General features: G+C 37.2%; 11 protein-coding genes and 1 long non-coding RNA gene across 19 annotated transcripts in view; 5 read left to right on the forward strand and 7 right to left on the reverse strand.

The window, feature by feature from the left end:
• Window positions 1-4295: 4295 nt before the first annotated feature.
• On the reverse strand, window positions 4296-10242 carry pkdccb (protein kinase domain containing, cytoplasmic b). Its single transcript, XM_084393434.1, has 7 exons — window positions 9613-10242; window positions 9343-9459; window positions 7868-8139; window positions 7534-7613; window positions 7328-7435; window positions 6578-6754; window positions 4296-4533 (listed from the first exon to the last, which is right to left on the reverse strand). Exons 1-7 carry the CDS (start codon window positions 10162-10164, stop codon window positions 4430-4432), a joined length of 1410 nt encoding a protein of 469 aa, XP_084249560.1. The 5' UTR covers window positions 10165-10242; the 3' UTR covers window positions 4296-4429.
• Window positions 10243-13438: 3196 nt separating this feature from the next.
• Window positions 13439-25279, forward strand: disp2 (dispatched RND transporter family member 2). Of its 2 annotated transcripts, none has more exons than XM_084392805.1 (8): window positions 13439-13668; window positions 17991-18398; window positions 18499-18531; window positions 18825-18948; window positions 19571-19698; window positions 19835-19932; window positions 20036-20133; window positions 20547-25279. In XM_084392805.1, the coding sequence occupies exons 1-8, from the start codon at window positions 13577-13579 to the stop codon at window positions 24030-24032; spliced, it is 4467 nt and encodes a 1488-aa protein (XP_084248931.1). In that variant the 5' UTR covers window positions 13439-13576; the 3' UTR covers window positions 24033-25279. The 2 variants fall into 2 exon arrangements, with proteins under 2 accessions (XP_084248931.1, XP_084248932.1); XM_084392806.1 differs by having other exon boundaries at window positions 13455-13668; window positions 18502-18531.
• Window positions 25256-29934, reverse strand: rpusd2 (RNA pseudouridine synthase domain containing 2). Its single transcript, XM_084392807.1, has 3 exons — window positions 29197-29934; window positions 28814-29110; window positions 25256-26589 (listed from the first exon to the last, which is right to left on the reverse strand). The coding sequence occupies exons 1-3, from the start codon at window positions 29851-29853 to the stop codon at window positions 25768-25770; spliced, it is 1776 nt and encodes a 591-aa protein (XP_084248933.1). The 5' UTR covers window positions 29854-29934; the 3' UTR covers window positions 25256-25767.
• Window positions 29935-30239: 305 nt separating this feature from the next.
• On the reverse strand, window positions 30240-34189 carry pcmtl (l-isoaspartyl protein carboxyl methyltransferase, like). Of its 4 annotated transcripts, none has more exons than XM_084392810.1 (10): window positions 34122-34189; window positions 33800-33879; window positions 33303-33437; window positions 33038-33142; window positions 32895-32926; window positions 32713-32817; window positions 31475-31595; window positions 31229-31314; window positions 30982-31151; window positions 30240-30892 (listed from the first exon to the last, which is right to left on the reverse strand). In XM_084392810.1, the coding sequence occupies exons 3-10, from the start codon at window positions 33418-33420 to the stop codon at window positions 30880-30882; spliced, it is 750 nt and encodes a 249-aa protein (XP_084248936.1). In that variant the 5' UTR covers window positions 33421-33437; window positions 33800-33879; window positions 34122-34189; the 3' UTR covers window positions 30240-30879. The 4 variants fall into 4 exon arrangements, with proteins under 4 accessions (XP_084248936.1, XP_084248934.1, XP_084248935.1 ...); XM_084392808.1 differs by having other exon boundaries at window positions 30240-30856; window positions 34122-34179; XM_084392809.1 differs by lacking the exon at window positions 33800-33879 and having other exon boundaries at window positions 30240-30856; window positions 34122-34179.
• A 33-nt stretch (window positions 34190-34222) lies between these two features.
• On the forward strand, window positions 34223-38922 carry ccdc32 (coiled-coil domain containing 32). Its single transcript, XM_084392892.1, has 4 exons — window positions 34223-34406; window positions 34669-34892; window positions 34983-35136; window positions 38143-38922. Exons 2-4 carry the CDS (start codon window positions 34676-34678, stop codon window positions 38306-38308), a joined length of 537 nt encoding a protein of 178 aa, XP_084249018.1. The 5' UTR covers window positions 34223-34406; window positions 34669-34675; the 3' UTR covers window positions 38309-38922.
• Window positions 38923-41462: 2540 nt separating this feature from the next.
• Window positions 41463-42566, forward strand: prlh2r (prolactin releasing hormone 2 receptor; the record flags this gene model as incomplete). The annotated part of the gene is made up of 1 exon (XM_084394156.1): window positions 41463-42566. One exon carries the CDS (start codon window positions 41463-41465, stop codon window positions 42564-42566), a length of 1104 nt encoding a protein of 367 aa, XP_084250282.1.
• Window positions 42567-61324: 18758 nt separating this feature from the next.
• Window positions 61325-66104, forward strand: LOC311280747. The gene is made up of 3 exons (XR_014625722.1): window positions 61325-61463; window positions 62065-62229; window positions 65965-66104. It is a non-coding gene; the product is annotated as an uncharacterized lncRNA (long non-coding RNA).
• Window positions 62084-97471, reverse strand: bahd1 (bromo adjacent homology domain containing 1; the record flags this gene model as incomplete). Of its 3 annotated transcripts, none has more annotated exons than XM_084393149.1 (7): window positions 97235-97471; window positions 70942-72513; window positions 65927-66300; window positions 62985-63144; window positions 62821-62900; window positions 62350-62441; window positions 62084-62267 (listed from the first exon to the last, which is right to left on the reverse strand). In XM_084393149.1, exons 2-7 carry the CDS (start codon window positions 72491-72493, stop codon window positions 62084-62086), a joined length of 2442 nt encoding a protein of 813 aa, XP_084249275.1. In that variant the 5' UTR covers window positions 72494-72513; window positions 97235-97471. The 3 variants fall into 3 exon arrangements, with proteins under 3 accessions (XP_084249275.1, XP_084249277.1, XP_084249276.1); XM_084393151.1 differs by lacking the exon at window positions 97235-97471 and adding an exon at window positions 76475-76687; XM_084393150.1 differs by lacking the exon at window positions 97235-97471 and adding an exon at window positions 76313-76676.
• A 1479-nt stretch (window positions 97472-98950) lies between these two features.
• Window positions 98951-110102, reverse strand: ivd (isovaleryl-CoA dehydrogenase). Its single transcript, XM_084393240.1, has 12 exons — window positions 109803-110102; window positions 107911-108000; window positions 107768-107819; window positions 107489-107658; window positions 107225-107318; window positions 105495-105625; window positions 105225-105321; window positions 105035-105128; window positions 104856-104937; window positions 102981-103085; window positions 102777-102849; window positions 98951-99621 (listed from the first exon to the last, which is right to left on the reverse strand). Exons 1-12 carry the CDS (start codon window positions 109929-109931, stop codon window positions 99488-99490), a joined length of 1251 nt encoding a protein of 416 aa, XP_084249366.1. The 5' UTR covers window positions 109932-110102; the 3' UTR covers window positions 98951-99487.
• Window positions 110103-111185: 1083 nt separating this feature from the next.
• On the forward strand, window positions 111186-127686 carry itpka (inositol-trisphosphate 3-kinase A). The gene is made up of 7 exons (XM_084393517.1): window positions 111186-111909; window positions 116980-117079; window positions 117783-117996; window positions 121106-121310; window positions 122870-122968; window positions 125243-125314; window positions 126540-127686. Exons 1-7 carry the CDS (start codon window positions 111469-111471, stop codon window positions 126741-126743), a joined length of 1335 nt encoding a protein of 444 aa, XP_084249643.1. The 5' UTR covers window positions 111186-111468; the 3' UTR covers window positions 126744-127686.
• A 141-nt stretch (window positions 127687-127827) lies between these two features.
• On the reverse strand, window positions 127828-181078 carry ltk (leukocyte receptor tyrosine kinase). The gene is made up of 29 exons (XM_084393518.1): window positions 180787-181078; window positions 166874-166966; window positions 163661-163810; window positions 163238-163463; window positions 160996-161138; window positions 160587-160727; window positions 157632-157781; window positions 156437-156537; window positions 155437-155597; window positions 154080-154174; window positions 152479-152559; window positions 151922-152096; window positions 150507-150657; window positions 150289-150420; window positions 149865-150021; window positions 147226-147408; window positions 146052-146150; window positions 143305-143457; window positions 143091-143204; window positions 139880-140066; window positions 137467-137557; window positions 137309-137373; window positions 136573-136702; window positions 136279-136376; window positions 136015-136107; window positions 135799-135900; window positions 134976-135110; window positions 134596-134686; window positions 127828-133750 (listed from the first exon to the last, which is right to left on the reverse strand). The coding sequence occupies exons 1-29, from the start codon at window positions 180839-180841 to the stop codon at window positions 132782-132784; spliced, it is 4521 nt and encodes a 1506-aa protein (XP_084249644.1). The 5' UTR covers window positions 180842-181078; the 3' UTR covers window positions 127828-132781.
• A 33187-nt stretch (window positions 181079-214265) lies between these two features.
• The window catches only part of rpap1 (RNA polymerase II associated protein 1), a 21417-nt gene continuing 13110 nt past the window's right edge, over window positions 214266-222572 (reverse strand). For both annotated transcript variants that reach the window (XM_084392961.1, XM_084392962.1), the window contains exons 18-25: window positions 222437-222546; window positions 221658-221853; window positions 221420-221566; window positions 220423-220565; window positions 217705-218467; window positions 215892-216068; window positions 214666-214722; window positions 214266-214542 (exon numbers count right to left, since the gene is read on the reverse strand). In XM_084392961.1, the coding sequence (XP_084249087.1) occupies window positions 214399-214542; window positions 214666-214722; window positions 215892-216068; window positions 217705-218467; window positions 220423-220565; window positions 221420-221566; window positions 221658-221853; window positions 222437-222546 (1737 nt within the window). In that variant the 3' untranslated portion in view covers window positions 214266-214398. The remainder of the gene's footprint in view (window positions 214543-214665; window positions 214723-215891; window positions 216069-217704; window positions 218468-220422; window positions 220566-221419; window positions 221567-221657; window positions 221854-222436; window positions 222547-222572) is intronic.

The following is a 222572-nucleotide window of genomic DNA, read 5'->3' on the forward strand; positions in this document are numbered from 1 at the left end:
GTCTTCCAAAATAAAAGTCTCTCATTAGTAAAACATAGAATTACTTTTGATGTTGTTTCTTTGACTGCACACTCCAACCCACCAGTTGAGAAACACTGGGCTAAATGATACCATTGATATCAGATTGCATTTACTATTTCAGATTCAAATGTTATTAAAAGATGATCTTGACAATTCAGTCTTTCCTCATTCAAGTAGACAGGAGCTGTACTTGTATGCCTACCTACACAGAAAATAACTGCCGGGAGGCATAACCAAAATGGCCAGGTGAACTGCTTTAAAATGACTTTAATTATGCTCTCATAACTGGGACTGCTGAAGCTTATCCTGTATTAGCAGAGCCAATCTACACAAGTCAGAGGAGAGAGCTGAATCCTTTACAGAAATCTCTTGAAGTACCTCACGGCTTTACAAACACAAATGCAACATATTTCTAAACCACAAGCTCTGGTTTGCTTTTGGGCTACATATCATTTCCAGATGGAGGTCATGAATAAGAGTGATAGAAATAAGTTGAGTGAAACAGGAAACTAAAGAAACAAAATGGCAGGGAAAGAGCAGGGCGCAAAAACAATCCAGTCCAACGCCACACAACTGCCCGGCTGTCAGTTAAAACCACAGCAGCATAGAGCCCCACTATGAGACACTGGGAGGTAAGGGCGACAGGAATCTCTATGTGTCCTTACATTAAAAACAAACTGCAGAAATGTACTGTACATTTCGTGACTTATGCTATGGTGTGGGCGATGCAACTGTGATTCAGACTGCGATTCAAGAGCCAACACAAATAAAGAGGAAAAAAAGAGAAAACAGCCATAAGTTGCCAACATGTTCTTTCATTCTTGACATTGTAAAACATATGTAAAGCTTAGAGTGTGTTTTAGACACTGTAGTGTTTCCATCTGTGTGCTGTGATGCATGGTTATGTGAGTTTGGCCAAAAACAGCTACAATTCATGTCTGCCATTACCATGTCAGTATATACAAGCCAAGAAAAACACAGCAGAATCCAGAAATTTAATTGTAGGTTGAAAGGTTGTAAATCCCATTTGATGATCATTGTATTTTTTTGTACTTTAAAAACACAGCCACAAAATGAGTGTAGTGGCTTCACTGTAAGGGTCATTGACAAATAAAAGTGTACACAATAAAGAAAATAAATCTCTTAAAAAAACTAGTTTAAAATATGTGCCAAGACAAATGTAATATTTATATTGATGTTGATTTAATATGTGGTACTGAAAAACTTGTAGCATTAAAAAAACATGTTAATGTGAGTACACATCATTATATATACAGTCATGTGAAAAAGAAAGAACACCCTACTGAATTCTATGGTTGTACGTATCAGGACATAATAATAAAAAAAATCATCTGGTCCTAGGCAGGTCTTAAAATTAGGTAAACACAACCTCAGATGAACAACAACACATGATATGTTACACTGTGTCATTATTTATTTAACAAAACCTAGGCCAAAATGGAGAAGCCATGTGTGACAAAGTAAGTACACCCTTACTGCTTCTATAGGAATTAAGAGGGTAAGTAGCAGTCAGGCGCCGCTAATCAAATGTCTTTGATTAACTGATCATCAGCAAGTGTGAACAACTTTATAAAAGCAGACGTTTTGGCAGTTTGCTGGTCTGGAGCATTCAGGTGTTTAACACAATGCCAAAGAGGAAAGACATCAGCAATGATCTTAGAGAAGCAATTGTTGCCGCCATCAATCTGAGAAGGGTTAAACGGCCATTTCCAAACACTTAAGTCCATTATTCTACAGTAAGGAAGATTATTCACGAGTGGAAAACATTCAAGACAGCTACCAATCTTCCCAGGAGTGGACGTCCCAGCAAATTTTCCCCAAGGTCAGACTGTGTACTGCTCAGAGAAACTGCATAAAACCCAAGAACTACACCTCTGACTCTACAGGCCTCAGTTAACATGTTAAATGTTAAAGTTCATGGCAGTACAATTAGAAAAAGATGGGACAAGTATGGCATGTTTGGAAGGGTTGCCAGGAGAAAGCTTCTTCTCTCTAAAAAGAACATGGCAGCATGGCTTAGGTTTGCAAATTTGCATCTGAACAAACCTCAGGACTTCTGGAACAATGTTATTTGGATAGATGAGACCAAAGTGGAGATTTTTGGCCATAATGCACAGCGCCATGTTTGGCGAAAACCAAACACAGCATATCAGCGCAAACACCTCATACCAACGGTCAAGCACGGTGGTGGAGGGGGGATGATTTGGGCTTTTTTTGCAGCCACAGGGCATCTTGCAATCTTTAAGTCGACCATGAACTCCTCTGTATACCAAAGTATTCTAGAGTCAAATGTGAGGCCATCTATCCGGCAGCTAAAGCTTGGCCAAAATTGGGTCATGAAACAGGACTATGATCACAAGCACATCAGGAAATCTACAACAAAATGACTGAAAAAGAAAATAATCAAGGTGTTGTTCTGGCCCAGTCCAAGTCCCTTAAGGGTCTTTGGACCTTAAGAGAGCTGTGCATAAACAAATGCCCACAAAACTCATTGAACCGAAGCAACATTGCAAAGAATAGTGGGCCAAAATTCACCCAAAACAAGGTGAGAGACTGATAAAGTCATACAGAAAATAGTTACTTCAAGTTATTGCTGCTAAAAGTGGCTCTATTATTTAAAAGTGGCTAATTATTTAAGATTTATTGACCTTGACACAACCACATGTGTCTGCAGGGGTCCTCTCTATGATATCATTTCCTGTTATGTTTTTTTTTCTGCATGTTGCACTACAGCCTATGGTCACACCACATGAATTTGATTTACCGGATATAATTTTTGAAATATTAATAAGCAAGGAATCAATTTAGTTAAAATATATACAAATTAGAATAAAAGATGATACCAAACTACACTAAAAAATGCTGGGTTGTTTTAAACCAAATTTGGGTCAAATATGGACAAACCCACCCGTTGGGTTACATTTTTTAATTACATTTTTAATCCAATTATTGGTTTAAAACAAGCCAGCATTTTTTAGAGTGTAGGTCTGATTTTCAATTAATGAATTAATAATTTTCTTCTTCTTTATATCAGGACAGCAAGTCACTGAATGTATGAATTACATATTTAATGCATTTTAGATTTAATTATTAGACCCAAACAACCCACCTCACATTATTCTACCAACAGTTTGCATGGCGAGTGAACCTTTGGATAATTCCATCACTGCTGATTTACTCTACATTAAGTCATTCTCATATCAAGTGTTTCAGATAATGTAAAATAATTGCATAAGTTCTTATCAGTGGCCAAACCCCAGGAGCACCAGGGGAATGCAAGAGGGACAATGGCTCCCACCTAAACATTCCCTGCCCCTGAAACCATAGCTGGGCTTATCTGTGCATATCTATGTAGTCATGAATGGAAACCCCTAACTAGGGCAGATGGCAGCCCCATTCGTGTGCTAACAGCAGATTTACTTTAATTGTTCCTAATGCTCCTTTGTTTTGGGGCTTCTCCATGAGAAAGGGGCCCCAAACAAGCTGCATTTACATGTAACAATTAAACTATAATGACCCTGCAAGTGATTTATTGACATGCGTTGGAAAGGTTTTGTGTAAACTTTGCGCTTGGAGGTCTCTTCAGAAATGATTGCTAAAACACAAGCAGAGGAGAATGGAAAGGCCGACAGTTGATTTCACACCTGAAAAGTGAATTAACAGAAAGCACTGATAACATTAAGATGGTAATGCTGCAATGTAGTTATGGCAAAAAGGTTTCTGCTTACGTAATTGGAAAACTGTCCTTATAGCAATGAAAGACAAATGATTTTTTTTACTTGGTTTGTATTAAAAAATGAATAAAACAAAACAAAACACAGAATGTAGAACGAATATATCCACACAAATAACATTAATATCTCTTTCTCTGAAAGAAGAAAATGAACACACCCATGGGATGAAGTATGGCGTACTTCCTATATATATATATATATCAGTTAATACAGGAAAGACAATGGCTCCCACTAAACATTCCCGCACTTTTGTGGCTTCAGCACTTTTCCGCCTATTGACACGGTTCTCAGCACACACTGGCATCCAGCAAAACGCTGCAAACTTCTGGCCTCATTAACATCAAAGTAAATCTGTGAAAGAGCTTGTTTTCTTTTTCCTCCTGCAGGCATTAGCCAGTGTAAAATAGGCTCAATGTCCTTCCAGTGGACCATGCCATGTGAACGTAGGACAGGAGAAAAAGTTAGAAGGCTGTATTTTTCTTTCAGATTTTTTCAGGTCAATTATACCTGAAGGGAAATCCTTTTAAACGCTCCTTGGCAGCGTGTAGGATTGGCAGGGAGATCAAACAGCCATTGAGTAAGATGCCTATAAATATAACACATTCATTTGTCTCAAATTCCCCCCCGCCCCAGTTCCTCTGGCTTTCTCTTTCTCAAAGCACTGCTCCCGAGGCTTTAACCCTCCTCATGTACACTGCTGAGTTCACATCTGGAACCAGATGGCTGAAGCCACTTCTGAAAGCGGCAAGAAGTCGACCTGCAGACAAGTAAAGGCAAAGAGAGCCCTTGGGTTAGACACAGTCTGTTCCAGACAGACACAACGGTCATGTTTTCAGATGATTTATAATACTGAACAGAGGTAGTCACCGCTTTATTGAAGGCCTGCTCATCGAATAGATATTTATTTGATGTTTCAGAGGTTTTTGTGCAAAGCAAAACGGCCCTGAGGATTTATTGCTACCATTTTCCTTGTAAAACACATTCTTTCTCAAATAACACACTGCGAAAATCATTATTTTAATCATTATTTTTGGTTTACTTTAGAAGAAAATTTATGAGATATTTCAGATAATATATCTTGGATGAAGTTTATTTTTCATATTTAAATTGTGCCTGTCGTCATTATTTAAAGCATAAATCTAACAAAATTATGCTTAAAACATTTTTTAAATTAATTGCTAACTAAATTCAAGATACATTAACTGAAAAAAATTATCTGTTTTTTTAAATTAAATTTAAAACACTGTTTTCACTAAATTTGGAAAGGATTATATATATATTTTTAAACACACTTTTAACATAAATCTAACAAAATGTATTGAGGTTTATTCATAAAATAAGAACAGAATTGCCAATGGGCTATGAAAAATATTCCAAATATGAAACAATTAAAATATACACAATCTTGCAAAAATGTTTTACAAAATATGGGTAACACTTTACAATAAAGTTTCATTAGTTAACATTAGTTAACTACCATAGGTAACATGAACTAAGAATTAACAATAATTCTTCAGTATTTATTCATCTTAGTTCATTTCAACATTTACTAATACTTTATTAAAATCAAAGGTTGTATTTGTTAACATTAGTTAATTCACTGTGAATTAACATGAATAAATAATGAACAGCTGTATTTTTTTTATCAACTAACGTTAACAAAGATTAATAAATACTGTAACAAATGTATTCCTCATTGTTAGTTCATGTTAGTTAATACATTAACTAATGTTAACTAATGAACCTTCTTGTAAAGTATTACCAAAATGTATGTTGTTTTAAAGATGTTTAGATATTTGTACTAAAAGACAAGACAAAAACAATACTTTTTATATATTATTTTCTGATGTGATTGGGATCTGTTTTGAGTTACACGTGTCTTTAATTTATTTTAAACTCCAAGTAAAAAGATTGATTTTGGTTTGAGAAAGTATATGTCATTAAAGGAGAACTCCGGTCAATTTTAACATTGAGCTCATTTTTTTGTACATTTGGAGTGCTGTCAGTACAGAGAACAACGACAAAAATCGGGGTTGCCTACACCGTGTTATCCTCTTTTTAAAATTTGCACCCTGTTGACTTCAATGGGGCAAGTTTTAAACCTGCTTTTAGCCTCTTAACATCCTTGATGTGTCATTACAAGTGCACAGGTCATGTGAGTGATTCCTTCGGAGTGAACGCGGGTGAATCTGACTGCAGTAGATGTGAAAGATATTAATAAAAATGATGTTTATTCAGCCAGCGCACATACCTGTATTTACATCCTGTTTTCGGTCGAAGTCCACAGTAGTCGATTGTCGAGTTCACGCGCGTGATCATAGGTACTAAACCTAGGCGCGTGAACTCGACAATCGATTACTGTGGACTTCGACCGAAAACAGGATGTAAATACAGGTATGTGCGCTGGCTGAATAAACATCATTTTTTATATATTTCTTTCACATCTACTGCAGTCAGATTCACTCGCGTTCATTCCGAAGGAATCACTCACATGACCTGTGCACTTGTAATGACACATCAAGGATGTTAAGAGGCTAAAAGCAGGTTTAAAACTTGCCCCATTGAAGTCAACAGGGTGCAAATTTTAAAACGAGGATAACACGGTGTAGGCAACCCCGATTTTTGTCGTTGTTCTCTGTACTGACAGCACTCCAAATGTACAAAAAAATTAGCTCAATGTTAAAATTGACCGGAGTTCTCCTTTAAGTTGAGTGTCACTTTTTGCTTTACCAAAGAACAAAACTTGATTCTACTGTTGTAATCATGTAAGTGTAATCTAGTAGTCTAAAGCAAACACTGACCTGTCCAAGTTCGTTCGCTGCTGAGAGAGAAGCTTGTGCACTGTGGATGAGAACTGCAGATGAGCGCCGCCTCTCTGGCACTGTGCACAGACAGAACGCAGCCCTGCTGGTTGTAGGACAGCCTGCATCTGTATTCCATATTCGCAACACTCCTCATTCCTTTCAGGACAGCATAATCTGCACAAAGAGAAAAAAAAAGGCATCAAAACCATTCCAGGATCCACTCAACACTGTTGTAACACCCATCTGTAAAATATTAGCACGTTCAGAGACTTTAAGAGAAAAGAGTCCTCTCACAGTAGAAGTGGCAGAATCTCATGTTACTAAATGTGTGAGCGCACATGTGGGGACAACAAAAGAGCGGTGGCTCTGCCAAAATCTCAAAGTGTGGAAACTTTTTACAAGAGTTGCTGTGAACGCGTTTGGACATAAGATTTGAAGATTCTTTGACAACGCTGGGCTGTTTTAATGCCTCTGTGCAGGTTTATTGTGGCCATGTGATTGATTTACGGGTGTCAAAGAGGTAGCGAGAGTCTTATGGGGTACAAAACTTGCCCTTGAAGATGGATTGAGTTACACATGTTTTATGACTGAAGTACATCTTCTTTAAGGTGCCGTCAGAGACACATCATGCTGCGAGCTCTGGGTATATCTGGAATGCTTTTTTTCAGTAGTAATGATTGAATATGTATGTAATGGGAGCTGAAAACTGTTAAGAAGTATAATTCATCACTAAAACCAATGCATTACCTCTTGTTACTGATGGCGGCAAATTCTCCAGGTGCAGACCAGACTTGTACGCGTGCAAAACCTCTTCAAAGGCGACCAGGGTTTCATTAACGCTTTGCTTCAAATCCCCTGTGACCAGAATGTAAAATTAAGCTTTCATTATACAGCTACTTTTGCTGTGATAGCCAAGTTGAGTTCATCAAGATGAATTTCACAGCAAAACTCACCTGTGGAGTTCATTATTTGGTGAATAAGAGGTTTCACCAGTGGGGGAGCTTGATGAGGCAGCAGGTAGGTGAAAAAATACCTGGGGGGGAAAATAATGAATTCATATAATTCATCCGAAACTCTGGCAAGAACAGCAGAGTGGTATTCACGCTGCGAGATCAATATGCTACAACTGATTCCCTGACACTCAGCAGGGTGGAGAATTAATCATTACAGGCAAAGAGGGGAGAAGCTGTCCTGAAACTCCCCGCACCGACCATGACAGATTCTTGTACAACATCTCTTTTTATTATCTGCCTCAGACAATAAAGATGGAATGTGGGAAGTACTCACCTGTAGGCATTGTAGAGGTTCCTCATCTCGTTCAAGCCTTCACAGATTTTAGAGGGGGAACATCGTAGGGTGAAATTGCGGAGCGGAAACTGCAGCAGGCAGTCTGAGTCCTCCTGACAGGCTGGTTCTTGAATACTTGCATCATCCAAGTCTGTTAGCTTGAGTTCTCCTGATGCCATAACAAACTGTCGAGGCTGGAAATCCAGCAGGGCTACCGATCCCAGCGGCGAGTGCGTCAGGTATTGAAGAAGCCGCACTAAACCAAGACAGACCTGAATGCAAACACAATCAATAGTTACTAAAATGCTGTATTCATTTGTGAATGTCGATCAGGTTTTGTTACAAATTTTATGTTCAGGTAAAACCTATATATACTATTAAATAATTAGTATTATAATTACTATATACTGCTATTAAATAATGTAAATGGTTAGGTCATATGTTACCAATTTTATGAACCAATAAAACTTAAAAACTAATTTTTATAGATATTTAAAAAAAACATTTTTTTGTATAATAATATGATATTATATAATTTTTTTTATTAGATAGCCTACTGGTTTTACAGTCTTTCTGAGATACATTTATTTGAGAGACAACATTATATATAAAGCTTGTTTTCAAAGAATGTGTGAAAGTGTGTTTTGTCTCATGCACTGGTAGAATGTTTCACTTGTTTGTAACTTGTTTAAACTTAAAATGCGCATTAAAAACATAATATTTGCATTGTGAATAGCATTGATTTTTTTTTTTTGCACCTACATTTGATGTATTGTTTTACACCCGAATTTCCCTCGGGCATCAATAAAGTAAGTTGATCCTTCTATATGCACAACGTAAACTATATAAATCTGTAAATATGAACTGTAGTTTTACTAACTAGTCTTCACCATTATCCATAGTTTTTTCTTATATAATGTTTTAACACTGGATAGCATAGCAATGGTATCAAGTCACCTTTGAATAAGAAAGCGTAGCCACAGCTCTTTAAAAACAGAGGTGGATGAAACCAAACACCTTTTGAATAACTCTCGACCACGTGTTAAGACATTTCAGAGAATGTAAGGATGTCAAAGAGACACTCGATTACAGCCCTTTAGCTTAAACGCATTTGTCATCATCAGAACCTATCAAAAATCAAAGGCACGGAGTTTCAACACCTGCTTCTTGTACACCAAAGTGAACGTGAAAGAAAATACTCTCTCGCCTCGTGAAACTTGGCATCGCCCTCTCCCTCAAACAGTGCAGAGAAATTATCAGGGTAAAGAAGAGTAAAAGGATGGACATCTGAGACAGACATCTGTCCCTCGGTACTATTTGATCAGGCTCAGTTGGTATGGAGATGGGGCTCTAGTTAATCCACCCAAGCTGAAGAATTCCATCCACCCCCACCTCAGGTATGCCCTGTGGGGGGACAGTGGGTGGGGAATCTCTGATTAACACTCCATAGGAGGCCTGGGGGGTGGTGCTCTTACCCGAAAGCGCTCTTCCCAGGGGCTCTGCAGGAGCTGTATCATCTGAAGTGGCATCCCTTGCTCCAGAACTGTTGTGATGCCACCAACCAGAGCGCTGTCCTGACATTGACCTTTCAGCTGGAATGAACACAGAAGGTTCAGTGGATGGATAAACTGGGGCAAAATGCAATGTGTGGCACATATTAAACATTTGCATATCTAAAACATTACATAACAACAGCACAACCTGGAGAGTGAGTCCAAGTTATTGCATAAGGGTGATTTTCTTACCTCTACAATATTGGGGTGCTGCAGTTTCTGCAATAACACAATCTCCTTCCTCAGTTTGAAAGAAACAAGCTCATGACAGCCCTGTGAATCTTTAAAATCGTCCATGCACAATCTCATGTCAGTGCCCTGACGGTTTACGGATTTCAGCGCCACAAATAATCCTTGCGGTAACTCTGCTTTTAACACTGTTTTAGTGTAACCTGAACCAAGAAAGTCAACAGCTTTTATGCCACTAAGTTCTTCACAACCAATAACAGTTTTAGCGTTGATATAGTTTACACTCTCACTTGTGGATAAATGTGGATCCATAAACCCTTCTAAAGATTTTATATTATCAAATGTAATGTCCAGGAGCTCAAGTTCTTGTTGTCTTTCCTTAAGTTGTTGGAGTAATCTCTCGCGCTCTGGAGTTAAACCATCTGGGCGGGCAGCATCACCAAAAGGTTTGTTCTCCTGGAGACCAAAGTGCCATTTTTTCAGAAAAACGGTTAAAGAAAAAAAAAACAAAGCAAGAAGGAAAAAAGTACAAAAGGGATTCCTTGAGAAAGTCATGGTAAGTTCTTGTAAGTCCAGTCTGCACTGTCAAAATCCAACACGGTGTGTTCGGTCATACTTCTCTCTGGCACGGACAGAACGTGCGCACTGTAATTTAGCGTAGTAACTGTGAGCTGTGGTAACGCCCCCTGGGCGTGTCCTACCGCTCATGGCCAAATAATCACCTCCCACACAATGCAACCTCAATTGACACACACACTAAAGATGCTCTGTGTTTTTTACCATTCCATTGACCTTTTGAAGGATGTATGTTAAAGATAATGTACATTCAGACCCCCATTGTCGCAAAATAAATCCTTACAGGGTTCAGGCCAGAGGCGAACTGACTGTTAGTGAACGAATAAATAAATAAAACACACTGACATGAAACATTGATTGCTTGAAGTGCAATTATTAGATTATCTTAGATGATAGCTTGAAGAAAAATAGTCCATTACAGAATTTAATACATTACAACAAAATAAATGTATAGCCTCTTGTTTTTATTAATCTGCAATCCAAGTTACTGTTTACTGTAGACCAGCTAGCAAATGTATTTAGCTTTCATGTTCTATTTTTTTATTTTTTATTTATTTTTTTATTCAGCTTATCTCTACCCATTTGTTGTTCTCCTGAGCGATGTTTTCGTAATCTTAAGCATTTAGCCAAGGCTACGGTTTTATTCCCACGATAAAATCAATTTTGTCTTTCCATTTTTATTACTGTCGCAAGTTCTTTCTTCTGTTGAACAAAAAATAAGATATTATTTAAAGAATGTTGATAACCAAACAGTTGACCCTAACCCTATAACCCTAACCCATGCACTTCCATAGTAGGGGAAAAATACTATGGAAGTCAATGGGGCCTGTCAACTGTTTGGTTACCAGCATTCTATAAAATATCTTATTTTGTGTTCAAAAGAACAAAGAAACTCATTTTGGGGGGAACTATCCCTTTAATGAGCATCACTTAGAAACTGCAAGGTGAGCTTACCTCTTTATGTCAGTAGGTGGTAGCAAAGTATCTTAGGCCCACCATGTAAACTTCCTTTTATATTTAACATGCATACCAAGGATTCAATTTTCAATTTTTATTTTTTATTTTAGAATGTATAGGGGAATATTGGTTATTAAGTACAATATTAGGATACAAATATGTGTACCACAGATAGTGAAAATGCATCTCACATGAACAAAACGCTCTCATCCTAAATGTCAAAAAATACATCATGGGCCTTTTATTAGGCCTGGTATTAATATACTTCTTGGGTGATTCTATTGCAAATGATCGGCTGAGACACATTACCGTTTACAAATATTAACATGCATTTCCTGTGAGATCAGATTTCATCATGTTAAGGTTCAAAAGAAGGTGAAAATCCTAAAACATTGATGTAATAAAGACACACAAGAGTTATTTAACACATTATATATAAATGTGGTCCAATTTTTGTTGTAAAGTTGAAGTAGTCTTAAAACTTAACATTTCCTCCACTTAGTGTCTGAAGAAGAGTGAATCATAGTCGCTTGCAGTATTATTGAAAGTGTTTTTATAACTATACAACTTTTACTGGACTAATATGTGCAAACAGTGACACTAACACCAATCAAATCCACCCGGTAGGCTACACATTATTTTAAAACCAAACCGTTTAGAAACACAGCATAGAAATGTTATTTCACTCATATATCTCTTGCCACTGAGCCTTTTCTCACTGCTTTTTTATTAAGGAAATGTGTCTTTCTGTCTTGAAATACACCAAGGAAATAAAACAACAATGTAGCACTCACTGGGAGAAATGTGCCACTAGAGATTACTATAACTGCCAAAACAGAAACACCCATGATCTGAAGCAAACATGCTCGAATGGATTCCAGAGACAACACTGTGGGCTTAACACATATCATGTCAAAACTCGTTGAGTTAAGGCGCATGTGAGAAAAAGTATTTTTCTAGCACACTGTCTGTAGAGAATAGTGAGTCATAATAATAATAAATAATATATTGCTTCGGTGCCATTTAAATTTGTAATGAATTTCATTATAGTCTCATCATCTCAGCTCAGTCAGTGTGTGATGTTCCCTTTCTGCCTATAGTGTCAAACATAAAGCCCAATAACTGTGTAAAATAATGCTGCCTTTCTCACAGTCGAATAACACTATAAATACATGGTCGTTTGCATATAAAATGGATATTCTATCAGCAGTATCTGATATAAATGGTTGTATCGCTTACATTTATCAGGATCTGCTGGACCAACCACTCTTTGTAACCAAGATCATTGTAGCTTTAGAAACAACAGAAACATTTCCACCATTATTAGCCAGGAAAAAGGGGACCTGCATGCCATTAAATAGCATATTATATTTTTTTCTTAAAAATAATAATAATAATCAATTGTAGGAAATTATAATGAATGCCCTTGAGAACAGCTCCCAGGAAATCTACCTAATTTACTCTTGTGTGAATATAATTTTACTTTTTCTTCAACAGCTATTGCAAAAAAAAAAAAAAAAAAAAAACACTGGATTTTGTAAAACATTCACATTTAAAGTCACCATGAAATCAAAATGAACAATTCATATTTTAATGGAATATTGTTGTATTTATTATAAATGATTTGTTTGTGCACATAATTTTTTTAAATTAATGTGCCCTCTTAATCTTTAATCAAAGTAACTTCCCCTCCCTCTTGCAGCAACATCTCTTCTCTTCTCTGATGACGTGTTTACTGGCGTGAGGGCGGGGCAACGTTTCACTCACATGACATCACAACAATAGCAACCCACCACCATCCAATCAGTTCCTGACGGACAAAATGAAGTCCAGCCCTAAAATGTTTCTTGTTTGACAAGCCATTTCACTCGGATTTTCTTATAGGAAAGAAAAGACTATCACAACTTCCGTTTCATGCCGACTTAAACAGTTGTTTGAACGATAGATGTTTGAAACCAACATAGCTAGATAAAAAGCATAATTGTGTAATTGAACTTTTGACTCAAAACCATAAAGTTATTAATGAGATAGGCCTATATAGGCTAGGCTACTACTATATTCCATTCCATTTCATTTGACAGTTAAACATGATAACTGTTCGGAACGTATTGCATTGTATGCAGCAAATTATTGCGGTCAGTTACCGGGTCACATGACTTTTGAAAAAAATACCAAATCATTTTCGACATTTCGATATGGCTTTAGCTACAAACCCTTGCAGTGTTAACGCGATGTGGTTTTGTTCTCCAGCACCACCCTCGGGTGAACAGCGCGCGCTCAACTCACTGTCAACACCTCAGATCACACGATGAAGCAGCCTCCATATACACACTAACGCAGGCTTTGGCTTCAACAGCACGAACACAACCCGATACGATTGCATTTCTGCACAGAATTATCTGATAGTGACAGGCGGATATTAAAACACTAAAGCATGGATACCGTGTCTATTTCTAGAGTGCGTGATGATGCTGAAATCACAGATTCATCCACGACAGAGGGACCTTCTCAGGAAGAAGCTCAAAGGTAGGCTACGTGTATACTGTACGCTACTGTGGATATCAAGCATTATAAGGCTAATTGTTGGAGGAAGTGTGCTTGTGAGCGAACGCAAGTCATTTAAAATGTTGCTTTTGCAAATAATCAGAAATAATGAACGTGACGCTTTTTAAGGTGTCCCTCTATCAGACCCACTTTGGCTTTTGTTTACAAGGGAAAATACAATTCTACGATAAAAAAAAAAAACACCCGAGCAATAGGTTGAAAGCACAAGGAGATCACGTGTAAATACTACTACTACTAAATACTATAATTTATTGGATTTGCGCTTATTTTATATCTGGCACGAGTCACGACCGCTAATCAGTATGAATTATGAATTATTTTCAGGGTAAAAATCATGCTAGCCTAATGTATATTTGACTGACAATGCACATGCCATTAAAAAGATAAAGATTAAAAACTCTTTAAAATCTTGCAATGAATGACAAAATAATGTTATAATGTCTTAAATAGGTTATATAATAAGCACATTCCTTGTGTCATTTTAAATTTTATTAAACATTATAACATAATCAAGACATTTTTTAGCTTTGTGAATAGTAAAATTAAGTAAAGTATTTCTAAATGGTGTGCCATATCATAAATGTGGTATAATCATCTAAACTTCATTAATTATAGCTTGTGAGGAACTGATGTGATATCAACTTTGTTAATTTTAATATTTTTTACTGCAATGTTAATTTCATGTAATGTTTTGAAGTGAGATATGATCTTGACATTCCTGATGTTTTTGTTCAATCCTGTTTGTTTTTGTTAACAGTTTCTTTTGATATATTTACATTTGTAAATGTAAATCTATTTATTAGATTAATAATGATAAAAACATTTTTGAGCTAAATCCATGTTAATTTGCATTTGTTCAAAAAAAAAAAAAAAAACTACAGTACATCTACTGTTCAAAAATATTCCAACTCCTTTAATTAATGGCAAAAAAGGAGAAGAAATCTTTTCTTTCTATCCTCATTAGTCGGGCATGTTTCATTTGTCTGGAGTAATTCTAATAATGAACTGCACGGGGATCTAGGACTCTAAATGGAGGTGTTAGACGACTGACTCTGAAAAGGTTAATCACGGGGCTCGTTTGTTACTCTGACTTAGACATTTTGCTTCAGCATAACTAGGTGTAGATTCCCTGTTCTGCTAACATCAACAATGATTAACTTTCATGACAAAATCTTTCTGTATATCAAAGTATGAGCAGATGGTGAGATGCGTTCTCCAGCTTTGGTGGAGAAGATCCAACTGAAGCTGCAGTGACTCATGTTTGAGTGTGACCCTCTCAGGAGAATCCCTGTCTTTATATTCCAATGCGATCCTCACACATTGGCCTCCCTTACCAGCATTTGATTTGCTAATCAAAGGTTTTGTTCCATGTTATTATCTGTTGTTTATGTTCCTTAAAATGGCTGCACATGATCCTACACACAAAAGCAAGTGCTTCATCTCCCCAAACTGTCACAAACAGCCTGGGAGATTTTATAGTCTGGTGGCAACGGCATTAATCTGAATCTTTTGGTAAATAATTACATTACTGAGATGACAATCAATCAACTTATGAATGAGATTGTTACTCTCATCAAGTTTCATTCAGCCTGCATGTGTTCCTAGAAAGTAAAGTATGGTTTAGTAAAAAGGAAAGTTGATTATTAGATTTTAGGATCAGTCATTCAAATTCAGACCATTTAAAATCGAATTGATTATTAAAAATACGATTTTAACCAATGTACAGCAGCTACTTTGCACTTTGCGTGCAAGAAGATGTGCCTATGAGCAGTGTCACAGAATCGGTCCAATTATTTTTTTTATCTAGACTGAGTCACCATGTATCAGTGGCCTGAAGTAAATCTCGTGCAGTGTAAGTGTCCATTATACTGCATGATATTAGTCAGTGATTGTCAGCCAACATGGCTGATGTCCACTGAAATGCTGTGTGCATTTGTTCAATCAGTTCAGTTTCTGTTACATTTCAGGCATTTATTCCAGATCATGACTCTTACCATGTAAGTTCCACAGGGTATTAAAAGCTTGAGGGAGATGGGAATATAAACCGTGCAATGTTTTGTGCTGAATATTTATATGCACATCATATGCTCATACGATTTGGTGCAAAGGGAGCAAACAAATTAAGTATTTAGTAAATATTTATGCTTGCTCCAGTAAATATTTAATCCGAATTTAGTTAAAGAGGGTATTTTATGAGTAAATTCGCTCTGGAAATTACAATCATATCCATTAAGCTTAGTTTTCCCTATCCTTGAGGTATTCAGAGTCATCCAAAGTGCAAGATTTCTAGTGTCTTTCCTTGTCTGCTGATGGACTGATTTCACCCTTACATTCTGACAGGCCACAACAATCACTTCCGAGTCCTGGCAGTGCGGACCGCCAGACACGATGTACCAGCTGCAGAGCTGTCAAATCAAATTATGCCTGTGTTCCTTTTGATAGCCATCAGAACACCTGCAGCATGCGCACAACCTAAACCCATGATCCTCATCAGATGCTGAACTGAAGATTTGTAACATTATTGATTAATTCTATAGAAAGCCTTGTAATGGGAATCTGCTAACAATAATAAGCGAGTTCATCACACATTACATTGCATTATATAATTTCCTGATGCTATTTTTACAGCTCTGTGTTTAGTAATTGATCCACAACAAAGATTGCCATGTTTTATTGCAGGCTACTCCGAAAGATGGAGTTAATGGAGATGAAACAGCTCACATCCAAATACACAATGTGCAGAGACACATTTGAAGCATTTAGGCCAACCAAGATGTTCAGTAATGGGAGAGAGAAAAGGCATAAGGGTTAAGAGTCAAGGCTTTGTTTAATCATTATTCAGACACGTCTGGTTCAAAAGTCTTTTTATTTTCCTTGCACATGATTTATCCTGGTTGTTTATTTTGTCAGTGGCTAAATGGGATCAGTCGTGCATATTATAATCTGCCCAATTTAGTTTGCACATTTAAAGAAACCAAAAAGGCAGCTTATTTGTTCCTTGGATACATTTATAAACTTGAACAGCAGTCATTTGTTTGTTCCAGTGTTTGCATTGCTTGTCTCCCCGGTAATACTAAGAGTCATCTAGATCTGTGTAAAAACAAGCTTGTTAAAAGCAAATAACTTAAAACGTCATACTTAGTAGGAGTTGTTAATGTTTAAAAGAGTAGTTTAATGTTTTCTCACACCAAACCAGTCACTTTATTTGAAATATGGTAAAGAGGGATAATTAGAAACTAGAATGGTTTATATCATGACACATTATTTGATCAATAAATCTTATACTGTATACTTTAACATTTCAGCACAGTAACAACTGATGGTTCCCCATAAAGAGCCATAATAAATGTTCATAATTAGTATTGTGAATATACTGAACGAAGAAAAATAAATAAATGAATAGGCCTACTGAATCTTAAGGTTTGGTTCTTCAAGGTGATCTACATTATTCAGCAGTACATTTTAAGCAGTTGTCGCACTCATATTTATTCTGTGCTGTTGAGTTGCAAGTAGGCCTATAGTGAGATTTTTTTGATCTAATCTGAACAGGCTTTTTATGCGGTTGACAGGGTAAACTGATGGAGTCCCTCCCACTTGGCCTAATTGGGTCTTCAAGCATTTCGCTGATACATTTTCCAGACATTGCTTATCTAATATATAGAAGACACTCACTAACTATAATAGTTGTTAGCTGTAAACATAAATGTTAGAGGCACATTAAGTTAAGTACACTTAAGTATTTGTGGGACAACTTTAAACATTCTATTTGTTGGTCAACATGATGGATTCAGGCATTCAATGCGCATGATCTGCAAATATGCAAACGTTTCTTTTTGTTCATGTCTGACGCTAGCAAATGATTAAACGTTCAATATCAAGTAATCAAGTTACCAAATTGAAGTGTGTATAAAAACAAGTGAAATCAGCAGCAAAATATGACGTTAAATGCAGTAAGAATAAACACATTGTGGTCTCAAAACAAGAAGCCGTTTACAGCTGATTTGGCACTTAAACAACTTAGTCATAACCTAAAAATGTACAATTAATTAAATGGTTAATTTAATGACTGGATCAGTTAGTTCTTAGCTCATCAACAGCAGCAGTCGGATCAATTCATTTGTGAACCGGTTCATACAGTAAGAATCGGCTTTAAAAAAAAACAAAATTCTATACGAATCTGACATCATCGCGACTCGTGAATTCTTCATGTCGAAATAACTGTAGGAAAGGTATGTTTGTATGTATGTTAAAAACATCTGATTATGCGATTATTTTATTTGCAGTGAAATCCCTGAGGTTTCGCTGTGTCCTCCGGACAATGACAGCACAGAATCTCAGATGTGTCCGGTCAAGATAGAAGAGAACCAAGTAGACAGCGACAGTCCATTCAAGTCAAACTCCTCTACTCAACTCCACCGTCAAGCGTCGCAGGGCTCTGGCTCTCATTCACCACAACACAAAAGATGCCCCTGCTGTGGCCACCAGCCTTCGAATCAAAGCAATGTAGGTCCAGGTCAAAAGAATGCTTACCATCAAGCAGACTTGCATTCAGCGAGTCCTGTTAAGACTGTCCATAGCTGCAGTCCATCGCATCTGCCTTCATGTCACAATAAAATGCAGTGCCATTGGCTTCATGGATCTCATGATGGCAGTAACCACAAGCCTGTACAGCGTCACATGGTGACAGTGAGGTCCAGACCCTTTTTCTATTATTAATACCATTCTAATGGACATACATCTAGTTGATTGTAAACATTTAAATATGTTATATCTCTATGTTTGTCTTCTTAGTAGGAATGATGGCCTGCATAGGATACCAAGGAGGTGAGATGCTTTTATAGCAACTGATGATAAAGATGTATTTGTTTATAATAACATTACATGAAATTCAATATTAGGATTACTATTTACAGTTATACAGTAGTGCACATGAACAAATTATCCTTATGTTCAATATTAGATTTAAAGGAATCGGGAAGAAGCATTTAAGCATTAGGCTAATGTGATAATGTAATTCTAAAATGCAGGGTGGCAAATACCAGTAGTATGATGCAAGTTAATGTGCCATACAGCAATTAGATTAAATTTGACCATTTGAACACCATTGATTTTTACAGCTATTCCCAGGTCATAGTGGAGTACCCGCTGACTGTACTCATTTCGTGTACGCTAGTTCTGTTTGCCTGTTCCCTGGCTGGGATTTTGACTGGTCCTCTGCTAGACTTTTCAGACCCTTTGTTGGTGAGTATTTCCATGTCTATAATGTAGAAATAATGAAGTTTAATGCTTCATGTTAATGCTTTTTTGTACTAAAAAAAGAAAGGAATAAACATACTAAAAGTGATGTAAGAAAATAAGTATCAAAGTTGTAAGATTAAGTTTAAAACAAGCAATTTTAAAATTCACAGTTGCAACAGTTACAACTGAGAGATATAACGTTTGAAAATTACAAGAAATTTTTACATTAATGCCTGATTTCACAGACAAGGCTTAAGCCTAGTCCCAGACTAAAATGCATGTTTGGGCTGTTTACTGAAAGCAACTTAAAATATGTCAGTACTAGTTCTAGTTTTGTCTCAAGATGCACACAAGTAATGTTTTTTGCTAAGGCACGTTTATAAAAGTGACTTAAATGACCTAATTTATCTAAGGCCTAATCCTGCCTTAATTTAAGCCCTATCTCTGAAACCAGGGCTAAGAGTTTATTTTCTGCTTGAATACATTTCTGAGAATAAACTGGCCAACGCTGGACTTTAGATCTTTAGAATTGTAAATTGGCCTCTCAAAAGACTTCAATTCATTTTTATAATGACTACAGAGAGTTTCTGCTTACCTCTCATGTGTCTTTGATCGGATCGCACAGGGATTTGAACCTCGTGGAACAGACATCAGTATCCGTCTAGCAACCTGGATGAGGTTACAGCAAAACACTGGGCCTGGAAAATCATTGTCCCCAGTTCCAAGGCAACTCACAGAAAGAACAACACCAGGGTATTTCTTGGCAATCGTATGATGCTAAACATACTTTAAATATCTACTACTGATATTTTCACTAAATCAGACTTTTGCTTTTAATACTAAATGATTGTATGTCATGTTTATATTGAAAAACATATTTGTCTTACAGAGAGGGCACAATTAGATCTGAACCTCAGTTAAGAGAACGATCAAGGAGAATGTTGCACAGAGATGACGCTGAGCACAACTTTTTTTGTAATGCCCCAGGTGAGATTTTATTCAAGCATTTCCTAACCTAATAAATCAGTAAATGGAGCACAGCATGTTTTATGTGATGCTGTTTTCTGTCACCTAATCTGTGGTTCTGTAGGAGAGCGCTATGCTCAGCTGGTCTTCCGCTCTGGAAACTCCGCCAGTCTCTGGAGTCTAAAGGCAATTTACTCCATGTGCCAGATGGAACAGACACAGGTAAACCAAGGACTATATTTTTCCAAAAGGATAATATTCTCAAGTTCTCAAGAAAAAAATAAATGCAGTTGTTTTGTTGGATATGTGATAGAATCTATTCAGTGTGTGTTAATAATCAAATTCATATATTACAGGATTGAATCATTAGTGATCATTTGTTATCATATGTACTTGTACAGGTAGTTTGGGTTCTGAATAAGAAGCTATACAAATATATTTTCAATTTAAAAATAAAAGATTCATAAATATATTTTTGGTCAAAGTCTATATTTTAGCATGTATATATGCAAATGGTATGTACAAATACCTACAAAATATGAGATTGAACATGAACACTGAAAGCAATACAACTTTTTTATATTTGCAATCTTTTTGCTGGGAAATGCAAGTAATTTTTTTCATTATCATTTTAGATCCGTTCAGGGACACAATTTGATCAACTCTGCCAGGTCAGATCAGAGTCGTACGGCTCCACAGTGGAAAATGAGTGCTGTCCAAGTTGGTCTCTGGGAAACTACTTGGCTCTTCTCAATAACGTTTCTTCCTGCTTTAGTCTGACTCCACAGCATGTTTCTGAAAGCCTTGGTCTGCTCAGGTTCTGTGCCCCTTACTACCATGACAGAAGCCTGGTTGCATCATGTACTGAGAGAAGTAAATTTGGCCGTTGTGCATCTGTCCCACACCGCTGTAAACTGTCAAGCATCTTCCAGATTCTTCATTACCTTGTGGACAAGGACTTCCTGGGACCACAGACTGTAGAATACAAGGTCCCGTCTCTAAAATATAGCGTAGTATTTCTACCAGTGGAGAAAGGTGATCCATTGATGAAAATTTATTTGGACCATCTAGAGGGTCGTGAGCTCACCTACAACACCACCACCATAACAGGAATGGATTTGGGAATTAAACAGAAACTTTTCAAGTATTATTTGGCACGGGACTCTGTCTATCCTGTTCTTGCAGCTCTTGCACTTTTGTTCACAATGGGAATATATCTCAAATCACCATTTATAGCAGTGATGTCACTGGTGTCTGTCCTTTTATCACTTTCCACCTCATATTTTTTCTACAAAGTCGCATTTCGCTTGACATTTTTTCCACTCCTCAATCTTGCATCAGTCCTTGTCCTTTTGGGAAGTTGCCTAAATCAAGCCCTGACTTTTGTTGATTTCTGGAAACTACAGCTAAGCCACAACCCTCCAGCTGTCCCTGAGAAGAGAATGAACCGGGTTTTACAGGAAATAGGATACTTGATATTAGTGTCAGGTCTGACATCTAGCATCACGTTTTACTCGGGCTACATAAGTAGCATCACTGCTGTGAGATGCTTCGCTGTATATCTTGGCAGTGCTTCATTAATAAACACATTATTTGCTCTTGTTTGGCTTCCTTGCACCCTCATTTTGCAGGAACGCTATGCTGAGCTGTCTTCAAACCCTGTTGCAAAGGCAGCGTGGAAGCCCTGCTGCTCAAAAAATACAGGTGGATTCTGGGAGACAAGTTCAAGAAAGCGTTGTCTGTTTACCTTGAGGCAGAAGCTTCGGACGTTAGGCCGAGGGTTTTCTGACACATCGAACCTGCTTTTTTTGAAGATCCTGCCTTGTGGAGTAGTGAAATTCCGATACATATGGATCTGTTGGTTTGCAGTTCTGGCAGTCGGTGGAACGTACATATCATGCGTAGACCCTGGCATGAAACTGCCAACTTCGAACAGCAGGACAACTCAGCTGTTCCGTTCCAGCCATCCCTTTGAGAGATACGATGCTGAATATCGTCATCAGTTCATGTTTGAGCGAATGAAACAGGGAGAAGATGAACCCATGACGCTGACTCTAATTTGGGGCATCGTTCCATCAGACGATGGTGACCACTTTGATCCAAAAAGTAATGGATCTTTAGCTCTTGATCCAGGGTTCAATATGACCAGTCCCCAAGCCCAACTGTGGCTCCGGGATCTGTGTGGAAAAATTCAAAACCAGAGCTTCTATTCTCCATTATCAGCTGACCAAGAAACCGCAGAAGTCAATTTGTGTTTTGTCGAACGTTTGATTCACTGGGTTTCTATACGGCGCTGTTCAGAAAGCGAGGATGCATTTAGCTTTTGCTGCAATAATATTCCCTTTCCGTACCCACCAAGTGTTTTCGAGCAGTGCCTTAGCATGATGGTGGCAGAACAGTATGCAGAGGGGCGCTTAACCAGTGGTGGAGGCCTGAGGTTTGATTCGGAGGGTCGAATCACTGCCCTTGTAGTAATATTCAAGACTGTACAACTTTACAGCTTCAACTTCGGCAGAATGTCACAGTTCTATCAAGAGATCTTATCATGGTTTAATGGGGAAATCTCCAAGGCTCCAGAGGGACTGCAGAAAGGATGGTTTGTAAGCCAGCTAGGCTTATATGACTTCCAGCACTGCTTGAGTTCAGAGACATTGGTGGTGGCAGGCTTTTCGGTAGCTCTCACATTTGCACTGTTCTTACTGATGACGTGGAATATTCCATTAAGTGTGTATGTGTCCATTGCGGTGGGAGGAAGCGTGTTTGCTACTGTTGGTCTCCTTGTGCTTTTGGAATGGCAGTTAAATGGTGTGGAAGCACTCTTTATTTCAGCAGCTGCAGGTCTTTCTGTTGACTTTGTGGCCAATTACTGCATTTCATACAGCCTGGCCCCACACAGTGACAGACTGGGCAGGGTTGCACATTCCCTGAAGAGAATGGGTTACCCGGTAGCTACAGGTGCTGGGGCATATTTTTGCGTGGGTATTATTATGTTGCCCGCAACTGCATTGCTTTTCAGGAAGCTTGGGATCTTCCTCCTGCTTGTGAAGTGTGTTGCATGTGGCTTCGCCACTTTCTTCTTCCAGTCGCTGTGTTGCTTCTTCGGCCCCCAAAAGAACTGTGGGAGCATAACCCTACCCTGTGTTACAAAGCAAGCCACTGAAAATATACTGTCGTCCTGTTCGACTACAGAACAAGGGACCACCAATCCCGCAGCTAATGGGGCATTTGGCTGTGGCACGGGTTCTCGGGTTCGAAGAAGTTTTAATAAAGAAAGCGAAGGCTTTCTTTGCCCCAACCAGCAGCACCATAGAAAGCGCCAACCGATCGGAGGACGGGAGCCAGAGCAGTACGAGCTGCAGCCACTTGCTTGCCAGTTGAGCGACAGCTTCGAGAATAGCACTTGCACCAGCAAGCTGTCCAACAGACCTTCTGTCCTTTCCGACGACATTCAGTTCTGTGGCCTTAGTCCAAGGCAAGACTATGATCGAGTCAGCATTGAGGCTGACAGCGCAGTCATGTGTAGCAGGCACCTTAAGGGTTGCAACCCACCTCCAGCACTCCAGACCTCATCCCCGTACAAAGAGAATATATTGTGTCCTGTAGTTGCTCCTCCACAAGATGCATCTAAGGAGAAGGTTTTGTGCAAGAAATGCCGAGGCCAGACGAGAGGTGGGCGCCAACTTTGGAATGTCTCTTTATCGTCTTCCTCAAGCATGGAAGAAATCATGATCACTCAGACTACAGACACTGTCAATGAAAGGTCACTCTCATTAGATGAAGCCACTAGCTGCCATCTACACAAACGGCTTTTGTCATGCCAGTCTCAGAGTTCCATGGAGGGACTCGAAGACTCCAATGAGACCTGCTTAAGTGAAGTAGAACCTGCTATCTTAGTCTCTCAAGCTGTTAAGATCGAGGAAGAGTTACAACCTGGCCACCTTAATGGCAAGAGAGACACTTTACGTCTGTCCTTGAAGGAGACTGTATATGACCTTGCCTCCCCGGGGTCTGGGAGGGTGAGGACCACACAAAGTGAGGTGCCAGTTATATTGCCCAACAGCAAACCCGACATGCCCGATGTCTGGATAAAAAGGGACGGAAAAGGTGAAGGTGGCAGCTGATCAATATTGTCAACACACTGAGCAAATCTAAACAACCACAGCATGGCCAGTACTTTATATGTTGGGCTGAACTTTTGTACTCAGGAGCAATTACATTTCGGAATTTGTCTGAAAGAGACCTAGGCAATGTTTTGCAAACATCAGTGAATTGTTTCAAAGTATACACAGTGCTTAAAAAATTTCAAGAGGAGACTGTTTTTTTTTTTTTTTTTTTGCATGATTCCTTGCATGTCATGTAAATATACACTGAATGTGCACCCACAATAGCCTTTGAAAAAGCCTTTCTTCAGGGGCCTTGAACTGCAAACTTAAAAACACTTAAAGAACAATTGTGCCTGATCTTTTACACAACCAAGCCATGAACTTTTAAACTAATTTCCATAATTTTAAGGCTACAATCATTATCAGTTTCTTTACTGTTATTTAGACTCAACCAATTAAGTCCTTCAAATAATTTTCAGTTTTTATACACAAATTATCAAGCGCTGAAAACCAACTAGTAATTTTACGCTTAACTTATGCTAGGAAAACTTGGCATTAATGTGCTTGCTACTGTGGCTATAACTGTTTTACCCATGAATACCTTTTATTGCATGTTATGATAAATATTTTCAAACCTATTTTTGTTATTGCATAGCCATAAAAGTACCTCTTTTAAAAAAGACAATGACTGCCCATTAGAATATAGGCCAATTACAACAGTGTGCTTTAGTTAAAATGCTTCAGTGTGTGGACATGTTTCACTAATGCCCCAGATTTATAAATACCTGCAATATGACATTTGAACTCTATACAAGACTGTGAGTGTTACCTCCATGTTCAGTATGTATTTGAAAGATATGCATTAATCAGAATGCAAAAGGTTGTATGTAAAAAAGTGGTGTTTTGTGATGTGCACAAATATGTAAATTATAAAACTGGAATCAAAGGTTAGTTAAACCTGTTACACTGAGAGAGAAAAAAAGTTTGCTAGAAATAACTCTCTTTTTTTATACTCAGATTGAATTAATGTTACTTCTTTAAGGCCAGCAGATGTGCCCTTGATATCTTAAAATACAAAGTGCCAAAATTTAAGAATGAATTGTGCCAAAAGTTGCCCCTCCCCCTGAAATTATGCAGCTGTATTATAAAACCTGCTGGTGTGGAGCTACTGTTGTTTATAGCCTGTGTGTAAAATCAGATTTGAAGTTGTCAAAAGATAAACTATGATGAAGAATTTCAATAAAAAAAAATTAAAATATTTTTAATTGAGGTTACACTGCAGTCTATCTCTGACTTTGTGGGGTGGTTTTCAGGTCTCAACAGGTTGAAACTGGACTTCATAAGATGCAATTAAAATGTTTTATTTCTATGCATAACATGGCATTTTGCATGAGGCATTTTAATTAAAATTACTCCCACCTGTAGGGGGAGAAGGAACTTCAAATTATATATATATATAAAAACAATTTGCATTCCCACAAAAAAAGGTCTGTTTTATTGCTGTATGTTAATGTCAGATGAAATGTTGTCCTTATCAATAAGGAATTGAAAAATAAACTGAGACAAAACACAGAAATGCACCGCCGTACAGAATAATAAAATCATCAATTTAAATTAAGAGAAATTCAGTCATTTTGAATTCACAATTAATGTATTCAGTAATCGAAGTGTGTTTAAAAAACAAAACATTCATGTAAACTCATGCGGAGTAGTATCTGGTAACAAATGTTGTATGAATACATCTGATTTGAGTTTAATCCTGAAGCCAGTCTTCTTTGGCCCAGTCAGGCAGTCGGGTTGAGTATTCAAAGTCAGCTCCTTTGTAGCGTAATGCATGTAGATACATTATCAAATCCTTCTCTTTTGGGTCAGGGCGCACAATTTTACACTCGCCGCATAAATTATCTCTGACAAAAGAATTCGATTTTGCAGTTCTGGGGGCTTCATCTGAGATCGAATTTTTTTCTTTTTGAGCACCATTCATCTCGCCCTCAGACTCGACTGCAGATGTGCTCTTGTGAAGTCCTTGGCTGCCTTCTGCCTTCACTTCACCCAGAGGCACTTTACAGGAACTATCACCACATGCACCACCACTTGACTCAAGTACCGTTATCTGATCATGGTGTTCTTGAGCACCAACCTTACATTCTGTCTTCGGCCCTTGTTTTCCTGAGACCTCTTCATCAGGCAAATCCAACAAGTGCAGACTCTCCTTTGAACGATGTTCTTCTATAAGAGCTTCTAGAAGCTCCTCATCACTCATTCCTACCAGCCCTCCTTTGGCTCTATTAGGACCCCATGCGGAAGACCCATATATGGGATCGTTGAGGATTGGGAAGCCGAGGAACTGAAGATGGACACGAATCTGGTGAGTACGTCCTGTGAGAGGCAGACATCGGACCACACTAGAGCGTCCGTTATAGCTCAGTCTCTGGAAGACTGTGCGGGATTCTTTGCCTTTCGGATCCACTCTGCAAAGGCCCACCCGGAAGGACACCACCAGGATGGGTTCCTCACACACCACCTCACCCTCTGGAAACTCCCCCTCCACACGGCACACATATTCCTTTTCTATCTGTGAAAAACAGAACAAAAGTATGGTTAAAGCTCAATGCTTCAAAGTTTAAAAACACTTCCAACAGATATCCATAACTTTTTTATTAATTTCACAAAAAATTGATTGAATACCTCTTCTCCCAACCACTAGAATATGGAAATAACTTTTACTGTCCCCTCTGATCACGCTGAAAAAGTTTTGTCAAAAAAAATCTAAATCAAGGTACATCAGAAAAATGACAAGATAAGAAGTCTTTTTTTTCTTCTGAGTGATACTATAAACTAACTGTTATCGATTAAAACAAGAACAAATATCTGCCAATGGTTTCAGAAAAAACAACTTAAAAGGGAAAACAAGATTTCATACACCATTGACATTTGGTTTTATTTTAAGCATAAGATCTTTTTTTTTTTTTTAAACAAGATTAAACAAGACTAAAAATACTGAGGAAGATATTCCTCTTTTGCAATGCATGCAACATTTAATGCCACTTAAAGAATTTTTTTTTTTTGCTCCGATTTAAGACCATTTTAAGGGCTTCATTTGTTGAAGGGTGAATTAAGACCTGCAGTAAAATATTGTATATTCTTGTTATGATGAATAAGATTGTTTAAAAACTTAAGTACAATTTAAATGTGATGAAATGTCCACTGATATGAATTTGCACAGCTACAATTTTAAAGCATAGTTTATCCACACCTTTTTTTTTTTTGTATTCCAGTCGTATGCAGTTATTGGATACATTTTTTTTTTTTTTTGAGAGAGAGATTGCATAAACATTTTATTCTTATTCATAAGAATTTTTTATTAGTTACAAATTACCCCAAGGATAAAACAATTTTACAAGATAGTGGCCACATTACCAATTAACTAAATTAAACCGGGCAAACAAATTAATAAAACAGTAATTGGAAACATTATTCATTTGTAGCCACATTATCTATATATTTTTTTGCTGATATCATGTGCAGGGTTCCCTGTTTTATAGCTGAGCAGCACACTTAGAAAAAAAAAAAAAACCCTGTACTGAAAATAGACACTTTCATGACGTTTCCAGGCCTGGAAATCAAAATATTTACAAATGCATGATATTTCCAAGTTGTCCATGATTGTGGGAACCATGTTATACCAATTTAAATGAATGCTCCTGGTTGAGCACTACTTATTGACAGCATTAAAATCTATTGATCCTCATCAGAATATAATTTTGACTCATCCCTCATTGAAAGAATGAACAAAAAACCCAGTGTTGACAGTTACATGCTTACAGTGGAAGTTTGTAAGGAAGAGTTGACAAACTGACATAAATAGTCATTTGAAACTGTTTAATTCATGTTAAAAATGTTACTTAACAAAATATAAAAATAACAATAATAATTGCAATTTTGACCAAGTTTTAAATTTAAGAAAAAATAAAAAAAATAATTGGGTAATTGCTTTTCTTAATCCATTTGCCAACTCCTCCTCTATCTATTTGTCAATCAAGCAAAAAAAAATTCAAAAAAATAAAAAGAGGCACGTGGAAGCAACCAATACACTTTTTAACAATAAACCAATATGATGTTTAAGACATGGCCCTTCAAAGTCATAATTTACATACACAATATTTAGATAAACTACATAAAGACATTGACTGTATAAAACACATGTCTGCCACATTATACCAGTGTTGTGAGAAGCATATTACAACTTTTATGCACACTTATTTGCTAGTAGTCACATGCCATGTTTTATGGAGGATGAGTCTTAAAATGAATTAGAAAGTGCATTGGTTCCTCTCAAACTGTCCAACGGAACATCAGCATTGTTAACTGCCCAATAAAATGTCTGACTTGATTGGCAAAAGGATAAATCAAAGCAATTTGTAAATGTTTTATAAATGCAATCATTACTTGTTACATGCAACTAACTAGGCCTATATTTTTAAAGATGAATTAAACAAACATGTTTAAATGTGTATTTATTTGTTTAATTGAAAAATGATTAACTTACTTTTTTTTTTTTTTATTAAAACATCAATAAATTATTTAAATGAGTGATCCTAGTCCTCTGTACTTCACACTAAGTAGATTTTGATCAATTTTCCAAAGCTCAGGAATGAGTCAAAGTCATTTTCTGTGATGACAGAGCTTAACTTTTACTTAACCTACGATTCCTTTAGTAAATGTGAGGGGGGTAACAAACAATGCAGACATTTCAAGACTGTAAACCAAGTAGGTGTCATTCAGAGAGTTCGTCTTACCTGTCTCTCACGAACCATTTCGTCCAGTTTTTGGGAAACCTCGAGTGTACGAGCAAACAGCAGCACACCTGAGGTGAGGCGGTCCAGTCGATGTACTGTGTGAAGCCCACTAAGGCCTTTCTCCTTCCCCAGAATGAAGATGACAGTATTGTGACGGTAGCGCCCACAGGGATGCACAGGAAGCGAGCCAGGTTTATCCACCACCACCACTTCACCATCATCCACCAGAACCTCCATGGGCTGCCCGCTCACAGGGGGCTCGTGACGATGCACTGTGTTCCTCAAAAAGTCATTGTTCTAGACGAGCAAAAAGAGATACAAAACAATTAAACAGGACCACATACACAGAGACAGTCGGTGAGCATGGTCACGTGATCTCTTACCTTTAGTGTTATATTCAGGTCATCCACAGGCGTTTCATTCAGTTTAATCCGCCCCTCTTTGACAGCCTCATTGTAGTACTCCAAAGACTCCGCGCGAAATTCACTCTTGAAAACGTCTAGTAGAGTTTTACCAACCCAACGTCCCTTACAGTAAGTCTTAAAATCAAAATAATAAGGATGCACTTTGCGCAGACCACCTTCAAAATAGTAGGAGGTTTCCGCAAAATGTTCTTGGCTGAAACTCACACCCGCGTTGCGTTTCTGTGGAGGAGGCACGTACCGCTCTCCGGGACGCAGCTGTTTTCCGCCCCTCTTTCGCTTCTTACCGCGGCCTTGTCTTGCTGCCTGATCCGTCTCCTCAAGTTTACGTTTACCGCAGTTTGTTCTAACCGTGCTGTCCGTATCACAGCTGTCTTCTTCCATGGTGGTCCCTTTAGTCTCCATGTCGTTTAACTGTGTGCAGCGCTGTTGTTTTGAGAAATTAAAGGAGACTTGTGCACTATTTCTCCTGACATTTAACGCTGTTCGTTGAGTTTTAACACTCACGTTTTTGTTCCGATACAAGTGTCTCAGGAAATTATTGTTTTCTCTTTTTACAAAGCAAAGTAATGAACTGAAACCTGCTACCTTCCCCTTCACACACGTGAGCCATGCCATCCAGCGGTTCAATGACAATGTTGTTTCCGTCTTGGGTTGATGACATCACTGTGACGTCACGTGTTTGCGAATTATTTGCATGTTCTCGGTGTAAAAGCTGCTTTCATTTTCTTTTTTTCTGAGCCTGATGAAATTTACCATATACATATTATTCCAAGCTATTTTTGCCTGAAAAATGGATTGCTTCTTTTTTTTATTCAATGACAATGGTCAGCTAATTGTATCTCTTCACACAATATATATGCATGCATTTCCCCCCCCTACATTATGTTGTAATGCAGTGCTTATATTGTTATATTTCTTGGCAATTAAAAAAGTGTATATGATAGTTCATAAAACACATAACATAGATTTGTAATTTGTAAAAAAAACTAAAAACACAAGGCTTCGTATTTGTTTACATTTAATTGTGTACATTTAGCATGTAGATTATGACATTTCTTAGATTAATTAAAAATGTAAATCAAATTACACACCTGATTAGACAACAGCAACACTTTAACTAAACACCTGACTCTGATCTGACACAGAATTAAAAAGAAAAAAAGAGAATACATTTTTAAACTCATTCTTAATTTCAATAGCTAAACATATTTTTGTTTCCCATTTATTTAAGCCTTGACATGTAAATGAGTGAGTAGTGAGACATCAAAATAATTCATCAAAAGGTAGCATGGTAGCAGTTACATTTAGAACTGTACTCTATTTTGATTGCTTCTTGCTGTCTAGTATGTTAAAGCTGAACACACAACCACTTATAAAGCATACTGAGATCACAAGCCTTAGATATGGAAGTTCTTGCTTCCTCAGTTTAAGTATGTGAAGGGACACCACCTCAGAAATTACAGCATTGATTTCAATCCACTGCTGCATTTGAACTTCAGTTTTTAGTCAAGAATCCGAATGATCCAGACGAGTGTGTTGCTAGGCAGCAGGTGAGATGGGATGAGAGGCCTTCCCTCAGCACTAAGGGCTTGCTGAACCACAGCACCAGCGCCATCTCCTGCAGGGGCAACCATACTGCAATCAGAGCTCATCACTGGGAAGAGAAACAAATGTGATGAGCCACAGTGCAATATAAATCACTGCGTTCTGAATCTGATTCATCTCATAAGGACTGATACATACCTTGGCCACTGGTGGTGTTTGTCTGTCAGTGGGACATAAACCACACCCATCAGCGCTTTCCTGAGGAAAGTGCCATCGCTCTGACGGTCATACTGCTCGAGAACTTGGCTTCCACCCTCCGGGCCCACAGGCAAGACAAGTCTCCCACCTGGTTTCAACTGTTCCAGGAGCTGTTGATGCACATGTTTAAATCAGACCACTGGAGGCTGTATAAACAACAATTAAATCAAATGCATAATGTGCATACAGCTTTAGGGAGTGTAGGAGCAGCTGCTCCAACATGAATGGCATCATAGGGGGCTTCATCAGGAAAACCTAGCCGTCCATCACCCACTGCAAAAAAGGCACAACACAAAATAATATTTAAAACATTCGTATAATTTGAATAGAAATATTCATAAAATGCAAACAAACAAGTCAATTTGGCAATGTTTGTGCTTCTATGTATAAGAAATAACACAATTCATTTGAATCTATTATTTTAATCCCTCACCCACTAATTTAATTCGGCCAGAGGCAAGCAATTCTGGATCGTCCGTCTGCACATTTTTCATAGAGGCTTGCACCAGCTCATCTATGTGCTCAATTCCCACTACCTTTCCAGAGGGCCCTACCTGCAGTATAAACATAGTTAAACATATTGAAAAACACACACACACACACACACACACACACACATATATATATATATATATATATATATATATATATAACATAATATATAAGCACTGATGGGTGTGGTTTATGGGTTTATAATACTATATTCAGTACAGTTTGGAAACATTACTATTTTTAACGTTTTTGAAAGAAGTCTCTTATGCTCATCAAGCCTGCATTTATTTGTTAAAAAATACAGAAAAAACATTAATATTGGGAAATATTATTACAATTTAAATAATGGGTTTCTATTTTAATATACTTAAAATTTATTTCTGTGATCAGAAGCTGAATTTTCATCAGCCATTAATCCAGTCTTAGTGTCACATGATCCTTCAGAAATCGTTCTAATATGCTGATTTATTATCAATGTTGGAAGCAGTTGTGCTGCTATACTATTTTTCAGGAATCTTTGATGAATAACAATATACAGAAGTAATTTTTCATAAAAAAAGAAAAAAAAGGAATTAATACTTTTATTCAGCTTTTATTGATTAAAAATGATAGTGAAGATTTAGATTGTAAGAAAAAAATTATATTTTGAATAAATGCTGTTCTTTTTAACTAATCCTGAAAAAAGTAACTCAGGTTCCAAAAAAACATTAAGCAGCACAACTGTTTCCAACACTGATCATAACAGAGTATCAAATAAGCATATTAGAATGATTTCAGAAGAATCGTGTGACTCTGAAGACTGTAGTAGTATGGCTGATGAAAGTTCAGCTTTGCATCACATAAATAAGTTATATTTTCAAGTATATTAAAATAGAAAACCATTATTTTAAATTGCAATAATATTTCAAAATATTACTGTTTTTTCTGTATTTTTGAAATAAATGCAGGCTTGATGAGCATAAGAGACTTCTTTCAAAAACAATAAAATACAATGCTTCCAAACTTTTGACCGGTAATGTATATATAGGACTAATATACTGTATATTTGGAGTATACCCGCATTTCTTATTTTTCTGATTATTTGCAACAGATATTTGTTTTTATAAAAAATGGGGGGATAAAAAAAAAATATTTTATATCAAAAACTTTCATGACATGCTAAAACAAGACTGCACTCACCATTCTGGCAAAGCATGCAGTGAGATATCCACTTCCTGAACCCACATCCAGGGCTGAGGCTCCTTCTTTTAACTTGTCACTGAGAACCTCAAGAGCATGTGCATGCTGCACAAGCAATCATTCATTAGAACATATTAAATATGACAGTTACATCTACTTTTAGAAGGGGTTGTCAGACCTACCATATGAGGGGCACTGATTGTAGCCTTGAATCCTTTATAGAGAGAAAAATAATAATAATGTGTCAGTGAAAAATGGCTCTGCACTCTTTTCAGTTTACTTCATCTATTTTGAAAGCAACATGCCTGCTGTTGAAAGAAATCACCTATGGACTGGGGAGAATCAGCATAAGGGTGGTCTCTGGAATAAATCCCTCTATCGGTGGCAAGCATAGCATTAAACACTCGGTCACTGTGGATGACTCCATGATCTGTCACAGAAAAACACATTAAACTCTATGCAAGTAAATCTATATCCATTAAATTTCACAAATCTGTGAATTGACATACATATGTACAATGACATCCACATATTGTTTTTATATGACTATCTATGTCTCTGTCTATTTATATATCTATCTCTCCACTAACCTCTCAAGCGAGTGATGAGCTCTATATGTGTTTTGCCACTAGAGATCCATGCCATGGTTCTGGAGAGCAGCAAACCCATAGGGACCGCTACTGCAGCCAGTCTGAGCACAGTCTGCATTGCCTGACCGGCACCGCCTGCAACAAATCACATTTTTATTTCTTGTTCATTCCACAAAAATAACTTCTGTCTGTAAATTCACTCTGAGATACACCTGACCTGAGTCTTCAGTTATTACCCTGCTGAAAAAAAGACCAACTTTGCCAAGTTGGTCTACAAAGTCTATAAATCCCTTTTTAATCCAGCCAAAAGAGCAGCCTCATCTAGCTGGGAGAAATAAAAGCAGCAAACCTAGCCTTTTTTCCCCAGCAGGGTATATTGAGAGTTGTTAAAAGAATATGCATGATTTTTGTGTAAATTAAAAACTAAACGAGTAATTGAATTTGTGATTCATGTTATACTGTGTTTGCTCCTTTTAATAGCTTTAATGTCTGGATACCTGTCTTTAGACCTCAGACCACTGATGCGTCCAACATGCGTCCTTGATTCGGGTCAACAAACGTGAGAATCGGATCTGACCTAAATGTTGCAAGCCAGACAACAAATAGACAGTGAAATAACCGGAAATAGCTGAATATTATTCTATACGCAACAAACTGGGCTTTAAAATGTTATACGTAGTTTTCTTATCGCACTACTAAAGCATCACTGAGCAATAAAAAGAACAATACGCAGCACCTCAAGCACAAGTTTACACAATATTGTTTTAAAATGCTAGATAGACTAAATGCATAACTGTCAAGACAGATCAAATGTCTTACTTGTAAAATTCGACCCGATGTCAACATGGCATGCTGAAGAAGTAAACGGAAGTAGCGTTTCCTAACGTATCTCTTCGACCAATCGCATTCACGGAATAATTGACGGACAGGTGTGACGGCCAATCATATTCGATGGATAATCCCTGCCGGTTACGTGCATCTCAGTAGTAGCAGAGAAGGCAAAGCAATCAGAAGTATGGGTTTTACATGCTAACCCTTGAATTTATTTATCCTTTTAATGTGTCATTTTAAGTCTGTGCTGCGTTGAGAGCATTGTACTTCAAGGTAGGCACCCACTGCTTTAGTTTTATGACTGATAATTTTCGATAGCTCCATTATGCAGGCTTGCTTAAGAGCTAGTAATGTCAACAGTCGTTAAGATTTTTGAGACCTTGCTATGTAAACAACCAGCAAATGAACGCTATTAAAATGTTGCATTATTTATTCACAGAAAACTTGACAGGCCTGCCTTTTTTATTTTTAACCCATGATTGTTGATATCCCATGAATAACACGCGAGTTTGTTTATAACTGATTTTTCATTCAGAAACGTGATGATCGACGACATCGAAATCCATGCGGCCCGATCTAGTGGAGAACTGTGGTCTGAGATCTGCTCAAGTCTCCCAGAGCCTCAGGAACAGGATGGTGGGCAATTTACAGACTCATTTGAGCCTTCCTCTCCAGGCAACCCACATACAAACTCCCCCAGAGCATCTTTCAGCCCCTGGGAACCAATGGCTGACTCTGACATTTACATTGCCAGTTTAGGTACAGGGAATTGCAGATTTGATAATCATGTTATTTAAATATGGCCTGTAGATTTGTTCTCTAAGAGCGTGTTATGTTCCTATTGTACAGAAAATCGATTGAAGAGGATCAAGGGACAATCGAATGAAGTTACATCAAGGGAAATGCTCCGTTCCTTGTCCCAGGCTAAAAAGGAATGCTGGGATCGATTCCTCCACGATGCCCAAACCTCAGAACTGTTCCAGGAAGGAAACTTCGATCAGAGGTTAGGATGAGGCATCTTGAACTATTCACCCTCGCTTATATCTGCAGAATGGATCATTGTCTACAAGTATTGTAAAAATTCAACTTATATCATTCAGCTCACTTTAATTGTAGATTATAACCAATCTGAATAACATCTCTTTGTTAATTACAATTAGAAAGAAAATTATTACATTATTATACTTTATTCAGTAAGGATGCATTAAGTTTATCAAAAGTGACAAATCCATTTATAATGTTACAAAATATATCTATTTCAAATAAATGAAACGTCATGGTTTCTATAAAATATTAAGCAGCACAGCTGTTTTCAATATTGGTAATATTAAAAAACGTTGCTTGAGCACCGAATCAACATATTAGGGTGAGTTCCTGCTGTTAATAATGGTACTTTTCCTCATTGTATTGGACCGATCCTTTAATAATGACTGTTTTAGGCACACCAGCGCTACAAAATTTCGAGCTCAAATCCTTTGAGCTAACTTAGCAATGTTGCAAACATCTCAATTTGCAAACGCAGCGTTCACACTTGTAACACTTTACTTAACTGTCACCCCCTTTTTTGAGCATAGACTTGAAATTGAACTATCCAAACTAAAATGTTGATTCATGAATGCTTTAGAATACAGACCTAAGGTTGGTCTCTTTTTAAAGAAGACACTCAGAAGATTATTGCTAAAGAGTAAAATGAAAGATGTAAAAAAAAAAGTTATAGAAGTTTACTGTAAAGCAGACATACTGTACTAAACATTTTATGTTTTATACAAAATATTTAATATTTTTCTAAAACTGTTCTAAAAAAAACCCCACATATCTGACCAAATTGTGTTCCAAATTTGAAGTTGATATCACAAACATTGAAGTTCCCATGAGATGAGAAAGTGCCAAGTTACAGTGACAGTTAAGGGGTTAAATTGCAAGTTGTGTTGCTTAAATTAATAAATAAAACAAAGAATTTTAAGTTCCATGTTCTTTCATCTATTATTCAATTTGCTTTTGCTGTGTTAAATAATGGTATCAAATCAATATATTTTAGTCGGGTATCGTATCAAAGTCAACACTACTGAAGACTTAAAGGGATGGTTCGGCGTAAAAATCAACCTAGGGTCCTTTGCACCATGACCTCGAGCCAAACACCCCCCCAGAAAAAATAATAATTCGTCGTTACACTACATCCTTATGCATCGCTTTATGCCAGGACTTTTACGTGCTTTTCCCAAATCACTGAAGTGACGTCGACGTCCGGGTTAGCGGTAGCATGAGCCGTCAGGCAAGTGTTATTTAAATAAACTCCTGATGTACTTACAAACTTTCCAATGCCTCGTTTTATGAGTACAGAACCTATTTGTACTACTGTAGAAGTTTGGTACCATTCCGGGCGTTATTAGTGGGGTAATTTACGAGATACATCCTTGGATCCGTTAGTGCCTGTACTAAGCCATTCGGCTGATATCTCTAAATAAGCTCTAACTTTAATAATGTTCGACCTAGGGCTGGGCGGTATATCGAGTTTGTACGATATATCGATATATTTTTTTGAAACGATATGCAAAGAGGCAATACCGTTTATATCGATACAGTAGTTTGATACGAGCACATCTGAAAAAAAGCGGAAGACGCAGTGTGAGCTGCCGCAGTGAAAGTACAATTTGTCCTAAACATGACACAAGCTATATTAAGGGCTTCAAAATAACTGGTAAGATATAGTTAACAAGTTTAAAGCAGCTTGCCCTGTCAGATGCTTACTGACAGATACTGTTGCTGACTGACAGATAAATACTTGCGCTGTTTAATGCGTTTGAGATGTGGTGCTTTCCTCGGTGCTTAACTTACATTTCACAGGTATATTCTCCATCTTTAAATGTTAGAAAGTCAAACAAATATGTCCATTTCGCTGTCAGGAGAGGACGAGCTTCTGCAATTGAATCTCCGCTAATATTCAAGCTTCCGTGAATGAGCGACGCCGCGCGCATGCGCGCCAAACAGACGGAGCACAATAGAATAGTAGCGCAATAATTCTGACTAAAATATACATATTGCTAAAATATTTGTTGTTGGAAACAATAAATGTGCCATATGTGGAATTTTAAACCTACAAGTATATTTTTATGAAAGTGACCATTATAACGGGGTAATCAAATGCAGGCTATAATATAATTAGTTTAAGTGCTTTTATTTTCATTTTTTAGTCAATTTAAAAACAAAAGCATTATTTTTGTTTTTGGATTGTAATGTTACAATGTTAGAATGTAATGTGAGGGGGGGGTGTTAGGCTCGAGGTCATGGTGCAAAGGATCCTAGGTTGATTTTACTCCGAACCATCTCTAAGTAATGGCTGCTGAAAATTCAGCTTTATTTTAAAATATATTTAAAATATTTATGTTTTTTACCGTATTTTTAATAAAAAAATGCAGCCTTGGTGCGCATAAGAGACTTCGTTCTAAAATCTTAGCAACCCCAAACTTTTGAATGGAACGGTGTAATATATAACAATCGTGCATGTAACAGTGCCTTTTACTGAGAAAACGCATACATTAATGGATTAATTGTGTTGACTATAACCTCTGCATATTTACTCTTCCAAAAATAGGGCCATTCCTCCATACCAGACTGTTTTCAGCATATATCATCTCTTGAATTTCTCACTGGAATGGTCTACTTTAGATTACACAGTAAAATGTCAGGGGAAGGTCATGACTCTGACTTGGCCAATCTAAAAAACTGAATTAATTCAGCTTGAACCATTCTGTTGTTGACTTGCTCTTGGATTGAGTCTGTGAACCAACATCGCCTGTAACAAGTGCAAAACATGTTTAGCTACTTAGCCAGATAAAATGCCCACATATAACTCCCATGTTTGTTTTAAGAGCCTGTTTTATTAATAATTATGACTTGGGTCAAGATTTTAGGAGCCATTCATTCTGATTATGTTGAACAAATGCCATTTATTTCTATGGTCAAATGATTTTAGTGTGCATGTAATTATTCGGGGTTGTCTTTCATGCAGTGCTTTGGAGCAGTTCAAGCGCTGGATGTCTCCTGAAAGGGTGGCCATCAATGCAGAGGAGCTGGAGTTACTTCTTTTGCCCACACAGAACAGTGAGGCTCTTGCTAGCTCAACTCAAACTGACAAGCCATGTGAGGAGGAAGAGTGCGCAAGCCCAGAGAAATAATCACATTCCAGCGATAACCTGACCAGCAGTATTAGGGGAATGAAGAGTATATATGGGCTCTTGTTGTGGAAAGCAACTAAATTATGATCCATTTAATGGGATCATTTGTTTCACATAGATAAATGAAGGTGTCTTCAGTTGTTTGTCTCCCTCAATCCAGTTGTCAATTCAAGGTACATTACTGTATCCTCATATTGAAAGAAATACACGAGTGATTAAAAAAATAAAATCTCTATCTTGGATGTATATTCTGAACAAAGAAAAAGAAACAGCCAGACGAACTTCACTACGTTATCATGAAACATTCCGTATATGTATCATCAAATGAATTTTATTATTTACTTGTGATTTTTTTTTTTTTTTTTTTGCTATGTACTCCTTTCCTGTAGTATTGAAACTTGTATACACTAATCCAAACATAACAATTTTTCATTACATTATTTCATTTACGCATTTGTATGAATTGATAATCTAATTTCTGTCAGGTTCATTCTCCTGAATTTAAATGTAGGTTAGTGGACTAAATTAAACATGAGTAGAGAATGTTAAGTGTTTCTAAACATGTTAGTAACTGTTCGCTTTGTTCTAAAAAGATAATAAAAACTTTGAAGGAGCCATAATGAGATTCCTTTGTGACCTTTGTAGTGATGCATACTGATATGTTTGCCCAGCAGTAACCAATAGACCTCACTATTGTTGAATATGGATGAGTCACCATTAGGGCATTCTTGTCATTTTATTCTGGAAGCATTATTGCTTTGTTCCTCAGCTGACCTATTTAATTATATATAAAATGTTATTCATATTGTGTGTGTAAAATTAATTCTTTATTGCATGAGTGCTATATTTATTATTAAAATGTATGTTTTCTGCTTCCAGTTTCTTCCTCAACATCATATTGTTGTTGAGTTAGTTTACAATATATTGATTGCCTTCCTCGATACATTAATGAAGCTGGGGGAGAAAATCCAACATTAGTCAACGTCTCTTTTGACGTCCGTTTTCAGTGTCTCATTTATTTGTTTGTAAGGGTAGTTCTTAAATTACTAATACGAAAACTGTATGGTTGTGTCTCAAAACCTCGCGAGCTGCTGTGCTAAGAAAGCACGTTGGACATTAGAAATGCTCGATTCGTTAAAACGCAGATATGAGGTCCAAAAAGTGTCTTGGCAGGCAGCTCAGTTCTGTATTTTAATTAAATGCGTTCATTTTTAATGAAATTAATTTTTATTTAACTTTGTTCTTAATTTATTTATTTTTATTTGTTCAATTTATTTGGTTACATTTATTTATTTAGCAGATGAGGTCTGAAATCGTGTTGGAACCATGTAATGGTCATCATAAGATGATGTAAGCACTGGCAGGCTGGTCGTTACTGAAGGTTCCTCACACTTGTATTGCGCATTGACGTGTAGAAGGACGCGCGTGTCTGGTGGCGATCTTCGCGCCGAATGTATCGCCTACACAAGTTGTGAAGCTTTCAAGAGGGACATTTACAAGGGTAGAATTTAATAGAAAACGTAGTGATTTACTCGATCTGTGAAGAAGTCTTGCCTGTATCCTTTTGTTAGTGCTTTTGGATCATGCATCATCCACTGAAGAAGTGATCAAGAGGACAAAGGTGGGCAATTCATCCTTATTGAAATAATGCTGTGTGTGTAATGTATCGTAATAATGTTTTAATTAGAAAGCTAAATATACTCATACTAAACAATTAGACAATGTGGCAAGTATTTTTAATTGATTAATCAGTAAATCAATGTGTCTGTAAATGCAAATATGCAGAATTACAGTCGTAAGAATATTTTGAACTTGAAAACATGCATTTGATGGATGTTAGATTAAATGATTGCTCATCAATTTTTATCATTTCATTCATTCAAAGGAGTGTTTCGTCCTTTAAACTCATTTATCATCAGAGGAAAATATGTGAAGTTAGGCTCTCCTTGCTTATCTCACACTCTTGAGTTAGCCTATGGAATTGAATCTGACTTTTAGGTTTGTGGGCAGTGACTCCACCATTACAACTGGTAAATTGCCTCTCTCTCTGAGAGAAGGATCTTAGTAATGTAACTGCTGTCTTCTTCATTTAGACTTGAGGTGTACTGCTATTCATACAGTTTGGTGGGAAGCAGCATCATTCTGTGATGATCCAACAGAACAGATCACAATCACTGTATTCTAATTGAATGCAACATGCAGGACTTAGTCTTACAATGTTCTGTTCATGTTCAGAGTGAACACTCAGTGGAAACTGCCGTTATTTCAACTGTTAATGGCTTTTCAGCACAATTCAAACAGTTAAGCCATCTACCAGCCATTAGCTGAAATAATAAGCAGGCTCTGATGTGTATGTTTTCTTGTTCTATTATTTCTTCTTATTCCATTGATCCTCTACAGTTAACAATTGTAAATCTAACATCTTGTAAGGATCCTCGAACAGATAGAAGCCAAAATGCCTGCTGAAGTTATTCAGCCTTAGCCAATTTTAAAGTGACTTCTTACAAGTACGTTCAAATGGTTGTTCATGGAATTTTATTTCAAAGAGATAAAAGTGGTTCCTCCTCGGTACACCTAATGCACTGTAGATTTCAGAAAATGATGAAAGACTTAAACGTTCAGCTATCTCTTGTGTGGAATCTTGCAATGATTGAAGTCAAAAATAATAGAGCAGAGTCACGAATCACTTCAAGATGATATTTGTACATCTTGTCACTTATGTGTGGTCAGAGAACCGATCAAAGAGAAGATTTTCTTGCTATGTTTTCTGCAATACACCATGGTCTGTTCATTTAATCAGTATAATTGTAGATTACTTTGCCATTTAAGTCTTTCCAATCTTTCTATATGAAAGATTGGTCTTGTTCTAGAGACATAGAGTACGTGATCGATCCACTTTAAATTACACACAAATAATCCATCCAATCCGGTCTTGTGTGGTGTAGTGATCTGTGTTGATTTCACATTTAGAGCATTTAGATCTAAAGAGTTACTGAATTTGTTTCAGACCAGAATGCTTCAGCATTGGTTCTCAAAAATGGGTCCAGACCTCAAAATTCCAAATGAGTGTATATCACATAAAATGTTATATATATATTGTTTACATTTCTATTAAATTTATTTCAAACAGGTGTTTGTTTGCTGTCATCACACCATGGACTATCTCCATAACGAATCGTGGATAAACATGTCTTTAGATGCATCTGCGTCTTCGTTCAGTGGACTCCAGCTCCTGATGGACCTGAAGCCGCTCTTCATCCCTCTTTATGCCGTGCTAGTCCTGGTAGCGTGCTCTGGAAATCTTCTCCTCCTCGTCCACATCGGACTGAACAAGAAACTTCACAGCACCACAAACTTCCTCATCGGAAACCTGGCCCTGGTTGACCTGGTTATGTGCCTGTTCTGTGTTCCCCTGACCGCGTTTTACGCCTTTGATGAGCGCGGTTGGGTTTTCGGCCAGTTCATGTGTCATTTTGTTACCCTGATGCAGACTGCGACTGCGTTTGCGGCAGTCCTGTCATTAACCGCCATTGCGGTGGACCGATATGTGGTGGTCGCCTATCCTATTCGGCGGCGAGGAGGTCGTTCCTTCTGCGTCTGGTTGGTGGTCAGCGTATGGCTCTGTGCTTTGGCAATGTCCACCCCCACTGCTTTGCACACGGTGTACCTGGATCTGAGTGCAACTGGCCATGAAATGGCAGTTTGTGAGGAGTTCTGGCACGAGCAGGAGCTCGGTCGTCTAATATATTCATGTTTCTTCCTGCTTCTTTCCTATTTTGTTCCTCTAGCAGCAGTTTCCATTTCCTACTGTGCAATCTCCTGCCACCTGCAGCACAGAGCTACTCGGCTCATGGCCGCTACGCCTTCCAACCAGGAAAAGTGGGGGCGCAAGAGGCGCAAGACTTTTCGTCTCCTCCTGGTGTCTGTGCTGTCATTCGCGTTCTCCTGGCTCCCCTTGCAGGTAGTCAACCTCATTCGCGACCTGGACACCGACTTCGCCATCCTGAGCAAGAATCACGTCAATGTGATACAGGTGTCGTGCCACTTGTTAGCCATGAGCTCGGCTTGCTACAACCCCTTCATTTATGCTTCTCTTCACAAGAAGTTCCTGTCATATCTATGCCAGAACATATTTCAGAGAAGAAAACCTCATGGTACTCAGAGCAGCCTCACAACCTCCAGCCGAATGGTCCGCATGAATACTTCTAGTACTCTAGCTGACATTCCCATGGCCATTAGTAAGATCTCACAAGATTGAATCTTCTCCACACAGTTGTTGCTTCTTTAGGTTCTAGAACAGTCTGAAGGCAAATTCTGTATACCATCACAACTGTTTTGTTAAACCAATGACTCTTTTCTTAAAGCTATATATGAAAATCTTCATTGAGCCCTGAGGGAAAATGTATGTATCTGCTAGAAATGTTAAACATGTGAATATCTCTTGACCAGTAGATGGCGCTGTGCCAAAGCTACTCGTGTACCCTCAGGTCATGCTTGTGATGACTTGTACCAAGTTGTGTGTGAATATGCTAAAGCTTTGCAGAGATATAGCCTCACGTCCATTTTGGCCTGCTCTTCGTCTAATTCGTTTGTGCGCTATTCGTACATGAATTCCATAACTTTTTGTCGGCATGGTCTGGAGGTCATGAAAATCGGAGCATGTTTAAACAGTTTACATTTGTTTCTGTTTATCAAAATTTCGATGTCTTAAGTTAATCCTACACGGGGTTATTCGAACTACGAATACACACAGGTGGTATCAATGAAAGAAAAAAAAAACTCATTGTGCTTCTGTATTCATTTAGTGGTATTGTAAAGGCAATGTATTAATTATGTATGTCCATTTGTTTAATGTGAATCACTGCACTCAAGTGTCCATTAGAGGTTTACTTAAAACAAAACCCCCTCTGTAATACAATTCAATGTAATACATCAAATAATAAATTCAACGCAATAAAGGTGTAGCAAGCACAGAATGCATTCTCAGTATATTCTTTAATAATACGTAATGTTTACACATTACATATACAATATTGGAAACATATTAAGGTTCCATTTGCATTAGTTAACTACATTAGTTAACATGAACTAACATTAAAAAGTACTCCTAAAGCATTTATTAATCTTAGTTCATGTTCATTGCAATATTTACTAATACATTTTTAAAATCAAGAGTTGTATCTGTTAATATTATTTAATGGAAATGAGCTAACACAAACTAATGGGAACTAACAATTAATTGAATTTACTATCATTACGTATTACTTATTGTTCGGTAATGCATTAACTATTGGGACCTCTTGGTAAAGTGCTACCAAAATATTTTACATAAAAAATATTACAAATATGATTATTATTATGACTTTTTATTTGTTTTTCTTTTGCAAGATGAGCCAGTCTGTGTCTTTTTTTCCCAATGATTCTTTATGCAGGTCACATCAGTTTGAGACAAGTGACAGTTTTCATGAGTGAGTCCATTGAACCGATTCATTTAGGAATGGAACATAATTTTTTTGTTTTTTTTTTTGTTTATTGAACTGTTGTATAAAACTGGCTATATAACACTGGCAACTGAGCTTCCTCTATGATTTCCGGCTGCTTGAGCTTGCTTGTGTGATATTGCGTTACATAAATTTAAAATAGATTTAAAATATTTTCATATATTTTTTTATCTTGATATAATTTATCAAAGAATTAAATAAATAATATGTGTCCATTTCTTGCATATGAATATGATATATTCATGTGGCTTTAATTCATCAGATGGTAAATGAGCCAAATGCAAATGACCTAATAAACATCCTGCATTTAAAATGCACATTTATGTAAAACCATAAAAAAAAAAAAAAACACATCATACACCACACTCCATGACCTCACATAAATCATAGCCGATTACATTTCAGTAATTTTGAATTAATGCAATTATGCTTGTTATACTTTAAACAAAAAGCTAGTGAATGCATCTAATATTGTAAATTACCTCAGATTTATTATGCATGGAAGTGCACGAGGAGTCTAGTGTACGCCCAAAGATCTTGAATGTAGTGTGGATTGTGTTTTGTACACTGCACAGTATTTAGGTATTACTGCTCACCATCTTCAAAAGAAAATGCACAAAACACTGTCAGGCTGCATAAAAGGCCGTGGACTCTCTAATACTGTATTATGAAAGTACTTTCATCTGCGGCACCTTCTGTTCATTCTTCCCCCCTTTTTGTTTTATTCACTTGGCTGCTTTCATATTGTTATGCATCAGAAAACAGATGAAGCATAAGTGTTAGACCACTGATGGCTTTTCTAATGTCGGAAGACCTTTTAGTGCTTTATTTTTAGTTTTCCTTTAAGTCGTCTGTGCCCTCAGACGTACATTTATTAATTTTGCACTGAAATCAGCAGGATGTGGAAAATAATGTGCATAGTTTAATTTGTGTGTACAGTATTGGTCTAAATGGTGTAATTACACACTTTTAGGCTTTTCTCAAACTTCCTGAGTGTCTCTTATTCAGAATCCTAGACTTATAAAATGATGCATTTGGTCAAGAAAACTACAGGAGTAAAAGGGATAAACTATAGCACACATTAACAAGATGAGAGATTATTGCAGAGCCCTTCTGCTAAGTACATGCTTGAGATTTGCCAAATCAGGCAGTAATTAAGAGGGAATTAAATCACTATCATCCAGGTGTTTCAGAACATATTCCTTGCATTCGTTCTCTTTTAACACAAAAATGCAGTCTCAAAAATTTACATTTGTCTCAGACAACTCTGAGTTTCATAAATGTGCCATGAAACACCAATCAAATGTTTGTACATTTACATATTTGAAAATGCACTGTGAAGCACTCAACATAAATGTCTACACTGTAAATGTTCTGCTACAGGTCAGTCTCCCAGACTCAGCACACTGAATAATTCAATCCAGAAGTGCTAAAAAGTAAAATAAAAAAGTAAAATAAATAATAAAAAATGGCAGCACACAGCATTAGTAGGTGTGTAAAAACAGAGCCACTGTCGCTGATTATTCTTGGGCACCAAGCTATTAAATATTTACCTAATAAAAATATACTTATTTAGGATTAGATATAATGTCTCTGCAAGGTAAGAACGGGATTTACAGTATGATAAAGGATGTTTCAGACTCTTTGTCCTGTCTGTCTGTCTGTCTATCGTCTGTCTGTCTGTTGTCTGTCTGTTGTCTATCTGTCTGTCTGTCTGTCGTCTGTCTGTCTGTCTGTCTGTCTGTCTATCTGTCTGTCTGTCTGTCTATCTGTCTGTCTGTCTGTCTGCCTGTCGTCTGTCTGTCTGTCTGTCGTCTGTCTGTCTGTCATCTGTCTGTCGGTCTGTCTGTCGTCTGTCGGTCTGTCTGTCTGTTGTCTGTCTGTCTGTCGTCTGTCTGTCTGTCTGTCTGTCTGTCGTCTGTCTGTCTGTCTGTCTGTCTATCTGTCTGTCTGTCGTCTGTCTGTCTGTCTGTCTGTCTGTCTGTCTGTCTGTCTGTCTGTCTGTCTGCCTGTCGTCTGTCTGTCTGTCTGTCTGTCGTCTGTCTGTCGGTCTGTCTGTCGGTCTGTCTGTTGTCGGTCTGTCTGTTGTCTGTCTGTCTGTCTGCCTGTCGTCTGTCTGTCTGTCTGTCTGTCTGTCGTCTGTCGGTCTGTCTGTCTGTCTGTCTGTTGTCTGTCTGTCTGTTGTCTGTCTGTCTGTCTGTCTGTCTGTTGTCTGTCTGTCTGTTGTCTGTCTGTCGTCTGTCTGTCTGTCTGTCTGTCTGTCGTCTGTCTGTCTGTCTGTCTGTCTATCTGTCTGTCTGTCGTCTGTCTGTCTGTCTGTCTGTCTGTCTGTCTGTCTGTCTGCCTGTCGTCTGTCTGTCTGTCTGTCTGTCGTCTGTCTGTCGGTCTGTCTGTCGGTCTGTCTGTTGTCGGTCTGTCTGTTGTCTGTCTGTCTGTCTGCCTGTCGTCTGTCTGTCTGTCTGTCTGTCTGTCGTCTGTCGGTCTGTCTGTCTGTCTGTCTGTTGTCTGTCTGTCTGTTGTCTGTCTGTCTGTCTGTCTGTCTTTTGTCTGTCTGCCTGTCGTCTGTCTGTCGTCTATCTGTCTGTCTGTCTGTGTGTCGTCTGTCTGTCAGTCTGTCTGTCAGTCTGTCTGTCGTCTGTCTGTTGTCTGTCTGTCTGTCTGTCTGTCGTCTGTCTGTCTGTCTGTCTGTCGGTCTGTCTGTCTGTCTGTGTGTTGTCTGTCGGTCTGTCTGTCTGTCTGTCTGTTGTCTGTCTGTCTGTCTGTCTGTGTCTGTCTGTCGTCTGTCTGTCTGTCTGTCTGTCTGTCGTCTGTCTGTCTGTGTCTGTGTCTGTCTGTTGTCTGTGTCTGTCGTCTGTCTATCTATCTATCTATCTATCTATCTATCTATCTATCTATCTATCTATCTATCTATCTATCTATCTATCTATCTTTCTCTTACAAAGAAAGGTTTAATGGGGTTCAATAAAGAACACTGGGGTTCTTGACTCTTTATGTCAAAGCAGTTCCATAGGAGAAATGTCTTAAATGACTGCATAATACTTTCATGTTCAAGTTTTTGCATTTTTTTCCCAGTGATTAAGTATGTTTATGGGACGTTTAATACATAACATTTAATCAAAATCAAAAATGAATTAAAACAAAATGGATTAAAACTAAATCCATAACATGATCCTATGATGGGAACCACTAAAAGGTTCTCTATATGAAGCTCTTGACAGAACCCTAAAAGGTTCTATAGTACCTTTTCTTCTGAGTGTAGAAAAGACTAATATGAACATCCTTCTAAACATCTCTTTCAACGTTTCAGTAAAAGAAAGAAAACCATGGAGTTTTGAGATGATAAGAGGGCGAGTAAATAATGGCACATTTGAAATGTCTTGTGTAATCAGCAAAGCTTCACAAGAAATGAGAAACAGACTCACCAGAATGGCACGTTTATGGATGAATATTCAAAGGGAGTGTGGGCTGAATATTGAGTGCGGGGAGAAATTGATTCAAAGCTAATTACAAGAAAACAGAGGAGGTCCTTGTGTGCTTTTTGTAGAGTCTGGCTAGTTTAAAAGATGAAAAGTAAATTGGCATCTGACAAAAGTGAGGAACAAGCCTCTTAACAGAGATGCTCACCAGCAAAAGGGTATCAATTATGGTCCATCTAAAGTGCTCTCGCTCCCTTCACCTCTAAGTTTCCCAATTGCCACTATCCTGCATCATGCATCTGGAGCTTGTTCTACACATACTAATACCATGTTTTTCTGTTAGATTATAGTGTCAAAATTGTGATTATATAGCTGCCTGCAAGAGTTTTATTTTAACAACAGTCTGAACTGCATAAGGAGCAGATCTCCAAATCTGCTGAACTATGGACTTAAAGTATATTTTCACAACCCCTCCCTCCTGTTAGATTTAACAGAACTGAGTAAAAATTTGGATAATTGGATGAAAAACCAGTAATTGCAGTACATTCATGTTCATTTCCACATGGATGGACATGCAATCAAATATGCATGGGCGCAGATTTCGCCTTAATCAGTACAAGCTGAAACAACTGTTTGCTTGCTTGTCCATGCAGAAATAGAGAGAAAAAAAAAGACTAAACCACTGCAATGGATTATTCTTTTTTTAAATAGTTTATTCATTTTCTATTTCAAATCTGCTTATTATGACTCATCATATGAGAAAACAAGAGTAACAAAATGACTTGCTGACACTGAACATAATATACATCATAACTTCCTCCGCTCTCACATATAATTGCCCTTAGAGATGATGGTGCTAAATGTAAGTGTTTTTCTTGGGTTTCTTTCTTTCATTTTCTTATTATAAAGATGGAAACCATATTTATTTAATCACTTTTTTTAATGTTCACTATTAAGTAAAATCAGTTGTTATTTTGTTATGTGTACATGGTAACAATAATAACGTCATACAAAGCCAGAGAAAATTACAGTTCCTTTATAACTATACATGTTTTGGGGAATTTTTGTTTAATCTCCAAAGAGTTTAAATAGGATTCAAAGTCATTATTTAAATTTAAGATAATCAGTTTAACAAGAGCAAATTTTTCTTGTCTATATATAATCGTCCCAGTATAATAATTAACAGTACTATCAGTCGTTGCATTGCAAAGAATTATCTTTAGAATAAAATATTACATCAAATACATGTACATTTCCAAACACTGAAAAGTTCCTCAAAGAACAGTTCAAAAAAGAACCAATAAAGAACCTTTATTTTTAAGAGTTGTATAGAAATAGTCTCTAAAATTACAACACAAACATATATTTATATTATATTTTAAAAAGTTAGTTCAAAAGATAGGTTATGAATTACCCTCCTGCCCATCATACAATAAGTGCACAGCAGTGTAAACACATTTAATTGAAGTGTTTCAGTCCATTCTCATGTCAGCTACATGTTACACTCTGCTAGACAAAATGCATTACTGTCTTTCTTTTTTGTTCCATCCACCAAATTCACTGTCCACTTGAGAGACAGAGGCGACTCCTTACAAATCCCCATATGCAAATGAGGCCTTCAGTGTGCTTCTGAAGGCATTTAAACTTCCATTTCTGATCGGCCCCATTTTGTCTGCATGAAGCAGCTTTTGTCAGCATGTTCCGTTCCTGCTTCACAAGCTTAAGTCTTGATGAATCTCTTCTCATAGCAATTACACTGCCTCTGCTTGGCAGTCAGTCCCTCAGATTTAAGAAAAGTCTCCATAATGGCTTCAGGTTAAGACCTGAGATCTGGGAAAAGCAATGAGTGCCCGAGGTCCAGTGGCTAACCCATTTATGCCGACTTATTATCCGTGGCAGCAGGAGGCAGCTCTAATGAGTAGCACACAAGTTACCTGAGAGAAGGAGAGGGTGACCAAAGGCAGGAGGCAATGCTTATCAATCAATTTTATTTGAATGAATCACTTGCAGAGCGGCAGAGGTGATGAGCTAAAACCGTGCTTTCTGGAAAATATGTCACACATGACTATAAATTTCACTGGGTTAAAATTGCATTGTTCAGAAAGAAAACACAGGTAAGTAGGTAAGTGTATAGGCTAAGTCAAGTTTTAGCGAAATACCAATAGCCCTAATAATACAAAAACCTTTATAAACATTTTAAACAATATAAACATTTATTTTAGTTCCTCTCACTCCACAACAAATCCTTTAACTTTTTCAGTACTCAGAACAGAACAGGAATGAAAAATGTAGGGCCTGTTGACACCAAGAATGATAACTATAAAGATATAGCGTCCACACCACTGGATGTAACTTGGAACGCGCAGCTTTGTATGATGCGTTGACGTAATTTCCACTGAAACAGGAAGCTAAGGCGGGACATATTGAATGTCTCCTCCTCCTCTTCAAATAGCCAATAGCGTTTATAGTCCAGTAATTTTAAGCCAAAATGGGGGTCAACCTTGAACAAATTGCAACAGAAGCAAACTCAACCGATTTTGTATCCTCAAAATGTCCCGAGTAAAGAAAAAAAAGCCTTGAAGAATCCCATTAGGGGAAAGTTTCGAAAAAGACCCAAATATAGCCTATTCATACTTTTTCTTATGTGAATAGGGTAGAAATTTTAACCTTCAGATATCACCATGAAAATTACTGAGTTGATTACTTGCATCAAGACAAACAAAAAATGTATTACAAGTTTTTTTTAATTGTTTGTTAACATGGACAAACGGTGCATAATCTAATTACGTATGTGCTAATGGTGCGTTCAAGTCATCTCGTATAGATCGTATTTACGAGTTGAATGCACATGAACGCCACCACAATGTCGTAAATACCAGTGGGGAGCTCGGGATTTTCTTTAAGCCCCGATCTGTACGAGTTGGGGGCGTGTCAGTGAGAAACATGGCGGAATCAATGAATGCAACGTCTGTAGTTGAGCAAAGTGATAGTAAAATATATCACAATACTTACAGGTATAGCAGTGACATTGTAAGGCTTTTTCATTTATAACAAAGTAAGCTCTCTGCACAAAATATGATAGCCTACTTGTAATATAACAATTATATATATACTAATTATATAATGATACAGTTAATTTACATTGGCCTCATAAGTTAATTAAAAACATAAAAAGAAAAACACACCCGATGCGCATTCTTTGTTCTTCATTTTCTATAAGCAGAGTTAACAAAACTTGCTATATTTTCGTGTTATTCATTAAAAGAAGGTACACCACCATCTTGCTCCGACGAAACTGACTTGAACGCACCTCACGTCGTCAACACGACTTCCCACCTCGTACGTACGAAATTCCCAAGAGGACTTGAACGCACCATAATTTGCATAAATACCACAACAGATCTAAACATTGGGTATAGCCGGGTGAAAATGTCTTGTTGACATATAACAGTAAAATACTTAATGTTGAGGTCTGATTGGAACCCATTTAGGCTACCCATGAGCATGAATACATAGAGTCAGGAAGAAGAAACCAGCCTTTATTCATTTTTAAGAGATGGGGTTTGGGGCTGGGTCCGTGGGACTGTTTCTGGGGGACGAGTCTGAGGGAAGAACAGGAGACAATGGTAAGGAGAATGCAGAAGACAAAAAGTAGGCAAAATAAAAAGTGAATCCCCAGAAACAGTCCCACGGACCCAGCCCCAAACCCCATCTCTGCAATAATAATTAATAAAGGCTGGTTTCTAAAGTACTTCTTCCTGACTCTATGTATTAATGCTCATGGGTAGCCTAAATGGGTTCCATTCAGACCTTAACATTAAGTATGTTACTGTTATGTGTCAACAAGACATTTTCACCTGGCAAGACCCAATGTTTAGATCTGTTGTGGTATTTATACAAATTAGCACATACTTAATTAGATTATGCACCGTTTCCACTGAAACAGGAAGCTAAGGCGGGACATATTGAATGTCTCCTCCCCCTTTTCAAATAGCCAATAGCGTTTCATTTACCTCACAGACAGCAAGTCGTACTTGACATCACCATGGAAGCGAATCCGAGCGCTGTTGATACGTTGGATTTAATAGTAGAGTAGATGTGTGAATAAATTCCTAGCCATTTCATTCTTAACCAACGTACAGTTGGAAAACAGAATAAAACTTGAGCGTTTGAGAAACCAAACACACATCTCCACCATGGATGGACATGCAATCAAATATGCTCCGTGACGTGTCAACGGTCGCTTTGTCCAGGTGGTATTTATAGCATGGGGGCGGAGCTTTAGATTCTTGAGAGCATTTAATTGGACAGAAGATGTGATGAGTCCGCGGTGATGTCTTAAAAATCTGTGATCCATTTTAGCGGAAGTGAGAGACTGTAAGTTTTGAATGATTATCTCCAAAAATGCGAATTTTAGAACAGACCAGCTGATTTATAACCTTAAGGCTAACATATTAATACTAAAAGCTAAAAAAAAAACGTACATTTTGATTTCAGGGGGCCTTTAAAGTCAGATGGATTCTGATTGGCTCAATGTTTTTATCGTTAATCAGCTGGGGAAAAAATCTTTATGAAGTGATTCCAATGATATTGTTCCTCTGTCATTATTGTTATAGTTGTGGTGTATTCATTAAAATTTTGAATTATTTTTAAAACTAAATCTTTATTTTTATCTTTACATTTATCACGCTTGTTCTGAACAGGCCTTATAAGTATAAAGCAGACATAAATCAGATAATGATGGAGAATGTATGGCTATTATACCAGCTTTAACAGGAATTTTCATTTAAATGCTCAAATGGAGCTCAACAACCAGGCATTTATGACACAGGGGTTGTTAAGTAGTATTGAGAGCATTGATGGATACAAAGGTATTGTCCCCTCTTTTTGATCAAGAGCGGGGGTAAAGTAAAATGAAATGAAAAAGGTCTGTATTTTTTCATTACTATGCAAATGCATGACTAAGTAGAGTTCAGTGACCTCCATCATTAGTGTTCAAGGTAGAGTTGCTACTGGATGGAGATCTCATTGTCATGCTGCAGCTGCACCAGAGAACAGTGTCTGGTTTTGAAACACTGGTGACTCTGGATGAGGTAAGAAATAGACAGCGGGGGTAAATGCTTTAAAATTATTTTTCACAGAGAAAAGAAAGTCCTGAGTAGTATCTCTTCCATTGAAAATGACCAATGAAACATATGAGAAAACAGCATTACACTTGAGACTAGGTGCTCTTCTTTTGAAAGATTTCCTTTTCCACAAATGAATAAATGCATGGACATGAAATTTTATAAACATACCTGTATTTCATCTTACGGCTTCCGCTAATAGAAAGGATCCACTGCAACATACAAAACAACCAACATAGCAAAAAGACGAATACTGCAACAATATTATAGTGATATTGATACTAAAGTCCTCTTATTTTCACTAAAATCAATAACTGAGATGGGGGAATTTCAGGTTCAGTTGTTCATATGATTTGGACGAGAGGACTAACATACAGCTGCTTGTTTTGAAAGTAATAGCACACGTGTTTTTTTCTGTCTCCATTCTCAAACTGCTACTTTTTTTTCTGAAGCCTTTTTTAGCTTTTTTTTATTTCCAAGAAATGGAAATTTGAATGCTCTAAATAACTCTAAAATTCAATTGCTTGTAAGATTCTTTATGGTATTTCAGAATTTCATGTATTGTAACCCTCTTTTGTAAGTTTGAAAGTATAAGTTAATATTTAGTCTATGCTTGTCAATGTTGTTCTTTTTGGCAAAAAAATGCCACTTTTTTTGTTTAATATCTCATATTTCTCATCACAGTGTGGAAGTAAAATGGATTGTGAAAGACTTTAAAGTAGCATTAGTAAATTTAGTATTTATGTTTGTTATTATGTGTATATCTAGTATTTATTATAGCCTATCATATTTTGTATTTTGTAATTTTTCTTGTACGTATGTGTTCAGAGGAACAGGGCCACATTCAGTTTTACCTCACTTATAGTCAGTATGTCTTTCATGTGTCATGTTTCAAAACTCAGACAGGTGCAGAATATATAGAGTAAAACAGCTGCAAGTCATTTCCTCCCTGGAAACATCCATCATATCGAGACACTCTCGAGCTATCAGAAGCATACTGATTTCCCCCACTTAGATATATATCACACTGTTCCTCCACGCTCTCTGAGTTTAGTTTATAGTAAGCATTGAAAGATTTATTACTTCTAAAAAATTCTAATTCAAATCATACCAAAACCAAAAATGTATATTATGATTATTTTTAGGCTTTGTGTTACTATACTACTCACCATAGACACATCTTAAAAATCACTGTTCAAACCTATTTGGTAATGAATATCAGGTTGGTTAACCATTGTTGTTGCATCTTAAAAAAAATGTATATACAACAATAGCCAGAAGTGATTTTACTCCTTTCTTGTGATGATATTTTTATGAAGTGGTGTTTTTGAGTTTGGAAATGTATTGGTGAATGCTTTATGCTGCAAAGAGATGTTGAAAACTGTTAACTAATCAGATGTCTTAATGAATGAAACTGCTTGCACCTGTTGTTGAGTTTGTTGTGTTGCTCTCCCTGAGGAAGGCATGGGCCGAAACACGTTGGAGAGTTTTTCGATATTTTGTATGTAGCCATCTACATAGCCCTAACCCCCACCCTAACCCTAACCCTAACCCTAACCCATAAAGGCTTTTTAATTCTAAAGAGTGCCATCAGGCGCGTCGTTGAAGCCCCGGATGTTTTTTTATTTATAGCCCCGGATCTCAGAAAATTGAATTTATTGATAATTATTATTATTTTTTAATAATTTTGTATTTATTAAAAAAAAATTGACCGGGTCTTTTAATATATCCTTCGGAATCAATCATGTATTAAAGACGATTAAAATGTGTTCAAGCAGATCAAAGTTACTATGGTTACTCTCACACAGAGACGCACCACGTGAGCGATTTAGCTATCCAAGTTCATCTCCAGGATTTGCGCGCAACAGCAAACAATCTCACAGCAATAAAAACAATAATAAAAAAATAACGCAGTCAGCACCGCCGCACAGTCTTCTGTCAGACCAGATGTTGTCAGGCTATATGTCAGTAAAACTCAGAAAAACGAACTTAGGCCGTGTGTCCACCAAAGCCTGGTTTATACTCGACGCGTCCGCACGAGCGCGAAGGTGCGCGTGGCAAAAATGACGTCAATGCGGTGTGGGCGGTCGCGCGCGTTGGGTTCGCAAGACCCGGGCCGTTTCTCAATATGCGTTCTTGTCTGTACTTGCGTTCTTGTGGACTTGTGAAACGTCATCAGTCGCTGCCCAAGTACCGTCCCAATACACAAGTTTGCATTTTGGCAAGAACGGTTAAAAATCCCGGAAGTGTTCTTGACACGCCCATTTTACCGAGGATGCATTGGTTGGTAACTTGTGTGAACTTGACGGCAGACATGCATCCCAGCATTCATTTCGGCATTCGAGGAACGAGAGGTCAATACAGCAAGTCGTTTTTCTACAATTTCATCGCTAAATTCACTTCTGAGAACATTTGATGCGAGAAATCAACTGTGTAGATTTCAAATATTGGCATTTTTCGAAAATGCGCTCAAACGTTTTCGGAAGTGAGAATCTTCAGCGTAGGTAGCTTTATTGTTATGAATATACATTACATAGTGTACAGTTGTAGAGTAATCCCTTGAGCTGAGAGGTAGGCTTGGGCGATAAAGCCTGGCTGTTACCGTCAATAATTCTCGTTATGTTTGGGCACTGCAGACACTGTGCGGGGGTGTTATTGCGCAATACCAGCAAGAACACATCGTCTCAAACTGTCAGCGGCGTTCTGTGTGCTCGTCACCTTGTGAGTTCATTCTTCCAAGAACAACTAGCAAGAGCATTCTCCCCAAGAACACAAGTCCGTTCTTTGCATTCTTGGTTTTGAGAAACACCCCCAATTTCGCCTGGCGGTGTGCGCGACATTTTTTGTAACAACGCGCGCGGCGCCGCATCCGAAGATGAACGACTTCGAGCCGAATCTGGCCGAGCTCGAACTTCTCACCACACCGGCGCCCAGTTTGCACGTCTAAATGAGTTGCTTACATTTAAAAAATGAGCATACAATAGCATACAAAGTATTTTTAATGAACATAAAGGTCCATGTTTAATAAAAATGTTCACGAAACTTAATGAAATGTTTAGTGAAATTAGAAAATATGTAAGAGATAGTTAATTTAGTTATGTATTATACACATTCTCATATCCATATATTTTGTTTTATTGTCACGAGTAATAATCTCAGGGTTTACTGGGTTTTACACGATTATTTTTGTGGTGTTGGTGGCGGTGTACTAAAATAAACACTGTCACGTGTATATAGCTTTCTTCTTCTCACTGCTGATTCCTGATGGTTTAGAGGACAATTACTCGAGTCGCCCCCTGTCCTTTGCAAAGAATAGTACAACGGCGAGCGCGTCAAGTATAAACGCCTCGTCCGTTTGGGGAGGTGCGCGCGGAGACTCGCGCTGCGGAGCCAGGCGAAAGTATAAACAAGGCTTCAGCCGTTTGCTCGCGGCGCGCACTCTTCAATCACGCGCAAATGCGGCGCGCCCTGTATCACGCAAAATAAACTACTAACATGTAACGTCGTGTTCTGTCGTCAATTAAGTATTGAAATAACCAAAAGGGAGATTAAAGCTGCGTCAAAACTCTATGTCGGGGCTTTTGTATTCCTTTGTAGGCTACATAAGTTACACATTTTGGCGTAGCCCTACTCATTTTTCATTATTAATATTCTAATATTTTATCAATATTGCAAAGTCATCAAAACTGACTAAATATTTTGTGACCAAAAATGTGAAAAATAGGCCTATATCTAGCCTAAATGATCGTTCATGACATCCTTTTAACTATAAGCAACCCAATTTGTCTAGAGTATTATTTCATTTGTATAATGAGCTTAAATATTGCTGCACAGTCGTGTGATTTAGGCTGCTTGATTAACATTATTACAATGTATTCCTATTTAACTCTGATATGTAGCCTATAAGGTCCTCGAATGTGTTCGAATATTTCACCAGCATCAGCCTTTTCACAGTTTGTATCACTCCGCTTGTCTGTGTTTGCGCAACTTGCATCATTAAGCCAGTAGGTGGTGACAAGTGACTGTCTTTATGAGTGAACAATTGAAATTTAATTTAACTGATTTAATAGTGCCAAAAACATTGATTAACTCAAGAAAGAAACAAGTTGCTGAAACCAAACTTTAATGCTAAAAAGTTTACATCTATGCAAAATAATCCTTGAAAGATTTCTCATTTAAGGCCATTCCTGTTTGGAATATGTGATTGTGTATTGTCAACTATAAGCAGAAACATTTTGCATTTCCATTTTCTAGTGTGGATCATTAATTTCAACATTTATCCTCATTCTCATGTTTAAGAATCTGTTATCTGCTTGACAAATAATTTATGTATACTGCCCACTGACATGCTTTTAAAGCTATAATTGTTATCAAAAAATGTTGGCCTTCAAACACCTTAAAATGCACATATGTAGGTCAGTGCATGCCCCCGAACCCCCCTAACTATTTTAATGTGTGTGTCTGTGTGGTAATATGGGCTGGTGTGGCAACAGTGCCAGGAGTCAGGACTGAATTTTTTAACCAGTCTGCCCCCTGCATATAGGCCTAAATATATACATTATTCTCTGTATCGAATCATGTTGTCTTATTACCCACACCAGCCCCTGATGTTTCAGGCTCAGCCCCTGATGTTTTTAAAACCTAGAAACGCCCCTGAGTGCCATGGTCATCCTGATGTTTTCTTTAATAGCCAGAAGGGATTCAACTATTGATTTATTGGATATTAATGAGGTCCATATGAGTGAGTCATTGAATCATTAAACCAATTCAGTCAACACTGATTCATTTAGGAACGAAATTTAACTGCTTTCACAAAAGAATCATTAAATAATTAAATTACCTGATTCTCTCGAAATAGATTGCTCAGAGTGATTCTTCTTTGACACTGTTGATGTAGCAAAAATAGATGGAAAACGACTGACCATATTGTGTAAAACATCATTTACTCACTACTAACTTGTGTATTTAACTGTTGTACACAAACAATATCACATTTAAATATGCATTATACGGTTTGAAATCAGTGTGTGGCTACTGTATATTAATAGAATTTACAGTTAAAAGTCACAGTTTCTTCACAGAGATACAAGCACACAAAAAGAAAGCATTTCTGTCCTGATAGATCTGTAGCTCTCTCCGAAATATTGTTTATTATGTATTTCTTTGACTGATATTAAAAGGTCAAGGTGGAAATGATGATATTCTATCCAAAAAAAAAAAAAAAAAAAAGACAATACATGTCTACATGTCAACATAAAGAAAAGACAGAAGTAAACACCACTCCTTGATGATTTAATTTCCTCTCCCGTCTATAAGCAAAGCTGCTGGTGTGAGCAATGGTATATTTTTCTCTTTTCATCTCCAAAGCCTCACTTATCTCACTTGGGAGGACTGAGGAAAAGGTGCACTATCCAAGTCTCTCACAGAGATAAGTGAGATGGACTGATATGCGAATAAATCAGATGCCTCATGAATATTTATAATGCTGCTTACCTGCTCAATTAATTTACAGATTGAAATGCCATGGAAACATTTTGAATCTCTAGCGGAGTGCATTTGGTTGATAAGGGATGAGTTGCAAAATTTGATTTTGCTTTCTTTCATAATCTAAGATTTGATTACAGCTCTGAAATGGTTTTGAAATTTGTTTATATGTTGGACCGAGAATAAACAATACATCTGTGTTGGTTCTGCATTATAAACATCTGCATTTTATGATTCGTTTCCCTGCTATGAATAGATTTTCAACATTCGTAAGCCAGTCTAGGTACATTTACCCATGCACAAATTTGCATTTTATTGTTAAAACGTATTAAATATTTTCCTGCATCTCCCGACCCAAATATAACTTTGACATGTCTATATGATTTCAAATAATCTAGAAAGGAAACAAAGTAAAGCAAAATGATTAAAATAGCAACAGTTTGCTCTTTAGGGTAAACAGCAGTTATTCTGTAAGCATGAGCCAATGAAAGCACTTGTTTATTGGACAGATGGCAACATCAAATTGTGCTTTTCTTACAACATTAGCATAACTGAAGGACTAAAAATATCATTATTGCTTCCAAGACATTAACATCATTTTTCACACGGATCATTAATAATGCAAACAAAAGATTGCAGAAAAATCTAATTTAGCTCATGGTGTGAGTTTCATTCAAGCTGAAGGTTTCAGAATTCACCAAATGCACACATATTTATACACGAATCAAATGTCAAATACATTTGCCGTACACGGCAGTTGCAAATCCATATTTCTGTAATGTCAGCAGCATGGTGATTTGATTTAGTAAAACGTTTAGTAAAACGCAACACTAGTAGAACATAAAACACAAAGAGCAAATGCCTTTCTGGCTTCAAACCTATATAAAGAAATATATTTTTCAATCTGATTGCAAGTACTTTCCCAGCTGGTCTCCATGAGGATTGAAGCATCCAGGCAGCAAGATAAATCTACAAGTGGATTGTACTTGTAGCACACAGAGAGGGCACAGAGAATCTGAGAATGCCAAGGAGAAAAATTAATTCAGGAATTTCAGGAAAATTCATTTCAAGTCACAAACTGGACAGCTTCAGTAGGCTCCCGAGATGACGCTTAAGAGACAATATGCACGTAATGTAAATGCATCATATAAGCAATTAATAGAAATGAAAATGCATGGCAGTTACATAAAGTATGATGCAACAAAATGTTATATTAAGTGGCTTTAAGTACTATGCACTTACAATGGACGTATTGTGTACATACATTGTACTTACATTTTGAAAATACCTGCATGTAATTACAGCTGTAATAAATTCATGTAATTAAATTTGTAATTACACTGTTGATCCTTCCCATACACCTTAATCCACCCTTAAAGCTACCCATACTACCACACCTGTCCCTAACCTTACCCGTATCACACCTCAATAGCAGCAAAAGTGTTTTACAATACAACATGAACACAATAAGTACATAAGTACAAGTACTTAAAGCCACTTAATATAAAGTGGGACCAAATATTTTTGTTGATTTGCATTATAAGGCGACGTGACAATGGTGGATGTTTTACTGCATGTTAAGTATTTGCAACTGCTAGCAGTGCTTCATTTCTCTAATAAGACGGTGTTGTTGGGCAGAAGAGGGTCCAGGTAGGTTCAGCATGACACCCTGTGGCAACTCTGCACCAGTGCAGCTTGTGTTCACTAAAATATATTAAAATATAAATTAAAATGACTTTTATTCAACCATTCTCAATTATGCATTGAATAACAATGTTGTGTATATTCTTCCTCGTGTTTTTGTTTGAAAAATGTGTCTAATAATTTCAGTAATAAGGTTTTTTTAATACACAATGTAATATTAATTGAACATTGATTTAATTTAAGTTACAGCAATACACAAAGCCTACAGGAAAAAATACACCCACATCTGAGGAAAACCTCATTATGTAATATGGATTTTTTTGCAAGATGCCTCAGGATGGGCTTTGAGAAGCTGTTAACATCTCACAACCAGTGTTAAATATGTAATGATGTGCTTTATGGTTTATTTGGATCCACATCGATACATCAGAAGTCAAGGAACTCAATTCGGTATTAGTAAAACAAACAAGACAAAGGATTTGATGCTCATATATTATTTATTCCTTTTAAATATTTTCCTCTTATAATATACATTTCTATCTTAAATAATACAAATGCGCTGTGCTAGATCTATTATTTCAAAGAATGCCCAGTACTTCCATGCTGCACTGAAATATATATATTTGTATAGACACGCTCGCCCACATACACACAAACAGCCATTCATCAAAGGAGCAAAGAGCTTGGAATTCATGGTCAGTTTTGTATACAGAGGAATGAACGTAATTCTCTCCACCTCTCCTCATTTTGGTACACAATATGTTGTATTTGCCATCCAGAACATTCTGCTAGAGAAGTATACATTTCAAAAATACATAATTTTGACAAAAACAGCAACCATCAAGGAGTCTACTCAACCACACTGCCAACCAAAGCAAAAGCTCTGCTGAAATGTTCCACGAAACCGCTATGGCATTAACACGTCTAAACTGGCATATCTGACGCTGGGAGATAACATTAACTGAGAAAAAAACAGAAAAAAAAACAGAACGGAAGATCAGGACGAGATTATTTCGCTTCTGCTTTTGTATAGTTTGGTGTATATATATATATATATATATATATATATATAAAACTACTAAACGACAGAGGTCATATCTCAACTTCATCACAATGACATAATTACTTCCGATTGATTAACATTCACTTAGATCTCAATAATGTGAAAGGAATGGATTCAAAAATACCTCAACAAATCACATCTGAACTTAAAAAACCTAAGTCAAATAGTCTTTACGTAAAAAACAAAACAAAACCACGAACAGGTCTCCTCCTTCATCAGAGGTTGACCTTTTAGGGAGTCCCTGTGAGTACAATATCACTTTGTAACTCTTGTGTAAAGTCCTCTTGATTTTTTTAAAAAAAATCCAAAACAGGGAAGTCTAAAGGTCAGCATAGTGCGATCAGACAATCTTATCGATGCTTTTTAGCATAGATAAAAATGTGGTAAAACCAAGCAGGCCAAAAACGCAAAGAGGCTTGAGGAAAAACAAAACCAATCAACCAGTGTTTCTTCACATAGCAGACTGTTAACTATTTAAAGGCACAAACAGACCATATAAAACAGCTTCCTCATTTCATAATTAGCAATCTTGTAACAAAACTACCATGTAGGACGAGAAGCAAAGGGCACGTTGAAAGCAGGCCTGTGCACGCGAGATAAAGTTTGTCCATTCACATTTGTAACTGACAGTTTGCGAGTTCTCTCGTATCTTTGTACACGTACAACAAATACACAGTATTTTCCTGCATTGGAGATCAGTAGCAGGTGACATTTTGAACTGAGTCAGACTGCTGACTTGGTGAATGATACATTTTAGTGCAAACTAATGGAGTAGCGAAGGTGGATGTTAAGGAGTGGCGTGATAACCTTTGGTTTGCTGGGAAGGCAGAAAACGGGGAAACTCGGTGTAGGATATAAGGCAAGTCATGATGGGCGACGGGAGGACGAAAGCTCATTACACATTGGTCAGTCAACAGAATGGTAAGTTAACCAAATGCATTCTGGAATATTTGGTCCGCCACAATAAATCTATGATCCCCCACACCCTGTTATGATGACTAAATGAATGATTGGCCAGTGCGTTGAGGATCAAACCGATTGGTGCCCCCTAAAACACGGAGCTTGTGTTCAATTTATCTAAAAATAAATATTTTGAACCTTCCATCTACAGGTAATTAGTTCAATAAGGGTGCGTTTACTACCAAAAAGAGAATATTAGAGCTCTATTACATATTTCAAGGTCATTGTTAATGTACCTGCATTAATTTTTTGTTCTTTTTACACTCATTCAGCAAATATAAAAGATAACTGCAAAAATAAATACTCGAATTCATGGAGTGAAAAAATCACATTTTGGCGATCGGTACCTTTGAACTCAAGGTAAGTTGTGCTCAGAATGCCGTTATATAAAGTCACAAGGGATAATAGTTGAAACTTAGTTTTTTTTCAGGAGTGCTACGCCGAGAGCATTTATCCTAAAGGAAAAAAAAAAGTGGAAAACAATAACAACTCCCTAAAGACTTGTGGCCGTCCAGTTGATAGGACTTTGATTGTGTCATAACGTTTTGGATTCTGGTTTCAGTGTATGGCTCCATCCAGACCTACTGCAGGTTTTTCAGCAGACGGCCGTAGCGGTAGTCGTAAACGTGGCGGCAGACGAACACCAGGTCAGGATCGATGTCGTTGGGCACGCAACGATGAGCTGGAATTACATAGTCGGAGGGAGGGACCAGGGGGCTACGTCTGGGTAAGCCCTCCTCATGACACTTCACCAAGGCACAAAATCTGAAACATTAAAGATCAGATTTGTACAAAGGATAGGAGGTGATGATACATTTGACACTTGGCGATAAATATGATCGCTTACCTACAGTACTGTGCTAATGTCAACACATAGCACTTATCCTCAATACATGCCACACTATTTTCATCCTGATGCCGAGACGCGAAAATCTCATTCTGGAAAAATTCACACAGCTTTAATATTTTATATTTAACTTAAGGGAATCCATGCTGTAAGTGTACTAAATAAATATTGCATGTACAAAATGAAAATGCAGATACATATTGAATCAAATACATGGAAGTTGGAAGATACAGGCATGTTAAAATATCATTCCCTTCATGAATTATAGTAGATATACAGTTGTTCATAACATGTTTGAGAGTGCTGGGAATCATTTGTTTGTCCAGTGTCCCTATTCCAGTGGTTTACTGAACACAGGAAACTTGTGCTGCCTACTTCCTATATGAAACTCATAATCAAAGGAAGTCAAATGTTGACATTGCAAGTCCCCGGAGGACCACATGGCTGTGCCATGAGCAATTCTAGACTCACCTCACAGTGCATGCTGGGAATGCGACCCCCCTGAGTGTGTTCTGGACGGTAGTACCAAAACAAGCTCATCATCAGCTCCCCTAAAAGTAGGATTCAAGTATTGTGAGCTCTTCTGTGATTTTCACTCATGTATTAGAGAAAACAGCATTTAGAGGAAGCCTTACCTGACTCAGGGTCTTCCCAGAAGGCGGAGACTTTGGCCACATAAGGCAAGGACTTCTTCCTGGGACCTGAGCGGAGTAGCACGGCGTCTCTGACCCTGATCACCTCTCCATCTCTCTGCACTCCTTCATAGCATCTGCGCAGGGATGTTGACTCCTCACCCTTCAATCAAATGAAAAATAAAGAGTTCCACATTTTATCTCATTATACACTTTGTTATCACGTTAGACACGTACAAAAAAAAAGCTACACATTTTAAAACCTCCAATAAGGGGTCAACTTGAAGCCAGCTGAATTATTTAAAGCTTTACTTGATATAGATTAATCAAGTAGTGGGTGGACTGTCTGAACGACTAGTCTCAAAATGCATTTCAAAAATTGCACTAATTTTAACTTGACACACTGTCTTTCAAATGCAACATATTAAAAAACAGCATGAATTATGACGCAATTATAACAGATGTTAAAAGACATCTAAATGCATGACTGCAGAAGCGAAAGGAGATCAATTAAAAAAAGGACCCTTTAAATAGGTCAGCTAAAACACAGCATGTTAACATGCTAATTGAGAGCACTACCGCTATAAATATAAAAACTAATACATGGATTGGTAACACTTTAGTTTAGGGTCCAATTCTCACTATTAACTAGTTGCTTATTACTATGCATTTTACTAGGATATTGGCTGTTTATTAGTACTTATGAAGCACATGTTAATGCCTTATTTTATCCCTTAATTTACCTGACCCAATACCTAAACTTAACAACAACCTTTCTAACTTTTAATAAGCAGTAATTAGGAGTTTAATGAGGCAAAAGTCGTAGTTAACAGTTAGTTAATAGTGAGAATTGGACCCTAAATTAAAGTGTGGCCTATGGATTTAATGCTGAAATATATCTACACTACCATTCAAGTTTGGGATTAATTGAACGTGTTCTATTATCTGTCTCTAATTCTCATCAAGGCTGCATTTATTTAATCAAAAATACAGTAAAAACAGTGATATTGTAAAATATTATAACAATTTAAAATGTTTATTTTAATGTGAAATTTATTCCTGTGATCTGTTTTCAGTTTTGTATTCCTGTGGTATTTTCAGCTGTCATTACTCCAATTTTCAGTGTCATGTGATCCTACAGAAATCATTCATTGGCGACTAGAAACATTTCTTATCATCATCAATGTACAAAACGGTTGTGGTTTTTGTGGAAACCGTGATACTTTTTTTTTCAGGATTCTGTAATTAAAGTTCAGAAGACAGCAATTATTTGTAAGTAACAAATAAGTAACATTATACATATTATACATTATACATGCATCCTTGGTGAATAGAAATATGAATTTATTTAACAAAAAAGTTTCTACATCGAAATTTTGCACAAATACTGATGAGGAAAAATATACAGTATCTACCATCAAGTCTTTCATGAATTAAAATGACTTGTTTTTAGTACTCTATTTAGGGTAAAACTAGTATCCAAATTCCAACAGATCTTACGTAGTCCCCGCCCCTTTTCAGCACTGTGCTCTTTGTGTTCTGTCTACCGGTTTATACTTCCACAGCATGAAGATAAGATCTAACAGATTTATGAATGAACCACTTGTTTTAAAATCTTCCCGGTCTACTGAGATTTGTTATGACATCCGCATTAAACATTACAATGGCTGGTCATGATAACTTTCGTTAACTCTGCAATATGTAAATCTGCATGCTTGTTTCTGGCGCATAAGGTCTACAGAGAAGCCCAAAGACCAAGTAAAGGCGTGACTCTGCAGTGTGGAGAACTAAATAGTTCTTCTGCTGAATCCTGAAGTAATGTGTGTAAATATTTCATAATATTCTCAAAGTTATTTATGAGTTCTTAAAAACACTAAAATGGAGAATAAAACAGCAGCATGAAAATACTTGTTCAAAAGCACCTCACTGGAATTTAATAATCATGACCTTTCCAATGAACGCAATACAATGCACTTTGAACAGCTGTTCAAAAGAAATTTGCCTGGGGCATTATTTTGTAATTTACCAGGAATAATAATAATAATATAATAAATGCAATATCTTTCAATGAATCGCTGCTTTAAAGTATGAATGAATGAAAATTCTGTCATTAATTACTCACCCTCATGTTGTTCCAAACCCATTCGACTTTGGTTCAACATCGGAACACAAATGAAGATCATTTTGATGAAATCAGAGTGTTTTTTGTTCCTCCTTTGACAGCTATGCAACTGACACTTTGATGATTCAAAAAGTTCATAAAGAGATCGTAAAACTAATCCATATGAATCCATACTATCCAAATTTTCTGAAGAGACACGATTGGTTTATATGATGAACAGATTGAATTTAGTCTTTTATTCACATATAAACATTGATCAGTGAACATAAACTCAACCGAACCTGCTTGATGCGTGAGAACAAACCTCTCGCTGAAGCTCACACGTACCGCAAAACACGAGAATGAACATCATTGGTTCTCGCACATCAAGCATTCATGCTTGAGTTTCCATTCACCATATCTGATGTGTGAGTTGATGAACGTTTATATGTGAATAAAAGCCTAAATTCAATCAGTTCATCATATAAAGCAATCATGTCTCATCAGAAAATGTTGGACTCCATTCTCAATTCATATGGATTAGCTTTACGATTTCTTTTTGAACTTTTTGAAGCGTCAAAGTGGTAGTTGCTAGCTGTCAATGGAGGCACAGAAATAACTCAGATTTGATTAAAAAGATCTTAATTTGTGTTCCGAAGATGAACGAAAGTCTTACCGGTTTGGAACGACACGAGGCTCAGTAATTAATGAAAGAATTTTCACTTTTGGGTGAACTATCCCTTTAAGTCTTGCTCCGGGCACCTCCTAAATGTCTTTTTAGGAAACTTTCAATACGCCAGTGTGTGTTGACACCATCCCCGGACAGGGCAACTCAAGTACGTACCACGATGAATACTTCCTTTTCTGTTGCCACACCAACAGGCATCCAGCCGTTTGTTGCCCGGCGACGACTGATCTTAGGCTGCTTGGCAGAGCCGCTGCCATGGCCTGCTACCAGCTGGCCATCCTTAACATGGGGGCAAACAGCAGAGTCCCGCACCCCAGAACGAGAGCCACTGGGCGGCTTGGCCCTCTGAGGGCATTCCCGTCCCACTCTAATCTGCACCTGGGGTCGACTGGCATCGGGAAGAGGCGTCTGCAGGTGGGGCACTGACTGGGTGGATGGAGGCACACTGGAGATGGGGCAGATGGACAGAGGCAGGGCAGAAGGCATCGTGATGGATGAGCTGTGGTCATCCAGAGGGTAAGAGTAGTCTTCTACAGAGCGGAGAAAGCAAAAATCATTGGTTCATAAAATGCTCAACATGCATTTATGATCATAAACACCATACTGCATGTAACACAACACAACAGACTAATGCAGTCATAAATGAGTCAGTGTGCCAGATGCTGCGTGGTCAGATGCAAAGCTAAGAGCTGTAACCACAATTATATACAACCTTGAGGGGATTGGATTGTATGACAGGAACTACATATCAATTTAGAAATGTGGAAACAGTGAAGCACTTGATTATTAATTCATTATTGAACTCGAACAAAACAATGACGGTGCATTATCATTTCAATAACATCCAATTGCTGTGATCCAAGGGTGTCGTAAAGGTTGTGTGGGCAGTAAAAAAAAAAAAAAAAAAAAATCAGAGTGGATGAGCCAATCTTGGGAAACCTGTCAATTGCCTATGTGGTTCCCATAGTGATGAGGAAATTTGAGGTGTGAGCAAGTACATGTGATGCATTCTTCTGGTAATGCATAAAGAGACAAGAAATGTGCATTTTTAGGGTTCATCTTGACCCCAGAAATTATATTCTGTCATGATTTGTTCCAAAGCTGTACTGTATCCTGATTTTTATCCATGGAGCAAAAGGTGATTTTATTCTTCACATCTTGATCTTTCGTTTTCCCATACAATGATAAGTTCACTGTGACCACAGGCTCAAGTTACAAAATACAGGCTAAAACAAAGATACAGTATGTTTCATACATTATTAATTCCTAATGATTTGGTTTTGAATGGAAAATAACAACCAGAAATCAAAAGTGCATAGTTGGGAACTGTCAAATTAAAAGGAAAAAAACATTGAGTGCAATTTGAAATTTTATACTTCAAAAATTGACCTTTAAAACTTTTAACAAAGACCACTTACATTTACTTATTAAACATATTAAAACATCACTCTTTTGCTGCCATGGTCTTAAACTATCTAAAATTCTTTAAAATATGATTTTATAGAGTTATTTTCTAAATCAAATCATAAGTCTTCCATTTTTAAATTAAATTGGAAATCTTGTGAGACTGCTGAGTTTCATTTTCAGTCATTTAAATGCAGTTTAGTCTATCTGCATGGTCAAATCAGGGTTAGAGGTCAGAGAGTGAAGGCATGAAGACTTGTCTGAAATTAATTATCTCTTATCGCTTGATTTTCTGTTTTACTGGCCACTTCACCATTGCAATGAGGGAAGAGGAATGACTCTTTAATAGCTGATTAACAAGTTGGTGGTTTTAAACTGCAGCAGGGCAGACTCCTCTCATGCAAAAGATCAGGTCTATCAGTATTACCCTACTCATCCCCTGAGGTTTGACATCAATGAATAGCAAATGCAGACATTTTATTACAATCTAGACTCCAAATCTAATAGAACCAACAAGCGTAAATTGAACACCAAATCTGACCAAATCAAACAGCCAAGTGCACACAATGACATGCCGTCGGAGTGGTAATCGCCCTCAGTCTACACAAAAAAATAGATAACAATACTTAAGATAACCCAGTTCACAGCGCTTGGTCTCTGTGGATCGAGTCTGGGTAAGCGTGTAAGGGAAAACACAATCATTGTACATTCACTCAAGCATGAAAGTGTTGCATTATTGGAGGAAAACTTCACTTCCCCCTGCAGTATACAGACAGTTTTAATAAATTTACACTCAGTTTTAGCTCGCACAGTATTGAACGGTTCAATACAGCACTTTGTGTATGTGAGATTGTTTTAAAGTGTAAAGCTTTGCACTTTCAAAAATTACACAATTTCCACATCCATTTAATAGCAAACCAAATATACCAACTTCAAATGAATACTAAAATGCCTCTGCTTTGCTTGTTTGTCTTTTCACAGTGAAAGTCATTCTGTACCTAAAGAGAAACCCACAGAGAGTCAGATTACTGTCTCATTAACGGAGATTACGGTGAGTGAAAAATTACATCGTATAACGGAGCCGTGTGGTTAAAAACCAACAAGGGAGCATCTCTGCGGAGGTCTCTGCCTGTACTGAGGTTCACATGCGTCTGCGAGACCACAGCTGTCACCTCACAATGAACAGACAGTTCAAGTCTCCTGCCAACAAAAATAACCAGCACCCCTTCCCCACCTGTGGCAATTACTCACATGCAAACCAACAGCGAACAGACTGCAGGGAACATGCAGCCACAATGACGTGGCTGGGGAAGGGAATTTCATTTCTTTTGTCTCCTATTCAAGCAGTTACTTTTTTTCCCCCGCAACCTTGACAGGGTTTCTCTTGACATCTTTTAATGTCACTGTATTTCTTGTGTACACCTTTAGATCAATCACTTTGAGACTGTGTGAGCTCATTCATAAAGATGTCTGCTGCTGAGACTGGGTCAAGGCTGAGGATACAAACATGGCATAGAATGATGAATGTGGAAATCCTTCCATCCATTTAAGAGATACATTTTCTCTAAAAATCAGTCATTTGTTCATTTACATAATGATATTTTCTAAAACAAAAAATAAGCCATCTCTCACATTATAGGGGAAAGTGAGGCCAGATGTGCCATTGTCACTCTTTTTATGTATACCTTATGGATAATAATAATATATTAGTAATTATTATTAATAATAATTAATATAAGTCAAATTATATTTTCATTATTTTATTCATCCAGTCAATTTTCTCCTCCAAACAATGTGCAAATTAAAAGTATATATCCTATGTATGTGTGTGTGTGTGTGTGTGTGTGTGTGTGTGTGTGTGTGTGTGTGTGTGTGTGTGTGTGAACTCTGAAATATTATTAATTTAAAAAATAACTTTCTATTTTAATATATTTTAAAATGTAATTCATTCCGGTGATGGCAGTCCAGTCTTTAGAGTATCACATAATGATGATTTGGTGCTCAAAAAACATTTCTTATTATTAGAGACGGACCAATACTAAATTTCTCTGCTGATACTGATAGCCGATTATTCAGAATGATATTGATATTCATGATATTCCATGATATTCAACTGGTATTTATTTTCATATTTAATAATTACACAAATAAAAACTGAAATGCATGCAACTCGGTTGCACATACGTTTTTTTTTTATAGATAACAAACGAACTGCTAACGCTGATTGGGCGATTACATGAGACTTAATTCATTTCGGTTACATCATTTTTTTTTTTTGTGTGTGTTATAACTTGTATTAAAGTGGAAGAGATGACTCATGCTCCACGCTGCTGCTTGAACGGAGGCGCTACAGCGATCTGTCACGTCACATTTAAGAGTGTCAAAACGTTATTTATTGTTTGAATTTTGTGATAAAATGGACAGAATTTGAAAGCTGAGACTTAAAACAAAGCGCAAAGCTCTTTGTGATTATTGGATGGGAGGTGCTACAAATAATGTTTGATGTAGGGAAAAAACGCAGATCTGGCAACCCTGCCTTGAACTACGGGTGATTCATAGGGTCAAATAGAGCATGCTTTAAAATCGCTGTGTTTTTTTTTTTTTTTACTGTTAATGTCATTTCTGTATTGTCACATTAACTTGCCCGAAATTTAACAAGAGAGACTTTCTTCACACACCGTATGAGTTGCAGTCTGAACATGTTTTTCCGCACCCCCTTTTGATTGGCAAGATAGAACTGGACTGGATCATCTTCTGTTTTTAAACAATTGGCTGATGGCCGACAGTAAAAATAATTGCTTTTATCGGCTGATACCAATTATTGGCCTATACATCGGTGCATCTCTACTTATTATTACCAATGTTGAAAACAGTTGTACTGCTTAATATTTTTTTGGAAACTGTTTTACATTTAAAAATTTTCATTAATCTTAAAGTTCAAAAGAATAGTATTTATTTAAAATGGATCGATCTTTTTTGTAACAAATCTCTACTGTCATTTTTGATGATTTTCACGTACAGAGAATCATTCAGAAGCGCAGAAGTGTATTGTCAACACTGTTGTGATTTATCAATAAAATAGCTTAGAAACTGAAATGTTCTAGCATATATTTTATTTGTTAAAAAAAACACACAGTTGCACTATTATTCGAGAGACGCTGCCAGGTAGAATTAATTTATACGCAATTGCTCTCTCCCTAATGCATTCATATAAATGTTATATTTACTGTGCTACTTTATTTGTATCTGATTTAGAACAAGCAGAAATCTGTGAGGAATATAACGACCCAAAGACAAATGAACTGATCAAAATAAGCTGTTATGTAGGAGCAATAGCCTTGTGGGCAGCGCTGTATCATATGCCATAGGTGTGCACAAGGCAACCCGCGTTCGAGTCTCAGCTCGAGGTTCAGGCTTATTCGTTCATTAATGACGTCATCAGCGATTAGTCAACGTCGACCCGACTTTAATCACAGAAATGTTGACTTTAAAAAACCTATCTGTTGCATTGTCTGTTTGACGCACATATGTGCATATTTGCTTTATGAAGTACTTAAACTTTAACAGCGTCTTGCAAGCTTGCAGTTCTTTACTAAATGCAGCCCTACTTAAACATAAAATGTGGCACAGTTTACCAACTCTCACTCTCTCTTCCATACTTCAATCACAAAAACAGCAGGCAATCTGTTTCAAGTTCAAATGCTCAAACATCCTTGTAAAGTTAAAGTGAGAGACATTTTTATCTTTCATTCCATTTCCCATCCTACCTTTTTCCATTTTGTGCATGCAGCTGGAGCATCCTGCGTTGTACGAGCAGCCCCTGCTAGCGATGGGTTGCGTGGGTCTGTAGGCATAGCTGTTGAGCCTGCAGGCTTCTCCGTAGCAGGTGCCCACAGTGTTACAGTATGCCGGATGAGGGATCCCTGTGGTATGGGAAACTGAAGAGGGTAGCAATTTTGGTCTCTGGACCCCACTAGTACACATCGCCAGCTGGGGTACTGACGAGGGCGTGTGGCTTCCTGGATTTGAGCTTACGGGATGCGCCGGAGTCCCGTGATGGGCAATGTGGACATAGTACCCAGGGTAACATGGATAGGAATGGGCACCGATGGGCATCGCTGTATGTGTCAGGGTGTGAGGAGAAGGAAGAAATCCCTTCAGAGAATGTTCATCGGTTTCCGGGAAGGTTTTCTGGCCGAGGAACAAGGCTAGTCTATGGCAGTACTCCACTGATCTCTCCTGGGAACAGCAGTAATATGATTTCACATCAGTCTCTGTTTTCTCTTCCTTCACAGGCTTCAGGGGAAAGCCGAGCATGGATCTGCACTGATATCCGGGGCTAATAAAGCCATGGCTTCCTGTGCTCCCGTCCCACAATGCCTCTGTGTGGAGGGCTTGCTTCTCACAGAGACTGCAGCATTGCTGCGCTACTTTTAACTTGGACTGACAGGCCAAGTTGTGCTGCTGTTTACGCGATTTAGACTGTAGCTGTTTCCCTCGCACCCCTCCACCGCTCGGTTTGCCATCTGTTTTACCTCTGCGCTTCACTCCAGAGGACGTGCTGGTCAGCTTGAGGAGGGCGGCCGCATTTAAACCAGCTAGGCGCTTGGGAGCAGGACTGTTTAGAGTCTGGAGATCAATAGCGTCGGCTTCCGCCTTAGCTTTTTTGGGGTTTCGACATTGTTCTGTCTCTCCGATACACGTGCGTTTTCGGTTATCTTGGGCTTTTCTGGAACAATCATTATCTTTCACTGTGTCTTTAGAAAGAGAAGTGTCTCCTTTTGTCTGTTGCTGCTTCTTTGAGAGTTTTGATGTCTTTTGGGGGTCCTCTCTGTCCAACAGCAGACTGTTAACGGCCTCTGCATTCAGAGAGGCCAGCCGTCTCTGACGAGGTTCGGGGATGAATTCTGTGTATAAGGCAGATTTATCTGGTTTCACTTTGCTTTTTGGTTCAGGCGCTGACCGGCAAATCTTACAGGCTTTCTTGCGACACTTGCAGATTTTCGCCTTCCCCTGCATTTCCTTCACCTTGGCCTTCATGCTGTTCCTACACGTTTCGCTCTCGTCCAAGCGCGTCAGTACGACACAGCAGTTAAGCGCGCTCACTTCACCCAATCCATGTCGTCCCCTGAGGGGGTACAGCTTCCGGTCTCTCTCGGTGGTCTTCCCTTTTATTTCCTTACCTTTTCTTCTTTGGGTAGAGCATGTTTTAGCTTTCTTTTCTGGCCAAGTTCTGTCCATAGTTGTCTGACAGCTCACCTGGTCCGCAGATTCACTCTTATATCCACATAAAGAGTTCCTCTGCCGTGCATGGGTCATCACACTCTGTCATGCAAAACCTACAAAAATAAATATACAGCATTTTTTAATTATTAATTTCAAAGCTGTAACTGCTATGATTAAATATATAATGTGTACAGGAACCATTAAGAATTTCATAACCTTTACTAATTAATATTAATGCAACCGACTGTGTAAACTAAAGCTGAAAAATCAGCACAAATGTGGCCTTATGTGCCACCTTAATCAGGTTTCTGCTTTGGCAAGAGTTTAAAGAATTTTAATTGGTGGGACAAACATGGTTACTAAACTGCGTAGGTGCAATAAACAATTTTTAGCATATGTTGTTTTGGTCTTTTGTAATAAACATCTTTCTACGTGAATTCACACAATGCATAAATAACATTCTTTTAATATTTTATCTTAGCAGGCTAGTAACACTTCTGATATTTTAACTTTGAGATATAATGGCGTCACAGGCTCAAGAACTGATTACATTCGACTAATAGACCTGACACAGTGCCGTAATTAGCCTATGTCCGTTATTTAAATGAATGATGATGTAGTTGCTAAAACATACAAAGAGACAGCAAAACATAATTATTATGACATTGTGTGTTATGATTGATGTGATAGTACCACAATGTCTGAAACCTAGGTCAGCTATTCCTATTTACATCTTGCATCATTTAAAGGGACATTTATGAAAATGAACATTCTGTCATCATTTATTCACCCTTGTGTTATTTCAAAGTAAGTCATTTAGCTTTTTTTCTTCTTGAAATAACAAAAACATGTTTAAGATGCCCTTTCCCATGTAAGCTCAATGACTGGACCTTTCAATGGCTTTAATAAATGACGTAAATTAATAGCATTAAAGCGGGGCTCAGTAGTTTCGGGATTTCTTCGCTGGATTCTCGCTTTTTGCTCGCAGGTTTCTCTCTAGAGCTCCCCCCACAGCTTCAGAATAGATATTTGACAACACTGTTGTAAAAACTCGTTGGCTGTTCTCAGACACCAGAGGCTAGTAGATCAACGACATCAAAGCAGATGGGACATTCTTTAAAACGTCTTCTTCATTCGGGTTCGAACAGCGTGAGGGAGCGCAATAATGACAGCATTTTAGCAGATTTCTTTTGGCCGTAAAGCAATTGTTTACATTGCGAGACCTGATATCACGCGATACTTCCTGACGCGGCGGCCCGCCGGCTCTAAGTTGCAAGTGCGGATTTTCCGCTCACGGGCACCAGGGGGGTGCAAAACGACCACCATTCAACCCGAAATAAGTAATATAACCATTCCAATGACTCCGAAGCTGTTCAGTTAAGGTAAAAAAGTTACTTAGTTCACCTTTAATTTGATGACGAGTAAATAATGACAGGATGTTCCTTTAAGAAACACCTGATCTGTAAATATTACATAGTCAGGGACAGGGTGCTTATCTTAAGTGCCCATTAAACTGTTGCTCTCCAAATAAAAACTATTTTTGATTAAATTGCAAATTTGATTTGCAATTTTGTGGTACACAAGGTTGAATACTTGTAACCTCAAATGTCAGATGAGAAATTAATGCAAGAAATATTTCTGATGACATTCTGGAGATTTAACATGTCCAACATGTTTCCCCGAGACCTATTGATTAACTGAAAGGCAAGTCAGGGGTCAAACACACACAGAGACATATGACAGTAATTGGGCTCCATGTGAAACTTAACACTAACTGACACAAAACACTAACTGCTTTGACCTATTGACAAGTTCCTCTTTCTTTAAAAGGAACAGAAGTCCTTGAGGCTTTCCAGCTGACTCTGAAGTTAGACCAAGCTATTATTAGCCAAAGACATCTTTTAATGTTTGATGCATCGCTTTAGTTTTAAAAATGATTTTGAGTTTTATGTTCTGTATTATTAGTATCACTGTGCTCCACCATGAAAGACAGAAGAGCTTTGAAAAAGTATGAATGCTACAGGCTTGCTTGGATTGTGTGAATAGATCCATTTATTCATGTGCTCAGTTATTAAGTTTGACAGCTGCTGTATTTGAATCTCCATCTGTCAAATAAAAGAGGTCATCATAAACATCAGTCATCCTCAGACGCATGCAGTGCTCTCCTTTACAATGCACAGAGCAAGTTCAGCACCCGCGAAAGAAACATTTTTGTGTTTCACATTTCCAAAACCCAACTGTAAAATATGGACACAAAAAGGCAACTGTAGCATTCTCTGATTTCAGCAACAATCCTCTTCACTCCTACTGCTCTACCATTTAAAATCATCCACCCATGTGCCAGATAAAGAGGGGAATCATTCTGTAATACTTCCAACCACAAAAGTGACTACTTTAAATATTTAAACAAACAGGTTATACTAAAAGTAAAATAACCAAACATACACATTTACAGTAAAGATCAATAATTATCTTTATGATATTATTTATAATTAGTTATTAAAATATTCATAAGGTTTATTAAGTTTTTTTGTTGTTGTTAACACAACAAAAAAAGCATGCATTAAAAATATTAAATATTGGATTTGGTGATGGAGATTATATATATATATATATATATATATATATATATATATAAAAAGCATACAATCTCCAATTTACCAAGAATCAGCATTAACCCAGAAAAAAAAATCTATAGGTTGAAAGCATATTAGCCTACTTCTCTTCTCTTGCTTTATAAAGTCATTTAAAGATTACCGCAATTAAATCCTACAGTGTGTGTTCACAAATGTGAAAAGCTTTAAATAAAATTTCTAAGTGCCACTAAAAACTAAATTAACAGTCTGTAATTCTGGGAATGTCACAAGTTATTGATCTGAAGGGAAGTGTGGCTCATAAAATAATAGACTAAGTGCTGGCCATGTCCAATTGAGTGTCAAAACACAAACTCTCCAGTGGAAGGTATAGCTGGAGGATGAATTGTTGGCACAATATTGTGGAAAATTAGAGGTTCCCTTTCTAGTTTAAGGAGGGGTGAAGGGAAATGGACTGCTGCCCAAAATTTACCACCATTCCGGGTGTTTTTCTTTTTTTTCGGGTTGAGGTATCAACCCGACTTTCTGGCAAATATCCGGATAGCCTGGCGTTTCGGGCGTAAAACGTAAACGTTAAATAGATTATGTATCCAGTCTGCGCTTTGATAGGTGGGTTAATGCGGTTTAACGTGATATCTGACGTGTAGAGACGAAAGAAGTTGTTCTTTCCTTCGTGTGATTTGAAATTCACCCCTCACTCACTGTACACAAATAGATGTTATTCTTTTTTCCTCCTACACTGCAGATACAGAAGGGAAAGGTGTGGATTGGGGGCAAAACTGAAAAAAAGAGGAAACAGAGTGAAATGTACAGCGCGATTAAAGTAATCCGGGATAAAGGCGGCAAGCGCGTGCTGGAGGTGTATGATGATGAGAGGAGCTCGCGCGGCTCATAGGGCGTATCACACACACACATACATACACACACTAAAAAACAGCGCTGTTCGCCTCACATCCTACGGTTTCTGCCACCGCATACCTCCCAACTGCGAAACCGAACCAGCACGGTCAACTCGAAACCGAGCAATTAATGTCAGGGCTGAAAATGACACTAAACGGCCAACCGTGAGAATCAAACGCCGAAGCGGGTAGCGCTCGGTAGGTCCCTGCCGAAATTTCCGAGCTTCGCGATGGTATCCAGAGCACGATAAAAGAACAGTTTTCGCAAGTCTAACTAAAAAGCGTCTCTCGAACCGAATTCATACAGCAATGATTACGAATCATGTCATATTTCAAGATATTTCCCCACTAGAGGAGAGAGCGAGCGCGAGAGAAAAGCGCATAACCAAGATAAAACAGATTAGTAATCCTTCATTTACCTCGTCATCCACTCACTCCGCTGTATTCCCGATCAAATAATCACATTCCGCGAGCAACGAGGCTCCTGTTGTTGGGCTATTACAACAATATCGATGTTCAACAGTGAAATGAAACGAGGGGAGCACACACAGCTGACAAGACACGTTTAATCGGTGACCTACTTCCGAAGTAGCGTGCTGCTCGAGATAATATTCATGCGCTGCATTCGTGAGAGCCGCTGCTGCGCTGGGACGAGGTCTCGTTGGCATCACTCAGGTAGTTGAGTGATGAAAAATGCAAAAATGACAGGCATCGGCTGAGATTTAGACCCCATCACTCCGTAAAACTCACTGTTGGTCAGTGCTTGGTCTCACGCAGCGAGCAAGTCCCTTGGATCAACAGCTATTACATAATGGACAGCCTTGGACTATCTCATCATCAGCAATACTCAGAAACTAGATAATGAAATAATTGCCAAAGGGAAAAAAAGTTTGCATGGGGTTATCAGAGCTGTCTAGGCACAACTTATAGTTTTAAAAGATTATAGGCTAATTACTCACATGTGGTGACTTAATGCTTTTACGCCTACTTCCAGGAACAAGCTCTACTTCCATATTCAAATCTAATTCAAACTGGTTGGTTTTTTGACCTTATGACCACTACAGAATGTTTGTCAAGCTTAGGTCGTCGCCTCTTTAATGTGAGATGCATGTGAAAACAAGTACTCAGGCTAATATAAACAAATTACACTGTAAAAGACATCGCCTACAATCACTAATCCTATTTTATGGTTTTAGAACACAATTTCAGCTGAATAATGATTTAGAGTCATTCCGTGTCAAATCAACCAGAGGTTGAACCATCGAGGGCCTTTAAAATGAAGATATTAAAAGGAAAGTTTGTTAAGAAGCAACAGAAGGATATGGAGATACAGTGCCTTTAATTCTTCTTGAGTTACAGTCATTAAAAAAAAACCATAAGTGCTTTTTCACATTTCTTTAACTGTCACCGTTGGCATATAGTGCAACCAAGATTGCTAAAGTCGACAGATTTTACTAATAGACCTACCAATCTCTATGAAAAAGTAAAATAATGATGCTGGCCCCCTCAAAACAGTGGATTACTCAGTAAATACATTCATGACATTTAATATTTTGGTTTTCATCACTATTTATGTTTGTCTTTAGATGAACAAAATAAAAAATTTGAGCTGGGGAAGTTTCCAAAATTTGGTTGATTTGACACGGAATACCCCTTAGTGTCCCCATATCCTACAGAGAAATGTTACTTAAACTCTCACACTCACTGATGTTTGTTTAAAGAATGCATCTAAATGCCTTTCATATGCATATGAGATTTATGGATTTCAGTGTGAGAAAAAAGTGTCGCTATGCGTTTAGTTTGTTCAATACTTCCACATAATTACTAAAAGAAGTTCACAAATAATGTTTTGGTATTAAACCAAGATATTATTGAATAGTGTGTTAGACATTAATACAAATCTAAATCCAAATCCAACATACTCTAAGAAAAGTCCATGCACAGAACTTCCTTGTATTGTTTTTTCACAGGTGTTTTACCTGTATTTTAAATTACTGTATTAAACTGTTTTATGGTCACAGGAAATGTCCATAAACTTGATGAAAAAAGTACTGGTAATCTTCTGCCCAGGACATTATCTGTTTTTCCAGAGAATTTTTTCTTATGGTGTACTTTTCCTTACTTGTTCCTGTTTCACGAGTTCACACTTATACATACAAGTAGAGGAGGAAAAGTTTAATGCGTATTTGGCGTGCTGTCCGGGGGGAGGGCTCAAAGCTTGGAGTTCGGCCTGAACCCAGAGTACTCCCCCCGTATGTAAGTGGTTAGGACTAGAAGTGTGGAGAAGGGGTGGTGGAGGGATGCTGAATGTATATATACCTCTTACCATTGATTGCTGAGTGCTCTCCACTTGTGTTAATTATATGAACGTGCTCCTCCCGAACTTTGTTAATAAAACATCATATATGAACCGAATTCGCAAAAATGTACAAATAAATTGAGTCATGGTCTTAATGCCTTAAAGACAAGTGTATGACTTGAAACAAGAGTATCTGTAAAAAAAAAATTCCCCTTTAAAACCCCACTTATCATGCTTATGCTACTCTGAATAATGCCTGAACTTCGTATTTTGAACCCTTCTTGCGTTGTTGTTGTTTTTTGCCTCTTCATGATGACTCGCTTAATTTAGTCCTGATTTGTAAGTCGCTTTGGATAAAAGCGTCTGCTAAATGACTAAATGTAAATGTAAATGGATGCTGTTGTTGCTAAAGAAATACTACACTCTAAAAACTGCTGGGTTGTGTTAACCCAATTTTGGGTCAAATATGGTCTCACCCAACGTTGGGTTAAAAATTCAATTTAAAAATGGACAAACCCAGCCGTTGGTTTACATTTTTAATGTAACCAATGCAATTTGTCCATTTTTAAATTGCATTTTTGTCCATTTTTGATTTTGTCCAAAATGCAATTTGTCCATTTTTAAACCCAACGTTGGGTGAGACCATATTTGACCCAAAATTGGGTTAACACAACCCAGCAGTTTTTAGAGTGTATACAATAGATTTGGTGTACATTTGCTTTCTCTTGAAAGTAGACAGTATCCAATTAGAGACTCAATAGAAGGATGAAGGAAAATGGGGCAGTTGAGTGTGAAGACCGCACTGTAAATTGATGGGGAAGTAGCTGAAGTTTTACAGCTGCAGCCTGAACAAAACACTATTTTTCTAAGATAACCAACACAGAAGGATGATATTTACACTAAGCTTTAAGTTACATAAACAACACTTAATGATTTAAGCTTGAAAACTTCACAAAAGTGCTGACTGTAATGAAGACATGACGTCTGAAAGAAAGAGTATTAAGAATACACGTGTGGGCATATGAAGCTACATGCAAAGTTGATATGCTTGAGAGCTCTTTGAGCAATCCATAATGATAATCATTGTATAGATAGAATCTCTGCAGGAGGACAAAAGCTTCAAGGTCCTACAAAGGCTAATCTGAGAGAAACGCTGCAAAAAATACTCAAAAGCTTCATTTTGTACATATAAATTGATGCGTTTAATACCATTCAGAAATGTGTTTAATTTGGGAAAAATGAATGGAATTTGCATACTTAGACTAATAAGCTCAACAGATCAAATAGATAAGCACTATATACAAATCTTCAAAAAACTTGCTCGAGGCCAGATCTTAACACACACAATGAAACATTAACTAGGCTCTTATGCTCAAAGATTCTTCCTCTGAGGCTGTAATGTCTCAGATAAGATAGGGTATCAAATAGAGATGTTAAATGAACGATCCCTAAAATGTCTGGTTATCCTGTTGATTATGCAGTTTTAATCAGGGAGCTTTTAAAACACACTGCATGTGGCAGGATGGCAAACACAGCCGAAGCCATGACGTAAATCTTAGAAATAAAAAGTGGGAGGAAATATTAGACCCTTCTAAGACCAAGCCCATTAGTATCTTGAGTGGAAAAAGCTTTAGAAAGCGAAACAGTGATTCTCTGCTTTATGATAAAAGCAATTGTCTGTGTCATATCAAATTTCCGTCCGTCATTTAAAACAGAAAACAACTGACCAGAGGTAACAATCAACACTGCAAGCAAAGCTCATTTTACACTGACACAAGCTCATAGCATAAACCTCAAAGTAAAGATGTTTCTCCAGCAGATCAGCCTTCAGCTTGGCCTTCTAATGAACGTGATTATCCTACGCTACTTGAAATGCGTTTTCATGTTGATTTAACGAGAGAGAAAAAACAATTTCAAATAGGCTATTTAACTCACATAATTCAGCCTCATTTAACAGATGCTCACTGCCTTTGATAGATCAGATGGTAAAGCAAAGGACTACGATTAAAGCTTGGTCGTACGTATGCCATTGATGCCAACAAGAGGAAATTACTCTTTTGAATTTCGCTATGAAGATCAATAAAGTTCTGCATATTAGTATAGAAATTGGTAAACAAAGTTCAAACATTAGTTTGTTTTAGTATCCTTCTACACTCACCTAAAGGATTATTAGGAACACCATACTAATACTGTGTTTGACCCCCTTTCGCCTTCAGAACTGCCTTAATTCTACGTGCTGAAAGCATTCTTTAGAAATGTTGGCCCATATTGATAGGATAGCATCTTGCAGTTGATGGAGATTTGTGGGATGCACATCCAGGGCACGAAGCTCCCGTTCCACCACATCCCAAAGATGCTCTATTGGGTTGAGATCTGGTGACTGTGGGGGCCATTTTAGTACAGTGAACTCATTGTCATGTTCAAGAAACCAATTTGAAATTATTCGAGCTTTGTGACATGGTGCATTATCCTGCTGGAAGTAGCCATCAGAGGATGGGTACATGGTGGTCATAAAGGGATGGACATGGTCAGAAACAATGCTCAGGTAGGCCGTGGCATTTAAACGATGCCCAATTGGCACTAAAGGGCCTAAAGTGTGCCAAGAAAACATCCCCCACACCATTACACCACCACCACCAGCCTGCACAGTGGTAACAAGGCATGATGGATCTATGTTCTCATTCTGTTTACGCCAAATTCTGACTCTACCATCTGAATGTCTCAACAGAAATCGAGACTCATCAGACCAGGCACCATTTTTCCAGTCTTCAACTGTCCAATTTTGGTGAGCTCGTGCAAATTGTAGCCTCTTTTTCCTATTTGTAGTGGAGATGAGTGGTACCCGGTGGGGTCTTCTGCTGTTGTAGCCCATCCGCCTCAAGGTTGTGTGTGTTGTGGCTTCACAAATGCTTTGCTGCATACCTCGGTTGTAACGAGTGGTTATTTCAGTCAAAGTTGCTCTTCAATCAGCTTGAATCAGTCGGCCCATTCTCCTCTGGCCTCTAGCATCAACAAGGCATTTTCGCCCACAGGACTGCCGCATACTGGATGTTTTTCCCTTTTCACACCATTCTTTGTAAACCCTAGAAATGGTTGTGCGTGAAAATCCCAGTAACTGAGCAGATTGTGAAATACTCAGACCGGCCCGTCTGGCACCAACAACCATGCCACGCTCAAAATTGCTTAAATCACCTTTCTTTCCCATTCTGACATTCAGTTTGGAGTTCAGGAGATTGTCTTGAACAGGACCACACCCCTAAATGCATTGAAGCAACTGCCATGTGATTGGTTGATTAGATAATTGCATTAATGAGAAATTGAACAGGTGTTCCTAATAATCCTTTAGGTGAGTGTATATGCAGAGGTGTGAAGTTCTAACTGAGTATTTTTGGGTTTTACTTGAGTACTATTGTACCTTTTTCCCCTGTGAATCCAAATACATACATTATTAACCCTGTTTTTCAAATTTACATGACAGGAGTTACACATCAGCTGTTATGAGAAATACAAAAATACTCGAAAGAACCCCTAAAAATGAAGCTCTATCAGCTCAGGTGGCCATGAGCACACTGGTACCATGGGTTCATTTGCACACTGGCATTTGAAAAGCAGTGAATTCACTGAGAAGAGGATGAAAAGGCGTTAATGTTAACCCACTGCGTCATCACACCAAGAGTGCAGAGGCACAGTCTGATACTGACACTAACACATTGTCCAAGAGTTCACTGTCCACTGAGCGACCTTCTGCCAGTTTAGCTACTCAGAGTTTACTCCATTTCAGAGCACGAAAGTGAAGCTTTCGGAGAAATTGCTTCCTAAATTTGCCTCAGCTGCTCCTCTCTGTCAACTTCCACATTAATGCAAGATTTTTAAGTATACTGGTGGCATTCATTCACAGAAGAAATTGAACTGTCATGAACTTCCAGATGTACATATACAGTAGCACTCATTCCAGGACAAAAGTGGCAGAAGACATTTATTTGCATGTTAGTGATTTTATGAAAGATTTATAGGCCTATTTTACTTTTCAAGCATGCAGGCCTTACTAAATAAAAACTTATTTTAAAAGACATGCGCAATAAAGTGAAATCATTGGTATCCGGGTTATCTATAGACATTGACAAAAAGCCAAAACCAGTTCTGCTTCTAACAGCAATTATTGTTTGTTAAATTATCAATTATACATTTGATACAATTATCACTGTTCATTACTGCAGATTTAAAAATTATGTTTACTCAACAAACCAGTAAAACAACGGAGCAACACACATGGGACAGAACATATAGGTTAAGTTTTGAAATACTCTAGCTTGTCCTTTTCTTTAATGCCATCTGTACAACAGTTCTACAGTCAAAGTACTTGAAAGATATTCAAGATACACTGCCACATTTATCTTTTACAAATATCTTAATGATCTTGATAACATTAATGACATCTGCGTATGACAATCAAAGGCAAACTGAACAAAAGGAACAGAAATACAAGGGTTTCACAGGACGATGACTTGATGTAAAGTCCAATATTATATAATAAAATATAATTCTCTTATCAATATATAATCACACTCAAATGAGAAAAGCTGAAGGGTTCTAATAAAAATATGGCATCTAGCTCTCCAATTACCCCTCTACTGATGTGAAAGATATGCAAGCTTTAATATCAGTGGCTCTAAAAATGTGGCTCTCTAAATGAACAGCATGCATTGTATAGCCAGATTTGCTAATATTCGCTTCCACTGACTCATGACTAAAAAAAAAAAAATTTTATAGAATAAAAAAAACTGTAAAAAAAACAAAAACTGTTAATAGGTTAACTGTAAGTTACCTTACCATATATTATGAAAAAACGTAAATGGCTTAACATTATATAGCCTATAATTTTACTGTAAAATGCTGTCAAATGTATGGTTTATGGTTTTTGCAAACAAAAACATGAATTGCCATTCAACTTAAAACAGTATAATGTCATTCCCAGAAGTCCCTGCGGAACATCAAATATGATGAAAGTCTATATAAATAATTTAATTCTTCTCATTTTTGTCATCAGTAATGTACATTAAGGGTGTTTTGTTACATCTTCTGTTAGTTAATGTTTATTGCATGTATGTTACACCTTGATGGAATTTTGTTGATCCTGTGCACCATTTCTGTATGAGTATTGGCCATGTTTTATGGACAGGCTTACGATGATTCCTAATGTGGTTTTCTATTGTACCACCTGTATTATTATGGTTGTTACTATACATTTTAAGACAAATTTTGATAATCAAGTATATTCGTATATTAACATTATATAATGAAATGTGGTTAGAAGTGGTGCAATATGGCTTTCCTGTAGCTCAAACAGTAGAGCGTTGGCGCTAGCAACGCCAAGGTCATGGGTTCGATTCCCAGGGAAAGCAAGAACTGATAAAATGTAAAATGTGTACCTTGAATGCAATGTAAGTCGCTTTGGATAAAAGCGTCTGCCAAATGCATAAATGTAAATGTAAATGTAAAATATAGGTACCAATATGCCATTACGCAATGGTGATTTCTGCAACCACAGCTGCTGTTTTTTTTTTGTTTAGTTTCTTTTACCATACGTTTAACAGGATTTTTTTTTACACTTTTTTTCTTTTTTACACTTCTCAAAATCTAGTGAGATCTTACATATCTCAAAAAATTGTTATCATTGATCAATTTACTTAGTTAAAATGAACATTGTTTAGTTTCCACTACATAAGGTATAACTCTTAAGATCACAGTTATTGTAAAAGTCGTCATGAAACAAAAGTTACGATAGTCTTTTCTTCCCTGTTGTGATGTATATCCAAGTGAAACAGTATCTCGAACAAGAAAAAATTGGGAATTGATTGGATGGTTGTGGTTTGCTATTGCTGTGATGTCATATGAGTGACAGGTTGTCCCAGCCTTACACCAGTAAACACGTCATCAGAGAAGAGATGTCGTTGCAAGAGGGAGGGGGAGTTATTTTGATCAAAGATTATGAGGGAACTTGAATTTTTAACAAATAATTTATAATCAATATTGCAATATTCCATAAAAAATTTGATGTCAATTTTGATTTCATGATGACTTTAAGGGAAACTATGGAAGCTTGTTTCCGCCACAAAAAAAAATTTTTTTAAAGATAATTGCGACTTTTTATCTCACAATTGCAAGTTTACATCTCGCAATTCTGAGAAATAAAGTCAGAATTGCGAGATGTAAACTTGCAATTGTGAGATAAAAAGTCGCAATTATCTTTAAAATTTTTTTTTCAGATATAAAGTCAGAATTGCGTGAAATAAAGTCGCAATTGCGTGTTCTAAAGTCAGAATTGCGAGATATAAAGTCAGAATTGCGTGATATAAAGTCAGAATTGCGTGTTATAAAGTCAGAATTCTGACTTTTTTTCTCGCAATTGCGACTTTATATCGCGCAATTCTGACTTTATAACACGCAATTGCGAGTTTATATCTCGCAATTCTGACATCTTTTCTCAGAATTGTGAGACAAACTCACAATTGTGACTTTTTTTTTTTTTTACCTCAGAATAGTTTATATCTCACAATTCTGACTTTATAACACGCAATTGCGAGTTTATATCTCGCAATTCTGACATCTTTTCTCAGAATTGTGAGATATAAACTCACAATTGTGACTTTTTAACATGCAATTGCTACTTTATTTCACAGAATTGCACTTTATATCTCGCAATTGCGACTTTATTTCTCAGAATTGCGACTGTATTTCTCACAATTCTGACTTCATATCTCGCAATTGTGAGAAAAAAAGTCAGAATTGTGAGATAAAAAGTCGCAATTATTATTATTTATTTATTATTCATTGGCGGAAACAAGCTTCCATAGGAAACCCATTTCCACAATCAATTCAAGTTAATTTGATGTAGGCTAACGTTGTTTTCAAGCGTAACAACGTGGTTTTGTTTAGCTATACACTATTGCCATGAAAAGAGCATAAAAGATCTTTCAATAAATCTTAAGAAACCATAAAGAGACTTTGGATGTACACAGCATGTTAATTTGTTTGCTTGTGTAAGTTCAGACTCTCAGATGACAGTTTGTTGCCACTGAACTGACAGAACACAGGAAGTCAAACTCTTGTTAGTAGTTAAAGTGTCTGTCTTCAAAAGCATGAAAGACACAGGGCAAAGTGCCCAGGAAAGCTTTTTTTTTTCTTGTTTTTTTCAGAATACACTCCTATGACAAATCTTGTTAAAATTACAGTGAAGAATCAACACCGTTAGATGCTTTCTGAGAGAAAAAAAACAACAACAATAGTTTGACTGGATTTCCAGCTGTGTAACAACCAGCACAAACAACAGTAGAGGCTCAATCTTGTGTTCTCGCACGCTGGGTGTTGCCATCTGTGATTTTGGAGACCATGTGCTCTACAAGCTTCAGGGGAAGCCTGAGGTCTGGCTTGGAAGATTTTAGCATGGCTCATGAACAGGCTTTATCATCCTTTTAACATAAACATTTTAGCAGTGATAATAGACCAGAGCTTCAACCCCTTCACGTCGACCACAGCTGCAAACCCTCAAACAGCTGAATCTGGTTTCAGTGGCCACTTTTACCCCCAGTTCTCTCCTCGAACAGACCAGTAAATTTCACAGCTGTGGCTCTGGCACAGGACCAGGTCGTGTCTGATGGGTTTAAGATTAGCCACATGAAACGACTCTTCCCCGTCAAGCATATGTGAGCTGGAAATCTATGGGACACATGTCCTGAAGGTAATGAAGAACATTCCACAGTGTCTTCATTCAAATAGAAATACTGTAATCAAAGTACTTTTGATGCAGTCTGAAGAATGTCTTGCCTTTGGGGATTTCATCATGGGATGAGAAGAAGGGACATTTGAGCCTTTGTGAGTCTGTAACTGACTAACTGCAATCTCACCCTAAATTATCCAAATAAATACGATACATTTGTTTCATATAGTGTCACTAGTGAGATACTGCGTCTCTATAGGTTTCCATGAACAGCGTTCAGTACATTGCCCTCAAGGGAAAACAACAATTAGTCATCAGTGATTAGTCAGCTGACATTTTGTACACATTTTAGTACTGTTCAAAGAACTGTTTGCAAATTAATTCTTAAATTTGCATGAGGAGGAAGATGATTCAAACATTTGAAACAAAGCATGAAGAGTTGGTTTATCTGGTAAGATTAGATTTTTAAGTGCAAAATTAAACTTTCCAATCAGTTAAACAGGTTTAACAGTTTTTGGAAACGGAAGGAAGACTATCAACAAGTCTTGACTTTCTCATGTCAATGACTTTTCTCATAATTATCTAATGTTATGGCGAGAACTAATAAATGGACCAGTTCAGCAGTTGTTTTTCTAAATAATTTTTTTTTAAACTACAATTTAAAGGGGTCGTGACATGGATTTTTTTATTTTATTGTTCCTTGAGGTTCACTTACAATGTTAAAGGGTTAGTTCACCCAAAAATTAAAATTCTGTCAGTAATTACTCACCCTCATGTTGTTCCAACCGCGTAAGACCTTCGTTCATCTTCGGAACACAAATTAAGATATTTTTGATGAAATCTGAGCCATGTTTCACTCCTCCATAGGCTTCCAGTGTGACCGAAACTTGCTGGCCCAGAAAAGTTATTAAAGAGATCGTTAATATAGTCCAAGTGACTCCAGTGGCTCAATCTTAAGTATATCAAGCGACGAGAATACTTTTTGTGCGCAAAAACAAACAAAAATAACGACTTTATTCCACTATTCATTTCCTTCTCTCTCGACCTCTATTTGGTTCGCGTAGTGTTTTTGCGCAGCGCGTCTGTGTTACACGTCACCACGTAGGCTCACTATTGGCCGACGCCGGTCATGTGTGTGTTGCGTGATGACGTGCAACACAGAAGCGCAGCGCAAAAACACTACGAGGCCCAGAGAGAAGGAAATGAAAAGTGGAATAAAGTCGTTATTTTTGTTTGTTTTTGCGCACAAAAAGTATTCTCGTCGCATGATAAACTTAATGTAGTGCCACTGTAGTTACTTGGACTATTTTAACGATGTTTTAATAACTATTCTGGGCCGGTGAGTTTCGGTCACACTGGAAGCCTATGGAGGAGTCAAAATTCTGTCAGATTTCATCAAAAATATCTTAATTTGTGTTCCGAAGATGAACGAAAGACTTACATGGTTGGAACAACATGAGGGTGAGTAATTACTGACAGAATTTTCATTTTTGGGTGAACTAACCCTTTAATAAAGTTTTTTCATGCAAAAAACATACGCTGCCCGGACAAAAAAAAGTCACTGTTTGGATTTAAATATGCAAATGCTTAAGAGTCTATGATTGGATCATTATTGCAGTGATTATAATGTTTATAGCATGTTATACGTTTGGTAAAAGAAGATATGTTTCTTCTAATCCTAATTGATGGAGTGTGTAACTTTTAATTTCTTAAAGGGGTCATATAATGTTACACGCACTTTTACAAGTTGATTGTACTGAAATGTGTGTTGGCAGTGCCTGTACACAACCATCATAAAATTATAAAAATCCATCCAGTGTGTTTTTTTTTTTTCAATCTCCTTATATGTTTTCCCCTCTCTCAAATCAAGCCGTTCGATCTTGTGACGTCACACGGTCGGACGCCCCTCCCACGATTGTTGATTGACAGCAGCGTTTCAACACAGACCCGCCCTCGCTCGAGCGAGCTGTCATCATAGTCCGCATTGTTGATACGCTGGAGCACTGTCTATGAGCAGAATGGCGTCTAAGCGATTGTGGTGTTCTGTTCTTGGGTGTAATAAGGAACACAGCAGTTTTGATGTTCCTAAATCCGAACCGCTGAAGACGCAGTGGCTGAGTTTTGTTTTCGAAGGGACTATTCCCCACGATCAACGTCAATGCTTTCATGTTTGCGCGAATCATTTCACACACCAGACTGCTTTATAAACGAGGGTCAGTATAAAGCTGGTTTTGCTAAGAAGCTGCTCCTGAAAAAAGGATCGGTACCAACTATTCGTGTTCCTGCTGCACCTCCAGAATAACTGAAGTGAGTGTAACGTTTTATTAACCTTTATATTAATATTTATATTAATCTTTGCAAATCGCTTGCTGCACGCTGCACGATGAATGCGGCTAAGGTTTACACTCAGGGTACATTACGGCATGTTTTCTATGTACGACGTTCTCAATATAATTCATAATCCCACGTTTATAATGAACAACGCGTTATGGTTATTGTGTTATTATTACAAACGGTGTACGCACAGAACAGAGGGGCGGGGTGAGCAAAGCTCATTATCATTTAAAGACACATGCACTTAAACGGCGTGCTGAAAACAGCTGTTTTTGACCAGGTAAAATTAGTGTTTTCTTACAACACTAATGAGAATTTTTAATTAAAGTATATTATAAAATTTTAATTTAGACCCAAAAGAATCATATTAGCTTGTACAAAAATGGCATTATATGACCCCTTTAAAAAATGTACAAAGATGTATCATAGCCATATTCCAGGATGACAATGTCAAGATTCATCAGGTTCAAACTGTGTAAGAATGGTTGGGAAGAGCATGAAAAATTATTTTCACACATGAATTGGCACCTCTGAGTCCAGACCTTAAAGCAAAATGTACTTTTACATGGTGTTTGAACATTAATGTGTGTCGGCAGTGTGTGTACACAACCACCCTACAATGGTAGAATCTTTTTTTTAAATCCCCATAAATCATAAGCAGTGTCTCAGAATAAGCCGTTTGCAGTTTCTATGCAATATGACATTGCATTGCACGGGCCACGCCCAAGACTGCTGACAGACTCTGTCCTATTAGCATAGACCCCGCCCTGAGTGAGCTGTACACAGTCCACCATGTTTATCTCCTCATCAGAACATTTAACAGCAGCATTCAAGAAATGTATTCTTATTAAAGCTACTAAAGTTATTTAATCAAGAGCAGTGATTGATTAACCCCTTTTGCACCAGGAAGCAGGAACTAGCCACCAGGGTGGTTCCCCGAAAACTAATGTTGCCCTAGGGCCATTTTCCTGGTTGCATTCGCACCGCCAGTAGGAACTCTGAAGTGACGTAAGATGTGCTTGTTGTTGTGACTTTTTTTTTGAAGGTACGGTGGACATTTATTTTGACAGCGCTGAGAAAACCAGAGCCTGAGCACACAACACTCACATTCTCCGTCTTCCTCATTAGTTTACGATCTGTTTAACAGTCCAGTCTAATACATTATTAGATAGAACTGTTATACAAAGAAAGTAGACAGTATATGAAAAAGTATTAGCGTTTGCCGTGAGGTTGATGTCCAATGTCGATAGCTGAGCAGAAATACATAATCATGTTTCGCTTGGACCCCTCAGTTGTGTTGGATTTTCTCTTTAGCATAAAGGTTGAGAGGTCCATCTATCACTGTTTTCCATGTTCGTAGAGTTAGTTAGTGGAGTAAATAAATAGGCTGTAAACTGTAAACACAGCTTTTTAAAAATGGCGGGTGCTGGTGTTTAGCGTGCGTTCGGCCAATCAGCGTACAATTACGTCACTGATAGTTCCTATAGTGCTGGTTTAGACCCTACTCTGAAGTAGGAGCTAATTTAGTTCCCCCAAAAGGAGTTCCTAGAACTAAAATCGTTCCTAGTTTCTGCAATGCGAACACGCCAAAAAGCGGGTACTTCCGCCAATAATTCTAGGAACTATAAAAAGGCTATTATCTGTCTTTCTTTTGTTGTATGATTCCTATTAACAGCATATATAGCAGTAGGTACTGTATATTACGCCACTTTCAATTTAATACACAGATCTAATACACGCATCCTATTTCTTTACTTGCTGTTTACTATCACAGACATAAATCGACTGTGTTTGAGAACTTTGTGTGTTTTTGGCAGTTTAAGCGCAATAAGACGTGAAAGATAACTTAATTTATTTCTCATGGGATGCACCATCTGACATCCAGCTCTCTGAGTGTTTGCGCTCAGAAAACCATATATCAGAAGTTTAGACTGATATGACTTTAAAACGCATGCAGATAATAAACTTTCATGATGATGACGAACTGCAATGTCACATGAGCGTGACAGCCATAGAGATGATAATCAAAACCAAAAAGTTTTCGTTTTTCGGCAGAGTATCCGAGGCAGGGAACAGCAGCTCATTTGCATTTAAAGACACATGCACGAAAACAGCATGTTTTTCCCTTCCACTCAAAAATGGACATGGTATAATAAATGATCTGTGGGGTATTCATATCATATCATCTGTGGGGTATTCTAGCAGCCATATCACCCTGTAGCCCAAGACTGGTTGCCCACTGAAGCTAAGCAGGGCTGAGCCTGGTTAGTACCTGGATGGGAGACCTCCTGAGAAAACCAGGTTGCTGCTGGAAGAGGTGTTAGTGAGGCCAGCAGGGGGTGCTCACCCTGTGGTCTGTGTGGGTCCTAATGCCCCAGTATAGTGACGGGGACACTATTCTGCCAAAAGAGCACCGTCCTTCGGATGAGACGTAAAACCGAGGTCCTGACTCTCTGTGGTCATTAAAAATCCCAGGATGTCCTTCGAAAAAGAGTAGGGGTGTAACCCCGGCATCCTGGCCAAATTTGCCCCTTGGCCTCCTAATCATCCCCATATACTGATTGGCTTCATCACTGTCTCCTCTCCACCAGTAAGCTGGTGTGTGGTGGGCGTTCTGGCGCAATATGGCTGCCGTCGCATCATCCAAGTGGATGCTGCACATTGGTGGTGGTTGAGGAGATTCCCCATCTATGTAAAGCGCATTGAGGTCTCAGAAAAAGCGCTATATAAATGTAACGAATTATTATTATTATTATTATTCTGAGCTGAAATTTCAGAGACACATTCTGGGGACACCTGAGACTTATATTACATCTTATAAAAAGGGGCATAATAGGTCCCCTTTTTATTAATTTAAAGTCTTTGGGAAGTGCTGAAGTAGACTTTACAGATCGCTTGACTCTTGCAATACAAGATCTTGACCAAAAATGTATGCACCTCTTGATGGAAATAAATGTTGTGATGTTTCGTGATGTACTGCAGGTTCTAATCACACCGGTGTGATCGTATGCTTCAAAGGGCTAAATAAACGCTTTGAAATAATGAGGAAGGCGCTTTAATATGAAACTTGCAGGATGTTTAAAGATCAACGCAAGTTTAATTTCTCATGTCATGATTACCCCTTTAAGATCAACCATTTTAAATGCTACACATGAATTTACGTTTCACAACATTATAACAGTGTTATTAAATGTTATACATAACATTTAGCAGTGTTATTAAATTATTCGTTTTTTTATAAAGATTAGCTTTAGGTGAGCATTTAATGACGGCAAAGGTACATCTAAATGTAAAAATAGGGGAAATGTGCCTGTACAATTATACAATATCAAAATTATAATAATTAAATCTCTAATATCATTTAATAACTGATATGGCACCAATATATAGAGTGCATCCCTAATGGATGGACAATGGAACTAGATTCTACACATATGAAATAAGAAAATGGACCTGTGCGTCACAGGAATTTGGAGGCTCTGCTTGGTTCTAATTCTGTATGTGACTTTGTCCCCGAGTCCCACGGGAAGACGTTTATATAACCAGCAGCAAAATGATTTTATTAAATCAATAAAGGCTATTTCTTTATATCTTGTTTGTATCAGCAAAATAATCAATGCTTTAAAGATAAACTAGTGTACACTCTGTATCTCCACTTGTAAAGCATATCAATACAGTGAAGCCGTTGCGTAATCATTACAACTTTGTCTTTTTAAATCCAATTCTCCATGTCAAATTTTTTGATTTGATGTGCAACGAGATGAGATGAGGCGGCCCTGTTATTCTCCATGTTGTACAAATTTGGTAAAAGGGGTTATGGACCATTAATCTAAAAGTCAATTTGCTGCACATAGGCTGCCGTCTGTAATGGGATATCACAGATGATCTGTTCAGTGAAAAATCCTAATCATGCATGTACGTATATTTGATGGATTTCTTTTTCCCAAGAGGTGATAATTCATGTTAAGCATGAGTCGAATTGATTCAGTGAGAGACTGATCTCTACTAAGTGCACTTGACAATGAAAATAGGATGAGTGAAAAAGGAAACTATTTCTATATCTCAAAATTGTTTGACATTTAATCATGATATATCTGTACCTATCAGTACTGTCGATGTTTGATACATTTAGATTTGATTTAGATTAATTTAATGCCTACAAATTAATCTTTAAATCACTAATAATTTCACATACTGTCAAACGTAATCTTTAGCAAACTAACATGAATATCCATTTTTCCATAATGTACATTATAATGTTTGATGCCTAAATTAAATCGTAGAATTTAAAGGCACAATATGTAAGATGGATTTTTTTCGGATTACTATATATAAAAACCACGAGAACAATGTTACATATTTTTTGACTTGTGTATTTACATTATCCCAAATATTTCCAAGAACGTTTAAATCCAGAGATATTAGCAGTTTTAACCAAGAGACGGACCATGTCCGTGCGTCGCCTATCAATGACATCATACCTGGGGTACCCTCGATTTCCAGGTTTTATTTTTTGGAAACCATGGAAACACCAAAGACGCTTTAATATATTATGTGTTTTATTAGACAACTGTTTGGATACATTAATCGACAGAAAACGAATCATTCTTATGTAGCTCAACACAGTTAGTTTTATTGTTTAAAGCAACACTAAGGAAAAATTTACCTTAAAATAATGTTTCCAAAATCGTACCAGTGGTTCATCAAGTCGTAACAGGGTGAAAGGCACTCCTGGATTCGCTTTGCAGCCCTATATCTGCTATAACCACACTATGCAAGTTTGCCAAACCGGGTCGCGTTTCTGTAGTTCGAATGAGACATAAGAAACCTACAAATTTGACTTGCTTTACGTCAAGCGTTACAATAGTCATTATTTATTTTTCCTTCGTTTCTGATGTCGCAATACATCATACTTTCATGAAATCATGCAACATACTCTACCTTGTCAGTGGACATCGTTCATTCCAAAGCCGGTGCTAGATAAACAGCGAGTGTGCGTGCGACAGTAGGCTGCGGGCGGCTAAATTATTTACGACAGCGGTAATGGACAATTCTGCTTCCAACCTGTAGGGGGACCGAAGAGGAAAAGTTCCTTAGTGTTGCTTTAAATGAGTTTTTCTTGATTTACCGCAAGTACAATGTTTTACCATGCCTAATATCGATCTAGTGTCTCATAGTAGCCACATAGTAGCGAACGCACAGAGTAGCATTGTAACATAACTTTCAACACACTGAAATGTATCTAATATGAAAAAACAACGCTGTGTTACCCCACATACCCATGACCGGAAGAAGCAGAAGCGGCCATATGCGGCATAATAAAAGCTTGTCTTTCATTAGCAATCGCTCCTGCGCCTCGTTCCACTCAAGCGGCTTTCAGCCCCAGCCTGCTTCATACTACAGTAATGTCAATAAAACTTTAATACATTAGCTCATCCATGAATATGATTTCTGCCCGAGTCCCGTCGGATTCTTTTCCACCAGCTGTAGAGGTGAAGACAACAACTCCGAAATCAAGGCATCATCAAGCTATGCCTTTGTTTTGAATAAGCGACCTCTACCAGCGAAAATTACATATTGTGCCTTTAAAATGATTGATCTATAAATACTGTATTGAATTTTATTATCTGCCATTTATCAGTATAATCATTAGCCAGAATTTCAATATCAGTGCATCCCTAATAATTATTTATGAAATGACCAAAGTAAACATTACATTTTATATTAATTTTCCATATGTATAAAACTGACCTATAACCACTGAAAAAAAAAAGGTGTATGATTTACTTTGAAAAAAGTCAAAAAGAATTTTGCTCAGAAATTGCTAGTATATTTTAAAGATTGAAACACTGTAATGGTAAAACTTACTCCAATAATCTGTTTTATTAACAACTATGAAAAATCAGGTTTCTAAAAATGCTAGCAAACACCTGCAGTTATTTCAACTTTGAGGATTTTAAGGCCTCTCATTGCTATATACCAATCCTAATATTTACAAGTAAGGTGTACATTACATACACCCTGAACCCCTAACCAGGGAATAAAACTCTTTTCAATTTTTTATCCATACTGCTTTTTCTTTCCCTTAAGTTTCAGCTTCAAGATTTCAACTAAGTAATACCATAATTACTGTCACTTTATATTCAGCAGACCCGAGTGCTACTTATATCCTCTTCTGATAATAGCATTTAGACCATAGGTTATATTTTACCTTGTTGGTTTAGTCAAAACATTTCACCTTTAGCTGACTGTTTTGGAGCACATTGCCTTGTAAGTGTATTTTCAACTTACAGAACATTTTTACTTTTTATGAAGGTATTTAGGTCAAACAAAACCAATGAAACGTAAAAACAAAACAATCATCACGGAATCGTTTTGCACTTAAAAAGGGCAGCCTAAAGGAATGTGAATTAAGCCACATTGAACAGCAGACTACATAACCCAACGTTATTCAAAAATCCTATAATTGGATCATAAAATAGGACAACAGAACATACACTTGCTCCTCAAACATGGCAAGGAGGTTCTGGATAATAATGGCATAAAACTGGAAAGCTAGCTGACCACTACTAACTGGAAAAAAAAAGAGAGAGAGAGAAAAAAAAAAAAAGATAAATATATTACAAAGAAAAAAGCTTCATCAGTTTCAGTCGTGACCTAAAATGTATTTTCCATACCAGCTTGTTTGTTATGCCTTTTGTGTGTTAACATAAATTAAACCTGTGGTTCACATTCAATGTGTTAGTGACAGCATATCAAAATAAAATACCTAAATTGACAATAATGCCTTTTCAAATGATTGCATATAAAGTCTGGGTGTTATGTACGTAACTTAATTTGAAAAAGCTAATGACAATTGACATGTCATATAAAATTTTAGGTAAACATTTTTTCAATAAATAAGCAAAACCAAAGTGTCTTACAGTTCTCTTTTGATGAAAACATCAACATCATCTCTGGTCAGGTAAGTAAACAGCAGTATCTCTCTTTATCGACAGAAACAAAAGTTTCAACTAGTATTGTTGTCACATCCCAGCACAGCAATATGGTGACATGATCATACAGTAATGTCATGGAAAGCAGATTTTACATGCACCATTATCTTGTAGTACACTTAAAATTATGTTATTCAAATAAGTACATTTTTATATAAATCAATCACTCAAAACATTGGAGGGTTAGTTCACCCAAAATGTTTAATTCTGTCATTAATTACTCACCCTCGTGTCGTACCAAACCCGTAAGACTTTCGTTCATCTTCGGAACACAAATGAAGATCTTTTTGATGAAATCTGAGAGATTTCTGTTCCTCCTTTGACAGCTACGCAACTGACACTTTGACGCTTCAAAAGGTTCATAAAGAGATCGTAAAACTAATCCATGTGAATTGAGTGGTTTAGTCCAAATTTTCTGAAGAGACATGATTGCTTTATATGATGAACAGATTTAATTTAGGCTTTTATTCACATATAAACATTGATCAGCGAACATTAACAGAAGCTCAACTCAGAAGAACAAACCTCTTGCTGAAGCTCAAATATGCTGCGTAACACGAGAACGAACCTCATTGGTTCTTGCGGAAGCTCAAACGTGCTGCGTAACACGAGAACGAACCTCATTGGTTCTTGCGGAAGCTCAAACGTGCTGCGTAACACAAGAACGAACCTCATTGGTTCTTGTGGAAGCTCAAACGTGCTGCGTAACACAAGAACGAACCTCATTGGTTCTTGCGGAAGCTCAAACGTGCTGCGTAACACAAGAACGAACCTCATTGGTTCTTGCGGAAGCTCAAACGTGCTGCGTAACATGAGAATGAACATCACTGATTCTTGCACTGCAAGCAAAATCGATTGAACTTCTGTTCACCATACCTGATGTGTGCGTTGATGAATGTTTATATGTGAATAAAAGCATAAATGTAATCTGTTCATCACATAAAGCGATCGTGTCTCTTCAGAAAATGTGGACTAAATCGCTCGGCTAGTTTTACGATCACTTTATGAACTTTTTGAAGCGTCAAATTGGTAGTTGTGTAGCTGTCAATGGAGAGCAGGCTACAGAAAGCTCTCAGATTTCATCAAAAAGATCTTCATTTGTGTTCCGAAGAACAACGAAAGTCTTAAGGGTTTGGAACAACATCAGGGTGAGTAATTAATGACAGAATTTTCATTTTTGGGTGAACCTTTAAATGTGCTATTCTTCAACCTTAACATGACAAATGTAGCCTATTCATAATCATAATATACAAGTATTAACTAAAACTCTACTTGTATAAAGTCTAAATTCGTGTAAGTATAAAAAGGTCAAATTGCTTTGGTGGGACACATTCAAAAATGAATTTGCCTAATTAAGACCTTTAAAGAATCAATAAAATGCAGTAGCCTATACAAGAAGCAAATGAGTCAATGGACAAGTTTCAATGTCAGTCAGTAGGCTACAATAACAAAATGTTCTATTATTATTTTTATCGGGCCATTGACTTTTATATTCGAATAAAAGTCAGACAATGTGAACAGAGCAAAAATGTCAGTTTCAAGTTGATGTTCCAGTGTTTTCGACAGGGAACAACCATAGGGAACAGCCAGTGCAAAGACTAACCCGTGATTGCGTTACTAACAAACAAAAGATTAGACAAACAACTCATCACCTACACCATAGTCTTTGCTTTTACTCACTGCGAGCGACAATCTAGGACGCTCCCTTTATAATCTAGCAAGCGCGAGAGTTTTCGGACAAATTATTTGATTATATTGAGAGCATTCTAGTTTTGACGCGTCGCGTAGGAATGTTATGTAGATGGATAACATGCCTGTCATTATGAATAACGAAACTAAATGATGGATTAGACTTCTCTCCAAAAAGCACTCTTAATTACTTCAGAGTGACGGGCTTATAAGAAATGTAATATAGGAGGACAGCACGCCAAAAAAATAATAATCGACTTGTGCCTACAAACTTCCCATATTCTTACAAACGTAGAGATTATCTTACCTTTAGTGGTGTCGTGGATTTAAATGACATACTTTATTGGTAACACACTGCTGGTCCGCTTTTGTTTCTCTCTTGGTCTTGTTCTCTTGAATACATGGGAAGCTCATACTGTCATCCTGAGGAGAACACCTGGAATAGAGCAGACTCATGCAGAACTGACACAAACACTTTTGCCATGGAGTTTACGTAACACCACCATCCGCTGTTAATGGCCGTGTCCCAAACCATTGTGATCTGCCTGCCTAGACTCCATTTTTAGGCATCACAGTCAACTGAACTGACACACAACACGCCTCTGAGTCTCTAAACATGCTGCACGCACCTATAATGCTCAAAAATAGTGGGTGAGGAATGCGCCTACTATGTCCATTATGCTGTCTAGGTAGGCAGCTCACTAGGTTTTGTAACACGGCCAGTGTGTTGACGTATGGCATGCTGGGACAACATGGAGTTTCTTAAAGGGCTATTGGCACATGTGAAACCCAAGTAAATGTGAAGTGAAATCTGCAAGTAGATGATGCTACTTTTTTCTGAGACAATTTTAAAAGTGACTTTATAATCATTTTAGTAGATTCATGAAGTCAGTTCCCCTCAAGTTGTAGTTTATCACATTGACTACAACACATGGACTATTTTACATCTGACAAGCAGAAGGTGTCAGGATACTTTACTTTCAAACAACAATTCCAGTATTGACCTTTTTGTAACTGCTTTTTGATATAAAGGAACCAACTTGTTTCTTTAAACAATCGAGGAATGTTGTCACAAAATATCAATGCATGTTCAATGAACTGCATCTACAAAACTTTGATGATCTGATGATCATTTAATTAACTCTAACAATCAAGTATACAGATTATTAACTTTACATTGCAGTAGGCAATATACTGGATAGATTATATGAAAAAAAAAAATTTAGTTAAAAGAAAATAAATCATTCTATTTGCAATGAAGAGTCATTGTTCAGTAATTTTCCACAACACATGCTCAAAGAATCAACCAGATGGGTTAACATATAGGCTATTTAAATATCACTATTTGTGTAAATGTTCTTAATTATTTTCCATTTCAACCATTCAAGAAATGTACTGATAGTAGAAATAGTGAACAGCTCTATGAGGCACCTTTTCCCATTTCAAGTAGAAAATAACAGACTGTAAACTACATTGTTGTTTTTGTTAACTAAAACTATTAAAAATGGTTTACGTTACATGAAATAAAATATTAATATTTGATGAACAAACAACATGATTGAAAATGTTTCCTTGGCAACTAACTGAAATAAAATAAAATAAAAATAAATTAAAGCCAAACAAAAACGACTAAAACTGAAACTAAAAATATCAAAAAGCTTAAAATATTAATAAATAATATAAATCCTACTAAAATAACACTGGTAAATTAAGACAGTTATAAAAAATAACACTAAAATCTGAAATAACACCACAAATACAAAGAGTATGCAATGCTTTTTATACAACAGAAATTCAAAAGATATAGATGGAAAGAGGATTATGTTTATTCTAGACAATCATTATACAACCAGTAAGTTTACTTCAAAAACATCAAGTGATTATTCAGTAAGGCAGAATTCTGAAAACCCAAAGGTTTGATGGGTCGGTACGATAAAAAAGTGCAACTTCTTTTGAATCTTAAGATGAAACAAATGAAGTGGGAAATGCATAATGAAAATACAAAAAGAATGGGGAAAAAATGTTTGAATTACACCGACTTCAATAAATATACTCTATAAAGAAATCTTTATTGTATTCATATAAGAAAACTATGATATGCAAACCAGCTTACACACACTGACCAAAAAACAAGTCAATTACATGTACCATGTGCTACAGTAACACCCGAGTCACATGACAATATCTACTGTGACCAAATAATTGTTTTGGTGGTTTAACTCAAGTGTTTTTTTGCATTGCAGTTAACTGTGCAACTATAGTTAGTTGAGATTAATAATTCATAGTCTGTCCTTCCAAAATGACTTGGAGTCTGAGAGGTACATCTCTTCCTACTGTTTGTGTTCTTGTATGCGAGACCACTTGATGTAGTGTTACAGAACATCATATAAACAGCTTTAGACATCCAAAAGACATATTGTAGTTTTATATAACACTGCTCTTGAAACCGATTAGCAAGTACGCTTCACATGAATGGAAGTGTTAAAATGATGATGCCAGATGACTGTTCTGTGTTAAATAAAAGCAACACGGTTCATGTAGGATCAGATTGAACATGCTCTTATTTGAACATGGCATTGAAGGCTCTGCCAATGATCATCCTTCTGACCTCACTGGTACCAGCTCCAATCTCATAAAGTTTAGCATCTCTTAAGAAGCGGCCCATTGGGTAGTCATTAATGTAACCGTTTCCACCTGTGAACAGATGCAAAAGTGAGTCAACCAGGACTTGAGTCATAAGACCTAGGCTTACTAAATTAGCAGGATTTCATTCACTGACGTTGGGTGCGTCTCAATCAGCTCCTCATGTCGTGAATCAGTATATATGAATTCGGCCCTGGTAAGGACAGTAAGCACCTGGGAACACTACACATTGGGAAAGTGATGACTTTTTCCAGAGACACTAAAAGCAGAACTGATATCTTTCTGACATTATGTTTTAATGTCATTTATATTGTTATAATTTTTACTTTGCTTGTTACATATACATGCAGCATTTCAGTTGTAAATAAAGAATAAATGTTAGCTAGATTATGTGCGTTACCTGTCTAGTGACGTGTTTATGTCGAAATATAATTAAATAATGTTTTTTTTTTTTTTTAAAACATCTATTGCGTGTCATTATGTGTAATGACCTGGCTCACATGATTTATGTTTTGCACTTCAGAACTTCCGTTACGGGAACATAGTGAGCAATGAGCATCAATGCTCCCTGGTTTTCACAGTGGATTGTGGGACGTTTTAGGGAGCGAACATGTCAGTACAAGTCAGTTTTTCCCGACTCCTTGATCAGTGCCCGGATTACTGAACTAGGGAGCTGATTGAGACGCACCCAAAATCCTGATTTGATCAATTTTTTAATCTCAAAGCTGTTGACATATCAACAGGACTAGTCTAACATTGGCAGGGTTGCCAACTCTGACGCATCTGGCGTGACACTCACGCTTTCAGCATCAATCTCACGCTCTCACGCACACGTAAGAAATGTCACGCCAAAATCCATTTTTCATCGCCAAAGAGGAGCAGGACCGAGCAGGACACGGAGCGCCTGCCTGCGTCAATGCGCGCAGCCGCGTCCAGGAACGTCGTTTGCACACACTAAAAATACGTCACTGAAAGTTATAATGAGCAGGTATCGCGCTGTCTGTGAATGTCCTGACGCACACACTCACACACACAACGGACAGAAAGACTCGCGCCAGTATCGAGCGCGTCAGAATCAGTTTTGCTGGGCAGTTCTCTTTCGCGCTTGAACGAACAATAACACATGCCAAAATGTCAGTTTTGAATGAGACGCGTGAGAGCCTGTCAGCAGCGGCAGATTTTAAAGTGACAGCAGCCACTAATTCTGTAGTCAGTAAAGTTAACCAAAGAACAAAGGGAACAGAGAAAATCACTAACTGCTATTGACTAAAGAACGTTTGCAGCTTTAATAAGGATTAATCTAATTTAATTAATAATTTATGCAGTGTGGACTGTTTGATAACCTAATTCAATTTCTGTATATTTCATACCTGTTAGACAGGAAGGGCACATGTAAATATTACATTTATTTTTGGGTTTATGTGAGGAAAGTTTTAAGTTCACTTATATTAAAAGTTGTTATAATTTTCAAAAGTAAAAAAATCATTTTCATGGAGACATCAGTAGCTACAGTGATACTGGCCTTCATTCATAAAAAAAGGCATTAAACAATTGTTTAAAATATACTGTCTTTATGTTGTTTCTATATTACAGTGGAAATTGAGTCTTACATTATTTAAATTTTATTTGGACACAAAACATTAATGGTGAACATTTTTGACTTTATAAAATGATTCTCTCAAGTCTTGGCAATTGGCCCCTATTAAACAATAAAGAAAGACATATTTTTCTTATACATAGTTTAGTAGCCTGCTATATTCTTTTTGGCAGAATTTATCATTATAAATCAACTTAATTATTTCCTGGATTTGGTATCACCATAGTCCCTAAAGGTATGTAAATGCAGGAAATGTGATTAAAATTGTGAAAAACATTTTTGCTTTTTTTAAAGTGCAAAAACTTTTCCCCCCATTTTGTGTGATGATTAAAAAAATGATCAAAGGTTGCCCAGATTGTGTTGAGTCTGCCACAGTCAAATGCGGATGCTGAGCGGATCTTTTCAGTTATTGGCCTAAACAAGACTGACACCAGGAACAGACTGTCACTTGATGGCACCCTGTGAGTGATGGGAAGTTCGGATCATTAAAATTAACAAATCTTTTTTCGAGTCATTTCGTTCACTTAAGGGGCTTTAAATGTTATACTTTTAAAAGCCAAATTCCCCGGAATCATCCACCTACGCAGTCTTTATCATATTCTGAATTAAGAAATCATTATAATGCAGTCAAAAATAATTTACAGGGAACATAAATATTTACTTTCCGAGTCTTTCGTTCATTTGTCACGTGACGGACGCAATGAACGGATTGAACCCCGCTTCAGATACGAGCTCCTGCAGAGGTAGTGAAGTAGGCCAACTCTGCCACTGTGGCATAGGCTACAACAGGCCTAATGTGTGAAACTTGTGTTGTGGTTTTCTGGTGAGGTGGAGTAACTATTATGTGTCCCTTTTGTTTTGAGATTTTTTATTGTTTTGTTGTTGTTTTACATGTTTGTTATTTAATCACCTCTATCTTTTTTTTTATTTTTATAGTGCAATCAATAAATTAATTGTACATTTTGAAAAAACTTAATTTTTTTCATAAATCAGGGTTTATACGAAGTAAACAAGGACTGATGTTTTTAAAATTAGGGTTAGGGTTACGCGCGCGCACTGATGTTTTACAGAGTCTCACTCCAGCCAAAGTCCCAAAGTTGGCAACCCTGCATTGGCTGTCCAAATTGTTGGATAAATATATGTCCCATATACATTCAATCAACACATGAATGCTTAAAGATGCAGTAAGTGATTTATGAGAAATGCAATCCAAAATCCAAAACAAGCACGCCCTTAACCAAAAGGATCTCGCCCCTACTTTTATAGCCCCCAAATTCAACACATGCACCCCCCCCTAATGAGTACGCCCTTACTGCTGATTGGCTACAAGTGTGTTGTGGCGCTCGGTCCGATCCACTTTCAACAGTGTTTCTCAGAAATCGCTTACTGCACCTTTAATGATCAAAATGTATATGCAAACCAAATTTGCCTATACATTCAAGGAACAATTAATCTACGGCAACAGGTACAAGTTTGACTTGTTTGCTGTTTATCCACCCAGTAATTGTTAAGAATGAAGACAGAAGGGTTTGGCCCTGATATCTGTCTAAGGTACATTGAGAGCTTTTTCTCTGTTTTTTTTTTGCTGTTCTAACTAGTAAGCACTCACCAAGGCATTGAATTCCATCCAAGGCAACCTGAGTCGCATTCTCAGCACAATAAAGGATTACCCCAGCACAGTCCTACAATAACATCACAAATCAATACTGCTACTACACACTCTGGAAAAGACTGTATGCTTCATTTCCAGGCTGATATGTAACATTACAAAATAAAGCAGTCAAATAACAAAAACTGTATAAAGAGCTCTTACCTTAGCGCTGAAATGGCCTTTGTCACAAGCACGGGCAACGTTGTATAAATACTGTCGACATGAACTAAGCCGTGTGTACATATCAGCCATTTTTCCTTGCATTAGCTAGTTAATGGGAAGAAATTGTTCATTTTATTGCCAAGGGAACATAGTTGTTTAATATCTTTTCATAACTTTACATGCATACATTCAAAAGTTTGGGATTGCATTTATTTAAAACACAAATCTTTAGTCACAATGGGGCGTAGCTTTTCTACACTGACTTTCTATGAAGTTCAAAGCAGTAAATGGACGCTGGTTTTTAGAAGGCAGCTGTCTGACTCTGAGATGACGAACAGGAACATGGTTTATGTAACATTATAAACACATTATTAGCTGTTTGATAACAAGCCAAAGTCTAATCATATCAATTACCGCTATGTGTCCGACGTTGTAGAGAGCAATAAATAAAGCGCATTACCATTCTGAAACATTGACTTGTAGATGAGCCTGTATAATTCGCTCTTCCTCTTCTTCTTCTGAATTTGTTTTCAAATTTATTCAGTATTTATGTAACAGGTTGAGTGCACATATAGTGCCACACTTCTAAAGCATGAGAAACCTCAAAATAATTACACATGTGTGTGTGTGTATACTGTATATATATATACAGCGATCAGGCATAACATTATGACCACCTTCCTAATATTGAGTTGGTCCCACTTTTGCTGTCAAAACAGCCCTGACCCGTCGAGGCATGGACTCCACTAGACCCCTGAAGGTGTGCTGTGGTATCTGGCACCAAGATGTTAGCAGCAGATCCTTTAAGTCCTGTAAGTTACGAGGTTGGGCCTCCATGGATCGGACTTGTTTGTTCAGCACATCCCACAGATGCTCGACTGGATTGAGATCTGGGGAGTTTGGAGGCCAAGTCAAATCGACTCAAGGAGATCGACTATTTTTGACTGTCAAAATGCCGGTGGACACAGCTACAGTGAGTTGTTCAAAATCTTTCTTTTTAGTAAACTCTGTGTACACAAACAATGTTCTCAATGCTCGAGTTCATGTGAAGAGCCCTTGGTGATACTTCGAGCAAAGTTTCATGTTGTGTCGAGCCTTCTTAGTGTTTTAAAAATAGCGATTTTTGATGCTATCATAGAAGTGCCCCAAGCACTCCAATTCAAAAGGCAATATGACCGAAAACGAAAATACAGTCAAACTTAAAAGTGGCGTTTCCATTCTAATTATGCTTTTAAACGAAAGTTTGCCTCGGGTAGATTAACAAAAAGACCCTTGGTTGCATTTTAGTGAGAGTTCCCCTTTAACTTTTTGAGCAATTGAGCAATTTGAGCTACATTAGCTCGTCTGTTGGATCGGACCACATGGGCCAGCCTTCGCTCCCCACGTGCATCAATGAGCCTGCCGCCGATTCACCATTGTTCCTTCCTTGGACCACTTTTGATAGAACCTGACCACTGCAGACTGGGAACACCCCACAAGAGCTGCAGTTTTGGAGATGCTCTGACCCAGTCGTCTAGCCATCACAATTTGGCCCTAGTCAAACTTCTTCAAAAACGTGCACTTTGAAACCTATTTCAAAGTTTGCATTCTAAGGCCACCGAAACGCCGTTGTCGTGTAAATGAATGGCCATAGCGCATAAAAAGTTTTCTGTTTTCAGTTAAAAACGGTGTTGTGTAAACGGCGCCTAAATTAAATGAATAACTAATGATTTTTACAACTTGCTTAAACGGAACAATGACTTTCTTCTAGAGCTGCTGTACAACCAAAACAATCTTTGTTGCATTAATTTCCTGTTATCGCTGTAAAGCTGCCTTGAAACAATCTGTAGAAGATGACTTGACTAGACACAAATCCTTGCATAGTGAAAAGCATACCTGGAAGTGGCCAATTTTCTGTCCAAAGGCTTCACGAATATGAAGATAAGGAATTGCATGGTCAAGCACAGCTTGCATGATGCTGAGGGAATGTATGAAAAGGACAAAAATAACTATTCAACAGTCTTTGTCAGTTTATATTTCTAAGCATGCTACTGGAAATAAACAGTAACAATTACCCAACAGGTCCAGAAGCCAGGACAAGTCTCTCTAGGTCCAAGCCACTCATCATAACATATACTCCTTTATTTAACGGGCCCAATATGTTTTCCTCTGAAACCACAAAATAACATTCAAATGTTGTTTGGACCTCCAACACATTCAGACTCACTAATATGCATAGTAATAAACTCGTGTACATTCACACACCAGGGACCTTGCAGTCTTCAAAAATGAGTTCACAGGTGTTAGATCCTCTCATTCCCAGTTTATCCAGCTTCTGCGCTGTGCTAAATCCTGCCATGCCCTTCAAGAACACAAGCACAATGCCTATGATATGATCACATTTGAAGTTGTAGCCTTATGGAACAACAGATTAAAAATGAAACATTCAATCAAAATTGAATGCTGGGTGTAATGCACTGTGAACGGTACACCCATAATCAATCATCCAAGAGGAAGTGGTTCGTCTTCTCTAACCTTCTCTATGATGAAAGCGGTGATGCCACGGGCTTCTGCCTCTGGGTCTGTCTTAGCATACACAATCAGAACATCTGCATCTGGTCCGTTCGTAATCCAGAACTTATTACCGTTCAACACGTAGTGATCCCCTTAAAGATGACAGATCAAAAGGAAAAGAAGACAGCCAAACATGTGTTGTCACATTCTCGGGGCAAGATGCATCTTTTTTTCATTAGATAGCCATTCAAAAGAAGTTATGTATTATGATTAAATTATTTTTGCAAGCAACATAAATCACTTATTCATCATTAAATTATAGTAGATGTTTTCCCAGTCACAAATTTCTTTAAAAGGCCCTTCCAAAGCATGCAATGGTATAAAGAAGCATAACTAACATAAAATACAAACACTAATAAAAAGAATGCACAATAAATTGATAACATTTTAATATACTGATTTTTTTAAGTAATGTTATTGGAGATACTGGAAATCAACCAATATCAGCCAATATTGTTGTGGCGAGCAGGACGAGGCCGAGAGCCGTGAGAGAATAGCGCGAGGCCGGTAGCGTGACTGAAACTGAGCGTCACCTGTGCCGGTCTCGTAACTCTCATGGAGGAGCTTCGGAAGCATAAAAGGAAGAGCGACGACACAGTGAAGGACGAGAACAGACCAGGCCTGGACATTTATGTTAATGTTTTGGTTATGTGTGTGCGGCAGTCGTCCGTGAGGCTGCTTTTACTTTCGTTTTGTGTTTATTTTTAATGAAAGTTGTTGAACGTTCGCGGGTTCCTGCCTTCTTCCCTTATCAACATAACTTGTTACAAGTGTATATTTATGTTAGTTAAAAATAGAAATAATTTAATAACACTGTTAAATGTAATCTTTTGCAAATCCAAAATGTGTTCCTCATAGTGTACATTATAATATCGTGAATCCTAAAATGATTGATTTTAGTGTTTATTTTTAATTGATTTAGACAATAGTGCTTTACTATACATTTATTGGTTATTGTCCATAACATGAAAATAATTATGGGCTTATCGGATTAATTAGAATATTGGTGCATTCATAATAAAAAGATATATTCCTAATACAAGCATAAATAAGTACATACAAAAGTTTTGGGTCGGTAAAAATTGTATGCTCACCAATGCTGCAATTATTTGATCAAAAATACAGTAAAAACAGTAATACTGTGAAATATTATTACAATTTAAAATAATAATGTTTACTATTTTAAAGTATTTTAATCTATTTTAAAATGTAATTATTACTGTGATTTTTCAGCATCATTACTCCAGTCTTCAGTCTTCAGTGTCACATGATCCTTCAGAAACCATTCTAATATGCTGATTTGCTGCTCAAGAAACATTTCTTATTATCAATGTTAAAAATAGTTGCACTGTTTAGATTTGTGGATATTTTCTTTTAGTAATCTTGATGATTAATAAAAAATTCAAAAGAGCATTTATTTGGAATAGAAATCTTTTGTAAAATTATAAATGTTTTTACTGTCACTTGTGAGTTTTTTTTTTTTTTAAGTCTTATTTGACCCAAAACTTTTGAATGGTGGTGTATATGAAAGGACAATATATCACACAAACCAGTTAACAAATATATTGTAACATGCATGGATCTAACCAGTTATGACATGTCCATGGCATTGATGTAACAGTGCTTTTTATAGCAGCAGACAGTGGTGACTAACAGAGCAGCACATAGAGTGATAACAGAAGGCCAGTCACCTTGTTTTTTCGCCTTCAGTTTCATGGACACCACATCAGAGCCAGCGTTGGGCTCACTCATGGCCAAGGCACCCACATGCTCCCCCGTCATCAACTGAAGCACAAACATTGTGAAAAAAACCAACACTAAAATCCACAAATAACCTAAATGCACTACTTAATTAGCCTGCATTTACCTAATGCATTATGTCATGGGTCTGTTTTAGAAAGCTAGCTTAGAAAATGTAATAGACATTAATATAAATGTTTTGTTTTGACTCACACCTTGGGCATGTACTTCTCTTTCTGTTTCTGGTTTGCATGACGAACCATCTGATTTACGCACAAATTGGAGTGCGCTCCATAGCTGAGAGCAATAGCTGCTGACACACGGGAGATCTCCTCCATAACAATCACATGTTCAAGGAAGCCCAATCCCGTTCCACCATACTCCACTGCACACAATCAAAACCATTGAATCATATCAGACTATGCTCAATACTGTCTCAGCAACAGTTTTCTCATTAACAATATTTTTTGAAGACAGACTGTAAATAGTCCGACCTGGAGCGGTAACTCCGAGCAGTCCAAGATCACCCATCTCCTTCCAAAACTCCTAGTTTATAAAAGATCATATTTGTTCTGATTCATTACTCTGGATTATTACACAGAGACTCCTGAGATACTTGTCATGTACAGGAACTCACCCTCATCCGGGGAAACTCGTTTTTCTTGTCAATCTCATCAGCGTGTGGAGCGAGCTTCTCCTGGCAGAATCTCTGGATTGTCTGTCTGAGCTGGTGTTTAAAAGAAACATGTGTGATAAACGCAAGGGGGTCTGTCCACAAACAACATGAGCTGCCAAAAACCTCAACAAAACAATTCCAATGCACACATTTCATGGTGCCTTAAAGACTATCAAGGCATTATAGAGACCAACAAACCATGGTTTTACCCATTTCAGGGTAAAAGAAGGCATGGGAGACCCTGCCTCAAAAAAGAAAAGAAAAATTTTAACAGCACAAAAACAAAACAAATACATTTTGTAAGTAATCCTGTCCAACAGCTCCCCCATGCCTTTAGGAATCAAGTTATTTTTAAGAACAAAGAACAAAAGACAAAAACAGTTAATACTAATAAATTAATGATGTAAAAAAACATGATTATATATACACACACATATAAAAAACACTATATAGCACAACATTTTTTAGCACAAAAGTCATTTTTTACAGAAAATTTTTGTTCTTTTAATATTTTTTTTTTTGAATTCTTTACTTCATTGGAACGGTACGCAGCTTGGTAAAGGTTATGGCACTTTATGTGTGAACATTCACAAAAGAATTATTGAAGGTCACTTTTTTTTTTATATACTTTTATAATAATTTTTTTTTTTTTTTTACTTTACTTAAGTCTGTGCTCCAAAGCATTCGAGAATTATGACAGTTTAAGTTGGAAAATTATTTTTTAGGTCCATGCTAAATAACTCAAAAAGTAAATAAATGGATTATAGATCAATATAATTTAGTACCATAAAATCCGCTAAAAATACAAAATATTAAATAAAAATATATTATTGACCTAAAATATAGTACAATAATTTCATTGAAATAAAAAAGAAATTGGTCATTTCTGATCAACACGCAAACAGTACCAGAAGGTTAAATGTATTTTCTTCCTGTTTACTCCTGTGATGTCATTACTCCAGTTTTCAGTGTCACATGATCCTTCAGAAATCATTCTATTATGCTGATTTGGTGCTCAGGAAAAATTTCTTATTATCAATGTTGAAAACAGTTGCACTGATTAGTATTTTTGCAGGATTCTTCGATGAATAGAAAGTTAAAAAGAACAGCATTTATTTAAAAACACAAACTATTGTCACATTATAAATGTCTGTCCTGCATCTTCCACAAATATGCAGTACAGACATTTATAATGTGAAAATGCAGTGTAAAGAAAATTCTATTTCATATGCATTTAACCTGAAAACCATATAAACATAAAACTGATCTGGATCATGAATTTATATTAGACTAAGAGGGACATTTGCCACTTCCTCACAATGAAACTACCATGTCCAAACAATATGCAATTGCAACAGATTTTTGTAAGTGGCGTTATGTCCACCAGTTCAAGTGGGCTGCTGTGAAAACTAACGAAGGTCATCTGAAAAGATCCTGTCCAATCAAAACGCGCAGACCGTTCACACCCACGAGCACGATCATTTGACACAGACTGACGTAACGTTATTATGAAAACCGTAAAAACTATCCATTTAAATCTTATACATTTTAATTTTAATGTTGGACTTGTAGTTCGTGTTTTTTTGTTCTTCCAATGTCAGGTCAGAAACACGACAACTGTGTGAATGATGCTCTAATTGAAGTTGAATATAATTGCGATATAATGATAAATGCCTGGCGACTAAACGAATACAATATCTTATAAAATCCTAGAATTGTGTCAAAGGTCATCATGTGAGCTAGCACGGCAAACTGACTCATTCCTACAAAAATTCCAACAAGACGTAAACAAGAAAGTGATATTTCACGAGCTTTGGCTCTCGGTTAGGTAGCGGGGGGTGTGTGGGGGATACCTGGATCTGCTCCTCGGTCAGACCGTTCACAACGTCGTCCACTGGAACAGCTCCAACGCAACCGCGTCGCGAAACACTAACATTTGCCACTCTATGACAAAGACGCAATGCTCTTCTGACTGCAAACATTTTGTAGTGACTGCAGGATGTAGACAGAACAAAAAGGGAAAACGATAAACTGCACTTGGACAGGTGAAAAGCGCAGGAGGGCAATCCAAAACTTCACTAAAATGCACTGGAACTGGAAGGAATTGCGTTCTCCTTCTGTTCTGTTGTGTAAAGTGACCTCTACCTGCCACTAGAGCTTTACTGCCTCCTACAGCGATGAAGTACAAACTACAGCCCAACTCTATGACAACCACATCAAAACACTGTAGAAAAACAACACAAAGGTGCTAGCCTACTACAGTAAAACCTGTGCATTGATTAACAGTAAGTTACCTACAGTAAAAAACGACTAAAAATGATATATTTTAAAAATACATGTGATTTTATTTTAAAAATGTTTTATAGAAGCAAAAAAGCATGAATTACCTTCTAATTTGCGGAGAGAATTTTTTATTTTTTTTAACAAATCAATATGTATAGCCTACTTATTATATAGGATACAACATTTATGATTATAATGTTTTCAGAAGTAAAAAGTAGGCATGCATTAGAATGTAAGATGAAAGAGCCATTTCCAGAATTTTGTGAATCATCACATTTGTCTGGATTTTATTTTTAAAATTTAATTGATTTTATTTTTTATTTTCTGTTATCAGTTATGTACATTGGAATGTTTTATGTTATTTAGTTATGTTTATTTAATTATTTTGTGTTATGACACCATAATTAAAAGTAAATTTTTTATTTTTATTTTAAGTCATTATGTCACGACAAGATTTAATAGCCCCAATAGGTTTGCATTATAATATAATACATCGACATACAGTTAGGCATTTTTAAAATATACAGTCATCCAAATGCTATTTCACCTGTAAAGTTTTGACAACCAACCTTTTTTATGTATGAACTAGCCTACAGGATAAAATATATAGTAATATATTTATATTAATATGCTATTATAGTAATATTATAGGCCTATTATATTAGGCTATTAAGCTTTAAAGACTTTAAAGTATTTAGGCTATCTGTTTTGACATTTGCATACCTTACATTTTTTATTATAATTGAACATAAATCTGAGAAATAATCAAAATAATTTGTATTGGGAAAAACAATGCTTTATAATATTGTTGTTAGATATCTGAACATAGTTGCATGTAATAGATTTGACTGATACATTACAATAAACAGTAGTATGGAATGCTACAATGAATGAGGAAATGAGCTATAAAGCAAAAGCCGAACAAATTAAAAGTCAGGAAGAGCGCTGAAACGTTTCAAATGCGGAAGATGTGTGTTCACAGAGCTCGAGCGCTGTTAACAGGGTCTCTGTGGCTGTGAATGCACTTCCACACACTCCCACAAAGCCAAACAAAGTTATCCGGATGGAGATCGTTTGTTACATAACTTACTGGAAATAAAGTAGCTTATCTGGACTGATCCGACTGAATATTTTCCGCGGCGATACGCAAGATTTATTTTTTTGGGGCCCCCACTCACAAGCAGCGTGTGGCCCCTCGGACAGAGGGGGGTTAACCTGAGCCCTCCTGTCACCTCGATGCCCAAAGAGAGGCGGAGGTCGCTGAGAGAGGCGGTGTTCTCCCGTTCGACTCCTGTTTGCGACGGATCAGGGAGAGGAGGAGGAGGAGGACGCGCACGAAACTTTTCATCCACAGAGATTTGTGATGATCAAACACAGATGGCGGAACAGTACAGTAGGCAAGCAGGGGTTCTCTGCGACGGTAAGCCGGGGAGAGGGTGCCTGGTGCCGCAGGTGACCATCACGTCTGATGGGGACTCACGGGAGATCACCGAGGAGGATCTGGAGGAGGAGGTGAACGGACGGTTGCGCCGCAAACTCTCCAACTCCTCAATCTCTTCCAACGGATCCTCAACGGTGTTCGACGAATCGGAGGATGACATCCTCAGCGACAACGAGACCAAAAGCAAAGGCATCGTGACTCTGGAACATTTGGGGGACTCGGTAGACTCAGGAGAGGTAGGTTATAGCCTAGTGATTTACGTGCGGAGGCACTAACAAAAATAAAGTTTCTTTATTGGCATCTAGCCTATGGTTCCATAAAGAACCTTTAACACACATGGAAACTTTCCATTGCACAAAATGTTCTTTGTAGTGGAAAAAAGTTTTTTTTCCCTGAAATGTTCTTCAAGAGTGTAGCAAGGTTATTTGACATGTACTGCAGTAGGTTTTATAGTTGCCACACTTTTTACTCTTGTGAATATTTATCAGAATAATGTATTTTTTAAAGTAAATTTCTGGCTGGAGTTTTTGCTGCAGTAAGCTACATTTCCACTATTATTGCCCAGGAAAAAAAAAAAAAAACAGTTCTTTAGACAGATGCTGATCTTTTGTGACAGCCCTGTTATCATGCATGTTATCAGACTACAAGGGGCAAGTTTTCACACTTGAATGTGACAAATAAAGAACACAAGATAATTAATGCAACAAAACAATAACAAAAATATAAGCATTGTCTTGGCAAACTATTATTTTAATTATATATATATATATATATATATATACACACACACACATATATATATGGTAATAATATATAATTTTAATTTAAAAATATTTTTTCAAACTAAAACTAGGACTTTGAGCTAATTGAAATAGGACTTTGAAACCCACATACAAAACCACTTCTAGGGCAACACACATTTGTGTAAGTGGCCGTTTGTCTCAAAACCGAGAGACACTTTTGTGACAACTTCCACTATGTGACAACTAGTCCCGGTCTTCAATATAAGATATATAAGATACATAGAAATAACCTTAAGTTATTATGGTGATTCATTTGTTATATGGTAAATATAGACTTTTAGAAAGACTTGGGGTGAATACAATTCTGGACTCTTTATTTTTATACATCTCTTCTTAAACTAAAGAAAAGAAGACTATTCAAAACATGCCATGAGAACATGAGACTATTAGTAATGAGGAACTGTTGTGTTGTTAAGTAATGAAATCCTTTTTTATCTGTTCTTGAGTTGCCAATGAGGGTTTCGATACCTGTTATCTTCATTTGACCCCATAACTGAGGCATTAGAAGAATACTTTTGATTGAAATCTGCATATTTCCGCCATTAACACAATGCCAACTGTGTGTTCGATCTTTAGCTGTAGAGCTCATGCTGGTTCATCATTATGGTATGTTTGTGTGGGTGTCTGTTTGTCTGTACTTGCTTCTGATTGCGAAATCATGTCTGTTCACCATGTTCAAAAGTACTGTATGTGACACAACGCATGACATTAGCGGCTATGTTGATCTGTATCAGGTGGCTCTTGAATGTTCTTTCTGATGAAATATTTGGAGTAGCGAGTAACAAAAAATATAACAGAAAAATCCATCATCCATCCATAGCAGATTGATATGTTTCTCCCTCATTGTTTACAAAGTAGGCTGTTCAGCATTTTAATTGGAATTGTTTAGTTTTTGTTTGCATTGAGCATCAATGTAGATTGAGTTGAGCAAATATCACAGGTGTGCAGCTTTAATAACCTGGCAGCACTTCGAGCGTTAAAATGACAAGCTCAACAGGCTTAACCGCTCTGTGCCAAGGCCCTTTTTTTCATATGCCTACTCACATGTTGTTAACAGTGGGTGAATTCGAAGTGATGACCTTTGCAAATTGTTTCGAAAATATTCCTGTTAGTGGATGGGACAAGCAATGTAGATGATTTCTAAATACTAATACTAATAATTCGTTGCATTTATATAGAAGGGGGAACCTCCTCAACCACCACCATTGTGCAGCATCCAACTGGATGATGAAAAAAGTACATAAATTAGCCCATATTATTTCTGTTACTCGGCTAGCAAGAAAAATGTACTTGATTTTCTTTGGCAAGTTTTTGCACGCATATTTTTAAAGTAAATTTCACATGGAATTAAGTAAACTCTACTTAACTAAGTTAAGTGAAAGTAACAAAGAAAATAAGTAATTTTAACTTGGCCACTAGTAAAAGGTTGAGTAATATCTATTTAGTTGAAGTTTCCTTTCACTCAAACAATATAACATTGAATTAAACCACACTTTTAAAGTATATGCTTTACTTAGAAACATCTGAGTAATTAATGCAATAGATATGGTGTGATACACCATATCTACTTATCAGAAATTACGCAACATGTGAACGCAGAGACCTCAATACTTAGTAGACAATACACAATGACGGTAACATTTGATGGATCGTTGTTGTGTTTGAATGTGTCATTTTGAGTAGAAAATGAACTCCAAATGTCACAAAATGTCAAGTTACTAATCCAAACAACAAAAGCAATGATAAAACAGTGTAAATACAGCTCATTAATTATTCAGTTTTATAAGGTTGATATTTACGCTTTAATTTCTGTATGTTTGAATTGAGTACTAACATAGAATGTACTTAGTTTTCTTTTTATTCTTGTCTGAACTAACTTTTTCATGTAGAAATTACATAGTTTTTTTCTGTAGTATTTACTTCACCACAAAATCATTTTTATCAGCAACCAAAGATTATGGCTTCAATTCCCAAAGGAACATCCTAATAAAAAGGACTTGAGAAATATGAGAGAATCACAAATAAAAATGTACAAATAATACATTTAACTTAGATAAATACATCTAAGTGATCATCTCCTAACGTTTTGTTTCTCACTTCTGCCATGTCTGGGATTATTTTGAATATGTTATGTATTGTGGTCCTCAGGTTCATTTAATACCATAGAAGGCCTTCGCTGCCATTGTACGTTAAACACTTTGCCTCTGTAAATCTGGACATCATGTCTGCATAGTATCTACTCTTTCCTTTTCAGAAAATTAGACATCTTGCACTGAATGAACTGACTGAATGTTGATGCTCAAGCTCAATGACACATGCAAAAAGCCTATGTTTGCAATGACCTGTTCCTGACTCTAATATTCTGAGAAGGAAAGCACATGCAGTGTCACAAAGTAGCAAACGCTTCATTTTTATCAGCCTATATCAAAACAAACTCATTGCCGCTTGACATTTAGGCAGAAGCCACAGTGTCACAAACAAGTTTCCATCCGCAGTTTAATATAGACCAACTTCAGGTCAGTTTTATAAACTCTTGAATACTCACAATGGAAATGAGATATTTTCTGCAGTAGCTATATGTAATTTCTGTAGTTAAGAAGCACAGTGGAAGAACAGTTGTGAAAATTGTCTATTTGTCTAACTAGCAAACAAAAGATAATAAAGATACACTCAGCTTTTAGTGTAACATCTTCACTTTGATTTGTATATAATTTCATGTAATAAATGCCTTATTAATATCAAATTTTCATTTGCGTGTAAAAGGAAAATAGAGTGTTGACTGTTTTATGTTATTCAGTATGTCATATGTTTACTAAAGGTAAAGCTTTTTATGTTTTTGTAAAAACATGTCACACTTTTATACATAATGATTGGTAGTTGTTTGAGAGTTGGCACCATCATGTTTGAATTGTCTGCATGACGGTCCAGTTCAATATTTAGTTATGGTGTGTTACAAATGTGTGTATGCACAGTTCCACAAAGTGCAGGTCGTTGCCTTTGGTTTATGGCTGTTCGCTGTATTTATATAGGGCTGTACGCAGTCTTCTTGACTTTAAATATGATGTACTCTCTGGATATTGTCCAACCTTCAAAAGCAGTTTTATGTACTACGTCCAATTTAAAGGCTCAATAATTGCTGCATGCTGCATTGTAAAGAAGGTTTTCAGATCAGCTCTTGTGCCTGAGGGACAATTTAACATGTTGGCAAACTTGAATCATCTGCTTCATGCTTCCACTGCAGAGGTAGAAAGTAAGAAACGTTTTTCTTTCCATGCCAAGTGGAAGAACAAACACTGCACTTCACTACACCCTTACTATTTAAACACCTGCAGTAAATAATCTCGTAAGGATTTTTTTTTTTCTTTTTTTTTTTTACAGTTTGGGGGGAAAATTTCTGTGTATTTGTGACAAAATTAAATAAAAGATCAAATAAATTATGTACGGGCATTACTGCCATACAAATGTTAGACACAGTAACTAGACCAACACACAAAGTGCACATGTAACCCACATTATTTTATTATTTATAAAAATATATTTACAAAGGAACACAAAAATACTGAGAAAATGACAGTGACTGGTGATTATCTCAGGATGGTACAGTATCTGATAATTCATGTTGAAGAATCTTTATATAATATATTAGATATATGTATATATATATAAATATGAAGAGTTCATGGTCATTTTATCAAGCTTGTATATTTATGTTCAGTAATTTCACTTAAATGACAATTAATAGGTAATTTTCTTTGCCACTTAAGTGAAATTACTGAACTTAAATATACGAGCTTGATAAAAATTACCATTCTAGAAGAAAATTTCAGATGGCACTTCATATATATATATCTTATTTCCACTATTTTCATACCTCCACCATTACACTATGACTTTAAAATCAACATGAAATGAAAATTGACCCCACTTTGCTCTGTTGGAATAGCATGCAATGGAGAATTCACAATAAGCAACATTATTTAAGGAAGGACATGGATAAAATTGGATCAGATGGATAAAACGATCTCCCATCCTACATTTTTCCTCACTAAATATCCTGGTTCACTCAGAAGTATGTCACATTATAGAAGTAATATGCATTGTGAACGCATTTCACGTTGACATTTGCATTGCACTGTCTTAGCTATCTTTGCCTTTGCTGCTTTTAATGCTCCTCAAATGAACAGAAATGCTTTCCGGGATGCTTATTTGAAATGGGCAGCAAAACAAATGTCTATGTTATGGGCTGCAGTGCCGGATTACTGAGCTTCACAGCTCCAAATGTGTGTGTGAGTCAGTCTTACACACTTAAGGAACATTGTGCGGTGTTTAAAAAAACACTGTCAGTTGGTTTCAGTCACTGGCCACTCTTCTTTTTTGGAATCCAATCTCAGACTTATTGTTGGGTGGCCAAGGGTTGAGCTTTATATAAATTCAGCAGAGAGTTTGAAATATTTAATGCACTTTTATCATAGTCATGGATGATTATGTTTTAATGTGTTCCAGCAAAGCAATGCCTGGTGGAAGCTGAAGACTATTGTCCATTGCCCTTTGGTGGCCACACAACGAAGACGCCTGTCCTGGGTTCAGTTAGCAGGCCATAAAGGTATGCCCAAAAATTGCTGCACATTTTTGTCTGATGTAAATTCATGTTTCAGTTCCATATCTACAGAGTTTGCTCAGTTTCCGGGTTAAATGCATATGGAACAGCATTGTACCTTATGCTTGGGACTATCAATTTACTAACAGTAATTTAATTATTTATTAATATATGACCTTTTACTTGCATGTTATCAAAACCGAGTCAGATTTGAATATGCTTTTTAGTCTATTATTTGTAATTATCTGACTTCATGTGTAAAAAGCATATTTTGTGTAGCTTTGCTTTTTGTAGCGTTTAACTTCTTTCTTATTTATTTCTGGACAATAAGTCATTCTCTTATTCAAATTTATTTGCAGACAGATTGTCTTTGTGAAAACACCACTGATTTTAGCTCATGTTTTCTGGCTGTGTTTTTGTAAACAGGGCTTTTATGGGGAAGTACAGTCATTTGATACCATATTTAGGGAAGTGGTTATGAGCAGTGTGATGACGCTTGACTCTCATGTCAAAGAATACACATTTTACGTATAATCTTACTTTCATTTACACACCTTAAGCTGCAGATATCAAAATAAAATAATTGTAAAATATATGTAACGAAAGCACATATTCTGAATAAGATCTGGTAGACTGGCTGAGCGGCTCAGTGTTGATTATATGTGGTCCAGTGACTCCAGTCTTCCTTTGTGTTTGTGTTTCTGCCCAGGCAGCTTTAAAGCAGGGGATGAGGGCTCCATACTGAAGAAGTTCTCAGAGAATGAGAAGCTGTGTTTTGAGAGGCTGAAAGAGGATGCTTTACATTCCTTCGTGCCCAGCTATTATGGAGTGGCTGAGAGAGACGGAGAGCTCTTTCTCAAAATGAAAGACCTGTTGGCCAACTTTGATTTGCCGAACGTCATGGACTGCAAGATGGGAGTGAGGTACTGTGATTGGATGACAGATGCTCTTTTTTTTTTACACGGACACGTTTTACACAGACTCAGATTATTATTGTAAAATGGTTTTAAAAAAATTGCCAAATTAAAGGGTTAGTTCACCCAAATATGAAAATTCTGTCATTAATTACTCACCCTCGTGTCATTCCAAATTCGTAAGACCTTCGTTCATCTTTGGAACATAAATTAAGAGATTTTTGATGAAATCTGAGAGTTTTCTGACCCCCACATATACTGCAACGTAATCACCACTTTCAATGCCCAGAAAGGTAGTAAAGACATCGTTAAAATAGTCCATGTGACTACAGTGGTTCAACCTTAATTTTATGAAGCGACGAGAATAATTGTGCGCAAATACAAAACAAAAATAACGACTTTATTCAACAATTTCTTCTCTTCCGTGTCAGTCTCTGTCAGTTAATATATATATATATATATACACAGTGCTATGCATAAGTTTAGACACCCATGCTAAAGTTGACTAAAAAGAGGAATAAAAAATCATCTTTTGGAAATTGAACTTAATGCCTTAATTAAAATTTTTTGGAAAAACCTAGAGATTGGCATGGTTTTATTTCAGTTAGCCTAATAGCTGGTTTGATTTGCATTGAGAGATGATCTTATGGAAAGTACTCCATGCCAATCTCTAGGTATGGTGAAGGCTATGTGATGATGTGGGGCTATTTTAATTCCAAAGGCCAAGGGAACTTTATCAGGATGCATAGTATCCTGGATCCATGAAGTAACTGGCCTTTAAAAATAAAAATCTGCCTGCCTCTATGGGAATTTAACATAGGGGTGTCCAGACTTATGCACCCTGTATTTTAAGGAAGAACATTTATTTATTTACGATACATTATTCATTCACAAAGAAAATTGGTGTCCTTAAAGGTTGGATTTTTCCTAATTTTTTAAATTAAGGCATTAAGTTCAATTTCCAAAAGATGATTTTTTATTCCTCTTTTTAATCAACTTTAGCATGGGTGTCTAAACTTATGCATAGCACTGTATATACAGTGTATATATATATATATATGTTAAAAATATATATATATTCCTGTGATGGCAAAGCTAAATTTTCAGCAGCCATTACTCCAGTCTCAGGGCTCCAGACTGCGACCAAAATTTGAGAGTGTGCGACTAAATTTTACATCCAGTCGCACATGTGCGACCAGTAAATTTCATCTCGTTCATAGTGGGCGACAACCGACGTCGCGTCTGCGATGCTTTGTTTACGACATCACGACAAGAAGACTAGCATGTTTAATTTTTTAACGGTCCTCCATGAAGGGTTCCGAGTGAATGAGTGTATGTGTGCGCGCGAGTGAATGAGTGTGTGTGTGTGCGCCCGCGCGCGAGTGAGTGAGTGAGCGAGCGAGCGAGCGAGAGAGAGAGAGTGAGAGAGTGTGTGCGCGAGTGAGTGAGTGAGTGAGTGTGTGCGTGCGTGCGTGCGTTAGTCTATGTGCGTGTATGTGAGTGAGTGCGTGTGTACATGTGCGAGTGAATATGTGTGTGAGACGGCTCGAGATGACTGGTTGTAAAGCAATGTGTAGTCTGACAATGTTTCTTGTCCAGGACATGACAAGATTTTTAGGAGTCGAAATCGTGTAATCTGATACATTGACTATAGTAACAGACAAAAAAAATGCATATTCTGAACCAGGCATAACTATAACTATGGTATACTTTGGTTATGAAAGTAGCCTACACATCTTTTTACAGCACTTCAAAACTATATCCTATTAAAATGTTTTTTTTTTTTAATGTGTCGACCAAAACATTTTTGTTCATCCTTTAAAGATTGTCTCTATTTATAAAACTGAAAGTTTCAAGAAGTAGGAAAACTCACACTTATTTTTTTTTTAAAAGAAGACTAAATTACCATTGTAAACAGCTGCTGAGGGTGCTTATTGGCTATTTTCACTCCCTAATATCTATTTTGTCACTCATTTTGCTTTTGAAATAATATTAAGACATTATGAAGGATAATAATTAAATTTAACTTTATCTATACACCTCAAATTTATCTCAGTGCTTTGTCATCCCACAGTGCTACCAAATACTTTCTGTAGAACTTAGAGCCGCGGCCCTCAGATGTTAGTCTGGAGCCCTGTGATCTTAAAATAAAATTGCAACATAATTTCTGTACGCTTAATCTATTTATTATCAAAGCATTTTTCTGTAATAGTTATTTAGGGGGAAAATGTGAAGGTGTGCCCCTAAATTTTCTGCTTGCGCTCCTAAAATTTTAAGTCAGGGGCTACAGCGCTCCTAATAAAAAAAGTTAGTCTGGAGCCCTGAGTCTTCATTGTCACATAATCCTTCAGAAATCATTTTGTCATGCTGATTTGGTGCTCATGAAACATTTTGTATAATGTTGTCAATTTTTTTTGTGGGAATCGTGTTTTTTTTTTTTTTTTTGATAAACAGAAAGAATCTTTTGAATCATTTGAAATAGAAAGAGTAGTGCAAATATTTTAATTTATACTATTAATTATATTGCTATATAATGTTATATGTTATAATTTAATATTAAATAACACACAATATTACAAATATAACACAGCAAGTATTACTTATTTTGCTAATGTTTAATTCTCTCCTTTTCATAGTCATGCTAACATATTGTGCATGATGAGTTTACTCTGTCTGCTGAAACACCTGTTCTGGTTGTTGGCCTGCATCCTGTCAGGGCAATGGGTGGAGCTCATGAAGAGAGAGGCCCTCTCACAGCGCACAATAATAACCACTTCCTGTGCACATGCAATCAAAAAACTTACATGCATGCTTAGCAAGGCAGACAGGGCGTCCCTGAGGGCTTCCTTCTCACACGCATTTCACGCACAGTTTTTACACACTGAGAGACATTTTGTGCAAGGAGTCCCTTGGTGACTTCCTCTTCTCACACAGGAAGTCAAGTAAAGTTCAAGCTTGCAATACAAACAAAATGCACATGCACAAAATAAAACAAAAAATGCACATGCACATGATTGAATCAACATTTCAGTCATGATTAATAGACATCTCCATCAGGTTCCACCATTTCCAGTACATTTTCAGGTAGAATATCTAATTCTAATTTTCTTTCTTTCAGGACATATCTAGAGGAGGAGCTGGTGCGGGCAAGGGTGAAGCCAAAGCTGCGTGAGGACCTGTATAATAAGATGATGGAGGTGGACAGTGAGGCTCCAACAGCGGAGGAGAAGAAGCAGCAGGCAGTAACCAAACCACGCTACATGCAGTGGAGAGAAAGTCTCAGCTCTACTAACACTCTGGGCTTCCGCATTGAGGGTATCAAGGTAGCCACAGTACCTTAAAATCAAAGCAAATTTGAGGTCAGAATTTGAGTTCAGTAGAAAACCAGGACATTGAAACTTGTGTTAGGCTAGATTGTTATATTAAATAAAATAAAATAAAATATATATATATATATATTTGTAACGGATCCACTGAAGTCGGAGTTCTGAACCCAATTGCAGTTTATTCCAAAAGTGTACAAAAATAAAACGATGACTTAACTTAACTTAAACATGACCTTCACTTGCTATGGTGTGGCATGGACGTGAAACTCAGGACAGCAGGTTACAGCATAACACTTGAAGAAGCACCTGGAAAATCACATGACATGGAAAACATAACGACATGAAATACAAAGCAAAAAAACATGAAAACAAGAGCCCAACCAAACACCAGCCTTACATATCTCATGTCTCTAGACACCCAAACCACAAGAATTTTTTTTTTTTTTAAAGTCCCAGAGGATGGTGGAGCGGAGGCGTACAAGGGGGAGGGAAGGCGGGCCAGGACCATGAAGTGGTCTGTTACAAGGCATAATTCATGGCTTGATTTATGGCTTAAGTCCTGCAACAATGAAATACCATGACTGTAGTAGAGCATGGGCAGGCCTGGATCGTGGAGCAGAAACAGGAACATCATTCATGACTATGACATGGCCGGCATGTACTGACTCCTTGGATGTGACACAGTTGGCATGGACGACCTCATTGAATGTGACATGAATCATGGACAGTTCATCAATAGCCTCCGTTGACTTGATTAAAGCAAATATGGTTCATGAATGGTCTCTGTGACCGTAATTTGAGACAGACATGGTTCCTGAATGGTCTCTCTGGTTGTAATTTAGGGCAAGAAAAGTTCATGGACTTGGTCAGTGGTTGTGACTCGATCCATAAACCTTTTATGGATGGTCTCCTTGACTGTGACATGGTTCTCAGAAGGTTCAGTATGGTCTATGACAGCTGCTGCATTCTCTGTAGGTGTTGTAGCGGACACTACCACCTCGAGAGGATCTATAGCTGTAGCCGCCCCTTCTGAAGAGGTGTATGTGGCCCACACACAGAATAGCAGTGGCTATCGCTAGAAGTAGTGTCAACCGTGACGTGACTTGACTCTGCCGTGGTGGCCATTTCATGAAGAGGCTCTGAATTGGCATTCATGACATGACTTGACTCTAACATGACGGTCTTGACATAAGACTCTGGTTTGGTGGTCATGATATGAGGTGATTTTGACGTGGAAGACATAACGTAACATGGCTTTGGCATGATGGATACTTCGGTACTAAGGGGAAGTCTCATCCGCAATCCCCACGGTAAACAAGGATCTGCTTAGTAACAAAGCATGAGCAATGAATTGGATCAGAGAAAAATAAATCTTTCCACCTGGTAACTTTGAACATGTGGGCTCTTTCAAACCTGCACAGAAAATGTCTTTAAGTGCCGCCTCACTGAAATCCATCAAATTTCAGATATTGTCCTCAATCTGCTGATTTATAAAAACTCTTTATCTGACTTTTTTGTTTTTACATTCAATACAATACATTGTTTTCTTATTTCAGAGAGGAGAAACCTGCAAAACAGACTTTAAAAAGACCCGGTCAAAGGAAGACGTCATTCAGGTCTTTAAGGATTTCGTCGAGGGCAATAAAAACATAATTGTGAGTGAGTTCTTGAGAACTGGATCAACCTGTTCTGACATAATGCACACACACCTACATTTCCGTGGAACAATGCTCTTAGCTTAATGAACACTACACCTTGAATGCTTTGTATCCAGGATATACATGTCTGATGTAAAAAGGCCAGATATTGTTTACTCTCAGTGATGCTCCAACATGCTCATCATAAATCATAAAAGCTCATCTGTTCAGTTTGGGGTGTACATGTCATTTCAAAAGAAGGGTAAGGTGCATTAAAGGGATAGTTCGCCCAAAGATTTGCTCACCCTACAGACTTTTTTTTTCTTTTCTTTTTTTTGAACAGTAAAGAAGATTTTTAGCTGAAATCGTGGTCCTTGGTGATTTGTATTGGTCATTGTGTGACAGGAAGCTTTCGCTTCAGACTGTGATGAATGCACTCAGGACCGTTTGCAGACGCTGTAGATTACTGGTAATAATGTTCAGTTTCTTGCACAGACCGATCGTTTCGCTTAATAAGACCTCACTGTATCATCAGGAGCCACAGGTATTAATTTAGTTTTGCCTGTATTTGTTTTTTTGACTCTCGAAGTAACAGTCGCCACTGACTTGCATTATACGATTTCAGCTAACCACAGTTTCAGCTAACAATCTTCTTTACTATTCAAAAAAAAAAAAAAAAAAAAAAGTCACCTACATTTTGAATGGCCTGAGTAAATTAACAGCAAATTTTAATTTGGGTTAACTGTCCCTTTAAAGGAACAAGGGAAGTTGGTGATAATGTCATTTAAATGTATTAAGTGTTTTACACTAGAACTAGAACTGAGTTAGAACTAGCAGATATAGTCCAGGCGTTTTAGGAAAAAAGGGTGAACAAATTGCAACAGAATCAAACTCAACTGATTTTGTATCCTCCATCTGTCCTGAGTAAGGAAAAAAAAAGCCCCGAAGAATCCCATTAGGGGAAAGTTCCGAAAAAGACCCAAATATATCCTATTCATACGCCTATTCATTATTTTTCTCACATGAATAGGGTAAAAAAATTAACCTTTAGATATCACCATGAAAATTACTGAGTTGATTACTTATATCAAGACAAACAAAAAATGTATTACAAGTTTTTTTTTTATTGTTTGTTAACATGGACAAACGGTGCATAATCTAATTACAGATGTGCTAATTTGCATAAATACCACAACAGGTCTAAACATTGGGTATAGCCAGGTGACAATGTCTTGTTGAATCTTGTTGACAAATAACAGTAAAATACTTTATATTAAGGTCTGAATGGAACCCATTTAGGCTACCCATGAGCATTAATACATAGAGGCAGGAAGAAGAAACCTGCAGCCTTTATTAATTTTTAAGAGATGGGGTTTGGGGCTGGGTCCGTGGGACTGTTTCTGGGGGACGAATCTGAGGCAAGAACAGGAGACAATGGTAAGGAGAATGCAGAAGACAAAAGGTAAGTAAAATAAAAAGTGAATCCCCAGAAACAGTCCCACGGACCCAGCCCCAAACCCCATCTCTGCAATAATAATTAATAAAGGCTGGTTTCTAAAGTACTTCTTCCTGCCTCTATGTATTAATGCTCATGGGTAGCCTAAATGGGTTCCATTCAGACCTTAATATAAAGTATTTTACTATTATTTGTCAACAAGATTCAACAAGACATTTTCACCTGGCTATACCCAATGTTTAGACCTGTTGTGGTATTTATGCAAATTAGCACATCTGTAATTAGATTATGCACCATTTGTCCATGTTAACAAACAATTTAAAAAAAACTTGTAATACATTTTTTGTTTGTCTTGATATAAGTAATCAACTCAGTAATGTTCATGGTGATATCTAAAGGTTACATTTTTTACCCTATTCATGTGAGAAAAATAATGAATAGGCTATATTTGGGTCTTTTTCAAAACTTTCCCCTAATGGGATTCTTCGGGGCTTTTTTTTTCCTTACTCAGGACATATTGAGGATACAAAATCAGTTGAGTTTGATTCTGTTGCAATTTGTTCACGGTTGACCCCCATTTTGGCTTAAAACGCCTGGACTAATATATCTGGAAGGTTTAAAACAACTATGTTTAAATAATATTTTATAATAGGCAACCACAGGAAGATATGATGTCTCAACAGAAAACAAATTAACTGCACTTACAAGGTGTCCTTGTGTAATTGGAGCCTCTCTCCAGTGAATAAAAAAATAAATAAAAAAAAATATTACATGTAGGATAATTCCAGTTGAATTATTGATTATTGATGTGCTCTTCTCCTTCACTTTCCTAATAGAACTCCTATATTACAAGGCTTGAAGATATTAAACAGGCACTGAAAGCCTCCGAGTTCTTCAAGAAACATGAGGTAAAATACTAATTTTATTTTTGTTCTGTAATGTTGAGTTTTACCTCATTTTTTTAAGTTGTGCGATGTAAATATTTACTGATTAATGTAAAAAAAAAAAAGTTTCAATTGTTATTTTTAATAGTTATTGTTTAAGCACTATATGTACACTTCCAACTAATATCTAATTCATTCATTAACATGAGATTTTTGGAGTTAATCATTTTCAAATTAATATTTAACTATAAATGTCCAAGAATATGTATTATTATTTTATTTATTATGCACCATATTTTTATTTAACGTTGTACTATATTGTACTGCAATACTGTATACACTACAAAAGTTTGGGGTTAGTAAGATGGCTTCCACAAAAAAAAAAAAAATCAAATAAATCCAGCTTTACTTTTATCACTTAGACTTCTTACAAATTTAAAAAAAAAAATCTTACCGAACCCAAACTTTTAAATGGTAGTGTAAATCTATTTTTTACATATGATTTGGCCCTCCTCAACAATTACTCAAACAATTACAAAATAATTACTAAAATGTACATGCATCCTCATAATGCGATTAGAATGAGATTTTGGCAATATTGTGATTAAAACTTTACCTTGTGTAAATGCAATGTAAGTTGCTTTGGATAAAAGCGTATGCCAGATGCATCAATGTAAATGTAAACGCGTATGACAAGTTTAATTGCGATAAACAGGCATGCAAACACTTTAATTGCATTATTACAAAGTGCACGACGTGTGTTGTTCACAAAACTCAACACTCTGTGACATTATTCTGAAGTTTTTCCCCTCACTCCAAATCGCTGAATTCTGTCACCACAACTGCGCAGCCTTGCTCCTTATCTTAATCCACAAACGCTATAGCAGCGTATGCAACCCCAGTTACAGCGGCGTTACGATGTTCATCACGACACCGAACAATATCCAATACGTCCATAGAAATGTGTTTTGCGTTTGACGTAAATGGATTAAAACAGTGGCCACTAACACACGCTAATGTATGTCAGTTCATCAACTGAGGTATGTGAAGAATGGCAGTAAAAATAACCACACTTGTAGCGAATAATCAGAATAATGAAAATTGCTTGTAAACGGGAGTGAAGAGTTTTGCTTGTGTCATGTAAACATCTTACTATGATCAAGTCCTTACTTTGATTATTGTAAAAAAAAAAAAAAAACGAATTATTGGTGCACATGGATAAACATAGTCAATGTTGGATGTCTTTCAGGTCATTGGCAGTTCGCTTCTCTTCATTCATGATCACAAAGAGAGAGCTGAGGTCTGGCTCATTGATTTTGGTAAAACCACCCCTCTCCCAGAGGAACAGAACCTGGATCACTACAGACCCTGGGAGGAAGGCAACCGAGAAGACGGATACTTATGGGGCCTTGACAACCTGCAGCAAACCCTTTCCTTATTAGCCAGGGAGTGACCTTCTTACTGTGAACTTTTCACTTACTGTCCGAGTGACAGCTACGGCATGCTGATAGACACTTATAAACCTTCTGCAGTGCATTATGGGGAGACTACCAGTGAGCAATTCCATTACTTTACAGTATTAAGCTGTAAAAAGCATTTCGCCATGATCATGGTTTAAAAAACCCAATTGTTTGTTGTCATTGGCATCACACAATTACTCTTCCCCAATGTCCAAAAAAAAAAAAAAAAAAGTTCAAAACAAATAAAATTTTAATTACAAATGTAGTTTGTAAAAAAAGAAAGAAAGAAAAAAAAAAAATCACATGAACAGGTACAATATATATTTGTCTACAAAACTAACTTCAAACACTTAGGCATAAACCTTTCGATCATACGGGACAAATTCAGTAAAAATTTTTGGCTGGTAGTTTGCATGCTGGAATCTATCAAAATCAATCATTTCTTCACACATCATATAAGGTTAGCTGTTAGCAACATTGTTCCATGTCTAGGCCCAACAAACACTAGTCAAACAATTGACGTTGCACAACTGACTGTTTTCTTAAAGTACCATCAAGCTAACATGTACAGTAGAACAGATTAGTGGAACGCAATAGTTTACAAATACGTGGAACGCATACAGTGATACAATATGAATAATGCACAACACTAGTGCATTTATAGTACAATATGATGATATTAATCGCTTTGACTTCAGTGATCAATCAAGGGTGGTGTAATAGATTATTTGGATGATTGCATGGATATATAGTATTGGTTTTATGTATAAGGACCTGGGTTGTGATTTTCTATACCTGCACACCACTGAAAGTGTTTCATTATCAGACAAACTTAACGTTGTGACACTATTTTTTTCTAGGGGGGGCAGGTGAGTTTCATTACAGTGTTCCCTGTGCAGTATGTTTATGACAAATAAAACATCTGCTCAAAAATCATTCTGTATTTCCGAAATTCATTTAAGTATGGTCCTTCATATCAGGATTATAGACAAAAACAATTTATTTAAAGTTTGCTATTATGCAGCAACGTCCATATTTGAAAATAAAAGAAAATAATAATACAGGTAGTACATGTACGTTAAAATTCACTTCATATGATGGTACATTTCTAATCTGGAATTTTTAATTCTTCTCATCTAGAAATGAGCCACTGCAAAGACAAATGCAGAAGATTGGCAGTGATAACCTCAACATAATCCAACAAAAATAATAATAATAATAAAAATACACCAATAAAACTGAGATTAAATATTACAGCTACATAATATAAGGGTTAGTTTAGTGTGAAATGAATATTAATTCAAGAATACAGCACTCATTTTCCTGTCTAATGTATAACTTTTTCTACCCTTCTATCCCATTATAATCCTACTAAAGAATAAGAACTTTAAGATCCTTAAATTGCAGGCAAATTATGAAACTTTTAAATGGTTAAATAAGACAAAAATAAATGTAAGATTGTGCTAATACACTTTAGTCTCATCTCTTTGCATAAGGATCCTCTCAGCAGTCCCTGACTAAAATGACTAAAACAAATGTACACACAAATAAATCTTTTCACATTAAAACATTAAATCACCTACAAACTACAATATTTAATAAAACATTTGCGAATAATTAGGAATAAGACCTAAGAATAATCTCAAAAATCAAACTTCTCATGCATCACATTATGCACACTGAGGTGTTATGTGGTTTGTTGTCATTTGTCTGCATGTATACAAAGTCACAGTTAACTCAGGGTAGCGTAAAATCTAGTATAAGGACATTTGGAGATAAAAAGCACTTCTATTTACTTATTTATTTTTGAGGGAAAAGTACTAAGAAAATAGATTGCAAAAGTGGTTGTCTTTTAACAACTTCCTTGAATGCATTGACATGGAAATCAATACAATCACCACAGCAATCGCTGTGCCTCATTTACTTCTAACACATTCAGGTGCAACACCTTTGTAAAAAAATCTCACAGTTATCTCAGTGTTTCACACACAAAACACACCCTCAATAAAAAGGCAACATACTGATTGCAAACGTGTTGGTTTTTCAAAACTAACAGCAGAAAAAAAAAAAAAGTAGTCTAAATGAATGGTCCTTAATGCTACTTTCCAGTCAAAAAACCCTGTAAAGTCCACCTGATCTGAGATTAAAGATAAAGGTCTGTCAGCATTTCTTTATTACTAGTGCAACGCACTGTCACATTTTTAAAGTATACCTCTGAGTTACTGGTGATAGTCCTTAAAAAGTTTTAATGGGACAGCTCACCCCAAAAGATTACAATTATTATTCACCTTCATGTCATTCCAAATGTGTACGACTGACTTACGAACACAAAAAAGATGCCCTTATTGACCCTTTTCACATTTCAGAGGCTCTCAGAAGCAGACTTCGCCATAGTTAGGTAAATTTCAGTAGTGGCGAGGCAATATGATTTTTGCATTCTCATTTGCTCCAATAACAAAATAATTTTACTCAATAGAGAGAAAGATGTCAAATTTACCGTAATAGTACAGTAGTATGTCCAAATACATAGTATTCGAAAAACAGTAGGCGGAAAGTCTGAAGTGATATACTGAAGTGCGCATACACTATAAAAAATTATATGATCAATAAGTTATGATAACATATGTTTTTACATTGCTTTAACTCATCAAAATAAGTTAAGCAATTTTCTCATTTTTATAAGTTATACAAGTTTCAACTCAATGTAATTTAAGTTGAAATTACTTAAACATCCAAATTGATTGTACTTAAAGACAGCAACTTTTTTTTACAGTGTATAACACTTTACTATCACATGAGGCCAGAGGGTTTGTGAATGGAAGTGAAGCGACGTAGGTCACATGACAGTAACAACATGGCGGATGTAGTATGTCAGAATTTCATTCATACCACCCATATTCATACTACTATATATTTTTAGCAGTCGCAAAGTAAATTCAAATTCAAACATAGTACCTACTCAGACAGGCCACGAATCCAGACGCAGCCTGAGACATCTTTTAAAATATCGAAGAAAAAAAGTAATACAAGTATAGAACAACTAGAAGGTGAGTAAATAATGACAGAATTTTCATTTTTGGGTGAACTATCCCTTTAAGACAAAGCTCTTTTTTTGTTTATTTTAAAGTTTTAAAGCCATTCAAACAATTTATTTTAACAAACCAATTCAATTTTTACTAGATTGTGTGACTGATCGTTATGTGGCATAAAGTATTCTGTTTGTGTGAGGTCTGAACATGCTTTGGTTCTTCCAATATTACACTCCTAAAACCAGCTAAAAATGTGAATTCATCTAGGACATCTAAACCTCCATATATATGCATTGCTAATTATGACTAATCAGTTAATTTCACGTGAACATCATGTGTTTTCACAGTTTTGACAGAAGATGAGAATCCAGTGTAAAAGGGCTGCTATTAGCCAAGTGGAAGTTTCCATAGAAACCATCAGCCGTTTGTAGGAGAGCCACCTCTTAATGACAAATTGGTTACGACTCCTCATGTCCTTAGTGTTTTTGGCACCACGCTACAATAATGTAGTCTCGCGCACAAACATTTATCTACTGGCAGTAACTAAAGGCTGGAATACACTACACAAATTTCGCTTTTTAGCCTCGGTTTACTGTCTGGACAAGTCAACGCTAGTAGCCAGTCTGCAGATTTGAGATGACATATTTCACAGACAAATCTGTGTATAATGGATACTGACTATATTTAGCTTCAGACTATTGCTGCGTCCCAATTCGGATACTATCCGTCCTAAATAGTATTCAAAATTAGAATTAAGGTGTCCCAAATGTTGAAATAAGTATTCCAAAGATACCTGGATGAATTTCCAGTTAGAATTTGAAGTGCAGATCTGTTCACACTCTTAACGGCTAATATTTCCCACAAACCATAGAGTGCAACTGCGTGGTTCCAGAAGTAAAAACTCCATTCATTTTCCCCATAGGGAAATTGATTTTAAACGACAACTTATAAGCCTTTAAAGACAGCCTTACTGTGAGCTACAGTAAGAGGTTGTAAATCGATAGCATTTGCTTCTGTTGAAGCCGTCAGCCCCCATTATTTTAACTTAGTTTTAAAATAATCGTGTTTAATAGCGGAATTTGTGGTGAAAACTACATTACCCATAATGCTGTACAGAAAATTCAGTTACACTATTTTACGCGAACTTATAGTTTGCTTAGAATGTAGTTACCCAAGAAAGTACTGGCAATATAATGTAACTGGGTTAAGGTTAGGTTTAGGGGTAGGTTCAGGGTTAGTACCTAGTTGTAACCCAGTTATTGTAATTGCTATAATAAGAACATGGTATGTGGAACAGGACTGTAAAATAAAACGCTACAGAAAATCCCACCAATCAGAGAATCAAAACAAGCAAAAAATGCCAAAAGATCTCTTTAGATTTCCCTATACTCAAAATATTTTGATATATATGCATATTTTCTATAAACTTTATATATATATCATGGGACTGTGGTTCTTTCCCTTACTAAAGCCGTTAAGTACACAGTCTTGTACCTTTGCATTTTTGCCCGATTTTCAGTTACGTTTTTGCTTCAAATCAAAGTTTGTAATGTTATGATTCACCTCGTAGCTGGTTGACTTGGTTCATGGCTTATAACACTTTACAAAGACTTTTTTGAAATCCCTATGGGAGAAATAAATGGTAAAAATACTTCCGGAACCAACGCCGCTGAAAGAGCGGGCGAGCGCTGTTTTATTAAATTCATTATTTATTGAATTATTTCATTTTGAGTAATTTGGTCCTCCATAGAAAACTACAAACATGGCAGATGTGCAAGACCTACGGTTAAGGGGCTTGAGTGATTAATAATCAGTATCTAATCTGACGACAAAAATATATATTCAATGTTATCCACATTATATTTAATCTGCAGCAACAGTGTAAAATTTTATTAAGAAATGTTTGGTCATTAATTTTTAAACGCATCATTATGCAAACACATAAGGAGAGTTCTCCTCATGAAATACCCATGACTGCAGATCAATAGGATCGGTAGGACATTAAATTGAACGTGGAGGATTTTACCTGTGACAAGGTGATTGACAGGGCAGTTTAAACTGTGACAGGATGCACGTAAATAAGCGACAGAGCGGTTCGTTAAAGACGCAACGAAGTATAGCTGCCATGCCATGCTGCAATTACAGTAATTTCGAGATGACAACACATGACGTTCTACTTGAAGCTGTTCATGTCCTCGGACTGGGAATAATGCGTTTGTTTTAATGCAATCAATGCCTAAATGAATCTGCAGAGGTCATGTGGTACAAGCAGAAGCTCTCAGAAAATTCCCAGCATACAAGTTGTAATTATGAGCTCTACAAGGACATGAATGCTCTTTACAATTTGAAATCTCAATTACGGTAATTACGACATGGTGTGAACACATCTTATGTCCCAAAGCTAGCTTACTATTTTGCTACACACTCAAATGCATGTACTTTTTCTTTCAGTAGTAAATATAGTAAATAAATAGTAAATACTTCAGTTTATGTAGGTGAATTGGGATGCAGCATTTAATTCTATCCAGTTTGAGGATATCAAACACGTTTTATATTTTGAGCTCATTGTTTTAGGACTCACTGTATTAATTTGTCATGCGTTTCCTAGCAAGCAGGAGCATGTTTCTGTATGAGTTTGTTGTGTTCGGATTGACTTGAAAGTCTGGTCCTCAAGGTGTGGCCACATAGTTGGCGAAATCCAACAGGAATCCAAGCAACAGCGAATTTTGCGTGCGGCTGAAAGATTTCCCCACGCAGATTTTACAACATATTCAAGCTGATCACACAGATTTGCTGCATTGACCAAAAGAAAAATGCTTGGTTTGAAAGAGACTTCCATACGAGCGGTGATTCATATAATCACTTACACTATGTATTTACAGTGCAGTGTATTCCAGCCTTAACCTGCCATTCTGCCTCTAGCTAATCCACTGCCATTAACACATTAAAATGCAAAAAAGAAAAGAAAAAAGGTGTTTCCTCAGTTGAACTGTTCTTCAGTGCTAAACCGCGGTGACACTGAGGTCTTCAGACAAGGAAAAGCCAGAATCCCTGTCTCTCGTTGGCTTCTCAGACTGGGAATAACTCCTTACATCCTCGTGTCCGTAACTAGCATGGCGCTTCACCTGAGGTTTGTGGGTAGGGGTTGTGGCCAGGCCAAGGGCAGCAAGTGAAGACGTTGCTCCAGAGCTGGTGCTGGGTTCCACAGATTTGGGCACAACTACAGGCAAACTCTCAGTCTCGTAGCTCTGCTCATCATACGCATAGTTTACATTGCCACATGGGAAGCTCTGGAGTTTCGCCAAGTCCATAACAGCAGTGAGTGAGCAACCTGTAGCCCCTGTTGGACCCTTCCAAGAGGGAGGCCCTGTGGGACTGGATGTGGTCTGGGAGGAGACGGCAGATGGAGGTGGAGACGTTGAGACATTTGTGTTAACCACTACTCCAGGGTCCATGCGCTCTGAGGTAGAGGACGGGGCAGACGTGGATGTGGGGTTGCAAGACAGAGGCATGGACTGGGTATGGCACAGGGCGGTCTTCCCTCTTCCAAAGCTCTCTAGGACCCAAGAACCGTAGGTGGGGTTCCAAAGGTTTTTGGTCTTGTTCTTTAGCTTCTGGCTGCCTGACGACGAACTGCTCCTGGAGCATGGCTGGTGATCTGGGACCTGAAGCCATTGTCCTGGACAGACTCCAGAAGCAGGAACAGGCTCAGCCCAACACGGCTCCAATGTTTCTCGGTACGTGCCCACCTCCTGTGCAAAATGGAGCGGTCTTTGTAGCTGCAAACAGGGTTTGAGAGCCTGTGGGGCTGCACCGGTGATGCCCGGTCGAGGGGAAGCATCCTGGGACATAGAGTGGGCCACTAGAAGAGGGGTCATACTGCCTGATCCTTCAGGATGGATCACGGTGCCGCCTTCTTCGACAGCAGGACCGTACTCCACTGGAAGAGGGGTGTTAATGACATCAGGGTCCTGACGAATCAAAGGATGTGTGCCAGAAAAGTCAAAAAGGGTCAACACTATTCATTTTATTAAGTCAGGGGTATTCATTTATTAATAATATAGTCACGGTTATTATTTTACTCGACATCTCAAGTTTATAAGATTAAGAAATACAATTACAAATCTGCATGTAGTTTTGTGGGAAAAAAAATATTTCTACTGTGTTTTATTACAGTTTCTTCTTTCCACTGATTATAAGAAGTGTTGTTAGTTAACTAAAAAATAATAATTTTCATTTATTGAAACAGAGCTGAAATAAAATAAAATCTAAATATTTGATGAAAATGTAAACTTAAAAAACTTAAATGAAAATTTGAAATGTTGATAACTAACTTAAGTTTAAGTTAAAGTACTAAAATTACAAAAACAAAATAAATTAAAGCTAAATAGAAATATAAAAAAATGAATAAAAACTACTAAAATATTACAAAATTACTAAAACTAAAATAAAACTAAATAAATAAAAGCTAATATAAATTAATTACAAAATGTTAATAAATACTATAATAGTATATAAATAATACTAAAATAACACTCACTGGTTATAAGGCAATTTATATTTAAAATGTATAATGATATAATTATAAAGGCAATTTTCTCTGTAAAGCTGCTTAGAAATGATATTTCCTGTAAAAAGATTCAACACATTTTTTTTTAAAACAATTTAAAAGGATATTTAATTTCGAAACGAGCTTGTAATAACATGCTTAATATTTTTTCAAACAGTGTAAATGATTCCTTATACACAATATATAGGCTAGCTTTCTTTATATTTTACAGAAATCCAGATCTGTTCAATTCCAACTCTGTTTTACCTGTGTACAGTAGTTGATCCTCTCTAAAATAGTAGTAAAGTTTGGCCGATGTTCTGGGCAGTGTTGCCAACACTGTGTCATGATCCGGTAACTAAAAGAGAACAAAATCCAAAACACCATTGATTATAATTATTAAAACAGATTAGGCACATTTCACTAACGCTATACAGCTTCCAACAGTACATTTTTCATTTACGCTTATTTAAAATGTACACTACCTAACTTCTTTTTGTTAAAAATTGACAAAATTTATATAATAAGACTACATCATAAATCCATCTTCCAAACCGCTACAGTGTCAAAAGTCACAAAGTGTACCTTTCAGGTTAGGGCAGAGATCCATTTTCAATTTGAGTAACAAATCTGCTATTGTTACTTACACAGGTCCTGGGCAGCTCTTAGGAGGATCCATACGACCTCCACCTGTTACAAATTCCAGTACTTCCTGATTGGTCTTGCAGGGATAAGGCATGTATCCAAGAGAGAAAATCTCCCATAGTAGTACCCCGAAAGACCTACAGATGGAGACAAATTGTATGTAATTATTAATGACTATAATTTCTGGCATCTGGTCTCTGCAGATGATATAAAAAAGTCGCTGTTTGTATTTAAATAGTCAAGAGTCTATTGGATCATTGCAGTGATTATAATGTTTGTAGCATGTTATATGTTTGGCAACAGTTCTTCTAAACTCTAATTGATGGAGCGTGTAGCTTTTCATTTCTTAAACAACCATGTAGAAGACACATCATTGCTTAAATTGTGAAAGAATGGTTGGGAGGGAGCATGAAGAATAATTTTCACACATGAATTGGCACCTCTGAGTCCAGACCTTAAATTCATTGAAAGGATGTGCTGTAGGAGACTTTACAGGGTGCTTGACTCTTGCATTGCCAATACAAGATCTTGACCAAAAATAGATGCACCTCTTGATTGAATTCTATTTTTGGTCAAGGTCTTGTCTTGACAATGCAAGAGTAAAGCACTCTGTAAAGCACACACACACAAACTATTATAGTTAATAAATTAGAGTGATTAAGAGGGAGTAATAATTTAATCAATATTATACATACACAGTGTGTATTTCTATGTTTTACCTGAATCTTGGACATAACAGTCCAAAGCACTAATCAATTAAGTAAAACTAAAAAAAAATTAAACCATTGCTGACAAAAGAAGTTTTTTTCAGTAAACTAGTATTACCATGTATCAGTCTTGCATGTAAAAATTCCTTCTAGGAAGGCTTCAGGTGGCATCCACTTCACTGGCAACATGGCACGGCCACCCTTCCTATAGTAACTCGCCCTGCAATGCAAAAATACTCAATCAATGCCTGTGTTCATTATTATACTTAACAGGTACTAAACCACACACACAATTTTTTTTTAAATAAATAAATTAATGAGAAAGTGAAAGCACCTGTAAATATCTCGAGCCATCCCAAAATCTCCTATTTTAGCCACTCTCTCTGGACCAGGACAGGTCAAAAGACAGTTTCGTGCTGCAATGTCCCTGAAACACACAACAGACATACATGCTTGACTTATTATATGCCTGCGAGACATCAAGGTCAAGGGCTGCAGCGAGTTAATGACGTCTACAATCCACTGAAGAGCGATTTCCACTTGACAGTGAAGGCTGCTTGAGGGCAAAGTTTACTCAGGTTTGGCAGTGAGAAATCACCTGTGAATGAAGTGGTTCTCTTCTAGGTAGCGACAGCCAAGTGCAATGTCTCTGGCCATCTGAAGAAGATCCAGCATACTTAGAGAAGATGGCTGGTTCTGTAGGAAGACAAGACGCTAATCTTTCTGAACTAACCATATACACATATACACTTACATTTCTTAATAATAAATGGCACATGGTTTAATATGGTTCCATTTCTAATGCAAAGTATGTTCCACACATGTGGCAAACCCACATCATAAAAGCGAAATGTGTGCTAACTGATAAATGTCTATACACACAAACACTCACAGTTCTGGGTCGGTTTAGTCTCAAGAAGCTCTTCATGTCTCCTCCTGTCATGAGCTCCAGCAGTATGAAGCGAGGCAGGATCTGCAGACTGACTCCGATACAGCGCACAATGTTCTGATGGCTGAACTTACTGCAGACACAAAGGATGAAGAAATAAACTCAAATGGACTATTGAATGAAAGAACGGGTCAGCTTGTCAAGATAGTGCCAGAGTTACATAATAAGGTCATTTTAAATTATGTGAAATTACATGTCTGTAATTTATATTGGTTCATATTGGTTTAGAAATAATATTTAAGCACCTTGAAGACTATTAATATTATTATTATAAAGCACCTTGAAATAAAGGGTAACATATGTGTGAGTCAAAGCCAAATGAAAATCAAAATATCCTCTGGAAGATCTAGCCCATGCAATGGAAGTATGAAGGATATGATAATTAACTACAGCACAGTTTGCTCAGAAAACTATGAATCACAAAAAAAACATCTGTTGCCTGACTAAAGACGATGCCATACGCTCAAAAACAAACAACAAATGTGAACCTGATAATCGTAACAAAAAAGAAAAAAGAAAAAGAAAAAGAGAACAGATTTCATAACCTAAAGCGAGTTTGACTGAGAGCAGATTGAAATGACAATGCCATTTTCTGTCTGTCACACACATGTGCGGTCATTGCAATGCTGTGTGTGTGTGTGTGTGTGTGTGTGTGCGTGCGTGTTACAGCCAAGCATACCTCATAATCAAAGCTTCCATTAGGAAATCCATCTCATCCTGCTCAGAACAGATTTCTGGAAGAGTCTATAAGAGGGATGGAGAGAGAGAAAACACAGAATCAATTAAGAGAAACCAGAAACTGCTTTCAAAGGCAAAGGTAGATCTGGGAAAACTCACCTTTATAGCAACCTGCATGGCTGTGTTTTCTCCATTCATACCCAAAACCTGTCCTTCATACACTTCCCCAAAGGCACCGTGTCCCAACGCCCTATAGTCAAAGACCCCAGACAGATACGTATTACTCACATGCGTAAATAAATATGGAATTAATTTCCAGTACTTTCTCATGTCATCACATAATATTAAAGGAATATTCCAGGTTGAATATGATTGTTCCATACTGCAGACCTCCAGTGTAAATGCAGAACTGTCAGCACAATTTGTTTGTTTTATGTATGTCAGTCAACATTTATTTTTTGCTATTATACATGCCAGATATGCTGTCAACAGAACTCAACTTGCATTTAACCCAGAATATTATTTTAACTAATAACTGGACCATTGCAACCTGTGGCAAGCTGCATAAACAGCCACTATGTTAAAACTAAACTAAGATGTTTCTTACTAACTGACCAACTAATCTACGCTTTTATGTAACTGACTTAGACTAGTCTTACAAGTTAGTCATCTATTTTTTTTCTTTAAGAGTGTTCATAACTTTATGCCACCGACCGGGTTACATTTAAAAAATTTCACAAATTCTGAATGGAATTTGTGTAATTTTGTAGCATGGATGCAAATGTCATAAAACATGTTAAACAGAGTTGAGAGCATTACAAGGCCGCAGGTGGATGTATAGGACTTTCAATTCAAATTCTGCAGAAATCACAGAATTTATACGTAATTCTGCACATGCAGATTGTGTGTGACTTATGGCTTGCATCGGAATTGAAGCAGCAATTTTCCGGATACCAACCTTGAGCTTTAATCACCTTAACCTTGATAACATTAGTTAAAGGAGAACTCCGGTCAATTTTAACATTGAGCTCATTTTTTTGTACATTTGGAGTGCTGTCAGTACAGAGAACAACGACAAAAATCGGTGTTGCCTACACTTGTTATCCTCTTTTTAAAATTTGCACCCTGTTGACTTCAATGGGGCAAGTTTTAAACCTGCTTTTAGCCTCTTAACATCCTTGATGTGTCATTACAAGTGCACAGGTCATGTGAGTGATTCCTTCGGAGTGAACGCGGGTGAATCTGACTGCAGTAGATGTGAAAGATATGAATAAAAATGATGTTTATTCAGCCAGCGCACATACCTGTATTTACATCCTGTTTTCGGTCGAAGTCCACAGTAATCGATTGTCGAGTTCACGCGCGTGATCATAGGTACTAAACCTATGCGCGTGAACTCGACAATCGATTACTGTGGACTTCGACCGAAAACAGGATGTAAATACAGGTATGTGCGCTGGCTGATTAAACATCATTTTTTATATATTTCTTTCACATCTACTGCAGTCAGATTCACTCGCGTTCACTCCGAAGGAATCACTCACATGACCTGTGCACTTGTAATGACACATCAAGGATGTTAAGAGGCTAAAAGCAGGTTTAAAACTTGCCCCATTGAAGTCAACAGGGTGCAAATTTTAAAAAGAGGATAACAAGTGTAGGCAACACCGATTTTTGTCGTTGTTCTCTGTACTGACAGCACTCCAAATGTACAAAAAAATGAGCTCAATGTTAAAATTGACCGGAGTTCTCCTTTAATGCATTAAGTATCATAAACTAAAAATAATACTTTTACGGCATTGTCACTTTTACAGCATTTATTAATAGTTTAATGCTAACTTCCACATGTACCATTATATATTTTACTTGATTTATATAAATTAAAGGTGCATTGCGCAAGTCTCTGAGTTTTTGCAGAACTATGCCCCCTTCTGGCGACACGCGAAACTGCAACCAGAGTTGTGCACGCGGTTACATGGAGTTTGCGTTGGGGTTTGGGATGAACTAGAAGCCGGTCTCTTTGAATCCATCTTCTACTTTTGCAAAAGTCGCTTGAGTTGTCTTCGCTGATGCGGATAATGGCGGTCGAATACACAAACCTGCCAGACATAGCCAGGTGAGCGTGAACGCGCATGACGTCACGCCCAGTCGATTCCGACCCGAATCCCTCTTATTTATTTTACTGTACAGGATTATAGAGGCAATCGCAGTGATCATAGAAGGGCTCATTCAGCCCATCAGGCAATTGTTTAAGCATGTATGGGTTAGAAAAACGGGTATTTTTAACATGAAATGTTGCGCAATGCACCTTTAATATAAACATATATGAATCATATATATATATATATATATATATATATATTATAACATGAACCTAGAATAATAAATGCTGAAAAATATGCATTTTAAAATATATTAAAATAAAAAAACAGTTCTTTAAATTTGTAATAATGTTCCACAATTCCAATTCCAATGCCTTGGTGAGCATAAGAGACTTCTTGCAATAACATTTAAAAACTCTTACAGACCCCACACATTTGAATGGTTCTGTACATCTACACAGTATAGATACCTGAGAAGGGTGATGTTCTTACGTGGCACCTCCTTAAGCTCACTCAGTGAGGCCGCCTTGCCAGCAAAGCAGTAGTTAGGGTTGTAGTCAGTCATTATGGTGGACGAGCGAATTTTGCTAAGCTTGTACTCTGGGCTCTGCAGACGAATTCTGACCGCATGCAGGTGGTTCTTCTTACGATAATATACTGCAAAGAGAAAAACACAACAGGAATCAGCAAAAAGGGAACATGCTTTTAAGGGGTTTTCTTTAGGAGTAAATCCACCTGCTTAATTTGCATAATTATTGGTCTCAGAGTACGATGCGGATAAGATGATCGTGCATCCTAAAAGTGTCTTTCAATTGGCTTTCAGCATGATGGTAATTTTCTCAGAGAAACAGCCATGTGCACTATCAAGATGACAAAATTGTGCATTTTAAAGCCCCTCAGGTGAGGGCTGAAGCTCTGGGCCTGTCTGTCAGCAAGCGATCGGGCAGGGTGGACTCACCCTCAGTGGAGGCTGCCCATGTCCCCGATGCAGGTTGGTAGTCTGCTGGGGAGGGCGCTGCGTGGAGGTGAGAGGTCCCCTTTTGCCGTCGGGCTGCTGGCGCAGTGGCGCGAAGCGAAGCCGGCAGGAAGTTGACCAGGTATTAGGGGTGCGAGAGGGGAAGCCCGAGCAAAGACTACCAACCTGCATGGGGGAGATCTCAGGGGAAGACACACAATTAGCATCCAGTGGAGCTCTGCTAACTAAGGACCCAGAGACCGTGCTCTGCTGTTAATATTTGACTTCTGAGGTGGTTTTGTGTGCATGCCGAAAATGAATGTCCAGAATATACTAAATAACCTTTTTATCGAAAAACATGCATCAAATGTAACTTTAGAGGTCTGTTTCACTTCTCTTTGATGATTTGTGTAATGATAAGTCTTTATTTATCTTACAAATACATATAAAACGTGTCATGGCACAGCATTGTACAGTTAGTGCACAAGTCAGACAGACAATATATGTTTTTTTTTAAATCAAACATAAGGAGGATACTTGATATTAAGCATATTATTAAAAAAATAAAGCATTTATAATGATGAGTCCATTGCATATACATAAAGTTAGAGCATTGTGACAGACTGTTGGTTTAAGGCATAAATCAATCAAGGGTTTGGGAAATTGAGTTCACTGGGATTCTAGATGAAAATTACAGTTTAATAGTGATTTCTAGGAATGCATTTAAATTTTTTTATTGACATTAAGGTGATGGTAAAAGCAGGTACTTTCTTCCTATTCAAACAAATACTGTTTCTATGCCAAGTTTCTGCACATTATAATGTTTCAATGCCGGGTTTTCATTTAAGCATATACAATTTTAAATTGCAATGTTAGAAAAATAAATAAAAAATACTTATATATAATATCAGCTATCATTTATGTTCTCATATCTGTTTTCATATCTATTTAAAGCCAATAAAATATTCTGAGTGATTGGGTGTAATAAATTAATTATCAATATAATCATCAAGATCTATTGGTGAATCCCAACTTCCCAAGTCATTGCTTTTTACTTTTGATATAAATGCTTCTAGAAGGACTTTGACCATTTTTTGTTTCCCTTTACGAGAGGTAAATTCAAAAGGTCAGTATGTTGGACTGCCACCAGCGCAATGGAAGTATTAAAATTGTAACCAATATTTCCATTAAAGAAAAAAATCATGATATCCTCATTAATTCCAGAAGATGCTCACATTTATAGGGACAGTGCATTATGACACCCTCAATATTCCCTCACTGTCCTGTACTGGAAAATAAACCTTTTTTTTAAGCATAAAATGTAGTTGAAAGTACAAAACACACAAGTTAAATAGCAGCAATTGTAATTAAGATACTGGTCAGCACGTATTTACAAAAAAGCCCATCTGTGAGACTACAGTTAGTTTTGACAATAATTTGGCTTAATTGTTTATTTACATTTAATATCAGAGTCCATGTTTTAAGGTTAATAGCAGTCCCTGTCTTAGTTCCCTACTCATTCCTTTAAGGGGTATTGTGCAACACTACATAAAGTAGTTAGTTAGATCAAAAACAAGCAAGCAATTTGTAAAAAAAATAAAATAAAAAATAAAATGACAACTCTGTTCAAAAGCCAAGATAACATAACCTGTGTGAAATGAACTAACCAGCAAAAGCATCGGACAGAATGATGAGAAATAAGTAAATATATGTGAATATTGCCACAGGTCTAACTGGCAGTTTGATTTTTTTAGCATGGCTTAAAGCTTCTGCAATACACATTAATGTATGCGATAGTTTTTTAAAAAGGGTGTGAAGATTCACGTCATTCATATTCTCCTGTGTACACTAGGCTTCAAAAGTTTGGAGTCAGTAAGATTTTGTAATATTTTTGAAAGGAGACTCTTATGCTCACAAAGGCTACATTATTGAACACAGTAAAAAAATATATATATTTTGTGTTTTATTTGTAATTTATTCCTGTGATGGTAAAGCTGAGTTTTGAGCATCATTACTCTAGTCATCAGTGTCACATGATCCTTCAGAATTCATTCTAATATACTGATTTGCTGAAAACAGTTGTACCATTTAATATTTTTGTGAAAACTGTGATACATTTTTTTCAGGTTTCTTTAATGAATAGAAAGTTGAATTACATTACAAATGTCTTTACTGATGCTTTTGATCAATTTAATGCGTCCTTGCTGAATATAAGTATTAATTCTGAAATAACTGTATTGATGCCAAACTTATGAACAGTAGTGTGTCATTTGTCACTATATTACTTGCGCCCTTTCCCACAGTATTAAAAGTGGTGTATGAAATTTGGCCACATAATTGTCCGTAATGTTTTTTTTTTTAATCATGTCACAGTTTTGTTCATGTCACATTTTTAAGCTGTTAAAACCCTTTTCTTTTAGGATTTTTAATGATGAAACACTAATGCCCAGTGGCTCCAACAATTTAAATTATTTTTTGTACTTGCAAAATAATTATAGGGTATGAAGAAAACTTTGTTTATAATTTCCGCTGCCTTTCCTGCTGTTATTATTGCTTCTGCAAAATCAAAAAGCACTGATGTTGCACTCGCCTGAATGTTCTCTTCTGGGAAATGCAATTTTATTCTAAATCTGTCCTGCAATGTCACTAGGACTTAGACAAAGCATGTCAAAGACGATGGAATGTTGACGGCACAGAGTTGACGCAGAACTGGAAGAATCTCTTACTGAGCATGAGGCTGGCACATGTGAGAACGACACCCGTAACTACTGTGGACGCGATCACCGCCAGGATAAATATCAGGGATGGGGGTCCGCCTGCCAGGGAGCCCAATGGAACAACTGGAGGATGACATCATGAGGGACGAATTAGAAATATTTCAAAACAAATGCACATATAAACATACTTTTGAGAGCGAATAGACACAGGCTGTTTAGGTACCTATGCAGGTGACGTTGTCTGATGCAAGAACCTCGTCGCTGTCACACAGGCAGAAGATGAGTCTGGTCTCTTCATCACGCTTACAGCTCTGGGTCTGACAGTGGCTACAATTCTGATACACCTCGATCTCAGCTTCCCCATGACTCTCCATAGCTAGAAAACATGAAAACACATCAATACTGCACAGTAGCTGTGCAAAACCTCAGTGCTTCTGTCTAGGGAGTCTTTTTATCTGTATATAACTGCTTTGAGCTAAATAAAAATTCTGTGGTAAAACAAGCAAGATAACTATTAAAGTAATATGTTATCCTGGACCACAAAACCAGTCACATGGGTAATTTTTTTTAAATTGAGATTTACACATAACATGAAAGCTGAATAAATAAGCTTTCCACTGATGTATGGTTTGTTAGGATAGAACAATATTTGGCCGAGATACAACTATATGAAAATCTGGAATCTGAGGGTGCAAAAAAAAAAAAAAAAAAAATGTCAGAAATTTTTTTTTGCCTTTAAAGTTGTCCATTTATGCTCACGATTGTGCTGCATTCACTCACAAAAATAAATGTTCTATATATTTACGGTAGGAAATTTTCTAAATATCTTCATGGAACAAAATCTTTACTTAATATCCTAATGATTTTTGGCATAAAAGAAAAATCGATAATTTTGACCCATGCAATGTATTGTTGGCTATTGCCACAAATATACCCGTCCTACTTGTGACTGGTTTTGTGATCCAGGGTCACAAATTAGTTTAAAGCCCCCATAAAGTAATATATATATGAAGAGTTCCGATGCAAAAGCCTCTAAGTGCCATCTGAAATTTTCTTCTAGAATGATCATTTTTATTAAGCTTGTATATTTAAGTTAAGTAATTTCACTTAAATGACAATTAATAGGTAATTTGCATTGCCATTTAAATGAAATTATTGAACTTATATATACAAGCTTGATAAAAATGATAATTCTAGAAGAAAATTTCAGATGGCACTTAGAGGCTTTTGCATCGGAACTCTTCATATGTATATATATATATATGGTTTAGTGTATTTGCTATGATACTATGTATATGTTAATGTACTTGTATATTCTATAAGGTTGGCAAAAACATTTGGCAGACATTTAAAATGTAATATAAATTGTAATATAAAATATTATTTGCCATAGTCTAATTAAAATACAGTTCGTAATAAAATATTTGGTAATACTTTATAATAGAATGAAAAAAAAAAAGATCACATTATAAACTAATAATTAGTGAATTAACTAGCAACTAGTTGCCTTTTTGAATTTTTTTAAAAGTGCCCCTATTATGCTTTTTCAGATATTACCTTTAATGCAGTGTGCAATATAGCTGTTTGTGAATGTAAAAGGTCTGCAAAGTTTCAAAGATCAAAGTGCATAAACAGAGTTATTTTCTCCCAAAAGAAAGAATCGATTGTGAACTGCCTGAAACGAGCCATCAGTAATTCCATCTTACTTCCTGCTTGAACCTATGTTTGTAACAAATAAGCATAATGCCAGCCTATGGTCTTCATTAGCTGCCCCCGAACAAAGACATCATCAGCTGAATTTGATTTCACCCTTTACAACATGTTCATGAATCAAAGTCTTTGTTGATCCTGGAACAAACCAATCAGATCTGAGGGACAAGCTTACAGTTTATGTCAAGTTAATGCTTACAACAAAGGTTAGGTGTTTCCACATCAGTGTTATTATTATTATTTCACTCTGATTTTATGGATATGTTGTATAGAAAATTAAAGTGCTTTGTGACCTTGGATGCATGTAAATATGTTGTAGGAGACCTCGCAACCCAAATTAGGAACCTTCAAAAAACGCATAATGGGGGGCGGTTTAATATATTTGTATTTACTAATATTTTAAGCATTTTATACTGTTTTTTAATGACTTAAATGGAAGTTATCATGAAGTATTGACAAAAATCTGTGCTTGGCCTCACAAGCAATAGTCAGTCTAAATTCTAGCCCTTTACTCCAAACACACTCGCAGTAATTAACAGTGGCGCCAACTTTAGTAAGTCACATAAGGTCTTCTATTATCTACCACGAGTTTCATTTTCTCAATTTCACGTTTATTACTGAATCAGTGTGTGTGTGTGGGGGGGGGGGCTGGTTAACCCTACATTATGGGGAAAATGTCCCCACAAAGATGGCAATATCCGAAATCCTTGTGGACATTTTTTGGTCCCCATGAGGAAAACAGCTTATAAATCATACTAAGTGATGTTTTTTGAAAATGTAAAAATGCAGAAGGTTTTCTGTGATGGGTAGGTTTAGGGGTAGGGTTAGTGTAAGGGGATAGAATACACAGTTTGTACAGTATAAAAATCATAATGGAAAGTCCCCATAAAAAATGAAAACACACAACGTGTGTGTGTGTGTGTGTGTGTGTGTGTGTTGCCTGTTTTCTCAATATAGCCAATTTCTATGAGAAAAGCAATCTAGTTTTATTAGAGTTAGTAGAATGTAGTTCTCAAAATCTGCAAGATTCTGTGACTGTTTCTAGACTTTTGTAATAAAACACCACATTTTATTAAAAACTGAGGGTATGTAAACTTTTGAAAAGGGACTTTTTTTAGTACCATTTTTTAAGACGCTATCATTTTTTTATTTAAGATGTTATCTTGCTCTTAAAACTGCTAAATGTCTTACAGATGTAAGGGGTATGTAAACTTAATAGCACAACTGTACACCATTATAGTCTATAGATTAAGGCCTGACCTGCCAGCGGTTGTAGAAATAGCTTTCCCATGGGGTGAACAAAAGAGACACCATCTTGTCCATCTGCTGTGATGACATCAAGAAGGGGAGCATCACCACCTGAGCAAAAGTTACAAAGATAAATATTCAGTCATTACATCAGCTAATCCACTTCCTCAAAAAAAAAACAAAAAAAAACACCTTTTGGATTTGATTGGCTGCAAATGCACGTGGCATTTTACAATTGCTGTACAATATTCTTCTTTTTAAAAGAAACACCTGCCTCACAAACCAAGTAATTTAGTGATAACTCACAACAGATCTTTGTTTTACAGTATATTTCAGAAGACAAAAAAGCCTCAATAATGATTCTGTAACTTTATAGAACATCTGACCTACAGTAGGATCTAAACATTTTGTACATTTTCTAGAAGATACTGCTTTTGCATAGTGTAATATAAGGGTCAGAGTTTAAAATAAGTAAATAAAATACTATAATACAATATCAAGCAATGTGTATCATATAATATATGTATATGTGACCCTGGATCACAAAACCAGTCATAAGTAGCACAGGTATATTTGTGGCAATAGCCAACAATACATTGTATGGGTCAAAATTATCGATTTTTCTTTTATGCCAAAAATCATTAGGATATTAAGTAAAGATCATGTTCCATGAAGATATTTTGTAAATTTCCTATCGTAAATATATAAAACATTTATTTTTGTGAGTGAATGCAGCACAATCACGAACATACATGGACAACTTTAAAGGCATTTTCTCAATGTTTCAATTTTTTTGCACCCTCAGATTCCAGATTTTCAAATAGTTATTATCATAATATTCCTTTTATCATATCATATCAAATATTGTCCTATCATAACAAACCTAATGTCAATGGAAAGCTTATTTATTCAGCTTTCAGATGATGTATACATCTCAATTTCAGAAAATTGACCCATGTGACAGGTTTTGTCATCCAGGGTCACATATAATACAATTTTATCATTTTTAAAATGATACACACTACCATTCACACTTGGGTTCGGTACGATTTTTTTAGGACAATTTTATTTGGCAAGGATGCATTAAACTGGTCAAAAGTGACATAACAGGCTTGAAGCACATCATTTTGTGTTTGTATGGTTGTGATTGTGACATATGTGCAAGTGTTTTTAATCTAACATTTACCTCTGTATCCTCCACCACCCCCTCCAGCGGTGCAAGCGCCCCCTCCTCCCCCAAACCCCCCAAATGTAGCCCATTTCAGCACTGACAGAGCCTCAGGACAGGATGAGCCTCCTTGACCACCTTCAACAAGAGCTTTCCCTCCCCAAGGGAGAGAGGATGAGTCACTCCATCCACCTCCTCCACCTGAAAACACACACACACACACACACACACACAATATTGAACTGCTTTTTTATTCAGTGCTAAGCATGTTAGTTAAAAGATGTTCCACAGACAAGTTTGCAAATACTGTTATTCTTTGTCTGCTCTTCTACTTTTTGTGCAAATTTGTCTATGAAGTGAGAGCCAAGAACTGCTTTCACATGACAATTCTGCATTAAAAAAAGCCTCTTCCAGATGTCAATCCCACAAAACATCCGTCATAATTTATAGGATTGTCAAAAGATAATGTGATCCTGGTGGCTAAACTGAAACAGCATCATCATATTGTTGAGAATAAACTGGTTGGTAGCTAATGGAATTAAAGAACCAATAAAACATTCACAAATGTGGGATTAGCTGGAAATTGCTGTAATAATACTTTCCCTTCATCCAAATCTAAACCGCAGAGTAATTGTTAGCATTCAAAGAAAGCAATTTTAATATCAAATCACAGTTAACAAGCAGTGACTGAGAGAAGACACTCACCCTAATGCTGAACATATGGACAAAAATATTGGGACACACCTCTCAATTATTGAATTCATGTGTTTTGATCAGACCTTATTTCCACAGGTGTAAAAAGGCAAAAAGTCACTGCCTAGCCATGCAGTCTGCATTTACAAACATTTGAGAGGGCTCAGTTAATTCAAGCGTGGTACTGTGACAGGATGCCACCTTGGCAATAAGTCAGTTCATGAAATTTCATCCCTGCTACATATTCCACGGTCAACTGTAAGTGGTATTATTGGAAAGTGGAAGCATTTAGGAACAGCAGCAACACAAAGGTGGAAGACCAGGTCTGCTAATTCCATAGTTGAAGAGTTCCATTAACTGGCATTAATATCAGCACAAAAATGACAGGAGCTTCATGGAATGGGTGCAGTGCAGCAGTTGCATGCAAGCCTCACATCACCAAGTACAATGCCAAGCATCAGATGGAGTGATGTAAAGAACACCGTCATTAAACTCTGAAGCAGTGGAAACATGTTCTGTGGAGTGACAATCATGCTTCTCTGTTTGGCAGTCTGATGGGTGATGGGAGTCTGGTTTTGGCTGATGCCAAATTAAATGGGTTTGGTGTGGAAGAACTTGATTGGCCCACACAAAGCCCTTACCTCAACCCTATCTAACACTTTGAAGTGGAACGGCGATTGCGATCCAGGCCTTCTCGTCCAACATTAGGGTCTGACCTCACAAATGCTCTTCTGGATTAATGGGCAAAAATTCCTAAAGAAACACTCCACAATCTTGTGGAAAGTCTTCCCAGAAGAGTGAAAGCTGTTATACAGGGTATGCATTGACGTCACTTTCCCGCCAGAACAACATTTCCCGCCTTTCCCGTCTTTTAAAAACATAAAAAAAATCTAACCGATCTAAAACTTTTGATCAGTAGAGTATATGTGCCTGATTTCGAAGCCGGGAAATACATAAAGCAAATTTGCCTGTGAACGCTTTATATAAATACAATATAGGTAGGTCTAAATCTGGGTGATCACTTATATCAATGTTATATATATCATCATATCATCTAGCCCTGAAACATGTATAGTTTTTGTCAGTGTTTATTTAAAACATCCAATACTGCAGAATATACGATGGTAAATATTTAATTGATGAGTTGTCAATACAATATATAGGGTATGACTTTATCCCGAATTCAGCATATTGACACAAAATGATAACTGCAAATCCACCTTTCGCTGCCTGGAGCCCAGTTGTTTCTGTGAACTGCAGCGATCCATTTGCTTCTCTTTTCTGTAGCTTTCGGCAGTCTGTAAAAATATACCTCAGATTTCTTGTCAAATTTAGTTGTACAGTCAATCGCAAAAGCTCTTTCCCATTTTGGATATGTTTTGTGTGTTTTTCGCTGCATTTACGCTGAAAACCAATGCTGGCGCTCAGTCTTTTTGCCACTCAGTGGGCGTTACCGCAATCACTCCGGCCGACGGTGACGTCACACGCATACCCTCTATACCAACGCTATCTCAAGACCAATTCGTACGAGTGGGTAAAATGTGACTGATTCGTACAAATTCGTACGACCTCTCTCTTTGTCTAAACCCCAGTGACGGTTCGGTTTAGGGGCGGGGTCAGGTGTAGGTCATTCGTACGAATTCATACGAGTCGGGCAACTTGTAAAATATGTACGAGTGAGGTCATATGAATTTGTACGAATTAGCCACCTCGTAAATTTCGTACGAATTGCCGTGAGATACTGTAGCTGGTAGCTGCATAGGGGGACCAACTCCATATTAATGTCTACACTATGCATTTAAAATGCAATGTCATAACAGTCCCTGTTGGTGTAATGGTCGGGTGTCCCAACACATTTGTCCATAACACATGTTTAAATATATAATAGCAGAATGAGGTAATTTCCAAAATATTTTTTTCATTCAAGAAATACTGCAGTGAGCTGTGCTGTAAAGATACTGTACCTGCTGCTCCAGATTTGCCATTGACACCAGAGGCGGAGGTGTCATTCTCATACTGTTCCAGGAAAATCTGGTCCAGGCTGCTTTCAGGGTCCTCCAGGTAGGCCTTTCCTCCCCCTCCTGCTGCAATCAGTAAAGGCACTAGTTCCCCGTTCTCCATCTGCCCCCGGGCATTCCAAAAACAACATCAGAGTTACTTTTCATCCAAGTAAAAAAGAAAGCCAGACAGGCCCTCATTTACATCTGTGTTTCAATTCAGATGACTCCAAATTATTTCAGGATGTCTCAAATATGCTTGTCTAGACAGGCACTATCAGACGACGACTGCTGTCCACATGGCTCCCCTTAAGGGTACTCACAAAGCTGTGATTGATGTTTTTAAAGATGTGTTTGAGACAAGAAAATTGAAAGAAAAGAAAGATCTTACCCGATATATGTATGTGGCTCCCCCACCACCACCACCGCCCCCTGCCCACTTCAAGGCCGAACCATCACTGTCAAAACCATCTTCAATCACAGAAGACTCGCCCAAACAGATTTTATGGGTCAGGGGGTTCCTCTGTACATACGTGAAGACAACACTGAAATGTACAGTGGACAGAGAGCTATACATAAATGCTTTGTAAATAACCAAGTTTCACTCACTCCTGGACAGGCATCTTCTCCTTGGTGACCAATTAGGATATAGAGGATGTCCCCTTTCTCCAGTGGGAAGATAGCTGAGATGATGACACCATGTGAGCGCTTGTTATGGTTCTTTGCTCCTTTGCCTCCTGCGGCTCCATAGGCTGAAATCCTGGAGAATGAGGATGTTTCCTTAGAATTCCCAAAGCACTGAACTAACAGAGGACACACCTGCTATATCGAATTACTAATACCCATAAAGAGAAGCAGAAAGTAATTTAAAACAAAACCTTAAAAAGAGTAAGATTTGAAAACAGATGAACTAATTATACTGTATGTATATGGGAATGAATATAATATATATATAGATGATTTGAATGGCTCTATTTGAAAAGAATGAATCATTCTAGAGTAATTGGGATTTATCCCTCGCAAGGGGATCCTCATTCTTGAGGGTCCTTGGCATCACGACGTTTGAAAATATACTATTAATATGCCAGTAGTATATTAAGCTATTAAGTCATAAGTGGGCCCAAAATCATCACCATTATCCCTGTGAATATAAATACCATCATTTTAATAACATTCAGCTTAAGCTGAGCTAATCCTGAAATGTAAAAGCAAAGACTTTCATTCCCTCACACCACTAAGGTAGATAAAACTTCCTGTCTGGAGGCAAATATAATATTTTGTTATTAAAACCAGTCAGTGCTTAGGGCACCAAAACAAAAGGATACAATATAAAATAATTCAGTTTACGAATGAGGGATAGCCAGAGCTGGATCTCTAAATTTCAGTCTGGCACCCTGAACGCAATAGTATCACAACATAGTGTCGTCCAAGTTCATCTGATAGTTATCTGCTATTTTTTCCTGTCTCCTGCATCTCCTCTCCTGCATGCCCTTCTTTCGCAGACAGTTTTGGAGTTGTTTTTAATGAGCTCCCATGACTAGCCTCTATAATCACTGTAAATCAGTTCAAAGGCTTGACTACACAGGGGCCAGATTAAGTGGAGTATACAGGAAGAGATTTATCTGTGCCTACAGCCAGTGAGTCATGTCTCTCTCTGACTTTACAAAAATAAGTGAATGAGACAGAGGGGAAAAAATAGATGAAGACAGGAAGATAGTAAGGAACTGTTCACACCTGGCATTAACATCTGCTTGAATTAATTTACTTGCATTCGATTGGATTTTGAGGGGAGAATCTCTTTTTCAAGACCACATAGATCATGTTTAAATGAGCGGCAACCAAATTTCACACAAATATTTGAATGTTGTGCATTTTGGATGTTGGTCGCTAGCATAGGATGATCACCGCCAGACTTTGATCAAACAGCTTCTCCAGAAAGACCATGCATGTAGTACCTGTACAGTAACTGTTTTTGAACCCAAGATTGACTCTAAACCACAATGATTTCCAGCTTCTAAACTTACTTGTACATGTTGGTAGCTGGGACCTTCCACATCTGAACCCCTTTGAGAAGGCCCTCCTTCCCCACCACCACGCTGACGTTGGTGTTACGGTAAGCGCTGTCACATTGTGCTTGAGTCGGGCCTAGCGGTCCGCTTGCTCCACAGGAAGTAAACCACCATGTTATAAGGGATGCCTCTGAAAATAAAAGACACTGCTTTCTTTTTTCATGCTTTTGAAAAGAAATTACTTTTAAATCAGCAAGAGGGTATTAAATGGATTAAAAGTGACAGTAAAGATATTTAAAATGTTAGATTTCTAATTCAAATAAATGCAGTTATTTTGAATATTCTATTCAACAAAGAATCCTGAAAAACTAAATCTATAAAATATTAGGCAGCACAACGGTTTTCAACACTGATGATAATAATAAATGTTTCTTGAGCACCAAATCAGCATATTATAATGATTTTTAAAGGATCTTGTGACACTGAAGACTGGAGTAATGATGCTGAATATTTAGCTTTGCCATCATAGGAATAAATTACATTTTAACATTTCTTATAATAGAAAACTGTACCTGATGCTGAGGGTTCTGGGAGAGGGCTGAAGGAGTCTAAATTATGCAGTAGTCCTTGTCCAAGAAGCAGTTCGTTTAGTTCTTTTAAACCAGAGGAGAACGAAGAACAAAGAGAGGAAGAAAAATGAAAGTGTGAGACGTTAGAATCAATTCTTGTGAATTTTTTTATTATTTTATTAATTTAATTTGTGCCATTTTTCTTTTTTGTTGACAAGACCAGCGATGTATTGGTGTCACGAACGGTGGCTGAAGTAAACGCATGAAGAATGAAGTACAACCAACTAACAATCTTTAATAATAATTCCAAAGGTTAACATGCAGGAGAATTACAGTGTAATATCAACAACTATGTAAACTGAAACGAGACTGGACAATGGAACACAGGAAACTGAGGGCTTAAATATACTGAAATGAACTAAAACAGAACAAGTGTTAACTAATTAACTAATTAAACCAAAACAGGCTACAAGTGACAATTGGTTGCTGGTTTCCAAAATAGTCACCATTATTACTAGCTTATCCAGCAAGACTTCCTTGGTCAACCATCTCCACTTGGACAATAATGCTAATTGTTGAACAGCATGGCTATGCTAGTCTATCAGTAAGACAGACACTAAACCAGCACAAGCAGGAATGTCCATGCTGGTCCAGGCTGGTTTGGTCCAGGAATGGACATTCCTGCTCGCCCAAATGATATAATGTGGGGATGAGAGGGGATCCGAAAATATCAGAAGCCAGATTCATATGTTTATTACCTACAAGAGCACCACAGCATGTGTAGCAACAACTAAGCCACAGCGCTTGCATTTTACTATTTATATGATTAGTCTTTCTCCTATATTTCAGAATAACTAAAAATAAATCAATAAAAAGAATATACAGTACAAGTTAAAAAGAGAATTCAAGACCTCCAAAGTCCATGTCCATGGCTTTAATTGGGTTAGATATGGTGGAGAATGAAGGTGATGAGTGAACACAGACCGTGACAGTGGCAACGTGACAAAGAACAGGAAGAGGAGGACTAAATAGAAAGCTAAAGACGATATTTAATGAGCAGATGGCTCAGGAATTTCTCCAAATCACAGATAATGGGAAACAAAGTTAACAAGGTAGTAAATCTTGAACGTCTTAAACGTAAATTAACAGGCCCATCAATTCCTGCGGTCAACCGTGGCACCGCAACAATCCTGATTCTGAGGATTTATAAAGTACTCAGAAAAGCAGAAAGTCTTTTGTTGCCATTTTTACAACATTTGCAGATTGCGGAATACGAAAGCGAATAGGGAGGTCGTCTTATCGATTCTCCCATCCTTCAAAACCAATCAAGCAGAATCTACATCAACCGCGTTATGAGAACCATCTCCCACTGCGAACTGGAGACAGCGGTTAGACATCACGTGTGCACATCGCCTCTTAAATTCTCCATCTGTCTTACTAACTAAATTTTTGAACACGCCTTATATGGTTGGACACAATTATGAGTTCAATACTGTAGTGTGGTCAATAAACTTGTGCGCTATGGATGGACATATGGACCATTACTCTGCAAGAAATGAGTGTCTGTGTGCGCATACTGTACATGTGTGAAGCAGAAAGTTTACCTGTGTCAAAACATGCTGCACTTAATGAAATGTCATCGAGCGCAATGTCAGCCTTGGATCCAGAAGTCCAGAAAGCCTGCACTTTAAGATGGAAGCTGTGCTCAAAACAAATGAAAAATATTTTAGAATAAGAGCAAAGGCCAAATCAGTGTTGTTAATGTAAATAGTCTACATTAAAATTAAACAAAATAACTGGAGTAAAGCTCAACTCCTAATTTACATCACTCTAAGCAGGGCAAGACTTCCTTTGGGTAACATGCCTCCTCCTAATTTGACTTTGTATCTAAGGCAGCACCAAATTTCATCTCTGGTTAAAAGCTCATACATTTTAACATTTTTATCTGAACAACATTGATAAAATCAGAACAGTTTGGAGGTTAACTGAGTTAATTTTTGTCATGACATAATAGTGATGTGTGACTTTATATTATGTTGGACATTTATTAATTGAGTTAATGCGGGATTTGTAGGGCCCACAAGTAAAGGCCAAAGTATACTTCACTTTTTACGTGTACTCGAGGGTCAGCATTCAGTGCGCGTGGCGCAAATTTCATCTTCAGAAGTGCCACTTTGTGGATAAACTAATTACTGCAACAAAAAAAATGAAATGCGCTTCTGGACCTGCACGTAAAATGTGCATTTGTGCCCGCCATGTTAGCGGGCACATATGAGAAATAACAAATTTACGTACAAAATAGGCATTGAACAAACAATATTAACAATTTACAATTCTCAAAGGGCAGACATAGTTGCAAAATACAATAAGTAACAGCAATGAAGTCTCAAATCAAATATACAATCATAGCGGACAGATTGGATATTCCCGTCAAGGCGAGTCGCACGTCATTGAAAAAGTGACGGTGGCGAATGACGTCAACTCAGGTGGACACCAATTGCAATCACATGACTCTTTTCAATGGTGCAATGGAGGACGAAGGCTCAACCCAATGTTTTGCTGACCTTTGAATGTGGTGCAGAAAGCAAATATTTAATTGAAGTACCACCTTAAATTAAGTTGATATTTTAATGCCATGTCTTTGACGCCAGTTTATGGCCACATGATATGCAGGTACACCACCTAATCTTTATAAGGCACAACAAATTGTATCTTTTTTAGGTTTTATCAACTCACAAACTCCCTTCAGTTCCCTCACTAATGCCCAGGGGTTCGCAAATCACAGACAAAATGCAGATTTAAATAGAATACTTCTTGAAATCCCTTTTTTTGACAAATCTAAAGAGTTTTAAAATTAAAGTTTAGATTAATGATTCTGTTAATCATATGACAGGCCCTGGGTGTTTTCCCCAGAACAGGGACAAGATGGTCCCTGTTTACCCATTCATCTATTCATCTCACCTAGTTAAGATCTTTGTAATCGGCAGAATGATCTCTTGCCAAGCGTCCTTCCATTGTCCGGTTCTTTTCCACATAAGCGTAGGTGCTGAGATTCCCTTCTCCTCCACTGACAGGAGCACCGTTCCATTGAAGTCCCCACACAGGTACAGAAAGAACTGCAACTGCACAGAAAACTTCAGCAGTTGAGCATCTGCTACAAGACCAGATGTCTCAGAATAATATCTTATTCATGGAAAATCAAGTGTAAAATTGAAACTTTGGCTTAGATTACTCTGTGTAAGCTATTTGTAGATATTCTGTACAGATGTGTCCCTGTTTTCATGGACAATTAACTTAAAATCTGCCAAAAAAACAAAGTCTCAGAAACCAGATATTGTGGCACAGTAAAAAAACATTTTATGTGGATAGTCAAACATAAACTAGTACCATTCAAAAATGTGGGTTCAGTAAGATTTTTATTTTTTTAGGATGCATTCAACTGATGTGACGGAAAAAAGTGACAGAGAATACATTTCTAATGTTACAAAAGATTTCAAATTCAAATAAATGCTGTTCTTTTTAACTTTCTATTCATCAAAGAATCTTGAAAAATTGTATCATGGTTTTCACAAAAGCACAACAAGAAAGGTGTCTTCAAATCATCATATCTGAATGAATTCTGAAGGACCATGTGACACTGAAGACTGGAGTAATGGCTGCTGAAAATGATAAATTAAGTAAATTTTCAAATATATTCAAATAGAAAACAGTCATTTTAAATTGTAATAACATTTCACAATATTACCAAATAAATGCAGCCTTGGTGAGCAAAACAGACCTATTTAAAAAGCGTTTGACCCCAAACTTTTGAAAGGTGGTGTAGGTCTAAATCATTAGAACATGAGGCAAGTCTCGTCTCAATTGTGAATATTGATATAAAATCATGAATATTTATTTGTTGCAGTTCACTCACACAGCATTCATATTCCTCACAAACCTTTGACTGTCAGCTTGAACTTACCTGACAGTCCTGATTGGTTATAGTTGAAGGGAGAGCTGGGCTTTGAACCAACGCCTCACTTTCATCACCATCACCTCTGACCTTTAAGAAAAGGAAGTGCCCTGAGGCGAGAAAGGATCAGTACTCTATTGAGTGCTCAGATATGGTGTGCTACAGCTTGCAAAACAAAAGCTTAATAGGCAGGGCTGAAAAACCTCTCCAGAATTGGCTTTTAAACACAGCGACAATCTTATAGAAAGGTAGAGTTTCTCACGCAAATGTTTTTCTTAAAGGGTGCATTTCAGTTTAACAAGTTGGAATACAACTACCCAGCCATAAACTGGACTTGGACACCTATACTGTGGATTTGAGATCATCATTCTTGCATCATTCTACAAATACATCACACTAAGCTACATTATACAGCACTATTCTCCTATAGCCTGTAAATCATTACGACTCCTCTTAAATATATCATGTTAAAATCACAGATGCCATTAACTCATCATGAAAATAGTTCTCCTTTAAACATTTTGGATTCTCATGCCATGGAAAATCCCATTGGTGATATTCATAACTAAAAGGATTGTCTTGCTTAGGATGAATGTGAACAGACATTTAAAATATGGTATTTTTATACACATGGGTCTCCTATGTTCCTGTCTCAAAGCTGTTGTATTAAAGTAGAGAGAACAGTTTTGCCAAAAAAAGGTCATTTCGCAAACATGGAAACCAAAGCATCTAAAGTCACATTTTGTTCAACTACATCACCTCATGACACTCTTAACTGGATTGGAAGTGTAAGCTATTTAAACATTTTGATGTGAACCATCCATAATATATATCTTACTTACTTACTGTTGGGGTCCTTACTAGCAACATTATCAAGTATCCCCAAGCGATTGCCCGTTAAGAAAAGGATAGCATGAGTCATTCAATAATTGGTGGCAAAATTCAGACTTTTCTTTTTTAATATATTTTTTTAAGGGAACAGGTACATTTAAAAGATGATTCCCGTATATATTTAAATAGTATTTCTATTCACAATATTCATTACAGAGTTTCTGTATTTTATAGTTCATTATGCAGACAATCTTCAGGTCGATTTACAAATTTTACACTGTATACTTGTATACTGGCAAATTATTTGTTTATATAATTGTGTTAAATGTAAAACTACTTCCACATTTGAGAATGGATGTTGTTTCACATTTACCTTGAGTGTTTTGCAGAGTTGTGCCCAGCAGATCTGTATCTTCAGTCAGCTGTTGTCCACTAACTAGTCTCCAAGAGGACTGTGTATAAGTCACTGACCATCCACAGGAGCCCATCTCAAATGAACAGTATGAACCCAAAGGTAAAGAGTCTGCAAAGACAAAGCAAATTATAAAACATCTAACAAATTCGTAAAATACAGCTGATCGTGTCTGCAAACATTAGAGCTTTAACACAACAGAGCTTTCATAGCTCATCAAACGAGTGCTTCCATTTATTCCTCTGCTTCCATTTATCCCTTAGGTCCACTAAAATGTAGTTATCAGGATCACTAAATCAACAAAGCTGGTGAAGATTTTTTTTTCTTCCAGTTTGTTCAATGTAGTTTTAAGTCCAAGTATATAGGCCTGAATTTCAGCAATCAGACACAGTACTGAAAGTATTCAAGTATTACATAATTCCAACATCTTTACTACTTTTACTGAGAGATTAGATTATAAAAGCAGATTGTGTCTCAATTAGCTTTACACTTTAAATATTACACACCTAAAATGACAGCTGATATGACAGGACTCCAACTAATGTGTGCTAATAATGGTCTCTGGAAACTTGGCTAGGACAGATTTAACTAAATGACAGATTCATTATCCAGAGGACACGTTTTATAATGTCATGGATGTAATTAATAAGCTTAAACTTAGTGGGAGTTGCTTTGATCATTTTCATTAGGATGTTGTCAAAATTATGAAACCCTTCACAGAATATCAAAAGTTTCCACCAGCCGCTGAGAAAAAAAAAAAGACTGTAAGGGCAGGTGGGGCAGAAATATTCATCCAAAACATAGACTATAAAAACTATATAAATTAAATCAATAATAAATTGTAATAAATTCTGTAACAAATATTTTCAAAATATTCTAGATAATTTTAAGTCGTAAAGTGAGCAGGGAACATCATTTAGCGTATGGCTTCGGTTGACATGTATTATGATACTCAAGGCCCTATCATACACCCGGTGCAATGCAGAGCCAAGCGCGACGCAAGTGTTTTTTGCAAGTTTCAGCCTGACGCAGTTATCATTTTCACGTCCTGCGTCACGATGTTCAAATAGCAAATGCATTTGCGCCCATTTGTGCGCCCATGGGCGTGCTGGTCTGAAAACGAGGTGTGTTCAGGCGCATTGTTGGCACGTTGCTATAGGCAACTGAAATAGATTGCGCCATTGACCAACTGAAACCTGGTCTAAAGTCAATTTTTGTTTTGTTATTTAAAAAGCGCGTTATTAATGTGCGCCTACAGGCGGGTCCACAACGGGTGTACACAATGCTTATTGCACGCTTTAACCTCGCAACTGGCTTTTAAAGGGAATGGGAAATTACACTTTTTTTTTTGCACATTACGCCCAAAACACACCCATTACTCATTAAGAGAATAATGAGCCGGGCACGCCGAAGCATTAAACTAGCAAAAGTGGATTTGGACATGCCCTAAGTGCACTTGCGCCGTGCGCCATAGACCATGAGCTTAGATCCTTAAAATAGGGCCTTAAGTGCGGCAGCCTTGCCCAGCTTTACAGCGCCCCACAATTTTCTTATGTACATCTGTGGTGAAAAATGGAACTGCTCATATTGACAGCCATTGGGGCAGATTTCAGACTGCACCACTTATTTTCACGTTACTTTACGTAAACCTTGCTCCAGACCAAGACTAGAGACTGTTCTTCGTATCAAATTAATGAAAGTTTAAACGTGCTAAGGTGAATAGCCTTTCTATAGTTTTGTTGTGTTTGTTTTATGTTTCTTCTGAGAATAGAAATGACTTTCTTTTTCTCACTGGAATTCCTCCACAACATTCTAAAACAACATTTGGAGGACAATAAATACTAATAAGATAGCATTCTGTGCGCGTGTTGTGTGTAGCTTTTCAATCAACATGAGAGCGTAAAATACGTTTTTATTTATTTATTTTTTTATATATTTTAAAATATAATTTATTTCTGTGATGGCAAATCTGAATTTTCAGCAGTCATTACTCCAGTCTTCAGAGTCAATTATTCAGCATCACATGGGTGTTACTTGCTTTTTCTTGCTAATCGAGAAGGTAATCAAGCTAATAGGGTTCTTTTGTTAACTCTAGAATAATTAATTGAATGTTTATGCAATGTGTGTAGCTGATAAATCTTAAATTTTGAATAGACTCTGTACATTTAGATTGCTTTTAAGAGTCTTTGCTCTCACCTTTTTATCTTTGTGGATTATAAGTGCTGTGTGCCAAATATTACAATACATCTACAAGTTCTTTGTACACAGACAATTATAAATCATCTAAGCATAGTATAAATGTTAATGAAGATTAAATAAATCAATAAATATGCAAATATTTTTCCAAAAGGGAAGCACACACGAATGCATTTCAGGTCCACTGTGTACTTCTTTACTCAGTGGAAAACTTTGACAGAGCAGGTTTGCTATTCCAACGCCTCCAGGGAAAGGATTAGAAATGTATCATGGCCGTAAGATTTAATACAGCTGAGTGACACACAGCCAGCCAGTTACTCAACGGCACCCTCTTATATCGCCCTGTCACACTGCTGTTCATACTTTTGAGCACTCTCAACGAAATGCAGATTGGCAAGAATGATCTCACAAATCTTACAAGGATTTATGGCTTAAAGGCCACCTTTCAAAGAAATGTTTCGATTATCATAAATTAAATTAATGGACTGGTGGGATACAGCCAGTTCTCTACATTTGAAATCACAAAAAATAAAATAAAATTGAAATATGGTCTTTTTAAAAGACTTAAGAGCTCTGCACAAACTAATTTGTCTGATGTGAGTAACAGAAAATGCATAAAACTGTGAAAGAGGCTCAAATTTTTGAGTGTCATGTTCACAATTACTGACAGCCTGATACGCATCTTCATATAAAATATTTAAAATCTTTCATTTTACTCACTGCATATTAAGCCCTCATCTTCTCCTTGTGGACAGTCAGTATGAAAATCACACACTCTTCGTTTCTCAATGCAGCCTCCAGAAGGACAATGAAGTGTTGAGTATTTTTCACAATCTGAACCCAAATTCAAATAATCATCTCCTGCAGAAAAACACAGAAAACCATCATTATTTTGTTCAAAAGTGCCACATAAGGATAGAACAACAATAACCAGTGCAGTCATTTGAATTCTTTACAAATATTAAAAATGTAATAATTGAAAAAACGCTATGGGCACATTAAACAGTTTCCATATCATAGTGATAAAGTAGAAATGCTCTACAGACGGCCTACGTGCAAGTAAAACGTGCAGGAACTCTAACACACGTTTGAGTTGAATAATATTAGAGAACAATTAATGAGCTGTTACCCATCATGTCACAGTTCTTCAGCTCCAGCGAATCAAATGCCAGAAATCCGACTTCATGGCTGCTACAGGAAGAGTACTGCACTGTCACCTGGAAGGGCTCATCTAACTGACCAATCACAGCCTCCAGCACCTCCCACCGTGGCCTGGGCCACAAAAAAGGAAATGCTTTTTTTCACAATCATTCAATTTTAGATAAACGAGTTCCCACGAATTAAGAATTGGTTCTCGCGTATTAGTAAATTGTGGCCAAGTTGAACTTATTCGTTCCCTCACTTTGATTCAACTAAAACAAGGTAACTAAAACATTTAGTTAATCAAGGGCATGCATTATTATATCATGCGCACGGTTTACTTAAAACGAGGGAACGAATTAGTAAAATGTGCTGATTTATTAATAAGTCTTGGGAACTAATTGTTAATTTGTGGCCACAATATACATATTTTTTACCCCGCGTGTCATGTACGGGGCTCCAGAGAAATTATCTGCATATCTGCTGGAAAAAAAAAGCTTGTTATTGCAGACTGACCCTGATTTTAAGCTCTGTAATGTTCAGAGGTCAGAATCAACTATTTATTTATTATAGAGAAAACCGAGGCTATGTTTGGAAGCATAGAATATACCATAGTGTACTAGCATTGTATTTGAGTTTATTGATTCCATAGCACCATGTTCAAGGTCAGAATATTGTGCAAACTTTTCCAGAGAATTAGAATAATCAAGAAAAAAAAGCCAGTTGACTATGGAAAAAAATAATTAGAAAAAAAAGGTTTTACCTTGAGCGCCGTGTTTTAAGAATGCCGTGTCATGCACAAGACACTGCAAAAGATATGTCCAACTAGCCTAGCGCATGTTTACATAGATAAACTATGGAAAAGCAGCACACTGACATGTAAAAACGCATTCTGTGTGAACGGCCCCTTGAACCTTCAACTTAATGTGAATGTTAGGAAAATGTTCTAAGAACAGTGTTAGAGATACAGCAGATGACCTAACATCTAAGAATACATTTTCAACACTGAGACAACCGCGTGTAATATTCTGAAGTAATAAGAGTTTAATTTTGACAGTTTTACATTAACATTGCCGCTTACAGAAAATGAACCTCAGATCAACACAAAGTATTGAGCTAAAGAACTACAAGAGAAAAGCTGGCATTGTGGAACTCCTATTACATGTCAAAAATTCATACATGAGTTTCACAGCTGCATGTGAGAGTGCTTCACTAAATGTACAGGAGCTTAAGTACACAGTGGAGAGCTAATGCATTGTGTACCAAACATGAATCTCTGAGTTGGATGGGATTATTAGGTATATGACTGATTTGTATAATACACCACATTCCATGGCGTAACCTCTATTAGGCTCAGATCCATATAGCCAAACGCAGAAAGTAAAAGTATATTAGCTACGTCATGAACGTACTAGCTCGTGCCAAATTGCATTGCATCACCATCTATTCCTAGCTTTCTGTCGGAACCAATTATGCCAAAAGAAACATCAGGTCCTAGTTTTAGAAACAAAATGCTTTCATCCATCTTGTTCGTGATGTGCCCAGCATAAGAAAATCAATACCAACTACATCTCCATAACAAAAAGTCTTTTGGTTAGCATTTGTTTCTTATGGGTACAGAATGCTGCTTTATTTTATTCTTTGTGTAAGTAAAGCGCATATGTCATTGCTTTTTAATTTACTTACAGAAGTGGCTCTGCAAAATGTCAGTTCTCATTGTATGATTGTATGTCAATCATATATCCATCACGACATCACCATGACATTTAGATATTGTTGTATCTCACACACACACACACACACACACACACACACACACGCACACACACACGCACACGCACACGCACACGCACACGCACACGCACACACACTTGGGATCAGAGTTTTTGTTTTGAAAGAAATTAATATTCAGAAAGGATGCATTGAATTGATGTGACAGAAAATACATTTATAATGTTACAAAAGAATTCTGTTTTAAATAAATTCTGTACTAAACTTCTTGAAAAAAAAAAATGCATCCCAGTTTCCACAAAAATACAGACCAGGACAGCACAACTGTTTTAAACATTGATAATGAGAAACGTTCCTTAAGCAGCAAGTCAGCATATTAAAATTATTTCTGAAGGATCATGGGACAGACTAGAGTAATGATGCTGAAAGTTCAGCTTTGCTTTAAGGAATAAATTACATCTTAAAATATATTAAAATAGAAAAATGAAGCTGTATCTCACCTGCCAGTTCCTTGTTCCTTGATTGTAAGGGCTATTGGTTTGATGACGGAGTTGTCAGTGTGCTTCGCAAAGGCAGATACGTTTCCTGTGAATGGCTCCGGTTGGAAACGAGCGAGACGAAGATGACATAGTGGCCCACTGCTGAGCACTACTGGACTGGTCATGTGGAAACTACATCTGCCAGCAGCAAAATGAGTTGAGGTGGGCTTTAGTAACAGAAAATGACCTGTTGAAAGACAGGAAACTCTTACTAAACTGCCAATGATTATACAGAGAATTGATTAATTAAAATGTAAAAATGTAGCTGTAAACATTTCATGCAAAATATATGCCTTCATTCAGAGCTCCTGCATGGGGTCCGCCAGTCATTGTTTGTTCTGAATTGAGTGTTAAAATATAATGAATGGAAGTTATCATTGATACCTTCAGATTTCCCAGTGGAATAATCTTTGATTGGTTGGACGCCCCATTTGTTGGATCTGTGTTGCTGTGGTGATGTAACATACCAGTCCCCTCCAGTGCTGTGATTGGATAACGTCCAAGAACATGGAGATTCAAAATCACAGAAGGAAACTGCGGAAGGATGAAGTAACACTATCAGAGGGTAAAAGGGACGTCACAACTCACACTTTGGTGGCAAAATAATGACTTAAATTCAGGATCAGCTGCAATAGAAATACTAATCAAAATAGAGAAAAGATTAATATGTCTGGGTATGTGGAACTGAAGTTAGAATAACATATATATCAGCAACACGCAGGCAGATCTGGCCAAATGTCGAGTAATAAACACAGAATAAGAATATTGTCTGGCGCTGCTGTGTTGAACACTCACACAAAGGCACAGGAAACTAGAGTCCAAAGAGGGTTAACTTTAATCCACAAACTAAGATCCAAGTAGTCACTGGGGAAATGCAATAACACAACAACTTAACACAATGAAATGTGATTATCTTCGACAAACACCAGACAATGAGAGTACTGAAACTACAGGATTAAAAAGAGCTAGCAAACAAGGGTAATCAAATGAGGAACACCTGCTGAACTGAGTACTAAATCAATGAGTAACTATAGCAACAGAACATGAAGGGAACTGAACAAACAGAACCAATTAACTAAGAAGCAATGACAACAAACTAGAACAGAAGGTGCGATCCCGCGCCAAAAACAAAGGAAAAGTGTCCAACCAGGGAAAGGGCAGGTGTCCTGGAGTTGTGGCAGGTGATAGACAGGCGACCAGGGTGATACAGGTAGACTAGTGAGTCTCCAGGATGGCACCAACAATACAGGGAACCAGGGAGGTTCTGGTAGTTCAGGGAGCTTGGGAGGAACAGATAATACAGAGAGCCAAGGAGGTTCTAGTAGTTCAGGGAGCTTGGGAGGAACAGATAATACAGGGAGCCAGGGAGGTTCTGGTAGTTCAGGGAACTTGGGAGGAACAGATAATACAGGGAGCCAGGGAGGTGCTGGTACTGTAGGTCAGGGAGCTTGGGAGGAACCGATAATACAGGGGTGGTCCCTGTGGTTGTGATGAGGGGACATGGAACGGCCTTTGTGGCAGTGATGAAGGGGTTAGGAACACTGGAGATCAGAATGGCCTCAGTGGCCCTGAGGGGATAGCCATCCTACCCTATCCCGCCAAAAGTTTCTTGGCAGAAAATACGGGCATGTGTGCTGCCCAAACACAGATAATAGCAACTGCTGTCAATACCAGAGCAGATGTTATATCTGACTAAGTGATTGCTGGATCCAACTGCACTGCGAACACAGAGCTGGGCTCTGAAGCATGAGTGGGCTCCTGGCTGAGCTCTGGGGGGTGAGCGGGCTCCTGACCAGAATACTGGAGGGATGTGTGTGTGGCCCAGACACACATATAGCTGTAACATACATGGAAAGGACCAGCTCTTAGATCACGCCAGGGCAGACAGGACGACACTCACTGGAACGGGCTCGGGAATTTCACTCACTGGAACGGGCCCAGGGATTCTACCCTCTGGAATGGTTTCTGGAATTTCATTAACTGGAATGGACTTGGGAAGTTCACTCTCTAAAGCGGATTCAGGAGAAGAAGCGATAAGGTCCGTGGAGGGCTCGGGGACAGGCATGGAGTGAGCAGGAGTGCTCAAAAGTTTTTGGGATGGGATTGGATGACAAAATGTATTGTCCTCATATATTTCCTCAATAACAAAATCTGAACCATTCAATCATTTACCGGAAGGAAGAAACTGAGAAAGAATCCTCCCGAAAACAGGCCTTGAGCATATGAGCGCTCCAGCTCACCAGATGGTAACATTGTAGGAATTTCTCTACATACTGCTCCAGAGGCTGACTGTTTTGACGAAGTGTGAAAAGATGATCCAAATAGTCACAGGGGAAATGCAATATCACAACTTAACACATTGAAATGCAACTATCTTTGACTATCTTCAACTAACACCAGACAATGAGAGAACTGAAACTGCAGGAACAAATAGAGCTGGCAAACAAGGGTAATCAAATGAGGACTAAAACAATGAGAAACCATAGCAACAGATCATGAAGGGAACTGAACGAACATAACCAATTAACCAAGAAGCAACGACAACAAACTAGAACAAAGGAGGAAAACTAAATCAAACAGAATACAAACATGAATAAAACAAACTCAGAATATGACAACAATATGGAAACACAAAACATTTTAACAGCAATTGCAAAGTGATGCAAATCCTACATATAATTAATTTGCAGGGATATATATATTTTTTTTAGCTACATTGTGCTCTTATACAGTATTTAGATAAATATTAGTAATATTAATATTAACAAATATTAAATAAATACAATTATACAGAAAGTTTGTCCTGATTTCCTATTAACTTTCTGTAAAATTTAGACTAAAATATAGACTGGATTTTCAGCAGTCCTCCAGAAATCATTATAAAATGCTGATTAGTAAATACTATATATATATATATATATATATATATATATATATATATATATATATATATATATTTAATACCTAAATACCTACCCAATACCAAAGTCATAGTTAATAGTGAGAATTGGACTCTAAACTAAAGCGTAACTACAGACACACAAAGTATATACACAGAATCCCCTACAACTAACCTTTCAAATATTATCTGTCAGTAATTAAAAGGGTTAAGAAAAAGTGGCCTTGGTTGTAAACAGACTAGGAAAAAAATTGCTGGAATGCCCTCAAGAAAAATGAAATTACACTGTTTTTTACTCCCTGTTCCTTTAAAATACATCCAAAAATGCAAAACTTTATAATAAAATTAAAGAATTAAGGCAAGGGTATGTCAGTTTGGACAAGAGAAGGAATATCTTGAGGGCTTTCGGTTTGTCATCAGGCATTCCAGTGGAAGGACACAGACAAGTTGTCTTTGGAATCATGTAAGGCTATTGATGAAGAAAGACCACAAAGAAACCACAAAGCCGCTCTGACATTCGACTGAAACATCTCACTGAGAAATGCCCTGGGCGGGTGGAATACTTAACCAGATCAATGTTTCTTCTCAGTTGAATGTGGTGACTGCAATGACAAACTCCATTTAGGAACATTTAGTGAAACAAAAAGGAAGAAAACAACTGGTGAAGGAAAATGGAGCAAATAAATAATCAGCTTTACGTTCAATGTGTTCAACTGGACTGTAGTCGAGAGGATTTGGATGCACTGGATCTTCTACTGCTCTTTCCAACAGAGCACAACTGCTCCTGACAACTGAGGAAAGACAAGAAGAAAAAAGGTCAAACACAATATCAGAGGAAGTCCTTGTTTTGCCAAAGTTATGCATAGTTCTTGTCTTTTATCAATGAAGCATTTATTCAAAACAGCTGGGCATGGTGCTGAGCGTTTTACCAGTCAGAAAACACTTATTTTATCAGCTAACATTCATTCATCAGCACCCACGATTATATAAAATTATTAAAACATAAAATTACAGATTTAGCAAGACCCATTAATATTAATTAAATAAATTATATACAATTTCTTGTTTACCATAGGACTTTGTTGAAACACAGTTTTACTTCAGTGATACTTCCCTTGATTTCAATGGCGTCAACTGTTTTGAGTTAACAGGAAAAGCCTCTGACATAATGCTAATGAAGATGGGAAGGCATGAAGCAGGTTTCAGAACAAACATATCAGTAACTAAGGTTCAGATAAAAATTATTAAGTTGAGGTTCACGAAACAAACGCAGTACAACAATCAGTTTGTCATTTCCTTTTAAAAGCCATTACAGAAATATCCGTGAATCTTTTGAATGCAGGGTGATTCATATGACACATAAACATGTTGTTAGCAAACCCTGAGAAATTTAAATGCTGTAAACATACTTTTTGGGGAATATGAAAAAAATATTTCTAAAACCAATAAAATGGCAAGTGATTCCTTCAAAAATAAATTCCTTGACCAATCACTGGTCATGGTACATATTCTGCACAAGAACACTGTACAAAAAAGTACCATGCCAAATCAAACACATGATGTTTAATAATGAACAAATGACATGATTGATACAATGGTTTTCTTTTCATCTAATTGATTCAAGTATGGAAATTTAAACTTAAAATAAACCAACAAGGCAAATTTTATCAACAAAAGCGACTGAGACCACATCTATGTAAAGACTCAATTGGTTAAAAGGTCAAGACTGACAAAAGCTCAATCACAATATAGCCAATGGGGGAATTGTCATGTGACAAAATCATGTGATTTACTGGCTAAATATACAAACAGACTGCAGCTGGCAAGATGGGTCATTAAATGGGCAAGTTAGAGAAATTTCAAGCCTCATATACAGTATTTAACCACAAACTAACATCCTATTTCCAGTACATGACACTGGCATCAAAAATCTTGCACAAAAAAGGTCTGTATTAACCAGATGCACACGATCATATAAATAAGTAAAAAATATGTATAAATATGTACATCAAATATGTTTAAAGAAAGTAAGCACAGGCTGTTTAAAGTCTAAATCCAAAAGTCTCCTAAAACTTAAAACTTATTTATTATATTATAATTAGTCCATAAAGATTAGATTAATTAGGCTGTGTAAGTGCAGATGTTTCTATTAGTACTGCAAAAAACAAACAAACAAACAACGTTTTGTTCTAGGCTGCTACAATGAACACATTCAATATTGCTGGATTTGCACATTTCTGCCCTGTTAGTGACACTGATTCTTTGAAAGACAATTTTAGTGTTTAATTCAACTGTACACAACTATTTACTCTAGTCCAGTGAATATCAAAGTGTTTTTTTTTGGTCAATTTCTGTATAGACACGGGAAAAAAAAGTACGGAACATTTCGACCATTGCCTGGGCCTAGTTTACCGACCATCGATAGTGGGGAATGCTGTTAGACTACAAGTACGTGCAAGTTTTCACAATATAACACTATTATAGGCATTTCACCAATATTTGATACACCAATATATGAAATGCACCAATTTTATAAGATAGCATACACCACAAAAATATAAAATCAGTGTATAGGTGATTTTGTTATGTTCCTTATAGGATAGACAGAAATATGATTCTGGAAGTTTGAGTTTTTTGCCAGACTAAGATACAACGTGTACCAGACTGATGCTGATGCTTGGGTTACACTGATAATCAAAAGTCTGGCTCTGTAAGATGAAATTCCATGCAGTTAGCTGATTTATTGAAATATGAAAGAATTAATATCTACACATGAGGAGCCAATAAGCCATATGAACCATGTTGATTTCGCAGTGATGGTTAAAACTAAGAAATCTTGTGCCATTATATGGAAATCCACAGACTAAATAATCTCTCGTGCACTTCTATACTGTATAATGGCACAAGATTTCTTAGTTGTAACCTCAAGTTAACCCGCTTTCATTTGGGGGGTCCATCCTTCAGCATCCTTTCGCTCTGCCAAGAGAGCACTCTCTGTTCGATTTGCATGTATGACAGTCCTCTGATTTGTATCCAATTGGTGAAGCATGGCATCTGGCCTACCTGTTCCGCCCAATTTAGGGCCAAATAGGAACATGTGACAGCTGGGCTTCGTTAAGCACACACTCTCAGAGAAGAGCTGTCACTCCTCACCGACATGATACACAGCACAGCGTGCTCAGCTGATTCATCTGCTGAAAGAGTGCTCAAGTTCATCCGAGCTTCATCCTTCTCTTTCTTTCTCTGAGAGGATAATGTCAAATCTTAAAGGGTTAGTTCACCCCAAAATGAAAATTCTGTCAGTAATTACATAGTCACGTAGTGTAACAGCGCAGCGATTCTGGGTTGTACGTCAGAACGTATAGGCTCACTATTCCGAAGTCTTACGGGATTGGAACAACAAGAGGGTGAGTAATTACTGACAGAATTTTCATTTTTGGGTGAACTAAACCTTTAATACTCTCCATTTGAACTGAGGCACATTGGCAATCCTCACACCTACAGTAGGCCTGGTTTCACAGACAGGGCTTAGATTAAGCCAGGATTAGGCCTTAGTTTAATTAGGACATCTAAGTCCTAACATTACTGGTGTGCATCTTGAGACAAAACAAAGATTTTTGTCATTGTTATTATTTTAAGATATGTCAGTGCAAGGTGCTTTTAGTTAAACCAGCTCAAACATGGATTTTAGTCTGGGACTAAGCTTAAGCCTTGTCTGTGAAACTGGAGGTTAATGTCTGATGCTGTGAAGGAGCTGAGACGTTCAATGGGTTTAAAGGGGTCATGAAATGCATTTTCAGATCTTAAAATTGTTTCTGGTGATTAGCTTACGAAGATTTTTTGCACTCTCATTTTCACACTCAAGGGGCATTACCTCTTCCAGAAACGCAAGTGACTGTTGTGGCTGGTGAACTTCTTTGCACCGTATCCACACACAACATGTGTGATGTGTGTTTTGATGCTCAAGATGGCCAGCACTTTAATAGCTTTATATATGTTTGAGCCCGAGGCAGAAGAAAATGAACCAATGCACCCATAACGATTGCAACAATCTGTTTCAGTGTGGTAATTGCTTGCCCTTGCTATTAGCCTGTCTGTATACAGTTCTAAAACTATATATATATTTAAAGCCCCCCTGTGGTGAAACTCAAGCTTTTAATGTTGTTTGTATGTCTATGTGGTGTTTTTAATATGCTTTAAGACAAACCATGCGCAAATTCAACAGCATTGTTGATGTTGAGTATTTTCTCTTTAAAACTGCAGTGAACCAAAGAGTCTCAAAAACGTGATTTGAAATCACTGGTGTTTCTGACGTCACAAATGACCTTGTAACCAATCATGTCAACGTGTGATCGCCAGTGAGTGGATCTCTGAGCTGGTGTGAGTGAGTGGAGGCGGGGCTAATTTGCATATTCATAGAACCGCATATACTAAATGAGGCAAGGATGTAGAGTTACATTCAAACTATTTTAAGGCATAAAAAAAAAAACCTCAAGGAAAAAACTTTTAAATATGTAATTTTGGTGATGAGTTTTAAGTGATAAAATTATTATTAAGAAAAACCGACAGCAAACTGAGAATAATTTTTTTTAAAAGAGTCAATTGTGAAACGATTTTTTGTTCAATTGCTCAGACATGTTTGTAGCAAATTAGCTCAAGGAAAATATGATTAATTAATTATAACTAGTTAGAATTGGTTATAAATAGTTGGATCAGTTAATAGAATTAACTTAATGTAGCAGAATTAATATTACAATCAATTAACCTGTTTGTCCAACAAACAGAGATATATAATTCTAAGAAATTATCTTTTCCAGGGTATGGGAAATAACTTTCTTACTGTACAGTACTACTCAGAGCATGTAGCCAAAATCTGCATGATTAGGGACTTCAGTTATGAGCAAAACAACAAACTTTAGACTGTCAATGGAGGGAAAGAAATCGCTCAGATTTTATTAAAAATATTAATATTTGTGTTCCGAAGATGAACAGAAGTCGTATGGGTTTGGAACGACATGATGGTGAATAAATGAATTTTTCATTTTTGGGTGAACTAACCCTTTAAACTGAAGAGTTTAATTTGAGGTATGAAACTTGCAGTGTTTTTACTGTAAAGTAACCACTGTTGTTAGCTTAGCAACATGCTAACATCAGATTCATGAATTCAGATTCATGTCGCCGTGAATGCTATCTATTTTGAGCATTCCAAATCGGTCACTTGGGTTTTGTAAATCAGCTTGTGTCATCCTTAATAAAACTAGGGTATTTCTATGCAATTCTTCTTGCATTTGAACACCATTGCTGAATATTATGTTTAACAGCTGTTAAGAAATAAACAAAACAGCTTACAGTACTTTTCTGTGCATTCCTACCAAGACTATGACTGCAATAGCTTGAGCAAATGAGCAAATTTGTGTTTATGAGGAAGCTCATAAACAAAAACCCTCCAGAAGAGACATATGTAAGTTATTAATGAAAGTTTTCACGGGTCACTCATTTACAGCTATAGCAACAACCGCCTGTCTCTGTGTTCACAAGCCACTAATGCAACACAAAACCAGGCTATCAGCACATATTTTTTTACCATAAATGTAGCTTAATTGTAGCACTTGTGAAAATCACAGAGCATAATTTTGGGGTTGTCTAGAACTTTAAGACAGTGAGGGTGTTGAGTAATGCCATTTAGATGAGTAGAAGAGATACAAATTGAACTATAATGGAATTATTTAGCATTATTTGACACACTAAGAACCGTCTGATCGATTTTAGATTTAAAACTCAAAATCCGATTGATGCTGGTATATACAGTTGAACAAAAAGTTTCATTGCTTGATGTACCACAATATCTGTGTGATTATACACAGAGCTAAAATGTTTGAATGCCAAATGTGACTTAATGGAACAGGTGATCCAAGCTGGTGTGATTGAGTGGAGGCGGGGACTAATTTGCATATTCAATTCCATTTTTATTTTTTTTTACATTGTAGTACTGAATGAATTATCTAAGCTCAAACATTCAATTCTGTTACAAAATATAGCAAAAAAAATTTATTACGATTTTTAAATTTAGACAAAAAAATATATAATATGGAAAAGTTTATCACCACATCTTAAGTGGGATAAATTTAGGCATTCTTTTGTACATTTTAGTCTATTGTTGCAGAGTTGAAAAACTGTATTAGTACTGTATTAGTAGAAAATGTAAACAGTGATATAGCTAACATGAAAGCTGCAGCTCACCAAACATTAAAAGCTACCAATGAAAGAATTAAAGGATCAAACTTAATTGTACATTTCTGTCCGTGAACCTGAAGACATAATCAGAAACAACATTATTTATTTATTGAATCTGAAATCGATGCTTACTAATTTAATGCATTTTTATTTTGTTTTTCAAAATAATTTAGTTCAAGACACACTGTCTATCATGGGATCCAGCTCAGCTTGGACTAAAATCAATCAGAAGATTAAAAAAACAGCGGGACTACACACATGAGAGCAGTTGTGTCCCTTCACTTTGGAGAGAGTCTGTTTTCATTCAGGCTTTTGTCTTGTTGCCAGATCATTGCAGAACAGACTCCTTGCCATATATGAGGGAAGATCCATCAAAGTTAAACACTTCAAACTTTATTCTGACTGCATCAATTGTTTGTTTTTGCAAGGCGTTAATATTAGATGGTGTGTTATTAAGGCCTTGTCCAATACAGTTTAGTTTGAAAACACTTCTTTATCTTTCTGTTTTATCCTTGCGTCCACACTGAGACGGTGTCTTTGTCCTGCGAAAACAGAGCTTTTTCAAAACGCTCTCCCAAGGGGATAAATTTGAAACCTGCGTTTTTGCATTGTAGTGTGGACTGTGAAAACGGAGGTATTCGAAAACGATGACACATGTTTAGTAATGTGACGCATACTGTCCCGGCAGATGTTTATAGCAGTATTGTATAACGGTTAAGTGCTATTCACTTTCACACTGTTGCTAAAGAAATGTTACTTTCTACACTCCTCATTTCACAGTCCGGCAATTCTTTTGTCCTGTGGCAAAACATGAGGGCAGTTGAGTTTTAGACCATACATAATATAATGGTGATTGAGTGCGACCTGGACGGACGATGGTGAGACATTTTGGTAAATAAAATGATACATTCTTCTTTTTCCAAAAGAAAAAAAAAATGGTTTCACGGTTTCCACACAAATTTTAAGCAGCACAACTGTTTTCAACATTGATAATAATAATAAGGTTTCTTGAGCACCAAATCAGCATGTTAGAAAGATTTCTGAAGGATTGTGTGACACTAAAGACTGGAGTAACGATGCTGAAAAATCATCTTTGCTATCACAGGAATTAATGACACTTAAAATAGAAAACAGTTATTTTAGATTGTATAGTAATATTTCAATTTAAATGCAGACTTGGTGAGCAAAATTTTAAACATCAGGTCTAAATAACTGAATATTATTTCTTTTTTTAGATATTATTGGTTCATTCATAACTAAATGATCTAGGCTGCTGTTTTGGACCATATTTTGACATATTTTTAGAAAACATCAAAAATCTACTCTGAAATGTTTTTATTCATTTGTCATTTTTATGTTCAATTAAATGATACACGTTGTGACATTTGTGTTACTTCTGACATCTCCTGACACAATTTAGTATAACTGCAGTCCTTTCACAACTCTTCGAAAAGATTCACGTTAATTACTTTTGGAATCCTTATCAGATAAAATATCGCTTGACACAGAATGTTCCTCATAACCATTCAATAATTAACCAGATCATATCTGAGCTGCTGATAACAATCTACACTGCCAGATGTCAAAAACATACAGTGATTCATCAACTAATCATATAAGGTTACCCTGTCAAGCCAAACAAAGGGATTTACTGTTCTTTGTGGTGTGAAGGATGTATTTGACACGTTTGAACAGGACAGGAGTGATGTAACAACAACAACCACATTTCAGTTCTGCTCTTAGGGAGCCATAGGTCTCTAAAACCAACTTAATATTGACTCACTGAATGTCACAAACTAAATGTCAAACACATGACAAAGTCAAAACAGTCGCCAGACAGCATCAGAGGGAAGAGTTGTCTAAAAACACAAGACCATCTGGTCTGCCGCTCCACAGGACACAACAGCTTTGAAATCAAAGTGGTTCATTATTATGTAATAGGTGTGATAGACATTAAGAGGGAACAAAATAATTACCCTCATGAAATTAAATGAAAATAGTCCTCATGAGACTGTTTAGTCGCATTTTGTGTGAATGTTACGAGTACTATCTGACACTTTCCACAGACACTTTGGTGACCCATGACCTTTTTAGAGGCATAAATCCCATGCTGTTTTACAGTGAGCACTATTCGATATGTTTAAACTATTATGAAATATACTGTTAAGACTACCCTGTGGTGAAAATCATGTTCTTAATGTTGTTATATGTCTTTGTATGCATAAATTCATCAGTCAACACCATTGCTGAGTATTTTCTCCTTATAACTGCAGTGTACCAAAGACAGTCTCAAAAACGCAGTTTGAAACCGCCCCTAACTCCTACAGTCACAAATATGTGGCCAATCCCGTCAACGTGCGGGACAGGGCTTCTCTTATCATTTTTTCTAAGGATGCTGATTTTTAGAAGGCAGTTTTCTGACGAATGGGAAAATGCTTTTGTAACATTTAATTAGCTGTTTGATGTAGTCAAGCCAAAGGCTAATAATATCAATTACCGTTATGTGTCGACTTTTATTCAAATTATAAATGAATATATATAGCCTAGAAAGCGCACAAAGGGTGCAGATTTACAATATGCAATGACTATTTTTTTCAAATAAAAGACTATTTTTTCAAATAAAATATTAACAATGCAGATTTATTTTTTACAGCAATCTTTGATCATATTTACCAAGGGGGCAAATAATTCTGACCAGCACTGTATATGGCTGAATTAAACCAATATTTCCACTTGCCATTGTGTAGCATTTACTACAGTTGACCGAATGGAACAGGTAATCCGAGCGTGTGATTGAATGGAGGCGGGGACTAATTTGCATGTTCAATTCCATTTTGTAACACTGTTGTACTGAATGAATTCGCTAAGCTCAAACATTCAACCCTGTTACAAATTATAGCAAAATTAACAAAGATTTTAAAATGTATACAATACATAAAATATGGAAAAGTTTATCAACTACCAAGGGTCCCAAGATAGCTACCTACTAAGTGAGATCAATTTAGGCATTCTTTCGTAAATTTGAGTCTATTGTCGTTTTTATTGCTAGAAAATAACAAACACTCAAATTAGGGTTTTTAACAGTATATTTAATTTTTGATAACAGAGTTGAAAAAAGCTGACTAAAAATGAAAGAAATACATTATATGTTGTATTAATAGAAAATAAAACATAAAAAAATATACTACATTATATATTTTATATACAGTTAGTGTAACCTCTAGATGTTTTCTAAAAGTCCTCTTAAGATTTTCTGACGGTTATGCAAGAAAGAAAAAACGTCACTTTTAAGAAACGTCAAGAGTTTCAGGACCTATTTGTATTATTTGGCACTATTTTCGTCACCAAATGGTCAAAAGATGAACAGACAATCAGCACAACTTGGACATGAGCCAAAGATGATTGTGATCTTTGACAGCTTATAATAACTGTGACTGTGAACCATTAGATTTTATCAGTGTACTGTATGTAGGCCGAGTAAATGCTCTCGTCGCACTGACGTTGCAGTGATGCAGATTACAACACACTTACTGTGCTTCTTTAATGTTTGATGCTAACAGCAAACACTTTGATCTGTGTTTAGAGATTCAGACCTGTAATTACTGGATGATCACGCAGCTAACTCAAAGGAAGTCCATTTCACCAAACACACTTTCTAAAGTCATGCTGAGCACCACTTACATGTAGAGCACCCACTTCACATTGACAATATAAGTCAAAGTCGACATATTGTCATTTCAGTAATTGAAGGTGTAGGAAGAATGAAATACAGTTTCCTCGGAAACCGTGCTGCAGACATTAAACGCCATACGTATTCTGGAGCATTTCACAAATGATACTGTCACCATGATGTCACCTTAGGGTATATTGTCACTGTTGTGGTTTTTGTTTGTCAGCAGAGTCTCATATGTCAAATAGCAAACAGCAAAAAGTTATGATGAAATTGCTCATTCAAAATGTGAGAAACTGATGTGATAAACATGACAAGGCTGAGCTTGTCTTCTTCATTAGCACAAATTCAGGGAGATCTCAAACACAGGGAAGAAAAATCACAAATGAGATCTCTTTAACATCTCAAGTGAGCATCCTAAACAGCAATGACAAATGGAGAGTCTCCTGCTTCTCAGATTTTGCTCCTGAGAAAAAGGACCTATTAATCTCATAGTTTTTTTCTTCTAGAGATCTCAACAGTGTCTCATTCAATGCTCAGATTTGTCAAGTCTGCAATCAAAACCCTGACATTCAATATTAACTCATCTCATACATTTTTATAGCTCAATATTCTCACTCCTGTCAACAACTGTCTCATTTGTGTGTTTTTATTTTCTTATAATGAATTTTAGGAGAAACACAAGACAAAACTGTTATCTAAATAAGACCTAAATAACCTTTACAATTACATTATTTCCTTTAGCCAATGCTTTTATCCAACAAATGAGGAACATAACAGCAATTTGTCACAGAGCCAACAATAATAGTACACAATGCCAGGTTTATAGAGTGCTGCAGGGATGACGTATTTCTGTAGGACAAATCCTGTAAACGAGTTAGCATTTTAGCACATTTCTGGTTCCAGCGTCAATGGGTTTTTCAATGGATTTAAATGCCTGAGATAAGATCTATTTTGAATATCTATTTTTACATTTTATTCTACAACATAAAATACATCCGTAATACCACCTTCTGATTTAAAAATAATAATAATAATAACTTTTACTTGACTTGAAAAAGGCAAATGCTAACGAGTTCTATGGCACTACAGAGGTTATCGGGGACATTAAACAGGTAAACTCAATAGTTCTCATAATTGTGTGTTTAACTCAAACTTTCTGGGGGAAAAAAACAAAGCCTGAAAGAGTTGTCAGAAGCTTAATGGTGGTATTGTTGAAGTCATGCAACCGTGGTGTAATTTGTTTATAGCCATACGTTTAACTTTTTACTTCTAGCAATTATTTAGGCTTCAAAATTCAAAAAAGTTTTATTCATTGATGAACAAAATGTGCAAGAATCATACAATTTTGTTGGTCACATATAGCCTATTTTATCCAATAGTCCAATAGCCAATGGAAAAATCCTACTGTATTTTTGTCGAAGGAATCAGGGTGATGCTATAACTCATTTTTCTAAAATGACCAACTCACCAACACGGTTTTCCTGGTGCCATAACGTCGTGCTTAATTACATAAAAACTACGTCATACACCCCTACTCCACCAAAGACTCCATGTATAATTCTCCTCACTTTTGCTAGATGATTCCTTAAAGGGGTCATATAATGGTACATGCACTTTTACAAGTTGATTGTACTGAAATGTGTGTTGGCAGTGCCTTATATGTTTTCCCCCATCTCAAATCAAGCCGTTCGATTTTGTGACGTCACAAAATCGACGACCCTCCCACGATTGTTGATTGACAGCAGCGTTTCAACACAGACCCGCCCTCGCTCGTGAGCGAGCTGTCTGTCATCATAGTCCGCGCGGTCATTGTTGATACGCTGGAGCACTATCTATGAGCAGAATGGCGTCTAAGCGATTGTGGTGTTCTGTTCTTGGGTGTAATAAGGAACACAGCAGTCATTTTGATGTTCCTAAATCCGAACCGCTGAAGACGCAGTGGCTGAGTTTTGTTTTAGAAGGGAATATTCCCCACGATCAACGTCAATGCTTTCATGTTTGCACAAATCATTTCACACACCAGACTGCTTTATAAACGGGGGTCAGTATAAAGCTGGTTTTGCTAAGAAGCTGCTCCTGAAAAAAGGATCGGTACCAACTATTCGTGTTCCTGCTGCACCTCCAGAAGAAGAAGTGAGTGTAACGTTTTATTAACCTTTATATTAATATTTATATTAATCTTTGCAAATCGCTTGCTGCACGCTTCACGATGAATGCGGCTAAGGTTTACACTCAGGGTACATTACGGCATGTTTTCTATGTACGACGTTCTCAACATAATTCATAATCCCACGTTTATAATGAACAACGCGTTGGTTATTGTGTTATTGTGTTACAAACGGTGTACGCACAGAACAGAGGGGGCGGGGTGAGCAAAACTCATTATCATTTAAAGACACATGCACTTAAACGGCGTGCTGAAAACAGAGCTGTTTTTGACCAGGTAAAATGAGTGTTTTCTTACAACACTAATGAGAATTTTTAATTAAAGTATATTACAAACTTTTAATTTAGACCCTAAAGAATAATATTAGCTTGTACAAAAATGGCATTATATGACCCCTTTAAGCCAATCCAAAATTTAGCTGCCTGACATGTTTTTAATCTCAAGAAATTCTCATACATCTCACTAGATCTCTTTCACAGCCTCGTGTGTTTAATTGTGTTTATCTCAAACTTTCTGGGGGAAAAAACAAAGACTGAAAGAGTTATCTTCTCTGGTTTCTCCACTGGTTTCCCTGAACAGTGAGGGACCGATTCAACATGTTATTTCTGGCCTCCTTTGTTAAAGGATGTGATTCATGCTATGACTTTAGCAATCAGCTGCATCTAGTCAAATAGGTGGCCAACTGTCCCCTATAGTATAGCAACAGTTTGCCCTTATAAAAAACACTTTTATACTGTATACCTTAATTAAAGTGCTGGTAAAACACCTTGCCATCTAGGTCAACATGTAATGTGAGGGGTGGAGTCCAGCATTCTACTAGTCCCAGCTTGAGACGGCAGGCCAACAGACCGACCGCAGTCCTCTCACTGACTGCCTAATGCATATTTCATATTGCTTGATCTGGCAAGCTGTAATGTGATTGGCTAGTTTTATGATAGCTTTGGCTTTAACCAGTCTGTCTCCCTTTATTTTTGCGTATGAAATAATCATACTGGATGGACATTTTGATTATAAAGTCATGTTCATAAAAAAGCATACTAACATTTTAGTAAGTAGTTGTTAGTATTCTGGGTCCTTTCTGAGTGAATCAGAAGTTATTTAATTTGGCTTGGAAAGAAACATAAATGGATGGAAACTGAAAACAGAATAGCGAAAACCACTAGAGAAAAAGGAGAATGTTAAAAGCTAGAGGCATATTCTACGTGCCTTGAGTCACTTGAAAATGGGTTCGAGTTTTTCCTCAGTCCGGCATATGTGCATTCAATCTTGCTAAAAGCTCAGCACAACAAAGGACGGCAGAATTAACTGATAGTCTGTGTGCGTGCCAAAAATATATTAATAAAGAAACAAAAATAAATGCATTAATAAATATGTTAGACAGATAATGACGTATATACAGTATTGAAAGCTAAATTGCTGAACACTACAGAGAAATGGCGTACTGTCCAAACATGAACCAAAACTGCTTATGTGGACCACTCTTCCCATTGCTAATTAGAGGTGAAATCTGTTTGCTATTACATAAAAAAGGACCTCACAAACTCATTACATTAATCATAAATTCTCTTGCCATACTCCTGCCTGAAGCATAATAAACATGAGTTGATAATCTGTGATGCTGATGAGGACATTTCGACTGAGCAGGACAGATGAGGTTCTAATGAGCAGGATTAGATTAAATATCACACCCATAGACAGATTATATGCAAAACCCTCTTGAACTGGAATAATTTTTTGGTGAATCGTGTCCTCCAAACTAACTCAATATTTGTTTTTGCTTTATTGGCTGAATACGTAAACACAATAAAAACACACTGACATTCAGACAAGAGTCAACTGCAGTTAATAATGAATGTAGATTTTGAACTGCATGCGTTCTCTTCATTTTTTTTATATATTTTTTTTTTATATAAACGTACGATTGGGAAAGTTGTTGTGTTTTAAATGTTGACCACAAATGTTAGTTTTTTTTAAATATTGGCCACAATAATATTTTTCTTTCCTTTGTTCCTTTGTTTCATTAGATATTTTATGAATTGTTTCACTGTTTAAATGCCTATAAAGGCTTATTAATGACAGGTTATATTGTGACAACTTATCCCATAAAAGTTCAAAGCAACAGTGCAGCAATAGAATTTGTCTTTAACTCAACAAAAACAGCTGAATCTCCTCATCATTTCTTCCCTGGAGGACTCTAAATCTTAGGGTACTTTATTTAATTACTATGACACCACAAATTTGGCCAGCATATTCTGAGAAGTCAAAAGGTTTTATGGCTCCGAATAAATTAACTTAATTTCAAAGTGTAGCTGAACTGCGCCATTTAGAAAGAACATATCATGCCGTCCTTAAAAATCATTATGTGGAAATGAAAAAATCCACTTGATTAGTGGTTTCATGATTCTGAATCGCCTGCGATCAAGTGGATTTCATTTAAAACCATCAAATTATACACGCATTTCTATCTATCGAAGCGTCTGGACATGTTTAACATCGCCAGAAACCTGCAGGTCAAATTTAAATAGCAAAACACTCACCTGTAAAGATGAAAAAAGCTAGTTTTAAGAAAGTTTGTCGAGTAAAATAATCCATGGCTCCTTAAAAAGGATCCTGGAGATAAAGTAGGCTACTGTTAGCCTAATCTCCGCTCAATTTTATTCCTGGCGCGGGAAAAAGCTCAATAATAACAGATAAAGCGCCTTTCCGAAACTATCCAATTCAGTCTCGCGGCTCCTGCTTCTCGTGCCTTAAGCTGCTGTGATTCATTATGATGCTGATGCTGCTGCTATAGCGCCCCTCTCTCTCTCTCTCTCTCTCGCTCGCTCTCTCTCTCTCTCTCCTGCTACTAAAGCCTAATGCTGGTTAGTCACGGTAGGTCAGTCTCATGTGCTCCCTTGGGTTAAAGGCGCACCTATTTTTTTTTTTTACACAAATTACACATTTGTTTTACAAGTTATGTTTTCCATATTAAGAAATTAATTAACTGGGATTTAATTAAAGTGTATGAAATTATGTACATTCACCTGCAGTAGGCTATAGGCTAGGCCTACATATCAGTAGGCTATTCTAGAAAAAAAGCATAATCATTTAACATAGGTAGGCTATATACAGGTCGCCCTCTCATGAGCCCCGCCATGTTGACGTCACATGACAAGCTGCAATGTAATTGGCATATTAGCTTAGTTAGACTACTACTACTAATAAGAAGAAGAAGATAAACATTACTAAAAACTTCAGATAGCCTACCCCCCAAAAAAAAAAAAAAAAAAAAAATCTGTTTTATTTATTGGATTAGTAATCCATTTATGTGGATATGTGTGTAGATAAATCTAAAATTTGAATTTATATAATGTTAAAATTACATTTATTTAGTCCAACATATCACTAGCCTAAATAAATGGGTTTCACTGCTTGGAAACAGTTTAGATTATAAATCCACGTAGCACTGCAGCAATGCATCTCTGAATAAATGTCTGATCATCCTTTCTCAAATGAAACAAATAACCCCAAAAAATATATAGCCTGTGTATTAACTGGCTATGATGTTTTTTCAGAACATCACAGCAAGTGCTGTTGCAAGAATGGGGGGTTATTGTGTTTGCTGTCATGTGATACAGCATGTGTTTGACATGAGTTTCTAATATAGAGTTTAGATTCGCCTGTCATTTCTCAGAATAATGATGGGACGTCTAGCATTTAACCTTATTTCAGCAAATAGTTCACTTCCTGTTACAGACGTTCTGCTGCACATAGCTGACTTATCAAAGGCATATCAAATGCATTGATGGTCCCTTAAACCTCATAAACTGTGTTTCTATATTTCTCCGTGGGACACACAAATAGAAAATAAATATTATTTTAATTATAATAAATGTTGAGATAAAATGTTGTAGTAAAAAAAAATATGTTTTGTGATAACGCAAATATTACTTTGTAATTTACCACCAAGAAAAATTAACGTAAAAGCATAAATAATGTTTTTATTGTATTTAAGTGTCATTTACAAAATGTCCTGTTATCTATTGCTTAATTCTTATTGCTTAATAATTTTTCATATACAGTAAGGGAACATACCCGATAACAAAGGAACAGGTTTTTACTGTAGCATTTTTACAGTCTCTTATACTGTTCAAATTACAATAATTTTTGCTGTGCAATGTCACTTTAGCACAGTGTCATAGCGTACTGTTTTATTATTAATATTACTGTTTCATTTCTAGTTTACTCAGAATTAAACTTTGTTCCCCCCACTCAATTTCTCATTTATAATACACAGAGAGAATTGAAAATGTAATGTCTGTCAGCAGTCCAGTCCAGCCCATGTCTACTGGTCTCTTTTAAAGTTTGATTGCTCTAATTAAAACTGCATGATTTGTCACACAACAGATAATTTAACGTCAGATACAGTTTTATTTGAGTTTTATTGAATTAAACTTTGTAAAGCTTCAGCTATTCTTAGAAACCTCATTCGCTTATCTCTGTCCTCTGTTCTTAAATGGAAAACTAAAGAGAATTGGTATAATTCCAAGAAAAAAAAAGAGAAATGAAGAACAGAAAGAGAGTGAACCCAAACATAATAACATAGTCATTAAATTAGATCACATCATGCAGTGTTCCTGTAGCTCAAACAATAGGGCATTATGCTAGCAACGCCAATGCCATGGGTTCGACTCCCAGGGAATGCATAAACTGAAAAGATTTGATTTAAACAAATAATCAATATATAATTTGCCATGTCTAACTCAAAAATATAATATATTTAATAAATATTTATCATATTTATGAAAAAAAAAAAGATATATATATATTGATAAGAGTTTGAGCAAGCATTCATGTGGAATTGGAATACTGATAATTGAAAAAAAGCTAAATTACGTAGCTTTCAGCAATATGCAAACGATTAAAACGCAGTGCCTCTTTCAGCACATTAAACCGCTCACTTACGACACCAGTAGTGTGCTTCAGATATATCCTTTGTGTGGAGTATAATATGCTGAAAGCACTCAATCACTTGACCCTCTCCAAACCATTTAGCTGTTATTTACTGCTCAAGGAAAGCAGTAAAGAACCCGACCAAAAAAACAACCACTGCAAAAGGATCTTCTAGTATTTTGTTATGCTGTATTTTACATATTTTGACATATTATTGAGTAAGCTCAATAAGCAAGACTTGTCTTTGAGAATAAATGTATACCGTTATTATAGGCGAGTTTCCCTTTCAGTTTTCTGTGTTGTTATTTTTTTACAGAATGCCACTCAATTTTTCCTAACAAGATTCAGAAGACAATCAAAGTTTTTTAATTGTACATCCAAATGTATTTTCTAAAGTTTTTTATTGACATTTCTTCATGCACATTTTATGAAAACAATAATTCAAAGACCAAAAAATGTGTGCGTCATGTATAAATGACAAAGTCCTGATGAGATGTATTTTCTGTGTAGCTGGAACTATTGTTTAGCACTGACAGGCAGTATAAAAGCCTTTATGTCTGTGTTTTAGGTTGATGTTAGTAAGTTTTATGGAAGACTGAGAGACACAGGTATCGGTGATAGTGAGAGCAAAGCGTCAGGAAATTAGATTGTAGTTGGGTGAGGGCAGAGATGAAGAATATAAGTCATTCATTGGTTGTTGTGGAAGTCAGGCATTTGGGTACATTATCAAATGCCAGTTTGGAAGATGTGATCCAAACTACAACCAGAGGTAAACATTTTTTTTTAAATAAAAAGATGCCAATGTCTATTGGCAACAGATAAGCAGGGATGCTTCAAAAATTATGAAGTCATTTATTTTTTCAAGCTATGAATTCACAATTAGTCCCATAGATGGTTATATCCGTATTTTAACTCTTTGCCCTAAAGGGTTTGGCAATACGAATTGTATGCAATACTGTTTCTTTGTTTGTAATAAGGCTGAATCATCCCTCTCAGGTCAGTTATTAAATTTGATCCCCTCCCAATGATTGTAAAGCCAGCCTTGGGCTGCCATCTCACAAGAAAAACTCTCCACGAACATCAGTCAACAGAGAAGCCTGAAATGCTTTCATGTCCTTTCCATATTTGATCTGGAGAGAAAAAAATGTTTCACACTTGAGAAAATAACATAATGACTAGAATGTATTTTATATGGAGACAAAGTGCATGCACTGACATTTCATATGACAGCATGTGTCTGGTTATACTTCTAAGTTTGACTTCTGCAACAGATCTGCTCTCATAAAGAACACTTTGTTGTGATTTTAATGCTGGACGTGCTGACCCTATTTGACGCTTTCAAGTCAAAAAAAGAAAGAAAATGAGTTAAGAGAAACTATATCCTGAAGCAGAATATCAGAATTTTTCCTGTTGTTCTACAACATAAATTACCCAGTTATTTACCTAATACAGTTTTAATCGAAATTATTCAACAAACATTGCCAATCAAATCAGGTTTATTGACAAAATTTGTTTGCAATGAACAAATCAAACAAAAGTCATTGAAATAGCTCAACACAACAAATGTTTCAAGTGGTTTCCCCAAATTCAACTGAAAAAGTCTCACAATTATTCAACCCCTTTATGGCAAGTGTAGAATTGAAAATATTCCAAGATATTTTAAATGAACAAAGACATTTGCTTTACTGTTTTCCACCCCCTCTTTCCCCAATGACCATTTGGAATTCCTAAAGGCCTGATAGCGTGCTGATAGCGATCAAGGCCTGTAGGCCAAGATGTGTGAACTTCGGGGGTTGATGAATTGTCACACCTTTAGTACAAAAGGGGAAGTTGTAATTATCTGATTGGTCAGCTTGAATGTCTCACATTTGGGTTTTAGTCACATGGTCAGGGAAAGGATAAAAGAAGATTGTAACTGTTGCTCTGTCTCTTTTATGCTTGGGCTCTCTTTTATTCTCTGGGTCCCTTTCTTGGGGCTCTCTCTCTTTACTTCCTCTTTTCCTTGTCTCTCTCTCTCTCTCTCTCTCTCTCTCTCTCTTTCTCTCTCTCTCTCTCTCTCTCTCTCTCTCTCTCTATAGCAACGCTCTCCCACATATTAAGCTATTGTAACTATGCTTATTTCCGTCGTTGGTCTAAGTAGCAGTGGGTGGTAATAGACAAGAAATGTACAGTTTTCTACCATCTTGCTAATAGCGTTTCTTTAGTCATTCGGCAGTCTTGCAGCCTGAACCCCTGTAGGAAATCCATCCTTACACAAACATCTTTAGTACGTAGCAGAACACCCTTTTTGCTGTTATGACCTGCTGCAAACGAGATGTATAACCACACCAACTTCTGGCAGCGTTTCTGAGGAATCTTAGCCCATTCCTCATGAGCAATGGCCTCCAGTATAGTAATATCCTTGGGTTTACGTGCTGCTCGCCCTCTTCAAATCCCATCAGAGATTTTCTATGGGATTCAAGTCAGGTGAACTAAGTCATATGATTAGTTTAGATCATTTGAAACTAATCACCAGAGCAAATCACAGTGATATTGATTTTTACTCAATTATAAGATTTAAATATATCTTTTGTTCTGGAGACTCACTTGGTTGTTGTGGCCAGTGATCTCCCAGCCGTGAATAAAACTTAATTTCTACAAAGAGCAACATGGGAGTCGTGTCAGATATTTGCTGCGCAGCTGAGGAATAGAACTAAAGATTCTATGGTGAAAAGACCACCGCAGAGACAGTGATAGTGTTGGAAGACTATAGAGACGCCCTCGGGGTGAGGCTGTAATATTCTGAGTTAGTATTAATGATCCTGTGTCGGACCAGCGTACACCTGAGAAGGACAGTGAGAGTGTATAGATGCTAAAGACCTGTGTGCTCATGTGTGAGTGAGGTAGTGATAGTAGCTTCTTGAGGGAAGTATTGTATTGTAAGTATTCAGGTAAAACTTTTAGTTCCTTCGCTATCTTTTTGTATCCTGTTCCTTGGTTGTGAAGGATACTTTTCTCTTAACTTTTTGGACCACTCTTTTGACTTAGCCATATTTATAACATGCAGTCAAACGTGACACTCGACAAAGCTAGCCAGTTCAGATATTTCATGTGTTCTAATGAAGCCCTTGATTAGTTGCATCAGGTGTGCTTGAGACAACACCTTTTGTTTTTTTGCAGATTTGTGCTGTTGTGAGGGATTCTATTCAAGGGGTTAATTAATTTTGAGACCGCAGACATCATTAAAAGTTGCATTTTCAGTTGAATTTGCGGAAACCACTTGAAACATTTACTGTGTTGAGCTATTTCAATAACTTTTGTTTGGTTTGTCAATTGCAAACAGCTGAAAGTCTGTCAATTTTGCCAATAAACCTGATTTGCAATGGGGGTTGAATCATTTTGATTACAACTGTATTTATGAAGCACATCAATTGTTGCTTGACAAATCAACACACGTCAAGACAGTTGATGGTATAGCAAGTTGCTCCTTATCTAGCAGCATTGAATCCCACAACAGTTTCAAAGTTATACTTGAGGTGCAACTGTGTTAATTTATGTTATGAAAGAGAAACTACAAACCAAACTTTTATTGCAGATCACTAGATTCATCTGCAGGATGAAACTTTGCTGTGGTTAATCAGTCTGATGCTCTTGTCAAAGGTTTTAGAGATTGTCTTTGTCAGTTTGGCTCTTTATGTATAATTTAAAGTTGATCTCACGGGTAGCTGTCGGTAGGTGCATCCACATCTCCTTCACTGACCTTACAAACTCACGCAAAGGCTTATTCAGCACTTCATAAAGTCGGGCTTTACTCAGCACCATACAAACTAGCTATATCATTTTGTCAGCACCTTTCAGACTCATGCACATACTCTTTTAATTAAAAATTTAAGTTCAATTTCCATATTGTACTGTATACAAATGCACAGAGGTTCCTTGCAGTATATGCAAGGTATATGCACAGAATATGCACCAGTCCCACCTGCTCCTCCGTGGTGGTCCTCAGCAACACCTTGGTGGTCATCAGCCCGTCTTCTGGTCTTCTGCTCCACTGAGGGGATCTTCAGTCCTTTCTACGCTGCTGTGGTGGTCATCTGCTCCACCGTGGGGATCTACAGTCCTGCCTGCAATGCTGTGGTGGTCTTCTGCTCCACGGAGGGGATCTTCAGTCCTGTCTACGCTGCTGTGGTGGTCATCTGCTCCACCGTGGTTGGGATCTTCAGTCCTGCCTGCAATGCTGTGGTGGTCTTCTGCTCCGCCGTTGGGATCTTCAGCCCTGCCTGCAATGCTGTGGTGATCTTCTGCTCCATGGCGGGGACCTTCAGTCCCGTCTACGCTGCTGTGGTGGTCTTCTTCTCCACTGAGGGGATCTTCAGTCCTGCCTGCAATGCTGTGGTGGTCTTCTGCTCCACTGAGGGGATCTTCAGTCCCGTCTACGCTGCTGTGGTGGTCATCTGCTCCACCGTGGGGATCTACCGTCCTCCCTGAAATGCTGTAGTGGTCTTCTGCTCTGCCGTTGGGATCTTCAGCCCTGTCTGCCCGGCTGTACTGGCCATCTGGTGGTCTCCAGCTCCGCTGAGATGGTCTTCAGCTCTGTCAGTTCTGGTCACCTGCCCAGCCTGCTCTGCCCTGGCCACTTGCCCAGTCTGCGCCACTCTGTCTTCCCGATCCGCCTCAGTCTCCAGCCTTACCTCCACTACATGGACCTTGCCCTCTGTCCTGCCCCTTCTCCACCTCCCTTCTGATTTTCTGGGACTCTTTGAGAAGCGTCTGGAATACGCTACTTAAGAAGGGGGCTATGTCACGATCGCCAGCTGAAGAGCCCATGATATCCACCAGTGGGAACTCCTCCCCAGACCATTTTCATTCCACCATGAACTGCATTTCCCAGAATCCTTTGCCCAGACTCATTATCACTGATTAGTTTCAGCTGTTTCTCATTTACCCTTGTAAAACTCTGTCTATATTAACCTGGTTAACTCAATCACTCATTGCAAAGTCTTGTATGTATTACACTGCATTTCTTAACGCTCTTCTGGTTTCCTGTTCCATGGTTTTGACCCTTTGCCTGTTTTTTGGATTGCCTTGTTTGACTCTTTTGGGATTACCCTGTTTGCCTGAGTTTCCTGCCTGGTGTTGGTTTTCGATTGTTTGCATGTGTTTATGACCTCTTGCCTGTTTAATGGATTACATCTTTGGATTATACTTTATTAAATGCTGGATTTGGATCCTCAAACATTGTGTCTCAGAGCAGTTACGTAACAATGGCTATGATAAGAACTGTGTTGGAGTAATAGAAAATGAGAAATTAGAGTGATATAAAACATCCAAACGATTCATCACGGTCTACTCATACACTATTAGTTAGAAAAATGATTGCAGAGTTTAGTAGGTTATCAAGAGAAGAACGGAAGACATAGTCATTTAACAGTCCAAAATATGATTAAAAGAAAAGAGTTTGAACTTATTCCTAAACTTTGAATTCACTTCAGTGAAATCATCCAGCAACTCACTTTCAATTTGGAATAGGCCGAGGGGCTGGCACAAACAATCAGATGGAAAACAACAAGCATGCAGCAGGAGGCCACATATTACACTGGGCACCGAGCCATGGAGCAAATTATATTTTTTTATAGTGTCATATTATCCATTCATATATTATAGTTTCATCTGATCATAAAAGAAAGTGCAAGCAAAATGTAAAAAGTCAATAAAGTGTGCATATTTCTGGAGACACAGAGGCACAGATTTAAAACAGTATAAATAAAAATACAATGCAGTAATGATGAATTACATTATGAGATCTTTTTTCAAGCAACACTGAGCAAAAATAGAACAGCAAGTCCTCCATTTAGAGCAATTTATTTAAAAAGGTGTTTCTTCGTTGCTAAAATATTCAAGCATCCTTCTCAGAAGACCTGATGTAAGAAAGCACTTTGTGTTTGCATATGCTGTACGAGAGTCACTCGTTTAGCTTTTCATTTGCATAAAGACAGCTGTGCCCTTTTGTTGTTGATATATAAAAACTGTGCATTAACACCATTATCACTGCTGAATTATGATTTAAAAAGTCCATGCAGATATCAGATATCTTTCCATATAAAAATAAGAAATGAGAATGCTATCTCCCAGACAGCAATAAAAACAAATGGAAACGGAAACATTTGTTTAAGCCCCCAGTACTTTTTTTCTGAGAAAAAGTCCACAGTAATAATAGCAGTCTACACAATATCACATTTTCAGATTTGCCATGATACCAAATTAAGTCTACAATCAATAGAAACTAATTTCCCATCAAATTCCTCAAGGCAAAATCATCTAGAGTCTAGACTATATAAAGATATTAAATGTATAGTTCTAACACTTTCTTACTGGAAAAGTTTTGGTGATATGCAACTGTTGTCATTTGTTCTCTTACAACAATTCCAATAAAGAGTTCAGAAACAAACTAGGACTGATTGATAATGTTATAAAGTGTTGTGGAACAAGGCTGGTATTTGGTATGCATAGCCTATACTTGTTCAGTTTTTCCATCTCTACATCATTTTAACTAAGCTGGACATGTACATCAATAATTGGTAATTAGCGGTTAAAGGCATGCTGTGCAGTGCAGTGACCTGTTAAAAATGAGTTAAATGGGAAAAACCCATCAATTGAGCGATGTCCAGCATGATGCTTCATTAATGTGATGTGCATTTATAGAACCAATTCATTTAAAACATCTGCAAACCTAAGTTCTACGACTCATCAGGAAGTTTTTGAAATAATTGGAATAAGTTGGCTTCTCCCAATATTCCTGTTTAATTCAATAAATTATTTGCACAAGCAAAGGCTTTGTCACTCACTTCAGTCAATATGTGTACCTTGTGTTTATCAAAAATTTAGTAAGATTACACTACAGTGAGTTTCAGTCGGGTCATATTGAATATGTATATTTATGCAATTTAATAACACTGCATAATAAAAAGGCAAAAAGGTTGCCGAACCCTGTATTAAAGTTTCCTAAAGAGCACAAGGTGTAAGTAAAGTATACAGTATATACCCACATATAGCTACATATTCCTATTTTCTCATAAATTGAAAACCCTGGCAAATTAGCCTTCCGAGTTGGCCTAAAACTTACATCATGACTGAACAGATCTTTTTTTCATTGGGTCTGTGCAAATTAAATTCATATGTGAGCTGTTTCAATAATACCAATCAGCAGAACACTGGCTTCCTCTTTGACAGTTTCACATAGCCTATTATCAAGCATCATTAACACGGTTAATTGATTCAGCGTGAAGAGTATTAAACCTGAAATCTATCAAACAAACCCTGGAATCATCTCAGCAAAAACTTATGGAAATAATTATTTTTAATATAGTTATTACGTTGTTTTATTTTAATTTAGTTTTTTTTACTCTGACTGAAGGTCTCAGATGTCTGAAGTTAATTTAAAATCATTTGTTTATGCCTTACCAACACTGCAAGTTTTCTTTTTCTCCCTAATCAAACACACTTGATTCAACTCATCAGCTCATTATCACATGGGTTAATGAGCTGATGAGTTGAATCATGTGTGTTTGATTAGGGAGAAAAAGAAAACATGCAGTGTTGGGGGTACTCCAGGACAGGTTTGGGAACCACTGCCTTATTTCATGGCTTTAGGCTTGAGGCTACAGTATTCCAGAACTAACAGAGGGTTCAGGTAAAGTTGAAAGGGAAAGCGTAGTTGTATCTGAGATGGTTAAAAAAAGTGTTTCCAGCTTTGACTCCTGGCCGGGTGACACATAAACTAGACTCAAGAGCAGGGGTTCTCAAATTTGGCCCTCGAGATCCACTTTCCTGCAGAGTTTAGCTCCAACCCTAATCAAATACACCTGAACAAGCTAATCACTGTCTTCAGGATTAATAAGCAGGTGAGTCTGATCCAGGTTGGAGCTAAACTCAGCAGAAGAGAGGACCTTGAGGGCCAGATTTGAGAACCCCTGCTCTAACAAGCTGACTTGTTGCCTTGCTGCCCTATTAGGCACATTTGTACACACATGAAGACACCTCACAAAACTGATTTCAGACTGACTTCTGAGGCAACATAACGGTTTAATGATCTACAGCAAAACAGAGTGAGATTTGGTGATAAATAAGCGAATATTTAATTAGTAATTTCACGCAAGAAATGACATCAAAAGTGGAAACCGTTGGTCAAAAACATACCATTTACACTCAAACTCGCCACCAACCACAACTTTCAGACGCCATCTTTATTGTTTTGGCTTAACTGTCACAGAATGGAAAGCACAGGATTGTGGGATATCAAAGGTAATGAAGGATACATCTGCTGCCTTCAAAAATCAATCAGATGAAGGTATCTCAGGAGATGGGAAGTGAAGCTAACTTTGGATTCAGACATGCCTTGATGCCCTCCTACCTTGGAATGTGTCCTCCGAAGCCAGTATTTTTCGGTTTTTGGACGCAGCCACTGTGATCCAGACTGAAACCCAGACTGCATCTGCAATAGAACCTGTTATGGATGAGATGCACCTGCTAAATTATTTTTCTGTATATCATTATCTTTGGAAATTTGGAAATGCTCATGCAGTGAAATTACATAAAATGGGAACAACAAAAATATCCTTCTACGTTTCAGTTTTTATTAGACCGGTGCCAAGAAAACGCTTATACTAACATTCGTCAATTGGCTTAAGCACTAACAATTCTTAGGGCCTGAAGTTTCAGTTAACTTATAATTAGCTAAATATATATGTTATTATTATTTTTTTTTTGTAAATGTAATTTTGAAACCATTAACCGTGAAGGAACAATTTTCCTTTGCCTGAAATTTTAAAGCATTTCTATTGCAATTCTATGTTATGTGCTCCACAAAGCTGACATAAAATGAATGAAATAATGAGGAATAATATTAAAAAGTCTAATAACACTCACTGTGAGGGATATTATCACAAGTAATCTTAGTATTTTAAAATCTCCCGACAAAGATATATTTTCACTGCACATTATGTATTTTCATTGGCAAAGTAAAAACTGGGGCAGTCGCAGAGAGAAGATAGAGTGAATCATGCTTATCAACGTTGTGGACTAAAGCTAATAACTCTGACGCACTCTAAGCTTGCCAATATTGTGCTGCTGCTAGTTTAGAGGATTTTTACAGGCTTTGTGGGACTGCATATGGAAGAAAAACAGGTGTGTCTTGATATGCAATTAGGCGAGTACACTACTCCTGCGGCCTGGAAAGAATACTCAACGGGTGTTAATGCTAGCAAGTGAGTTATTTGTGGGTCTCTGGTGAATCGTATACATTAAACAGGCTTTGTCTGGTATGTGCAGGTGACTTTGAGTGTAGTGTGACTTTCTCTTTTGACATGCTCCTTGCACAAGATCCTGGCATTCATGCTGCAAGTCATCTCGAGCACAACTTGGATGAGATGTCATAACTCTCCTGTGAGCACTGCTTTTAACTTGTTTAGTTTTAGCCTGTCAACCCCTATATTTTGGAATAACCGTGGAACAATGATCATATTTAGTGCATGATATAAATCAGACTCTCCCTGAGTCCCTGTCTGTCTCTCCCTGTATATCTTTATTGGTTCAGACTGAAACACTAAAAGCAAACAGGCACAAATATTCAATTATCAGATGTTATCCATAAGATTTTTCGTGGTAATTTTTTAGTTTCAAATATGTTGTCCTATCCTAGCTTAATATGAGAATTTGTAGATTTGTAGATTTCCCAAAAAACTGTAAACAGAAAAAAAAAAAACGTGAACTAAAACACCAACAACTTTCATTCTTTTTCACACAAATTATGGTTGCAGGAGCAGATTATCCGTTAATAAATACTTATTTTTGTGTTGTTCATTGCACAACATTATGCTATGACCTCAAAACACTTTATGCATGACTTGTAATATACATTTTGATGTTTACATAACTAGCTCCATAGGCCTATATGGCTTTTCTGACATAGTAAACTTAGCTCACAAAGCGCTCGGGTATGTGTCCCGTTTTTTTATCTACATTTGCTTTTGTTGACACTGTAGGTTTAGTGTTGGGGATACATTAACACGACAGAGCATTAACCTTTAAGCGCTACTTACCGACCGTTTCAATTTCCGTACATAGGTCTACAACACAAAAATAATACAAAGTTGCCAGATTCACGTTCATCTTTGTCACTGGACATGTCACTTTGAAAGAACGGCGAAACGTGCAAGAAGCAATGTAAATAAGAATGGATTGAATTTGGGGCGAGGCTATCTATCAGTATATCTGACCAATGTGACAAATGGCAGGAAACATATTTCGATTTTTTTTTTTTTTATTCTGTTTGGTAATGCAGAAATTTCATAATTCATCTTTAAAGTAATAATTCAACCTAAAATTAAGATTCTGTCAATGTAACCCTAATGTAATTTTAAATTAGTTTGCTGTTATTTCCTTCTGAAGGACACACACATAAATTATTTTAAAGCCTTTTTAATTGCATCTTCCCTATACAATTACATTTAGTGACAACAGGCTGACAAACAAAAAACACTAAAGCAACATTAAAGTTAATACAATTTGTGCACTATATTATATGTCTTACAAAGCCAAATAATATCTTTGTGTAACAAAAAGGTTATAAAAGGGGTCTGCATCAGAAAAAGACTGAAAACTTTGAGGTCTTCATAAAAAGCCAAAAATAAAAGCAACACTGCAAAATGTTTCACAGCCATAAATCCTACATCTCCATTTGTACAAGTCATTCATCATTTTCCCCCCTTGGTGCTTTAAAGTTATCACACAACAGTGGCTTTTCTTAGTTTCAAGTTTACACAAAGAACTCAATCAGGCATTCTGGAACGAGAGATTTTGAGGCACTGTAGGACTCAGCACAGCTGGAATGTCCTTGCAGATGACATAAATAACAGGAACTAGAGAGACCCCAGCCAGCATCTGGGAAAGAGAGAGAGGACGATTGAGAGAGACAGGGGAAAAAAGGTCTTCCGTCACACCATGCTTCATTACTTGGCCCTGTCAAAACACACGATGTGCTGTCAGAATGTTCAACTCGTGACCCTTTTCACCCTCTACGGCCCTGATGAGAGAAGACAGTTCCTCGGATTTCTCTTGGACTGGGCGAGCTCCAAGTAGCACCTGAGCAAACATAAAACTTTTACGGATTTAATGTAGAAGTTTATCTTAGCTGAACAACAAGGAAGTGCAATCATCTGATAATTATTGTAACAAAATGCAACAATTAGGAAGAGGATGAGTACAATGCATTAGATCTAAAACATTTAAACTGATTACAAAAACAATATCTTTCAATATTTCAACATAATATAATAAATAGACAAATATAATATTTAATTTATATACATATTTAATAGAATAATTTAATCATTTTATTTTACTTGTGTTTCAAGTAAAGTCATGATTCGATATATTTCACGAAAATGAACTCACGATACGATATTTTTGCGATACTCCAAGATGGTAAAAGGTGAACAAAAAATGTACTTTTGATTAAAATGCAAAATTTGGTTTTACATTTGTAAATGAATAGGCTTGGACTTGATGTTGGTAACCCAATGCACAGGACAATGGTGACACCAGAATAAAAATATTCATGATTCTGAAGCTTAAAATACAAAATTATTTTAGACGAATATGCTTGCACTGTGTCACTGACTAGATATATTTAAAATAATGTTGGACACTTTTTACTGGTAACATAAGACATTTGGCACTGTCCGGACCCACACATATTCCCCAATTGCATTATTATGCATTATATTCAACATTATATAGTAGTTTAATGTAGTACTGACACTACTGTAATTATCATACAATCATTCAAATTTGGACAATACATATTGTCACTATCCACGATACATATTGTTGTATTGTGATATGTTGTGACACGATTTATTGTTACACCCCTAATAGTTAGGCCAACAAAATCCATGTAGGTCATATTACTATTTGGCTTATATTTTATTGTTTCATAATAGGGTAGAGTGGGGGAAAACGCCCCCCTGGGGTAAAACGCCCCCCACCTGTTTTTCCCAAAATAACCACTAAAAGTAGTCAATATACATTTTTACTCTTGCTATGCACTACGTTGATAACGGGGATATACAAATCTCTATGGAGAAGCTGACTTAAGAGAATGTGTTTAAGAGAATATTGTTCTGCAGGATATCGCAGTGATGTATGATAGATGAATAGTGAAGTCTGTAGTTTGAAATCATATGTTATTTATAAGGAATATAATTATATTTAAAAACTTAAACTTTTTTTTTAAAAGTCATAGCTTGTGGGGTAAAACGCCCCCTACGCTGAGGGGTAAAACGCCCCCCCAGGGGGAATAGTTTCTCTCTATCATAATTACTATAATAAAATATTTCTGTCTATCAAATCCTTTGTTTTACACTTAATGCAGTATAACTAGGTGGTAAAATCAAAATATTTGAGTTAGCTCAACAGTTAGCTCACTGTTGGAAGGTAGTTAAATTTGGCTATTTTGGACATTGCTGAAATAAATATTAATATATATATATGTTTATACATTACTTGCCTTTTACTTTTAGAGATTAAAAACTATTTTCTGTTAATTTTGCTGTTGATCTATGAAGCAAACTGGTTTGTAAGAAAGGGGGCATTTTACCCCACCTTGGGGGGCGTTTTACCCCACCGCTGGGGCAAAACGCCCCCTTTGTACAAAAATATTTTCAGTCAAAATGCTAATTAATTATGAAGGCTGAGCAATTTTAATATTTGGTGAATAACTCCTGCCATAGTCACTCAAAACCGGGATGGCAATTCTAGTCACATTTATGTTTTGTTTCACTGTAATGTCACATTTTCCTTAAGGGGGGCGTTTTCCCCCACTTTACCCTATATATGACTACACAACATATCAGAAATGTTCTCATGGTACCTAATAGCAAGACTTTTTTTTAACACAGATCATAAACATCACTGTCAAGAAGATTTTAAATAATCCGATCTTCATTCACCACTACTAGTTTCTTCAGTATCTGTCAATCTACCTTATTTTACAGACATGCAGGTCTCTTCAGCATTAGTGAGCTCTGATTAGCCCAGAAACTTCGGGAGCCGAGTCCCAGACCAGCCAGGCGGAACCACTAATTGGAAACCTCTGTGCACTAATTCCAAAGGCATGATCTCCCCCTAAGCAACCCTGATAAACATGAGCTTACGTGCAGAATCAATACCGGTTGCTTAGAGATTAATTGGCTGGCCGAGGGCCTTGATTGTTGTATCTACCCTGATGCCACTTTTCCTTTTCATTAGCCTGCATTAGCCTCCTGCCTGGAGGCTTGATCTGACACACAAGAGGAGGATAACAAAAGGAAAATGGCAAAAAAAACAATTATCCAATTAAAAGGCTTTTGCCCTAAATGATTGGCTGTGAACGGATGAACTTAATGGGTCAATGCATTATTGGAGCAGGCTCTATACTAAGAAAACGTAAGCGGTAAAACCCAAACATTTTGGGGTTAATTTGGCATTTGGATGGTCACTTGATGCAAACACTGAATCTCTGAAACAGAAAACCAACAGTTGTTATCCCTAACTGTGCCAAACAGATGCTATTACGTTATTTTCTGCACCCATTGCTGCCACTTAAAGAGCTAAAAGGGTTTATGGGTTTCCAAGGTACGTGGATAAAACAGACAAAAATATATATATATATATATCATCCAATGAATCTATTCTATACACTGTTCAGTTTGACATGGGATTAGGGTTACGAATACTACTCCACTCCACCCTATCATTCCTCTTACATTTCAAAAGCCTTCCATCCTTCATCTTAATGATTGGATCAGCAATCCCACAAGAAATTGAGCATTTTACACAATATCCGTGTATGCAGAGGTAAAGATGTACAAAGTAATTACACATAAAAACGTTTAAAATTGCGTTAAAAGCCTGGAGAGAAATGTGAACGGTGCCGATTTTGCATTATAAATTGTAGAATCAGCTACACCCGTCCTAAAGCTTTAAGAAGAAAATTATGCCATAGAGCTCTTAAACAAAATCTCCCTTTGCCAATGCTGTGAAAGTAAGTCCAAAGAATATTTTATGAAGAATTAATGTTGTTCAGGAGCACAGTACAGGATTTCCTGATTGAAGTTAACAATGACAGGTTGACATAAAAAATTAACAAGCTCAACCTCAGCAAAGGATCCAGCCAGTTTGCAGTCAGTAGATGGTTGTGTCAATTAAAACCTTCCATTTTCAGACTTGCCAATGCACTCTCAGAGAGAAAGGTACAACAGCTGTGCCTGGGACCCTTTAAAAGGGTTCTAATATGTACCATTTAGTTACTAATACACTTTTGGCACCAATATGTACCTTTGAGGTACTAATATGCTCTCTTTAGGTACAAAGGTGTACCTTTTGAAAGAGTACTGCCCCCAGTGATAGCTTTTGTACCTTCTTTTTTTTCTGACAGTGTGTTCTCTTTATGAGATCAATGAGAACTCCATCTTCTAAAATGATATGTGAAAGAATAAAGGGTGATGCATTGCTCAGTACGCTCATCTCTAGGTTTCTTTTGAGCCGAACCAAAGGCCCTGAGCTGTCTTTGTAGAAAAGACTTAAAAAGCATCATACTCGTTAGCTACTTGATAAATAATGAAAACACCACATACTACAGAGGGAGAGAGAAGTGGCGGCACATTTGGATTCAAGCTAGCTCCATGCCCTGGCAAGGTCTCTAGAGCGTGATTGATGATTCAATACATTAGTGATGTTCTAATGATATGGGGGTGTGTGTGTGTGTGTGTGTGTCATCTAGCATCAAAAGTACAAGCTGGTCGTCATTTAACAATTAATGCAAGATCTATTGATGAGGCTGGCTCCATGCTGGGCTGCCGCTGATGTAAGCTGGAAAGTTCACCTTATTGGTGATGTTTTCAAAAGGTAATGACGCACACAGTTAATCATTTATGGGCTGCTTGACTGCCAAATGCTTTACCAATGGTATGACTCACGTGGGAGGACAACCTTAATAAGTCAGAAAGAGTTGAGTAACCATGTGATCAGAAAGTCTGCTGTTAAAGGAACAGTTCACTCAAATATTGTCTTTTTGTTTACTTGCCCTCATGTTGTTCCAAATCGTTTCCTCTGTGGAACACGAAATATACTGATATAATATACTGATATTATACTCCATATAATAAAAGAGAAAAGGAACGGACTGAAAACGGATTGAGAAAGCACTATAAAATACCATAAAAGTGGGCCACATGATAGCTTTATATAAGGGTTTTGTTGAGTTTTTTTTTTTCCTTCAGTGGTGTGTTTTGAACCTTACTGGACGGACAAAAACAAGTTAATTATTTACAATATTTTCTTTTGTGTTCCACAGAACAAATAAAGTCTTGTAAACTTCAAAGAAGTTTGAAATTACATGAATGTGAGCAAATGAAGACAGAATGTTCATTTTTTGGTGAACTGTCCCATTAGGTGCCCTTCACATAGAATGTTTTTATATTTAAAAACACACATAGAAAGGCATTGGAATGAAAAAAAAAAAAACAATGTCTAGGGATGTGTTTTTTGAAAGTTGACCTTTTAACTTAGCGGTTTACCTGAGCACGTTTACATATAAAAACCAGGGAAAAGCAGCACAGTAAAATACAAAAACACGACCCCTTAAGCCTTAAGGCCAAGATAAACTCATACTGAATTTCTTTTTCGTTGTTTGTTTAGGTGTAAAAAAGAAGTTAAAAATAACTCTGCAGTGGCTGTGAGTGAACATCTTGACGCCGCCCACGCTGCTGAGGGCGCCGTTTAGATCAATATGTAAATTTGTGCTGTGTGCTTTCCTCACAATAACAAAAACAGCAGTGAAGAAAGCATGTACATGTTTGCATGAGATCTGCAATTCGGCACTCCATTCAAGTAAAGTCACATTTATTTATATAGCCCTTTATACAACAGATTATTTTAAACCAAACAGCTCAGTATTAAACATGAAAAAGCAGTGTCCGTGTTGCTTTCAATTAGGATTGCACTTCAATTTCTACTATTATGCAGCTCTTCCGTGTTAATGTTTTCACTTGCGACATCTCAACGGACTTAAAGGAGTAGTTCAATTTAAAATGAAAATTACCCCATGATTTACTCACCCTCAAGCCATCCTAGCCTAGGTCAGGTGCATATAACTTTCTTCTTTCAGACGAATTTGGAGTTATATTAATAAACACCCTTACTATTCCGAGCTTTATAATGGCAGTGAGTTGCATCCATCCATTATAAAATAACTCCACATGGCTCCGGGGGGTTTACACAAGAACGCTCGCGGATGAAAACGTAAAAAATATTTTATCAGATGTGCCTTTAGTTTAGACGGCGACAGCGTTTTTGGGGCTTAAAAACGCAAAAAAAAGTGAAACCACCCCTTACGAAAAAAAGTATACTTCAAGTTAATTTTATGAACTATACTTGAGTAATGTTCGTATACTCTATGTAGTACAGTGAGTATACTAATGTCAATATGCACTAGTAGTAAACTTGTAAGTGTACTATTTTAATACCGCTTGGGACTAAATTGGCCCACTTGAAGTATATAAAAGTATATGTTTAAGTGTACTATAAGTGTAACAGTAGTAAACTTTAAGTGCACAACTAGTTCATAATTATGTTTCTCATTTGTAGCCTACTGCAAGTGAACTTATGAGTGTACTAGTAGTTTACTATTTTAATACTTGTAGCAACTTTGAAGTATACTCTCAGTAAACTACTAGTTTAGTAGTTGGCGGCGTTCACATATCGCGCCTAAAAACGCATAGAAAACGCTAGGCGCGCCGCGTTCTCCTTTTTCCAAAGCGCTCGGGTGGTTGCGCTCCGGAGGCGTCTGTCGTTGCTAAGCTTGGTTCTTGTCACGTGACCTGCGGTGCGCTTGCAGCATTCTGAAAAGTTGAGATGTTTTTATCTCGATGCGGCGCGGACGCGCTTGGAAAAAACGAGCGCGTCGCACCGCGACCGCGTCGCTTCCATTATGAGCGCGCATACCGCGCGCCTACATTTGAAATAACGAACTTGCGCGCGCAAAAGACGCAATATGTGAACAGGCCCTTATACTACAAGTTTTCTTTAAGTGAACTTAACATCATACTTATAGTTTACCATTATATATTCGTTTTGCTCTTTTAGTGTACTCTCAGTAAACTACTAGTTTAGAAGTTTTATACTACAAGTTTTCTTTAAGTGAACTTAAAATTATACTTATAGTTTACTATTTATATACAATTTTTGCACTTGCAGTAGGCCTATACTACTCTGTTCAAATGTTATTTTTTATACCTGAAAAATACCTTTAACTGTAGTTTAATTTTAAAAACATTTTATTAGCTTCATGCATCATTTTTATCAACACTTGAATGTTGGTAAGTTTCATAAAGAAAGGCAACATTTTAAACAAAGTAGTTGAGAAAATCACATTTTTGTCAAAGACTACGCCTTGATGATCAGATTCAGAACGATGATCAAACACAGATGGAGTAGATCGAGTCCAACACCCCCACAGCTTCAGTCGTTTTCTCTTAATGGGTTAGCCTATGCTTCATTTCATTTGAAAACATTAAGCAGTTTTGATTTACAAGCTGTTTAATGTTTGATGATTACATTATTTTACACTTGAGTGAGCAATCTTCTATCACTTGTTTCAGCTTTTTCTTCTCATGTGTTTTGATCCGGAGATTCTGTACTAGAAGATGTGTCATAGCGCCCCTTACCGTATAACAGTGAAAATATGGATAGCTGGAAAATTCAGTAAATGGTGGGGAAAGAGTAAAGTAGAATTAGAGTAAATTCCTATGTGCACTACCACTGGACTAGCCTACCCAAAAATTCAGATATGCAGAATTAGAAACATATCTGTTTTATATCAATATTTTAATCAATATTTTCAAACAAAGTTTCATAAGACTGTATATGAAAAATTATGTAAAAAAAAGTATATTTAGGCTACTCGATCAAAAGATTTTGCACTTGCAACTACAAGCCAAGTATACTTTGAATAATTAAACTTCTAAGTATATCTCGATCAAAAGATTGAGTACAAGTATAGGCCAAATATACTTGGACTTTTCTTTCAGTATAAGTCAAGTACACTTACAGTGGTGGTCAAAATTGATGGCACCCCTGATAAATATATTAATCATCCATCACAATGACTAAAACCAAAGAATATAGTTCTGATGTGCAGCAAAAGATTGTTGAGCTTCACAAAATAGAAAGTGGCTGTAAGAAAATATCTAAAGAATTGAAAATCCCCATTTTGACCATCAGGGCAATAATTAAGAAGTTATAATCAACTAAAGATGTTACGAATCTGCCTGGAAAAGGACGTGTGTCTATATTGTCTTAATGGATAGTGAGGAGGAAAGTTTGAGTGGCCAAAGACTCTCCAAGGATCACAGATGGAGAATTTGCAGAGATTACTTGAGTCTTGGGGGTCAGAAAGCCTAAAAAAAAATTATCAAACAACCCCTACATCACCACATGTTGTTTGGGAGGTGTTCAAGAAAAATCCTCCTCGCTCCTCCAAAAATAAACTCCAGCATATTCAGTTGTCAGACACGACTGGATCTTCAAAAGGGACCGGATTCTGTGGTCAGATAAAACGAAAAAAAAGGGCTTTTTGGCAACAAACCCAGAAGATGTGTTTGGTGCAAACAGGGATGAAGAGTACTCCATGCCTACGGTTAAATATAATGCTGGATCTTATATGTTGTGGGCATATTTATTTGCTGGAGGTCCTGGACATCTTGTTCAGATACAGTGAGGAAAATAAGTATTTGAACACCCTGCTATTTTGCAAGTTCTCCCACTTGGAAATCATGGAGGGGTCTGAAATTGTCATCGTAGGTGCATGTCCACTGTGAGAGACATAATCTAAAAAAAAAAATCCAGAAATCACAATATATGATTTTTTAACTATTTATTTGTATGATACAGCTGCAAATAAGTATTTGAACACCTGTCTATCAGCTAGAATTCTGACCCTCAAAGACCTGTTAGTCTGCCTTTAAAATGTCCACCTCCACTCCATTTATTATCCTAAATTAGATGCACCTGTTTGAGGTCGTTAGCTGCATAAAGACACCTGTCCACCCCATACAATCAGTAAGAATCCAACTACTAACATGGCCAAGACCAAAGAGCTGTCCAAAGACACTAGAGACAAAATTGTACACCTCCACAAGGCTGGAAAGGGCTATGGGGAAATTGCCAAGCAGCTTGGTGAAAAAAGGTCCACTGTTGGAGCAATCATTAGAAAATGGAAGAAGCTAAACATGACTGTCAATCTCCCTCGGACTGGGGCTCCATGCAAGATCTCACCTCGTGGGGTCTCAATGATCCTAAGAAAGGTGAGAAATCAGCCCAGAACTACACGGGAGGAGCTGGTCAATGACCTGAAAAGAGCTGGGACCACCGTTTCCAAGGTTACTGTTGGTAATACACTAAGACGTCATGGTTTGAAATCATGCATGGCACGGAAGGTTCCCCTGCTTAAACCAGCACATGTCAAGGCCCGTCTTAAGTTTGCCAATGACCATTTGGATGATCCAGAGGAGTCATGGGAGAAAGTCATGTGGTCAGATGAGACCAAAATAGAACTTTTTGGTCATAATTCCACTAAACGTGTTTGGAGGAAGAAGAATGATGAGTACCATCCCAAGAACACCATCCCTACTGTGAAGCATGGGGGTGGTAGCATCATGCTTTGGGGGTGTTTTCTGCACATGGGACAGGGCGACTGCACTGTATTAAGGAGAGGATGACCGGGGCCATGTATTGCGAGATTTTGGGGAACAACCTCCTTCCCTCAGTTAGAGCATTGAAGATGGGTCGAGGCTGGGTCTTCCAACATGACAATGACCCGAAGCACACAGCCAGGATAACCAAGGAGTGGCTCTGTAAGAAGCATATCAAGGTTCTGGCGTGGCCTAGCCAGTCTCCAGACCTAAACCCAATAGAGAATCTTTGGAGGGAGCTCAAACTCCGTGTTTCTCAGCGACAGCCCAGAAACCTGACTGATCTAGAGAAGATCTGTGTGGAGGAGTGGGCCAAAATCCCTCCTGCAGTGTGTGCAAACCTGGTGAAAAACTACAGGAAACGTTTGACCTCTGTAATTGCAAACGAAGGCTACTGTACCAAATATTAACATTGATTTTCTCAGGTGTTCAAATACTTATTTGCAGCTGTATCATACAAATAAATAGTTAAAAAATCATACATTGTGATTTCTGGATTTTTTTTTTTTTAGATTATGTCTCTCACAGTGGACATGCACCTACGATGACAATTTCAGACCCCTCCATGATTTCTAAGTGGGAGAACTTGCAAAATAGCAGGGTGTTCAAATACTTATTTTCCTCACTGTACATGGTATTATGGATTCTAGCAAATACAAACAGATAAAAAATCAAAACCTGACAGCCTCTGCTAGAAATCTTATAATGGGCCGTGGTTGGATCTTCCATCAGGACAACGGTCCAAAACAAACATCAAAATCAACACAAAAATGTGTAACTGAGCACAAAATGAAGCTTCTGCCATGACCGTCCCAATTCCCTGACCTGATGAGTGGGCTGAACTGAAGAGAAGCAGCACCAACATGAACTTGTGAATCTGAAGGATCTGGAGAGATTCTGTATGGAGGAATGGTCTCTGATCTCTTGTCAGGTGTTCTCCAAACTCATCAGGCATTATATAAGAAAACTCAGATCTGTTATCTTGGCAAAAGGAGGTTGCAAAAAGTATTTAATAACAGGGTGCCAACAATTATGGCCAGCGTGTTTTGGAGAAAAACATTTATTTTATAATGTGATTTACCCCCACTTTCAATTCTTTTACTTCAATGAAAGGTTCGATTTTTGTGCATTTTTTGTGCATTTTTTGAATGAAAGATCAAAAGGATAAACAATGCAGATTTATTTTTTACAGCCATTTTTTATCATATTTATCAGGGGTGCCATCAATTTTGACCACCACTGTAAGTGTAATTAAGTATATTTCTGAGAAGTACATAAAGTATATTTTTGAGAAGTATATAAAATGTAGACTGAAAGTATGCTTTCTTATTTTTAGTTGAAAAGAAGTATACTAATAGAACACTTGAATAAACTTATTTTCCATGCTTATTTTATTTAATCTATAAACTATTCCACCCTAAAGTTTGTTACTATATAAACCTGAACATGTTAGTTTATAAGACAGTGTGTAATATTATGTTTAAAAAAAAAGTATTTAATAAGCTACTCAATCAAAATACAAGCCAAGAATACTTAGAATACTTAATTATACTTTTAAGTATATCTCGATCAACAAGTATATTGGCCAAATATACTTGGACTTTTTTGTCAGTATAAGTCAAGTATACTTAATTGGAATTTGAAGTATATTTCTGAGAAGTACATAAAAAGTAGACTGAAAGTATACTTTCTTATTTTTTAGTTTAAAAGAAGTATACTAATAGCACACTTGCATAAACTTCTTTTTCGTAAGGGACCCTCCAGAGTGGAAATCTTAAAAACGCTCCACCGTCGCGTTCCCGTCTAAAGGGTAAAAACGCAAAAGTCTGGCCCTGTCCCAAATGGAACCCTAAGCACTCGCGGTCTTCCTCTGAGTCCGCACTTTTGTGACGTAATGCCGCTTTGACTGTCGGGAAGAAGTCTGCTGCGGAGCCCGCATCAGCGCCAGGGGGGCAGGGCTTCATATTATTTTGAAGCTTCCCCGGGGGCCGCCATTGGCTAGCGGACCATCACCTGCTGTTAGCATTCCATTGACTCCCGTCCATTATTTATTTCTAAAGAAACACGAAAATTTATAAAAGGCTCCATTACCTTGTATCTTACGTTATGGCCCCCTAGATGCAGTTTTTGTAAAAATAGGCTAACGATTGCGTCATAACCACGCGACTCTCTGTCGCACAGTAGAGAGATTACCATATGGACAGGAGGAGAAGCTCGCGCGTAATCGGGGGGACGTGGAGGCAAAATGACAAAAGAATTAATCAGAATACTTAGCAAAAGTTGCTCCTGCTCCTAGCTCATGGACAGCTCCTACTCACACTCTCCGTCTCTGCATGATTCAGGGAATGATTCAGATTTCTCTCGGCACAGCTACTAGAAGACAGACGGGTTGCTCACGTCACATATTCGTCGTCAAGCTCAGTTTGAGTCTGCGCAGTACGCTCGACCATCAGGAAGTTAGTGCTTCTAATTGACTTCACTTGTCTCCGTTGAATCCAATCCGCTGTGTCCAGTTTATATACTGTCTATAATCAGCGCAGGCTCGGCAAAAGTGCGAATCAAGGGCGCAAATCGACCACATGGGGGCGCTCGCGAGCACCCTTCTGAGATCTAAAAATGACAAATGGGACACACTGCGGTCTCACCATAGACAGTAAAAGAAATGGACACAGCGACCCCATTGGAACTCAATTGAGACAAGTGAAGCCCATTTTTAGCGATTTCTTAGCACTTCCTTTCCTGACGCGCAGACTCAAACCGAGCAAAGCGTTACACGGACCACGTGAGCAACCCGTCTGTCTTCTAGTAGCTGTGCCAAGAAAAATCTGAATCATTCACTTCCGAATCTTGCAGAGACGGAGAGTGTGAGTAGGAGCTGTCCATAAGCTTGGAGCAGGAGCAACTTTTGCTAGGTATTCTGATTAATTATTTTGTCATTTTGCCTCCACGTCCCCCCGATTGCCCGCGAGCTTCTCCTCCTGTCCATACGGTAATCTCTCTACTGTGTCGCGTGGTTATGACGCAATCGTTAGCCTACTTTTACAAAAACTGCTTCTACGGGGCCATAACATAAGCTACAAGGTAATGGAGCATTTTATACATTGTCGTGTTTCTTTAGAAATAAATAATGGACAAATGGAGTCTTTAAACGCCTCAGATGTAAAGTTATTCGCTGTCAAAGTGACGCCAAAATGAATGGGAGTCAATGGGATGCTAACTGCAGGTGAAGTTCTGCTACAAGATGGCGGCACGCGGCCGACTTCAACTTCCGGTCGACTTACTTCCCCCCTGGGTCTCACGGACTTAACGGACACGCGCACGTGGCAGCCATTGTAAGTCCACAAGACCGAAAGTGCTCATGAAGTGTGCCATTTGGGACAGGGCCTCTGCTAGGGAGAGAAGTAGAAGGAAGGTTGTACGCAGGCGCGCGGACTTGGTGTTGTTGTGTGACAGTGCTTCACATTGTCACCTAGCCGCCTGGAGTGCATACTACATCGAATCTCACACACTTTTGCATCACCATATGCACACAGATCGTTTCCGTGTAAACATAGCTTAAAACAATTAGAAAAGCAGTGCAGTAAAATACAAAAACGTGTTGTGTGTAATCAGCTCCTTAGTTCTACACCATTATGGGGTCATTCACAAAGAATGTGTTTTTGGCGAGGGGGGCGTGGTTAAGCGAGGTCTGTTGCGTGAGAGAGAGAAAGGAGACGTAAGTATGGTAAAGTGCAATAATGACGAACACCTGTGTCTTGTTGCAGTAATTGGCGTGGAGAGGACGGATATAAGCCGCTGTGGAAAGAGAGTGGGGAGAGGGAGAAAGACTGAGGACTCGTGCGTGAATACTGGAGAAAAGAGTATCTGACCAACCTGGTGGAAAGAGTGACAGAGCCTGTTGTCTGTGCTGTAGCTAGGCTACGGTGAATGCGCTGTGTGCGCAACTTTTGTTTGTTGTTATTTCGAAGTTATCCCAATAAAACGTACGAGTCCCAGTCACGCCGACCCTGTCTTCTTCCTTTCAACTCTTAAACCTCATCCCGGTGTTTTTATTTAAAAACACAACACATGACAGTGTAATGACCAAAAACACAAGGTCTATGTAAAAGTTGAACCAAGCGCTGCACTTTTAGAATGCTTTGTCATGCGCGAGATGCTGCTAAACCTGAAAGCAACGGTCAAACATGTCAGTCAAGCGTATGTTGACATATAAAAACAATGCAGTGAAATGCAAAAACTTCTGTGTGAATGGGGCTTCACCTTTTTGAAAGAGACCCAGGATTTAGATCATAAAACATACAGTAATTGTTTCAAAACAGTGTCAGTATAAATTAGAGTAACACAGACAGAGACCTTTGCATCCATTGGTTTTCTCTCCTTGATGATGTTTAAGAGCAGTCAGTCCATGAACTGTTCCCAGCAGGCCTTTGCTTTAAGTCTCCCCTCTGAAATGTCACTTATCTGCTCTTACATAACATATGGCCTTTAGGAGGGCACTTTTAATCATGGGCAGGATGCAATCTTGCATCAGCATTTGTGAGCTGTGGCAATACATCTATGAGGCTGCTGTTATCCATTTGAAATGCAGCGTCAATGAACAATTGCCAAAATATCTAAATGTATAGTGCTGTGAGATTTATGGAGGCAAGAGTAAAATTTAGAGAGGACGAAAGGAAGACTGTGGTTTTCACAGACATAATTCACTTCTGACAGAGTGCATAAATCAATAAGTGAAGCACAAAACAGAAACTCCCAGTAACGGTTATCTAAAGCCCAGTCAACAAAGAGACACAAAGACAAACAATTCGGTGTAATCTCTATTCACAATTGAGCAGACGTGCCACAAATCAACAGCCATTCCAACAGAAGCTATTCAAGTGATTGTGTACAGTAAGTTACATTCTTTTTTAAGATAAAGCCCTGGTTTCAAAGACAGAGCTTATAGAGAGTAGGCCTTTGTTAAATTTGGCCATTTAAGTAGCTTTTATAAACATTACTGGTGTGCATCTTGAGACCAAACAATGCCACTGACATTTTAAGATACGTATGTGTTAAGACAGCTCAAACATGCATTTTAGTCTGGGACTAGGCTTAAGCCTTGTCTATGAAACTGGGCTAAAAGGTGTTATTCTGTGGCAGCACTTAGTAAAGCTGTGATAGTGAGAACGTTTATTGCTATAAAATAACAGTTTAGGCGTCTGTAAAATATACTGAACATCCTTCTGGAGTCTAGACATCTTTTACGCCACTTATGCTATGAAACCAAGAACCTGTGAATTGCAGAGAGAGAACTGCACAATCCGAAGCATCTTTGCAAGGTTCTGGTACCCTATTGAATCTCTGTCTGTGTTTTTCAGCTTCATTTGTTGGTAGGAGTGAACACATGCAGACTGCGTCTTAACAACGACTGCTTCTCATTTTTCTATGGAGAACTTTTCTCTTCTCTGCCTAAAGATGTCAAGACAGCTAGCTTGAACAGGGACTTCGCTAAAATTCATGGGTTCTGAATTTACATTGAAAAAACATGGTAGCTAACACTTTAGTTTAGGGTCCAATTCTCACTATTAACTAGTTGCTTAAAGGAGAACTCCGGTCAATTTTAACATTGAGCTCATTTTTTTGTACATTTGGAGTACTGCCAGTACAGAGAACAACGACAAAAATCGGTGTTGCCTACAACGTGTTATCCTCTTTTTAAAATTTGCACCCTGTTGACTTCAATGGGGCAAGTTTTAAACCTGCTTTTAGCCTCTTAACATCCTTGATGTGTCATTATGATCACGCGCGTGAACTCGACAATCGATTAATGTGGACTTCGACCGAAAACAGGATGTAAATACAGGTATGTGCGCTGGCTGAATAAACATCATTTTTTATATATTTCTTTTACATCTACTGCAGTCAGATTCACCCGCGTTCACTCCGAAGCATTCACTCACATGACCTGTGCACTTGTAATGACACATCAAGGATGTTAAGAGGCTAAAAGCAGGTTTAAAACTTGCCCCATTGAAGTCAACAGGGTGCAAATTTTAAAACGAGGATAACATGGTGTAGGCAACACCGATTTGTGTCGTTGTTCTCTGTACTGACAGCACTCCAAATGTACAAAAAAAAATGAGCTCAATGTTAAAATTGACCGGAGTTCTCCTTTAATAGAGTGCATACTACTAGTATATTGGCTGTTTATAAGTACTTATAAAGCACATATTAATGCCATTTTCTGCACGACCATATTCTACGTCCATTAATCCTACCCAATACCTAAACTTAACCACTACCTTACTAACTATTAATAAGCAGTAATTAAGAGTTTATTGAGGCAATAGTCGTAGTTAATAGTTAGTTAAAAGTGAGAATTGGACCCTAAACTAAAGTGTGACCAAAAACATTTTACATCCGATTTTTTTCTTGTTTTATATTTATATAGCCATTTGTAATGTTTTTGAAAGTTTTTTAGTCTCACCAAGGCTGCATTTATTTCATCAAAAATACAGCAAAAACAGTCATATGTGAAATACTACACTGTAAAAAATGTCTAACCTTCCCAACTCTTTCTAGTGACTGATCACAGCTAAATTTTTCAATTGGCCCAAGTGAAATTCTGTAAATTTAATTTGATAATTTACAGCATTGAAAAATTTAGATGTGACCAGTCACTAGAAAATTTTGAGTTGGGGAGGCTAGACATTTTTTACAGTGTATCACAATCAACTGTTTTTCTGTATTAATATTTCAACAGCTTAATTTTAGTTAAATATTCAATTTAACATTACTCCACTCTTCAGTGTCAAATGATTCTTCAGAAATAATTCTAATATGCTGATTTGATGCTCAAGAAACATTTCTTATTATCAATGTTGAAAACAGTTGTGCTACAAATAAAATATATTGCGGTGTGCTGAAAATAAGAGAATAAAATATCAAAAGTTCCAAATGCTATATATATATACTGTACACACACACACACACACTCTACTTTTATATATAAAACTAGAAAAGAACAATACTAATTTTCATTTACAACCTGCAAGCACGTCCCTTTTGCTTGTTTTCTGCCTGGGGTTAACATGCTCCTCACTCAATGTGGGTATTGTCAGGGGCTTGAGATGTTGCCAGGGCACCATGTCCTGTGTCTAATATAATCAGTCTCACTGAATTACTATCCTAGCTAATAACATTATGACCTGGTGACACCAATTTAGTCCCTATAGGCTGAGGCCCTCCACTCCTTTATATTACACGGTCTGTTTGCCTCAGCTGCTGTCCGTAGAGATTTGTAAGGTGTCTGCCCTGAAAAAAGGGCACTCTGCGGAACACTGAGTGATTAGTCTCCAAGGCCCCTGAAAAAATGGGTTGGATTTGGACATTGGACATTTTAGACCGACTTTTGAGCCAACAAATGTAGTCTGTCTGAGTAATGAGGTAAAAATTTGTTTCACAGGAGTTCATCCAAGTGACAACCAAGAACAGGAGAAAAGCTGTCATATAAAGAATGATTGGAGCAACTGTAAGCTTGTGCAAGAAGACACTTAGGAAAGGCTGTTTATAGATGCCTACGGGCACAACCTGAATATCACACACTGCCATTAATACAACACATCTGGACTCTGTTACCATTCGACATATTTTTTTTCTTTTCTTTACATCTTATATTTCAGCTGCACACACACACACACGCACACACAAAACCCATAAAGTGTCAGAGGCACACAAAAGGATCCTCTATTTCTGCTTTCACGCATATAAAAAGTAATGACGAGTAATTCGATTAACTACCAAGAGGCAAAAAAATACTAAAATGTCCTGAAAGGTTATTTTTGTTTCATATCCGGTTGAAAATGAATGTATCATGAATATCCACGGGCATACATTCCTTGAATTTTGTTTATTCATGGGACATGGCCATCCATATAATCAAATTTAGTTTTCACATTAAAATGACATTGAACTAATTTTCAAGTGGTGAAAGTAACTTTTTAATAGAATGAGAATTTTTAACTGGATATAATTACTGCCATTGCCTTGTCATCTTGTTCTGTTTATTTATTGTTAACAAGTTTTCACAATTCTTGGCAAAATGCTAGGAAAACATGTTTTTAATTTTCTGCTGTTACTTTTGCTAGTAGACAGAACTGGAAAAATGTGCTACCTTCTCTTGAAATATCATTAGAAAGCAAGCTTTTACAATGGAAAATACCCAAGATTGACCAGAAAATGGTATATTTATTCATTCAAATATTCATTCAGCAAATCCAACCAATTACACATGGACCACTGGAAAAAGTGTTTCACACTTCAATGCTTTGAAATCAAATGTCATACCAGCTAAATATATTGCAGTAAACAAGACTAATAGATCACCACCATCACTATCCCTGAAGACACACATTATACATTTAATGTAAAACTGTGGGAAATAGTAATGACAGATTCTGTGCATTTCACATTCGTGAGAAGGCTCCATAATTCTACAACTATGTCTGTTGAGCAATGTGTGCACCTGTGTTTAAATGCACTACGCATTAGTGTCTAAAATCATATTTCCATTTTTACACACAAAAAAGCCTCTGACATTTTTCTCGTTACACAAACAGAAATCAAATGGAGTCAGATATCCATCAGCAATTTGTAGCAGCATCAAGTTTGAAACCACACAATAGAGTCCGGACAAAAACAAATTTGGATAAATAGGATCTCACGGTGGGCGATACAGTTGAGATGTTGTGTTGTCTACAGGAGCCGTAGTGAAACTCAGTGCCCCCTGCCTGTGATATAATGCAGACCAGATGTCAGCTGAACCGTGTGACTAGCATTAGCAGCACTCACAGGAGGCTTCATTGTCTTTCACTGGCAAGCAAAAAGTCAGCATTCCTGAAGGAGCAAACAAGAGACTAACCGGCAACCGCCGCCTTTTCCCGTTCTTTCTCATTTTACTTTGGTTTTATTGAATTCCTTAATGACATTTAAACAAGACGACGACGACGACGAGGAAGCTGCAAGAACAGCAAAAACAAAAGTGCTCTGTACATACTGTATAAGATACCAGACTTGGGGAAGGAATTAAACAATTCATGTTCCCTAACAATCCTTTTTAATAAATAATTGTAAAATGCAATGCAATTCTGTATGTAGTACGAATGTGTATAGCATGAATGTAATCTTGATGTAGGCTACTACATCCGCCATGTTGTCATTATCATGTGACCTAGCAATGTCAGTTGCATCGCTTTACTTCCATTCATAAATCCTCTCCCGTGGCCTCATGGGATAGTTAAGTGTCCATTTTATGCACACTTCAGAATCTCGCAAAAAAAAAAAAAAAATAGAAGGTCATCCACGTACTTTGAATTCCAACATACTTAGTGTGCGATTAGGGATGCGGCCAGTAGCTTGGGAATCCGATTTCACTGCTTGTGTTTCCAAGTCACTAAAGGCCTCATTATACTTCTGCGTCGGACATACGCCGGAGCCTATACGCCGTAGGCAACGTGTTGGTTTTAATTTACTTCTGTGTCGTTGTCCGCGTTGACGCGCACCTGGGGAGCATGAAACCCCGAGGGAGGGGTTCTGGCAGACCAATCACAGCGCTTGTGTCCGCGTAGAATTGACGCGTTGTTACATTTTTGGAGAGGTGCACGTCAGGGTACGCCGAAGGGTACGCGCGCTACACACAGCCTACGACGTAGCTACGGCGGCAGTTCGACGCAGAAGTATAAAACAGGCTTTAGAGTCATTTGCTCGAGAATCGGACTTCACTGGCCATGCTGAAGAGGAACCGGTTCTTGGTTTCCTACCTTAGTCTCGAGTTCCTCCAATACATCTTTTTCCACCCATGTTATAATCTGCCAAGTAAAAATTGTTCAGTCGCTTTGAGAAATCGGCACAAACAAGGCATGATAAGTTAAGCACTGAAGTTTAATATTCAAAAACAAAATTGAAGAACGAACAGGTGTGACGTCATTTCAAACCAAATCTGGCCAAAACAACGGTGTTCTTGAGGATGTTTCCGGAAAACTTCACACTGGCTGTTAAACACATGTTCATGATGATTACATAATAGGTGGAAACCTATTTTACATGGAAGTCTTTTCAAGTAATTTCTTCACTCAGTCTGTGGAAGTCAGACACATACAAAAATATGAATACAAAAGAGGAAGATCTATAAGCTCTAAAGGGAGAAAGTGGCTTTAAGACCAAACAGAGACCAGAGCCTTTTCATAGATATTAAGGTCAAGTCAGAGTTGATGAAAGAATAAATATCTCCTTGTCTTTATTTGCCCAAGGTCATTTTCCCAAGTTGATTTTGTACAAGTCCTTTTTGTGGTATTTTAATTTTAGTATATTGAAGAATGTACAGTGTTAATATTTTGAATTATACTGACATAAATGGAGCACGCTGATCATGGCTCTCTGACTCATCTCAGAATGAGATGAAAGAAAAATGAAAACCTTTTAAAAGGTCCTTTGTGATTCCCCACAACTGTCAGTGCAATTAATAAAGCTCAAAGACAATATTTACGTTGAGGAATTTGCTAATTTTTCATCAGTTGTTGACATAAGCTCTATATGGACACCAAGAGTGGCGTATGTAAAATGAAACTGATTAATGATAAAACGTATTTGAATAGGAATGTATGCAATTCATGGGGGATGAGCGAGCTCTGACATCCTACAACCCTGGAATTTTGCCATTTATGTTTTCAGTCACACAGCATGTTAAACACAATGGCGAGTATGATTATCTTACAGTCCTATAAGCAAAATACCATATACTATATTCCAACTAACTGTGGTAGAGAGGCGGCACAACTATTAATGTGAATAATTTCAAATATTTCTGGCATAAAAGCCTCCACTGTATCAAAAATATACACATTACCATGCAAAGCAACCATACAGCACTTAGCAGTGGTCAAAAAAACATTTCCAAAACAACTTTTGGATTAATTCCTGAAATTTAAACTCCGGATTTAAATTACCGCACGACCCTGGTGTTTGTCCAAAACCAGTATAATTTAGCTGGGATTTTTTTTTCTTTTTTTTTGTGGATGGAGGGAGGAAAAACCCCTGACACTTCAGATTCAGGCGGCAATAAAATAACTGACTAACCCATGTCAATTCTGGAATTATCTTACGTCCGCATGTCAAATAACTAGCCTCTGAATATGGCTACAAATCCATATCTTACTTCAGAACAGTTGAAGATGTGCCACTTTGGACTGCTGGCATATATACTTGACCAAATATTCAAGGATATTGTCTTGGCCAAAAAACAAAGAGGAAAAAGGGATATGGACACAAGTAACCACACCATATACACGAGAAACCAAAAATTTATTTTAAAGTCTATTGTTGTCATTTGTCCCTAACAAGCTAAAAATCACAGATATATTAGGATGGTAGCTCACAAATCACCTAGGGCACTATGGAACCAGGAGTTTTCCTTTTTCACCTTTCTCCCCCTTTCTGTACAGTTCCTACAATGCTTTCCAACCTGCGGGCACGAATGCAGGGCAGCTGTTCATAAGTGCTGAAGCCCAGCTCTGAATTTTGCTGGGGCTGCCAAAAAAGAAGGAGGTGGTTCTTCAACACCTGGAGCAAAAAAAACAACACCACCAGGAAAGGTGAGCAATCAAGAGAGAAATATAATGGAGATAAAAGTAGATCCTGGAAATAGAAGCTCTCTTTAAAGTAGAGGTGAGTGGCTGATGGTACCTCATCTGTCATGTAGTAGGTCTTTCTAAGCAGGCTCCGACGTGCCGCTTCCACATCCTGCAGAGAATGAAAGTCAGGATGGTCATCACTCACAGCAAAATGACAAGATAAGACAGCTAAGAGACCATCTATCACACTTGCTTCACTCTTCCGACGTATTTCAAACCCAACCACTCCATTTAGGATTATGTGACAGACAACTTGCATATATAATTTATAGGTTCCCCCAGAGGAAACATTTGCATAAAGTACATTTGCTTGACTTGATGACTTAAATTTGTGTATTTTCCTCATATTAAGCCATTATATGGCTCCTAAAAAACTAGGAATATAATGCACAAGTCATTCTGACAATTCTATTTTTTTTTTAACTTGAGAGTCTTTGGTCACTATTCACATTCAGTGTATGGAAAGAGCAGCTTAAATATTCTGCTAAAGGTCTTTTTATGCTCCATTTAAGAAAGTCAGTCATATGGGTTTGTAATGTTGTAAAAACCAATGAAAATGAAGATTGAATTTTCATTTTTGGAACTAGCAAGAAGTAAATTCTTGCTTTTTTTGTGACATTGGTCTTGCTCAGTGTTGTGATCTTTAACTAAAACTAAAAATCTATTCAAAATCCTTTTAGGTAACTAAAATTAAGCTGAAATAAAATATGATATACATTTTAGATGAAAATTATACATTTAGTCCTGATTTGCTAGCATTTACACAATCATTTTTAACACCGAACCTAAAGATATAAATCAAGAAAAAACCCCCAGCTTTTATGACGTATATTTTGAAACAGAACTTGTCAAACATCCAAAACAATGCTGTGTGCTGGACTAATGCCCGCTATACGTGCGTACATATGATGGTATATGATGGAGCTGACAACTCGGGAAGAACGTATAAAATGTGTAATGAATAAATGTGTCAAAACAGCGACAGGAATCCCTCCATCACACACAAACGAAAATCTGCTGCGAGGAGACGCGGTTCTGATGCCTGTTATGGGTAACATCGCGCCTATGACGAGAAAAAACAGGTTTGCTTGAGCATTCTGTCCTTTTTAGGGTCGCAGCTTGTGACATGTCTGTTTTTGGTTTGATTACATGTCTTTGGTCCGTGTTCCGTTCATATTTCAGTCAAATCGCACCAGAGTTTGTTATAATCAATTGTGAACCCACCCTTAAATGATATAATACTAAAATAACACTGGTCTTGATGCCCTTGTAGTTTACCTCAGCCACTGCATCCTGGGAGAAGATAAAAGCATTGAGATGTGCAACAGCCACTGCATAAAGTACAGGACACCAGTTCCTCTTCAGAGCTCCTGTTACTAGTGCTCGAAAGTACAGCCGCAACAGAGGCAGGGAGTCCTCCATGGGGGACGTGAACTTCTCCAGTGGAACAGGCAGCTGTAAAGGACAAACAAATCAAATTTCAGCTGGAGACGGTCTTAACTGCTTCACAAAAGGGATTTACAGTTTAGTCATATATCTAGCACATATATATCCATGGATAAGCTCTGAAATGCCTTAAAAGGGCTTTTTATCTTCAGTCAGAACAGCCATAATTTCAACCAAACATACATTTTTTATGTTTAATGCTATTTAGTCAAGGGAAAAAAAACTTCTACATTTAGAGTAGGCAAAAATAAATTATGTAGTTTTATTTTGTCGCAAAACTTCTGTGACTCTTATTAAATTTCTTTGAATTCAGAATAGTTCAACTTTTCGAAATTACAAAAAGCTGAATAATACAATAAAATCACTTTATTTTATATCCAAATTTTCTGAAGAGACAATCTCTTTATATAATGAACAGATTTAATTTATGATTTTATTCATATAAATATTCATCAACGCACACATCAGTTGTGGTAAAGGAAGCTCAAGCATGTTTGCTTGACGTGCGAGAACGAGGTTGGTTCGAGTGTGTTACGCAGCACGTTTGAGCTTCAGCAAGAACCAATGAAAACTGTTCTCGTGCGTCAAGCAAGTTTGGATAAGTTTCAGTTTCTGTTCGCTGATCAATGTTTATAAAAGACTAAATTCAATCTGTTCATCATTTAAAGCAATCACTTTATGAAATTTTAAAGCATCAAAGTGTAGTTGCGTGGAATATCAATGGAGGAAGAGAAATCTCTCATATTACATGAAAATATCTTCTTTTGTGTTTCAAAGATGAACGAATATCTTACGGGTTTGGAACAACATGAGGGTGGAGTAATAATTGATGATTTTTTTTCCCTTTTTTGGTGAACTAACCCTTTAATTAAAATAACTTCTCCCCACAAATACATCTCTCATGTTCTCTAATGGCATGTGCACTTGCGCAAGGGTGGGTGGGACAATAAATTCTCCCCTCCAGCAACCTGTCACTCACATGAGGTCGCAGCAATAGCAAAAACAAAGAAACGTGTGTGACGCCGCTGACAGGCTAGGATGCCGGTCCGCTATTCCCCTCAGTTGCTTAGGCCTAGAGAGGATGAGACCTGGACCCATCCTAACTGATCACTGCCCGTCCTTCATGACTCCCCGGCACGATGAGGAAACCAGATCCCTTGATTATTTGGACACTTTATTTTCCCTTTTTTTGACATTTTATGTTTTATTTCTGTTAAATAAATGCCTCTCCGAGGCCTGACGCCACACAACCACTGTGTCTGTCCTTTGCTCCTCCCACCACAATAGGAAGTCTACAACTATTTTAGCAAATTTAAATGGGAAAATAAAACATGCATTAAAATACTAGCAATTCTCAAAATGTTTCCTAATTTTATATTGGCAGCAAAATAACAGTGAACTAACTATTCACCACTCATATCATGTCCATTCATATCATGCATTTGGTAGATCCTAAGCAAACAAATTAGTGAACTCAAGTAGACTTTTCCAACTCAAATCATCGGATGACCTTGTGAACTGCACTTCAATGATCAAATCTTAGTCTGAATTGGATCACTGCTTCAGATGCCCATGATTGCAATGAGAAAACAACTCATGTTTCCATTTTGTTTATCCTAACACTTGATGAAAAGAAACCCCTTACCTGCTGTAGCGAGACCCCCAGCGATCGCAGCATTCCCACATGTTCACCAAACACAGCCAGCCTCATGGTGACACTGTAGCGCCGCTGTAGAGGCAAAAGCATGAAGCAGCCAAAGAGCAGGTCACCGAATGACACAGCCTCATACTGCGCCAGCAGAGCCGAGTATAAGTCATGAAAGGAAGCCAGGCCTGGTGGAGCTGAGCCCAGATCCAGCGCCTCAAGCTGGGCTGGCCGTGTTAGTCTGCGAAACAGCGCCCAAGTAAGTTCTTGCACAGGTCGTTCCAGGAAGAGGTCACTGGAGCACAGAAAGACACAGGCTAGCCGGGCTAACTTAGCCACTGGTGGCACAGCCGTGAGCGCTTGCTCCCTCCAGCTCTCCAGCACAAGGAGCCATTGAAGGCAGTGAGTGGCTGACTGTACAGACCCTGCTGGAAGAGACTCGACCTGCTGCCCACCACCAGCTGACTGTCCCGTTCGCTCATAGAGACTGATGAGCGGTAAGAAGGGCCAGTCGGAAGGCAGCGAGGGGCCAGTAAGCTCAGGTAGAAGATGAGAGCTGACGAAAGGGTTTCTGCCGAGGTACCGGTCACGGGATGAAAGAACAGAGGGTTCCATGTATGCAAGGTGGGTGAGGTAGCAACCGCGGATGGAGGGCAAATGATGAAGAGCGTCACGTAGCAGGGCACCAACGGCAGGTGAAGTCCTCTCCTTGAGCTGCAATTCAGCAAACGCGGCCACCTCTGGTTCACCACAACCACCCTCCCTAACAAGGAAAAGAATAGAATTATTACTAAATGAATCCATATTACATACTTAAAACTAAAAACATTTAATTCGCATGACAGAGAAAAAAAAAAAATATATATATATATATATACAGTATATTCTCATTCTCAAAGTACATCCTTCCAGTGGTTAAATTGTGAAAAATATAAAAGACAAAAATAATACCAAAAAAATATTAATAAACATACATACACAACAGTTACAAAGTTTGGGGTCGGTAATATTTGTTAATGTTTTAGAAAGTCGTCTCTTACGCACACTATTTGATAAAAAAAATAAAAAAAAATGTTTTGATATTGATCAAAAATACAATAAAACAGAATATTGTTAAATATTATTACATTAAAATTATATATTATATATAAAATGATAACCTTTTTCTATTGCTGAAGTTATCCCCCTCCCCTTCTCTTACTGAGCCCAAACGTTTAAATAATGTAAAATAAAAGAATAAAATACTGTAGATAAACACAAATGAAACATTCACCAATACATATAAAAAAAATAACTAAAAACAACAACTGTCAACTGTCCATGGAAAGATCCGCTCCATCCAGTCAGAAATGTGCAGTTTGCTGCTCTCTTGTGAATATGATGTCACACTACAGCTTGATAAACATTTAACATCGCAAGAACACAAATGAACAATAAATGTATTTATAGCATGTCTGAAACTCTACAGAAATGCAGAAACATCTGAACACAAACAGTACACAATCAGAACGATGAACAATAACATGCAGCCAAATCTATATACGCAGCCAAGACCTGATCAGTTTCCCAATGAGTTTCAGCTCTTATCTTGGTACAGTTAATGAAACAAAGCCTGTCCTCGCGGAAGAGGTTCAATAATAATAATACTATCATTTCACATCAAAGCAACATAAAATATATAATCATAGATTACCGAGATAAAATAAAATAAATTGCATCCTAGAGACCCTCTGATCTGTAGGCACTTACACAAATTCTTACAGTCAGTTAAGATTAAACAAAATGAGGCCTAAATTGGCTTTTTTTCTATCTTTCTTTGCTTACACTGAATTCAAAGTATAGTGACATTTGTAATGACAATAAACATGCAAAAAATATGAAATATGAACTGGTGTCAAGGTGATTTTTAGAGGAAGTATGAAGTCTAGTGCCAAGTATCTGAATATTTGTGGGCACCATATAAGAAAATGTGAATATTATTTTGTGAATACAATGTAAGGGACAAATTACAATCAAACTAAAGCCCTATTCGCATGGGATAAGTATTACCTGGTGACCTCTAGTCATTTGTAATAATTGCGGAGGTTGTCTGTGATCTTAATCCCGTGTGAATCGGCCATGTCTGTAATTTGTAAAGTAAAAATTCCCCTGCAAATGACCTACCATATTTCGCCGAACACCGATAATCTCTGTGATTTGGCGGGGTCGTTTATAATTTTTTCAAGGTTTTTGTTTCGTGTGCGCTTTTTTATCCATCTTTCGCAAAGAATGGAGGCTGCGTTGGAGTGTTTTGATAGTATTTTGGTATTCTGGGTCATATCGCTATACACCATACAGCTATACAATTTGCAGAAAGAGAAAGCTGAAAACCATCAGAAGGGCAAAAACAAAAAGAATGATTAGATGGAGATGAATTACATGTATAGCAGCATGCGGTAAGGAACATTCTTCTGTTTATGATAAATCATACAGCTAGACCTACAAGACATTTCCAAGCAATAGCCTATTGACATCATATCCAGGAGATACGTCTGTAAATTTGAGTAAAATCAATCATAGGCTTCGCTTATCCCGTGCGAATGCACCACATGAAATTCAGATGTGGGCGGGTAATTTCTAAATCGCACGTGGTCCCCAGATAATACTAATCCAGTGCGAATAGGGCTTAAGACTGCAAGGGAGATGAGAGCTTGCGGCAAAACTTCATCAGATACTTACGGAAGGAGGCTGTGGCTGAAAGTCAAGGCAGACATGAGTTCATGTGCCAAGTATTCACTGCCAGGCAGCAGCCAAGACAATAAAGCCAACGATACTTGGTGGAACAAGAAAGCGTGTTTGGCCACCTCTGGGTCAACTGGAACCTAAAGATAATTAAATCACAGAATAAAACAGGGTTACTATTTCAAACTTCACATTTCAGTTCCTATCTCAGGGTTCACATTTTCCATTTCAAAATCAGAATCAGTTGATTTTTCAGACCGTGTTTAACATAAATGGATCATACAGCATTATTTTCAGCATTATATTTGGTATATAGGACAGTAATCTGTAAAAAAAAAAAAATTCTTGGGGTTTTCTCAAAGGTGATTACACGCGTTTATATGACGTAAATAACCCTAAAATAACAAAGCATAGTCTGATTTGGTCCTTTATCTGTTGCTGGTTTAAGTGGCATTTGAGTAAACATTCTTTTAGTGAAGTTCAAAATAGACTCGCTTATGGTAAAGACAAACAGTTTTGCGTAATGAAAATGTGCAACTTGAATTCATTCAGTCATGTTTGACAAATCAGTATATGATCACTAAACTTTTGCAATGAAAACACTCTGCTTGTATGATAATTGTTTTAAATAAATTCTTAATTTTATATTTTAGAAAACTGAATGGGGAAATAATCTGAAAACACAATAATTCTGTTTTCTTTTTTCCATACTTATCCAGACCTGGAAATTTTCTAAAATCAAATTCCATACTTTTCCAAACTTCATAGGAACCCTGATAAATGCATTTAAATTTATTTCAATAATTAATCCAGCACAATTAAGCTTTAACCCTATTTTTCAGGTCAGATTAATTATACAATATATTTCACTCATTAAGCAAAGAAATTAAAAAATAATAATAATAATATTATATTTCATTTATAAATGATATCAGTATGCATAATATAATATGTATGCAAATGCTGTTTTGTTAAATGCAGAGGTTGCAGTTACCAGCTTGTGAGCCAGTCTGAGCAGTAGATACAGCAGGTGGTGCTCATGGCGTAAAATCCAGGCGCTCATGTGAGAAACAGAGGGCATGGCTCCGATACAAGACCGCAGATAACCCAGTACAGCGTCAGAGAGGATGAGACGACTGAACTGATAAGAGACAGAGAAAGAAATTTGCCACGAATTTAAAAGAACGCAGCATTTTTTCAGATCTATAAAAGTTTAGCCATAGTGAATTTACCTTGTGAATTAAGCCCTTGTGGATGGAGGTGACGGTGTTCAGCAGGTATAGGAGGGCAGTAGGGAGGGACAGAGGGGAGTTGGGTCCTGCTATCGTGCTGGAGGACATCAGCCTTGAGCAGAACAGGCCTGGCAGACTGGGGACGACCTCCCCACCAAGGGCACTCAGCCCGGGGTTACAGATCACAGAGCTGGACCTGCAGAAGGAGATCATATTATGTTCCATTTATGCAAGATCTATTCTTTTTGTATGGCTCAAAATGATCACTGTAACCTACAATATAAGCCCAGGCATCTCCTTTATTCATTTACTTACATCAAATGCTATATTAAATGGCAAAAAAAAAAAAAAAAATACAATACAATAATTATAATTTAATTCAGGGAATATAATTCACTTGATTCTTCAAGTGAACACACTTTTAAAGAAAAGATCAATACATCTGAAAACATCTGTTGCAATCTAAGTCATATATAGTAATTTCATTGTACAATAACACCACAAATAAAGTCATTATAATTTTTAAATTATTAATATTTAACTAATATTACTAGACCATTTCACATTTTTTGTTTTATTAATATTACATTTTATTGTTGTATTTAACATTATGTTGTTGTAATTATGTTAATGCAACTATAATTGATCAGTTTTTTTTTTTTAAAGCTACTACCTGGTTTGTAAAAACAAAAAAAACAAAAAACCATGAATTCATATGGTATACAGTAAACGATGTGATTACTCTCAGAACACTAAAGTAAAATAACAGATCACCCTACCTGAAGCTGCTGGCCATATTTTGCATGGCCTGATGGGATATCAGGGGCAGAAGCACGTCTGAAGTTAGTGACTCTAGTTCCTGTAGACTCTGTACCGGCTGGAAAGAGCTCTGACAAATGAATCAGATCAGATTAG

The sequence above is a fragment of the Rutilus rutilus genome, assembly GCF_951802725.1.
Source record: "Rutilus rutilus genome assembly, chromosome: 21".
Classification (NCBI taxonomy): domain Eukaryota; kingdom Metazoa; phylum Chordata; class Actinopteri; order Cypriniformes; family Leuciscidae; genus Rutilus; species Rutilus rutilus.

Excerpts from the sequence above, each read along its gene's own strand:
- pkdccb (XM_084393434.1), bottom strand. The coding sequence starts at position 10,164 with ATGACTTTCTCAAGGAATCCCTTTTGTACTTTTTTCCTTCTTGCTTTG. Across the intron at positions 9,460-9,612 it reads AGCACCCCAATATTGTAGAG|CTGAAAGGTCAATGTCAGGA; the intron begins GTAAGAAAATCA and ends TGTTCATTCCAG. Across the intron at positions 8,140-9,342 it reads CCTGGGAAGAGCGCTTTCGG|GTCTGTCTTGGTTTAGTGCG; the intron begins GTAAGAGCACCA and ends GTTTGCATTCAG.
- disp2 (XM_084392805.1), top strand. The coding sequence starts at position 13,577 with ATGGATACCGTGTCTATTTCTAGAGTGCGTGATGATGCTGAAATCACA. Across the intron at positions 18,532-18,824 it reads CTGCATAGGATACCAAGGAG|CTATTCCCAGGTCATAGTGG; the intron begins GTGAGATGCTTT and ends TGATTTTTACAG. Across the intron at positions 20,134-20,546 it reads GCCAGATGGAACAGACACAG|ATCCGTTCAGGGACACAATT; the intron begins GTAAACCAAGGA and ends TTATCATTTTAG.
- rpusd2 (XM_084392807.1), bottom strand. The coding sequence starts at position 29,853 with ATGGCATGGCTCACGTGTGTGAAGGGGAAGGTAGCAGGTTTCAGTTCA. Across the intron at positions 29,111-29,196 it reads ACCTGAATATAACACTAAAG|AACAATGACTTTTTGAGGAA; the intron begins GTAAGAGATCAC and ends TTGCTCGTCTAG. Across the intron at positions 26,590-28,813 it reads AAATGGTTCGTGAGAGACAG|ATAGAAAAGGAATATGTGTG; the intron begins GTAAGACGAACT and ends TGTTTTTCACAG.
- pcmtl (XM_084392809.1), bottom strand. The coding sequence starts at position 33,420 with ATGCAGACTGTGCTCAGACTGGCTGCAGTAGCGGTCCCTATGGGTTTG. Across the intron at positions 32,818-32,894 it reads CAATCAGTGCCCCTCATATG|CATGCACATGCTCTTGAGGT; the intron begins GTAGGTCTGACA and ends TTGCTTGTGCAG. Across the intron at positions 31,152-31,228 it reads CTCCTACACTCCCTAAAGCT|CTCCTGGAACAGTTGAAACC; the intron begins GTATGCACATTA and ends GTGCATCAACAG.
- ccdc32 (XM_084392892.1), top strand. The coding sequence starts at position 34,676 with ATGATCGACGACATCGAAATCCATGCGGCCCGATCTAGTGGAGAACTG. Across the intron at positions 34,893-34,982 it reads CATTTACATTGCCAGTTTAG|AAAATCGATTGAAGAGGATC; the intron begins GTACAGGGAATT and ends CCTATTGTACAG. Across the intron at positions 35,137-38,142 it reads GAAGGAAACTTCGATCAGAG|TGCTTTGGAGCAGTTCAAGC; the intron begins GTTAGGATGAGG and ends TCTTTCATGCAG.
- ivd (XM_084393240.1), bottom strand. The coding sequence starts at position 109,931 with ATGTTTGCAGTCAGAAGAGCATTGCGTCTTTGTCATAGAGTGGCAAAT. Across the intron at positions 107,659-107,767 it reads GCTCGGAGTTACCGCTCCAG|TGGAGTATGGTGGAACGGGA; the intron begins GTCGGACTATTT and ends GATTGTGTGCAG. Across the intron at positions 105,322-105,494 it reads CCGCTTTCATCATAGAGAAG|GGCATGGCAGGATTTAGCAC; the intron begins GTTAGAGAAGAC and ends GTGTTCTTGAAG.
- itpka (XM_084393517.1), top strand. The coding sequence starts at position 111,469 with ATGCCCAAAGAGAGGCGGAGGTCGCTGAGAGAGGCGGTGTTCTCCCGT. Across the intron at positions 117,080-117,782 it reads TCAGTTAGCAGGCCATAAAG|GCAGCTTTAAAGCAGGGGAT; the intron begins GTATGCCCAAAA and ends GTTTCTGCCCAG. Across the intron at positions 121,311-122,869 it reads TCCGCATTGAGGGTATCAAG|AGAGGAGAAACCTGCAAAAC; the intron begins GTAGCCACAGTA and ends TTCTTATTTCAG.
- ltk (XM_084393518.1), bottom strand. The coding sequence starts at position 180,841 with ATGGATTATTTTACTCGACAAACTTTCTTAAAACTAGCTTTTTTCATC. Across the intron at positions 161,139-163,237 it reads AAGGAACAAGGAACTGGCAG|GCCACGGTGGGAGGTGCTGG; the intron begins GTGAGATACAGC and ends TTTGTGGCCCAG. Across the intron at positions 150,022-150,288 it reads GAGCCACATACATATATCGG|ATGGAGAACGGGGAACTAGT; the intron begins GTAAGATCTTTC and ends GCCCGGGGGCAG.